This window comes from Carassius auratus, unplaced genomic scaffold (genome assembly GCF_003368295.1).
Source record: "Carassius auratus strain Wakin unplaced genomic scaffold, ASM336829v1 scaf_tig00216553, whole genome shotgun sequence".
NCBI lineage: Eukaryota > Metazoa > Chordata > Actinopteri > Cypriniformes > Cyprinidae > Carassius > Carassius auratus.
The window spans coordinates 208283-421702 of NW_020528628.1; the positions used below are offsets into that span (position 1 = coordinate 208283).

At 38.9% G+C, this 213420-nt stretch overlaps 4 protein-coding genes and 2 long non-coding RNA genes across 11 annotated transcripts; 2 read left to right on the forward strand and 4 right to left on the reverse strand.

The window, feature by feature from the left end:
• Window positions 1–16470: 16470 nt before the first annotated feature.
• Window positions 16471–98908, reverse strand: LOC113098406 (ribosomal protein S6 kinase alpha-4-like). 5 transcript variants are annotated; one of them, XM_026263460.1, is made up of 19 exons: window positions 98715–98908; window positions 98009–98110; window positions 97093–97164; window positions 95879–95946; window positions 88843–88993; window positions 84294–84409; window positions 83252–83359; window positions 83052–83132; window positions 71390–71493; window positions 71064–71214; window positions 68793–68954; window positions 68134–68259; window positions 67913–68046; window positions 55381–55474; window positions 55035–55205; window positions 41512–41709; window positions 36416–36575; window positions 26673–26836; window positions 16471–19375 (listed from the first exon to the last, which is right to left on the reverse strand). In XM_026263460.1, the coding sequence occupies exons 2-19, from the start codon at window positions 98094–98096 to the stop codon at window positions 19163–19165; spliced, it is 2361 nt and encodes a 786-aa protein (XP_026119245.1). In that variant the 5' UTR covers window positions 98097–98110; window positions 98715–98908; the 3' UTR covers window positions 16471–19162. The 5 variants fall into 5 exon arrangements, with proteins under 5 accessions (XP_026119245.1, XP_026119246.1, XP_026119244.1 ...); XM_026263461.1 differs by having other exon boundaries at window positions 98767–98903; XM_026263459.1 differs by having other exon boundaries at window positions 98009–98908.
• A 1423-nt stretch (window positions 98909–100331) lies between these two features.
• On the forward strand, window positions 100332–113115 carry LOC113098411 (uncharacterized). The gene is made up of 4 exons (XR_003289013.1): window positions 100332–100551; window positions 111949–112020; window positions 112126–112194; window positions 112933–113115. It is a non-coding gene; the product is annotated as an uncharacterized LOC113098411 (long non-coding RNA).
• A 13447-nt stretch (window positions 113116–126562) lies between these two features.
• Window positions 126563–210237, reverse strand: LOC113098404 (peripherin-2-like; the record flags this gene model as incomplete). Its single annotated transcript, XM_026263457.1, has 4 exons — window positions 210088–210237; window positions 152522–152952; window positions 132496–132730; window positions 126563–126583 (listed from the first exon to the last, which is right to left on the reverse strand). Coding segments are annotated over exons 1-4 (837 nt in total), but the record flags the coding sequence as incomplete, so codon positions are not given.
• Window positions 136233–136592, reverse strand: LOC113098405 (uncharacterized). Its single transcript, XR_003289012.1, has 2 exons — window positions 136528–136592; window positions 136233–136412 (listed from the first exon to the last, which is right to left on the reverse strand). It is a non-coding gene; the product is annotated as an uncharacterized LOC113098405 (long non-coding RNA).
• On the forward strand, window positions 136664–139201 carry LOC113098401 (uncharacterized). The gene is made up of 5 exons (XM_026263454.1): window positions 136664–136751; window positions 136946–137078; window positions 137217–137931; window positions 138364–138582; window positions 138694–139201. The coding sequence occupies exons 2-5, from the start codon at window positions 136952–136954 to the stop codon at window positions 138902–138904; spliced, it is 1272 nt and encodes a 423-aa protein (XP_026119239.1). The 5' UTR covers window positions 136664–136751; window positions 136946–136951; the 3' UTR covers window positions 138905–139201.
• Window positions 139232–143411, reverse strand: LOC113098403 (uncharacterized). Of its 2 annotated transcripts, XM_026263455.1 has the most exons (13): window positions 143324–143411; window positions 142989–143121; window positions 142740–142855; window positions 142342–142646; window positions 142122–142185; window positions 141886–141934; window positions 141736–141788; window positions 141489–141575; window positions 140833–141149; window positions 140574–140755; window positions 140141–140303; window positions 139795–140009; window positions 139232–139711 (listed from the first exon to the last, which is right to left on the reverse strand). In XM_026263455.1, the coding sequence occupies exons 4-12, from the start codon at window positions 142496–142498 to the stop codon at window positions 139912–139914; spliced, it is 1170 nt and encodes a 389-aa protein (XP_026119240.1). In that variant the 5' UTR covers window positions 142499–142646; window positions 142740–142855; window positions 142989–143121; window positions 143324–143411; the 3' UTR covers window positions 139232–139711; window positions 139795–139911. The 2 variants fall into 2 exon arrangements, with proteins under 2 accessions (XP_026119240.1, XP_026119241.1); XM_026263456.1 differs by lacking the exons at window positions 142989–143121; window positions 143324–143411 and having other exon boundaries at window positions 142740–142944.
• Window positions 210238–213420: the final 3183 nt, after the last annotated feature.

Below are 213420 nucleotides of genomic sequence, written 5' to 3' on the forward strand. Positions count from 1 at the left end.
ACTCATTTTGAATTTTGGACTTAGTTTGAACGTGACTGCTTTCTGGGTTGAATAATGGTGGCATGACACTCAACGAGTTCTTTTGTGAAGGAATTGGCAATCTTCAGTGTATGAGCGATTGTGAAAGGGGTATAGGGCGTGGTCATACAACAACTAATCCAACAGTGAGACCATTTTTGGGGGATGGGCCTTTTGTTTCCACTCCAAGAGCTGATAATACAGACCATGCATTGCAACAGTTAACAGATATGATGGGTAGACTCGGAACCCAAATAGGTGATTCGATCATGGCAAGACTTGCTGAGACTGGAGTCATAAATGCCAATTGTAACTCAGAAAATTTCAGACATTTGGGTTCTGATAGCATCAGACAAGATAGACCTCAAGTCACAGTTCACGTTAAAGCGGACAGAGAACCAGTAATGTTTAAAGGTGACAGTTCTGATAAATACTCTGTCTGTGATTGGATTGAGTTAACAAAATCTCAGCTTAACAAACAGAAATGCCCAGTATCCGATCAAGCTGACGAGATCCTGTCAAGACTAATGGGCGAGAGACATCGTGAAAATTGGGTTGAGGAGTGATGTTTCTCTTGATGTGGTATGCAACCCTGAAATGATCTATTCCATACTGCTCAAATACTTCAGCGATGCCTCTTCTTGTTTGCCTCTGGCTGATTTTTACTCCACATGTCCAGACCCAAAAAAGTCGATTACTGGATTAGACTTAACAAAGCAGCTGATTTGGCTTAAGAAGGGTTGCGCAGACAGGGTAGAGTTATGGATAATTTTAGCGTTGAAGTTGCACGTATGTTTGTGAAACACTGCCCAGATCCTTAGTTGTCATGCCTCTTTAAATGTAAGCCAATTGACGAGTGGAATGCGAGAGACATCCAACGGAGACCGGATGATTACCACAGAGAAAAAAGAGCACCATTGAGACATGCTAGTGCTTATTTTCGAAAACTTCCTGCTTTTGTTCAGTGCGACGACCCGCCACAGCCATTTGAACATTGTCAATCTAATGTGCAGACAAGTTGTCCCAATGTTCCTCAGTGTACTGACACAGTCACCTCCATGGCACAAAACGCGTCCTGCCGAAAGACTCTACAACGCATAGTGAGAGCAGCTGAGAAGATCATTGGTGTCTGTCTACCCTCCCTCCAGGACATCTATGGAACACGTCTCACCCGCAAAGCCCTCTGCATCACACCTGGTAGCTTTATGAGAATGATGACAGCAATTTTTGGTGACCAGAATTTCTTGAGCCTACTCTGTTATCTTGGTGATCTTCTCGTTTTTGCCCCTAATGGGAGAACTGCTTTGGAGCGACTGGAGATGGTCTTTAGCAGATTGCGTGGACATAATTTGAAGCTGTCACCAAAGAAATGTTATTTTCTCAGAAAGTCAGTTAAGTTTCTGGGACACATAGTTGATGAGACAGGTGTCTCTACTGACCCTTGTAAAGTCGAGAGTATTGCGAGAATGACTTGCACTGATCTGATGGAACGTGATGGCGTGACTCCAAGTCAAAAACATATAAGGTCGTTTCTTGGCATGGTAAATTATTACCAACATTTCATACCTAAGTATTCATCCATTGCTAGATCTCTCTTTGAATTGCTTACAGGGCAGACGAGAAAGTCTAAAGGTGGCTGGAGGCTGAAGAGATCTTCACAGGGCCGTAAGTTGAGTCGTGAGCACTGGACTGATGATCACGTTAGAGCCTTTGAGATGTTGAAATCATCCCTGCTTACTAGTGTGGTTCTGGCACACCCGAACTTTGATCAGCCTTTTATGCTTTCCACTGATGCCTCTTTGGATGGCCTTGGGGCTGTTCTTTCTCAAGTGCAACAGGGTGACACTATTGCCAGGCCTATCGCGTTTGCTAGTAAATCGTTGTCTCGGTCTCAGAGGAATTATCCTGCTCATAGATTAGAATTTCTAGCTTTAAAATGGGCAGTATGCGACAAGTTTAGCCATTGGCTAAGAGGTAATAAATTCACTGTCTGCACTGATAATAATCTGCTGACTCATATCATGACGAAGGCGAAATTGGATTGTTGCGAGCAGCGATGGGTAGCAAAGTTAGCAAGCTATGATTTCGACATTAAGTATGTCCCAGGCTCTCAGAATTCAGTTGCTGATGCTTTAAGCCGTGTGCCTTTTGTGAATGTGGGACACAGGTTGCTGAATGAGTCGTTTAATCATCTTAGGTGCAATATGAAAAAGATGTCTGATGCTTCTGTTCAAAATGCTTTTAGACAGGCAGCAAGTGGTGCTGACCAATTCACTCACGCTGATTCTGTTGTCCAGAATGCTACATTAATGCCAAATGATGTTGTTTCAGCAGTCCTGCAGTCTCACAATGAGTGGGAAGCTGGTGCTCGAATACACGCTCTGACGGCTTTGCAGAATTTGCCACAGATGGTTGACACTGATTTTGACTTTTTCCCTGCTTACACAATGAGCGAACTTTGTGATAAACAACGCAGTGACAAGATTCTCTCTCGTGTTTTGGAGTATGTAGAGAGATGTCGTAGGCCCTCTAGGAGAGAGAGAGTGAAAGAGCCTGCTGCAGTTGTAAGATATTTGAAGCATTGGGAGAAACTTAAAATTGTTGATGGGGTGTTTTACAGGGTGTCTAGGGATAGCTTGTTGAAGACAAAGCGATTTCAGTTTGTGGTGCCAGGTTCTCTCAGAGCTGAGGTGATGAAGGGTACTCATGATCACGCTGGTCATCAGGGTCAGTTCAGAACCCTCAGCCTGGTGAGACAACGGTTCTTTTGGTTGCATTTTGATAGGGATGTGCGTGAATATGTACGCCACTGCCAGCGATGTGTTGTGAGCAAGACTGTTGAACCTGATGGTAGAGCCCCTCTAGTAAATATTCAGTCCGGCAAGCCTCTGCAGATTGTCTGCATTGACTTCTGGTCTGCTGAAAATTCGCAGAATAAATCTGTTGATGTCCTTGTTGTGACTGATCACTTTACTAGACTGGCACAGGCCTTCCCATGTAAAAATCAGTCAGCTAAGGAGGTAGCCAGGGTTTTATGGGATAAATAATTCTGTATCTACGGGTTTCCAGAGAGAATTCACTCCGATCAGGGAGCTAGTTTCGAAAGCAACCTTATCAGTGAACTACTCAGAGTTTCAGGTGTAAAGAAATCCCATACAACCCCGTATCATCCAATGGGGAATGGTGCTGTTGAACGTTTCAACAGGACACTTGGTGGTATGATTCGTGCTTTGCCTCCTGGTGAGAAACATGAGTGGCCAAGACGGTTACAGACTCTTACTTTCGTGTATAATTGCACAGTGCACGAGACGACAGGGTTCGCCCCCTTTTATCTCATGTTCGGCAGGGTCCCTCGTCTACCTGTAGACATGATGTTTCGAAGTGTTTTGAGTGATTCAACATCATCAGATTACTCTAAGTATGTGTCCACTCTATCTAAGGATCTTTCTGAAGCTATGCACATAGCCCAAAAACTTGCTTCTAAGGAGCAACACCGTCATGCTGTGCTGTACGACAGAAAGACAAAAGGGTCTAATATAGAAGTGTCTGATCGTGTACTTTTGGCAAATCGTGCTGAGAGGGGGAAGAAAAAGGTTGCTGATCGTTGGGAATCAACTGTTTATACAGTGGTTGACAAAATTCCTGACACACACACATTCAGAATTCGTAATACTGTCACTGGACAGGAAAAAGTAGTTCATCGCAATTTGCTGTTACTGGCTAACTTTCTTCCTGTGACAGATGCTTGCTGTAATGATTCAACATCTTTGCCTCTTTCAAGCGATGTTGATGCTGATAGTCCCTCAGCAACATCAGAGAATGCCTCTGCATAATACCAACACATGCTTCACACAGGATGGGGATAGAGATTCTGAGGGTAAATGTTCGAATGAGACCATTCATGCAGGTTCTGATGTTGATACCAACGAAACGGCTGTTGATGACTTTGCTAGTATTGCTCCCAATCTGCCGGAATCTGCGCCTATAATGAATGAAACGGATATCTCTGTACACACAGAGGCAACTTCTTCGGATTCTTGTGTCAAAGACTGTACTTATAGAACTCTAGAATGGGTCTCTCAGTTGCCTGATGATAACTCTGACCGGGCTGATCCTGGTCTACACAGCGAAGTGTCTTATCCTGAAAGTGCAATGAATGATTCTGTTGTGGTGGATGTAATGGCAGGTGGATCTACCACTCTTCCAGAACAGCCTTCTGTTAATTTAACACTGTCAGACCAGCAATGTGATGTGAGCAGCAGTCAATCTGTTCAAGAGCAAGTCAATGATGATGTTCCAAGTGGATTTGCTCGAGTGACATCCAGATTCGGACGTGTTATTAATCCTGTAAACAGACTAATATATACCATGTCCAGACAAGATGTAAGCTATGACGAAGAGTTATGTTAAAACCATTCTTAGGTCAGTTGTTCAAGCTCTTCGTGAATGATGTGTTATTTGCTGACAAGATTTCTTGTTTGTGGATGTTTTGAATCTGTATGAATAATAATTTTTTTTACATTTATTTTAATGTGTTTTTTTTTTCTTTTTTTTTCTTCTTTCTCTCTCACTTTCCAAATATTGCAAGGAAATTTACACACTTGTATAAAAGATGTGACAGAGAGGTGGGGTGTAAAATGGGCACTCTACAGCCAGTTGTTGGGTTGAGGCGCTGGCGCCAGTCTCTTCCCATTTCATCCTTATGGGATACTTTTGATAGTTGGCAGTCCTTTACTAGGACCCTGTGTTATGTCTTGGTAGACCTTTTTGTGTATTTTGTTTTTGAGCTTTATACAATTTTGGAGAAATTCCGCAGGGGTGAATGTAACAGAGTTTAAAATGTAACTGTGAATGTTATGACTTTCACCAAAATTACTGTGTATTTGTTCATTTATTAATTGTTTGGAGACCCCTTGTGGCGACATTAAGTAATTAGTGGGTCATTTGACTTAATCGTGAAACCACGCCCCCACCCCCAGCAAAGAAATGTGTCAGATGCTGAGAGGTGGTAGGTAAAATGTGCTCCTGTGAAATGAGATGTCTGTGTAACTTAATATATGTTAATTTCACAAATAATGTTACAATAGAAGCTCAGCGATGTTGTGAAACATGATATTAAGTGACTGTGACTGTATTTGATGAGCTTTATAGAGTTTAAATGCAATTTGCTCACCATGTGCGTTGCATGGCCGACACCATCTTTGTTGAATCAAAAACAGTTGAATCTCTCATTTTTGTTATTTTAGATGCATTATTGTAAATGCCCACTGTGCCAGAGGATATATGTTTCTCCTTGTCTCCATGTTGTTACAGGTATGTTTATTTGTTTGAATCCTGACTGTTCTTTTGAAACAGATGCGCGTTGCGTCGCGTTCAAGTGTTTAAAGTAACAGAAAAGAAATGTGTCAGATGCTGCGAGGTGATGCATTATTGTAAATGCCCACTGTCGCCAGGGGATATATGTTTCTCCTTGTCTCCATGTTGTTACAGTAAACAACGCATGAAACGCAGTTCTCCGTGTCCGCCTGTGATTTATGTGCTGCCGGATGAGAGGCGTTACATATAGCACACTCGTGCTGCTGCTCTCACTGCAGTTGGACATTGGAGATTCGCGCTCGTAAATTTTCAAATAGGCCATAACTTTCAATTTGTTGCTGCCAACTGGGGTGGCAGCAGGGGTGGCAAGACTTTCTTTTAGGGTGGCATTTGCCACCCCATGCCACCCCGGTAGATCCGCCCCTGTGCTGTACTGACTATGAACTATTTCAAATTTGAGAATATTTTTTCATTTTATCATCAGGTGAAGGGTATGGTGATGGGATCTCCATTTGCCCCTAATTATGCAAACTTGTTCATGGGTAAATCTGAAGCAGATATTGTATATTCCCCAAATAACAGTTTCAATCACTGTTTGAAATGTTGTTTTCATTATATTGATGATGTGTTTTTCATTTTTAGCTGAACAGTTGAAGAACTTAATCAATTTCATGAATTTCTAAATTCTAGACTTGATTCTATACGATTTTTCTTGGAATATAATATGTCTTCTATATCTTTTCTTGACGTTAAGGTTTTTAGATCTACTGGACAGATTTTACAGATGACAGTATTTCGTAAATCCAAAGATAAGAATAATTTTTTACATGTTAAAAGTTTCCATCCTTCATCTATGAAAAAAAGCCTCCCGTATAGTCAGTTTTTGCATATAAGGAGGATTTGTAGTACCGATGAAGAATTTGATAACAAGGTCAGAATAGTATATGACCGTTTCCTTTCTAAAGGTTATGAACATATAAATCTTGGCCCGAGTTTGGATAGGGTACATGGCATTGAATGAGAATCACTTTTTAAGAAAAATATAGCCACTTCGGACAATTGAGTCGTCTTATCTACGACATTCTCTCCCCTTTCGGGTAATATTAAATCAATAGTGAATAAACATTGGCATGTTTTATCTAACAAATATAAGCTCTAAACAAATGAGAAAATAATATTTCTAAGGTCTAAATTATTGAAGACCGTCCTATATTTGACAGACATTTCTTATTTTTTGAAAAAGTGCCATGGTAATAGCAGTTTTTTTTTTTTAAGTAATTGGAGTATACCATGCCTACATCAACATCAAACATACGAAAACAATTAAGTACATAGTTTATATCATTATCAAAACATCACCATCAAGGTACCATAATACCACCACAATACTTTTTGGGAATTGGAGTTGAAAGAAACGCTGATTAATAACAAAGTAGAGGTTTTTAACTGTGAATGTGCAGTAATTATAAAGTCTACCATTAATGACGAGATGCTACACTGAATAAAGAGGAGTAACTGACACTAGACTGCACTAGAGTTTATTCTATGGGACTGTTAATCTACCAGCCTACGCTCTAAATAAAATATATAGACAAACGTTAACCAACGTAAGATAAAATATTTTATACTAATGTAGCATTTTAAATTTTTTTTAGCATGTAATTTAAAACATTTTTGCTTACCAAACATGGCTTGAATGCAGATATAATGATAGATGAAACGGTTCTGCTTTGCTGACATCAGAGCACAGTATTAGGGCGGGCCGCGGGATTATTATTTTGATGGACTGTTCTGTGCACCAATCGAATTTCAGCATCTGGAAGTTCTTTTGGGAATAAAACATTGAGAGCCAATAAGATTTGTCCATAATTGCAATCTAGCAAGAAGACATGGTGGGTGATATGGAGCAGTAACGGATTGTAACGGGACAGTTTCAGGTGGGATATAACCAGTCGAAGGTCCAATATACATATTCTTTCATTATAAAGTATCTACCAACGCACTCTAAAATATGTTTTCTTGAAATATCTTAACCTGCTTTGTTATAAATGTTACCATGATTATTGTAGTTTTAACAATCTTAGTGTTTATAGGTCCTTAATTCACTCACTGTTGTTTTATGTTTTATTTTTATTTTGCCCTGCAGTAATAGCTGTGATGTTTGCACACACTGGATCTCGGACTCCTCCTTTTCATAGTCACACAGAAGTCAGGATCTATATTTCAATGTCATTCAAATGTAGGGCAGAAATACATGTTAACATGTTAACAACCACAGCTTGTTGCCATAAACAACCATTCATAAATATGTAAATATTCCTATAAAAAGATTTTTACTTGCATAGTTATAAAACAGGGAATATTATAAAGCTATTGGTTGTGAGGGTATTATCCATTGGTTTCTTGTATGATTCACTTCAAGTCTCCCCTACAGCGGTGAGATTTGACAAACTGGAATATTGGACTTGGCCATTCAAAAACTCTTTATTTCAGAGAGCGAACACTTTGTCCTTTATGAACTCTCACGACCACATTTGTGCAGTTTCTTTCAGAGCTGCCTGTAGATCCTTTGATGGCACTGTGTGGTTTTTGGAGACTTCATCGCCAAATGAGAATGGTTCTTGGAGAAATTGTGGATTTCTTTCCAGCATCTTCAGACTTACCGGACTACTTCTAAGGGTCTAAGGATCATATAATGCCATGTAATTCAATATTTATGACCAACCAGCAGTGTCATCATGTTACATACACACAAACACACACCTGTAAGCAGAGAGTATGTTCAGAGGTGGTGGTTTGTCGCTGGTGTTCTACATCTCTGGCTTTACGCATATTAATATCCTGGAGTGAACCCAGCAGGCACAGTACATCAATGTGACGTCAGGAAGACGTCATATTTTGGTTGAAAATGAAAGTTGGGTTGACGTCTAAACCCAACTTTGTTTGACGTCAAACTCCGACATCAGACAGACGTTGAATTTTGGTTGGAATAAGCACCACACTGCAACAAAGGGTGAAATGCATGGCAGCACATTAAATATCTCAAGAACTCAGCAGAGGAGGATTAAACAACTCCATAAACAGCATTACCAGCTTCACTTATTACTAACCAGACTGACTTTATTTCTGTCAGACGACTACAAAAGCTCTTATTGAAAATTAACAGAGGTTTAACTCTAATGTGTTTAATTTCCATAACATATAACAGTTAAACACCATAACAGTGATTAGTGTTTCCATTAGCTGGGCTCTTAACACTTATTATATCTTTTGTCTTTGCTGTGACAGTTGTGTGTCAAGCACATTTGCAGCATCAAAGAAAGATAACGTGACATGAGATCAAGTGATGGCTGTTATCTGTTAATGGTTTTATAATCATAAAAATAACCTGATTCAGTGATGTTTTTGCGTTCATATTACAAACACTGTGTTTCTGTCACATGAGATCCAGTGGTATTATAACATTCAGTTAAAATCTTTTAAACATGAGCTAAAAAACTTAACCTACGCTGACACACACAGACATCAACAATCAGCGTATGAATCTCAACAATGGTGACATGCTCCATGCAGCAATGCATGCTGGGAGCCATGAGTTTTATACTATGGTGGCTCCCAGCATGCATTGCCGCATGAAGCATGTCACCATTGTTGAGATTCATACGCTGATTGTTGATGTCTGTGTGTCTCAAAAGATTTTTCTCTCAAGATGTATTTTAAAAAAAAAAATCTGAATGTCTGATCTGAAGGAAGAAAGTATTGTTTCTTGAATATTGTTCGTTAACAATTGGGTCAATGACAAGAAAAATTATCCTCAATCATTTTTCATCATGATAACTATATCACCTTTTATTTGTCCATGGCCCCTTTTATAACAAGTTATGTGCTTTGGTAAACACTATTACAAGAACCACAAACTTACTAAGCCAAGAGTCAAACTACCCAACTAAAGCAAACACTGATCACAATAATGGTGATCAAACATTTTCAAATAAAACATCAACATCTAAATCTCTGTTAATTCTCAAAAATAACTTCTGTAGACGTCTGACAGAAATAAAGTCAAACTGGTAAGTAATAAGTGAAGCTCGTAATATGTGTACTGCCATGCATTTCAATGTTTTTTATGATTTTTTTTGTGGGGGTGTTTATTCCAGCCAAAATTCAGCATCTGCCCAACGTTGGAGCTTGACGTCAAACAGTCGTTGGATTTAGACGTCAACCCGATTTTCATTTTCAACCAAAATCCAACGTCTAACTGACGTTGGAGTCTACATCCTGTGCCTGCTGGGAAATGTGACAAAAATAAAACAGATAGATTATTACACAGAGTACCAACTATCTCTCCGTACTCCACAGATTTTTTTCCAAATTCCCAAACCAAAATTAGCAAAAATTCTGCACCTGCTCTATATTATCTTTGAGTTTAATATATTTTAACAATTTGTGTTATTGAAGTTCCATTGATCACGATTTCTCGTTAACAACACAAGCCTCGGATCAAGGCTTCATCAGGCACACCCATTTATCCTCAATACAAACGCTGATGCCTCGGTTTGAATGTCGCACCAATAGTTACACCAGACAGCACCTATAGATGTATTGATGTTTGCACTTTGATTGTGAGAGAACCCATTCACTGCAGAGCAGGCACGTGCACAGGTAGGGCTCAACCTGTGCAGAGCACATGCCCTTTTTGCCCTTACACTCCGAAGTGCCCTTTTATTGGTGTTTTTTTTTTTTTTTTTAATCAATGCTATTGGTCACCCTTTACGTCTGTCTGTCTGTTTTACAAATATTTCGCAAATGAAAGTTCTTAAAACGAGCTTGTGTAAATCTTATTCGATCCTCAAGCTGTCAGTAAGCTGATAACTCCGCCCCCTCTATATTCATTGAATCAACAGAAGTTCCACAGCAGCCTGCCAGCCGCACAGTAAACAACAGCTGAGCTGAACAAAGTTTTGCGAAGGGTAAATAAATATCTTGTTGTTTGAATAAGTATGCTACTACTAAACACTATGTCTATAAAGGCTCATATTTTATTTATTGGATGTCTGTCTGACTCACTGAGACATGTGGGACGTCGCTTGAGAGAGAGGGCTAGCATTTGCCATCTAGTCATAGCCAATACATAGCCAACACTTAAAAAGCCTGTGCATACAGTAGCATTTCATCTTTTATAAAATGCGATTTTGGCCAAATACATTTTACCACAGGAAAAACTGAGTGCTCCGTCTATATAGCTACAAAAACTAGTTTGTAACCTGTAGATGAAAATGTAATGTGATGCCGTTTTAATGAAGGACAAAAAAAAAAAAAATCACATTTGCACACATTCACTGGTCAAAAGCTATATATTGATAATAATATGTTGTGTAATACAACAACATATAATTTGTTTTTACCATCGGAAAATCATAATAACAGGTGCGCCCCCGCGCTGTTTCGTACTGGAACTTACACAAAGCGCAAGTGATCCTGGTCACCTGATACACTTAATTTATTAACATTTAGGCTAACCATGTTATGGTATACTCTCCGCTCATCCTCACATGTATAAAATGTAGTAAAACATGGTTTTACTACAGTAATGTAGTAGTAACTAAAAAAAAAAATACAGAAGATCACTGTGAAATCTTTAGGCTAAATTTTATCATCCAGAATGTAATTCGTGATTCATTCCAAGGCTTCATTTATTTGATCCAAAATACAACAAAACCGTAATATTGTGTAATATTTTTACAATCTTAAATAACTGTTTCCTATTTGAATATATTTTAAAATGTAATTCATTTTTGTGATCAAATCTGAATTTTCAGCATCATTACTCCATCAGTACTCTTCAGTGTCACGTGATCCTTCAGAAATGCTTTTCACTGCAACTGTACATTAATCTTGAAGAATAGGTAAAAACAGGATAAAACAGAGTTCTTAATATCTAATGTACATTTGGACATGTAAGAGTACGGCATGTCTCCCTCATAGTACATAGAAGAGGCCCCCTGGTCCTTTTTAGCTGGCCTTGTGACCCTAGGAAAAAGAATACTTACACACATGTTCATGACATGTAAAACCTGACACTTCTAGGAAGAAATAATATGTTTCTAAGTAAGCATGCATCAATCTATAGTTATATAGATGGCTTCTTTATTTAATCACATCATACAACAATCTTGGAGGTTAAATACTGATCAAACACTTGATTAATAATCACACAATATTAATGAGATAATATATTTTGAAGAAAGGATATAATCAGCGTCAGAATCTCTATCCTCTCCTTCAGGCAACTCAGCAGTGAGTCAGTGTCATGGATGGAAGACCTGTTAATATTTTTTCTAGTTTATATTTCCATCTCGTTATGCCGCTGGTTTATACATTATCTAATTAACCTATATAATATATAATTATGGTTGTTATTAATCGTGAATAAATCTAAATCTTTTGAGACTATTATTTTGTGTTATTGAATTTGTCATGAAGATGTGACCATTTCTTCCTTTTATGCAGGCTTACTAAATAATCTTGATATAAAAAAAGGGTGGGGGGTGCCCTTTTTCATTTTCAGCACATGCCCCTCAAAAGGTCTGTGCACGGCCCTGCTGCAGAGGATCCATTAAGTCAGCGGTCCCCAACCCCCGGGCCGCAGACTGGTTACGGTCCTTGCGTCCTTTGGTACCGGGCCACACCATAGACAGTAAAAGAAATGGACACAGCGACCCCATTGGAACTCAATTGAGACAGGTGAAGCCCATTTTCAGCTATTTTTAGCACTTCCGTTTCTGATGGGCAGACTCAAACTAAGCTTGAAGACGTCAGCAACCTGTCTGACAGATGTAAATCTTCTAGTAACTGTGCGTGAAAACTGCCATCGTTAATCTTGCAGAGACGGCAAGCTTGAGCGGGGAGTTCTTTGGCGTGAGTGAGTAGGAGTAAGTATTCTGATTAATTATTTTGTATAGTATTTTAAAATGTAATGCCAGTACGCCATATTAAGTTAATTGCCTGCGAGCTTCTTCTCCTGTCTGTACGGTAATTTCTCTACTGTATGACAGAGAGTCGAGTGGTTGTGACGGAAACGCTGCTGTCGATAACTTTTGGCACTCGCGTCTGGCGGAAGAACATTGTTGGAGCTACTTCTTCACGCAGGTACTGTGCTACTCCGCAGCGTTGCCGACCCCACCAGACTAAAATAGTCTGAATATAAACACTTATTATAGGTGTACCATAGTGATTCAGGGTAAGACAAAAACACGGTTTGGAAAATGGATTCATGATGTACTCGCTCTATATATAATATTCATGTTATGTTGTTGGCGCAATGTTACGATGACGCTGCTAATAAATATGCATACGAATACACAGTGAATTCATGTTTATTATTATATTTACAACATACCACAGTTTTTATGCCAATCGTATCATTTTATTATGTTGTATTTATCCGTCACACCTTAAAGCCCGGTCCGTGAAAATACTGTCTGACATTAAACCGGTCCTTGGTGCTAAAAAGGTTAGTGACCGCTGCATAAAAGTTATTTACATTTATCCAAAAACTCTGTTCCCATGAAGAAACAAACTCCTCTTGGGTGGCCTAAAGATGAGTAAATTCCCGAATGCACCAAATTACAAAAATCGTCAATCGTATCGTTAGTTCTGGCAGGTCACTTTTATGATATCTGCAATTTTTCAACATTTCTGTTGGTTCTGTTCCTTTTGCTTGGGGGGTTATTGCTGCGATTCCCGCTCTCATCCATGCTAGGCTGCACGGATGCGCAGGGAGTTCTTGCCCAGAACAGAACCATACCATCAATTCAAACTGTATGCTAAATGACAGTCATCTTTGATGGTAATGACAGAACTTTTTTTTTTTTTATGCCACATGATAAATCAAAGAAGCTTACTGTCAAATTCATCACTAGCAGCTTTTAATCAAGCTGTGGCTGTTGTGTCAAACACAAATACAAAACACTATAATGGTACATGACACCTAAAATAATGCCAGAAACATTAATTTTAACAAAATAAAATATAAGAAAGCGTTAATGTACATAAAAATATAAATAAAAATAAAAAATACAGAAATATAATATAATAAATTAAGACAATTTACTTTTCAATTTCAGTGTTTTACTGTAAAATTACATTAAATATTCCATTAGATCCATGATCTATTACAGTTTTTCACCATACTAAGCGAAAGTACCATTTCCCAATTTAGGTTTTTGCTATAGCATTTTTTACAGTGAGACTGTTTCAACCATTATAGTAATACCTAGAAACATCAAGCTTATACCTCCTCCAGGGCTTTTGGTTCAAGAAGATGTTGTTAAAATAGTGAGGTGTCATAGTAAGCAACAATCATGCACTTTCACTCTGTGTGCCGGGTGGGCCATAGTGCCGTACTTATTTTTGGCTTTTTAATAATGAAAAGCTTTTTTGGAAAGGCAAGATGAAAAATTCATGCAGAAATCTGAAGATATGTCATGAACTCAAGCTCAATGCTCTTACTGACACTGGTGGGTTCACACTCACTCTCTGTGAGCTCAATAATTCAGCAGCGAGAGCCAGTGAGAGAAGACACTAGTAAACCTAAAAGTGTGAAACACTTTAACTTACTATGGGTCAGGCTGAAGTGTAGCAGTTGACGTTTCATTCATTTTGGCCATCGATGTGTAAACGTGTGTGTGTACGCGCACATGTGCTTGTATGTTTGCCTCATTGCAAGGAGCTTCTGAAATAATAAGCGCTGCTGCGTGTTAGCAGACACCAGACCTTGGGTCACAGCCAGAAGGGGCCAATTATAATTGATGGAATCTCTTTGATTTACTGATCCATTCATATCCATGTGTCATGCCCCATATATCACAATTTCCTATGCATTATTCACTTTGATTAATGAAGTGTTGACAGTCGCATTAGGGCCATTTTAAAGCGATGTTTTCAAAGTACAGGCTCCTGATGTGAGGCTGTAAGAGTCGCATTGACATCTGGTGTGCTTTACTGGGTACTGCAGGAGCGAAATAAGGTGTTGCCCCTGGAGCATTAGGTCATGGCACATTTGAAAGAGTGAGGATTTTTAAATATGATTAAAGTTCAAACTAGAGAGCCTCATTACTGTTCATGTTCAGCAGCTTCAGATCACATCAGAGACGTTTCTAGTCTATCAGAACCGGGGCACAGACCCCAGTAATCAAAAAGGATCACCATATTGTACACGCTTTATATATAAACTGTGTGTGTGTGTGTATACAGGTGTATGTATGTATGTATGCGCGTGTGTGTGTGTGTGTGTGTATATATATATATATATATATATATATATATATATATATATATATATACATACACACACACACACATACATATATATATACATATATATATATATATATATATATATATATATATATATATACCAGTATACACACGCACACACAGTTGTTATATATATAATAATCAAGTCCTTCAGGCTTATTTGAAAACTACATGGTATGCATTTTGGAACAGGGTTGGAACTGAACTCTGAAGGAATTTAGTTTGACACTCTTGGATTAGATTTAGGGATTCATTTACGAATTGCTAGTTTTGATTCGTAGAGAACACACAATGTTATTACCAAAATTGGACTGTTATTATCATTATAATAGGAAATAATACATATTATTTTGAAGACCAATCTAAATTTAAATAAATGTAATCAACATTACTTCATAGAAGAATTGCTTTTGTGAGTATAGGCATTTGTTTAGACTATTTAGAAGATCATGCAAAAATAAAAGCTGCTGTATAGTCAAGACTTGGAGAAACTTGTTCATGCCTTTATCACCAGCAGGGTGAACAATTGTAATGGTGTCCGGCCTTTCCAAAAAGACCATTAGACGGCTGCAGCTCATACAGAACGTTGCTGCCAGAATTCTGACTGGAACCAGAAAATCTGAGCATATCACACCAGTCCTCAGGTCCTTACACTGGCTTCCAGTTACATTTAGGATTGATTTTAAAGTACTTTTACTCATTTATAAATCACTCAATGGCAATTGATCATTAGAATCGATCAGTTAAAATACTAAAGGTTCACACAAAACAGCTGGAATCAGCCTTCAGAAGAGATCATATGTGCTAAAACATTAATCAAATTTAAATGCAGACTCAAAACGCATCTGTTTAGCTGTGCATTTATTGAATAAGCACTGTGGAATGTCTGAACTGATTGCACTATATTTTATGTATAATCATTTTTCTGTTCTTAAACGTTTTAAATTAATTTAAAACCTTTTAATTCACTTAAAATATTTTTTTTTAGTTTTTTAATTCCTTGTTTTATTGTGTGTTTCTTTTATATTTTCTCTTCTCTTTTATGTAAAGCACTTTGCATTACCATTGTCTATGAAATGTGGTACAAAGTGTTAATAAAAGGTTTTTTTTTTAAAAAATATTTTTCAAATACTTTTCCATCACATATCAAACATAATACATTATTTAAAACGTGGTGGAAATGAGATTTGCTGATAAAAAATAAAAATTAAACTAAACATTTGCGGATGTGTCCAGTATGTTTTACATTGTGACATTCTCAGCTGGCCTCAAAATCCCCATTGCTATCAAAGATGGACTATGTTCCTTTAAGGGCCTGTGGCTACATCCTCTGGTGTCAAACACTCTCAAAGCTGCAATAAGATGTTCAGAATAAAGGATCATGGCTGTGGAGGTGCCAGGGACATAATATTTCTGTCATTTATTTCTGTCATTAATCATTTATTTCAGATTTTGCCAACAGTCAGTTGCATACTTTGAAGTGTTGTCCATTTAGGTGAGTAAATGATGAAAATTTTCATTTGTGTGTGAACTATCCCTTTAAGATAACACTAAAAAGATAATGCAATGGATCTGAACTATCAAAGCAACACCAAAGACATAATATAAAAAAATAAAAAAGAAGAAAGGTAAAAACGTTACTCTCTTTAGAAGGGAAAAGAAAGTTAGAGCGTGGAATATTTTTATGCTTTTGATTCAGCAATGTTCTTAATGCACAACAATGCATCTCATTTATTCTTATAACAGTGTATTTAATTTCTGTTCTATAATTCTCTTTTTTAATACAAAAAAAATTTCGGCAGAGACAGAACATTTACATTATCAGGAAAAGGTTTTTTTTATTATTTTTTTTAAACAAAACATGCAAATCAGAAACCTAACATAATATACTGAGACCACACTCGAGCCATAAAGAGACACGGCAAGCTCACCCTTAAACTGTAGACTACAAATGATGTCTAGTAAAACTTTTGCAATCAAAAATGTACATTTGTAAAACTTCCAGAAAAAAAGCAAGTGCATTATCTAATAAGAGCAGACGATTTGTTCTTACTGAGAAATTAAACAAACAAAATAAACTAAACTACATTTAGCAAAAAGCCTTAACACTGTGAATAAAGACATAAAGAGCAAGTTAAAAGAAATAAATTAAAAAATTACTGTTTTTAAAGCCCAAAACAAAGTGACATGACAAACTTGTGCAACAAAAGAAATCAAAATTATTAAGATTTACTTAAAACAATAGTGTAAAATCACTGTGTTCTTTGATAAATCATCCCTTGCTGCAATTGCTGTAAATTTTCTCAGCCTCAGGTCATCTAAGATGTAGATGATTTTGTTTCTCCATCTGAACAAATGGAGAAATGTAGCATCACAGCACTTGGCCTCAGAATGAGAGTCTTAAACCGCTGAAGAAAACAGAGTAATCCAAACAACTCCAGTCCATCAATTTATTCCAAATCTGTTTCGATGAAGAAACAAACTCATCTACACCTTTCATTTTTTGGTTTCACATTTTTGAAGTCGAGGCCTGAAGTCAAACCTATTTTCATCACACGGCATAATGTAACTGTGCTGATTGCATCTGAAAGATACTTTGGTTGCTGATACTGAGCAAAATTCTGCATTTGAACCCCTTGATAAGCATCTGAATGTGCTGTATTTGTTCCAGTCTTTTCAAAAACCGTTTCACTGTTCCCATCAAATTAAAAGCTGACAAAAGCATCGCTTGTGAACAATAAACCCAGCCTAGTGCATCTCATGTGCAAAACTATATTACAGAACAGTATTTCCCTCCATTAACTGATTATTTTGGCACAGATAAATGATGAATGTTATTTCAATAAAAACAGTATCAAACAATCCATTTGACTGTTAAGTTTTTCATTTCTGCCAGCTTCTCTCATCTTAAAAGAAAGCAGAGTTTATATAACATTGCTGAAGGTGTTTTACTGGGCCTCGACACCTGTTTGCATCTTAATAAAACAGTCAGCTCAACACACAGTCTGAATCCTAAGTGTCCTTCGGTGGATTTACACCGCACAAATAGCAGAAAGACTCCACACTAAAAAGTCTGAATGCTTGTACATCAAGTCAAAATATTGCAAGACTAATGGCCATGAAGATGATTAATAAAAAAGGGAAAAACGGACGGATGCCAGTGCCATCTCTCACACTCATTACAGTTCAAGAGGGTCACTCGATTATAGCGTGGATGTGCGATTTTTTTAAAGCCCTTAAGAACGTGAGGGATTGATTGTGGTCTTGTGAACATCAGCCCTTATGGTCAACAGATAGCAGAGTTGAATATGCAGTGGATGTCGGGATCCCTCAGCTCAGTAGAAGAGACAAGACTCTGCACACTATTAATGAAGCACAACATTTCAAGTACACTGATAAAAGCAAATGCCACGTCTGGTTTTTAAAGCCAGAGATTCACATATCCAAACCTTTTTAAATCAATCAGCTAAGTTAGTGACGGTATTTAAAGTGATCTCTACACACTTCACAAGGGTAAAAATATTGAGACAAAAAAGGTGAATCTCACAGAAACGGTCAAGAAATTTCTGTCTATAATTTTTTTTATTTCCTATTTCACATGAATAAATGTTAACTTTTTCCCCACATTATTAAAGTACAATTGTTAAGTACAGATTATATTGTTATATTTGTGCTGATTTGAATAAAAATAAAGAAATCTGAATGAATGAGGACAGGCAGGACTTGTGGTTAAATAATTTTTTATATTTATATTTTTGATTTTGATTTTGAGGAGAAATCCAACTGACAGGTCTTTATGAGATTCACCCAAAAGTGTGGAGAGGACTTATTTCTAACTGGTGATTCAGTATCTTTGTGTGTTCTGACTTCATAGGTCAACTGTTAAAATATGTAAAACATTCAAAATACTATAGTCATGCAAACATCAAGATAATTTCTGAAAGTAGTGATATGTAAATAGCCTGTACATGATTCACATAAAGCTTTGCTCAGTGGATCATTAAAATACATTAAAATAAAAGTCCACTCTAATTCTCACATATGGCTTTGCGCTCTTGTGGCTTTCTTGTCCACTATTCCCTAAAATTTCAGCTTTCCCTGATCTCAGTTTCACATGTTTCAATCGTCACTTGCAGTTAAAAGATCTCTCTAAAGGTGGGATTATACCCACCACATGATATAACATTTAAAAATGTCTACAGTCTCAAATGATGAAAAGATGAAAATATATATAATGTAGATCATTTCCTTGGCATTGTGTTTACTAAGAGCCACGTTGACACACACACACAAAAAAAAAACTTCCTCTTTCCTCCAAATGAAAATCCAAGTTGATCTGGTCAGCACAGGGCTTTACTCCAGCAGAGACTTCAAATAATTTTGAATTTTTTACCGTATCAAGGTTACATTATTTTGTTTAGTCTTTTTTTATAGGTCTTTTTCGCCCTGTAATGAATTTGCAATACATTCTCTCACCACATCAAAAGAGCTTTCAGTCAAACAGATGCTGTCACAGTTTGGGGTCCTCATGGGGATTCAAAGATTGGCAATTCTGTGTCTTGGAATGGGAAGTGGATGAAGAAGAGGAGGAAGATGAGGAGGACGATGAACTGCGTCTGGTCTCCACACCAGTACTGGTCATTTTCATCTTCCGACGTTTTGCTAGAGGTGCATTGTCAACACTTTTAAGGAAAAAGCCCTCACGTTTCCCCCGGTTAAATGCCTGTGGTTATAAAGATATATCATGATGCAAAGCATTAGTATAAAGCAAAGAGTTTTTGAACATAAAAAAATGTATACAATTTTCACAGCAATTTTTTTTAAAATGTTTTTAATGAGTGGCCAATCAGGATAGTTATTCCAGTTGAGTTGCTCATCATTCAGGGCTCAATCAAAAAAATTTATATGAACTACAGCCACAATTGAATCAAATATTAATAATATTCACTAGAAGTACAAAATATAATACATAATGGACAATATGTTCAATAAAACCAGGTTAAAAATCAGATCGGGTCATTTTTCAACCAAAAAATAAAAATAAAATTGCATTTATTTTCAAAACCCAAATTAAAATATTTTTTTTATGAAACCTGAGAGATTTCTGACCCTCCATTAAAAGTCTATTCACCAAAAACCTTTGTTTCAGAAAGTTTATAAATATTTCATAAAAGAAATCAATGATTACCAAATGTACTTTAAGCTTTTGTTCACATATCAAGAAAGCACATATGAGCTTCCATTTACAATATTTGATGTGCTCCAAATGAACAAAAATATTATGGGTTTGGAATGACATTATAGTGAGTAAATGAGAATTATAATTTTTCTGTGAACGGTCAAATTAAGTATACGGTCTTACATATACACATACACACACACACACACACACACACACACAAACATCAAACCCTGAAGCTGATGGGCTACAGCAGCAGAAGACCACACCGGGTGCCACTCCAGTCATCTAAGAACAGGAAACGGAGGCTACAATTCGCACAGGCTCACCAAAATTGGACAATAGAAGATTGGAAAAATGTTGCCTAGTCTGATGAGTCTCAATATCTTCTGCGACATTCAGATGGTAGGATCAGAATTTGCCGTAAAAAACATAAAAGCATGGATCTATTCTGCCTTGAGGTTCAGGCTGGTGGTGGTGGTGTGTGTATATCGTTATGTCATGCCATGTGAAAGCTGGGTTCAAGCCCCTTCCAAAACCGATTCCAGAACTGAAACGTTTTGTCTATAGCTTGAACACAACAAAAGTTATGACTATCTGAAGCTGGCTGCTAGCTATGATCTTCCAGAATGGAATTTTGAGAAAATTGGGTTTAAATTGAGACGGGGCACTCAATCAATCGTTTAGGGCACTGACAACACCAAGATTGAGCAGATTGAGATGAGAAAGACCATTTAAATGAGCAGCTACTAGCCCCTTTCTTGCACGCTGCCATCTCACTTTACAGGGTTTCTGCAGTGTTTAATCAGTCAAATTCAAGACTTTTTAAGACCTTTTTGTGACTATTAGGATTTGAATTTATGACCTACACGAAGTGTACACGAGTTTTCTTCAAGTTTGTAGGTGTCCAGGTACAGAAACTGAATAATTAAATGTAAAATAGCACTGGATAGTCTTCAATGTAAAAATTAAATATACAATCAAATCAAAATGTATTAAGACACCTTGACAATTTCTCACATTATTACAGTTTATTTGCTATTGCTTCTAAAATGGTTATAAAATATGACTAGAATTAAGAGTTAAACTGTGTTAGAACAAATTTTTCTTGATAATGGCATAACTTTGATAGAAATGTACGTAATGGATTACAATCAACCAAAGCTACAGACAACTGTTATTATGACAATATTTAAACAACTATCAATACTTTGTTGATCAATTACCAAGAAATGCTTCATTTTGTTCAGACTGTGGTGTGAAAAGGTTGCATAAACAATTCAGAAAAAAAAAAAACACATAAGCAATGCATGGAGCTTCATAGACCCCTTAAAAGTTTGTAAACATTCCAACGTCTCCGGGTGGGCGGGGCTTAGCTGGAGGTTAAAAGAGGCGTGGATGCAATGTTGACCAGCGTAAGCTAGCACGTTTTAGGAGGGATTTATTAAACATGGATGCAGAAGAAAGTTCGGAACTGTCCTTGACTCTGCGCGACCGTGACAGCTTTTTTTTTTTTTTTTATTAACTCTCGCGGATGGAAGCAGGCTAACTGACCCGTATGCCATACGGCCATATGAATTACTTTTGGGTGGTATGGGGCATTTTGTCAAGGCTTATTTTCTAATGTAACCTATCACTGGGCTAACTATGATTAGCAATGTGTATTATTTTAAGACACCATTCAAAGGATGGCACACACATCTATCGCTGTATGTTTGTTGAACATTTAAACTAGCTAGTGTGCTGAAGGTTGGCGACTTTTCACCTATAAAAATGAAACTTGCTGATTTACTAGATAAAACCAACACACCAGTTCATATGCATAGATTATTTTACCTGATATGAAGTGTGCACTGCAAACACGAGCATTATTTATGATCATCTCCGTCCAGTCTGTACGCCGTATTGCATTCAACTACAATTGTCTTCTTGATTTCTGTGAAGGAACGTCTGCCGGGATCCAGTAAAACTTTAGTTTTGAAACAAAAGTGCTGTTCCTTCTATTCTGGCAGCCACAAACCCAAGAAGAAAAACATTTTAAAGTGAAAACCTCAAACCTTTAGCGCACCTGCTATGAGTTCTGCCTTATGTTTTGCCTCCAGCTAGAGCGGTGACGTCACAGTGACGTAGGCGATTAAGGGGTCTATAAGGTGCTGAAAATGTTTTATTCCCAATTTTATATATATATATATATATATATATAGATAGATAGATAGATAGATAGATAGATAGATATAGATAAAACATTTATATCTATCTATTTCACTAGTAGTTCACTGTATGAAGATTCTTTGGGTATAATATGTCAGTTTGCTTATACTCACTTACATAAATGGATTAGTGTCCTGAACCTACTAGTAAAATATGTATATCAAAAATTATATCTGGAGTCGGGATTATTTTTGGTTTGACTGTGCTTAAATTCTTGTTAAAACTACAAAGTAATGCAGTGAATAACAGTGAGTGATTTTTCTTTCATTTTCTTGGATTAACATTACAGCAGTCAGTAGCTAAATTTGGTGCGGTCACTTTAAGAGACGATGAACGCATCTTTTTCCTCAGCTGTTTACTTTCACTTAAGAAATAACAAAAAAAAAAAAAGATTTTTCGAGCATACTTTCCAAGGCGTGTATTTAGACATATTTTGTATGTATTTGTCAACACGAGCAAAAAGAAGCAAATTCGGTGTACAAGGGTTTTGAGACGCCTTTCTCTGCGTGAGCCCTTAACACCTGAACACCGTGGTGCTGAATTGGGCTCTTTCACATCCTTTTGTTTGTTCAAAACTGCGATTAGTATTTGTTCATTCATGTGCAGGAGGGACTGTCCGTGATACGCGGCGCTCTCTCCGCACCGAACACAGCACGAGTAACATTTTCCTATTGTGATAGCCAGGATGATTTCAATTAAGCTAAGCAGTGACTCAGTATAATACAGTATGTTCGGAGTTCGCTCGGGTCTCTGTGAAAGTCCTTCTGACAAGTCTGTATGCTGCCGCATGGACCTTGTAGTTCTGGAACGCTGTGATACCAGTGTGATACCACCCAGATTCCTCATACAGAACTACAACAGGCAAAACAAATGAATGCCATCGCCGCTGCGAGCGCAAATATGATGGAACAACAAATGAATGGACTAGCATATCAATTTAAGATGTGACTAAATGTTTTTTTTATGACCTTGTATGGAAAATCCTGACGTTTTTATGACTTATGGCCTTAAATTCTTATTGTTAAATTTATGACTTTTCATGGCCCCGCGGAAACCCTGCTTTATTAATAAACAAATGTAAAAAACATTGCGTGCCATAGTTTTACACAGGACTGGCAGGAAATATGCATTGATACACATTTATTATATATGTTACGTGGTTTATTTTGATAGGTTAACTGTTTTCAGGGTTCCTACACAATTTACATTTCAAAATTCCATACTTTTCCAGACTCAAATTTCCAGACTTCCCTACAGATTTTTCCGACCATATTTGACTTGTTCTGATAAATTGTTTTAAAATTCAACTGCTAACAAGTACAGTGCCTTGCGAAAGTATTCGGCCCCCTTGAGCTTTGCGACCTTTTTACACATTTCAGGCTTCAAACATAAAGATATGAAACTGTAATTTTTTGTGAAGAATCCACAACAAGTGGGACACAATCATGAAGTGGGACAAAATTTACTGGATATTTCAAACTTTTTTAACAAATAAAAAACTGAAAGATTGGGTGTGCAAAATTATTTAGCCCCTTTACTTTCAGTGCAGCAAACTCTCTCCAGAAGTTCAGTGAGGATCTCTGAATGATCCAATGTTGACCTAAATGACTAATGATGATAAATAGAATCCACCTATGTGTAATCAAGTCTCCGTATAAATGCACCTGCACTGTGATAGTCTTAGAGGTCCGTTTGTAGTGCAGAGAACATCATGAAGAACAAGGAACACACCAGGCAGGTCCGCGATACTGTTGTGGAGAAGTTTAAAGCCGGATTTGGATAAAAAAGATTTCCCAAGCTTTAAACATCCTAAGGAGCACTGTGCAAGCGATAATATTGAAATGGGAGTATCAGACCACTGCAAATCTACCAAGACCTGGCCGTCCCTCTAACCTTTCAGCTCATACAAGGAGAAGACTGATCAGAGATGCAGCCAAGAGGCCCATGATCACTCTGGATGAACTGCAGAGATTTACAGCTGAGGTGGGAGACTCTGTCCATAGGACAACAATCAGTCGTATACTGCACAAATCTGGCCTTTATGTAAGAGTGGCAAGAAGAAAGCCATTTCTTAAAGATATCTATAAAAAGTGTCGTTTAAAGTTTGCCGAAAACCACCTGGGAGATACACCAAACATGTGGAAGAAGGTGCTCTGGTCAGATGAAACCAAAATCAAACCTTTTGGCAACAATGCAAAATGTTATGTTTGGCGTAAAAACAACACAGCTCATCACCCTGAACACACCATCCCCACTGTCAAACATGGTGGTGGCAGCATCATGTTTGGGCCTGCTTTTCTTCAGCAGGGACAGGGAAGATGGTTAAAATTGATGGGAAGATGGATGGAGCCAAATACAGGACCATTCTGGAAGAAAACCTGATGATAAAACCCTATTCATTCAACCATATTATATCATTTTTTTTTCAGCATTGACGTTAGATTTAATAGTTTACTATCATACAGTCACCTGTAAATATTTATTCTTTCTACAGATCCACTCACGTTTACAACATGCATTAGTTCTCTCAAACTGACAACATGCTTGAATGATAAGAAACCTTAAACGCTTTATAACCTGAATATATATTCACCTCTGACACATCGGATTTATACTATAATCTTTGAAGTTGAATTTAAATGATCACGTGATGCGCTCCCTTATCTGTTGCTGGTTTGAGTGACGCGGATGCGTGCACTCGTTCATTTAACGAAGGTCAAAATACAACTTATTTTGTGAAAAAGACAAACTTGTGTAATAGGAATAACGTTATACGCACAACAGTTATTGAATTAATTCCCTAGTCATAAAAGATCACTTAACAACAAAACACAATCTAATCTTAATGATTGCGTGCTCCCTCGATATTTTGCTTATTTGATTGTGTGATGCGGATGCACGTGCTCATTCAACGGCCCAGATTGGATATCCTACTCTAGTAAATATCGACATTTTGCGAAATGAAAATACACAACTTTAATTTGTTACACTGATACACTAGAAAATATCAAATATAGGCCTAACAGTGACGTTAAAGAGAAACAACTCTCACGCCGCGTCACGCAATTGTTCTCTCTGAACGCACCTGATAATAAATTGACCAATGTGACTACTGCTGCAGCTCCAAATACTCCATATTCCCTCTAGAAATGGCCTTTATCTTCTCACCAACACTATATTCACATAATTATCTTGGTGTGGTAATGTTAATGAACTGATAAGCTGACGTCAGCTTTCTAGACTTCCTGCTAACGTTAAGTAATACGTTAATTAAAGGATAACATTAGACTGACTATAGTTCAAATGCTCACCTTTGATCAATCGGTACATTATGGGCTTTGTGACTTGATGTGGTCGGTCTTGGTCCCACCTTGGTCTGGACCATAAACGCTGTGAGACTTTGTGTGGTGGATGCTGTGATGAGACGAAGATGCTTTCGGCCTAGCATATGGCTTACAATTGCTGCCTCCCCCATGTTGTAGATGACAAATGATTTGACACAAAGTTTGCAAATAGCTTTCTTTGTAAATTTTAAGTCTTTGGCTAACCAGGCTTTATATTTAGGATTGGCAAGCCAGCCCTCTGAAAACTTGCATTTTCCCATTTTGTTTGCCGTGAAGTCCACACTCAAATGTAAAAATCAAGGACAAGGTTCCAGGTGTTTTTAGTCAAGTAGTTTGAGGTAGGGGCGCTGTGATGGCAACTGCCGCCTAACAACGTAACAGCCAATCACTGCAGACCTAGACTCCAGCAGATCAAGTGCAAAAACGATCGGCAGTGCTGGCAGATTGATCCAAATGGCATTAAAAAAAAAACGATTGTATATATTATATATTTATTATATACATTTAGAAATTCTTAATTTTATATTTAGAAAACGAAATAGGGACAATAGTCTGGAAACATAAATATTTTTCCATACTCTGATTTATTTTTTCCATACTTTTCCAGACCTGGAAAATACTCAAATCAAATTCCATACTTTTCCAAACCCCATAGGAACCCTGTGTTTTTGTGGTGTTAAGAGGATGCACCTCCGCAGCGCTCTAAACATTAGAGAAAGTATTTCTGCTTGCAGCAATAAATCGTTTTTTTTTTCTACACTAAACAAGTGAAATTTGCCAAGATATTTTCAGAGATGCTTCACAAGATGTTATAGAATAATAATTGAATGAGACACTTATTTTGACAAAAAAATGACATTTTATTCCTGAAATTTCATTTCCTGAAATCGTACCAGCACGTCATCCGACGGGTTTTTCTACATCGCATCATATATACATACATGATATATATGATATATAATATATTTTGCTTTGAATTAAATGTTTTAACATTGTGACAGAATGTATTGATCTTTTAATGTGAATATCCGTGTGAATCTTTTGTCATCAGTGCATTTTATATTTTATTCCAGATAATATTATCTAACATGTTGGGGAATGAAAGGATTAACCAACATCAGCAATCAAAAAAAAAAAAAAAAAAAAAAAGTCATTATTTTTGTAATTCCATCTGGTATTTTTAGAATGTAATAAATAATTTCTGTAGTTTTATTTCATATGTGCTTGCAAGGATTTTACTTGGATGCATCACAACTGAATATAGGTATAAAATGCAGATACTTGACCTTGTAGGTGGCATTGACATAGGTACGGACAGTCGGGCCGGTGGACTCCAGAACATCAGGGGTGCAGAGAGGGGTGGAGGACATGACGCCACCTCCCTGAAGCCAGGCATTCTCTTTCAGAGCCGAGAGCTTCAGCCGTCGCTCAGGATCTACGGTTAACAAACCTGTGAAGATGAAGAGGGAGATAAAAGCTAATTTGGAGGCAGCCAATAAAGCAGCATCCTCAGGGACCATCACACTCTTTCCTTCCACCAGGGCTCTGAACCTCATCCATCTCAATCTAGATGATCAGATGACAGCTATAATAATAAGCACTGGTGCTGAAATTGGACTGAAATGCGTTCGCGTGCCAGTGGGTCCCTGACGGCTGGGTCAGGAATAAATCAGCCAAAGCTTTGTAGTGGTATAAAACTATTACAACATATTTCACTGCTATTTCAGGTGGTAATCAATAGAGACTCCAAGTATTGGGTGAACACAAGTAAATTTCAAAAAAGATTTCCTAAACTAGCAGATCCTGTAACAAGGCCTTTTCTAACTGAAACCTCAATTTGGACAGTAATCTTCAATCTGATTTAACCTTCTGGAATCTAAGGGTATTTTTGGGGCCTGGAGAAGTTTTGTCATGCCCTGACATTTGTGCTTTATTCAGTTTCTTATACACATCTAAATGGCTAAATATAAAAGTCTAATCTCACTGTAATCAGCACAAACTTGGCTTTAATAATAAAATGTGAGCAGCATGTATGTACATGATTTTGTTTTTGAGAAAAAAAAAATGCATGGTTAGTGGAAAAACTAAAAATGAGATGTAAAAACACTTTCTTGGTAAAAGTCATATGTGAGCAGGCCTCAGGAGCTTTTCAGTCAGCTGTGTGTCTGAGAGGGAGGAGTTACTAGACAGAATGTAAGACAAAATAAATCTATATAATTTTATGTTTGTAGTTTGTTTAGAATATATTGAATTATCCCACAACATAATTTAATATCCATTTGCGAGTGCAGATAAAAAGTTTATTAGGAACAATCAAAGCTGACTTTCAAAGCTGAATTTTTTGGATCATTAATCCAGTCACACAATCCTTCAGAAATCCTTTCAACAATCTTATTTTCTACAAAAAAAAAAACAAAAAAAACATTTATTGTTATTATCATCATTATTATTAATTAATGTTGAAAAGAGCTGAGAAAATTTTTTCCATTTTTTTTAGGGGGGATAAATTGAAAGAACAGCATTGTTTGTTACATTTGTGACAGTTACATTTATTTGTTACATTTATATTATTTACATCGAGCTTTTGAATTGTATAGTATTATAGTATATTGTTATTGAAACTTCATAATATTTCACTTGATTATACATTAAGTCAGGAATTATAGTTTGGAAAAAGTCTTTGGAAAAGGTCTAACTAGTAAAATGTTTACACGTTATGAGAAAACTAATACAATAAATAAAAATAGACTTACTCGTGTTTATGATCTCTGCTGAATAAAGTGCTTCATTCTTTTTTTCTGAGGAAATCCAAATCTCAAATCCTCAACCATATCACATCTTTTTGGGGCGAATTATGTCTTATTCCTGTCATCGCGAAGCAAATAGTAAAATAAAAAGAAAGAACTTGACGAACAGTGTCGCTGCGTTGTCTTATGTTATATGGGCGTATTCAAGCCGCGGGCTTCAGTGAAACGTTAGTATCTGAATAGCGCGTTCAGTGCGGGTGTGTGGTCACATTAGAAGAAAATGAAGGGAGACGTGAAAAACAGACATCATGTTGTTTTCAAATGGATAACTTTATCACAGAATATCTGTTTTCAACAGCACTTGTTTAAAAGTAGACATGTCAGGCTTTCTATAGATATCGCTCTCATGTCTCTTTGTTTAGTATTCACTGAGTTAGTTCATTTTAATGACGTGTTTGTAAATGAAGATCAGCGCAGACAGCACACCTTGTTTGTTATCTTTATTTCATAAGTGCACAAAGTTCTGTTGTTATTATGTCTGTATACAAAAAAGGAGACCCTTTACAGATTCGATTGATGTATTGCTCTTATCTGTACGATCAAAACTGAAAGAAGAAAATGACTCATAACACGTATACGCGTTAATCGACTTCAGAGGGTTAAAGGACACACATTTAGGTTACCAAAAATTTATTTTCTGTATATGTAAGTTTAATATCCAATCATAGGAGAACTTCCAACTGATTTTGGAGTACTGGGACAAGAACTGAGGAAAAAGAATGCATCAAAGAATTACATTTTTTTCTGGTGATGCTATGTACTCTATGTATTTAAAAGTGAAATTAACATCAAACACATACAACCCCAATTCCAGAAAAGTTGGGATGTTTTGTAAAAATGCAATACAATCAAGAATTATGTAATTTGTTCATTCTCTTTAACTTTTATTTAATTGACAAAAGTACAAAGAAAATATTTCCAAAACTTTCAACATAAATATATTTTGATTTTAATGGCTACAACACATTGCAAAAAAGGTAGGACAGAGGCAAAATAAAAGTGAAAATGTTATAGAATATCCACTTTAAAATGTTTTGTAACTGTTCACAGTAAGCAAGTGAATTGGTAATGGGTCAAGGTATCAAGTTTGGGTATTAAAGGAGCATCTCAGTCTTTTTAAGCAAAACTGGATAATGTTTCATCATTTTGTGCCATATTTCATCAGAGAAGAGTCAAACAATTAAAAAAAATCACACAAAATCGCAAAGAATTGAGATCTTTCTTTCACCAACTACCACACGTAATATTGTAAGACTCAGGAAATTCAGAGAAATCAACATATATGTAGGGCAAGGCAGGAAACCTCAGTTGAATGTACATGGCCTTTCAGCCCTCAGATGGCATTAGATAAGAAACCGTCATGCTGCTATGTTAAATATAGGGCTGTTCGATTAATCAAAATCATCATAAAATCATGATTTGAACATGCACGATTTCTAAAAAAAAAAAAAAAAGGAGCGTGAGAACAGAACAGACTGGGCATACGCCTACGTAACGTCAGGTTCACACGCTCTGTCTGTGGGGCGTATTTTTCCAAGTCCATGTAAACGGATCAGAGCGTTCATACACCACACGGTAGAAGATGTGAACAGAAAAGGTTAGAAATATAAAGGTGCAAAAATAACTTATATCTAGTGCATAAGCACAGAGAGAGTTGTGAGTGCACAGGATGCAGTTTGAGCGAGAGGAGACACGTTTTAAGTGTGCGCACTCTTGGGTATGTGCAGCGTGCATCTCAGCACGCGTGTCTGGTTTTGTGACCAAGCAAAGGAAATTTGCGTGCGAGCGGAGAGATTCGCACTCACGCATTATTTTAATGTGCTTTTGCGTTACAATAATGCGCTCTCGCTGCTTCTTCTGCACCGCATACACATACTGTATACACACTCCAGACGGAGTATGTGTGAACCTGGTGCAACAAATATATTTAAACACCTGAGGCACCACTACAATGAGCTCTATGACCAATGCATGGTAAAAAAAGAAGAAAAAAAAATATCCCTGGACACAGGATTTATTTATTTTTTTATTACATTTTTTGTTTGCCATATATCTAGACATTTGTCACACTTTTACTTTGACCTAGGTCTGTTCTAGAGACATGTTACAACTTTCTGATAAAGCTCTAATTGGTTTTCTTTTGGAAATGGGTTTAAAATTATTACTGAATGCATTTATGAATGTGAAGCATGTCTGTGTGTGTCAAAATAGTGATTAAAATTGAAATCGCAAAACTGATCAAAAGAAATTGCGATAGGGTTTTTTTTTGTCCATATTGCAGTCCTAGTTAAATATAGCCACATGGGCTCAGGAGTACTTCAGAAAACTACTGTCACTTAACACAGTCTGCTGCTGCATCAAGAAATGTAACCTGAAAATCTTGTTACTCTAAGAGAAAGCTATACATAAATTATATGTAGAGTTGTTCCGATTCCGCTACTAGTATCGGAAATATCACAGATACCACACATAAGTTACCGACTTTGTACCCGCAGCTGCGTTCAGTCGCTTCCGTGTTAGTCTAAGCGCAGGGCTCCAGACTGTGGCCGAATATATACTAGTGTCTGTGAATATTAAACTGCAAAATACTATTTAAATATTACTCCTGCAAATTCTACATTTCTGTGGGTGACGGGCGCAGATGCGCGGGAGCTCGCTGTTTTGTAGTCTCTGCCGTGTGACACTATATGAGGACACGAACGCATAAACCGTCACGTCATATCATAAACACAGACACTCAAAGATCTTCATGGCAACCCATCAAAATAAATGTTCGATTTAACGTGAGTAAATTGACAATATATTAAGCTACTGTTGTAGCCTACAGTAGATTTAGCTATGTCTCTATGTAGTAATAATAATACGTCTCTATTAATAATAATTATGCCTAGATGGTTGCTTGTTTTTTACCTGTTTGTTGTAAAGAGGTCTGATTAATATATCATTTTTTTATATTCCTAGACATGTTGCAGCCTTTTATACAGTTATATTGTAAAACTAAAATACCTTTTTTAGTTTGCGGTGTTAGATTTGTGGCTGCATTTGAAGTTCTTTTTCGCTTAAGAAAATAAATAATATTACTGTCAAATTCATGTCATATAATAAAAATACTGTAATAAATACAGTAGTTCATCATGTATTTGTTCATGTTTTATTAAGGGATAAGTCTGAAGCACACCATAAAATAATTCTAGCAATTTACACAGGGCTAGTAGTATATACAGCTGTATATACAGATACACACCCAGGTATCGGATCAGTACTCGGTATTGAGAGTGAGGAGTCACGTGCCGATTTGGGTTGATTTGGGAGGGGTCTGAGCCGGTCGGCCCTGATGGCAGGATACGCAGGATTCACAGAGGCGTGACTAAACATTTCAGAGATCTTTAATTTTTGTACATTTATTTTGTCGGCGAAATACGAATATGAGAAAGAAAATAAAGTAAAGCAATGCAAAAACATAATGCGAAAGAAAGGGGACCTTACAGGAACAAGCTCACACCAAGCGCAAAACAGCGGTGTTTGGAGAAGCTCTCAGGCATCCGAAATATCGACCCATACGAGCTCCCTGCAGCGGCACAGAGACCTGAACAATTTACCTTAGTGCTCACATATGGATATTGGGAATTATATCGTCTACGATGTAAGTCAACTTGCATTCACGCTGTTAATGGCTCTAATCTAACCAGGACATTCACATCTTGCAATCACACATTTAACTACCCTAGCTAACCCAGAACTGGTTTGTCCACTTTGCAGCCCCCAACACAAAAACCTGTTACAGTATGTGTCATTGGGCTAAAATCAAATCATAACTAAACATACACAGCTTTAGCCTCCATCAAAACATGTTGGAAACGTTCGTATACATTGAACATCTTGTTACAATTTAGTGTTTACGAAACAGTCGCAGTTAATTACTTTGTCATTTTGGTCAAGAAGTGCATTGTAAATGCAATGTAATTACAATACGCTAAAACGCATGTGAATAAACTTACTTTTCTTCACCTGCTGTAGATGGAACCAGCCACAGCAGAAAGCCTCGTAACTGTCCAAAGACTTGTGGCTTTTAAACTCCTGCATTGTGTAGTAACTTAAACCAAAAACAATATAATTCCCAATGTCCATATGTGTGCATAAGGTAAATGGTCCAGGTCTCTGTGCTGCTGCAGGGAGCTCGCAAGGGTCGATATTTTGTATGCTTGAGAGCTTCTCCAAATACCAATGTTTTGTGCTTGGTGTAACCTAAAAAAACTGTATTCCATTGTTCCTATGTTTTCCATATGTATTGTGAGAGGTACTGGAGCAGTTTTTAACGCAGCATTAACTTCCAGGCATGGTAAAACAGTGCAGAATTGCGAGAACCTCCTCTACTACCAGGTTAAAAACACATGTAAACAATCCTGTTTCGCCGCCGGTATCCTGCCAACATGGCGGAGACCATGATATCGAGGGAGGGGCTTTGTGCTATGACGACAACTTCTCATTCTCAATCGGCTGATACCCTGAGCCCAGGTATCGGAATCGGTACCGGGAAGAGAAAAAGGGTATCAGAACATCTCTAATTATATGCAGTGATGCTGCCGGATTCTCTGGGCCAGAGATCAGATTTCAAGTTCTCAGTTTCAAAGACTAAATAGACCATCCAGACTTTCATTAGCGACAGAAGCAAAAGCAAATGTCTATCATGGTATGGGGGTGCAGCAGAGCAAACAGAATGGCTGACTGGCATATGTGCAAAGGTACCATTGACATGGAGGCATATATTGAAGTTGTACAGAGAAATATACTGCCGTTACGATGATGACTTTCATGGGAAGTCCTGGTTATTAGATCAAGACAAAGCCAGCTCTTATTCTGCATGTGCTACAATAGCGTGGTTTCGTAGAAACAGAGTGAATGTGCTAGATCAGACCAGACCTGTCTCCAATTGAAAATGTATGACCAGTCATGAAAAGGAGAATCAGACAACAACGAACATAGACTGCTGAGCATCTGAAGCCTTGTTTCAAGAGAGACTGGACAACTTTTTTTCTTGCAAAACTTTAACAATTAGTATCCTTAATTCCCAAACAATGAAACATAGTAATTAAAAGAAAAGATGATGTGACACAGTGTTAAACGTGCCTCTGTCCCAACTTTTTTGGAGTGTGTTACAGCCATCAACCAGAGGGAAGTCATGGCCTAATGGTTAGAGAGTCGAACTCCCAATTGAAAGGTTGTGAGTTCGAGTCCCAGGCCGGCAGGAATTGTGGGTGGGGGGAGTGCATGTACAGTTCTCTCTCCACCTTCAATACCACGATTTAATTAAATTAAAGTTAAAGAGATCAAATCACAGATTCTTGATTTTATTGCATTTTTACAAAACATCCCAACTTCTCTGTAATTGGGGTTGTAAAATGCCCAGAAATATGAACAAAAACAATTATCTGTCCTTGCTAACTTTACATTGCAGCCTATTAATCAAAGTAAAATGCAGTCAACCAAAATAAGCTGCATAAGTTGTTAGCTCAAACGAAGGCTGCTGTTGTACTTGGATACAGGAACATTTGAAGTACAAATCTATGTTCAAAAAGAAATAATAGTTTTGCAACCATATGATACATTATGAATATGGACATTTGAATTTGTGCTGTATGAGAGGTTACTTGAGCACATTCATTTGGATTACGCCATATGTCGGTTTTGTATTCTGTTCAGTAATAATCTGTTGTCTGTTTTGATATATGGAATATGGTCATTGCTCTACTTCGGGCTATTTATGACTGGTCATTTGGCCAGTTTTGTCACACAGACCATGGCTTGTATGGAGCTGATCAGACATTTCCAGTTTTAAAACTGTAGCTTACGTTTTCTAAATGAGTTTAATTTCTATGAAAAAGCAAAAAAGACAGTGGGGACAGTGCCATGGTGGGCAATAATATAATTGTGTACAACCAAACACCTTGTAACTCAGACTACCACAGCAAGCACAGTATTTAAGTAACTCCATTATTCTTGTTATGCACCAAATTTGAGCTATTTTTTTGACCATCCATTCCTGACTGCAGTAAAGGTAAACCCCCTGCTCCCACAGGATCCCAATCACAGTGCAGGCCCTCTACTTCAAAGGCATTGTGTATTACAAATATTGTTGGCTCTTTGAAGAATTGCTTTTGTACCTCTTTTGTAAGTATTTTCATAAAAGCGTCTGGCAATACATAAATGTCAATGTAAACCTCTGTGTTCGCTTCTAGATCAAAAATGCAATCTTGTTTATGGATTCTCACATGGATGCTAAATGCTGCCAAAAGTGATGTTGTAATTATAAAATAACAACAACAACAAAAAAAAACGTATTTTACTAGTTTTTATAAAGTTCAAATTCAGGAGAAGTCACCTCAAACATAATCATAATCATCTTTGCTTACATTATTTTTCATTGGTGTCACCTCAGAACACATCCCTAGTAGTAGTAATAATATGTATTATTTGTAGCTAGTGTTATGTTGTAATGCTTAAAGGGGTCCTATTAAGTGTTAATCACTTGCTTAATATCCAACCAAAGAATACACAGACACACACTCACTAGGGGTGTAACGATACGCGTATTCGTATTGAACCGTTCGGTACGAGGCTTTCGGTTCGGTACGCGGTACGCATTATGTACCGAACGGTTCGTTGGGCTAATTAATTATATTTGGAAAATAAATAAAAAATTGTAAAATATAATGATATGCGTTCAACAAGGTAGCCCAATAACCCAAACGACGTAACAGGCAACGCCCCTGACACCCCCGAAGAAGAAAAAAAAAACACCAACTTATATGTTTATGTTAGACTACTCAGTCAGGCGCTCGCTCACTCAGCACGCGCTGAAGGCTCGTTGCAAAATGGCCAATGCGTTTAACAGACCAGAAATATAAGATCCTCCAGTAACCAACAGGTCTGGTGTTTGGGTGCACTTTACCAATCGATCGGGGCATCCAAACAAGCACGGAAATCAAAATGGACTAGTACTGTACTGTGTCAGAATTTCCTGAGCAGTACGATACAATTAACAGGCCTGCACGTTATTAGATAGAAGAACTGTTATAAATAGAACGTATGCACGGGCAGTTTTGAAAACTCCACCTACTTTGCTCTTGGCATAGTGCTGCGCAAATCGCGTTGTATCTGAAGGGCAACGCTGAGCCCAGGGTCCAGCGCAGCGCAGCGCATACCGCGTCCTGTGTGAAAGACCCTTTAGTCATTTTGCAACGAGCCTTCGGTGCGTACTGCGTGAGCGAGCGCCTTACTCTGTAGTGGAAAACGCAGGTTTTAAGAACATGCTTAATGTAATTGAGCCCCGTTACAATATTCCTTCACGAGCCCATTTCAGCCAGACCGTAATTCCTGCTTTGTTCCAAAAAACATAAGCCCTATAGAGAACCAATTGAGTAAAAACACACTCAATATAAAGAGTTATAGAGTTCCATAAAAAGTTTAATCTTTGTATTTGTTCATAACTACTACAACAATATAACATTTTCATTTTCTTTTTAATAAGGATCTGTTTTTGCTTTATACAGTATGCTGCTAAGAAAACACCATAGAAGATGGGTAAAGAATAGCTCCATCATTGTTCAATGTAAAAAAAAAAAAAAAAACATACTTTGTTAGTTTTAATTAAAAAAATGTTTTTAAATCAAGGAAATGTATCTGCCATTTTTTTCTTTTTGCTGTATCTAAAACATACCGAACCGTACCGAACCGAACCGAGACACCAGTGAATCGTATCGAACCGAACCATGAATTTTATGAACCGTTACACCCCTAACACTCACACACACACACACAAAAAAAAAATACACGATACAAAACATGCTCTAAGTGGTTGGACAATCACAACTAACAAAACAGAGAACACAACAGGAACTAAACAGTGCATTCACTCTGGGAAGAGAGGTGCTGCAATAATGTAAAAAAGAAATAATGCATTTTTGGAACAATCAGAAATGAAAACCTATTCTAGTACATCTCAAAAAAGCCCTGTAAAAGGGCATAATAGGACCAAATAACCAAATAAATTAATTTAACATGTAACATGTGGAGAAGAGAAAAGTTGGAGGTTATTGCAACTTATCTACTATAGTAATGCTAATAACTAGTCTATTTCTGATTATGGCATACATACCCAGCCCTACCTTGGAATAAGATTTTTCAACACCCAAGCAAGTTTAGATTTTTTTCAGTAAAAGTACCTCTCACTAAATCTTTGGCCTCTTCAGACACACCCTTCCAGGCTTCTCCATCCAATGAGAAATCACCCTCCTTGATCTTGTGCATGATGTCAGCTGCATGCGATGATGTCATTCCTTTCTTCTCACTCTGGAATGGAACTTGGCCAGACAGCATGGTGTACTGATGAAAAAGAAGAACACTAATACTATCTGCATTTTTTGTTTAACTTTTCTGAACAAACTGTCAAATTATACACTCCTGAACAAAATTTTAATAACGGGTGTAAGGGAAACAGGTCAATTTAGCTCAAAGGGAATCATTTAAGATTTTAAAAGGGAATTTGAACAGAATCACTGTTTCACGGCTGATCACTGTTTAACATCAAATCTGCGCTGGATACTAATATCCAAACTATAGTGAAAACACTATCAATTAGCACAGTAACAAGATCGGCAGTTTAAGACATTAATTTGTAAGCACAAAACACAAGATACTTCTCTTTTCAATATGAATAAGGCTTTATTAGATAAATCTAAGACATATAAACTAATCTAACACATAAACGCACGCACACACACATTCACAGTTGCAGGAAGGTCGAAATTTAGGGAAAGATGAGTTTAAGAGAATGGAAATATGGAATCCCAAGTTCACAGCAATACGTTAAATTGCATAAACATGAACAACCATCAATCACGTAATTAGCGCTCGCATTGAGTTCCTCAATGAGGTTAAAATTATATTAGATACACCAGTAAAGGTCACAGTCTGGAGGTAAAGTTACTTGCATCTCCTGTGAAGAAGGAGCCTCGGTGAAAGGGCTATCCCGAGGTCGTTGATTGGCTGGAAGTTCAGTCTCTGAAGTGACGTCTTGGGAAGCCTGTGGTTGTTGGGTGTTGGCTGAAAGTGCAGAGTCGTGTGGGCTGGTTGAAGTTGAACGGACGTTACAAAACTTAACTCAGAACACGAAACTCTCAAACGGAAAAGAAAAGAAAAGAAATAAAGTTTGAGAGACTAGGTTGTGTTCCTTCTCATCGTGGCATAGTAGCAGCAGGCAGGCACGCTGGAACCGCGCTCAAAGAATAATGATGACTAACCGCATTGCTAGATGCTACAAGCTAGCCGAAGCATAGCTAGAGACTAGAAACTGGGATGACTGATAGCACAAGCAATGCTAGAACTAAAAGCCGACATGGCTAATAGCAGCAGCTAGGGACTAAAAAGCCAAATTTCATGGTGTCCAAAGTATTTAAACTTCCCTGTTGGCCACACCTCAAATGTTGTCTTGACCAATCAGATATTGTCTTGGCTCGGGGGGTATCATAAATCATTTGTTTATCTTACCAAGCATGTGGTCCGAATTTCCTGCCTCGCAGGGTCTAATTTTTGACATGATTCCTATAACACGAATACGATACATGGGACAAATAAATTATTGTCAGGGCTAATTCAAGCAAGAAGATTCGATCACACACATACCAAACACAATTATAAATCGTTAAGCTATGCCATAGTTATTAAAAAAAAACATACACAATAAGTGATTATAACATGATAGTCAAATGTGTGGGTTACATATAAATGAATATGGAGTGAAGCGATGGACTGATTCATTTATGAGTCTTTTTGAGTTCATTCTGGTCCATATATATGTACAAAAGCAGTTTCTTTGCCATTCTCCTGACAAAAGACTTTTCTGTGAAGACAGAGGTTTAAAGCCCTTCCCCCCCTTAGGAATTTCAGTCTGGTTCTGTTAGGTGGGGGGGGGGGGGGGAGTCAATGGGACTTGTGCAGTACTCTCATGGGTTTTCATGTGATGTCCAGCGTTGCATTTCAATTATGAACAACAAATTTGACAATCTCTTGTTCGAATTGAAATTGTAAATAATTGCTCTAGTGGTGTTCATGTTGAAAGCTGTTGTGTGAACAAGTTGGTTGGTCATCTTGCTTGGTTCTTGTGGCACTAGAACTGATTCATGACTTCCTGAGGAATTCGGCTCTCGTGTTTCAATGCATACAGCTTTGATAGACTCTTTAATTTGTCTGGTTCGACTAATTTCTGTTACACGGGGGAACAATAAAAATATTCTCAATTTGTGCTGTTGGATCGTAACCAGATTGTAAGCACTGCTTCAATATGCCAAAAGAAGAAACAGGAACAAGAAAAAAAAATGAGAATAGTCCATTTAAAATTGAAAACTGCATTTAACAGGCTATTCATCAGTTGATCAAAAGTTTAAGACCATAGCCTTAAAAAGTTCAAATCTGTCCAAAAATATGGCTTTCATGTCATTGTCCTTCAGGCAGTCACACTTTCATGACCTCCTGATGGCTAAATCTCCAATATCCCAGTGAACAAAAAAGCATCCCAGATCATTATGGAGCCTCCTCCACTGTGCCTTATAGAAAACATCTCCAGTGGGATTCTCCTTGTCATGCCAGTTATGTTGGAAGCCATCAGTACTGTCCAGGTTAATTCTTTTCTCATCTTTCAATGTCTCATGTTTGGTGCTCCCTTGCAAATTCCAAACAGGCAAGTTTGTGACATGGGAGTAGATATGCAGGTTTATATTTTTGTGCAGATTCTTTTAGCTTTTTAAGGCTATGTTCTTAAACATTTGATCAGCTGATGAACAGCCTGTTAAATCCAGTTTTCAATAAATAGCCTTTTCACTATTTTTGTCTCTTGTTACTGTTTCTTCATTTGGCATTTTGAAGCAGTACTTACAACTAGAGATGCACTGATCCGATACACAGTATCGATATCAGCTCCAAAATGGTCATTTTCTGCTGGATCGGCTATCAGTCAGACAAGACCGATCCAAATTCGATATTGTGCGTATATTATTCTGTGTTATTGTTAAGCCCCATGAAATGCACAAAAACATTATAAAGCACCATAAAGTTTTCTTGCACTATATTCCAAATGTTCTAAAATCTTACATAGTACAATGTGCAGTACTAGGTGAATATTTAAGTCGTACACGTAAGCTCTTCTCTCCGCTGCGGCTGTCTGTCATTCTCCATTCAGCATTCAAACTGCGTGTTGCATTTAGTAACTACAGTCAAAAAGATTAAACTCTCTCCAAGAGCGCAGTAACTGAAATGTAAAACTGTTAAAAGAAAAGGATCATTAAACTATCTCACAGAATAACAACACTACGCATTAATATATCTTTCCTTTATGCTTTGAACTTTTCTATGCGAAGCGCAGCGCGCTGTGACTCCATGCTGCTTCAAGCACATCATTCTCGCATTGGAATGCGCATAAGCGATTTGTGCCGCTCTGTATTGGAGGCTTTCATGTTATAATAATGCACAATGAAAGATTATTAATAGCCTTTCTTGTTTTGTCCTATTTATCATAAGTTGCTGCCTAGAATAACTTTTGCTGCAGAATTATCCACTAACCTATATTAACTAACCACTAACCTAGTATTTTTGTCATACATTATGCTCATATATATATATATATATATATATATATATATATATATATATATATATATATATATATATATATATATATATGTATATATATGTATATATATATATTTTAATGAAGTTGTCTAGTAGATTGTGTTTAACACACAAAACAGTGATTATCAGGGATTACCAACATACTGAGGTATAGAAATTCTACATCGATTATAAAAAATTATGTCGGATGATAACTCAGAATTTTTAGTAATGGATTGGATCGGAAAAAAATGGTATCAGTGATCGGTAAAGGGGCAGAGATTTCAGACCTCCGTTTATTAAGGAGATCTGTCACAAAACTCATCATCCGCGCCAAAGTTTTTTGAGCAAATTTCAAAGCCGCACCCACCCGCCATCCGCAAAAAAAAAAAAAAAAAAAAAAAAGCCATAGTCTGTTCTAGAAAGGATGCAGCAAAGATATTTAATGCTAATGTATGAGGCATAGGCCAACGCTGAGTTTCATTTACGATGAGATGCGGTCTAGTTCACAGTGCAGTGCAAGTGAACGCGGGGCACTGTTGCTTCCATGTCACGGTTATCATTGTCTGCTATATTTGCTTTTTATTAAAATACATGCAATTGGTTGATGAAACATTTATTAAAATTAAGATAAAATTTGTTCAAAACAAAATTCGTTTTTAAGAAAGGTTTTCTACAAAGCAAAATTTAATGAAGTGTTTAATATAATGTCAGACGATTTACAAAACTTCATTAAGTGGTAAAAACCATGTCTCCCGATATATTGCGCATCTTATGATCCTATCTAAAAAATGAAAATAATTTTTGATAAAAAATGTTTGTAAAAAATATTTTAATGACCGGTCTCACGGTTATATACTAACCGTCACACCCCTACTAACCCAATGATTTAAGTAGTCAAGTAGTTTAAAGTGGTCATATGATGCAATTTCAAGTTTTCCTTGCTCTTTGGAGTGTTACAAGCTGTAGATGTACAAAGTTGTAAAGACTAAAGTCTCAAACCCAAAGATAAATTCTTTATAAAAGTTAAGACTCGTGCATGCATTCCTAAAACCCCTTGTTTAAACACGCCCACATATATCTATGTCAGTGATGGATGGTTTGCATAACACAACCCAAATGTTTACACAAAGAAAGAAGGCATAACTTTTATTCTCATTGTAGTATTGTTGACGCCACCATGTCATGGATACACTGTGTGTTTCCAAATATGCTAAGGGGCATAACATTTCCATCACACACTTGAGTTATATGGCCAATCACAATGCATTGGCTAGCTGGCCAATTAGAGCACACCTCGCTTTTCAGAACAATGAGCTTTGTAAAAATTGACACCTTTCAGAAAGGTGTGGCAGACAGGAGCAACAATAATGTACAGTATGTGGAAAATAATGTGTTTTATGAATTTTAAACATGTAAACCCATTGCATTACACCAAATAATGTTATTTTTAGCATTGTCATATGACCTCTAAGTCTACTTTTGGAATTTATCGAAACTTTTGTTACTTTTCTATTTATTCAAGTTAAGGTATTGATTTTTTTTAACACCGACCTCTCCCCTGAAAAAAACAATACATATGGCAGTCCAGTCTAAAACAGTACTTCATCCATAGACATAAATATCCTCAAGCACACTTATATACACTCAAACCTACCAGGATCACCCCAAGGCTCCAGAGATCGCAGGCCTGGTCATATCCCGAGCTGTGGAAGAGCTCCGGCGCAGCATACTGCAGGGTAAAGCAGGGGGTCTGCAGAGATGCACTGCCACTCCCCGCTGGAAACAACCGCGCAAATCCAAAATCAATCACCTTCAACACAGAGTCATCTGACTCATCAGCAAACAGCACATTCTGCCAGAGGAGGTAAAAAAAAAAAAAAAGGGAGACAATGTGACATACAGCTATGCATTGATAACCACAAGAGGTTCTGGGTTACAATGATTTGGCATTACTGATCCAATTATGATGCACCAAGATGTATTAAAACGTGCAGTGCATATCATACCAGCAATTTTACCTTTCTATAAGACCCAGTGACATCGAAAGCCTCCTCTTATGCTGCGTTCACACCAAACGCGAATAGAGCATCCGGCGCAAATAATTTCAATGATGAGTCAATGTAAAGACTCGTTTACGCGCGTGTTGAAGTCTCGCGGTGCGGTAGACGCGGATTCGCCTCATTCGTGCATCTAGTTACAGGAGATTCTGAGTTAGAAAAGGACCATTGCAAGCTGAGAGTGACCCCACTTTTGTGGTGGAAAATTGGCAGTAATACCCCCACCTTGCGCTGCTGTACCTGAGTGTCCCTGGAACATCAGTGCAGTCGGAGCGCGTCTTCTCAACAGCTGGACATGTAGTGAATAAAAAATGCTCTGCTGTGGACCCCGAAAATGTTGATCGACTTGTTTTCCTGTCCAATAAATTTGTAATGTCCCTAGCCTTTTTGCGCGTTTCATGCCTGCCTAGTGCCGCCTAGCCTAAGTGTCGGTTACGTTCAATAAAAAAAAAAAACACACATGGCCTGTTCTCAAGCCCATTTAAAGTTAGATTTTTTGAACAGTTGTTTGAAATGGATTGAATCATTATTTAAAATAATCTTGGAGATTTTTGAAAGGCCTAAATCATAAATGCAGCCGGGTTGAAGCCTGCAGTGATGTTTTTCTTTTGTTATGACAGCCGTCCCTAGAGCTGTAGTCAAGTCCAGCTTTGTCGAGTCCAAGTCAAGTCCAAGTCCAGGACTAGTCGAGACCGAGTCGAGACCGAGTCAAGACCGAGTCCAAAGAGGTTCGAGTCCAAGTCGAGTCCAAGTCCAAAAGTTTCGAGTCCAAGTCAAGACCGAGTCCAAATGAGAGAAAAAAGGGTCCTCTTCAAGACCACATACTTAACTACTGATAATGTATGTGTTGCGAGAGGCAGCATATCTCCTGTTCTAAGAAAATAATTGTAAATTTTTATTTGTAATGATCAAAAAGCTTGTGCAAAGTAACAACTCTGTAGGACAGGGGTCTCCAAACTACATCCTGGATGGCCAATGTCCTGAAAAGTTTAGCTCCAACTTGCCTTAACACACCTGGAAGATTCTAGTGTGTCTAGTAAGAGCTTGATTAGCTGGTTCAAGTATGTATAATTAGAGTTAAAGCTAATAGGGGTGTTACACAAGATCCCAGGCCCTATGCATAGGCAGTCCTGATAGGCCCCCATGCCCCCCACCCATGAAAATATCCAGGTAAAAAAATATATATATTTCAGATTCATACTTTTCAAGGGCCCTCTCTTCCTCTGGGGCCCTGGTAATGAGTACTGATTTTACCCCCAGTCCGACCCTGGGAGCTAAACTATAAAGGACACTGGCCCTCTAGAGTTTGGAGCTTTAAGGTCAAATTATTTTGATGTACTTTATTTTCATTTTATTTAGTTAATAATGCTGCTTTTGCTGACATTATGTCTGTGGTCCAAAATGACTGATGCCTTGGCACAGTGCACAGACACACACAAAGTTCGGGATATGACGCATGAGCGCAGCAAGGCTAGAAGGATACATTTGGCTCTACTGGGCATGCGCACATAAATAAAGCTAAATTTTTGTCCTAGTGCTTGCATAGACTACTCGGCACTGTAGGAAACAATCAACTCATCCAGCATGCATTAACCATAATGCATACAAAGAGTTTGCAAGTACGACGTGAATTTTAGAATTAAAATATTGCGTGGAGCTGTTACTATGACCTTATCTATGTTGCATGTAAAAATAAAATATGTAATGTAATAATTAGGGTTGTGCCTGAAGCTGAATACCTTATTCGGAATGGCAAGGATAACGGCTTAAAAAACGAATAACGTACAAGGAATAACTCGGCTGAAGCTGACACAGTCTGGTGTTTGCTAGATAACAGGTGAGCCAGGGGATCAGCGCCAGAAGTGAATGAATGTAAACTTTATGAGCGAAAAGAGCGCAAATCAAACACCGCATTGTTGTCGCCTCTCTGTGCATCTCTCAGAAATCAGAGCGTTGCAAGAGTAATTTAACCTATAAAAAAGACTCGCTTAAAGTGTTCTGCGTAATGTAAATGTGCGCATTGAATGTATTTGGTCGTTCAAATGATCACTAAACGTTTGTCATGACATCTCTCTGCTTGCATGATAAATATTATTTTAGAAATTAATAATTATTTTAGTTTAACACGACATACTTGTTCATAACGGTCTTATCAAGTAACTGTACAATGTTGTATCCGAATGCAGATAGGAAAAATGTTGTGATTGTTACACATAGAAATACTGACTGTTAGGCCTACATGAAATTTTAAATACGTAATGGCATAATTATAAAGTTTTTAAAATTTACATATGTAATTGTTGCATAAGGCTATACATTAATAACCGTTTATTGATAAAAAAAAAAAACTATTTAATGTGTTTTCATTTACAATAGCATGAACCACGAGTAGTCGAGTAACTCAAGCATTTTTTTATTAAAAAATCGACTAGTAGAAATCAGTAGTCTTGCAAACCCTATACTGTACAACAATAATTAGTATTTCATTATTGTAAAGGGTACGTTTAAAGCTATCTAGGTGTAGACGTAAATAAAACACAATCTAACAGGTAGAAATTAAATTAGAAACATCTAAACTTTTCAGGTCGCAGTAAGTGCACCGCTGGTCATGCACATCCTTTCCCGGAACAATAATGAAAGCTAAGATGGAGAAACAGATGATCATAGCTGTACAAGGATATCCATTTTTTAAATTAATCTATTAGTAGAGCTACTACAAGGGATGTTTAGTGCTGGAAATCCATTTATTCTTTGCTGAAACTTCTGTGTCATCATGAAGAGCGGGTCATGGTTGCACAGCAACAGCAGACGCCACTGGAGCGCGAGCGCAGGCCACAGTCATTTGGAAATAAGAAGAGCGGCACGCCTAGCGTTTTCCACACGTTTTCATTCGCTACATCATGGTTTTGTTTTGAAGGAGATTTTTTTATTTTGTTTTTTTGCTGGACTCGGTCGACACCAAATAGAAGACTTGGCGAGTCCAATGGCCAAGTCCGAGACAAGTCCGAGTGCAAATGCAACGAGTCCGAGACAAGTCCGAGACGACAGAAAAATGTCTCGAGTCCGGACTCGAGTCTGTAACGGATATGCAGATCATCGATTCATGTGTTTAATTCAGATTTTCCAAATGAAACCCTTTTTGCACTGGGCCTGGCGCCAGCCTGGCTGGACTTAAATTAATTTACAATGCCCGGGGGAGCCTCAAAGAATACACTAAACCAACCACATTCCAACATACACAAAAAGAAACCTTTCGTAAAGTTCCTTACTTTTGTAAGTCCTTATTAATATGTATTTTAAATATGTTTATGGATTGCATAAAATGGTTAATCCTTGTTATGTGAAGAGTATAAGTTGCTAGCTTATACTTTAGGAAATGTCTCTCCTCATTTTAACTTCCTCAAAGAGAGCTACGTTTCTGCAACCCCCACCCCTGCAGGTCGTAAAACTTTACGACCACCCTGGACACACAGGACAGGAGAGAAGCCAAATCACTTGTTTCTTTTGAACAATGCATTCTATGGAATGTATTCATTAACTTTCTGTTTTTATGTTTTATAAATGTATTACGTATTCCCTTTTGGTACATTTAGAAATTTCCCATATAAATTGGGACTATCTGCAGTGTTATCATGTGTTAATCAAATCTTTAAATATGTGTAATTCTGCATTTGAATGTAACTTCATGTTTTGATCATATATATATTATGTTTAGTATCTTTGTGATCGTCATGCTCTGACAGACCCATTTATCTAGAGCAAAGTAATGAAAAATGTATGTAATCTGAATTACAAACTTGCTAGAATAATCCCTGGAATTTGGACAAGCCCTAGATCTCCAGGGGGGTTGTCTCCACAGAGACAAAGGAACTTTTCCATCCGCTTCAGATCGCGGACTTTCATTGGCTGTTTACGCGAAAAAGGGGCGTAAACCATTTCAAGCCATAAGAACGACCGAACAAGGTCCGCCCGCTCTCTTCTTCTCCTGCTCGGACACGCTGCTCTCCTGTGCGACCAACGTTGCTCATAGCGCAAACCCCCTTAGCACAGGGGCTGAGAGAAAAAGCCATTTTAATGGCTCCTTTGGAAGCTTTCGTTCTTTTCTTTTCTTTTCTTTACTAAGTTTATTCAACTATTCGCCTCTCCACGCAAGGAAGACGAATTCTGGAACATTGTTTGTTGAACCTTTCAAATACCGCGCGAGGACAGAACAAAGGACCACGTGCTCCACGCTCACGCCAAGATCAAGCGCAGCGTGTACGCGCGTCACCTGGCCTCCGGCACACGCCCGCTGTTTTCAAAAGGAACAGCGCGCAAAGCTCACAAGCTCGACGCCGATCTCACGCCACGCTCACATTGGACACTTTGCAAGTATCACTTTCTCTATGGAGATTTAAATGCTGCTTTAAAGTGTTGTTATGATCTGATCGTTGTTGGCTTCCAAAAGTTACTGACTATGATTTCCATACCTGAGCTCCTTATGTGATCTCATTCTATTTTCTCTCTCTCTCTCTCTCTCTTTTATTTGGATTCCGTTATGTCTTGCATAAAGCTTACTGTTTGTATTGTCATACGCATATTTACTCTGTGTGATTTGTAGTTTGATGTATTACTAGTTTAATTATTAAAAACCCATATACTGACGATTGGCTTGGACTCCACCCCACTTACATTACGAGTCACTGAGATGTCTGATCTATAGCTACAAGCTCTAAATTTAGAAACTAAATTTATCATAAGGATAGGATAATATTTTCATGGCCAGAGAATACTTTTCCTTGAATTATAAGGCGTGATAACTTTATTGAAAATTGATAGGTCAACAGTGGTTTGCTGGACATACCACTGTTTGATTTGCAGTAATTTACAGTAAGAGATATCACAATAATTGGTATGAAGAATGGAATATTGACATATTAATGAGTAAGTTACAGTGCCCTGTGATTATTTATTGGTATAGGCAATTGAGCTATTTTTCATAATCAATCAAATTTAATGTAACTGTCATCTGAGATATAAATTAATCATATTCCTGATTAATTATTCAAATTCCCTATATATCATTTGAGTTAATTATTCTGTAAAACTCATTGTTGCTACAAGTCCAAGACCGGACTCGAGTACTACAGCCCTAGCCGTCCCCTCTGCATATATATTATTTCGAGAATGTTGCACTCCTGTTGCTGTTTGTTATTCTGCTAGAAACTTCATGCAAATAAATAAGAAATATTGCTGACTTGTGCGTTTCCAGCACTCTCTTTACATTCGTCCGTTATTTGACGTTTGAAAAAGAAAAGTCTTTTTTTAGACATGGAAAATGGATTTTACAATCGATTCAATGAACACTTATGTCTTAAAAATCTAAAATGATTTTTTTCACAAAAGTGACAGCCCTAGTAGGTAGACATCGAAAACGCCACTTTTACCACTGCATGTGTGGCGCTTTAACCACAAGTTATCAAACAAGTGCATAAAAGTACATTTTCGCAAATAGACATCAGTTTTGCCTCGCTGATGTGTTACAATTGACGGCTTCAGTCACAGAAAATGAAAGAAAAACACTATAGTTAAAATATTTAAAATATTAAATATATTTAATATGTAAATATTCAGAGATGAAAGTTTGGTACTTATGAAGTTGTGCATTTCTTAGAACGAATTCAAGCAGGATAAATGTCAAGCCTGTGCTTATATTTTCTCTAAGCTACATGTTATTAAACAATATTTTAGATTTGATACATTTAAAAGGTGTGCAGTATTATTTATATTATATGAATTATGTGTTTTAAAATAAAATAAAAATAACAGGATAGTTTCAAAGTGGCTTATTGTGTGTACATTTTTTTCCCTATCACATGCCAAACAAATAACATTGTAAGCATTAAATCTGCTTTCTGTAGTGCAAATTTTGTTTGTGAGGAAAATAACAGTACATTGTCACAGGGCCGGCCCGCGGCATAGGCGGTATAGGCAAATGCTAAGAGCGCCACTCATCCATAGGAGCGCCAGAATGAGTGAAAGAGTGAATTTTTTTTGTTGTTTTTCCGTTTGTTTTTTTTACATATATATTTTTTTTTATATAATAGGCTACTATTTAAAAACCATTAATTCGAAATACTACCAAATAAAGCAAAAAAAAAAAAAAAAAAAAAAAAAAGTCCGGCTCTTCAATCTCCCCCCACCCATCGAGTGCTTGAAGTGCATCAAAAATAGAGTTCGCGCACGATCAGTTGTTGGCAATTTGTTGTGTAGCGTGCCCGCCTTAATGTTAGCAGTTGTTCTGAGTTCCGAGTCCCCAGACTGTGATTTTGTACAATCATGTCAGTTTTAAGACGCATTTTTTATTATCACTTTTTTATTAATGTTTTACTCTACAGTTGTGCAGTTTTGGGGGGATACAGTACAGGCCAAAAGTTTGGAAACATTACAATTTTTAATGTTTTCGAAAGAAGTTTCTTCTGCTCATCAAGCCTGCATTTATTTGATCAAAAATACAGAAAAAAATGTAATATTGTGATATATTATTACAATTTAAAATAATTTGTTTTCAATTTATTATACTTTAAATTATCATTTATTTCTGTGATGCAAAGCTGAATTTTCAGCATCATTACATTACATTCTTCAGTGTCACATGTGGCATCCAGTCTATCACATGATCCTTTAGAAATCATTCTAATATGATGATTTATTATGAGTGTTGGAAACAGTTCTGCTGTAATGTGTGTGTGTGTGTGTGTGTGTGTGTGTGTGTGTGTGTGTGTGTATATATATGCTAAATCATGAACACAATGACGGGGTGAAATGGGCTGTGATGCATGGGGCGCCAGGTAAAATCTTGCCTAGGGCAGCAAATTGGTCAGGGCCGGCCCTGCATTGTCAGTTATTTTATCTAAACAGATCAATGAATTTCTTCAAGATTTCAAAATCAGCCTACTGACAATGTAGTAGCACTGTAAGATTACATTTGTTTGAATGCATTATTGCTAAAGCGATTGCGTGTGAATTTGCTGTATCTTTTTAAATCATGTTTTAACCCGAAAATAATCAGTAAACGAAACAGACAAAACTCCTTAGCCTTTAACACCCCACTCGACTCTTGCAGTCATTATAACCTTCTGATCAAGCCATAGGTAAATATGTTTAACATGAATTCTAGCTGAATATGCAGTTATGTTACGGGCTGTTGGCATGAATTGCACATGTGATGGAGGTTCTTGGAGTGAGTGAAAACCGATGCTCAGACTCTTAATATCCATGGCTCTGTTCTGAATCATCTAATAATTATACTTTCTGTTAACCCAGAGTAACAAATTTTAACGGATTAATCGCCTATTTTCATTTGCTGCATGTTTTCTTAATTTATTTATTTTAAACACGCTAAAAAAGAAAGTTTGTGAGGAGTCGTGTATAGGTTGCATTTTAATGGATTTATCACCAATTTCGTTTGCTGCATGTTTTTTTTTTTTTATATTATATAATTAATGTATAAGTTGCATTTTATTACATTTAGAAATAATAATGACTGGCATAATAATGTTATAATGTACCAACGGGATATATTTAGTTAACTTTACAACAAATCCTTTAAATTTAACAAAAATATCAGAACAAAACAAGAATTAAAAATATATAATTCTAATTGATAAATATAATCGCAGTGTATAATAATATAATTTTTGCTTAATAATGTTATCGTGCACATTTTATGTCACCAAACATTTCTAATGTGCGATCATATTAAGACGTTTGTCTGTGAGATCTGCAAGATCTCTCATGCGCGCCGCGGAGGCTGTCTGTCAGTCACACACACACACAACAAGAGCGCGCGCGCCACACGCACACACTTAACAGTACGAAAACCGCTTAATACAAAGAATGACGATGGCGGAGAGAGCAAAACGTTCCAAAGTGCAACATAAAATTTGCATATAATGACGGAAACACAAGCAATCTGTCAAAGCACCTTTCAAAAGTGCATTATGTGCAGACAGAGAAATGCTAAGTTTTCGACTGCCCAGCTAGCTCGTCTCGGATTGTTGCCCTATCTACGTCAGGTGGTGATGGCGCAGTGGATAAGACACATGCCTTTGGTGTGAGAGACCCGGGTTCGAATCCACTGTGAGACACCAATGTGTCCTTGAGCAAGACACTTAACCCCTAGTTGCTCCAGAGGCGTGCGACCTCTGACATATATAGCAATTGTAAGTCGCTTTGGATAAAATCGTCAGCTAAATGAATAATAATTTTTAAAAAATCATGTTGATTCAACTTTGTTCACATCATTTAAAATAAATGTAAAATCTCCCTCATTTGCAAATATGTTAATCTTTCTTCAAAGGAATGGCTAAAGAGTCCTTTTGCAGCCTACCTACATGCCCCATTATGTTGCTTTGTACCACTGTATGTTCTTTAGCAGAGAAATATAGTGTATTATTTTTTTGCATATTCATTTGTTTTTTGTATAATAGCTATTTGTTCAAACATGGCTGTTTCTTGCACTACAAATAATAGTTTTATTAATTTTACATTTAAATAAACAGTAGTAATACCGTTAAAACCTTAACGATACCCAGCCCTACACATAAGGCATAATTAAAAAATGCAAAGTGTTAGTAGTTTGAAAAAATCAAGAATAATAACAGAGTTAATAATAATTATTGCTAAATGCTGGACCGTTCTCATTTCGCTCTGCATATGGAACCTGAAGATTTTTTTTTAAACCAAGAATGAGCCAAAATGAAATTGAAATGAAAAATTTTACCTTTATATATAATCACACCAAATGACTCGTTTACGAATTAAAATGATCTGATTCCAGCTGTTCTTAAAAAAACTTAAAATAACACTGATTAAATACAATAACTCATGCACGTTCAAATTCCCCGCTGCCGTAATGTTAACAGTTTTATTAAAATGTCCTATGTGACGTCTGTTTTTATATTGTTTATCAACAGTAACGTTATACATATGTATATTGTTTGGATTAACTAGACGAGTAGACAGACATGAATGTTTATTAATAATCGTACTGAAAATAAGTAAATCTTGTTAGCTGATGTCTAGCTAACAAGCTTGTTGGTATTAAGTTGAGGTAATTTTTATAAATAATGTTTAATGTTTAAATATTTTTATTCAACCACCTATATATAAAAAGACTACATCTGAGGAGAAAAGAAAGGATGTGATGTTCATAACATGGTAACTACAGTAATTATCAAAGAGGCGAAGAAATGCAACCTGTTTGGCCAGGGGTGTTTTTAAACCACAGACAAGGTTTGAGAAGGAAAAAATCATTATGAAAATATAATATAATATAACAATATTTTCCTTAATGTTCTTCATAACTTCAGGCCTTATTATCATGTCATATATACAGTACAGACCAAAAGTTTGGACACACCTTCTCATTCAAAGAGTTTTCTTTATTTTCATGATTATGAAAATTGTAGATTCACACTGAAGACATCAAAACTATGAATTGACACATGTGGAATTATATATGGAATTATATACATAACAAAAAAGTGTGAAACAACTGAAAATATGTCATATTCTAGGTTCTTCAAAGTAGCCACCTTTCGCTTTGATTACTGCTTTGCACACTCTTGGCATTCTCTTGATGAGCTTCAAGAGGTAGTCACCTGAAATGGTCTTCCAACAGTCTTGAAGGAGTTCCCCGAGAGATGCTTAGCACTTGTTGGTCCTTTTGCCTTCTGTCTGCGGTCCAGCAAACCCCTAAACCATCTCGATTGGGTTCAGGTCCGGTGACTGTGGAGGCCAGGTCATCTGGCGCAGCACCCCATCACTCTCCTTCTTGGTCAAATAGCCCTTGATGCCTTCAGTGTGACTCTACAATTTTCATAGTCATGAAAATAAAGAAAACTCTTTGAATGAGAAGGTGTGTCCAAACTTTTGGTCTGTACTGTAACTTTGATGTTCTGTAAAACAACAAGCTTTAAAATACTTTGTTCTTACTTGTGAAAATCAGATGGTCATCTCTGTTTTCTCTCAGGTACATCACAGTGTAAGCTTCACAGTTAACATTACTCTCATCAACGTAGTCCATATCAACAACAAAAATATATCTTGACTCCATATAGAGGTTACTTTGAAAAAAATCCCAGGTATTTTGAGCAGTAGGATTATAAAAAATATGTGCTAATATAAAATTAAATTAAGTAGCCTATATACAATTGCAAACATCTATCTTTCAGTACTTTTTTACTTAAGTACATAAAAAAATCGAGTACTTTTGTACTTTCACTTTAGTAAAATTTAAAAAGGAGTACCTTTACTCTTACTGGAGTAATATTTTATTATATGTATCTGTACTTTTACTCAAGTACTTGATTTGTGTACTTCGTCCACCACTGATATGATCCTTTGTGTAAAGGTATTCTTTTAATTTTTGATGAGCAGACTGTAGCCTAAGATTATCCTACGTTTCGAAATTAACTCAGTGTAATTGTTTTAATATTTTTTAAAGATGTTAACTCTGCACTCTGCACAAGTCTGCAGTGCGTCACGGCTCAGACATGGGACCCGGGATTATACCAGCATGTTTCTGAACCATCCCAGAAGCAGCTCTCCAAGGTGTTTATACAGCGATCTGTCATGCTACAACAAAGACGTTAAAAAAATAATAATAATAATTCACCAAAAATACAAAAAAAACTTGTTTTTGTTTGCTGCACATGCGTACCGAACTGAAAGGCCAGTACCGAAACGGTTTCAGTATGAATACGTGTACCATAACACCCCTAAAATATATATACGTTGATGATTCTCAGTTTCGATACATTGATTCCAGCTCTGCATTTTTACTCTTTCTTTTCTCTGACAGTAAACTGGCATACAGAGATGTGTGTGTATTTTAATTAAGTATATAAGTTATATAGTAGTGTTGTCAAAAGACCCGGTAGTTTTACTTAAATATTTCCATTGTCCACTATAAACTTTTATAAACCTCACAGAAACGTAAAGTTCTCTCTGAAGTCAAAATAATTTGGATTTAACTCTTGCAAGTGAATCATTTCAGATGCAAGTATTATCACTTAAATACTGTAGTGAAAAGTAATTAAATGATAAAGCACTTGTAATTTTACAGTGCAGTTGTATTACATTAGTAATATATTATATTATGTCTAATAATAATAATAATAATTATTATTATTATTATTATGCCTGCATTTTCATATTTTTTATATTTTAAATGTTCCTTTTGTGTTAATTTGGTAAAAAGCAAAAAGTGATCACTATTTATTATAAGCATTTTGTTAACGATTGATTATTTTTGTTAACAATGTTGATTGTTGTTGAAGTAAATTATCTGTTATGTACTGTCCATCATAAGTAGACTAAACTAGATTTTACATTAGTTATTTTTAGCACCCTGCCGTAGTTGCCAGTGTTTTGATTAGCTGCTCAGGTGTAGCTAGTTAGTTCCCTCAGCCCTAGAAACAAAATAGTTTATATCTGTAATAGAGCTGTAATCGGGCCTTAAAAGTTAGTCCTGACAGGACCCGAGCCCGACAGGTTTCGGCCCGAGCCAGACAAGTACATTTTGATTGACAGCTTTTTTTAAAGCCTGAACCCGTTTACAGCCCGGCATTATTTAAATGTGCGCACGCACACAACTCTTTTGCCTTTTGTCAATAATGAGTCATTTATACATGTTTTAACATAATTTATTCAGAACTAACGTAGACTAGACCACTTGGAAGTTGGAATAATGAAACAAATAAGTCCTCTGTGACATTGTAACATCTCAGCATTCTAGACATAGGCTCAATGGATCACCGACACCCAGTTAACTTTCCCATCGAGAAAATTTATCACAAGCGCTGTCTGGGCAAGGCAAGAAACATCATCAAGGATGCCTCTCACCCTAACCAAGGACTTTTCACCCTCCTTCCATCCGGCAGGCGTTGCTGGAGCCTACGCTCTCGAATTAGTAGGCTCAGGAAGAGCTTCTTTCCTGAAGCTGTGACACTTCTGAACTCCACACCGCCAATCTAACCTTCACCTGCTCTTTTACTGCACTGGTCACAGTACTTTATAATACATTATTTGCACTATTCATATTTTGCACAGACTGCACATGGTTAAGGCTTTTACACCATAAACTGTCTAAAGTTGTTACTGTACAAGCACAGCAAACTATTTCTACAAAAAAATATAATTGCACTACTGTTATTTTGCATATAATACATTGTTCAACAATACTTTTGCACACTCATCCAACTGTATTTATAACCACTATTCTTACGTTCCTGCTATTCATATATCATATATCATAGCTTTACTTACTCTGCACTTTTATGTATATAAAACACTATATTCTTGCACTTCTGGTTAGATGCTAACTGCATTTCAATAGCTCTGTACTTGTACTCTGCATAATGACAATAAAGTTGAATCTAATCTAATCTAATCTAGCCTATAAATAGACCAATGCACCAATAAAAACGAGTCATTTTTAACAAATTAAATTAAGATACATTTTAAATTAAGATGGGTATTTGGCAATAACGAAATTAAGATAAAGGCTCCGCCGGATTTGCTTTGCACTAGCAGATGATATTTAATAAAAGAATAATGCCAACATTAGCATAAATACTCGGTCCACATTATGCATTTAAGACTCAATTAATATTTAGTTATCATTTGAAAAAAACATTACTCACAGAGATTAGGCTAAGCCTACATGTTTTTGTCCAGGAAAATGATTGAATCCACTGTAGATGGCTTCAGCGCATTCCTGTGCTCACTGATGGTGCATCATTATTCACTCATTATTCTCATTATAAACATGGTCAAAACTTTTCCACACCTCAGACTTTGCTTTAGTTGCTGGTGCAACCAAAACGTAATCACCAGAGGCAAGCCTCCATTACACCTACTCAGCAATTATTTTCGCATCTTTCTCGCGCTAATCGAAACACATTACATGACCGCTCGTTTATCTCGCAAACCGGAGCGCAAACCGGAGCTCCAACCGGAGCGCCCGCGTAAGATAAGATATAAATTAAGCCCGAACCCGACCGAACCCGTCAGATCCGGGCAAAGATCTTCAGCTCTAATCTGGAATTCTTTTTGCTAGTATCTGTCTTTCTACCTCTGGTTTGAGGTCTCGGTGTACGACTCCAGCCTCATGCATGTAGCTGACCGCAGACACAAGACTTTTCATCAGCTGACTGGCCTCCCATTCTGCAAACATCTTCTTTTTCCTTATTCGCTCCAAAAGCTCTCCACCACGCAACAACTCCATAATCAAATAAGTGTGATACTGCAAGAGATGAAACAGAGATTATAGGGAAAAAAAAACAGAAAGTAGTGATATACAGGTAAAAAGAGAAGTATCCGTGTAAACATACGTCATCAGGTATATATGCATATTACTTTTTTGCTTAAAACAGTAGAATGTCTTCATTTTGATAGCTAGTACTGTATGTGTGGCATACCTGATCGGTATAGACCTCATGGAGTGTGACAATGTTGGGGTGAGATTCACACTGGCGTAGTGCTGCTATCTCTTTCTGAGTCATGACCTCCATCCTGCAATGGCAGAACAACAATGAGTAGGTATGTATGATATGTTTCATCTATGATAAAGTTGTAATTGTTGTTTTAATGATGTGCATTATTGAGTATGTCACTTGCTTTGCAAAAACCAGTTCACATATTCACTGCATGATGTAGCCTATTAGAACACAGAAAGACATCTTAGAGCAACACACAGAGGTGTTTCATCACTGAGTGAATCTGTATTTCTTAATGGATCAATAACCTGGGGCTGTCATCAACTAAGGATTTGTCTAGTAGTTGTTCCTTTTAAGCATTAGTCGACTAATCGCACGTTTATTAATAAACCATTTAGATTATTATGAGCCTTTGATTGCCCACGTTTTACAAAAGTGTGATTTGTTTTTTTATTGTGAGTGCACACAAATAAACATAGTCTTTACAGATTCAGATTACAGATAAAGATGCATTACTTTTATCTGTATGACCAAAAATGACCAGTATTTTAGGAGTAAGTGAGCACACCGGTGCCTCCATCTGTCCTGCACATTTCTAGTTTAACATTACATTGAACGGCCATGTTTGGATGTCCTGAACGATGTACTGTATTACTATAGACTAGCTGTTAACGATCTGTTAGTTACTGACAGCATGACTGCACCAGTGGATTTTTGGTTGGCCAATCGACTAACGATTAATTGACTATTAGGGGGCAGCCCTACAATAACCCATTCATAAAGACAGTTACTTGTTTAGTTTCTAAATGAATCAGCCGTTTTAGGCCTTGTTTACACATGGTATTAAGTATTATTTTTGTCAATCCTATCACAACAGGTGTACAAACAGATGTGAATGTGGGATGATACAAAAGTATTCAAATACAAATTTGATCGGATTGATTTTACAGTATAGTACAGATGCTCATGTGGTTAAATGCATAAAAAAAAATGCATGAAAGACTACCTACTCACTGCAAACTGACCTAATTCTTAAACATTATGAGACATGTCATTGAAGTGCACTAGCCAGATCAGATTTAAACTTTGTTGGCTGAAATCGTAAGTTTTGGTGGAAAGTGAAAATATAAAATGCACAACATTCTCTTCCCAGTCCTGATTCTACTTAGTATGGCGTAGTTTTGTGGCTATGAGAGCAAAAGCGAAAACTGCTGCTCTCTGTATCGTTTTCTTATAAACGTTTTTCACAACATTAAATCGAAAGATCTGAAAAAAAAACTAGGGATGCACGATCATGATTTTTCATGGCCGATTCCGATACCCATTTTTAACAAGCAAACTGGCCGATTCCGATTACCGTTTTTTTATTTTTATCTTTAAGCAACAAACAAGAAAGAAGGAAAGTGTGCATAAACAAGATGTTTATTTGGTATTTAATAGGCCAAACTGGCGTTTGGCTATTGAAAACAACCTTAACCATCTGAAGTTAATGGCAGTATTTACACAGTAAGTAGCCTACATTTAATATAAACATAGATGGTACAGACATCAGCATTTAGCTTTTGTATTTGAATTGGGTTGAAACTACATAGAACTGAAAAGATTAACTGTGACCATGTGAAATAAAGGCTGGGGAGATGTATATGGAATGTTAGGCTAAACCTGTACCATCTCTTTTAATATAAATCACTTTCTTATCAACTTTATTTGAGTTTTAAAAATCAACATGATTACATAGCCTACCATATCAGCCTCTGGAGTCTGACAGACAAGGAACCTTGACCTCGCTCCCTCCTGTGATTATCGCCTGATGCGTGCTACTAAATATCACAAACTCTGCTGTGACAAACAGAAAAAACGTGACTGCATATGGTACAATTGGCCCTTGTATTCATTGTCCCTCACACATTCCAGCCATGGGTAGTTATTTTCCCAATCAATTCTATATTTTTGTGCTCTTTTCTTTTTCGCCAGCTGCTCGAAGGTAGTCATTTTTACATTTCCCGCTATTGTCACTTGTCGTCATCGTTCCTAAGATACGTGACTCACAATGACTGAAACGACCAATTAAAAGGGCATTCTCAGATGATGTTCTAAGATGTTAAAAAGCTACGCTGATCATAGACAAACAGGGAGAAATTAGTAAACCCATCTATCGCACAGTCTGTTTTTTTTTTTCTTAACATAGCCTACAAATGTCTTCATTCATAGTCTGACATATATTAGAAGCTATGTGTGTGTGTCTCTCATGGATTTGCACTGAATTGATTCCCAAAAATACGGAACAAAGTGCATTCTGTATCAGTTCAATACGGACCAGGACTTTAATGTGTCAAATACGGGAAGATTCCGTATTATACGGGAAGATTCCGTATTATACGGAACGGTTGGCAACCCAGTAAGCTGCTCTGAGCTCTCTCCTGTATGTCGGCGCGTTATCACACAGTGTCAAGTTAGTCTTTCCCCCGCGATGTATTTTCACTGCATGAGTGAGAACATGATGTGTGTGACTCAATCTGAGTGGCCTGGCTTATCACACAGTAACTAAACGAGGCGGTTCTTTGCGAATGGTTACTTTAATATCGATGATAATGATTCCATGATAATATATGGAATATACAGCAAAGTGCCAGTAAATAACAGGGCTAATTTGTGGGGTGCGTGGTAAGGCTTTGGCAATCAGATGGCTAGTGGTCAATCTGCTCCACAGAAAAAAAACGGGCCCCCTCCTTGCTCGGGCCTCGGGGCTTAAACCCTGCCTAGCTCTATTGTTAATGCTGCCATGGGCGCGGTCCGGAGCACTGTATGACTGAAGCATCAGTTCAGTTCAACTTTACTCCAAATATATGAACTCACCGGTTTTGAATAGCCTACTTTATATTTAACGTGTTTGTTTACATCTAATATTAGTGTTAAACTGTTGGACTTCAAATGAAATATACTATTGATTTTCACCGTTGACTGATTAAGCAGAACATTTAGACTGATTACTTTCGTGCGCAGATGTGGCAGATTTGTCACAAGACGCGCGATATGACAGTTGCGTCCGACCATACAGTATTGTTCAAAATAATAGCAGTACAATGTGACTAACCAGAATAATCAAGGTTTTTCATATATTTTTTTATTGCTACGTGGCAAACAAGTTACCAGTAGGTTCAGTAGATTCTCAGAAAACAAATGAGACCCAGCATTCATGATATGCACGCTCTTAAGGCTGTGCAATTGGGCAATTAGTTGAATTAGTTGAAAGGGGTGTGTTCAAAAAAAATAGCAGTGTGGCATTCAATCACTGAGGTCATCAATTTTGTGAAGAAACAGGTGTGAATCAGGTGGCCCCTATTTAAGGATGAAGCCAACACTTGTTGAACATGCATTTGAAAGCTGAGGAAAATGGGTCGTTCAAGACATTGTTCAGAAGAACAGCGTACTTTGATTAAAAAGTTGATTAGAGAGGGGAAAACCTATAAAGAGGTGCAAAAAATGATAGGCTGTTCAGCTAAAATGATCTCCAATGCCTTAAAATGGAGAGCAAAACCAGAGAGACGTGGAAGAAAACGGAAGACAACCATCAAAATGGATAGAAGAATAACCAGAATGGCAAAGGCTCAGCCAATGATCACCTCCAGGATGATCAAAGACAGTCTGGAGTTACCTGTAAGTACTGTGACAGTTAGAAGACGTCTGTGTGAAGCTAATCTATTTTCAAGAATCCCCCGCAAAGTCCCTCTGTTAAAAAAAAGGCATGTGCAGAAGAGGTTACAATTTGCCAAAGAACACATCAACTGGCCTAAAGAGAAATGGAGGAACATTTTGTCGACTGATGAGAGTAAAATTGTTCTTTTTGGGTCCAAGGGCCACAGGCAGTTTGTGAGACGACCCCCAAACTCTGAATTCAAGCCACAGTACACAGTGAAGACAGTGAAGCATGGAGGTGCAAGCATCATGATATGGGCATGTTTCTCCTACTATGGTGTTGGGCCTATTTATCGCATACCAGGGATCATGGATCAGTTTGCATATGTTAAAATACTTGAAGAGGTCATGTTGCCCTATGCTGAAGAGGACATGCCCTTGAAATGGTTGTTTCAACAAGACAATGACCCAAAACACACTAGTAAACTGGCAAAGTCTTGGTTCCAAACCAACAAAATGAATGTTATGGAGTGGCCAGCCCAATCTCCAGACCTTAATCCAATTGAGAACTTGTGGGGTGATATCAAAAATGCTGTTTCTGAAGCAAAACCAAGAAATGTGAATGAATTGTGGAATGTTGTTAAAGAATCATGGAGTGGAATAACAGCTGATAGGTGCCACAAGTTGGTTGACTCCATGCCACACAGATGTCAAACAGTTTTAAAAAACTGTGGTCATACAACTAAATATTAGTTTAGTGATTCACAGGATTGCTAAATCCCAGAAAAAAAAAATGTTTGTACAAAATCGTTTTGAGTTTGTACAGTCAAAGGTAGACACTGCTATTTTTTTGAACACACCCCTTTCAACTAATTGCCCAATTGCACAGCCTTAAGAGCGTGCATATCATGAATGCTGGGTCTTGTTTGTTTTCTGACAATCTACTGAACCTACTGGTAACTTGTTTGCCACGTAGCAATAAAAAATATACTAAAAACCTTGATTATTCTGGTTAGTCACATTGTACTGCTATTATTTTGAACAATACTGTATATGAACTAGCTGTTTTAAATATAGTATTTTTATATTTAACTTTAGTTTATCAGTATGTTTGAAAGTATATTTTTCGATTATTGGTTATTCCATTGGCTCTCTCTCGTGCACCTGCATGGTTTAAAACACCAAATAGTTACGCTATGACAAGAACAAAGAGTCTCTCTCTTGCTCCACCCATGCACGATATTGTGTATCGTTGATCTCACGGACTGACAATATGACGATTTGAAAAATGACACTATCACCCAACACTAGTATACACCTAATGGGAGCACTTTTGGAAAAGTTTATTTCTGTCACTGCTGTGAACTAACCATCACATAGAATATGAAGAATATGAAAAGCATTAGAAGTCAGTGATCCATGACAGGCCAAATTCATCCAAATACTAGCACAAAAACACAATCAGGAAAATATTTTCTACTGACAAAAACCTAAAAGATACAGTTTTTTTGGTCAATATCAAACACCTCTAGTGCTAAGACTAAAGCAATGTTGGAAATAAAATGCCTTATGGCTGGTGTTTGGGAACACACTGTATAGGCCCACTGTACTATGCTATGGGGAGTTGTTGTGTTATGAATTAGTTTTATAGCAAGAAGTTCTCCTGTGCGTATATATATATATATATATATATATATATATATACACATACATACATACATACATACAGTACAGACCAAAAGTTTGGACACACCTTCACATTCAAAGAGTTTTCTTTAATTTCATGACTATGAAAATTGTAGAGTCACACTGAAGGCACCAAGGGCTATTTGACCAAGAAGGAGAGTGATGGGGTGCTGCGCCAGATGACCTGGCCTCCACAGTCACCGGACCTGAACCCAATCGAGATGGTTTAGTGTGTGAGCTGGACCACAGACAGAAGGCAAAAGGGCCAACAAGTGCTAATCTCTCGGGGAACTCCTTCAAGACCATTTCAGGTGACTACCTCTTGAAGCTCATCAAGAGAATGCCAAGAGTGTAATCAAAGCAAAAGGTGGCTACTTTGAAGAACCTAGAATATGACATATTTAGGGCTCAAGCCTGGAGGGCGAGAGGCCTATTGTTTTCCTTGGGATTATTTTTTATTACTATTATTATTTTTTTCTAACATTTCGGGGGCTTTTGGGGTCCTTAACATGCTCGAAAACTCTTGAAAATTTGCACACACATTGTTATACTGAGGGCTATATATATAATTTCACGAAATTCAGAACACATATCAGTATTAGTGACAGCTAGACAATGGCAAAAGCTTTTAAAAGGGCGTGAAGGAGGCACTCTATAGAGCCACCTTCTGTCAAAAGTGGGGGGGGGGTTAGTTTTAGCTACAGACACCAAACTCAGTACATATATTGGTCTTATCAAGAAGGGCAACTGTCTAATTTACAGTCATCAGCTACGACCAACAGGAAGTTGGCTATTTTTACTTGAATATGGATTTTTGGGAAAATTCTGCTCTGAATTAATGCATACTGCTCAGAGGAGAATTACACTTGACACACCAAACTTTGTCTACATGTTGAAAAAACATTGAGGAACTTAAATTCCGAATGGATTTTGGTTAGCTTGAACGGTTTTGTCGTGGTTATTTTTTGAAATGACAGTAAAAAGGGAATCCTTATTTGCAATCCTTATTTTATCCTAAATTGCAGCTTCCAAACACTTAAAAGCATTTTTTTCATACAGAGATCAAATAATTCTGAGGAAATATGCATAGTTTCATGGCTTTACAACACTGTATGATTAAAAGAAAATTAAAAAACTGTCAAGACATCTCAACTCACTCTGTCCCTCTGTTTGAGGAATGTATGTGTGCTGACTGACTGAGTGTGTGTGTGTGTGAGTGGGGGATGGACATGAGCTGAGTGGCAGACAGACAGCGCGAGAGAGAGAGTGAGAATGAGAGAGAGAGAGAGAGAGAGAGAGAGAGAGACTTAAACATCTCTTTAATCACCAGAAGAAAAAAAAACTTTATTTTAAATTGTTTTTTTTTTTTGTTGTTGTTGCTAATTGCGCTGTTTTCATTACAGCTAAAGAAATCTCTTAGGCCTTATCCTTTTCTGACAGTTTCAGGGATAAAAAAAATTCTAAAAATACTTATTTGTGCTGCAAATAATAAACTCATTTGATACTGACCTCTGACACCCTGTGACATTTTATCTGAATTGACATAATCTCATGGATGTAACAGTAAAACTGTTCAGCTCACAGATGAAGACCAAGCTGTGATGCAAGCAGAACTATTTAACAAATGCTTATAGGTCAATAAAATCATAACAAAACACTTTTAATTATTTAAGGATTTGGTAACACTTTAAAATAATGTCTCATTTTTTAACATAAGTAAATGCATTGGTAACACTTCATAATACCTGCACTCATTAGCTAAGCATTAGGAAATAGTCAGTTAATGCTTTATATAGCCTTCTCCCAAAATTAATAATCATTGGTAAGCATTTTATAAATACAGCTATAATTAAATTGTTCATGGTTTATATGCACATTTATTTTGAGGAGATCTTCCTAAAAAATAAAGAAAAAAATAAATAAACAAACAACACAGATTGATACAGATACATTTTTTTTTGGTGGGGGGGGGGCAGTATATATATATATATATATATATATATATATATATATATATATATATATATATATATATAAATGAAATATACACATGGGCAATTTTATATAAGTTTATATATAATTACATAACAAGTGTACAGCTGTACAGTTTCATTTTTTGCATCTTGAAAAAATATTTCTGTGTTCTTTATTCCTCTGTGTTGTGTTTAACTTTTCAGTTTGGAAGATCTATTATTCTTCTTTAAATCTTCTTTGTGAATGCTTTAAATGTATAAATAGTCTTGACTTTAGATGAGCTCACAAAAATAGATAGCTGGCTATTACTAAATGTTTTATAAAAACCTGACTTTATCATGAATTACAGCTGGAATATATGTCAATAAAACAGTTATTAACCAAATGACCAATTGTTATCGTGTCTAAATAATAAGATTTATATATTTACACTAAAATAGTTCATTAATCATTTAATTTCACTTTCTTAATGATTTCATGAACCACTGACAACTCCTTAATAACTGGTTTGTAAATAATGCAATCATTTATAAATGATAAATTGATCCTTAAAATGTGAAAAAACAATGATTGAACTTCATAGATATGCTCGATAACAAAATATTTATAGCTGTATTTATTAACTGCTTCATAATGCCTATTAAAGGAGTGCTATTATGCTTTTTCACTTTTTCAACTTTAGTTAGTCTGTAATGTTGCTGTTTCAGCATAAAAAGTTCTGCAAAGTTAGAAAGCTCAAAGTCCAATTCAAAAGGAGATCTTTTATTTAACAAAAATCACTTTTTAAAAACTACAACGAACAAATTGTTTGGACTACAACAAGCATTTTCCGGGATTTGTGATATCACAAATATTGACGAATGGGATGTGAATTGGTTGAGCTGCACTAGAGAAGCCAACGAGTGTGATATATACATATATACGTAGTTGACCATGAAGACTGGAAGAGAAAAACAAACTCCTTATATTCAGGTGAGCAGAATTTTTAGCCACTTTTTCCTTTACTGATAAAATGACCCAAAAAAAGACATTTCACTCAGACTGAAAAAAAACAAAATTATTAGATCCTCATGTGAAATATAAAAAATTAGATCACTACATTAATTTCAAAGTAAAGACATGACCACTGGACAGCAAAATGCTTACTGGGTCAGAAGGGTCAGAGAAAAACAGGTCGAGAAGAACCACCATCCCAGTTGCTCAAAAAAAGAAACAAAAAAAAACATGTGCCATTCTCCCATTCGCGCTCGCAACCGCTCGCACCTCATGTTTGCGGCTGAATGTTCGTAAATGATGGATGGACATCTATGCCCGGGTAAAGTACATCAGCAATCCGGCACAGAGAAAAGAAAACTAAAGAAAGTAAAAAAATAAATAAAATAAAATAAATAAAAAACAGGCATAAAGTTGGCTTGACATTGGACATTCGAGAGTCTCAAATTTAGGGACCATCTCTAAAGTTACATGTGATATTGTTATACACTTTTCTAACGTAAGTAGCATTTGAAGAGAATGTCTTACAGTCATAAAATTAACTGTAATTGTTCATCTACGTGACAACTATAATGCACAATTAAATTGAAAGTTTGATATTTATTAAAAAAACTGTAAGTCATATGTAAATTATGCAACTTTTTCACATGGGCTCCAACTCAAATCTGAAGCTCAATAGCATTTGAGGATAAAGACTTGCAGTCATAAAACAATTGTAATGTGTTCATTTAGGTGTCAGCTACAATGCACACCTTATACATTTTTTATATATATTAAAATAAAGTGTTACTAAAGTTATATATATTGTTCTGTGTATGTGATTTCAAAGTCTAGATGGGTCGGATTAACCCTTTAACTGCCGTATCCCTTAAAACCTGACTGCCAGAGGGCTATTGTGAATGCATGTGCCCGCTGGGCACAGTTTACCTGATGCAACCGAGGTGGCGTTGCACTCATGGCTTGAGCCCGCCATCGCTGCTTGCAGCTATATTTTCAGTTGTTTCACACTTTATGTATATATTTCCATATATAATTCCACATGTGTTGATTTATGGTTTTGATGCCTTCAATGTGAATCTACAATTTCCATACTCATGAAAATAAAGAAAACTCTTTGAATGAGAAGGTGTGTCCAAACTTTTGGTCTGTATATATATGTATATATAGGACTAATATCACACAATTATTACACACAATCATTAAACACATTCTTTGACTTGGTAACTATGTGAGTAGTCACTTAGGTCAAAAATGAATTTATTGTTGATTTATTACTTCATAGCATCCCAGTCTCTCATTATATTAAAATTGGAATGCAATCTCAAACATTTTTTTTTCTCCCTTGTGCTGCTGCTGTTGAACAATAGTGAAGCAAAAACAGTCTAAATAATTCAGAATTTAGAGCAAACACTAATATTCAAGTAAAATTTGGAAAAAGGTACTTTTCTTTTCTTTTTTTTATAATGCTTTGAAAATGAAATTATTTATCCTTGATAAATTTGTTTTAATTTACAAAACAAAAAAAAACATCATATTCTTCATTCTGAATTGGCCTTCCATACTTTTTTCCACTAAAAATGGATGCATCAATTTTTTTAATCTTGACAAACTATGTATCATTATAAAGATCTAAGCCTCAAGCATCGACGACAGATCGCCGTTTTTCAATGGAAAGCTTATAAAGACTCTATTAGCTACATTTGTGTAAGCAGTACACATAAAAACATAAGCAATGGAAACGCTGTACAGACCAGATCTGTCATAATAACGAGTCATAAACACATCCACAGTTGTAAATCCCGGTTTAGTTAGAAAGGTAAGGGTCCACTGAACGACATCTCATGAAGCACGTTTAGTCCAACAAAGCAATAACGTTGTAATATGGATCATAATTCCTTTGTTTATGTTTCAGTTCTTCAGCGACAGAATTGTTTGAGTCCGTTAAAAAATAACTCACGGTTGGAAACTGCATCTTGGTAGTAAAATAACAGCATGGTTTTGCAGTGTACAGTGTCACAAACAGAATGAGACAATCCACCGGAAAAAAGAATGAAAGATAGGCGAAAGATAGTATATTTGAATTTGGCGCTCCCTCGTGAAACGCTCTGATGCACCTGTCAGCTGATGGAGGTGGAACTTATAGCGATCGCCTTTATCTTTGTTTCTTTTATTTTTCAACAGTTTTTATATATGTGAGAGTGTGTTTTATGTTGAATGTAAATGTATCTGCATGATTACCATCTGTTTGAGTGCAAATCAGCACAAATCAGCTTGCTATTACTGTATGATCACGGCTAGGGCTGGGACAACACGTCGAGGTCATCGATGACAATGCGCAAAAATATGCGCATTGATTCGTCGACCTGTTTTCATTTCTCTGAAAACAAAATGTGCAAAACATTTACCTTATGTGCGCTGAATATACGCGATGGCCGGATTAACATTCCGTCCAACGTTATATAACCAATCCAGGGGTTTTTCTGCATTGATCTTTTTTTTTTTGATCGGTGAGTGATGTAGAATAGGATGACTGCTGCACCTGACAGGGCACGTACGAGAGAGAGAGCCCCGGCTGCACGCGCATTTATAGTCTTCAAACAACACGAGCGCTTCTTGCTCTCTCTCTCTCCTTTGTGCATATTAATCAAAATCATTAAACACGATAGAAAAAGGGCGAAACAACAAAGTTTCATGCGCGCTCGCGCACTCACAGTCTTCAAATTACACGAGCGCTGTCTTGCTCTCTCTCTCTCTCTCCCTCGTGCATATTAACCAAAATCATTAGACACGATAGAAAAAGGGCGGAACGCCAAAGTTTCACGTGGAGCATTCAGAAAATTATTTTTTTTTCTCCATGACAGGCTGCTGGCTCCCACTGGTAATTTTTTATTTTTTATTTTTTTGGGGGGAAAAGCACTCTCTGTATTAGCTTAAAGCCCTCAAGTTTACATTGGTTACTGTATTCTTTCAATTCCTCTAAACAAGTATTTTGGGTGACCTTTTTTATTGAATGCTAGACATCAAGTTGTTGTTATTTTCATTTGAAAGAAGAACTTTTTTCAGTAAGCTAGGTCCTATGTGTTCAGTAAGCTTGTTTCAGTAAGCTATGTTTTCAAGGCTTCAAGGTTTTATTGAATGCTATCCCTATACAAGTGCAAAGTAATGCATTCTTAGTCAGTCTTTTATTTTGTAATTTTAAGAGCAATAAACATAGTTTGCAATGTTAATGAATTCATGTTTTTTTCATTCAGATATGTAAATCAACATGTATAAATTGTTAGTAGTCAATTAATGGGGAGATAATCGAAATCTAATCGGTCTAAAAAAAATTAATCGTTAGATTAATCGATGCATCGAAAAAATAATTGCTAGATTAATCGTTTAAAAAATAATCGTTTATCCCAGCCCTAATCACGGCTATCAAAGTGTACACGTCTATGTGAATAGAGAGAGTGGATTATTTACTTCAATGGCACATTTGTGTTATAACCATCTGTTTAAGTGGCCATTAGTACATCAGCACTTATCTGCATCGTTATTCATAGTAAATGCTGCATTTCTAGCAATCTCAGGATTTTCTGTAACTGGAAAACAAAGTAAATATTTTTTTTTCTTCTTTTTATTCTTATTTTTCTTACTTAAATATTCTTATTGTATTTTTCTAGTGCTCAAATAAATCCCTTATATGATGTCTAAGTTTTCTGTCTAGTGTTTTATAATGGAACAAAACTATGCAGTGGTATGTTTAATGACTAAATAGTTTGTAGAAGCCTTCAATACTGTTGATAAATATTTTTTTTAATATTTTTTTTTGGGGGGGGGGGGGGGGGGGGGGTGTAGACAGTCTCATAAAAATATTTGCAGGAGTCTCATTTTTCATGATATCTTATTCAGATTTGAAATAGAAATTCATGAGACATGTGACTTTCAACATTACTTTTCTAGATTGCTCCAGGTATCATTTCATGTATTTTCATATCAAATTAAAAAAATTATGGAAAAAAAAATGTCAAGGCACTTCAGTGTTTATAACTTTTGATATTTTTTAGCATTATCAAATCTGGTTGATAAAAAGTAAACCCTAAAGGGTCTTCTTTACAAACACACCAAAATTATGTTTGTAACACACTGAATTAGGAAACTGTTACAATTATAAGTTTGGTAGAGCACTTTCAGCCGTGAGTCCCATAATGGGGAGTGCTGGCTTACAGGTTAATGTCTCTACCTTCTGCTGGTGATTTTTACAGCATACTCCTGGCCACTCTGCCTGTGTCTGCACTTCCTGCAGACAGAAAAACTACCCTCGCCCAGTGGAGGCCCCTGCAGGCACAGCTCATAGTGATGAAAAAACTGGGAGTCCTGAAAAAGACAGAAGAAACAATCCTGTTTTTTACCACCTAAAAAAAATTAATTTTGATCAAATATTGTTTTGGAGATGCTGTTTACCTTTAGCATAGCACTGCGCTGAACTGTAGCTGAACCAGGCCTGTCAACATTCACGTGAGCATCTAGAACATCCGCCATCACCACATTCTTATTGAACAAGATAGAAGGAGCCACAAAAGAGTAGCCCTGAGAGCAAGAGAGGACAGAATCACTATAGTTAAAGAGTTAAAGAGTAAAATCTAAGATCCCTTATGAAAAAATGAGTCTGGTCTTGCTAGTCTGAAAGAATATTCTATTCTCCAAAAAAAAAAAAAAAAACCTCCATGGAGGAAAAAATGTATTTTAAGTCAATTATTTCCTTAAGCTGGTCTAGCTGGTCTTCCAGACAGGTTAGGCTGGTGTTTATCTGGTTAGACTGGTCTGTTTTGGCCAGCAGGATTGTATAAAAACCATATAAAAACAACATGGAACAGGGTATACATGACATACAATAAAATGTGTGCATGTGCATGTGTGCTTGTGTATTTGTGACATGATCGGGTGTTTGAGTATTAAGTTACAAAGCATTACTGCATCTGTTTGTGCATACGAGTGCAGTGACACTATCTGTTGATATTAATAATGGAGGGCTGTGGCAGGAAACGTGATGTAATTTACTGAATGCATGTGTTTGTCTCCATGAAAACAGCACAGGGACGTGTGTTTGTATGTGTGAGTACCTGAAACAGACGGTCTGTACTAGGTGGTGTGCTGGCAGGAGAATAGAGCGGCTCCATTCCTGTAAACTCCTCTGCAAAGTTACCCACATCCAACTCATTGCGTAATTCTGGTCGGAATGGACTCTGAACCTTTTTCTCAGCCAAGTCGGACCAGTTTAAACCCTGAAGAGATCAATCAGATGAGATGCGTGACAACCTTAAAAAGTCTGTGGATATCACTTGTCATTGTATCAAATCAACTATCAAGTGTTATTTGATTTGTGTTTGTTTTAAAGATTCTAAATTTATCAGATCAAACATTTTATATGAAGAAAATTGTTGGCATTTTAAATGTTGAGGGAACAACATCCATTTCTCATGGCCATGACTAGGGCTGGGCGATATATCTAACGATATGATCATGCACATCTAGTCAGAAAATCTGGTTTCATGATTACCGATAAACTGCCATCACCTGCTTTTAAATGGAGCAGCATTTAATAGACAGAGCCATAGATTGCTGACAATGTACGCAATATCGTGTTCATTATCGAAGGCGATTCATCTGGGATAATTAACGCGATATTGCATGGCTTGTCAGCGATCTACGGCTCGGTCTATTAAATGCCACTCCAATTATAAGCAGGTGTTGGCGATTTAGCGGTAATCACGGAAGCAGCTTTACTGATTAGATGCGCATGATCATATCATTAGATATATCGCCCAGCCCTAACCATGACTTCCTATGTTGAGGGAACAACATCTTTTTCTAGTGGCCATGGGCTTAATGCCCAAACAGCAGATGAGACAATGGCAGTCGAGTATCAGTTGCATGGGGGGCAGAACTGAAGATGAAAACAATAATTTTCTTGTTGTTATACTCTCATCAAATTACCTTTTTAATCTGCTTAAGCAGAATGATAATGTCATCTTGTGTTTCAGCAAGGTATCTCTGGCTAAAACTAACATTAAATTTAGTGCGTCCATGCTAACATACAAATCGAAATACCGTATATTCCGGACTATAAGTCGCACTTTTTTTCATAGTTTGGCTGGTCCTGCGACTTATAGTCAGGTGTGACTTATTTATCAAAATTAATTTGACATGAACCGAGAGAAATGAACCAAGAGAAAACATTACCATCTACAGCAGAGAGATGGTGCTCTATGTTGCTCAGTTCTCCTGTAGTCTACACTGAAAATATAGAGCGCCCTCTCGCGGCTGTAGACGGTAATGTTTTCATTTCTGGTTCTTGGGTTTAAATAAATGCGACTTATGGTCCAGTGCGACTTATGTTTTTTTCCTTGTCATGACGCATTTTTGGACTGATTTGACTTATACTTAGGTGCGACTTATAGTCCGAAAAATACGGTAGTGGACCGATCTCACATCATGTACAGTGGAGGTCAAAAAGATGTAAACGAAGGTCTACATTTTAGTGCCTATCCATTTGAAAATGGTTAAATGTAAATTAATTTAATTGTCAGCTGTCATTGTGAGAGAATAAGCAGCTTGTCCGAGGGAGCAACAGTAAAGTATGGGGGGGCAGGGCTTACCTCAATTGTCAGATGCTTACAGTATTTGCTAAATATATGGTAGCATATTAATTATACTAGCATAATTATACAGAAGGTTATACATTAGGTAAAGCACTACACAAATTAGCCTAAAAGGGGAAATGGGTAGGGCTGCCCTAAACCAAATATTTTTTCTGGTTGACTAGCAGTCGTTCATTTTAAGCATTTGTAGCCTAATCGCACGTTTATTAATAAACCATTTAAATAATTATAATGAGTCTATAATTGCCTACATAGCCTAGTATTATTATTATATTATTATAAGAATTATAAGAATATTATAGTATTATTATATTATAGTTAAGAAGTTCACGACTTCACACTGCATGGCTACAACACAGGGATTTTGTTACCTCGACAAAATGATCTCGTGGCCACAATATATCACATTCCCATGAGTTAATATGCCTTGGCTACAACAAAACTAAATCAACTAAACATGCCCCCTTACGGTCTCTGTAGAATGGCTTTCCTGAGATTAATACAATCTATAAAACTTTACAACCTGTTTTAGCTTATCCACATTGTATCCACGAAACAGATATGTCACCATTGTGATCAATGATTTGGGGCATTACAAAACTGTTTTGATCGAAACTGAAAATCCATTTTCAGTCACTACAATGATTACAACAACATTAAACACAGAATTAAGGTGTGAGGAATAAAAACAGCTGAAAATCAAAAAGTAAGCCAATGGAATGAAGAGAGAACCTTAAAGAAAGGATGAGACTTAATCTCCTCAGCTCCTCTGGGACCAGAGCCAAGTCTTTTATGAGGGTCCTTCACCAGTAACTTTCGCAGCAGATCCTGCGCCAAGGGGCCAATGATCGAGGGGAATGGAGGCTCACAGCGCAGGATACGCCTGTCAGAGACAGAAAGTTCTTTTAATTCTGGGAAATAACTTATCTGATGCAGCCATAACAATATAAGTTGTTATCATTTGGAGTTCAAACACTGTGTGAGTACACTGTGTATCTGGACGTGTGGAGAAAGTCATTAGAGTCATGGAGGTTTGCCCATATGTGGGCGAGACTCACTTGGACACCTCACTCTGGGAATTTCTCTCTCCCTCCAGAGTAAATGGAGACGCTCCCGTCAACAGCTCAAACATAAGAATCCCCAAACTCCACCAGTCCACTGCCTACAGACAGGAAGGAAGGAACTATCACTACTATCATACATGTCATGCTTTATCACTCATTAATCAGAATTTGGTCAATCTCACAAAATCCTGTCAACAGACCTATTCAGACAGTAATTGTTTCTTTTTTTACAAGGGCCAGAAGGTGTTTTTGTTGCCATTCGAATCCAAAATGTCGGTGTTTGTTGTCCACTACCAGCATAAAAATTCCCAGCCAAATTACCTGCTGGTTTTGACTGTCGAAAATCTGTTTTATAAATAAATACAGATAATTTTATTACAGAAATGCTGAAATCTTAATGAGAATAATATTACATCACTGCTCCAATACAGTGAGTGGGAGCTGTTTAAAAAAAAAAAAAAAAAAAACTTTTGCAATGGCCCATCATAATATTGTGCATCATATTTTTTAAATATTCATTACATACATGTATATAATGTAGGGCTTAGACAACTAATCATTATACTAGTTAATCAGATGAATTACCATATTTTCCGGACTATAAGTCACACTTTTTTTCATAGTTTGGCTGGTCCTGCAACTTATAGTCAGGTGCGACATATTTATCAAAATTAATTTGACATGAACCAAGAGAAATGAACCAATTGAAAACATTACCGTCTCCAGCCGCGAGAGGGCTATGCTGCTCAGTGCTCCTGTAGTCTACACTGAAGACATAGAGCGCCCTCTTGCGGCTGTAGACGGTAATGTTTTCTCTTGATTCTTGGTTCTAAATAAATGCGACTTATAGTCCAGTGTGACTTATATATGTTTTTTTTCCTCATCATGACGTATTTTTGGACTGATACGACTTATACTCAGGTGCGACTTATAGTCCGAAAAATACAGTAACTTATTCCTGGTAATTTCCACTTTTTTTAAATGACAAACATAATTTTGAGAATAAAATGCAAGACAAAAAACCATTTAAGCTAAAACTACTTTTTTTTTCTTTTTTTTTTTTTTTAAGGATATTTAAATAACCGAATCATAAACAGGATATTACAGTGCCTTGCGAAAGTATTCACACCCCTATATTTTTTTTCACGTTTTGTTACGTTGCTTCCTTTTGTTAACCTGCTTTATTACCTTTTTCCCCACATCAATCTACACTCCATACACCATACTGACAAAGTAGAAACAGAATTGTTACAACTTCGTAAATGTGTGTGTGTGTATATATATATATATATATATATATATATATATATATATATATATATATATATATATACACACATACACACACACACACACACACATATATATATATATACATACACACATTGCATAATTATTCATACCCTTAGCTAAATATTTTGCTGAAAAACCTTTACAGCCTCAAGTCTTTTTTGTTTGATGCCATCCTTCGCCTCATCTCTTCACTTCTTAAGCTCTGTCAGGTTGTGGGGGCAAATTTACACATTTTCAGGTTTCTCCAGAAATATTTGACTGGGTTCAATCCCGGGCTCTGGCTAGGCCACTCAAGGACATTCACAGAGTTGTCAATAAGCCACTCTTGCTTTGTGTTTAGGGTCATTGTCCTGCTGGCAGGTTAACCTTCTGCCCAGTCTGAGGTTCTGAATGCTCTAGACTAGGTTTTCATTAAGGCTATTTCAATATTTTGGTGCATTGAGTGTTTCTTCTACTCTGATGAGTCCCTCAGTCCCTGCGGCTGAAATACTGTTCCACAGTAAGAGGCTGCTACCAGCACACTTTACTTTTGGGAGGGTACTCTGCAGGTGATAAGCAAGGCCTGGTTTCCTTCCAACACGATGCCTGGAATTGAGGTTCATCATACCAGAGAATCTTGTTTCTCACAGTCTGGGGGTTAGTGTTGGGTGATATGGTCATTTTTCAAATCGCCATATTGTCAGCCCGTGAGATCGACGATACGTGATATTATGGTGCATGGGTGGAGCAAGAAAGAGACTCTCTGTACTTGTCATAGCACAACTATGTGGTATTTTAAACCGCGCAGGTGCAGTCATACAGCGCTACGGACTGCGCGCCTCATGACAAGCTTGACGCACCGCCACAGAAACAAGAATGAGATGCACTCTAACATAACTGCAATGAAATACCTTATGACTGTTACGTCCATAGGGACATAAGTGATTTTGTCTTTTGATTACATTAACCATTGGGTTTACTGTGTGTGTAGTTTGTGATCTTGTTTCTTTCACTCCTTCCTCTCTCTGCTTGGCAGGCTAATGAGTGCCACCTGACTCCTGTTTAGCTCATTAGCTGGAGTATAAAGGAACCTCCAAGAGCTGCAGTCCAGTGTGAGAGGCTGAGGCGTTCCATCCTTGCAACTGCCATCTTCTAGTTCCAGTGTTGGGATTTTAAGCTCTTGTTTAAACTCTTGTCTACTTAAGTGTTTGTTGATTGCTTCACCTATAGTGTTAAAGTGAAGTTATTGAGAGTTGCAGAGTGTCTGTCATTTTTAGTGTAACTGCTTAAGTGGAAGTGGAATAGTTTTCTTGTAGGGAGGTGGATGTCATTTATTTTAGAAACTACCCTTTTTCTCCTGTGTTTGAGTTAGAGAGGAAGTCAGGGAAGTATCTCTGTGCTTTTTCTTTCTCTTTTTGTTTGGTAGGTAAGTTAACACTGAAAACCTTAGTCAGAGGAAACTTTTTGTTTATTGTTTTGGCCTTTCCCCTCCTGAAGCCTTATATATTTTTCCATTCTGTTAAATAAAATACCTCTGGTTGTTTGCTCAAACTGTTGTTACTGCGCTTTCTTGTGTGTCAGCCCTGGAACTTGGAGACGGCAGTTCTCTCAGTCTCTCTCCACCGTTTATTTGTTACCCCCCTTTTCACCCCTAGATCTGTTTTTAAAGGGGTACGTAACAATGACGATGTACGTCTGATTGTGGATGGAGACTTTGTAACGGCCTAAACTATGTATTTTGCATGCATCACATTATAATGCTGTGGGCATGAAAATAATAACAAGGCGGCAGAGAGAAGTTATCATCAATAGTGGTTCTCACGTAGTCCTTCGACGTCATCACCACATAATGTGCTTTATAAGTTAAGTTATCAGTCTTTAAGAGAAGGACTACGTGAGAACCACTATGGATGATAAGTTCACTCTGCCGCCTTGTTATTATTTTGTCTTTACTTTATTTGTAATGCCAAGAAAAAATTAATCTCTCATGTTTGAGAAGAGCGCGTTGTTGTGTACCAGCCATTAAATGTGTGGGACACCAACTCCTCGTTTTCGATCTCTTTTATTTTATGGATTTATTGAGTTATCGGAGTCAAAACGGACAACTGCGACTACAGGCTCTAATCCTCCTGCTCTCGCATGCAGCGTGTGTGGGTGTGTGTGTGTGAAATGCGAATGTGAATGTGAATGGTTCTTGGTCAACACTCAAACCAAAGCCCTTCTCCATCAATTGCTCAGTTTGGCCAGGAGGCTAGCTCTATGAAGAGTCCTGTTTGTTTCAAACTTCTTCCATTAACCCTCTGGAGTCTAAGGGTATTTTTGGGGACTGGAGAAGTTTTGTCATGCCCTGACATTTGTGCTTTTTTCAGTTTCTTATACATATCTAAATGGGTAAAGTCTAATTTCACTGTAATCGGCACAAACTGGGCTATAATAATGCGTGAAATGCATGTATGTACATGATAGTGTTTTTGAGAAAAAAAAAATATTATGCGTGGTTAGTGAAAAACTAAAAATGTTACAACACTTGAAAAAGGCCATAAAAAAACAATGGTTCCCGGGATTGTTGAGAACTGGAGCTTGTAGCCTAGAATTTTTCTTTCTAAATGATGTGAAAATCATCTTGTTTACTCACTCACAGAAAACAATATATTGATTTAAATTTTCTAAGACACTTTTTGTTGGTAAAAGTCATATGCGAGTAGGCGTCAACTATCATGAATATCATTGTGATTTACACCTGAGAAGACAAAGGCCCGCATAATGAGCTGCCTAATGAGCCTTTCAGTCAGCTGTGTCAATGTGAATGAGGAGTTACAAGAAAGAACGTGAGAACAAAATAAATGTATATATGTATATAATTTTATGTTTGTAGTTTATTTCGAATATATTTAATTATCCCAAAACATAATTTAATATCCACTTGGGGGAGCAGTTAAACAGTTATTAGAAACAATCAAAGCTGACTTTCAAACAAATTGTTTGGCATCATTACTCCAGTCACACAATCCTTCAGAAATCCTTTTAACAATCTTATTTTCTACAAAAAAACATTTATTGTTATTATTATTATCATTATTATTAATGTTGTTTTTACATTTGTTACAGTTATCTATTTGTTACATTTATATTATTTACATCAAGCTTTTGAATGGTATAGTGTTGTATATTGTTATTGAAACTTCATAATGTTTCACTTGATTATACATTTAGTCAGGAATTATAGTTTGGAAAAAGTATTTGGAAAAAGTTTATTAAGTTTTTTTACGCCATGTTAGCATAATGGCTATTTACATGGCAAAAAGTTCAGTATAATCCATAAGATTTACATTATATAAAACATTTCAACTTAACACAAGACAGAAAATCTAAAATACATTTAGGTGGATATAAGTCTAAATATAGCTGCAAGCAGCGATGGCGGGCTCAAGCCACCAATGCCATCGCCACCCCGGTGGCATCAGGTAAACTGTGCCCAGCGGGCACATGCATTCACAATATCCCTCTGGCAGTGAAGTTTTAAGGGATATGGCAGTTAAAGGGTTAATCCGAATCATCTAGACTTTAAAATCACATTCACATAACTATATATATATATATATATATATATATATATATATATATATATATATATATATATATAACTTTAGTAACACTTTACAATAAGATTTCATTTATAAACATTATGTTAACATGAATAATATTTATATAGCATTCATTCATGTCAGTTAATATTCCAAACTTAAACATTAAAACATTGTTTTATTGTGATTTTTTTCCAAGCACATTTTACCAATTCCAAACCATATCAATCTTAATAACTACCATTATTTTTTATTTAATCATTTATGAGTGCTATACAATAGTCCAGGAAAGCTGGAAGAGAAAAACACCTTATATTCATGTGTGCAGAATTATTAGGCATGTTTTCTTTTACAGATGAAATGCGGTAAAAAAGAGTTTTAACTCAAACTGTTTTAACTCAAAGTCGAAAATTATGAAATACCCATGAGAAATATCAAACACAAATGCAATACAGAAATGGATAAATTAAGACTTGACCATTGTACAAAAATGCTGACAGGGTCATGAGGTCAGAAAAGAAGAAGAAAAAAACAGGTTAAGAAGAACTGACAAAAAGAATTGCAAAATAATTAGGAATTGATGTGAAGATTAATTTTTTGTCAATTTTGCAAGACAGACTTTCAGGAAAGGAGGTGAAATAAAAATGAGCTCCTAAATCTTAATTCCGGATTCAGGAAAATATATTCCTCAAACCATCGGACAAGAGGAGGTGGTGCTGGTCCTTCACGAGTCACTCTAATCTGTTCATAAAGCCTATATATAAAGTCTTAATATATAGTATTTCACAATACTTCATGGTATTCTAATTAAATCATTTTTTGGAATCTTAGATCTCTCAGAACCTGACACATTGTAATTCTGAGACTCCAGGAAAGTGGCAGTTCTGTAAAATGTTGGCGCTGGAGACTAAATGCTCCCTGATAGTTTCACACCTAATTCACTTAACACACACACACACACACACACACACACACACACACACACACACACACACACACACACACACACACACACACACATTACCCACAGTGACAGAGGGACAGAGTGACATCAGATGTATGATAGTTTTTTAATTTTCTATCATCCATATAGTGTTGTATAGTCATGAAACTATGCATATTTCCTCAGAATGACTTGTCTTCTATGTGTATATTTTTTGAAGTGTTTAGAAGCTGCACTTAAAAAAAATAAAAGACATTTACTGGTTACTTTTTTACTGTTATTTCAAAAAATCACCATGACAAAACCATTCAAGCTATTCAAAATTAATTCGCACCTGTTCTGTAAGATAAATTCTTTAAACAGTGGTAAAAGAGGATGTGGTGCTGATCCTTCAAGAGTCACTCAAAACGTATCTGTCCATAAAGCCTATAAAGAATTATTCTTAATATACAGTTCACAATACTTCAGCTTGTTATTCTAATTATGTGAGGGTTATTTTATCAGTAAAATACATAAAATACATATTATTTTTCTTTGAAAGATTTCTATAAATGATTTAAATCATACTTGTTTCTACAATAATTACTTAAAAGTAATCATATAGCACCATCTGGTGGCCATTATTGGTACTAAGAATTGCAAGCTTGATTTATATGTTATGATAGTTTTAATTTTATGCTGGCTCTTGAAAATGATAAAGCTATGAAACTTACTGTGCTTCCTTCAAATGATGACTTCTACGTATATAAAAAATTATGAAGAGTTGTAATTAAAAATTTTAAAGATATAGTAAAATAACTATTGTATTTTTTTATGTTACTTTAATAAATCGCTATGGCCACACCATTTAAGGTATCCTAAACCCATTCGCAATTTAACATCTTCAGTATATGGCTTCATGTTAAAACAGTTTGGTGTGAACTACTTGTGTCTTCTTGGAGGAGAATGAATTCATTTACAGGCTGAGTTTATCATAAATCCACAATAACATTTCTGAGTTCTGTATCAATCTGTGTTGTTGTTTGTTTATTTTAATTTTTTTATTTTTCATAGGAAGATAACTGACCCTTTACTGTCCTTTTTAATAAATGTGCTTATAAAACCAAGAACAAGCTATTTATAGCTGTATTTATAAACTGCTTACTAATGACTATTAATATTGGGACAAGGCTTTATAAAGCATGAACTGACTATTTACTAATGAGTGCAGTTATTATAAAGTGTTATTAATGCATTTGCTAATCTTAACAAATTAGACATTATTTTACAGTGTTATCAAATCCTTAAATGTTTTGTAATGATTTTATTGACCTACAAGCATTTGTGAAAGTTCTGCTTGCATTACAGCTTAGTCTTGATCTGTGAGCTGAACAGATTTACTGTTACATCCATGAGATTATGTAAATTCAAATAAATATCATGTCACAGGATGTCAGAGGTCAGTATCAAATGAGTTTGAAATTATTATCTGCAGCACAAATAAGGTTTTTTAGGATTTTTTAAAAAAACCTAAAACTGTCAGAAAAGGATAAGGCCTAAGATTTCTATGTGAGTGGCTAAATTTATTTGTTTTTATAACTATAATGCATAAACTATGAAATTATACAAAATGTATAAAAAAGTACAACAGTTATTGTTTTCCAATGTTTTTTATTTATTTAATTTATTTTTTGGGATTTACATAAAAACAAATTAGCCTACTGCAATCATTCTAAACAGCTTGAATAAAACCTGTTAATATTTATTATAGACCACTGTAACTGTGTATAATCTAAGAAACAAGTTTATTATGAAAATAAAAGTGTGTACACCAGATAAATTGGACGATAAAGAAATTGCTAATAATAGTATAATAGAGCATGTTTTAGGTTTTTAGGCGTTTAGATGCAGAAATGGACAAATCAAATGTAAAATAAAATGTAATTGATTTAATTAAATATAGATTAATTCTTGTTAGAGCAAAATAATAAATAAATACGTACACACATTAAAAAAGCCGCCAAGATGAATGAGTTTCCTTTTTTATATGTAGATTAAAATTGAAGACAGAAGCAGCTGGTATATGCGGTCACTTAATATTCAAATCCAGTAGATCCACTTCAGATTTATTTCTCAACAGTTTATGTCTACGTGGCTGTTTTCGTTTATATTCGCCAAGCTATTATGTATTTCGAAATAATCTTGTCCGTGATGTGTTCGTTCTCACGACGAAAGGCAGAATCCTGCAGCTCGAGAGATACATGTTATTCTGCCAGTCGCGCTTTCAAATAGTCTTGCACACTTAAACGGGTCACAAACACCTGCATTTAGCTCGTGTTGTGTTATAATGGGTGTATTGTGTGCATTTATGACGATATTCTATTTGAAAAAGCTCTTAAACAAGAATAAATTTGTTTGTTTTGAACTTGTGACACTGTGCGCGCTGATCGGAGGCAGTGATTTCAGATAGGCAGCCGCGAATATTTCATTTTCACACAAACAGTTCAAAAACATCTGAATTTAGCTCCAAGTGTGTTCTAATTGGTGAATTGTGTAATATCGCTTTAATATTTTAATTTTAAAAGCTATAAAACAAGAATAAACTCGTTTTCTCTGAGCTCATCATTCCACACGCTCCTGCTCAGAGCGTGATTCATCTCTCGTGTTTCTCATGTATCACTGACCACACATCAATTATTAATGAGCCCTGACCTGGTAATAATCATATATGTTGGTTTAGCTTGTCAGTGTGAATTAAATCTAAGTATTTATTTGTATTTTAACCGATTTAAAAATGAAACTAAAAGAGAGTCTCCTCCCTTTCAGTCGAATTTCCCTTTCAGGAATTGCACCTGTAGGGGCGCATTTTCTCTCAGACAATGTAAGTCTCAGCACATAATACTCAAACAGATGGACAGAGTGAGATGAGATGTCTGACAGTTTTTTAATTTTCTGTTATCCATACAGTGTTGTAAAGTCGTGAAACTATCCATATTTACTCAGAATGACTTTTTTTCTGTATGAAAAAAGGGTTTGAAGTGTTTGGAATTTAAAAATGCAGGACAATTAATAATTTCATTTTTACTGTCATTTAAAAAAATCACCACGACAAAACCGTTCAAGCTATCCAAAATCCTTTGGCAATTTAAGTTGTTTAAAATGTTTTGGCATCATGTAGACAAAGTTTGGTGTGTATAGTGTTACTCTCCTCTGAGCAGTATGCATTAATTCACAGCTAAATGTAAAAAAAAATCCACATTCAAATCAAAATAGCTGACTTCCTGTTGATCGTAGCTGATGACTGTGAATTAGAAAGTTGTCCGTCTTGATAAGAACAATTTTTGTACCGAGTTTGGTGTCTGTAGCTAAAACTAACCCCCCCACTTTTGACAAAAGGTGGCGCTATAGAGTGCCTCTTCCACCCCCTCTTATGAACTTTTGCCAGTGTCTAGTTATCATAAATACTGATATGTGTTCTGAATTTCATTAAATTCTAAGTATGTTATATGCCTTAAAATCACCTGAGAAGTATTCAAGTTTGACATGTTGCCACGGCAACAATATTTTTAGATATCAATATCCCCCTAGCAGATTAATATAGGCTGTGTTTTAACATTATTCTGATGAAGTTTGAAGCAAATCGAGTAAAAATAAGATGCTGAATACAAAGCATTTTGAAAATGACACACTTCCTGCTGCCAGTTGGTGGCGCTATAACTTTGACTCCTAATAGTCACATATATGCGATCGACATCATACAAAGAATAATCTGATGAAGTTTGATTAAAATCAGGAAATGTATGTGGATGGTATTAGACACTTCCTGTTTCTCATTTCTCGCCATAATTTCAACGCCTCGCCACGAGCAAACCGTTTGAGATATCAAAAATCCCCTGGCAATTTTTCATCCCCAGTGTCTTGAGATCATGTTGACCGAGTTTGGCGGCAATCGAGTAAAAAACCTATGACAAGTATTTCAAATTCCAGAGCATGCACTTTTTACATAACTCTAAATAGCTGACTTCCTGTTGGGCGGAGCCTATGACATGCAATACGCAAGTTGTTCGGCACGATGAGATCTATATGTGTACTGAGTTTCATATTAATACGTGCAAGTATGTGTGAGCTATACATCAACATTTATGACTGTGTTCCAGGGGGCGCTGTAGAGCCCCTGTGCCACGCCCGTGTCCCAGCCTCTGCAGGCTCCTAAAGGCCACAGATTCCAAAGTGTGCGCAAACTTTCAAGAGTTTTTGAGTATGTTAAGGACCCCAAAAGCCCCCACAACTTTGACGACAAATATGAATAATAAACCCCAAATAGCCAACTTCCTGTTGGGCGGAGCCTATGATATGCAATACGAAAGTTGTTTGTATTGATGAGTTCTATATGTGTACCGAGTTTCGTACGTCTACGTGCATGTATGATATATGGCCCTCCATATTCCAGGGGGCGCTGTAGAGCCCCTGTGCCACGCCCGTGTATCAGTCTCTGCCCGGCCCTAATGGCCGCAGGTTCCAATGTGTGTGCCAATTTTCAAGACTTTTTAAGCATGTTAAGGGCCCCAAAAGCCCCCGAAACCTTGAAGAAAAATAATAATAATAAATAATAATAATAATAATAATAATAACAAATAATCCAAAGGAAAACAATAGGGCTCTCGCCCTCCAGGCTTGAGCCCTAACTAGCAAAATGTTTACACGTTATGTGAAAACTAGTACAAGTATATAAATAAATAAAGAGAGACTTGTTTATGATCTCTGCTGAATAAAGTGCTTCATTATTTTTTTTCTGAGGAAATCCATTTCTCTAATCCTCAACCACATCACATCTTTTTGGGGTGATTTATGTCTTATTCCTCTCATTGCGAAGCAAACAGTAAAATAAAAAAAACTTGAACAGTCTGGCTGCTTTTTCTTCTGTGTGGGCGTATTCAAGCTGCGCACTTCAGTTTGAATCTGAATAGTGCGTTCGGTGCGGGGGCGTGGTCACATTAGATATAATGAAGGGTAACAGAGACTATATGTTTCTGTGAACGTTCAATGAAGCAGAATGCTTTTCTGCACTCTTCTCTAAATGTGTGGTTTGACACTAATCTCTACAAGCAGTTATTTTGACCTCAGGGCTTGGTTTTTCCTCTGATATGCATATTAGCTGTTTGACATATTATTAAGGCATATTTGCCTTCCCAAATCATACCCATTCCATTGAATTTGCCACAGGTTAACTTTACTCGAAGTGCAGTAACATCTATAACCAATATGAATGCTCCTGACCTAAATTTCAACTGTCCCAAATAAGTGTATGAATACTTATACAATGAAATCAAGTGTTTTATTTTTTTTTATTTTTTTATTGATTTACCATTATGGTGTATGGTGTGTAGTTTGTAATTTAAAGCAGTTTTACATAAGGCAGCAACATAACAAAACGTGAAAAAAAAAATAATAATTAAGGCGTATGAATACTTTCGCAAGGCACTGTAATTTTCTGTTATAATCAAATAAATTTGCTCCTCTAACATGAATAACATGCCACCTGAATGTTTTATTTTATCTGAGGTGTGTCATAGCATATCATTTATTGATTAAAGGTTCACAGCTTCACATGCATGAAAAAGGCATTTATAGGTAAATACAATAATGAGAATTATGTTTGTAAATAATGATAAATACAAACTAAAAAAAAATAAGAATACATTATAGATATTTTATTTGGCAAAGTGCTTAATTATCAAGAAAATAAATTTCACAATGCATTTTTTTATATAGATTTATATTTATAGCTCAGTTTTATCACTATTGTGTTCAATTAAATGTTTTAAAATGACTCAAAATTCTTCTGTGAGATTTGTTGTCTAATTTTCTCTCCTCTCACCTTGCCATGGCCAGCTTTCCCTCTGATAATCTCAGGTGCCATGTACTCTATAGTGCCACAGAATGAGTATGTCCTCTCTTTCTACACATGAAAAAAACAAAGCAGCATGAGAACTGCACACTGGATTACAAGATGGATAAAATGTGGGGAAAAAACAAATCCAAATTACAGTTATCATTTGTTAGCTTTTATTTTCTCACCTCCTCTTCTAAAAACTCCTTACTCAACCCAAAGTCGGTCAGAACCAGATGGCCATCGCTGTCTAATAAGATGTTCTCCAGCTTAATGTCCCGGTACACAATGCCAAGCTGAAAACGTAAGATCAAAAAAAGTACAGTAAAACTGATAATATTCATACCTTAATTTAAACAATAAATATCATCATAATCTGTTTTTATAGATTCAGCAGTTTGAACTTAACTGTTAAGGGGACACTCTACCCCAAAACGAAGATTGTGTCATTAATCATCCTTAATCATCAATCACCATGTAATTCGTTCCAAACCCGTAAAATCTTTGTTCGTCTTCGGAATACAATTTAAAATATTTTGGATGAAAAACATAAGTCTTGTGACTGTCCCATTGACTGCCAAACTGCACTGTCAAGGTCCAGAAGAGTTAAAAGACATCATAAGAGTAGTCCATCTGTCACCAGTGGTTCAATCTGAATTTCATGAAGTGACAATGATACTTTTTTTTATGCAAATAAAACTAAAATAATGACTTTATTCAACAATTTGTCTCCACTGTGTCTCTCTGCATAACCGTAGCACCATTTTGGAGAACATCCACTAAACACAAGCAGCGTACGCTCTTCTGTGTCACCCGCCCTTCACAGAAGCGCTGTTTTCATTCAAATCAAACTGAAAATACATGTAGAAAATGTATCCTTGTGTAACGGCTGACACAAAAGAGCGTATGCAGTGATTAATGACAAAAGTTTTATTTTGGGATGGAATAACCCTTTAAACTCAAATAATAAAATATTATTGATAATTCTAAATAATTACTTTTCTCCCCAACAGTAATTATAAATGACTTCTTTTCCTGCCTGCATTTAATTTACAAATAAAATAACATAAAAATATTCAATTAAATTATTTTAAATTTGTATGATTTTCAGCATATTATTTGTACAAGTGAATTTAACTCCACTAACTTATAGATGCAAAAGAGTGCTATAATAATAAAGTAATAGTGCTTATCAATGAAAGTGTGGGCAGCAGATACTCCAGTTAGTACCTTGTGCAAATGCTCCAGGGCCAGGATAATTTCTCCCACATAGATCCTCACCTCATCCTCTGAGAAATGATCTCTCTGATACAGGTGAGTAAACATCTCTCCTCCACTCACATAGTCTACCGAAACAAACACACAAACTTTCCAAAAACACCAATTTACTAAAAGACAAACAGCTAGAGCTAAATAATGGCATGACCAGTGTCTAACATTATGGTGTATAAGTCAGTTTACATCACAGTAATGGTAAATATCACAACATAGTTAATTTTGCTGAACCCAAAAAAAAAAAAAAAAAATTTTACCCAATTTTATAGTAATGTCATAGGCATAACCAACAATAGCATTTTAAATATTCAAATTTTTATTTTGAACAGGTATTAATATGATTCATAACAAATAAATAATAAGTATTGTAGCTTGCTATTTTAGTATAATTTATATACTATTATGATTATTCATATTTCAAATTTTTGAATATTTAAGCTTCTATTTTTATATGTTCAGTTTCAATAAAAAAAAAAAATCATTTTTGTAAATGTGTGCTTTTGGAATTTTTATTAGTATTTGCTCTTTTTTATATTACTATTTAAGTTGAGCTTATTTCAGTTTTAGTTTTATTTTAGTTCTAGTTTTTTTTTTCTTTTTTTTTTTTTTACTTAAACTTATTACATTTATTTACCAAGGAAGCATTCCCAATTTACTACATTTATTTTAATTCCTAAATTTATTTTATCTTAGCGTGGCTTTCAATAAACAAAAAAAGTGATATCTTATTTACACAAAAGTATTTGAGATGCAGCAGTAAACTAAAATCGGCAGAGATGTGTACAATGAAAGGCAAAATGTTCTGCATGATTTGTTTTTTTTTTTAAATCATGCCACAGATTTACCACGGTTTATTAGAAATACTACTAGTTAGCCTTAGGGATGTAATGGTACGTGTATTCGTACCAGTGCACGTGTGTACCGAATGAAGGAAAGCAATATTTTGGGCGCGGAACAAGTACATTTAAGTACATTTTCGTGTTTCCAAACGAACATTCACACTGGGACCAGGAGTAGCGTGTGAGCATCAAGCAGGAGCGTCGCGTGAACAGCAGAGTAGCAGTGCAAACGGGGGTTTTGGCGTCCGTTCTAGTTTTGCTGTGCTGCTCACACTCAATTAAAGTGCACAGAATAAGCATGTCTCTAAAAGAGTTTTTAACAACAAAGCCAATGTCTAGTGTTTTAACAATTATGCCAGAAAAGAAAATTAAGTATAACAAATATGTATTTACCCATTTAAACTTTTTAATTTATCGTTCTGGGTGAAAGTATGGTGTATTGTTATAAAAACAAATGTTGAAAGAATTATACCCATTGTTTGAAATGGTTATACTGTCTGCCGAACACGCTTTGCAGCCGCTGCTGTGGTGCTGTACTTATACGCTTCCAGTGTGAATACTCGCGAGAATGTAGCAGAAATGACTCGAACCAGACACATTAAAGAGTCGATCAGGGCTGTGGCTGAAACATGAGCTGAATTCCTCAGTAAGGCAACAGGAAGTCATAAAACATTCTGTGCCACAAGTACCAAGCAAGATAACCAACCAACCAACGCTTTCACAGAACAGCTTTCAACATTAACATCACTAGAACAATTATTGACAATTTCAATTCGGAGAAGAGATTTGTCAAATTTGTTGTTCGTAATCGATAAGCAATGAGAATGGCAAATAAATAAATAAATAAAATAAAAAAAGAGATGAAAATGTTAGGGAAGGACATTTGGGAAGAGATCCAGACAGAACAAATCTCCTGCTTGGAAGGGAGAGTAGATGCACACAAATTTTAACATGCACATGCCATAAAACAGTTCTCAGTTCTCTTTCACATCTAAATGAGGAAATGCACACAAAATTATGTCAAGTTGTCAGTTTTGATGAGTATTCACATAAAAACACACCTGGTTATGTTTAAATGGCTCTCCAGTATATTTAATCGGTGCAGTAAGTTTTAAAGGGGCAGCAGCCTAATTTTGTTGCCTGTATTCTTACCAGTAATTAATCAACAAAAAAAGAGAGAAAATCATTCACTTCTTTTTTTTTTATACTGAATTAATAAGGATTAATCTAGGGAGTCAAAATAACGCTGTATATATATATGCAAAAAAATTACGTTTTGCAAAAGAAAATAAAGTTTTGCAAATGAAAATTTAAGTATTGAGGAAAATAAATTTGCTTTTTGCAAACAAAAATTAAGAATCTTAATCAGATATGGCCTTGGGTCTGGGGTATCATAAATCATTTGTTTATCTTACCAAGCATGTGGTTCTTGCCTCACAGGGTCTAATTTTGGACATGATTCCTATAACATGATTATGATATATTTTACAAATAAATGATTGTCAGGACAATATCAAGCAAGAAAATTCGATTATATCAATACTAGACATGACTATGTATCCTATAGTAATCAAAAGACATACACAATAAGTGATTATACATGATAGTCAAATGTGTGGGTTACACATAAATGAATATGGAGTTAAGCAATGGAACGATTCATTTAGAAGTCTTTTTGAGTTCATTCTGGTCCATATATAATGTATAAAAAGCAGTTATGCTTATGTTATGGTTATCTTGCTTGGTTCTTGTGGCACTAGAACTGTATTACTTTTTCTTGAGGAGTTCGGCTCTCGTTTCAATGCACACAGCTCTGATAGACTCTTTGATTTGTCTGGTTCGACTCATTTCTGCTACAAAAGCGTGGGGGTTGAATCTGTACCTGAAACCTGTGGCAAGACGATGCATTTATGTAAGAAAAACATCCATATTTAAAATGTAACTAAATGTTGTATGCAGAAGCAGTTCAGGTCGGATGACACAGGATGTAGACATAGCCAATGCGCCAGTGAGAAGTGATGAACGCAGTAGCAGGGAGGAGATCAAAATCCAAGTCACAAATCAAAAGCATAAAATGAGGATTTGCTTTTCTTTGCTAAAGTAAGGAAACTTTGCTTCCTTTGATCCTGTAAACAATCTTGCAAGACTAGCATATTCCAGGGGTTAATGAAACTTTTTTGTTGATTTAATTTCTAATTACATTTTGTGTTATTCTTCAGGTGACTGTAAGTCACATTTGTTTATTATCACAATTTATTTATGTATTTATGTTTATACTTAGTATGATATTGTAAAGTTTAGCTTGATTCAATAGAGCCAAACAAAACAGGTGTGAATACACCCTTAGTTTGGTTGAGAGTGAAAGCTGTGCTCATCTCATACCATTGGAAGTTTTTTTTTGTTTTTTATTGTAGGACAATTTTTTTCAGCAGCCAAACACTACAGTGAACTTAAGCACTACGCATACGTTCTACGTCTGGGGTGCCCAAACTCATTCCTGGAGGGCTGGTGTCCTGCAGAGTTTAGCTCCAACCCCAATCAGACACACCTGAACTAATCAAGCTTACTAGGCACAATAGAAACTTTGCGGCAAGTGTGTGGAGCCAAGTTGGATCTAAACTCTGCAGGACACTGGCCCTCCAGGACTGAGTTTGGACACCCCTGTCCAATGTCATCTGCCCAGAACGGCTTGCACATATGACAGTCATCGGAAGTAAGAGAAGAGTGCCTATAACATTTCAAATAAGGATTTTTTTTTTTCTTATAAAGATGCATCAATTAGCTACAGGAGGCCTTCATTCACCCCCCAGAACCGTGTGAGGCATGTTTTATTATGGATGGATACGCTTTATTGCACATATTTTGGACTGTTGAACAAAAACACCTGCCCACTGCCTTTTCAGAGCTTGGGAGAGCCAGGACAATTTTTTATAAAACTCAGATTGGATTCATCTGAAAGAAGGCTATATACACATAGGATGCCTTGAGGGTGAGTAAATCATGGGCTAATTTTCATTTTGGGGTGAACTAACCGTTTAATGTATATAAATAAATATGTCTGCTATAAATAAATGTCTGGCTGTTGAATACAAGTTCAAATAATATATATAACCATTTGTTTTTTCATTGAAAAGAGGACCATATTCTTGTTTCTTTATGAGAAGTGGTTTTATTTAATTTTGAGATAAAGACGTTATGTGTCACAGTAGTTAAATCTGGGTCTATATTCCATATTCAAACCTTAATATCATTGATATGTTTTCTCAGAGAACATATGAGTTTGGAAATGTTAGAAAATAATAAATGCATCACGCTGTAACAAGAACCCATCTAATTTTAGACAACTAAATCTACTGTAGATTTAGTCGACTAAAGTTTTATGATGTATAGCTGACTAAAACTAGACTAAAACAATTCAGATTACTAAAATATGGATGGAACTAAATGGCATTTTAGTCCAAAGACTAAAATTAGTTTTAGTTTTGACTACAACTAAATCAAAATTTTAGTTTTGACTAAAATTCAATCAAAATTTGCTGTCGAAATTAACATTGCTGCTGGATGATTGCACGCCAGTCCTACTTGAAACACAACTATGATATAGATGCCATCCATAAAACAGCACGCACAAGAGAATCAGGATGACGTCTGTATCCTGTGCTTACCTAGTATGAGATGCAGTTTGGTTTGCGTCTGAAAGGCGTAATGGAGGGTGACCAGAAAGGGTGACTGGCGGATGTGCTCCAGTACCTGCCGCTCTGTTCTAGTGTGCTCAGCAGTCTTTGCCTTCTGAACAATGGCTGCTTTCTTCAGAACCTACAGGGAAAGAGATCATAAAATAATTTCATTAAGAAACATTATTTTGAGAAATAGCAAAAAAAAATAATTTAACTTCAAACTCTCTCTTTGTTTTGATTTTATTAGCCCAATAGTAAATATTGGAGTTTGCTATTCGAAGAATCAGGGCACAATGGCAAATTTATGTTTTAAAAAAATCCACAGTTCTTCATATTAAAGGGGTCTTGTGATGCTTTTTTAATAGATAATTATTTTGTGCATTTGGTGTACCAGAATATGTTGGTATGCTTTAATGTTCAAAAAAACACATTATTTTTCAAATACTGTACATTATTGTAGGTCCTCTACGCCCCGCCTATCTAAAACGCATCGTTTTCTCCCTTTTTCTGACAAACGCAGTCTGCTCTGATTGGCCAACTGACCCAGTGCATTGTGTTTGGCCGAACACCACAAGCACTCACCAGAAATGTAACACCCCTTTCCATAATCGCAATCTTACAAAATAAATGTAAAGACAGTGAATAATGTCCTTAGTTTTTCCATCAGTTCAAGCCCGATAGAGGAACAGCTCCCATAGCTATTCTCAGAAAGAACAGTGATGAAGCTCCTATGTCTCCTATGCCACGGACAGTTAAGACAGCTGACTCCTCTTTGTCACCCTCTCTCTCGTCGCAAAACTCCGCATTTGAACAGTCAATAGCAAATACTTAAACTAATAACAAAACAGTATCTGATTCAGAAGATTCAGAAGAGCCAGATTGTCCATAGCAAAGTCAGAATTACCTCCTTTCCTAGGTTCACAAAACGGTCATCCATAAAATGTGTTGCTGTCCTGTTGTAAGTAATCTAAAAGATTCCTAAATGCATCTACTTTCGGAAGGCCAAATAAAGTGCTTTTGCGTTCGCCTAGAGCATCTCCCTAACATGGCTGCTTCATCACTAACTGCGGTTACTGAAACCATGCCTTCTTTCTTTGCGTGAACATTTTGGAGGCATTAAACAAACATTTACACATAGTGATGTAGAGATGTGGGGGCATGTTAGAACGAGCTGTTTTAGGGAGGCATGGCAGTCTTAACTTTGATAAAGAATATCTCTTTGGATTTGAGACTTTAGTCTTTGGAACTTTACAGATCTTCTTTATGCACCAAGTTATGCTTGTAACACTACAAAGAGAAAGGAACATTTTTAATTGCATCATATGACCCCTTTAACCACACACCTTTAAAAAGGTTAGTTCACCCAAAAGGGAAGTTTCTCAAACAAATTTCAGGAGGAACATGCACGGATAATTAACACGGCCAGTTCATCATTAGCAATTACATAGTTTACCAATCAGCTCAAGAGGAAAACGCCTATAAATAATCAAGTAAGTCCTTCCTTCGCTATCTCTCGATTTCCAGAATTTACGCATCGAAACGCCGCAGCATGTCTGAGACCGAATCATCCTCTGATGATGAGGACACCTTTCACGACGCAGCTCCGCATGCGTCCACAGCCGAAGTTCGGGACACCAACGCCCCGCAAGACGCTCCTACTGAGCCAGCGGCTGCACCGCGGGGTCGCAGATCTTCCCACATTACCACCGCTCAAACCTCCAGACGTAGGGATTCCACTTCACCTTCCAGGCGTCAGCCACCGTCACCAGCATCCTCTCATGCCTCAGCTCTCTCCTCCACTCCAGCCACGGAGAAATGGACACTGACAAGTCTACGCCAGGCACTCTCAAACGCCGGCATCACCGTTCCTCGCCGGCTACAAGCCCTCTATGTATCCCTCCAGGCGAGGGCGCAACCGCCAATATCCACTCCTCCATCTAAAGCCAAAGACAAAACAAATCGGGGCCGCTATGCTCCTTATTCCCAGCCCGATCCAACGGCAAAACCTTCAAGGACGGAGTCCCGTTCATCAGGCCGAAACAAAAGGCCTCCGGCAAGCCGGGGCCAAACGTCAGATGCAGCACAAAGACCTTCGATCCTCCGAACGTCGGCCAGCAGATCCTCCAGACGACACACAGGCGCACGCCTGCACAAGCCGCCAAGATAGCGCGAGCACGCCTCTGCTATCAGCGCAGTCTTACTCCCAGTCCCAGTGTTTTCCCACCCTTAATCCTCTCCCCTACCCATGGCCCCCAGCCCCGCCATCCAGCTCTAGGGCGAGGCCGCCTCAGCAAATGGCAAAAGCCCCAACATCCACCATTCCCTCGCTTTTTGATAACATGTTCCTCGCCTCCACTCATGGCACAGACTCCAGCACCCATTATTACCCCTCTCTTTCCTGGGCTCTCTTCCCGTGCAGGTCCCGCAACCGTTCCAAGAGCGAGCCGGCTTCCGCAGGTGGTTCCGTCAGCTGTTACTCCTTCCTCCATCTCTTATGCCTGTTCATCCTTCTCCCTGTCCTCAGCTAAGCTCCTACCCATGCCACTAAACGCCCCAGCCTTGGACCTTACACCCGTCTCCAGTAACATTCGGAGCCAAATTCTCTCAGGTGCGGATATAGATCTTTTTTCTCTCCTGTCTCCTATTTTGCCCGCATCCTCCGACCGCCAAATTGTCTGCGGCGAGTTCTCACTCACTCTAAAAAACACCGCTCACATTCAGTCCCGTATTCTTTCATTTCCCGAATTCGCCATCGCCTTCAATCGCTACTCCGAAGTAATCTGTTCCTCTTTTTCACAAAGGAGATGCGAGCTCAGCGACTATCTCACAATAATCACCGAGCTCGCGTTATCATACAGGGGTTCCCATTTCTACACCTACCATAAATTATTCTCGGCAAAATGCCTCATCCGAGTGTCTCAGTGGAATCAGTGTCCTTATTGGGGAGCTTTGGACACTGAACTTCACAATCGGGTATTTTTAGGCTGCAATAATATCACATGCGCAGTATGCCGATCCATCGCACACTCCTCTATAACATGCCCTTTTGTCAACCCATCCATTCCTCCCTGTGCCGAACCATCCCAGCCCAAGTCCACCAGCTATGTACCAAATTTCCCAACCAATCGTTCCCTCCCCAATTCGTCTAATCGCCGCCCCCCCCTTCTTTCTCTGATAGGCAACTCTGCATCAGCTTCAATGCCAGCAGGTGCTCAAGACAACGCTGCCGGTTCATGCATATTTGCGACTTTTGCGGCGGCGTTCACGCCCGCTTGATTTGTCCTGTACAAAAAAATGTCAATAAAAATGAAAAACAATACTTATCGACTCCTGTAAATATTTTTCGCCTATCTTCCAAATTGCTCCATCACCCCAACCCAGATTTTTCTAACTATCTACTGTCGGGCCTTTCACACAGTTTTCATCCCGGGGTCGAAAGTCTCCCCTCCCAAAGCCTCATATGCCCCAATATTCAGTCCGCTCTCATGGAACCCGAAACAGTTGACCTGTTAATTAAGAAAGAAATAGACGCTGATTTCATGACCGGCCCTTTTTCAGTTCCCCCCTTCAACATCTTCCGCGTCAGCCCCATAGACGTAGCAACCAGAAAATGCTCTGGTAAAAAACGCCTCATCATCGATCTTTCTTCCCCACATAATTCCCCGCTCCCGAGCATTAACAGTCTCATTCCACTCGATGAATTTTCTCTTCACTACCACTACATCGACCAAGCCATCACTATGATCAAAGACGCAGGACGCGGCGCTTGGATGGCCAAAGTCGACATCACCTCTGCGTTTAAAGTGATGCCCATCCACCCAGATTTTTGCCACTTATTTGGCGTCTATGGAGAAATAAATTTTACTTTTCCGTCCGCCTCACGTTCGGCTGCAGAAGCAGCCCAAAGATTTTCGACATGTTGTCAGAAGTAATTTGCTGGATCCTTTCCAACAATTACGCCGTACCCAATTTAATTCACCTCTTAGACGATTTCTTAATCATATCACTGCCTGACTCCATCCCAGCAGCAAACCTTATGACAACTCAAAAGGTTTTTGCAGAGCTCGGGATTCCCCTCGCACAGGAAAAAAACGTCAGGTCCAAGCACTTCCATCACATTTTTGGGAATCAACCTAGATTCACAAAAATGTCAAGCTTCTCTACCCCAGGAAAAAATCGACAGAACCATTCTGGTGGCTTCCACTCTATTAGCAAATCCAAATTGCTCCAAACGTGAGCTGCTATCCATTCTCGGTCATCTAAATTTCGCGATGCGCATAATCCCTCAAGGCCGCCCTTTCGTCTCTCACCTCCTCTCTCTCGCGTCCTCCGTTCACGAGCTAGAGGACCGATTATTCATAACCAATCCATGCCGCGACGAGCTCAGTTTGTGGATATCCTTCCTTAATCAATGGAACGGATTATCTTTCTTTTACAGTGATTTGGTTTCATCCCCAACCGACATCCAATTATTTACCGACGCCGCCCCCTCCACCGGTTTCGGAGGATTCGCAGGCGGAACCATTCCCAACCCCAGTGCCTCCTTATTCAGAGCTAATATTCCTCTGAATCATCTTCTGAGACCCCTTCTTGAAACTTCAAGAAATTCTATTCTCCTAGCCATTTCCCCCAGTACCCTGCAGTCATACTTCACAGCATGGAAATGCTTTAAAGAATTCCACTCCGCCTATAATCTACTATTCCCTGATTTTTCCCTACTTTCCATCACCTCATTTATATCACACCTCAACATTAACAAAACCCTCCAAGTCAGCTCCATCAAAAGCTATCTAAGTGGAATCCAATTTTTCCATAAACTCATATTTTGTTCACCCTCACCCTAAATTGCCAATTCACAGACCTCCCTTCTCATCAAAGGCATTCAAAGAGCCCATCCCACGCGCCCAGACTCCAGGCAGCCCATAACCTTTGAAATCCTGACTAAATGCATTTCTATGCTTCGCAAAGGTTACCATTCCATCCACACTGCTCGAACGCTAGATGCCATGTTTATCCTAGCCTTCTTTGGCTTTCTCAGATGCTCAGAGCTCACTACCACTTCCAGCTTTAAACCAAATATCCACCCCACCATTTCTGATGTAGCAGTCCTGGACAATGATGCCATGTCATTTCATATAAAGCGAAGTAAAACAGATCAGACCATGAAGGGCTACTTTATCTATATTTTTAACCTTCAATCACCTATTCTCCAATACCAAACTCTCCTAGCCTTCCTCCAGCTCAGGAAAGCCCAAGCTAAATCCCTTTCCGACCCTCTTTTCACAAATGACTGTAGCCGCCCTGTCTCCCGTTTTTGGTTCCAAAAACACTTAAAATCTGTCTTACGTCTGTCCGGCATCTCATCTGACGATTTCTCCAGCCATTCCTTCAGAATCGGTGCAGCCACCACAGTGGCTCAAAATGGCCTTTCCCAACATCAGATCCAAACACTCGGTCGCTGGTCATCAGAAGCTTTTAAGAGCTACATCCGATCAGACCACTTAAATCTCAAGAAAGCCCACCAAACCCTCATCAGCCACCCGTTTTTTCCCTAGCCATCTCCATTTCCCATTCCAACAGCACCCTGCTCCTTCAGGAGCCATTATATATCTCCCCCACTGCTACAGCAGTATCAGCTCCCGCAGGAGCCTTTACGTATCTCCTCACTGCCGCAGCAGTGTCAGATCCCGCAGGAGCCTTTACGCATCTCCTCACTGCCGCAGCAGTATCAGCTCCCGCAGGAGCCTTTACGTATATCCTCACTACCGCAGCATTATCAGCTCCCGCAGGAGCCGTTACGTATCTCCTCACTACCGCAGCAGTGTCAGCTCCCGCAGGAGCCTTTACGTATTTCCTCACTGCCACAGCAGCAGCATCTCCCACAGGAGCCTTCAAAAAAAAAAAAAAAACAGACTGTTTTGTCTTTGGCTGTAGATGGAGGAGTGGATATTGGCGGTGGCGCCCTCGCCTGGAGGGATACGTAGAGGGCTTGTAACTCCACCATGTTTAGCCGGCGAGGAACGGTGATGCCGGCGTTTGAGAGTGCCTGGCCTGCCTGGGCTGGGCCGGCCTCCGAGCTCAGACCCCTCTCCCCGGAACTCTCTCCCCGGACAGCACGCCAAATACGCTTAAACCTTTATTTAATTATGAGTAAATGTGAACTCGTGAAATGAAAATGTGTCCATGTTTTACTCACCCTCAAGCATCCTAGGTGTATGTGACCTTCTTCTTTCAGAGGTTTCAAATCGGAGTTATATTAAAAATTGTTCTTCCAAGCCTTTCAATTGGGTAAGCGGGGTGGGGTGTTTGTTGTCAACAGTTCAGAAGATGTAAAATAAAGTGCGCTCATGTGTAATAAAATGACCCTCACATGTCTCCGGGAGTGAAAAAAGGCCAACTGTAGTGAATCCATATGTTTTGTAAGATAAATATCCAGATTTTAAATGTAATAAACACTTTTGCACTTAAAGGGTTCCCACATCTGCTGACTGTGGGACGCAGAAGACTTGCAGGCATAAGATGTATGCGTCGCGTGCACGCCTCTGGGAAATGTAGGAGCAGATGTTTTTCTTTACAAATCCTCGTTTTGTGCTTCTAATTCGTGACCTGCATTTTGCTTTGTTCTCTCTCCACACTCATCACTAACCGTGCAGCAATGACATACTAAGACATCCATCTTCCGTGTCCCACAGTCAGCAGAAGTGAGGAAAAACAAGTGTTTATTAAGTTTGAAATCTGGATATTTATCATACAAAAGCGCATGAATTCGGTACAGTGGGTCTTTAATCACCCAGCGGAGCTGTGTGGGGAATGTTTTATGACAGACGTGCGCATTTTATTTCACATTGAAAACAAACACCCCATTTACCCATTGAAAGGTTTGGTAGAGCAAGGTCAATTTTCAATGTAAGACCGATTGGATTCGTCTTAAAGAAGAAAGTCACTAACCCTTTAAGTGCATATTTTTGTTTTTACTAACTAAAGGACAAGCAAATATTAAAGTGTGATAAGAAATGGCGCAAACCTTCATGGCATAGAGTTTGCCTTTATCGTGGCCACTGATTTTTCTGACCAGGAACACTTTCCCGTAAGCTGATAAAGAGAGGGAAAAACAGAGATGTAGCTATTTAAAGAGACAACTCAACCAAGCAGCATGAGTAATTTCAGTGCTTAAAGCACTTAAACTATGTTTCAAACAACCCAAAGAGCCACACATGCAAACCAGCATATGAAAATCTTAATTGCAATTACATATGCTTAGTAAACCAGATACTTTTTTTTTGTATTATTATGAATTGCAAAAGTATACAATTATTACTCAAATGATTCTTGTAATTTCATATGTTGTTAATAAGTCAACATTAAACATACACAAACTGTTTGAGCATAAATAGGGGTGGCACGGTTCAGTTTGTTTCACAGTTTTAGAGTCACGGTTTTCGGTACATGCTATGTTTATGAAAAACTATACTTTCTAATAAAAAAAAGAAGAAGAATATTCTATCCAACTAAAACCAACAGCACAAATAAATACAATAGAGTAAAGATACAAACAATAAACAGTGATTTTCCTTTTTTTAGGAAGGTATAGTATACGTTTTTAGGTACAGAAATTGAATAAATAATCAAATGTAAAACAGCATTGCATAATGGACTGTATAAATTAAAGATTATTCTTTATTAAAGTTATAAAAGCTTTTTAATCAAGAGCAGTGAAAGTTTTCTTTGTTGTTGCTGTTCGATTAATATAAAGACTGTCACTTTAAGAGAATGCACTGATACAGCAGGCCTACGTTCAGTTTTACATGCTAATCATATTACAGATGCTTTGTCAGATTTAATTTGAACCGCGGTCCCAGCGCGTGCCGAACCGTGTGGGGTGAACCGAACGGTACAGGTTTTTTTCAGCGAACCATGCCACCCCTAGCATAAACTAGGTCTGATTACAGCTGTCTGGTGTCTCTAGTGGTCTAGCTGATTATTACCCTGAAAAACTGAAAAGTGTACAGCCCATTTTTCAGAGAAATTGTGGACTGTAATCTCATAAAGGTGTTCTTGTTTACCTCGAAATGTCAACAAGGTCAATGGGAAAAATGTGCTAGATCTACTACTTGCTTTCTGAATCAGGCAAGTATAAATATTTCCAATGACCTTTACGGGATGGATGGACAAAACAAATAAAGACAGACTGTAGCATGCAACAGAAATACTTTTGTAAGTTCAAAGCAGTGCTCTCACCTCCAGTGCCAAGCACTTTGAGAAGTTCAAAGTTCTGCATGCCAACTTTCTCAGTGTATCCTGTGAGGTTTGCTGAGAGGGGATAAACAGTGAATATACACAACAACAACAAAAATCATACTCTCAACCACTTAAATCCACACACACACACACACACACACACACACACACACACACACACACACACGAGTTCATTACTACTTCAAATACATATGATATAGTACACAGTACATGCCGATGCAATAGACATTTGCGCAACCCCAAATATATATTTTCCAGTTCCATCTAATATTAGAGATATTAGAAAAGAAAGGGTGCAATATTTTTTTTCTTCTAAAACCAAGCACAGAAAAAGAAATTGGTTTACACTGGAAAAATAATCTGACTGATATGTATCATTAAAAACAGATATGGCGACTTGAAACAAATATGGTACCACTCGCAGCTAAATAAACCAACAGTTTTGTTTAATGCAATCTGTTAATTGCAAAGTTTCTCAGAAGGAAACTGACAAAAATTGTGACAAAACGTACCATATTATTACAATGTTTTTATGGGTATTATTTGAAATACCAAGTAATAGGAAAATGATAATAATAATATCATACCAAGATAATTGATGCCATACCAATTCTTTTTTTAAATATCCACAGTACTTAAGAGTAAAAAGAGCCAAATATGAGAAATATTACGCTCACAACACACCATTGCACAGCATGATTTTGAAGTACCTTTAAGTTCCATTTAAATATCATGGTACATGATTAAATGTAATAAATTAATTAAATAAATTAATTAATAATTAAATGTCATGATACAAATCAAAATACATATGAGCATAACCAAGACCTAGTACGACCACTTTTGTAAAGAAAACAAAACACACCAGGTGAAATCTTTCAGTCAACTAACTTACCATTAGTGATCTCGTGTTTAACGGTGCAAACTTTACGGCGGGTTTCTTGGTCGGAGTCCTCGCCACTACCACTACTTTCCCCTGACATGATGTGTCTGATTTCTAGAGTATTTGATCAGTAAAGTGATTTTGACAGCCTGCTTTTCCAATGTACAAACATCTAGATTATGTACGTTACAGGAAATTTCAACACACTGATTTCTTTTATAAAGCGAAATTTTACACGTTATGACATGGAGAATGACATGTTTTTGTTTTTGTTATTATCTCAGCTCACAAATCCCTTTGACATCCTGCTGTGAACACTAATCTTCGCACACGACCTAGATATTAATCTCCACTTTTGATAGACGAGCGAACAAACCATACACTTTAATACCTTTCAAAACAAAACGGCGATATATGGTATTTTAACACTACAGCTAACATTAATTGTTCATGATGTGGGCCATAAATGGCTGTTATTTCCGTATTTCCAACTTCGATTCAACTGTGAGGTAGTCCGCAACTGCAGTGAAGATCGCAGTTCATCAAGTGCGACTGTTCACATTTGAGCTGATCTCGTTACCACTATATTGCAAAAAAATAAAATAAAAATAAAATAAAACATTTAAAGCGAGCTATACCCTGGTAGCGTACGGGCTAACTATCAACCATGACAGATCACGTTAAAAATGTCCCTAACAGCGGATTCATTTATGCTGACCAGGCGTGTTTTAGTCCTTTGCTCCTTCCTTCCGGGTGTAGTTGTACGTTACCTGACTCGCGTTAAAATATGCGTTTCTTTTGGAAAGGAAAAGGAAAGGAAAATTTAACGATAAATGCCTGGAAGAAAGTGTAGTAAGGATAATTTCAGCTACGGAAGCCGAAGTAGTGCTGTTCGAACAGCGAACCAACCGAGTTTTGAACTGGTTCTTTGTGTTGATTTGAGAGAATCGATTCGCTTTTTAAAGCGCTCGAATTGTGGACTTGGTTGTGTTCATTTTGATTTGTTTCAGTAGAATTAAAAGTTCGAACGAACCGACTCGTTAAAATGATTCTGACTTCGATAGAAAGCCGAAGTGCCGCTATTGGAATCAGTTTCAGAGTACATCATACGTATGATACGTATGATTGGGTAGGTTGGTTCTCTGTGTAGGTGGCGAAAGAGAAAAGCTGGTGCAATCCAACTTGACAACAAAGGACAGCCTCTCCCACTAACGACAGCAGGGCTTTTGTCTTGCACATCCTTTTTAGATCTCACGTTGTATCTGTGTACTTTCTATGTCATATGTAAGGTCGTTTTGAGCTGTTATCGTTTAATTATCGATTAAACGAGTTATGAGATAACATATAACAACAACAATACGGGGCACCATCTAACACTTTTTGACTTTCTGAGCTTGTCTAAATCATTTTATCTGGATAAGTTTCAGAATTGCAGTGTATTGCAATTTTCTAAATACATAATGTATCAAATTCCTTATTAAACTGCTGTTTTCCTGCAGGGATGGGCAGTATTTAAAATACATGTATTTTAAATAGTATTTTGTATTTAAATACCCTAGAGAAAAGTCTAATGTATTTTGTATTCAAATAATTTTAATCTTAGTAATTTTAGTTTTTAGTATTTTTGTAAACTTGTCGATGCAGTTGAATAAAGAGGTTGACAAAAAGTATTTTTTTGTATTTTGAACCTACAAAAAATACTAAGATTAAAAGTATTTAAACATTAATTAATTATAATGTATTAATATTAACTCCTTCACTAGCTCTGCACCCCTTTACCTAAATTCATCACTTCAGACTTATGTGCCCTCTAGAAGCTTGCATTCTGCAAGTGAATGTCGTTTGATTGTGCCCTCCCAAAGAAGCACAAGAAGTAAATTTTATGGACTTTTAAATTAAATGTTCCCTCCTGGTGGAACATATCTCTTCCATCTTTATTTGTCCCTCTAACTTTAGCACTCACTATTCTAATTCTATTCTGAAAAAAAAACTTTCTAAACTTTTTGTATTCTATTTTCTTTTTATTAGGGGTGCTCCGATCACGATCGGCCGATCGTTAATGCGCATCTCGTCAGTAAAGCCGGTTATCTAATCAGCGGTTAATTCCATCAGGTGCGTGTTTTCACATAGAGCAGCTGTTACTACACAGAGCCGTTGTTAACTGAGAAGATGCGCCAATAAACGCTGAAAATTAACTGGATTTGCGCATCTTCTCTATTAACAATGACTCTGTGTAGTAACAGCTGCTCTATGTGAAATCACGCACCTGATGGAATTAACCGCTGATTAGATAACCGGCTTTACTGACTAGATGCGCATAACGATCGGCCGATCATGATCGGAGCACCCCTACTTTTTATTTATTATATAGGATGCAAGCCAGGCCCTTGTTGGTGACTACTCCCCCTCTGCCACCTCCAGTCTTCAAGATCTCCACCCGGAACCACTTCGCTCCCCTCCGCGAGACGGAATGCGACACTGTGTTCATCCAAGACTCCATCGTCCAAGACGTCCGTGCTGCATTAGCCTAAGTTAAATTGATGAGGACACAGAAGGTTCAGTAAACTTTTTGCCTTAAATGAATGGTTATTGTCATGGTCTAAAGAACAGAAACTGCCCTTTGTTAATAATTGGAACCTTTTCTGGGGTGTCCTATGCTTTTTCGCGCTGATGGCCTGCATCCCAGCAGAGTCGGAGCAGAACTCCTGTTGAATAACATCTTACGGACGCTATGCTCCATATGACTAGTAAACCAATTCTCAAATAAGTGCTATGATGGCTTTTGTTATACCTGCTTAGATGATAGAAGTACTTGGGCTGTCCAATCTATTAAGACTATGTCTGTTCCCCGAATAGTGTAGTCAAAATTTCATAGTTTCATCACAATTTGATGAGGTCATCGTTTCATCACAATTTCACCTTCAAGTTAGGCACATCAACCATAACTCCTTTAAAAACAGCTAGAAGCCTTGGAGTTATGATTGATGATCAACTGACTTTCCCAGACCACATTACTAAAACTGTCCGATCCTGCAGATTTGCTTTATACATCAAGAAGAACAAACCCTTTCTTTCTCCTCGTGCACTAAATCAGATAAGAGTCAAGTTCCGGTATCCTCTTCCCCTCGTCACTGACACCCTGGAACAGCTCAGAGGAGCCACCATATTCACCAATCTAGACCTAAGCAGTGCATTATAATCTCATCCTCATTCACAAAAGGGACAAATGTAAAACGGCATTTGTGACCCCTACTGGCCACTACAAATACCAGGCCATGCCGTATGGCCTAGTCAGCGCCCCTTCCATCTTTCAGGATTTCATGCACTCAGTGCTCCGGGAGTATCTCAACCGATTTGTGATTGTGTATATTAACGACATCCTCATCTACTCACGGAGCCTTGATGAACATTGCGTGCATGTAAGGACCATCCTCTCCAAACTCGAACAATTCCACCTCTTCCTTAAGGCTGAAAAATGTATGTTTCATCAATCCTCCATTCACTTCCTGGGCAATATAATCATTGAAACCGGAATCCACATGGACGAGGGGAAGATTGAAGCAATCACCTCCTGGCCACAAACATCCACCATCAAATAACTCCAGCACTTCCTAGGTTTCGCCAATTTCTATCATCGAGTCATCAAGAATTACAGCACCATCACTAGTCCCATAACGAATCTCCTCCGTAACAAACCCAAGTCTCTGTCCTGGACTCCAGCCGCCAACGAAGCCTTCGCCACCCTGAAACAAGCTTTCACAACCACTCCCCTCCTAGTACATCTGGATCCAGAACACCCCTTCATGGTTGAAGTGGATGCCTCCACCACTGGAATAGGAGTGGTACTCTCCAAGCGGCAGGGCTCCCCTCCTCGACTCCATCCATGTGCCTTCTTCTAAAGGAAGCTCTTCCCGGCGGAGTGAAACTACAAAATTGGAAACCGTGAACTCCTGGCCATCAATTTAGCACTAGAAGAGTGGCGACACTGGCTACAGGGTGCAGCTCATATCAATTCACCATCCTCACAGACCATAAGAATTTACAATACCTTAGGAAAGCCAAACATCTGTATCGCCGCCAATACAGATGGGCACTCTTCTTCACCAGATTCAATTTCTCGGTCTCTAACAGACCCGGTCCTTGAAACATCAAGGCTGATGCCCTTTCTCGACCCCACAGCCCCGAAGACGGTATGGATGAGCCTGAAAATATAATACCCACTCAACGTATTGCCAGACCAATTCAATGGTCTTCTCCACCAGTCGCCGCAGAAGTCCCTCCTGCTGCTCCGATATATATCAAAGAGTCTCCTAGGTGTGACCGTAAGCCTGTCCTCTGGTTACCACCCCCAATCAAACGGAGCGGAATACAGGAGAAAAGACATTTTCTCAGGACCTTTTCCAGGACTCCTGGAACCACTTCTTGGGCTGGGCCGAGTACGCCTAGAACTTCTTCCGCCAACCATCCACAGGGCTGACACCTTTGCAATGCGTACTCAGTTACCAGGCCCCACCCCTCTGATGTTCCCGCTGTAGATAACTGGTTCCGGGAGAGCGAGAGAGTCTGGGAAGAGGCTCACCACCATCTCCAACAGGCAGTGCGCAGACAGAAGATGGCAGCCGACCTTCGTAGGGCACCCACTCAGACCTACCAGCCTGGGCAGAAGGTATGGCTGTCCACCAGGGACATCAGATTGTGCCTGCCCTGCAGGAAACTTAGTCCCAGATTCGTCAGCCCTTTCACAATCTTGGAACAGATCAATCCTGTCACCAAGCTCCAACTCCCTCCACAATATAGAATTCACTCCACCTTCCATGTATCCCTGCTAAAACCTTTCCTGTCTCCATAGAGCCTGACCAGACAGAGGATCCCCCTCTCCCATTACTTCTGGAGGAAGGATCCATCTACAGTTGCAATCAAAATTACTCAACCCCCTAGAGACTGGAGTACTTTACAAATACAAGCTTTTCTGAAGATCCAGGATAAAATCAAAATTGTATCTATAACAGTTCACTGGCATATTAAAAGTGATATTGTCAATATATAATGTGATACTTTTGACTTATAAGATTTTTTTGTAATACTGCTATGTCATAATTATTCAACCCCTATTCAACATTTTTTACAACAGCTGTTTTTAAATCAATTATTTGCATGGTGGGGAATAAAACAGTCTCAAAACACAATTAAGCTTTTAGAAACTCTATTAAAAGCAGAATTAGCTTGAGCCGTTACACATACAGTTAGCCCATGCATGTGTTGACGTTTAGTAGCAAAAATGTCAACAGAGATCTCACAAAAGCTAAAGAGAATAAATATCATAGTACTTTAGAAAGGCTAACCCTTACGAAAGGAAAATATATTTACCAATATATTTCTTAGAATATATTGTGATTTATTGTAATATATTATTTTCCCTTTTTATTTCTAATATTTTATATATTTGAATACATTTAATAATACATTGCAAGATGACCCGATGAAAGGAGGAAAACCATTTCAAAGCAGTGTGTAAGAAGATCACTAGACAAGTATTGCCTTTATGTTGAGACACCTTGTAGAATACCACTCTTGATCAAGAAGAACAAAGGACAACTTGAACTTGATAAAATTCATTTGTGTAAACTTGTGGAGCTCTGGAGGAATGTTATATGGAGTGATGTGACCAAACTGGAACTTTTTTGGACCCATGGATCAGCGGTATGTCTGCTGCAAAAAAGACAAAGCTCATAAGCAGAAGAACACCATCTCCATCCTCAAACTTGGAGGTGGATCAGTCCTGTTATGGGGTTTCTTTACTGTAGAAGGAAGTGGAAATCATGACTGTATGAAGGACATCATGGATTCTTTAAAGTGTCAGGCCATTTTGACAAGAATTGTGATGCCTTTGGTGCAAAAACTGAAGCTGATGATCAATGGACTTTCCTGCAGGCCAGTCATACCAAAGTACACATCCAAATCTACTACTGCTTGGTTCAGGGATCAGTCATAGAATGTACTTGAGTGACCTGTTCAGTCTCCAGGCGTAATTCTCATTTCAAATATCTGGTTGAATTTGAAGAAAGCAGTTGCAATGTGAAAACCAAAGATTATCAGTGATCTGAAAGCTTTTTCAGGTGTGGAATGGGCCAAAACTGTAGTAGAGAGGTGACAGAAGCTTCTAAACACTTACAGACAGCGTTTATTGGTGATTTTAAAGAATAAAAGATTCTGCACAAAGAGGGGTTGAATAATTTTGAACATGAATGTTTAGATCCAATTCGAATTTTATCATGATTCATCAATGTTCCATTCTCAGAATCACTCAAAAGTGTATTAACAAACTTTCTCTAATTAGGGCTGGGACAAGGCGTCAAGGTCATCAATGACGTCGACGCAAAAAATACGTTGACGCAAAATATGCGCATCGATCCGTCGACCTGTTTTTATTTCTCTAAAAAACGTTTGCAAAACGTTTACCTTATGTGTGCTGAATATACGCGATGGTCGGATCAACATTCTGTCCAACGTTATATAACCAATCCAGGGGTTTTTCTGCATTGATCTTTTTGTTGGCGGCTGTCAAAGCCTTATTTGATCACTGCTCCTGACAGGGCACTTACGAGAGAGAGCCCCGGCTGTACGCGCACACTCACAGTTTTCAAACAATACGAGCGTTTCTTGCTCTCTCTCTCCCTTGTTCATATTAATCAAAATCATTAGACACGATAGAAAAAGGGCGGAATGCCAAAGTTTCACGTGGAGCATTCTGAGATTTTTTTTTCTCCGTGACAGGCTGCTGGCTCCCACTGGTAATTTTTATTATTTTTTTTTTTTTGGAAAAGCACTCTGTATTAGCTTAAAGCCCTCAAGTTTACATTGGTTACTGTATTATTTCAATTGCTCTAAACTTATTGAATGCTAGACATCAAGTTGTTGTTATTTTCATCTGAAAGAAGAACTTTTTTTCAGTAAGCTAGGCCCTATGTGTTCAGTAAGCTTGTTTCAGTAAGCAATGTGTTTTCAAGGCTTCAAGGTTTTATTGAATGCTATCTCTATACAAGTGCAAAGTAATGCATTCTTAGTCAGTCTTTTATATTGTAATTTTAAGAGCAATAAACATATATTGCAATGTTAAGGAATTCATGTTTTTTTCATTCAGATATGTAAATCAACATGTATAAATTGTTTGTAGTCAATTAATGGGGAGATAATCGAAATCGAATCGGTCTGAAAAAATTAATCGTTAGATTAATCGATGCATCGAAAAAATAATCGCTAGATTAATAGTTTAAAAAATAATAGTTTGTCCCAGCCCTATCTCTAATAATTAACTGATGCCTTTGTTAAATTGATTTCATAAAATGTTATCCTCCACAGAAAATTGTCTTGCAAGTCAAGGGGGTTGAATAATTTTGAACTGTATAAGGTCAGGGAAATTCTGGAATCCCGGTGGCGTGGTGATAGACTGGAGTACCTAGTCAACTGGGAAGGATATGGCCAGGAAGAGCGATCGTGGGTCCCGAGAGACGATATTCTTGATCCCACACTCCTAGAGGAATTGCACACAGCCCATCCGGATCATCCAGCTCCTCGGGGCAGAGGGAGACCACCACGTAGTCAGAGTTTTCGGCCCTCAGGAGCGGGCCCTGGAGGAGGGGGTACTGTCGCAAGTCAGTCAGGCTCATCACTCTTAGCTGCAAAGCGGAACCATTCCTGTTGCTAAGCTACCTGCATTGACTAACCTTGCTACTTACCTATTTTTGATAAATTCTCCTAGACTCCTGAGTTTCTTCTCTGTTCCTCCATCGTCTCTCCCGAGTATCTCCGGCGATCCTTTCTCCTCGTTCAAGAGTCAAGAACCGGTTGCATCGGTTTTCGGATCACCAGTAGTTCTTTCAGACAGTTCGATTCAATAAACTGGTTGAAGAAAACGGTTCACCGGTTCTTTTGCACTCTACGTAATGATGTCATTGGCGATGATTGCCCTTCATTCAAGCCTTCGGTTTACCCGCTCATAACATTAGCAAAGAATCAGTTCAGAATCAATCACCAAAAGAATCAGTTTGGTTCAGACGCTCTGTGTGTCGGTCTGTTTCACGCTGAATCACACATGCGCAGTATCATCATTTCATCTGTTCTCAAATCGGACACGTCTGACAGAAACGGTTCTTGACTCATGAACGAGTCATTATCTGGCTCGGCTCAGTGTTCATCTTCAGTTCAGTTCTCTCTTTACAGCAGTTCAGTTGAGTAAATTAATTACTCTGGGATATTGGTTTGTTTGAACTCAGAGGGAGTGTCAGCCACATTAAAAAAAAGTTAACAGCTTAAGTCATTTGTGGATTAATGCGTATTGGAGACGCGAACCGTTTAAAACGTTTCAGTTCGATTTGATGAACTGGTTCAAAAAGATCTGGTTACATCGAATGATTTGTTCGCGAACCGGATATGACAAACTGCTTTGTTTTGAACTCTCTCACAAGCAGTGTTAATTTTGACACGAAATTTTAATTTAGTTTTAGTCTTAGTCTTTTGACTATAATTCTTTTTAGTTTTAGTCAAGTTTTAGTCATCTGATTTGTTTTAATTTTAGTCTTATTTTAGTCGACTAAAATTGCTTGGTATTTTAGTCGACTAAAATTGCTTGGTATTTTAGTCGACTAAAATAAGACTAAAATCAATAACAGATTTACTAGACAATTTTTTACAGCTGGTATAGGAAACAAACTTAAACAAAATATATAAAACACAAATTCAACTTTATTTCAACACAACTGTGTCTTTATTTCGATTCAAAAGCTTTTATGCAGCAACAAACACTGTCATGATAATGTAAACAATAACTAGCTGCCAATTGACCATCAATAAAAGAAAAATAAAGTTAGGTCCAGGACCTTAAAGCTTACAGCTGAGCTGAACAATAAGTTCATACATTTAAAGTAAATATTTAATAAGTTGGCAGCTAGGTGGATAAAAAAAGTAACAAGATTTTATAAGGTATTCATTTGTCTAGCAATATTGTATGTTTTAAATACTACAATATTGCTAGATTTGTATGTATAATGATAGGATGTGAACATTCATGTTTCACATGACTAATATAGAAATATTTGTGATATTGTCAACAAGTAGAACATTATAAAATATACTAAACATTAGTATTAATCATGTATTTATCATGATATTACGTATTAGTATTGTGCTCGCATCTAATTTGAAGAAGGGACTATTTTACAGTACTTTTCGGTTCGTAATATTTAATGCTACAACATCTACGCACTGCACTATTCCAATTTTGCTTAGCTCAATAAACAAAAGAACATCGTTGTAAAATTACATTTGAGAAAATGTCCGGGTGGCTCGTCTGTAAATGTCTTTTCAAATTGGTTGTGTTCTTGCCACGAATGAGCGCTCTGCGTGCTTTACACTTTGTTTTGTTTTGTTCGTCGTCAAACGTGAAGTGAGCTGTGGACATTTTGTCGCTCTTTTAGACAGTAGGGACTTTAAGCAACAGCTGCGAATGGAACGGCTACAGCGACCGGAAGTTTGCCGTCACACCGCTGTAGCCAAGAACGTAAAAGTCACTAAGCAACGGTAAAACAGAACAGCGCAACGCAGCATTAATTCATTTATTGAGATCCAAAAAAATATATAATTTAAAAAAGCAAGAGAAGGATTGCTTTTGGCGTTAAATGACAATCTTTTGTCAGAAGAGGAGTTTTTAATATTGTATGATGTAAATAAGTCTAAAAACATAACATTTATTTACCTAACCTCTCACGTTGTAGCGACTCCGGCAAATCAGCTGTTCTCCCGTAGTAGACCGTTAAATTAGAACGTCACAAAGTAGCAGTTAAATTCGCGCAGGCGCAATACAACGCCAGAATGGCGTTGCCGTTCCACCAGAGGCTGTTGCTTAAAGTCCCTATCACCTCTTCGAATGCCGACTTCCCGGGAGCTCATAAAAACTGAAAACCTTCGCTTCACGTCTCAATAAGTCAGGCTCTGATTGGTTCTCTTCTCTCATGCAGTCTGTTCTGTTTTGCAGGTTCTTTTGCTCATTCCTTATTCCTCATTCCTCATTCCTCTCATTCCTAAGAGACCCATCTCTTTAACCTGGCATACACATAACATACTAATATGCTTTTAATATCCAAATCCGTTAAAGGATTTTTAGGCTGCATTAATTAGGTAAACCGGAACCGGAAACACTTCACATAACACCGTACTTTCTACATCATTAGAAGAATGGCATCTACGCTAATATTTGTCTGTTTCTCTCTTGTTCCGAGGTCACCGTGGCCACCAGATCCAGTCTGTATCCAGATCAGAGGGTCACTGCAGTCACCCGGATCCAGTACGTATCCAGACCAGATGGTGGATCAGCACCTAGAAAGGACCTCTACTGCCCTGAAAGACAGCGGAGACCAGGACAACTAGAGCCCCAGATACAGATCCCCTGTAAAGACCTTGTCTCAGAGGACCACCAGGACAAGACCACAGGAAACAGATGATTCTTCTGCACAATCTGACTTTGCTGCAGCCTGGAATTGAACTACTGGTTTCGTCTGGTCAGAGGAGAACTGGCCCCCCAACTGAGCCTGGTTTCTCCCAAGGTTTTTTTCTCCATTCTGTCACCGATGGAGTTTCGGTTCCTTGCCGCTGTCGCCTCTGGCTTGCTTAGTTGGGGTCACTTCATCTACAGCAATATCATTGACTTGATTGCAAATAAAAACAGACACTATTTAAACTGAACAGAGATGAAATAATTGAATTCAATGATGAACTGCCTTTAACTATCATTTTGCATTATTGAGACACTGTTTTCCAAATGAATGTTGTTCAGTGCTTTGACGCAATGTATTTTGTTTAAAGCACTATATAAATAAAGGTGATTGATTGATTGATTGATCATTTGATAAAATGAAGAGAGCGCGCCATACGTTGTAGATCATTTTACTTTGTTGACTGTTTTCTGTCAAGGAGACCGCTGAATGCGCCTCTTTAAATGGTTTCATGGTGCTCGTTGTTGAATTTTAAAATGCAACGGCAATGTTTTAAAACTACACTATAGTATGGTGCAACGGATCATCATTGATCCATGATCCGTTCTGATCAATATCTTCGGTTTGGCACAAACGTGACCCGCAGATTGATTTTATGAAAAAAAAAAAATGGAAAAAAAGTTGCATGTTCAGTTCACACTTTGTGGGTCATGTCGAGCGGAGGAACGGAGGAGCTTGAACGCCCCGCGCATTTTGGCTTCCCTGTCAGATAACTGCTCACTTCATCACAGCAGACTGGGAGATGAGAAGTTGGGCTATTATGTTAAAAAGAAGATATTATTCCATGTGCTCTTTAAGTTGATTTCATATATTTTAATTCAATACTTTAATGTTAATTAAAAAAAAGACAAAACATATGTTTATTTGTCTTGGCCTATTTTAATGTAAACTTTTTTTTCATTTATTTTTTCAGTTTAATTGATTTTTATTTCTAAAATTGTATTTAATTAAATGTATATTTAAGTTTACATTTATGTTCCAACAAACTTGAAAAATTCTACTTGTTAAATGCTCTAAAACGTTTATGTAAATGATTGACTTATATTGACTATAATGTGTGTATATATATTGTCACGGGAGGAGCACAAGACAGACACAGTGGGCGTGGCGTCAGGCCTCGGAGAGGCTTTTATTAACAGAAATCATAAAATAACAGGGAATAAAAGTGGCCAAAGGGGGAAAGTGTCCAAAATAACGGGGTATCTGGTGTCCTCGTCGTGCTGCGGGGTTTGTGTAGGTCGGGCAGTGTTCATCGAGGAAGGGTCCAGGCAAGGGGTGGAGTCCGGCGGCCGCACGCGCTCCCCTCCTGGGTCCGGGACGCGAGGGGCGGCGGCTTCTCCTAGCGGCCGCGTCTCTCTCGTTGGCCGCGGCGCTGGTAGGGGATGGACGCCCCGGTATCCTGGCCCGTCGGCCGTGTATACGGGTGCGGTTCCCATCCGGATCGCGGGTCCGGCAGCTCACGTCTTGGTGGCGCGGGAGTCCCTCAACGCACCCTTCCTGGACCCACGAGGACACCAGTGTGCATGCACGGGGAAGAGACCGGTCTCCTGAGGAGAGGCGCGTTGGGCTTTTAAACAGTTGCGGTGATGAGGCTCCATTCACATCTGGTGTGCCCCATCACACGCCGCCAGCCCTGACTCGTCCAGCGCCCCTCCTCTCACACACCCACTCCAGTCGGGAGCCTGGTGAAGGGCGGCGATTTAGGACGGGGTGCCGGTGACAATCAGGGAGGAGGCAGCTGACTCGTCACATTTCCCCTCCCAAGCGACATCCCCGTCCCCAGGGCGCCACCCACACGGGAGTGCTACCATCCTCAACCAGACTCCAAACGGTCGGAGTGGGCGGGGATTCCTCTCCGGGCGGTCCTCCCTCTCGCAGCGCGCCGGAACAGGGACAGTGAAACCGGGTTTTAGTGACAGCCTCAACCAACCACAGGGCAAAATGACGATAACAGAAGTCACTTACCCTTTTGTGGCTGGGAGGCTGTCCCCGGTTTTCCTCCGTCCCAGTCCGGGTTCTCACGAACATTTGCAAGCGAGAGGGAGTGACGTCACCAGATGTTTCCCAACTGCGCTGTCTAGGCTCCGTCTTGCCCGCATTCTCCACCAGTGTCATGGGAGGAGCACAAGACAGACACAGTGGGCGTGGCGTCAGGCCTCGGAGAGGCTTTTATTAACAGAAATTATAAAATAACAGGGAATAAAAGTGGCCAAAGGGGGAAAGTGTCCAAAATAACAGGGAATCTGGTGTCCTCGTCGTGCTGCGGGGTTTGTGTAGGTCGGGCAGTGTTCATCGAGGAAGGGTCCAGGCAAGGGGCGGAGTCCGGCGGCCGCACGCGCTCCCCTCCTCAGTCCGGGGCGCGAGGGGCGGCGGCTTCTCCTAGCGGCCGCGTCTCTCTCGTTGGCCGTGGCGCTGGTAGGGGATGGACGGCCCGGCATCCTGGCCCGTCGGCCGTGTATACGGGTGCGGTTCCCATCCGGATCGCGGGTCCGGCAGCTCACGTCTTGGTGGCGCGGGAGTCCCTCAACGCACCCTTCCTGGACCCACGAGGACACCAGTGTGCATAGACGGGGAAGAGACCGGTCTCCCGACGAGTGACGCGTTGGGCTTTTAAACAGTGGCGGTGATGAGGCTCCACTTCCTTCAGGTGTGCCCCATCACACGCCGCCAGCCCTGACTCGTCCAGCGCCCCTCCTCTCACACACCCACTCCAGTCGGGAGCCTGGTGAAGGGCGGCGATTTAGGATGGGGTGCCGGTGATAATCAGAGAGGAGGCAGCTGACTCGTCACAATATATATATACACATTACCTGTCTTATAGACCTATATTTAACACTTGGTCAGCTTTTTTTTTTTTTTTTTGGTTAACTTTGGATACATTTTTCATTTTAATACTGTGCAGTGCACGGTACGGTTCAAGTCAGTGCTGAATAAATGATGATAAGTTCAGAAATGTTGTGGATCCACTTATTATTAGTGTGACATTTTAGCATGCAAATGAAGGGGAAAACTTCAAGATATCTGCCCTAAAAATCGGCATCGGCTATAGAAAAACCCATATCAGTCGATCTCTAATGGACAGTATACCGTACACACAGTTCCATTGGATAGACTGAGAGCTCTCGGACTAAATCTAAAATATCTTAAACTCTGTTCCGAAGATAAATGGAGGTCTTACTGGTTTGGAACAACATGAGGGTGTTATTAATGACATAATTTTAATTTTTGGGTGAACCAACCCTTAAAGTAAACATAAGTTATCTCTTTCATTTGACCATTAGTATTGTTGATAAATTGTGGCACTCTTGTGTTGGATAAAAAGTGGAAATCAGCATCTAGCTCAACATGTTAATACAGTATATCACAGATAAATGACAGAGACTGACTCTTGACTGGATGTTACAGGGACAGATGAGACACACGTGATTATCTGATGAAGAGAGACTGATGAAGGAATGATGCCATCAAAGTCTCTCAGTGAGTACACTACTGTCATCCATAAAACATATTTTAAATTTTAAGTTGTAGTTTATTTTAATTATTTTAAACAGTTATTACAGCATTTCTGATTCTTGGTTGCAGTACATTTGATGCAGATCTGTTGTGTTGACAGCAGCATCTGTGGAAAAAAACCTGAAACCAAAATATTAAGTAAGATCATTCTGTTACTACTAATACAGAAATGAAATGACACTGTGCTGTTAAAATGACTGCTTTTTTGTGTTTGTGCATCTTTGCAGGATCTGAAATGTCTGCACACTACTGTGTGCACTGAGGATGGAGAAGACCACAGCAGCATCCTTGAAATGGTTGAGTGTCATGGATGAGACGCTCCATCTCTCCTGCTCTTACTGCTTCACCTGAGCCGGATGTTGCTGTGGTCTCTTCATCCTCAATGACCCCAGATCCAGCGAGAGCATGTAGCGAAAGACGAGTTTTTTCTGCTGGTTTCAGTTCATACAACATCAGTGAATGAAACTGGAGTTTCAGAAGCTTCTTAAGCATCATCAAATAATGTCCTGAAGAATCTGAAAGTCAGGCTCCATTGACTGATACTGTATGAACACAAACCAGCAGGTGAACCATGACCAAAATCACCTTTAATGTTCAGGCAAAGGATTTAACAAAATGGAGGCAAGTCATTAATGACTGAATTTTTATGTTTAGATAACCTGACCCTTTAAAACCCCAAATAGAAACTGTATGAAATATATGCATGCATTAATATTATAGCAGCACCTTGAAGAAAAAAGCTTTAAGAAATAAGCAGCTTTATTGAGCATTTGTGCCCAAGACACAAAAAAGCATTCACAAAATGCTTAATAAATTTCCATGTATTCATTTGCCAGACACTTTTATCTAAAGTGACTTACAGTGCTCTTATTACAGGACCTCAATCCCTCTGGAGCACCTGGAGTAAAGACACATGGTGGAGATTGATCCAGCAACCTTCTGCTGACCAGTCCACTTCATTACACCATAGAAGTAATGAAGCTATAAAGTGAAGTGAAAGTGACATACAGCGAAGTATGGTGACCCATACTCAGAATTTGTGCTTTGCTTTTAACCCATCCAAAGTGCACACACACAGCAGTGAACACACACACACCATGAACACACACCCGGAGCAGTGGGCAGCCATTTATGCTGCGGCGCCCGGGGAGCAGTTGGGGATTCAAGTGCACCTCAGTCGTGGTATTGAAGGTGGAGAGAGCACTGTACATGCACTCCCCCCACCTACTATTCCTGCCGGCCTGAGACTCGAACTCACAACCCTTCGATTGCAAGTCCAACTCTAACCATTAGGCCACAACTTCCCCACCATTGTTCATATCAAATTAACATGCAATTGTAAAAATATGAAATTAAGTTTAGCAATACATACAATGCTGACAACATGATGTAAAGCATTTAACTCTGTGTACATTTTTTCCAGGTAGTGGTGCTCATGGTGAGAAGACACAGATGTTTGGAGCAGACACAGCAGCAGTCAGATTGTCCCACACATGTTCTCCTGCTCTTGTTCAGGGTTGTGTGGCTCAGGGTCTTCATCATGGTCTTCCTCATCCTCTCTGTGCACTCAGACAAGTACAGTCTCGATGTCCCTCCCTCATCCATGAACAGATTCAGTCTGATTGCAGCAGTGAGGGTCGTGATGGAAGGATGTTCACCATCTGTAAACTAAAAAACAGAACAATGTTTGAATAAAGCTTTGTTTCATCTGTTGTTGACTTGTATTTATTTATTGTGACGGTTACTTTTATTTATTATTTTAATTGTTTATTCATGTCTCCTGTTGTTGTCAGTAAATAAAATATAGCCTAATTGTTTCATTAACACATGCATTCATTCATTACTTGACTGAATGTTTAGATGTATTTATCTGCATTTGTCTTGTTTGAACTCATGCATAGCTCTGGCATTAGAAAAAAAAAACTAATTAAAATTTGTTTGTTTTACAAAAAATACATAATTATTAGTCACCATTTATAATTATTATTGTTGATAAGTGTTGGGGTGGGCTAGAATTGCTTTCTGAGGTAATCTTAATTCTTAAGTAGTAATACTTACATTTTTAAAATGTAAAATCAACAATCTTCTCCTAAGGCGAGATCTAAGGTCTCCTTTGTGCAGATATTACAAATATTGCAAACGCTGAGGAAACCCGTACTAGGTATGGTTGTGCAGTTACTGATGCTATGAGGTGTTTAATAAGGATTAAACTGCGGGTCATTTCAAGAAAGTTAAAATATAAAAACAATGCAAAATGTATTGGTTAAACTACAATAACAATAAAATGGCATCTGTGTATTCAACAAGAATTTTATTATTATTTTTTTTTTTATTGAATACAAAATTATACATACAACCAAGGCAACTGCATTCCTACTACAGGACATAAAGATATCGAATGATAGGCTCAACACAATTTAACAAAAAAAATTACTTACAAAGGATAAAAAAATTAAATTAAAATAATAAAAAAAAACTATCAATTACATCTCACTTATTCAGATAAATACAAATAAAAAAGTAGAAACAAATTAAATTAAATTAAGGGACAACATCACACCAAATAATATGAAATCAAAAGATCAAGCAGCTTCATCGCACTCCCACCTCTCATTCTCTCAAGGGCTTTAGAATAACACTTTAGATCATTTCTAAACACCACAAATAATGAGAGGGACTTAAAGAATCTACATTTATGAATGAAATATTTTGCCATTATTACAATGTTATTAATCAAATAAAAATTAACATAGCAATCTTTGGGAATACCAAATAAGATGTTGTAAAGTAAAAGCAAAACCATCAACAACCACCTCTTTTTCTATCAACCAGTTCTGAACTGATATCCAGAAGACTTTGGAAAAAATTGCATGTAAAGAAGATATGGTCATTGTCTTCAGAATGGGTATTACAGAAGGAACAGGGGACAGTATCTATTTTAAATTTTTGATTTAAGAATTTATTAGAGGGATAAATCTCATTTAAAATTGTGAAGTGTGTTTCTTTTGCTTTCGGGGGAATAGGAAAATGTAAATAAGCTGTTCTAAGAAATTTTACAGTATTCTTACTAAACATGTTATCTAGCTTGTTTCTTTTAATTTGACAGGGATAACATGTTTTTAAGACGATCTGTCTTATATACTTGTTAGTGCAATGAACACTTTTAAAATTAATATCTCCAATTAATAAAGTAGGAAGAGCTGGTTTAACTTTAGCATAAGAAAGGGAGCATCTCATCAGCATTTTTAAGCCAGAAGGTATTGCATTAATAAATGAAGAAATCCTTCGGGTGACAGGTAAATCCATGCTTCATTGTAAAAGCATATAGTCTAAGAGGTTACCCTCTTCATCCATTAGATTCTTCACCGACCATAAACTTCTGCTTAGCCAATTCTTAAACATAAAGATTTGTTCCTGTGCAGTATATATTTGTTGTTCCAGATAGAAACAGTATGAGGTGTAAAATTGTGTTTATGTGCCAATTTCCAATATAAGAGAACCTGTTGATGGAATGTTGATAGTTTCACCGGGAGTTTCGTTAAATCAAAATCACAATTGAGCAAAAATAATTGAATTCCACCAAATTCTTGAAACAGAGCTGAGGGAATTGTAAACCAAAAACTATCTTCATTATATACAAACATTTTTGGCCATTTGAGTTTTAGCAAAATATTCATGTTTTCAAATTCAATCACATTCAAACCACCTTGTTCATAAGATTTAACAATGTCAACTTTGTTAATATAATGAGCTTTTTGTCTCCAAATAAAATTATACATTTTTCAGGAACAAGTTTTAATAAACTTTGTGGGGGGAGCTAAAGAAAGAGCTGGAGCAGTCAATCATATCTTTGAAGCTGTAACGCTTGTAATAACGTCATAGGTCACATGATAATGTAAACATGGCGGACCGCATTCATACTCAACGAGATTTGGCTGTTTAGTACATACTCTTTTAACGCTCGTTAAGTAGGTACTCATTGAAATTAACTACCTACTCATTAAGTATGAGATTTCGGACGCAACCATAGTCTTGAGCGCAAATGGAGAAAAACTAACTTGAACGTTTTTAGAATTGAGTGGAAAAACAGTGTGTCCAGCAATAGACATGCTCTAAAAACTGCCAGGGCCGAGCATATCCACAAACTCATAGAAAATAACCAAACCAATCCAAGGTTTATATTTAGCACAGTGTCTAGATTAACAAATATCCAGACACCACCCGATTTAAATATTCCCTCATAGTTTAATAGTAATGACTTTATGAATTTCTTCACTGATAAAATAGATAACATCAGAAATACAATAACAAATGTAGATTCTTCAGCATCTAATAATACTTCAGTTTCATCCATCGCACCCAAAGATAATCTGCAGTGATTTACAACTACAGGACGGGAAGAGCTAAATAAACTTATCACTCCATCTAAACCAATGACATGTTTATTAGATCCTGTACCCATTAAATTACTAAAAGAGCTGTTACCTGTAGCAGAAGAACTGCTTCTCAATTATTAACTCATTGTTAAGCCTCTTATAAAGAAACCACCATCCTAGTAAACTGCCATTTATAGGCCCATTTCAAATCTTCCATTTATGTCTAAAATTTTAGAAAAAGTTGTGTCTGCTAATTTGTGCTTCTTCTTGCAAAAGATTTTTATCTGTATGAAGAATTTCAGTCAGGTTTCAGGCCCTACCATAGCACAGAAACTGCACTTGTTAAAATTACAAATGACTTGCTTCTTGCGTCAGATTAAGGCTGCATCTCATTGCTAGTTTTACTTGTTCTTAGTGCTGATCTCGACACCATAGAATAGATCATGACATACTCATAGATCGATTACAAAACTTTACAGGTATATTTAAGATGGTTTAGATCCTGTCTGTCTGATCGCTACAACTTTGTTTAAATGGGGAGTCATATCATTTATCACCAGTAAAATATGGAGTGCCACAAGGATCTATCCTAGGTCCTCTGTTATTTTCAATATACATGTTGCCCTTCGGTAATATTATTAGAAAATACTGGATTAGTTTCCACTGTTATGCTGATGGCACTCAACTATATATCTCAATAAGACCAGTTGAAACTTCTAAATTATCTAAGCTAACAGAGTGTGTTAAAAATGTAAGACTGGATAACCAATAATTTTCTCCTATTAAATTCTGATAAGACAGAGATATTACTTAATGGACCAAATTGCAACTAGATGGATGTACTGTTACTTCATCTACAGTCAAAAGTCTGGCTGTTATATAAGACAGCAACTTTTATTTTGAAAACCATGCTTCTCATATTACTAAAACACCATTCTTCGATGTTAGAAACATTGCCAAGCTATGAAACATGTCACCTGTTTCTGATGCAGAAAAGCTAGTTTGTGCATTCATGACCTCTAGACTGGACTATTGTCATGCACTGCTAGGTGGTTGTCCTACATCTTCAATAAACAAGCTACTGGTTGTCCAAAATGCAGCATCTAGATGTCACGATTGGTGATACAGGAAACCACGGAGATAGAACCAATTGCAGGTAAGTCTTTATTAAAGGGGCAATCCAAAGAGTAAACAGTCCAGACAGGGCTCGATATCCAACAAATCCAACATAAAAAAAGAAGACACAAACACAAAGCAGGAGCAAGAACTGACGGACATGAATTAAACATTCAACAAGGACTCTGTGACACATACTAAGACAGACCGGGTTTAAATACACAGGAAGAGACAAACGCTAATGGGGAAATGACTGAGTGCAATGATTGATAACCAGTGACAGCTGGGTGCAATGATTAAGCAGGGACGTGAGGAATGTGATTAATGAATTGACAGACACCGTGGGAAAAGAGGACATCTAGTGGACACCCAGAGAACACAACCCAGACACTGTGACAATACCCCCCTCTAAGGAGCGGCTCCCAGACGCTACCACAACAAGACACAACACAGAGACCAGGAGGGAGGCGGACAGGTGGAGGCTCAGGGGGAGGGACGGAGGGCCAGAAAAAAAAAACAAAAAAAAACATGGGGAACAGACACCAGAAGTGTAAACACAAAACAGGGAGACCAGGAGGGAGGTGGACTGGAGGAGGTTCAGGGGGAGGGACGGAGGGCCAGGTTAACAGAGAGGAACAGGGACAGGAGTGAACAAAAAAACAAAAGGCAACAACAACAACATGAAGCCCCCCAGAGCTTCCGCCCTGACCACCACAGCCGTATGGTCAGGAATGAAGCCCCCTGGGGCGGAGCATAAGACCACCACAGCCGTATGGTCAGGAATGAAGCCCCCCAGGGCGGAGCCGAAGACCACCACCACCGTGTGGTCGGGACGGACGCCCCCCAGGACGGAGCAGAAGACCACCACAACCATGTGGTCAGGGCAGAAGCCCCCCAGGGCAGAGCAGAAGACCACCACGTCCGTGTGGTGGAGACCGGGGTCCCCCAGGGCGGAGCAGAAGACCACCACAACCGGGTGGTCAGGGCGGAAGCCCCCCAGGGCAGAGCAGAAGACCACCACGTCCGTGTGGTAGAGACTGGAGTCCCCCAGGGCGGAGCAGAAGACCACCACATCCGTGCGGCTGGAGCAACAGGAGGATGAGTCTGGTTGGGCAAGTCTGAAACCAAGAATCTGAACTCGTTAAGAGTAGTCTCCGTGGCCGTGACAGGATCAGTCGGGTGCTCTGGGAGTTCTGCAGAGGCGAGGAAAGACTCTGGTGATCCAGCTTAGATGAGGAAAGGCTCCAGTAGTCCCACGGTGTTTATATAGATCAATGCTGACTTGACTCTGCTCCTGAAGACCATTGGTGTCCTGACTCTGCTCCTTAAGGTCATTGGTGACTTGCATTTGTTCATGGAGATCATTGGTGATTTGCATCTGTACATGAAGATCATTGGTGACTTGTATTTGCTCATGAAGATCAATGGTGACTTGCCTTTGTTCATGAAGATCAGTGGTGACTTGCATTTGTTCATGAAAATCACCGGTGACTTGACTCAGTCCTTGAAGACCACCAGTGACTTGACTCTGTCCTTGAAGATCACCAGTGACTTGACTCTGTCCTTGAAGATCACCAGTGACTTGACTCAGTCCTTGAAGATCATCAGTGACTAGCCCTGACTCTGGAGGGTCAGCGGTGACTAGCCCTTGTTCATGAAAATCACCGGTGACTTGACTCAGTCCTTGAAGACCACTAGTGACTTGACTCAGTCCTTGAAGACCACCAGTGACTTGACTCAGTCCTTGAAGACCACCAGTGACTTGACTCAGTCCTTGAAGATCATCAGTGACTAGCCCTTACTCTGGAGGGTCAGCGGTGACTAGCCCTGACTCTGGAAGGTCAGCGGTGACTAGCCATGACTCTGGAAGGTCAGCGGTGACTAGCCCTGACTCTGGAAGGTCAGCGGTCACTAGCCCTGACTCTGGAAGGTCAGCGGTCACTAGCCCTGACTCTGGAAGGTCATCGGTCACTAGACCTGACTCTGGAAGGTCAGCGGTCACTAGCCCTGACTCTGGAAGGTCAGCGGTGAATAGCCCTGACTCTGGAAGGTCAGCGGTCACTAGCCCTGACTCTGGAAGGTCATCGGTCACTAGCCCTGACTCTGGAAGGTCATCGGTCACTAGGCCTGACTCTGGAGGGTCCACGAACACCTGACTTGACTCTGGAGAGTTCACTGGAACCTGACTCGACTCTGGGGGGTCAACTGGAACCTGACTCGACTCTGGAGAGTTCACTGGAACCTGACTCGACTCTGGGGGTCAACAGGAACCTGGCTCGACTCTGGGGGGTCAACAGGAACCTGGCTCGACTCTGGGGGGTCAACAGGAACCTGCCTCGACTCTGGGGGGTCAACAGGAACCTGGCTCGACTCTGGGGGGTCAACAGGAACCTGGCTCGACTCTGGGGGGTCAACAGGAACCTGGCTCGACTCTGGGGGGTCAACAGGAACCTGGCTCGACTCTGGGGGGTCAACAGGAACCTGACTCGACTCTGGGGGGTCAACAGGAAACTGACTCGACTCTGGGGAGTCAACAGGAAACTGACTCGACTCTGGGGAGTCAACAGGAAACTGACTCGACTCTGGAGAGTTCACTGGAACCTGACTCGACTCCAGAGGGTCAGCTGTGACTGTCATCCTGTGCAGCGGCATTGGGCAAGCAGCCATCTTGGGCCATAACTCTGGACAGCTGGCCATTTGGTGCTGTGGCACTGGGCTGGCAGCCATCTTGTGCTGTGGCGCTGGATTGACGGCCATCTTGGGCTGTGGCGCTGGATTGACGGCCATCTTGGGCTGTGGCGCTGGATTGACGGCCATCTTGGGCCATGACTCGGGACGGGCGGCCATCTTGGACCGTGGTTCTGGATCGGTGGCCGACTTGAGCATTGGCATTGGGTGAGTGGCCATCTTGCGCTGTGGCACTGGGCTTGCAGCCATCTTGTGCTGTGGCGCTGGATTGGCGGCCATCTTGGGCCATGACTCTGGACGAGCGGCCATCTTGGGCCTTGGCGCCAGGTCAGCGGCCATATTGTGCTGTAGTGCTGGGCTGGCGGCCATCTTGTGCAGTAGCGCTGGATTGGCTGCCATCTTGTGCTGTGGTGCTGGGCTGGCGACCATCTTGGGCTGTGGTGCTGGGCTGGCGACCATCTTGGGCTGTGGTGCTGGGCTGGCGACCATCTTGGGCTGTGGCGTGGGCTAATCCATCCCATCTCTAATCCATCCCACACGAGCCCCGGGTCAAAGGGCGGCCCTGTTTGAGAGCGGTGATGAGTATCCTCTTGACCACTCCCTCCTCAGCGACCTCCTCTGGTTCCCCGGAAAACCACCAGGCGAGTTCCTTCAAATCCATTCCTCTCCTGCACTGTGGCTGGTGAGGAGACATAAGCCGACATACCGCTGGCTCTTGCAGTGACGGAGTCCTTCTGTCACAATTGGTGATACAGGAAACCACGGAGATAGAACCAATTGCAGGTAAGTCTTTATTAAAGGGGCAATCCAAAGAGTAAACAGTCCAGGCAGGGGTCGATATACAACAAATCCAACATAAACAAAACAAGAAGACATGAACACAAGGCAAGAGCAAGAACTGACTAACATGAATTAAACATTCAACAAGGACTCCGTGACACATACTAAGACAGACCGGGTTTAAATACACAGGAAGAGACAAACGCTAATGGGGAAATGACTGAGTGCAATGATTGATAACCAGTGACAGCTGGGTGCAATGATTAAGCAGGGACGTGAGGAATGTGATTAATGAAGTGACAGACACCGTGGGAAAAGAGGACATCTAGTGGACACCCAGGGAACACAACCCAGACACTGTGACACTAGAGTCCTTACCAGGTCAAGAAAATATGATCATATTACCCAAATTCTACAGTGTCTGCACTGGCTACCTATTAAGTTCCATATGAGTTACAAAATGTTATTACTTACCTATAAGGCCCTTAATGGTTTAGCTCCTGCGTACCTAGCTAGACTTCTACCACCTTTCGAGCCATCATGCTCCCTAATGTCACAAAACGCTGGACTTTTGGTAGTACCTAGGATAGCAAAGTCCACTAAAGGAGTCCACTAATGCTTTTTCGCATTTGGCTCCCAAACTCTGGAAATAGACTTCCTGATATAATGTTCGAGGTTCAAACACACACTCTCTGTTTAAATCTAGATTAAAAACATCTATTTGGCCAAGCATTTAAATAATGTATCTCATAATTTTGGACTGCAGTTATATCTAATCAAAATTATTACACATTATTATTCTTTAGCTTGAGTTAAACTAATTAATTTTACTAGGTTGGAACAGCAGCTATGCTAATTATGTCTCTATTTGTTTCTCTGTTTTGCCACACAAGCTCCAGTCTATTATTATATACTAAATTATTAACATTTACATTTTATTCATTTGGCAGACGCTTTTATCCAAAGCGACTTACAAATGAGGACAGTGGAAGCAATCAAAAACAACAAAAAGAGCAATGATATATGAGTGCTATAACAAGTCTCAGTTAGGTTAACACAGTACACGTATCATGGACTTTTAAGCCGATTCTTGAAGATGGCTAAGGACTCAGCTGCTCAGATTGAGTTGGGGAGGTCATTCCACCAGGAGGGAACATTTAATTTAAAAGTCCGTAAAAGTGACTTTGTGCTTCTTTGGGATGGCACAATCAAGCAACGTTCACTTGCAGAATGCAAGCTTCTAGAGAGCACATAAGTCTGAATTAACAAATTTAGGTACATGGGTGCAGAGCCAAGTGGTAGTTTTGTAGGCAAACATCAATGCCTTGAAATTTATGCGAGCAGCTATTGGAAGCCAGTGCAAATTGATAAACAGAGGTGTTAACAGAGGTGATGATGCTAACCCTGAAACAACATACATAACTACCAAATTTTGCTATAAGTTTTATTGCATGATATAATAATTGCTGTTAATAGTGTTCATCGTCTGTTTGATTACGTCTTTTATTGATTTTTCTGTACATTTCTGCCATCTGCACATAAACTGACAATCACCACTGAAAAGCTACTACTAAGTAATGTAGAAACTTAATTTTCTTTAAAGTTGCTTTACATTAAACTGTATTGTAAAAAACGCTATACAAATAAACTTTAATTGAATTGATAGATGACTGAGTCACAGCATTTCCAACATGGTAAGAGTTCTGTGATGTTCCCAGTATGCAGGTTAGTGCCTACCAAAAGTTCAAAAAGGAAAACTATTTAACCACTGTCAGGCTCATTGATACACTTGGGAAAGAGGCTGGTCTGATTTCACAGAAGAGCTACTATGGCTCAGATTTCAGAAAAACAACGCTGTGATAGATATGTGTCAGAACAGACAACATCATAGTTTGTACAACATCACAGTATGGGGCTGTGTAGCAGCAGAACAGTCAAGAGTGGCATGATTATCCCTGTTCACCACTGAAAGCAATTACAAAGAGCACGTGAGCATCAGAACTCAACCATGGAGAAATGGAAGAAGGTTACCTGGTCTTATGGATCATCTATTGGTGATCAGGTTTATGGCCGGGGGTACATGCATTGTTAACCTGGGCAAGAGATGGCAGCAGGATGCACTATTTGAAAAAGACAGTATTGTTGGAAAACTTTGATCCCTGCCATTCATGTGGATGTTGCTTTGATATGACCCACCAACCTACAGACTGTTTCAGACCACGTACACCCTTTCATGGCAATAGTATTCCTTGATAATGCACCATGTGTAACAGCAAAAAATGTTCAGGAAAGTTTTAAGAATGTGTTACTTTGGCCTTAAAATTACCCAGTATCTACTGAATTTGCTGGACCAACAAATTCGATCCTCGGAGCTTGCGAGATTTAATGGATCTGCAGCTAATATGTTTGTGCCACATTCCACATATGTTTAGAGGTCCTGTAGAGTCCATGCCTTCATGCTTCAGAGCTGTTTTGGCAACACTAGATGGACCTATACCATATTAGGCATAGGCAGGTAGTTTTAATATTGTGGCCGCTCAGTGTATATAGTGAAACTGGAATTTTCATATTGAATGACAGGAACCTATTCTTTGGTCTTACAGTTTTGAATGACATTTTAAAAACCAACAATGATAACCACTGCTAGAGAAGCCACAGATTTGAATATAGCTGGACCTTCGACTCAAAATGTTCTAACTACTGAGATACAGCCCTTGTGGCATCTAACCTATGACTCCTATATTATATTGAAAATATTAATATATAATATTAATCTGTTAAAAGTGTTTTTACATTTCATAAATTGTAGATGATCACTTGACATATATATATATATATATATATATATATATATATATATATATATATATATATATATATATATATATATCTGCATATTCATCTTCCCTCATGTATTAACATGTTTTGTTAGATATAATCAGATGCAGTGACTTTGAGTGCTTGTACAGCAGTTTGCATATTAAGAGATTAGCACAAGTTATAGGATAGAGACACCCTTGGCTGTCACTGTACATGCTACCAGCAATCATCATCCTTCATTATCTGTATCGGATAACCCTCTTTGTATGTATGTAAGAAAATTGGTTCATGTTTACCTGGCTCCTGCGATTTTGCTGATCTTTCTGCTTGCTTACTATGTGCATAAATGTACTTGAATGCTATTGTGTAGATATGTAGAAGTTTGAAAGAAAGAATTAATAAAAAGACAGAAGCGGGGTAATACAGTAAGCATCCACAAAATATCACTAACAACAATGCGGTCAAAATGTCCGATTTTATTAGACCTGACAGTTTTCTGACAATTCTGCGAATGCAGTACAGTGTTTCATAGCAGAGCACTGAGGATCATCTATACCATCTTTTAACACTGACATTGCATTTGATTCCATGCTGAATGTAAAACAAAAAAAAGGCTTAATGACAGTGAAGTATTTTTGATTACAACACGCAATTAACATTGGATGAGAAAATTATAATGGAGAATATGAAAATATGAAATTCTTTCTTGAGATATATTACATATTTTTAATATATATTTTTTAATGTATAATTCACAGCATCAAATAATTTGCTTGTCCACACTGAAAGCGAAAATACAGTGCAATCAAAACCTATTAAAACATACTGAATATACCGTACAGCAATGTGGAGATAGATTTTAGGCCTGTAAGATTTCTTTATGGGCGGGGCCACCCAGTGTAAAGTCAAAGACATAGAAGCCAAGTAAAAATGTGTCCTAGCATTTGTGAAGGTCGTGACTAGTTAAAACAAAAACTTTATATTGGAATTAGAGGTGGTGCATAGATAAATTTCTTTTTTATTTTAGATTAATCTCACTGTGATGTTGAATTTAATCTAGATTAATCTAGATTAATCTAGATTAAAATGGCTCATTCGAATTCTGCCGAAGGCATTCAGAACAGATGTGTTACCCAAATAAAATTGACAAACAGTAAGTCTTTGATAAGGGGTTTATCAAGCTAGATGGTGCATTAGAAATGTGGCTCTCCTGTTTCCAAAATGCACCACAAACTGCTTGAAAAAGCTGTAAACTAATTCCACATTGCACAAACGGGGACCCGGTGAAGGTTGTACCAGTGGGCCCTGTTTGAAATTGTCTAATTTGTATGTTCGTTTATTTTTATTTATTTGTGCTATTTACACAATGGTTAAGTTTTTTTTCAAGTTTGTAGTTGTCAAGGTACAGAAACTAAATAATTAAATGAAAAAAAGCACTGGATAGTCTTCAATGTAAAAATGAAATATAGAATGAAACTTACATTTATTGAGACACCTTCAACATTTCTCACATTATTACAGTTTTGCTATATATATATCAAAAAATATATCTGGTGTCTGAATAACTTTTGGTTTGACTGATAAAACTACAAAGTAGTCAAGAGCAGTGAGTGATTTTCATTTTCATTTTCTTGGATTAACATTGCAGCAGCCAGTAGCTAAATTAGGCGCGGTCACTTTAACATCTTGTTGTTTGTTTCAAACTGCGATTTGTATTTTTTCGTTCCGGTGCAGGAGGGACTTTGAGGAAAACTTCGCAGAAGAGAGCTCGGTTCAGTGTCGTTGTCCGTTAGGCTGGCCTCAGCCAGTCGGTTATATAAAATATCAAGCTGAAAGTCATCATAGCTTGCTTAGTATAGACCCAGCTCCCAATCCAACCTTGAGAATAGATTAACGGCGATATTTTTTTTATCGCCCGATAAGAGTCTCGCGTTAACGCAGCACGTTAACGCCGATAACGGCCCACCACTAATTGGAATAGAAAGTTTTATCTTCTCACGCCTGGGTAGTATAAAATGTAAGATTCAGATGATTAGAAGGGGCTTACCCTTGTGAAAAAGAAGTTCACTTTAGTATGCTTTTATAAAGAGTACTTATTACAGAAATAATATACTTAAATTTACTTAAGTGCAAATGTAATGTTTTTGGATAATAACATGCATGTTATTTACAATTAAATGAAAATATATTTTAAATGAATGTGCATTTAAAAGAGGTGCTTCTAGAAGTCATAGGTCCTCTTTTGACTATTATTAATTCCTCATTGTCATTAGGATATGTCCCCAAAACCTTCAAACTGGTTGTTATTAAGCCTCTCATCAAAAAAACACAACTTGACCCCAAAGAACTAATTAATTATAGACCAATCTCAAATCTCCCTTTTCTGTCCAAGATACTAGAAAAGGTGGTATCCTCACAATTATATTCCTTCTTAGAGAAAAATGGTATATGTGGGGATTTCCAGTCAGGATTTAGACCATATCATAGTACTGAGACTGCTCTCCTTAGAGTTACAAATGATCTGCTCTTATAATCTGATCGTGGGTGTATCTCTCTATTAGTTTTATTGGATCTTAGTGCTGCGTTTGACACAATTGACCACAGCATTCTTTTGCATAGACTTGAACACTTTGTTGGCATCAGTGGAAGTGCATTAGCATGGTTTAAATCGTACTTATATGACCGCCATCAGTTCGTAGCAGTGAATGAAGATGTATCATATCGATCACAAGTGCAGTATGGAGTACCTCAAGGCTCAGTACTAGGGCCGCTACTCTTCACGCTTTATATGTTACCCTTGGGAGATATCATCAGGAAACATGGTGTTAGCTTTCACTGTTATGCTGATGATACTCAGTTCTATATTTCTTAGCGGCCCGGTGAAACACACCAATTTGAAAAACTAATGGAATGCATAGTCGATATAAAAAATTGGATGACGAGTAATTTCTTACTGCTAAATTCAGAAAAAACAGAGGTGTTAATTATAGGACCTAAAAACTCTGCTAGTAATAACCTAGAACACTGTCTAAGACTTGATGGTTGCTCTGTCAATTCTTCGTCATCAGTTAGGAACCTAGGTGTGCTATTTGATCGCAATCTTTCCTTAGAAAGCCACGTTTCTAGCATTTGTAAAACTGCATTTTTTCCATCTCAAAAATATATCTAAATTACGGCCTATGCTCTCAATGTCAAATGCAGAAATGTTAATCCATGCATTTATGACTTCAAGGTTAGATTATTGTAATGCTTTATTGGGTGGTTGTTCTGCACGCTTAGTAAACAAACTACAGCTAGTCCAAAATGCAGCAGCAAGAGTTCTTACTAGAACCAGGAAGTATGACCATATTAGCCGGTCCTGTCATCGCTGCACTGGCTCCCTATCAAACATTGTATAGATTTTAAAATATTGCTTATTACTTATAAAGCCCTGAATGGTTTAGCACCTCAGTATTTGAATGAGCTCCTTTTACATTATACTCCTCTACGTCCGCTACGTTTTCAAAACTCAGGCAATTTGATAATACCTAGAATATCAAAATCAACTGCGGGCGGCAGGTCCTTTTCCTATCTGGCGCCTAAACTCTGGAATAACCTACCTAACATTGTTCATGAGGCAGACACACTCTTGCTGTTTAAATCTAGATTAAAGACCCATCTCTTTTACCTGGCATACACATAACATACTAATATGCTTTTAATATCCAAATCCGTTAATGGATTTTTAGGCTGCATTAATTAGGTAAACCGGAACACTTCACATAACATGTACCTTCTACATCATTAGAAGAATGGCATCTACGCTAATATTTGTCTGTTTCTCTCTTGTTCCGAGGTCACCGTGGCCACCAGATCCAGTCTGTATCCAGACCAGAGGGTCACTGCAGTCACCCGGATCCAGTACATATCCAGACATGATGGTGGATCAGCACCTAGAAAGGACCTCTACTGCCCTGAAAGACAGCGGAGACCAGGACAACTAGAGCCCCAGATACAGATCCCCTGTAAAGACCTTGTCTCAGAGGACAAGACCACAGGAAACAGATGATTCTTCTGCACAATCTGACTTTGATGCAGCCTGGAATTGAACTACTGGTTTCGTCTGGTCAGAGGAGAACTGGCCCCCCAACTGAGCCTGGTTTCTCCCAAGGTTTTTTTCTCCATTCTGTCACCGATGGAGTTTCGGTTCCTTGCCGCTGTCGCCTCTGGCTTGCTTAGTTGGGGACACTTCATCTACAGCGATATCATTGACTTGATTGCAAATAAATGCACAGACACTATTTAAACTGAACAGGGATGACATAACTGAATTCAATGATGAACTGCCTTTAACTATCTTTTTGCATTATTGACACAATGTTTTCCAAATGAATGTTGTTCAGTGCTTTGACGCAATGTATTTTGTTTAACCCCTTACTAGTAACCCCCCTTTTTTGGCATGGAGACCGAAATTACATACCCGAAATAAAAAGGTTTCTGCTCATGATTCTTTCTGACTAGATAAATAATCAACCTTTGTTCACAAAGCTGACACTTTAAAGTTTACTGTTCAGGAATCAGAATCACTCAGACTGTTATGATAATAGAGATATATAAGCTCAAACATAAAAACAAAAATAAAAATATTAAAAACATATGTTTTAAATGTATTTAAAAAAATGTTGATGTAGGAAATGAGTTTGAAAACACAGTGTAGCTAAGGCCACAAGTCTTCCAAGACTTCATAAAAAATTTCATAATCGAATCTGTAAAACTGTGAATTTTATGAAATATTTTCTAAGGCCATGTCATGTGTGTTTTTAGAGAAGGCTAATCAGATTGATTTATGGCCCTTGTCATCTCTGTAAGATCTCACATGTAAACTTTCCTGTGCTCTTTGTGTATGTTTCACTGTGGAAAACTGCCCGAATCATGATTGTATTGTTCTCACCAAACGGTTCTTTCACACCTCCGCCAAGTATGACACATTATCTGCATTATTCTTTTATCATTATTCTTTTGTTTTTATTCCACCTTTATTAGCCTTGATTGTGGTTTTTCAGGCTTTACAAAGCAACAAAGCAGCGATCTCACTTCAGTCTCTCTTTGCATTTAGCCCTTATTTATCAAAAGTCTTACTATAAAAATACAACAAAACATTTTCTTACGACCTTACGTGAATTATTGAGACAAAAATGCATTATGAAGAAGAAAAGCACCTGCTATTAGTAGCATTGGTGCTAACGTTAGCATCAAGCTACATCTGACAATTTATGAAATTATTAGTACACTTTTACTCAAAACTCACTTTAAACCCCGATCGAGTGTTTATAATAACTTCCTTTAGCGATCAGGGGTGGAATTTGGTCGTTTACTGTTGTAAAAATATGTTATTTGTAGCCTTTTTCATCGCTGCACAAGTTAGCATTTCCGATGTACATTTTCGATTTTTTTTATAAAAACGCCCCAGATCTCAAGAAATTCTCATACCAAGCTTTACTATCGTAATCGCGGCTTTATTATTCGGATATTTTGTGTGTACAGAGGTGTTTCAGTGTTGTTTTGGCCAGATAACTACCAGGAAGTGTGCAGGAAGCATGTGACACGATGGGGCGGTGTCCAGATATGAAACTCTAAGATTGATGTTTGAAAGACCCAATCAGAGTCTGAGTCACACACCGCACGAGCTGTGACTACTGCACGCACACAGAGATCGCTGGGAGAGGCTGTTTATCATCTGATCGCGTAAATCCGTGGAAAATGAATAGAAATGACGATTCTGTCTGAAGAAATATGAAGTAAACATCAGTAAATATATCCATATATCTCCGCAGATATGCATCTTTGGTCTGTAAATCCTTATTGACGCTGTTCAGTGAGTCTATGTGAACACAAATAAACCGCTCTTGACGTGACTTTATATGAGTGAGTTGTGAATTTCTATTCAAAATGTGGCATAATACGGATTTATTATTTAGCACTCCTGACATAAATCACTAAATATCTGTCACTGCAACAATGTTTTATCAAAATATTGGTCAAATATCGAAGCTTGAGTCTTTAAACTTTCCATTGATGCACAGTTTGTCCAGATGAAGTAAGACAGTGATGTTTAATGTGCTGTGAAAGTGAAACAATAATAAACTGGGGCCGTCAGCGATGTTTGCACGCAAAGGGGTTAAAGCACTATATAAATAAAGGTGATTGATTGATTGATTGATTGAGGAGGTCAGTTTGAGTGGCTAAAGACTCTCCAAGGATCACAGCTGGAGAATTGCAGAAAATAGTTGAGTTTCTGGTTCAGAAAACCTTTAAAAAAATTGTCAAACAGAACCTACATCAACAAATGTTGTTTGGGAGGGTTTCAAGAAAAATTCTCCTAGCTCATCCAAAAACAAACTAAAGCATATTCAGTTATCAGACACGACTGGAACTTCAAAAGGGACTGGCTTCTATGATCAGATGAAACTAAAAATGAGCTTTTTAGCAGTAAACCCTTGGTCAAAAAAGGGATAAAAAGTACCCCATGTGTACAATGAAATATACAACTGTATTTTTGATGTTGTGGGCCTATATTTCTGCTGGAGGTCCTGGACATCTTGTTTAGACACATGGCATCATGGATTCTATTAAATACCAACAGATAAAAAATCAAAAAGTGACTGACTCTGTTAGAAATCTTATAATGGGCCATGTTTGGATCATTCATCCGTACAATAATCCAAACACAAACCTAAAAAACAACACCGAAATGGGTCACTGAGCTCAAAACCAAGCTTCTGCTATAGCCATTCCAGTCCTCTGACCTGAACCCTACAGAAAATGAGAGGAGTGAACTGAAGAGGAGAAGCTGGGAATCTGAAGGATCTGGAGTGATTCTGGATGAAGGAATGGTCTCTGATCTCTTGTCAGGTGTTCTCTAACCTCATCAGGCATTATAGGAGACAGTTTTGAGCTGTTAAACTGGCAAATGGAGGTTTAAAAAATAATTCAATAAAAGGGTGTCCTTAATTGTGGCCAATGTGTATTAGAGAAAAACATTTATTTCATAATGATATTTCCCCCCATTTTTAAATTCTTATTATCCAATGAAAGGATACATTTTTGTGAATTTTTCACAGCCTTATTTGATCATATTTGCCAAGGGTGCCAATATTTGTGAGCATGACTGTAACTGTTTTTTCTACCTGGTTGGCAAAAATGCATTTCAGTGACCGTAACCAATGGTATGCAATAAATTATGCTAAATCTGAGAAGAATGGCTGAGAATTTCTGTGCCGAAAATCGTACTTCTGGGTTGGTACAAGTTTCGGCTGTTTTTTTTTTTTTTTTCGATCGTGGATCTAATAACGTAAACAAGAGCGGAAACTCTTTATATGAGCATTTCTGTCGGAAAAGAGCACCCACGCACACGGCAGTGTTGCGTAGGATTTGTTAGAGAATGCCTCCAAATAAGTGCATTTTTGAATGTGAGGGAAAGTTTACCATGTTCAGCTTCCCCAAGAACCCAGCGTTACATGAACAGTGGATGCAGTTTGTTTTTCCATGACAGCAACGGAGTGTATCAAGTGCCTTTGTGTGTTCTGGTCATGAGTGACAAATGTTTTATAAACAAGGCCCAACCCTTTTGCTATTAAAACATATAGCCGTCCCTGTGATAAAAGACCCCATTCATGTAAGTACAATTGCATCAGATTTCTGTATTTTTTCAGAAATCAGCACATAAGTGAATATATGTTAATGGAAACAACACGAAACAACAGTATTATAGCTCTCCAACTACGGCACGCCTCCAGGAGCTCTGCTTTTTCCAGAAAGAATCAGAAAGCTGTATTTTTCTTTTACAAATGTGATAAAACTTAAGACTTTTTGGATATATGAAGGATGCAGTATTAACATGAGATTAATGTTAGTTAATCAAAAATACAACTGTTCTGTTAGTTCATGTTAGATCAGATCCATTAAATAATAATAACAACTACAAATTTTGATTTTAATAATGTGTTAGTAAATGTTGATATTAAGAAAGTAAGATTAATAAATGCTTAGAACTATTTTTGGTAACATTTTAGTATAGGGACCAACTCTCACTATTAACTACTTGCTTATTAGCATGACTGTTTTTAACATATTAGCTGTTTATAAGTATTTATTCTAAATGATCATATTCTACATCCCTAGTCCTACCCAATACCTAAACTTAACAACTAACTTACTAACTATTAATAAGCAGAAAATTAGGAGTTTATTGAGGCAAAAGTTGTAGATAATGGTTTGTTTATAGTGAGAATTGGACCTTAAAATAAAGTGTGACACTATTTTCAATGTTAGTTCATGTTATATAATGTAGTTAACTCATGTTCACAAATTGAACCTTATTGTAAAGTGTTACCAAATTGAGCTTTTGTTGCATATGATACATGGTACAATGAATTCAAGGGAACTGAATTGGCAAATTAAATTGTCAACAAACTAACTGATCTTAGTCGGGGTAGTATATTTGAATTGAATGAAAACAAACAGGTGGTCTGTTCAGTGTCTCCCCAGTGGGTTATACTGTCTTGAAAGGTGATTGAAGATATGTATGTCTATCCCTTGGAGTCTCATTTTCATTTATGCCAAAATAAATACAGATTATACCCTGATTAGGTCAATTACACGCAAACCTTTAACAGTGTACCTGAAGCAGGAAGACAGACAGAACTACAGCTCCAAAGGTGTTCATCAGCCCCATGTAATAGTTTACCAGGGCTTCTCTGCAACCATGAATGAAGATGTTGAGTTCTTCGGTCTGGTGGTCGTAGTTGTTGTTGGTGATTTTGTACTGGATACAGGGTCTGGGAGAACTAGGGTTACAGCAACTAAAGGGCACACCATCAACCAAGTAACGGCCATCCACATTGCTCTTAATGCGGCTGGAAGATTGAGAAGGAAATGGAAAAAAAGAACCTTGAATCATTGCAAACTGTTATGAGATTGTTGCTCATAAAGTTAACAATAGTATACTTAAAACTTTCTTACTTCATGCTTTTAATTTCATTGTACTTACCCAAAAGACTGTTGTATTTACATATACCATATTTTAATTTGGTATTAGAATTTTTCTTTTGCGATACGATAAGTCATCAGCCAAGATAATTTTCACACCATATATTAACATGACTCTTAAATGCATTTTTGTAAACACTTTTGGTCGTATGTGTGGATGGTTTCAGATTTTGTGACTATACTGCATATGAATGGTTTTGGACACTCTTTAAAGACACTCTTAAAAATCATGAATGCCACTGCATTAGAATGTCTAATAAATTATGCTAGAGCCTTTCGCATAACTAACTTATACTTGCCATATTTAATTATATTTGTCTGAAAGTTATTTAAAATGGATGTATGAAGTATTAAACCAAAATAGCAAAAACTATGACTTTATTCAGCATTGTCTTCTCCGTGTCTGTTGTGAGCGAGTTCAAAGCACAACAGTTCAATAATATCCAGTTTGCGAACGAATCACTTGATGTAACTGGATCTTCTTGAACCAGTTCACCAAATCGAACTGAATCATTTGAGATGGTCCTTGTCTCCAATAAGCATTAATACACAAATGACTTAAGCTGTTAACTTTTTTAATGTGGCTGACACTCCCTCTGAGTTAAAACAAACCAATATCCCAGAGTAATTCATGTACTCAAACAGTAAACTGACTGAACTGCTGTGAAGAGAGAACTGAAGATGAACACCGAGCCGAGCCAGATAATGAACAAAAGATTGACTCGTTCTCGAGCGAAGAACCGTTTCTGTCGGACGCGTCTGATTCAAGAACCGAGGAGCTGATGATACTGCGCATGTGTGATTCAGCATGAAGCAGACTGACACACAGAGCGTCTGAACTAAACTGTTTGCGTCTGAACTGAACTGGTTCTTTTGGTGCTTGATTCTGAACTGATTCTGTGTTAATGTTATGAGCGCGGGTAAACCGAAGGCTTGAATGAAGGGCAATCATTGCCAATGACGTCATTACGTCGAGCGCAAGAGGACCAGTGAACCGTTTTCTTCAACTGGTTTATTGAATCGAAATGTCCGGAAGAATCGGTTCGTGGAAAAGATCCAAACTTCCCATTACTACTGGTGATCCGAAAACTGATGCAACCGGTTCTTGATTCGAGAACTATGGAATAAAATCACTTTAAAAAATAATCATACATAATTCAAAACATATAAGTAGTAGTTATATATATATATATATAGCCTATCCATATGATATATTTTATGAGCTCCATTAAGTTCAATGTCTCCAACTCTGATTTAGTGATATTATGCTGGGGAGGGCTTCTCTTTAGGATGTGACAATAAATAATGATGTTCTCTTGTCAAAACATATTTGCATCCTTCATGAAAACATTGACTGCATTTATAGTGTTAAGCACAAAACAACATCTTCCAGATTACAATGTCTGGAAGAATGTCAATAGTTCCTTACAGAAATATATGGCTGTACAGTATGTGTCAGATAATTTTATTGTAAATTATTTGTGAAATCCATGACTCATTACTCGAGTGTTACCTTGTCAGTCCGCAGGAACTACTAGTGATCTGGACCATTATTTTAAAGTGAAAAACATTTTAACTCCTGACTAATTTCTCAAGCGTTACCTTGTCAGTCCGCAGGAACTACTAGTGATCTGGACCATTATTTTAAAGTGAAAAACATGTTAACACCTGACTAATTACTCAAGCGTTACCTTGTCAGTCCGCATGAACTACTAGTGATCTGGACCATTATTTTAAAGTGAAAAACATGTTAACACCTCACCAACATGTCACTCAGCAAGAAATATATACAACATTGACTGACAAGGCAACGCTTGAGTAATTAGTCAGGAGTTAACATGTTTTTTGAAACACATTGTTAAAAGTCCATGTGTGAATGTTTGTTAGCACTAACGGTTACTAAACTAGCAGCTAGGTAGAGCGCAGATTACCAGATAACTGTATACTGTGAACTGTACATGAGACTTCAATGACTTGTAGCTTCGGAACTATTCTGAAGTGTAGGCGCTCACAAAACAAACAAGGTAGCCGAAGATATCTGTAATGCATAAGTGCGGCAACAAGTCTCCGTCGGTACTCCACTATTTGTTGGGAATTTCATATGGATCCAAACCGTTAATAGTGCCGATTTTGTCCACATACCGGTCCCTGGCATCCCTATTTAGCGTATCCCTATAAATCCCACAACCTTTTCGCGATTTTGACATCTTTTTTTCTTTCTCCCAACTCTGCTCTTTTCGTTCAACTTGCTGTATGTTTACATTCGCAAAGCTGGCAACATGGCCGCCACATCCCAGATGTGCAACTCGGCGCCCAACTCCTATTAAATATGTGCTCATTTCTATAAATACCACACCAGATCCAAACATTGTGTCTAGCCAGGTGAAAATGTCTTGTTCAATTTTGTTGACAAATAACAGTAAAATACTTAATATTAAGATCTGAGTGGAACCCATTTAGGCTACCCATGAGCATTAATACAGAGAGGCAGGAAGAAGTACTTTGGTTCCTACTTAGGCTGGTTCCTTTATTAATTTTTAAGAGATTAGGGGGCTGTTTCTGGGGGACGAGTCTGAGGCAAGAACATGAGACAATAGTAAGGAGAATGCAGAAGACAAAAGGTAGGCAAAATAAAAAGTTAATCCCCAGAAACAGTCCCACAGACCCAACCCCAAACCCCATTAGTAATCAATAAAGGCTGGTTTCTAAAGTACTTCTTCCTGCCTCTTTGTATTAATGCTTATGGGTAGCCTAAATTGGTTCTATCCAGACCTTAATATTAAGTATTTTACTGTTATCAACAAGATTGAACAAGACATTTTCACCTGGCTATACCCAATGTTTAGATCTGTTGTGGTATTTATGCAAATAGCACATAAATACAGAAAGAAATGACTGTGTAAGTTAAATTGATTTAAAACCATTGATTTATCTCTATCAACATAATCACACACAATATTGTAGTAACAAGATGTTGTAATCTTTATTTGATGGAAAATGACAATAAGTCAAGTTTGTTTTTTAAGCACATCTGACACATTCCTAAACCTGAAATGTAACGCAGAACGTGCTCCACTTGCAGGTTGTAGAATATGTAAGCACACTGCCATATGCATAATTTATTTTTGCACTTTTAATAAATTGTACATTTTCACTTAGTGCAGGGAAGATACTGTACTACAGATATTTAAATCCTTTTTGTATGTACTCCACTTCTTCACTGCCTGACCATCATCTTAATGTTTATGAAGTTCAATGTTTTTGTTATTATTTTTTATATCTAAAGCACCTTGTTCAGTAAGTATTTAGATGTTTTTCATATCTGTCACGGTCTAAGCATGATCTGTTTCTGTTGTTCTGATGAAGGAAGTACGGTGGCCGAGAAGGGTCACAACATGTACAAACGCCACAACAACTACATTTTCAGAAAACACCTCCAAATTCAGAAAACACATGCAAACGCCGCCACAACAACTACATATTCAGAAAACACCTCCAAATTCAGAAAACACATACAAATGCCACAACAACTACATATTCAGAAAACACCTCCAAATTCAGAAAACACATGCAAACGCCGCCACAACAACTACATATTCAGAAAACACCTCCAAATTCAGAAAACACATACAAATGCCACAACAACTACATATTCAGAAAACACATACAAACGCCACAACAACTACATATTCAGAAAACAACTTCGTCGATTTCACATCACGTACGCTGCAAATATTCACAGCACGAGCAAATAGGGAAACGAACTGCAAACTGCGAAAACACAACGGAAATGTTTCCACGGGGGGCCATAATCAGTGACGGACCCGCATCCATCCGGTTGTCTTCGCGCTTCTGAATGTGCGCTTTTGTTGCTTATGGCTACAAGACGTAAGTGTTTCTCTTTTATTATGACAGACTTGTCGATGTGATCTGATACCGTGTTTTCAACATATTATCCCCATAACGTATTAGTCCACTGCCAACGCTGTTAGCTGGAAACTAGCTCGCTTCTGGTCACTAAATAGATGCATTACTGGCGTTTGTACATTGTTGTCCTGATATCTGAACTATTTATTTTTCAGATTGAAATGTTCTGTCCGTTTTGTGCTGTGCAACTGGGGGACGCTCCCAAGTTTTGCCCGTCGTGTGGTATGAACGTGGGGTTCCTTACGGAGCGTCCATCCACGTCATCAAGCGTAGGCCATGGGCCTACAGGTAACATCCCCTTGTTGTTCTCCTATTATCAACCCCCATCAGAGCATATTAGTTATTATAATGAATCTATCTCTCTCTCTCTCTATGTGTGTGTGTGTGTGTGTGTGTGTGTGTGTGTCCATAACCATGAACCCTCAGAGGATGACCTAATACGTGCCTACTTCAGAAAGGACCACTCCAACGAGATTATTAGAGATTTTTTGGAGTCAAAGCATGGGATTGTTATGAGCCTGAAAACTCTAAAAAGAAGGCTGAAACGGTTAAACCTAAGTCGGAGAGCAAATTACACTCCACTGGAGACTGTGAATGCTGCCATCACTACTGAATTGAATGGCTCAGGACAGCTGTTGGGCTACAGGGCTATGTGGCAGACCCTGCGACAGAAGCATTCACTGACAGTAAAACGAGACAATGTCATGCAAGCCCTCAGATTATTAAATCCAACAGGAGTATCTCTCCGTCATAGGCGCAGATTTGTTAGGCGATCCTATTGCGCCGCAGGACCCAATCAGGTGTGGCACGTGGATGGCTATGACAAGCTCAAGCCCTTTGGGATTGCCATCAGTGGCTGCATCGATGGGTATTCAAGGCGGGTTATGTGGCTAAGTAGTGGTAGCACCAACAACGACCCTGCAGTAATCGCTCAACATTACCTGCAGTGTGTTTCGAGCTATGGCCTTCCGGCTCGTCTTCGGACAGACTGTGGGACAGAAAATGGAGACATGGCTGCCATCCACTGTTCTTTAAGAGAGGACCACACCGATGAATTTGCAGGTTCTGTCAGCCACATGTATGGCACTTCAACTGCCAATCAAAGGATTGAAAGCTGGTGGTCCTTTTTCAGGAAACAGAGGTATGTTTTTAGATGTTATAGAGGGTGTGAAATAGAAGACTTACACACATATACACACACATACATATTTTTCAATACTGTTTGATATTTCTGTAATCTTTTCATAATGTTAGAATTTCATAATTCTATTATGCTGGGTTGGCACCATACAATGATGACTTTGAAAATGTAGGTTTATTTTTATGAGCGTCATTCATGGATTAGGCTGTGTACTGTTGATTTTGCAATAGTTATAACAAGTAAAAGGATTAGTGTGCGTGGTTGTTTCAAATTTGTTATAACGAGAAACAAGTGTTGCTAGTCCAACATTCTGCTGGTGAATGCAGTGCAGAATGTTGTTTTCCAAGACGGTCACATAATTTTTAAAGTATTTGTGTTAGAAACATTTATACAAAACTGAAATCACTGTGTATACTTTAACTCCATTATTAGGACACAGTTCTGGATGGATTTATTCAGTGACCTGAGAGAGAGACACTACTTCAATGGCACCCATGAACACAAGTGCCTTGTACGGTATGTGTTCCTGGGCATCTTTCAGAAAGAGCTTGATGAGCACCGAGAGCTTTGGAATAATCATACAATCAGGCCTGTCCGTCAGTCTCTCTGTCCATCTGGGAAACCGGAGACCATGTACCACCTGCCTCACAGGTTTGTTTGTAGCACCTGTATTGTCATTCAATAAATGTTTGGTTGTTTTCAATTTGAGATTTAAATATTATTCATAATGAGTTCACTGTTGTGTTTTTTGTGCGGGCTTAGGTTTGGTGGAAGGGATTGTGGATTCCCAGTGGATCCCCAAGTGTTACAGGAGTTCAAAGACCTTCTGCCACCCACAAACAGTTTGTGTGGAGATGCTAATCTCCAAGCATATTTTGCCAACTTGGAGAGACAGAGCCAGCTCGCTCCACCCATCAACTGGCCAGCTGCTGTTGACAACTACATTAGACTAAAGGAAATGGCTGGTCTTTGAGAGTGAGAGAGACAGACGTATAGCCAGTTTATTTTCTTTCAGACAGCATTGCCTCCAGTGTGGTATACTGATATGGACACCTTTAATGTTTGACACATGGTTAAATTAAAAGCAAAGATATTAATCGATTGCAATGACTTTCCCTTACTTTTTAAACCATCACAATGTATGTTTTTGGGGTTAACCCAGTGTTGATTAATACGGTATGCTGAAGCTAAAGGTGACCTTCATGTTAGATCAGTAACATTTCATGACCAATTTATGCAACAACAAATAAACTTCATTCTGACGGCCCTTGCAAAATGTTTCAGAATAGACAAACTTACATTTTCTTATATAAATGATTTTATTTCTTTAAACTGTGACAGTACTGACAAACAGTAAAGTGCGAACAGTAAGAGCAATGCAAATCTGCCACAAAAAGTTTCCAAATAGAGAAACGTGCAACTTTTCTTATAAAAAAATAATTGGATTTCTGTAAACAATGTAAAAGTGCAAACAGTAAAGTGCAATGCAAACAGTAACAACAGTAATGCAAATTTGCCACGAATGTTAATTTCTGATTGACACCTCAATGAAGCCCAAATCCAGGGGCGTTCTTGATTCCATAATTCATGGCTTCCTCAAAGATTTCATATGAGGGTAAGATTGGGAGTTTTATTGTGTTAGCGCAGACATTAGCCTCAGGAAACCTTGCGTGTTTCTGGAATGTGAGTTGAGGCTGTGGTATTAATTTTGCTGCTGGGATTTCTTTCAGGCCTGTTGCAAACATTAGAATGTCCTGCAGAGACATCCCTGACCCGTCCTCTGTGGGGGTTGGGAGTAATGAAACATTAAGATTTATCATCCATTTGAGGACATCACTTTAAACAACGTAAAGAAAATTATACCTTTTACAGCAATTAAGTAGTCCAGCCAGTAGCCAAGCACTCTCTCCTCCTCATGCCGATTTGAGCTACCAGTTGGGCTCAATTGTGGACGGAACAGTGACTCTACAATCTCGGCTGTCAGGTCTTCCGCTCTGTAACACATGTAGGGCAGGAAAATGGAGGGATGCTGTTCCAGAGCGTTGAAAAAGTTGAGGGTAGCCAGGCCATCCTTGAACCTATAACAGGGTTGGGTTATTAGTGCTATTGCCAGTAGGACTCACTTTTGACTTAACTATTTGATAGACACTCATTTAAGTTTCATTCAAATTCTCGTTTGAATACTTACAAAGTAGTCAATGTGACCTACCTCTGGAAGGAAACATGGTTGCGGTAGGTGAAGTACCACTGGATGTAACCATCCACAACTTTTTCCTTATCCCCCAGTGTCGATAGCATCCTGCTGTCTGAAGCATGCTGGAGTGCTTATCTGCGAGTTCTACGAGTTCCTCCAATGTTCTAGCATTCTTAATCTAGAGTAAAATAAAAACATTGAATAGACAAAATTACATTATACATGTCACAAAGGATGAGACTATAGAATATTTTAAATTTCTCTTTGACAGGAGTCTGTATTGTTTGGAATTTAAACTGTACATATTAGTGACAAAGCATGGAAGTCACTGGCTTTATTCCAGTATCACACTGGCTTTTCAAGCTACTGGGGTGTCCATATTGTTGATTGTTCATCAAAATAAAATAAATTTTTTTTTTCTTGAATATGCTTAGAAACACATAATTACCTCAAGGAGAACATTCCTGACTTCAGTATCAGGTATATCCTCAATTGGGGCCTCAATGGTCTTCACTTTACCAACCAGGTACTGGTAGAAGCTTGGGGAAAAGCATCGAGGCCCTGGACCACCATGTACAATGGAGACCGCAACCATTCTTCCAACCTGGAAATACTCATCACCTTCTGCAGCTAACAATGGCAATGTTCCACGGTTAGTTCAAATTGATTTATAATACTGTCAAAAAAAGTGACAAAAAGCAAATTACCTTTGCTATCAAATGACAGGTATTTGCCATCATCTTTGCCTTCAAAAAATCTACTGGTTTTAATGGCGTCCATCAAGAGTGTAAGAAATTCCCGCGTAGGCCCTCCTGTGTCCACAGCCTCCTCTGTTTGCCCGATGTCATCTGTGAATTTGACCAAAAGGCTACAGGTGGGATCAAATGAGGAACGTTTGAATCCCCTCAGAGCACCATCCCAGACATTAGCACGGTTTATATTAAACCTGCTACAGCTCATTGTGTTAATGTTGAATGACAGATTTGACAGAATGTCTGCAGCCGTCAGTCCAATATCAGTGTCTCTGCAACACAAGAAAGAAAAACATTAACACTGCCTTTTATGCGGATAATTAAAATATAAATCTTTTATTGACCCATTACAGTGAGAACACCATGAGAGTGTGATTAAATGTGATGGGCATAAGCATGAAGCACACATTGCAAGCTTTCTATAATTTCTGCCAGATTTTTTTTTCTGTTAAGGGGTAAGTAAAAAAATAAATACAATGTAAATATTTACTTTAATAATTGTATGACAACAGAAACAAGGTAAATAAATGCCCAATGTAGCTTGAACTATTTAATATGTCATTAGAGAGAAAGAAGAAAAAAGGTTGACAGCATTATTTCTATCAAAGTACCTGTCTTCCTCCTGAAAGTTCTCTACGTCCTCAACATCAGAGCAACTGCTGTCAATGACAACTGGGGCATAGATCTTGGTATATGTGCTGTGGATTAAAGGAACAATGAAATACTAAAACAAGACGGTTGTGAAATTACAGTAAAAAAGGTGTTTTACTTGGTACTGTAATCCATTACATTCAGCAGTCGATAGAGCCAAAAGTATTACTGCAATGAAGAGAACAATTTTAATCCATTGTGACTTACTTGTAGGAGTCACATGATGTGTTGTTTTTTGGTTCTGCTCCTGCTCCATTGGCCTGTTGATGAAAGTAGAGATAACACCAAACAAATGAACAATAATTACATCACCACATCATTAACATAAACTTAATAACATTACAGAATAATACATACTTGCCCATCAGATGGCCTGGACATTGTTGGTGGACATTGTTTTGGTAAACTAAAAAAAACAAATAATTTGAATAATTTTATTTAAATCATAACATAAGTAATTGTTAATATGATTTAAAGAGCACAACATGCTCGATCTATTCCTTTTAGCAATAATAATAAAAAAAGAATGCTGTGAAATATCTGGATATTCAAAAATCGCTAGCACAGGTCTCAAAATGGCGCGAGAAACTTACATTTTCAGTGGAAGCCTAGCAAATGCTTCATCATCAGATTCTGAAGATGAGTCATCTCCATGACCTTGGAAAAGAGAAAATGATGCATCGTTATCAGGCTAGGTATACGCAAAATATATAGCAATTTTTCAACCAGCTCAAATTAAATTAAGAACTCACTCAATAACCAACCATTAGCAATTATTATTATTATTTTACATACATGTACTTCGATACTTACTCAAATCCTGAAGGGGGCAGATGTACAGTACGATCCTCTGGTAAGCCTTTCCAATGGCCTCTTTATAATGTTCAAGGACAAAGGGTCTGTCTGTGCCTGGTATATTTTGTACCTGAGAGCCATCAGGATAGACCAGGACATATTCTCCATCGTACATTGTGTCTTGATTAAAATCTCGCTGTTTTTTTTATAGCAGCTGGCAAAATTTGTTTTGATGACCACAGGGGTTCAACATTTAATGGCAAGGTTTTCCCCCTTATAGGTTTTAACCCATATTTTGTTCTGGTCATTATGCCAATCGATATCTACATAAATAAGAAAAAAGAAGGAGGAAAAAAACATGTTTAAGACTGTGTGTAATAGTCACATTGTGACCTTAAACCTCCATATTTGCTTACCTTGACCGTAATGTTTGGTTTCTTTTTAGCCTTTGAAAAGGTCCTCCTCTCAGCCTCTTTAACTTCCCTGAACCTCATGAATTGAGCTGCTCTTCCTTGGATACTTGTCTCATTCACTAACACACACAGATTCATTATAGGTATGATTTGAGATTGGTTGATAAATTGTCGCCTTTCTGACAGCTAAAACCACGGGACGACAATTCAGTGCAGCACCAGTGGAATAGGAGAACAACAAGGGGATGTTACCTGTAGGCCCATGGCCTACGCTTGATGACGTGGATGGACGCTCCGTAAGGAACCCCACGTTCATACCACACGACGGGCAAAACTTGGGAGCGTCCCCCAGTTGCACAGCACAAAACGGACAGAACATTTCAATCTGAAAAATAAATAGTTCAGATATCAGGACAACAATGTACAAACGCCAGTAATGCATCTATTTAGTGACCAGAAGCGAGCTAGCGAGCTAGTTTCCAGCTAACAGCGTTGGCAGTGGACTAATACGTTATGGGGATAATATGTTGAAAACACGGTATCAGATCACATCGACAAGTCTGTCATAATAAAAGAGAAACACTTACGTCTTGTAGCCATAAGCAACAAAAGCGCACATTCAGAAGCGCGAAGACAACCGGATGGATGCGGGTCCGTCACTGATTATGGCCCCCCGTGGAAACATTTGCGTTGTGTTTTCGCAGTTTGCAGTTCGTTTCCCTATTTGCTCGTGCTGTGAATATTTGCAGCGTACGTGATGTGAAATCGACGAAGTTGTTTTCTGAATATGTAGTTGTTGTGGCGTTTGTATGTGTTTTCTGAATATGTAGTTGTTGTGGCATTTGTATGTGTTTTCTGAATTTGGAGGTGTTTTCTGAATATGTAGTTGTTGTGGCGGCGTTTGCATGTGTTTTCTGAATTTGGAGGTGTTTTCTGAATATGTAGTTGTTGTGGCATTTGTATGTGTTTTCTGAATTTGGAGGTGTTTTCTGAATATGTAGTTGTTGTGGCGGCGTTTGCATGTGTTTTCTGAATTTGGAGGTGTTTTCTGAAAATGTAGTTGTTGTGGCGTTTGTACATGTTGTGACCCTTCTCGGCCACCGTAAGGAAGCTTGTTTTGGGGAGGATTCAGTGTGTGTTGAGACACATGTGAATGTGTTATAAAGTGAGTATCAGAAACACATCCAGACACATGGACTGTCAAAGACCACAACGGCAGGAACATTCTCCTGGAAACGCTGAGAAAGCACAGAAGGAATGTCTGTGGAGGATGTACTCAAAAAATAGCACGTCCTGATTTTACCAAGTCCGATGTGTTCCTAGGTCAACATATTTTGTTGACCCTGGAACAACATTTTACTCCAAAAATATATTCTTAACCATATCCCTACACCTAAACCTAACCTTAACCATGAGTAATCCCTAAAATCAGAGGAAATGATAGATGAATGACACTGATGTACAAGCACCAAACACTGATTTTAAGCATAAACTTCACAAAATCTATAAACTGGTTCTTCAAATCTGATTGGTTAATCACAATGTTGTTCCAGGGTCAACAACGATGTTGTCCCAGGAACATGTCTCACTTGGTAAAATCAGGTTAGGCCAAAAAATACCCATACTTCAGGACACCTGCTGGAGTGAGTATATTAAAGAAAAAAAACTGAAAAATATCTTTTCAGGTAATATTATTCTGTACCTTTTTAGCCCATCTGTTAAAAATTTAAAGCAATAGTTTTAGAAAACAATGTAAGATTTATCAGTGTATACAAGAACATGAAATGCACCGTATATTGTGAACCTTATACATTAGCTTCTGATTGTTTCTGCAGTTCTGCTGTGTATGTAGCTACACTGTCTGAGCCAAAGAGGATGGAACAGAATATGATGAATCTGAAAAGTGTTTTCTTTTTTTCTTGTTATTATAATTATTATTAATATTATTATGATTATTATTATTATTATTGTTGTTGTTGTTATTATTCTTTTTATTTATTTATGTTATGAAAGGGGGGCCCGGCTACACCTTTCCTACCATACACCTGATGGATACTGACTGTAAAATGGCAATTATAGGAGGGCTCAGTGTGGTGACAGAAGATGGAACAGATGTGTGCCAGTGCACCAGCCTTGATGAAGCCGTCATAACAGCCTTGTGGATGTATATATATATATTTTTTTTTATCTATCTACCTATCTTTTTACTTGAATTGGTGACTGAAACTGAAAGCTAAATAAATGTTTTTCTGGATAAACCTGTGTCTGTTTGCTTAATTGTTAAATGTCACTTAAAACAAGGTTACTAAACTCTTCTGACTAATTTTTAAATGTATTCGTGTTTTGTTTTTTTTTTACTAATTTTTCTCTATCAGGCAAAACCTAGTTTTCTAGTGTAACACTTTACAATAAAGTTTCATTTGTTGACTGATGTATTAACTAACATTAAATATGAGCAATACATTTGATACAGTCTTTATTAAACTTTGTTAGTTAATAAAAATACAGCTGTACGTTGTTTGTTCTTGTTAGTTCACTAATGTTAACAAATACAGCTGACTTTAAATGACTTTAACTTAAGAACAGCAAGTGCGACTAACCGTGTTAAGAGACGTTTGTATTCTCAAAAATAATTGTAATCTGTTTTTGATTATTGATAAACTAAGACCTAAACGTGTGGTGGTGATTATGTCAGTAAGCCGTTTTGAAGGTACTTTCGAAAGTAATTTAAAATAATATTATTTACATCATTAACGCTGTTTTTACATTGGTTGAAATTCAATTGGTTTTATAGGATTATGTGTTTAATTTATCGCTTTCTATTAATCTATAGGCCAATAGCGATAAAAAGTATGAATCGCCTTTAGGCAGAACAGCCAGTTTTCGCTAAACCTTTTGCCATGCCCCCTACCTTTCTTTCCACCAATGAGAAACCTTTTGACACGCTCACCTTTTGCCATGCCCATTGCTCCAGGCTGCAGTTACCCCTACTTGGCGATTTCGGCGCCAGTGGTTTAAAACTTTGGTGGGGCGCTTGCGCACTTCGTTGAATCGATTAGAGGTGGGCAGATCGATACTAATATCGATAATATCGATACCAACGTTGGTATCGGTATTGATCGATACCAACGGGAAAATATCGATACTTAAGTTTCAGTTTCTCTTGTTTTGAGACCTGGCCGTGTTTGTCAAAATGCTGCTGCTGTCACAGAGCAGAGCAAGCTCTCAAGAGTGCTGCTCGTGCTCTACACTGCTCTCCGCCCCTCTCCTGTGTTGTACCGTCACGTGACTCACCACTAGCGCTACCACCAGCAGTCAGGCGCGTGCACCGCTCAGCCGCGCATTTCTAACAGCAGTCAGTCAGAGGCGGAGAGAAAGAGGAGCGTTGTATGGCTGTATTTTCAGGCCGATCTACCCTTTTTGTGTTAGCTGTGAAAGGGATACTAGTTTCTATATTTAAACTTCACCTAGATGTGCACCAGACTTAATTATTTTTATTATTTTTCAAAAGCTGATTCTCCAAGAGCAGTGGATATTACAAGGCGCCTATCAGAAATGATTGGCTCTTTCCATAGTGGAAGATGTCGGCTTCAGGAATTTTGTATAAGGAGAATTTGTTTTACATTGTGAAGTAAAACTTTGTGACTTTAAGAAAAAAGTCCTGAAAAGAAGTGCACTAAAGAGGAGAATTTTTTTTTTATTAACATGCTACTTATATTACATTTTTTATAATTGTGAAGTAATCATTTTGTAACTTTGTTTATTTAAATAAATCATAAGTAACCAAAAGTTGTTTCTGAACAAAAGCTTTTGTAGTACTGATTAATAACCCAAAAAGCAAATCACAAAAACAAATTAAGTCATGAAAATTCATTTAGATTTAGGTTGAAGACGCATCCACCTTAATTATTAAAAAGTATCGGTATTGGTATCGGTATCGGCGATACTGGCCCTGTATTTACTTGGTATCGGATCGATACCAAATCTAGCGGTATCGCACACCTCTAGAATCGATTCATCTTCCCTCGGATAGTAATATCTGTGACCTTGATGACGTATTTTTGACGTTTCGCACACCGCACTTCGTGGTCGTAATTCGCATGTCGTGTGAGTAACAGAGCTATTGTGAAAACAAGCGCCGTGTCTGTAAACTGTCACAGTCGTACATTTTAGAGTTGTACTCTAAAAAACACACAAAATCGCGTATCTGTAAACTGTCGTGGCCGTAGATTTTGGAATCCAACTCTGACAAAAAACAGAATTACGTACAATAGTTTTAAATTACGAACGAGTATATTAAAATTGTTTTGAACACACAAATGTTTTGAATTACGTACGATTATTTTTGACAGTGATTTTATTCCATAAGAACGAGTCAATCGTTTGTTCATTATCTGGCTCGGCTCGGTGTTCAACTTCAGTTCTCTCTTCACAGCAGTTCAGTCAGTGTACTGTTTGAGTACATGAATTACTCTGGGATATATTGGTTTGTTTTAACTCAGAGGGAGTGTTAGCCACATTAAAAAAGTTAACAGCTTAAGTCATTTGTGGATTAATGCTTATTGGAGACGAGAGCAGTCTCAAACAATTCAGTTCAATTTGGTGAACTGGTTCAAGAAGATCCGGTTACATCGAGTGATTCGTTCGCGAACCGTATATCATTGAACTGTTGTGTTTTGAACTCACTCACAACCAGTGTTGGTCATCTTACTTGAGAAAAGTAATTAGTTACAGTTACAAATTACTTCTCCCAAAATGTAATTGAGTCAGTAACTAAGTTACCACATTGTAAAAGTAATTAGATACTCAGCAAAGTAACTGTGAAGTTATTTTTTTATGTTCTATAACGCTATTACGTCCTATATAAGATGTTTATATTAACTGATTGAAGAATAAAAACACTAAGTATTTCAGAAAATGTTGTATTTATCTGAACTCAATAGATTGGAGCATGCCATATGATATGCATAGAAATAAAAACATATAAAAAATAAATATTGAAAATAAAAGTACAAAATCAAGACAAACTAATTTGGGTAAAAAGAAACAAAGGAAAAACTGGCCATTAGGGCAAATCTCTGTAACTGTATATTAGGCCTAAAGTTACTGCACAATAAACAGAACACTATCCAACTCTTATGGTGCATTCACACACACACCAAATAGAGCATCTGGCGTGAGTGATTTCAATGTTAAGTCAATGCAAAGACGCGAATAGACAACCTCCGAAAATCAGCAAAACACATTTTTAAATAAACCGCATATTTCAGTCTAAAACAACTACATTCTTGCATGAAATACTTTTAAAACTACATTTCATGACACGATAACAGTAATATTTAGAAAATGATCTTAATAAAAATGGTGGTTGAAAATGCTGTGTCAACTCAACTGGCAGAAGCCCCCCCATGATGCAAATTCGTGTCTGTTGTTAAGTTAATTTCACGTGCGAATGAAATGTATGAACTCAAAATGTTCAAGCTTCCAACTACGCGCGAATAGCGAAATTTTTTCATGCAAGTTATGGCTGGTTTGAACATAGCATGAATTATTCAGTACAGTAACATGTTACCATGTGTTGATATGAGGTGGTTCATAAGATTTGAGTTGCTTGAGGTAGACGTGGATAAAGTCTTTTTTCCTGGGCATAGCGTTCATGTTACAGAAACATTCTTGCCTTTAATTTCCGGTACTTCCAGTTCGAGAACGTCATTATCGTTGAAGTGTCTTGTGTTTAGTGGTTGTCAGCATAGACATCATCTATGGTTGTCATAGCATGCAGTGAGACAGCGTGAGCAGGGCACCGCCCACCCAGCCAATCATCATCGGATTTGCAACGGTGTCAGGCAGCTGATGTGTAGCCACTAGCCAAAGCATGACACCTCGCTCTTTATTCAACCAAATTGTACTAAGGCAACACTTCACATTCTCAGTAAAGATAACGGCGTTGCAACCAGAGGTGTAGTGGTAAAAAAAGAGGTCACGGTAAGGTGGGCCACTACCTACCAGTGTATGTGTATCCTGATGACATCACTATAGGCTATAATTTGATATTACTTCCAAGGGTATCACTGGTTGTTCCCTCATATAGGTCACACAATCACTATTCAATTCATAGATTAATCTAAGTTCTTGTTAAAGAGACTCAAGAAGGAATAATAAGTTTGAAATCTATAAAGTTTACTAAATGACAAAACAGAGAGAACAATTTTTTTAAAAAAGAGGAATAGAGAGGGAGGCTTATATCCAGGGGTTCCAATGCAATGCACTTGTACGTAATGATTAGGGATTTTGGATTATTTTCATAGTTGATTAATCTGTTGAATATTTTCTCAATTAATCGGTTAGTTGTTTGGTCTATAATATGTCAGAAAATTGTGGATCAGTGTTTCCCAAATGCCCAGGAATGGTCCACAAATGTCTTGTTTTGTCCACAACTCAAAGATATTTAGTTGACTGTCACAGAGGAGAGAAGACACTAGAACATATTCACATTTAAAAAGCTGGAATCAAATATTTTTTTACTTCTGTCTTTCATATATTTTATCAATGACACAGACTGCAATGACACAGACAGCTTTATTGCAGAACGACATCCTTTTGGTCACGTGGTTCACGTTAGATGATTGACAGCTTTACAAACTAATGATATTGCACTGATGTCATAGCTGATGCGAATCAATAGAGCATCACAGTCCCGCCCACAGCTGGTACCGGAAGTAAAAAATTCAATGCAATTTCTGCATTGACATATAGGAAATAAGCCATAAAAACAGAACCATACATGGTAGACTTAAAATCAGCTATGGCTGTACTAAGCGATAGTATATGCTGATATAAACGCAAAGGTTTCATGGGGCACTAACCTTGTTTTGATATAAATGCCTTTTATCTGCGATGTCTTGGATAAGTACTTCATTGCCCACAATCCCACAATCCCACAGTGATGCATCTGATTGGTGGAACTCATGTAACTGTCTGGTTAAAACCCGCGAAAGTCCACGAAGACTGAAGATCATTAATAAAAAAAAAAAAAAAACTTGTGTTACGTTTTTGCACTGTAGACTTATCAGTGCAATCATGATCTCCTTGGCTGCCATGATGGCTTTTTTCAAGGAGGAAAACAAGTGTTAAAAGAGGTGAAAACCACTTCAAATCGGGCATGTAGTTGAGTGTAGCGTGTCCGAGGGTCAGCTTGTGGGTTTTGTAAGGGCCAGTATGAGGGACAAGACCTGCAAAGTTGTGGTGAGTTTTGCAGGGAGGTTGGTAACGTTAGTTAGGATTATCGTCAACTTTAGCTAGGCTACTGTAGCCTTCATACGGTATGAGTCATATCAAGCATTTTATAATGCCACTGTCAAAACAATATTTAGCATAGGCATACCTCTTCATGCATTTACTGAAATTTATGTAATAATTCATGGCAAGTTAATAAACTGAATATGATGGTGGTCCAGAGCAGACCATGCACCGGCGTGGTACACTTACTGGTTTGCTGACCATAACTTTTTAATTTTCACTTTTTGTGGATATTAAGAAAATACATTCAATGTTATTAAAATTAAGGAAGAACAATAACTTCATGAATAAAATGAGCATGGACCAGAAGTGGGAAATTGTTGAGGCATTTGTCAGCAACCTGCCCCGTGGGCCGCTGAAACTGATGAGCAGAATGCCATGGACCACCAGATCTGCACCCATGAGCCATGGTACACCAGCCTTGCTATCCGACTCCCAGACAGTCTTTTCTTTTTCCTCCCACCCTCGCAGACGGTTGGTCTAAGAGCGTGACCTGGGTAAAAAGTTTGCGTGGCTGTTATCAGATTTAAGTCTTAAATCAAAAATTAAAATATGTACACAGTCTTGTACCTTTGACTTTTTTGGGATTTTCTCTTCGTTTTTTCACTCGAAATGATATGTTGTAAGCTTATGAGTTCAGCGGTAGCTGGTTATCCTCACACATGCTGTAAAACTCTTTAGATACAGATTTTTCCAAAAGTCAATGGGAGAAAAGAATGGGAAATTTACTTCCGGCACCAGAGCTCTCTCGGGCTGTGGGCGGGACTGTGATGCTCTATAAGAGGAGAGTAATCGCTAGCTCTGTTAGCTGTATGAGCTCTTCAGATCGCATAAATCAGTGTAAAATGAATAGAAATGTTATTCTGTATGACGAAACATTTTACGAACATGTCATAAAATTATTATCTCTTCAAATGTGCGTACCATTGGACTATATTGTATGTATACGAACACAAATAAACTGGAGATGAGATCAATGGCTGCTGTAAGAGTGATGATTTCTATTCAAAATAACGAACGTTATTATTATTATTATTATTATTATTATTAATTGCCTGATATCCATTTTTGAATTTTGATGCAGTCTGTTGCGTGTCATTCATTTTGAACGAATCTTTAATATGACTCAGGACTACCGAGTTGTCTCAGAGAGTGATTCATTCATTTTGTGTTGACCGCACATGCGCATTACACAACATATGGGTTCTCATTCGACAGGTGAGGTCCGAGTCTTTTATTCTTCCTGTCAGTCCCATAGAGACGGGAAGAGAAAAGATTAGTTCATTTTGCTGAACGAGACTCAAAGATGCGAGTCAGTAAAATGATCCGAACTTCCCACTACTGGCAGCACCGCAAGCAATTGGTCAACACTGACAAGTTGCAGCTCAATATGAAAGACTTCATCCTAGGTTTAACAACAAACAACCTATGAAACTAATAATGAATAACATGAAACTAAAACGACATAAGCTTAATTTAAAATGTCATAGGAACTGTAGGCTATTTAGAGGTGGATAAACTCAATTTAGATGTGGATAAACGCACTTTGGAGGTGGGTAAACGCTATTTCCGAATTTTGGGAGGTGCGTAAATGGCGTTTACGTGCGTTTAGCCTCCACTACATCCCTGGTTGCAATGATGGGAAAATTAATTAATTCCGTAATTAACTCCGTTAGTAACGCCGTTATACTTAAACACCATTACTTCCAACACTGCTCACAACTGACACGGAGAGAAGACAATGCTGAATAAAGTCAGAGTTTTTGCTATTTTTTGTTGCAAAATGTATTTTCGATGCTTCAAAAAATTCTAACTGACCCTCTGATGTCACATGGACTACTTTGAAGATGTTTTTATTACCTTTCTGGACATGGACAGTATACCATGCACACAGTTTCAATGGAGGGACTCAGAGCTCTCAGACTAAATCTAAAATATCTTTAACTGCGTTCCAAAGATGAACGGAGGTCTTATGGGTTTGGAACGACATGAGGGTGAGTTATTAATGAAATAATTTTCATTTCTCGGTGATCTAACCCTTTAAGTTCTAATCAAGTGTCCTTGGGTGTCTTAAAGAGATACTCCAACACAAAATGAAAATTTTGTCATTAATCACTTATCCCCATGTCGTTCCAAATCCGTAAAAGCTTAGTTCGTCTTCGGAACACAATTTGAGATATTTTGGATTAAAACCGGGAGGCTTGTGACTGTCCCATTGACTGCCAAGTAAACTGAACCACTGATGGCAGAAGGACAATACTGATGATGTCACTCATACTTTTCTGGACCTTGACAGTGTAATTAACTTGCCAGTAAATGGGACAGTCACAAGCCTCCTGGGTTTCATCCAAAATATCTTAAATTGTGTTCTGAAGACAAATAAAGCTTTTACGGGTTTGAAACGACATGGGAGTAAAATTATTTTCAAATTTGGATGAACTACTGTATCCTTTTAATACTTTGAATTGCCATTCCAATTGACTCACTCCTTAACTTCCTTTGATCTGAAATCCAGGTTACGGTTGCTGATCCACTGCACCTCAAACCAATCCTTGTAGTCGTTATTACCACTGCATTGGAACTCCATCTGAAGGTGATCAATGGTCTGCTTCTGGAAGCAGCAGCCTGGAGTGTCGGTGTCCTCGTAGAAGCGGATGCCATTCTCCAAGCTGATTTTCAGGGAGGTCTCCAGGCTGCCCTTCATGGCGTAACTCAAGATGACTGAAATCAGCATAAGGGTGGTGAAGAATACTGAGCATACAAAATAGGGCTTCAGGAAGGTCTTCCATCGTGGGAAACACCCAGGATCTAGGGCATCTTGGCAGATTCGACTGGCAAAGTAATTGATGACCATTGAAGCAAGACCCACAATCATCAAGGTGTTGGGCACACAGTGGATGTCTGTGTTGTCCAGTACCTAAAGGAAAAGATGTTGATGTCAGTCCATTCTGAGCTCAGATTGCATTACACTCAATGTGAACATTTACTTTTTTTTTTTTTTTTTTTTTTTACTTTTTATTAGAGTAGATTATATGTAACACAGAGCAAAATAACCCCTGAATTACATGTAATAACCCATAGAGATTTGGAGAATATGGGAGAGCTTTTGGTTGACAGCAAGCTGTGGCGTTTTTTTGTTGTTGTTTTTTTTTTTATTAAGGTGAATTTAATCTTCCATTGGGACTGTAGTAAACACATTAATTAGTCATTAAACTATTAAACTTCATGAAACGATTTCATTCTTTTCCTTATTTATTATTTCAGTTATTTTAATTCAACACTAACCCAGTAAACAAAGGTTTATTTATTTATTTTAGTTAAGCCTGGCTGAAAGGCTGTTTTACACGGAATTAACTGATAAACTTGCCTTTGGATATATATTAGGCTAAATCAGAGTCATTCTCATTTTTGGACTCGTCAATTAGGGCCCCATTATATTGGTGCTTTTGTTTTAAAACGGTATTTAGAGGACCATTTACGCGACAATGGGCCTCATTCATAAAACATCCGTAAATATAGGAATATTTCTGAGTAATTTGAGCGTAAAACAAACCTTCCCGAAAACTCTCCTCCAGGTTCACAAACGCTTTATAAATGTCTGATTTGATAGTTAAACATATGTAGGTTAATGAATTCCAATCATTCACTTATGCACACTCATTCACAATTAGCACAATCCCCACCTATGAATTACAGCTACACAAATTGCATGTCCAGGAACGTAGTGGAATATTCTGGACTCCTTTCTCAGGTTTGTCTCCAGTATATTGCATAAATGCAAAAAAAACAAAAAACAAAAACTAAATATTCAATAACGTGTGTTCCACCAAAATGTTTTAGCCAGTTGAAAAAATGTCAGGTGCTCTTCTGAAAACAGCCAGCTGGTGGCACAGCATTTTTCCAGCTGAGACGCTTTGGTTGTTATAATGTATGTTGAGCCACAGCATTTTGCACATTGTGTTTTGTTTGCCACGTATAAACTGCGGAAACAAAGACACCTAGATTTTGGATGCACTTGAGGTAAGCTAAAACATATCAAAATTTTATTTACAAGTGAACTATCCCTTTAAGTACCAAATCTACCATTTCCATGGGAGTTGCCCCTGGGACGTTTAAACGGCTGTCCATGACATTATCCCTTACGGCCAAAGGCCTAAGCTATAAACCCAGTTTTTATTTGTTAGGGCCTCGGCCCGGGGTAGAGCTAAAGGCTTGGAATCAGGAAGAATACCCTTTAATGGGATAACAGCTAAGAAACCCAGTAGGTATACAAGGTCTTGCCTGACACACAGGGGCTACCACTTGCTCTCGCATAAGCTTGCTGAAGGAGCTGTCTCAACCAATCCCTTGTACCAACACCCTGTTTAGATAAATAGGTATCCAAGGATACATAAATGGAGTGGTGCCCAAGATGAACGGAGAGTTTTACCAACTCAAGAAAGGGCATGAAGCAACAGCGTGAAGCCCTCAACATAATGGATTTTAGAAAGAACGCAGAGCAGTAGCGTGCGAACTCACCACAGTGTGGATTTCAGAAAGTGTGCAAAGCCTTCACGTGCAAACTTACCATTACATGGATATTTAAATACTGTTCTAAGGAGGGGCTCTCGTGGCACTCTGATCGAGCAGCTCCTAGATGGAATGGTGCATCTCAAACAATATGCTTGAGAGTCATCAACTTGATCTGTGGAAATAATGCTGGAGCTGTCACGGCCGGGATACAGGAACACATGGAGAGAGATCCAAATGCGGGTATATCATTTATTAGGGGTAATCCAAAGCGTAAACAGTCCATGCAGGGGTCAAAACCAAAGAATCAATCCAGACAACATAAACTGACGAAGACACAAGGCAAGAACAAGACTCGAAACGGACGTGATAATCATACAAGGACTCCGTGCCACATAAGTAGTCTTATCACATCCTTAGTCTCAAGTCTTGATGATTTATGACCCTGATTTATGGCCTGATTTATGTACGTACAGTCAGCATAGACTGACAGGTAGTCAGAAGTGTACATGTTCAGTTTGGATTGATTTATGACTATATGGCCTGTCAGTCAAAGCGGTTGCCATGTCACTGGGTCCTGTCACCCTTGATTGACATGGCAGAGGTGTGTGTAAATCAAAAGTTCAAACATGTCTCAGATTTGACTTGTGTTGTGTTTATTACTGGATATTAAGATGGTTGTATCTGTAACCAGAGCTGTGGGGGGTTTCTGTGAAGTTCCTTCCTGGCCTGTTACCCACTTGCAGTGGGGAGGTGTTTGGGTTCTTCCTGGGAAAAAAAAATGGCTGTGCAAAAGTGAGGGTTTTGACGCCTTGACAGGATCAGTGTTTGTTTGATCAATACGGTATATGTTAATACCTAGACACCAACAGTGTGGCTATGACTGGTCTACAACCACATTTGAAAAGGAGGAGGATGTCTGGTGTCTTTGGCTTTCATGTTTGTGTTCTATTTTAGGAAATGCAACAGGAAAAAGGAAGTACCGAGTTCACATCTTAGAAACATCAATGTTGTCTTTTATGTAGGGTACTAGGTTTTATGACTTCTATGACAAGTCAAAGAGTGAGAGAGACAATTATTTAAATCATCAACTAACCAAGCCACTGAAGAGATAAATAATTTAATGTTATCTGAAATTAATAAAATCAAACATGCATTCCTTAATGTTAAGAAAATACTACACATAATATGTCATGTGTAAAAGGAGTTGAAATCTCACGCTAATTTTAAAACCAACTTTAAACACACACACACACACACATTGGGTTTCCATGTTCTATGGGACAACCCGCAGACGTAATGGTTTTTATACTGTACAAATTGTATTTTGCATCACCAAACACCAACCTTACATATAAACCTACCCCTTAAAAAAAATTTCATTCATTTTAAGATTTTCAAAAACACTTCATTCTGTATGATTTATAAACTTGTTTCCTCACGGGGACAAAAACAATCCCCAAGGATTTTGGATATTGCCATCATTGTTCCCCATAACATGGGGTATACCTGAACCACACACACACATAGACAGTAAAACTGAGTAAACTAAATTTTAATTATGAGAAAAATCGTATTTGTTGTTTTTAATTGTTTTTGTTTTGTTTTGTTTTTAAGAAATGTTTTCATTTTAATATAGCCTGTACATAGAATGTGTACTGTAAATGAACAAATATACATTGAGCTTAAACTCATTAAAATAATTACACCTATCATTTTAAACATGTTTAAAAGATTAAACACATTGTGAGTCACTAAAGCAAGGCACACTGTCTATTGTCTTAATTATGTTTTAAATAACCTGATGACCAGCATTGTTTCTTTAGATCATTTATGCACACAAGTGCTTTTTCACACGAGTAGAAAACTCTTTGGATGTGTTTGACAGAAACATAATTTCTACATCAGAAAACGTTTTTAAATGTATGACTGAACTTTTCTCATTCGACAGAAATACTATTTTCAAATTATTTACCCAGGCCTATAACACTTGGTGTAAATGTTCTTACCTAGAACAGAAAACATATGCTTTGACTATTTGACTATTTTGTAGGCATCATGTAATGTTAAATGGTTTACTAAAAAACTGTAATCACCAGCAGCTGTGATTTTCAAAATGAAAGAAATGTACGAGCTAAGGATGTTTCAACTGTTATCATCATTTCCTTTTGAACCTGATAAACTGGTAATGAATTTTCTATTCAAGTGACATAGCAGTTCTCATACTATTTGTGTAAATAGCTGCGCTAAAACATTTATGACTATTTTTGCATGGCAACAGATTATGTCAAGGTGTGTCACATCTAAGAATCACAATGTTTTGTAAATGACTTTTTTTTTACACCTCAAGATTTAGTCATATCAAGATTTTGGACGGCCATTCACAATTTGTTTGTTGGACTGTACGTTTTTAGGTGATCTTTGTGTGGTGTCATCATAATAGGAATAAATGAAAATTAAGAAATTAAGTTACAGTTTTTCTCTTTGAGATATTTCTTTTAGTGCAACTTTGTGTCTGTCCAAAAAGTGTGATCACATGAAGCATCGACACAAAAATGAAGTCTAGCTGTTTTACACTTAAAACTATTACAACCAAAACAAATCAAGCGGTTCCACTGAAAGATGCACAAGTTTTAACATGTTAAAGTTTCCACACTCATGTGTAGATAAATTTTATCCATAACCTTTTGCATATTCAAGCGACCAAATCACTAAGAAAGAGAGTATAGCAAGAAAACAAATGTTTACAATGCATATAAAATTCAGAATACAATTGTTAAAAATGTTTTATGTTGATTTGTAAATGATATTTTTATTAATCCATTAGATTAAATCATCTTGTTCAGATAGAAGGTGAAACCATTCACATTTTGTTTGTTTGGCCGTTTTTGTTTTAAGAGACCTGTAAGTTCATGCTAACTCCTGCATGGGAAAGAGAGCAGGGTGAGCACATCCTATTCATTTAAGAAAAAAATATTAAACATTTGACCGAACATTTTTATTATTTTGACAAAACACAACAACATTAAAGAATGTTATCAGTTCCTATGGTCATCTTCTTTGGTTCAAATAAAGCAACATCTCTGGTGTACGCAAGCATCTACAATGTGTGTGTCACGGTTGGCAAGGGAGGAACTCAAGTGCAGACAGGGATCACAACACACAGGATTTATTTAATACAAAAAAGGGGAAAACAAAACCCACGAGGGGAAAAACAACAGCTAGGGCGGAAACTAAACAACTTAACAGGACAGGATTGACATGACAAACAAACTCTTAACACTAACTACAAACAAACACTCACGGTAACACAAGGACTTCAGAGGTACAGCACAATCACAAATGTGGAACAATCTCAGTGGAACAATCACATATGAGGTACAATCACAATGAACCGACGCAAGACAGAGCACACTAGGAGATCTAAATAGGGGAACAATTAAGACACGACAGGTGGCAGAGATAGCATTCACGACACGACTAGGATAACAAAGGGGGCCGGGCAAGGGAACGAGACAACACAAGCACATGGCCCAAAGACAAGACCATGTGCTTGTACACAAAACATGGGTCTGCCATGATCCTGCCTCAAGACTAGGAAAAATCAAGGACACAAGGGCAGAATCATGACAGTGTGTATGTGCTAAACATCTTTGTTTCTCCACTTCAGACAGATTTGTTAGATTGTTAGCTACTCTTGTAATACAAACACATTTGAGAACTACGATGTTCTCACTTTTGTAATGGTTATAGAAAAATTCAAACATAACTTTTGCATACGGATTATCTGTCAGCAAAACTGACTAAAAAAATCATTGAATTATGAAATGCAAAAGTGTGTACGGCATTTGGCAAAACAGGATTTTAGCTGTAATGAACACATAAGACAAACATTGTAAAAGTGACTTGTAAATATATATAATTTTATTTTATTTATTTATTTATTTTACCAGAGATAGTTGACTGATCTGTTTACATGTTGTTTTGTAGTTTTCTGATGAAGAGTTTTCTCTGATTGTGGTCAAACATACAGTGCCTGTTCATAGGAATTTACGAACAACTACAGCATAAAAATATTTCCCCCTACATCCAGAGCTCTTGTTCATAAAGCTGATGACGATGTTCACGTTTTTATTTGTCGTACTCGTTTGTTTCGAAATTTCTGCTTGACATTAGCAGATCTACCGTGTGCTGAGATTTTTCTGCTTTGTCCACTTTTGGTGGTTTTGCTAGAGAGACTATGTCACCTTGTTGTAACGTGATTACGTTTAAGATCCATAAGATTGCACTAAACACCCTTGAATAGGTTATAGACATACTCTTTTATACAGGAAATATGTTTGCACAACATAAATGTGAATAAATCAGAATAACAAATACCTAATAGTGAAATCCTCTCTTCTAAACTATTGTGAAAACTTTTAATGTTGATCCGGCCCACCAGCCGTGTATCTTTTTCATTGTTTTTAGATAAAGACTATTCTCTGAGTTTTGTCAAACAGGCAAAAACATGAACAAAATAGAGTACAAGATGATTAAATGATTGTCAAGAGAGTGTTTAAACTGAGATTGTGATGCACTTTCGAGCTTTTTCTGGTCTGCCTGTGTCACAAAGACACATAATAGCCACTACCTCAACTTGAAAACGAGTCCTGCCATTTTCTGTTCTTACTGTTAATACAAAACTTAACCTTAATACAAACCCCGTCTATTACACTTTAAGTTAGACATTAAAAGTCAAGAATGCCACAGGAACTATTTCCTTTGTCCGTTTCTCTAAACATCACACTGGTAAATAAACCAGAGATGACATGTAGAAATAATTCAGTCAAAGGGGCTATTTTAGTCCATTTTAGATGGTCTGCACCAACATATGTTTTAGATGTTTTAGATATTCATCAGACCAAAAGGTTTGATTCGGGAAACACTGGACTGGAAATGCATGTTGTCATGGCTGTCTTTATAATTGATCTACTTTTACTTTTAAAACAACACAGTGTGAAATTACGGTCTTCGACAGCACGGGCCCCTGAATTGTTGTAGTATATCTTTATTGTTTTCACAAAATATCTAAACATTTATCTATCTCAAAATATTAGTTATTACGTGTTTACAAAGTTGTTATGTCTGACGTTTACATTTTTAAGCACATCTGATGTAGTTTATAGTTTTTCAAGTTTTATAACATATATTTCACCAAACCTTGAGGCCTGAAAAGTGGGTTTAGCATCAGTCCACATTTCAGCTGTTAGCCAGAATATGCAAGTGAGCCGAGATTTCATTACTGAGATAATCTACATGATGTGAAACTAGCTCACAGTTACATTAGAGTTTTAGGTTCTAGTTTATGTTGAATAGTGTTTGTTACTGTTCCACATGTTTAACACCGCATTACTCCATTGTGAAGACATGTACTGTCTAAAGCGTTTTATCACCATAGTAGTCCAACTCTGAAACCAGACCAAACAAAAATTAGCTTGAGCCTTAGTTGTAGCAGAATTAAAATGTTTTCTTTTTATCTTTCCATGATTTGTGCGTGTTGTTCTGAACCACGGTTTCATTTTTAACATCACAATTCGTATTGTATTGTCCTGTATGATTGTAAAAAGTGTTTTGTGTGAGTGTCTGTTTTTTGTTTTTTCTTTTGCAAACAGTACTGCTGTAATGTTAGCGAGCTCTTTGTGTTCTCTGCTTTACCGTGTTTATATACATCGGTGTGAATATAGAATATGACACAAGGATCTGTACAAATATTTTTTCTTGAAATATCCATATATAAAAAATTATATTAGTGGTTGTCATAAACTTAAGGTGTAAACAAAACTACCTTGCAACAGTGTGCTTTAGATTTACTAAAAGATCATTTGAATGCTTTGTTCGCAAGGAAAACGTACGTTGTTTAAGAGAAAATAATCTCACTGAATGTGCTAAAGCATCCAATGTTTTATGACTACTGAAGGTGTCACATCCTTGTTTGTTTCACACCTGTGGGTTCCTAACTACATTCCAAGTGTGATATTTAAAAAAGGTTTAGGGGCATATAGTTAACCACAGAAGACTTTCTGCATGCTCCTGTTACAATGGCTGCCGCTGCTCCAAACAGTCCTGAGACATCTAGAAGAATGATGTGTGTAACACCGTCAAGAAGTTCTGCTGAAATAAGAGAGGAGCTGACTTTTGCACCAAGGAAAAATCAAGGGAAGAGCCTAAGAAAGGTTCTCAGTGAAGATGAAGATATTGTGAAACAAGATTTCACTGTGTCTTATGATCGTGTGGGGAGATTTGTGTTTGAAAAAGAGTTGCAGATTGTGAAGCTCTACGTTTTTGAATCTTATGAAGAATATACATCCGAATGCACCTACCTGTTTTTGACTGCCGTAGACTGGGCATACATCTACAATCAAATTTGGAGAAACTTTAATATGGATGAAAACATCTGGTACATTTTCCAATGGGATGGTACAATGCCTGGTATACGGTACCATGCGAGCAAGCCACCAGACTACATATCCATAGCATCCCGTTGGAACCAAACGGTTCATGACCAGAATTATCTCTTGCAGATAAATAAACGTCGGGAGGACTTTGAAACAAACTTTGACTCTGATGAGTCTGATCGTGACTGGCCTCTTCCTGAGGTCAACCCTTACGAATGCTCCAAAAAGAGACTATATTTTGAGCAATGTGACATACCCATGTTGAACACAATTTTTTCAATGATAAACAAGCTGTTTCAGTCACTTTAAATTTATTTTAAAACCGAATGATCATTCAGTTAATAGTGTATTCGGTATAACAAACCTGAACAATGATGTTGTAATGTTTCTTTTTCCGTGTCTACTCACCCTTCTATGTGTTCCTTGCTCTATGTTTAATAAATGGCTGTTGGATTAAGTTTTCCCAAGGCACAATACATTACCGTTACTTGAAACAAGTGTCTTAACAAAAATCCTAATAAACCTCGTAATCTTTAATCAAAATATCTTCCAGTGAAAATGACAGAATTCTCTTTGGTGACATAAGCTAGGCTTCGCCGGTCAAAACACATCCCTAATTAGGCCCCTTCACCCTCCTCAACTTTTAGAGTGCAACACCCCCATCTCAACAACCAACCAAGCAACATTTGAAATGTAGAAACAAGACCACCCATTTTTATTTTTTTGTTCAAATGTACAGAAGATCCACCACTACTTCTTCGTGACTATGGCTAGTCTTCATCCCCTGTGAGCGGCTGACCTCATAAACTCTGCAGTTATCGCAGGTTTTCCTAGATCTGCGAACAAGGGTTTTACAGCACGGTCAACAGAGCTACTACAACATCTTGTCGATCAAAACATTATCTACGTGGACTGACAGAATCAGCTTAAACAATCAAATTTGTCTGAAACTGATGCCCTCTCTAATTTTTCAAATAATAAGGCTTTGACGGATCTGAACCATAAACCAGAAATTGAAACTGAAATTGAACAAGGCCTGGATCGTAGTCGATTAATACAGTCAGTCCAGATTCTGGGAAATGGTGACAACATTCTATATTGATAAGAGTACAAAGTTTATCTTTTGAATTAAATTCTGAAAAGGATGTCTGACGCTGCGCAAAAGCAGATGGATTGCAACTGGAGTTCTGGCGCTGCTATGGATGATCAGATGAAGTGCGACTGCACCCCGGGGGAAGCGTGTCATGTAACAGACTACATAGACACTATGTTTAAACAGCGTTACCGAGAACAAATGATCAAACTGATGCATGTGGTCATAGAGAATCCAAATCATGATTGTACCGGGGATACCAAATGTGTAAAAAATCTTAAGAATGAAATTAATGTTGTAAGAATCCTGAAAAATAACCCATGGCCTGATTTGACTAGTATGTTTATTACCAGTAAAGAATCAGTCTGTGTAATGACTAGAAAAATTCTGGATGTGGTGTCTGAATGTGACGATGAGATGGACATTAACGAGGTTCTCTGTCTGTGTACATGTGTAACAGATTTATGTACATTGTTGGTTTAAAAAAATTATGGTTCCATGACATGTGAGATTGTTCAAACTTACGTCAACTACATAATAGAACAAAACATGCTGGCCTGTAGAGATTTTCTTTTCTGGCTAGACCACCTGTAATGTCATTTGGGGAAGTCGTGGCCTAATGGTAAGAGGGTTGGATTCCCAATCGAAGGGTTGTGGGTTCTAGTCTCGGGCTGGCCGGAATTGTTGGTGGGGGGAGTGCATGTACAGTTCTCTCTCCACCTTCAATACCACAACTTAGGTGCCCTTGAGCAAGGCATCGAACCCCCAACTGCTCCCCGGGCGCCGCAGCATAAATGGCTGCCCACTTCTCCGGGTGTGTGCTCACAGTGTGTGTGTGTGTGTTCACTGCTCTGTGTGTGTGCATTTCGGATGGGTTAAATGCAGAGCACAAATTCTGAGTATGGGTCACCATACTTGGCTGAATGTCACTTCACTTTCACTTTCATTATTACTGTTTGTTAGTAATGCATATTTGACCATTTTCTGCACTACTTCAATGTATGAATGTATATTCAAAAATGTTTTGTTGAAATAAAATGTTGAATCACATTTTAATATTTCGTGGTTTATAAAACATTGGGTCTGAGCTCATGAAAAATGTGTTAATGTTATATTTAAAAGAAGCAGTCTCGATTCAGAGTGTTACATTGATATTTCAAGAAAAAATATTTGTACAGATCCTTGTATCTCATTCTATATTCACACCGACGTATATAAACACGGTAAAGCAGAGAACACAAAGAGCTCGCTAACATTACAGCAGTACTGTTTGCAAAAGAAAAAACAAAAAACAGACACTCACACAAAAACTTTTTACAATCATACAGGACAATACAATACGAATTGTGATGTTAAAAATGAAACCGTGGTTCAGAACAACACGCACAAATCATGGAAAGATAAAAAGAAAACATTTTAATTCTGCTACAACTAAGGCTCAAGCTAATTTTTGTTTGGTCTGGTTTCAGAGTTGGACTACTATGGTGAAAAAACGCTTTAGACAGTACATGTCTTCACAATGGAGTAATGCGGTGTTAAACATGTGGAACAGTAACAAACACTATTCAACATAAACTAGAACCTAAAACTCTAATGTAACTGTGAGCTAGTTTCACATCATGTAGATTATCTCAGTAATGAAATCTTGGCTCACTTGCATATTCTGGCTAACAGCTGAAATGTGGACTTAAACACTCTCTTAACAATCATTTAATCATCTTGTACTCTATTTTGTTCATGTTTTTGCCTGTTTGACAAAACTCTGAGAATAGTCTTTATCTAAAAACAATGAAAAAGATACACGGCTGGTGGGCCGGATCAACATTAAAAGTTTTCACAATAGTTTAGAAGAGAGGATTTCACTATTAGGTATTTGTTATTCTGATACACATTTCTGTTGTGCAAACATATTTCCTGTATAAAAGAGTATGTCTATAACCTATGTAAGGGAAACAGGTCAATTTAGCTCAAAGGGAATCATTTAAGATTTTAAAGGGAATTTGAACAGAATCACTGTTTCACGGCTGTTCACGGAGACGCACCTGCGGTTCAGTGAACGAGCCGTTTAACATCAAATCTGCGCTGGATACTAATATCCAAACTATAGTGAAAACACTATCAATTAGCACAGTAACAAGATCGGCAGTTTAAGACATTAACTTGTAAGCACAAAACACAAGATACTTCTCTTTTCAATATGAATAAGGCTTTATTAGATAAATCTAAGACATATAAACTAATCTAACACATAAACGCACGCACACACACATTCACACAAGTTGCAGGAAGGTCGAAAGTTATGGAAAGATGTACATGTCTTCACAATGGAGTAATGCGGTGTTAAACATGTGGAACAGTAACAAACACTATTCAACATAAACTAGAACCTAAAACTCTAATGTAACTGTGAGCTAGTTTCACATCATGTAGATTATCTCAGTAATGAAATCTTGGCTCACTTGCATATTCTGGCTAACAGCTGAAATGTGGACTGATGCTAAACCCGCTTTTCAGGCCTCAAGGTTTGGTGAAATATATGTCATAAAACTTGAAAAACAATAAACTACATCAGATGTGCTTAAAAATGTAAACGTCGGACATGACAACTTTGTAAACACGTAATAACTAATATTTTGAGATAGATAAATGTTTAGATATTTTGTGAAAACAATAAAGATATACTACAACAATTCAGGGGCCCGTGCTGTCGAAGACCGTAATTTCACACTGTGTTGTTTTAAAAGTAAAAGTAGATCAATTATAAAGACAGCCATGACAACATGCATTTCCAGTCCAGTGTTTCCTGAATCAAACCTTTTGGTCTGATGAATATCTAAAACATCTAAAACATATGTTGGTGCAGACCATCTAAAATGGACTAAAATAGCCCCTTTCACTGAATTATTTCTACATGTCATCTCTGGTTTATTTACCAGTGTGATGTTTAGAGAAACGGACAAAGGAAATAGTTCCTGTGGCATTCTTGACTTTTAATGTCTAACTTTAAGTGTAATAGACGGGGTTTGTATTAAGTTTAAGTTTTGTATTAACAGTAAGAACAGAAAATGGCAGGACTCATTTTCAAGTTGAGGTAGTGGCTATTATGTGTCTTTGTAACACAGGCAGACCAGAAAAAGCTCTAAAGTGCATCACAATCTCAGTTTAAACACTCTCTTAACAATCATTTAATCATCTTGTACTCTATTTTGTTCATGTTTTTGCCTGTTTGACAAAACTCTGAGAATAGTCTTTATCTAAAAACAATGAAAAAGATACACGGCTGGTGGGCCGGATCAACATTAAAAGTTTTCACAATAGTTTAGAAGAGAGGATTTCACTATTAGGTATTTGTTATTCTGATACACATTTCTGTTGTGCAAACATATTTCCTGTATAAAAGAGTATGTCTATAACCTATGTAAGGGAAACAGGTCAATTTAGCTCAAAGGGAATCATTTAAGATTTTAAAGGGAATTTGAACAGAATCACTGTTTCACGGCTGTTCACGGAGACGCACCTGCGGTTCAGTGAACGAGCCGTTTAACATCAAATCTGCGCTGGATACTAATATCCAAACTATAGTGAAAACACTATCAATTAGCACAGTAACAAGATCGGCAGTTTAAGACATTAACTTGTAAGCACAAAACACAAGATACTTCTCTTTTCAATATGAATAAGGCTTTATTAGATAAATCTAAGACATATAAACTAATCTAACACATAAACGCACGCACACACACATTCACACAAGTTGCAGGAAGGTCGAAAGTTATGGAAAGATGAGTTTAAGAGAATGGAAAGATGGAATCCCAAGTTAACAGCAATAGGTTAAATTGCATAGACATGAACAACCATCAATCACGTAATTAGCGCTCGCATTGAGTTCCTCAATGGGGTTAAAATTATATTAGATACACCAGCACAACAAATATCTGGGAATACGTTGCCTTCGTTTGCTGTGAAAGGGACTCCAGTTGAAAGGGGTATCCCGGTGTCGCTGATTGGCTGGAAGTTCAGTTGGCTGAAGTGACGTCTTGGGGAGCCCGTGCTTGGGCGTTGGCTGAAGCTGGAGTTGTGTGGCTGGTTGGAGTTCAAACGCGCAGACGAGGTCGACGTTACAAAACTTAACTCAGAACACGAAACTCTCAAACAGAAAAGAAAAGAAATAAAGTTTGACGAGACTAGGTTGTGTTCCTTCTCATCGTGGCATAGTAGCAGCAGGCAGGCCGAAGCACGCAGGAACCGCGCTCAAAGAACAATGATGACTAACCGCATGGCTATATGCCACAAGCTAAAGCTAGGTAGCAAAGCTACAAGCTAGAAGCTAAGAGCAGGCATGACTGATAGCACGAGCAATGCTAGAACTAAAAGCCGACATGGCTAATAGCAGCAGCTAGGGTCTAATGGCAGACTAAAAGCAAGGCATGACTGATAGCACAAGCAATGCTAGAACTAAAAGCAAAATTTCATGGGGTCCAAAGTATTTAAAACTTCCTTGTTGGCCACTCCTCAAATGTTGCCTTGACCAATCAGATATGGTCTTGGGTCTGGGGTCATAAATCATTTGTTTATCTTACCAAGCATGTGGTTCTTGCCTCACAGGGTCTAATTTTGGACATGATTCCTATAACATGATTATGATATATTTTACAAATAAATGATTGTCAGGACAACATCAAGCAAGAAAATTTGATTATATCAATACTAGACATGACTATGTATCCTATAGTTATCAAAAGACATACACAATAAGTGATTATACATGATAGTCAAATGTGTGGGTTATACATAAATGAATATGGAGTTAAGCAATGGAACGATTCATTTATAAGTCTTTTTGAGTTCATTCTGGTCCATATATAATGTACAAAAAGCAGTTTCTTTGCCATTCTCTGGCAAAGGGACTTTTCTGTGAAGACAAAGGTTTAAAGCCCTTCCCCCTTAGGAATTTCAGTCTGGTTCTGCTGGCTGGGGGGAAGTCAATGCAAGTATTTAACTTGATCTCCTGGGTTTACATGTGATGTCCAGCGTTGCATTTCAATCACGAACAATACATTTGACAATCTCTTCTTCGAATTAAAATTGTCAATAATTGTTCTATTGGTGTTAATGTTGAAACAAGTTGGTTGGTTGGTTATCTTGCTTGGTTCTTGTGGCACTAGAACTGATTTATGACTTCCTGAGGAGTTCGGCTCTCGTTTCAATGCACACAGCTCTGATAGACTCTTTGATTTGTCTGGTTCGACTCATTTCTGCTACACCTATTCAAGGGTGTTTAGTGCAATCTTATGGATCTTAAACGTAATCACGTTACAACAAGGTGACATAGTCTCTCTAGCAAAACCACCAAAAGTGGACAAAGCAGAAAAATCTCAGCACACGGTAGATGCTAATGCTTCTGACCGTGTACACATAGGCCTACTCTTTAATGTCAAGCGGAAATTTCGAAACAAACGAGTACGACAAATAAAAACGTGAACATCGTCATCAGCTTTATGAACAAGAGCTCTGGATGTAGGGGAAATATTTTTATGCTGTAGTTGTTCGTAAATTCCTATGAACAGGCACTGTATGTTTGACCACAATCAGAGAAAACTCTTCATCAGAAAACTACAAAACAACATGTAAACAGATCAGTCAACTATCTCTGGTAAAATAAATAAATAAAATAAAATTATATATATTTACAAGTCACACATTGACAATGTTTGTCTTATGTGCTCATACAGCTAAAATCCTGTTTTGCCAAATGCCGTACACGCTTTTGCATTTCATAATTCAATGATTTTTTTAGTCAGTTTTGCTGACAGATAATCCGTATGCAAAAGTTATGTTTGAATTTTTCTATAACCATTACAAAAGTGAGAACATTGTAGTTCTCAAATGTGTTTGTATTACAAGAGTAGCTAACAATCTAACAAATCTGTCTGAAGTGGAGAAACAAAGATGTTTAGCACATACACACATTGTAGATGCTTGCGTACACCAGAGATGTTGCTTTATTTGAACCAAAGAAGATGGCCATAGGAACTGATAACATTCTTTAATGTTGTTGTGTTTTGTCAAAATAATAAAAATGTTCGGTCAAATGTTTAATATTTTTTCTTAAATGATTAGGATGTGCTCACCCTGCTCTCTTTCCAATGCAGGAGTTAGCATGAACTTACAGGTCTCTTAAAACAAAAATGGCCAAACAAACAAAATGTGAATGGTTTCACCTTATATTTGAACAAGATGATTTAATCTAATGGATTAATAAAAATATCATTTACAAATCAACATAAAACATTTTTAACAATTGTATTCTGAATTTTATATGCATTGTAAACATTTGTTTTCTTGCTATACTCTCTTTCTTAGTGATTTGGTCGCTTAAATACGCAAAAGGTTATGGATAAAATCTATCTACACATGAGTGTGGAAACTTTAACATGTTAAAACTTGTGCATCTTTCAGTGGAACCGCTTGATTTGTTTTGGTTGTAATAGTTTTAAGTGTAAAACAGCTAGACTTCATTTTTGTGTCGATGCTTCATGTGATCACACTTTTTGGACAGACACAAAGTTGCACTAAAAGAAATATCTCAAAGAGAAAAACTGTAACTTAATTTCTTAATTTTCATTTATTCCTATTATGATGACACCACACAAAGATCACCTAAAAACGTACAGTCCGACAAACAAATTGTGAACGGCCATCCAAAATCTTGATATGACTAAATCTTGAGGTGTAAAAAAAAATGTCATTTACAAAACATTGTGATTCTTAGATGTGACACACCCTTGACATAATCTGTTGCCATGCAAAAATAGTCATAAATGTTTTAGCGCAGCTATTTACACAAATAGTATGAGAACTGCTATGTCACTTGAATAGAAAATTCATTACCAGTTTATCAGGTTCAAAAGGAAATGATGATAATAGTTGAAACATCCTTAGCTCGTACATTTCTTTCATTTTGAAAATCACAGCTGCTGGTGATTACAGTTTTTTAGTAAACCATTTAACATTACATGATGCCTACAAAATAGTCAAATAGTCAAAGCGTATGTTTTCTGTTCTAGGTAAGAACATTTACACCAAGTGTTATAGGCCTGGGTAAATAATTTGAAAATAGTATTTCTGTCGAATGAGAAAAGTTCAGTCATGCATTTAAAAAAGTTTTCTGATGTAGAAATTATGTTTCTGTCAAACACATCCAAAGAGTTTTCTACTCGTGTGAAAAAGCACTTGTGTGCATAAATGATCTAAAGAAACAATGCTGGTCATCAGGTTATTTAAAACATAATTAAGACAATAGACAGTGTGCCTTGCTTTAGTGACTCACAATGTGTTTAATCTTTTAAACATGTTTAAAATGGTAGGTGTAATTATTTTACTGAGTTTAAGCTAAATGTATATTTGTTCATTTACTGTACACATTCTATGTACAGGCTATATTAAAATGAAAACATTTCTTAAAAACAAAAACAAAACAAAACAAAAACAAGTAAAAACAACAAATACGATTTTTCTCATAATTAAAATTTAGTTTACTCAGTTTTACTGTGTATGTGTGTGTGTGGTTCAGGTATACCCCATGTTATGGGGAACAATGATGGCAATATCCAAAATCCTTGGGGATTGTTTTTGTCCCCGTGAGGAAACAAGTTTATAAATCATACAGAATGAAGTGTTTTTGAAAATCTTAAAATGAATGAATTTTTTTTTTAAGGGTTAGGTTTATATGTAAGTTTGGTGTTTGGTGATGCAAAATACAATTTGTACAGTATAAAAACCATTACGTCTGCGGGTTGTCCCATAGAACATGGAAACCCAATGTGTGTGTGTGTGTGTGTGTGTGTGTTTAAAGTTGGTTTTAAAATTAGCGTGAGATTTCAACTCCTTTTACACATGACATATTATGGGTAGTATTTTCTTAACATTAAGGAATGCCTGTTTGATTTTATTAATTTCAGATAACATTAAATTATTTATCTCTTCAGTGGCTTGGATAGTTGATGATTTAAATAATTGTCTCTCTCACTCTTTGACTTGTCATAGAAGTCATAAAACCTAGTACCCTACATAAAAGACAACATTGATGTTTCTAAGATGTGAACTCGGTACTTCCTTTTTCCTGTTGCATTTCCTAAAATAAAACACAAACATGAAAGCCAAAGACACCAGACATCCTCCTCCTTTTCAAATGTGGTTGTAGACCAGTCATAGCCACACTGTTGGTGTCTAGGTATTAACATATACCGTATTGATCAAACAAACACTGATCCTGTCAAGGCGTCAAAACCCTCACTTTTGCACAGCCATTTTTTTTTTCCCAGGAAGAACCCAAACACCTCCCCACTGCAAGTGGGAAACTGGCCAGGAAGGAACTTCACAGAAACCCCCCACAGCTCTGGTTACAGACACTACCATCATATATCCAGTAATAAACACAACACAAGTCAAATCTGAGACATGTTTGAACTTTTGATTTACACACACCTCTGCCATGTCAATCAAGGGTGACAGGACCCAGTGACATGGCAACCGCTTTGACTGACAGGCCATATAGTCATAAATCAATCCAAACTGACCATGTACACTTCTGACTACCTGTCAGTCTACACTGACTGTACATACATAAATCAGGCCATAAATCAGGGTCATAAATCATCAAGACTTGAGACTAAGGATATGATAAGACTACTCACATACTATGAGAGACAAGGTATAAAAACACAGGGAGATGACAAACGCTAATGGGGAATAGACTGAGTGCAGTGATTAATGATTAGTAAAAGCTGAGTGCAATGCGAAGACAGAGATTGTGGCAAATGTGGTTAAGGAAGTGACAGACACCGTGGGGAAGGAGGACATGTAGTGGTTACCCAGGGAACACAAACCAGACACTGTGACAATACCCCCACACTATGGAGCGGCTACCAGACGCTCCAAGATATGACTGACAAAACAAGACCACGAGGGAGGTGGACAGGTGGAGGCTCAGGGGGAGGGACAGGTAAAAAAAAAAATATGGGGAAACCAGAGACAAGAGGAACATATAAGGCGGGGAAAAGAGACCAGAAGTGCAACACAAAACAGGGAGAACAGGAAGGAGGTGGACCGGCGGAGGATCAGGGGGAGGGACAGAGGGCCAGGCTCACAGAAGGGAACAGGGACAGGAAGTGAACAAACAACCAAAAAACAACAACACAACAGGAGATCAGGGTGGGTCAGGGCGTTCAGGTACCCAGGACAGCGCCGACCGGGCAGGACCCCAAGGCAAAGCAGAAGACCACCACAACCCTGTGGTCAGGGTGACTCTGCTCATTAAGATCATTGGTGACTTGCATTTGTTCATGGAGATCATTGGTGACTTGCATTTGTTCATGAAGATCATTGTTGCCTTGCATTTGTTCATGAAGATCAATGGTGACTTGTCTTTGTTCATGAAGACCAATGCTGACTTGATCCCACGAAGAACCCCAGTGACTTGACTCTGTCCTTGAAGATCATCGGTGACTTGACTCTGTCCTTGAAGATCACCGGTGACTTGACTCTGTCCCTGAAGATCACCAGTGACTTGAATCTGTCCTTGAAGATCACCAGTGGCTTGACTTGACTCTGGAGGGTCCAGGGTGACTAGCCCTGACTCTGGAAGGTCAACAGTGACTAACCCTGACTCTGGAAGGTCAATGGTGACTAGCCCTGACTCTGGAAGGTCAACAGTGACTAACCCTGACTCTGGAGGGTCCATGAGCACCTGACTCAACTCTGGAGGGTCAACCAGTACCTGACTCGACTCTGGAAGGTCAACGGGGACCTGACTCGACTCTGGAGGGTCCACGGGAACCAGACTCGACTCTGGAGGCTCAACCGGAACCTGACTCGACTCTGGAGGGTCAACTGGAACCTGACTCGACTCTGGAGGATCAACTGGAACCTGACTCGACTCTGGAGGATCAACTGGAACCTGACTCGACTCTGGAGTGACAACCGGAAACTGACTCAACTCTGGAGGGTCAGCTGTGGCTGGCAGCCATCTTGTGCCATGGCGCTGGGCTAGCGGCCATCTTGGCCTTTGGCGCTGGCACAGCAGACGTGATATGAACAGTCTCTGGATCAGCAGACGTGACGTGAACACTCCTGGGAATCTCTAGGATCTTGTTCAGAATGGAGAAATAATCCAAGAATGTCTCAGCGGCCATCTTGGGCAGTGGCGCTGGGCTGGCGGCCGTCTTGCCTCGTGGCATGGGGCTGGCGACCACCTTGTGCATCTTGCCTCGTGGCGCTGGGCTTGCGGCCATCATGGGCAGTGGCACTGGCTCGGCAGACTTGCGCTTCTTCTCCCTTCTCTGTCCGCCATGGTGATGGTTACCCAGGGAACACAAACCAGACACTGTGACAATACCCCCTCACTACGGAGCGGCTACCAGACGCTCCTAGATATGACTGACAAAACAAGACCAGGAGGGAGGTGGAGAGGTGGAGGCTCAGGGGGAGGGACAGGTAAAAAAAAAATATGGGGAAACCAGAGACAAGAGGAACATATGGACAAGAGGAACATACTTCTGTGTGGCGCCGATACAGGATGGCTGCCTCCGTGACGTGCTCCGCATATGTTTTTGTGCTTTTGTTAGTTTGTCCTGTCTTTAGTTATATTCCTGCCATCAGTTTCACCAGGGATGAACTGCTGAACATTCGGCAGAACGCACCACAAGATGTTTTTCCGGATTTCAATTATTCAGACGTTTTAGTGAACGTTGTTATCGGAGGAGCAGCGGCGCTGATCAAACGCTTCAGGACGCGCAGACGGGGGAAGCGAGCGGGAGCGCTCGTCAGACTCAGGAAGCGCGGATTTCGAACGCCGTTGCCTAACATCCATCTCGCAAATCTCCGCTCTCTACCCAACAAAACGGACGAACTCCTTCTGCTTGCTCGGACAAATAAGGATTTCACACACTCTGCTGCTCTGTGTTTCACGGAAACCTGGCTGAATGACACCATACCGGACAGCGTGCTCCATCTGCCGGACTTTCAGCTGTTTAGAGCGGATCGCGACGCAGAATCAACGGGGAAATCGCGCGGCGGCGGGACATGCTTTTACATCAATGAACGGTGGTGTACAGATGTAACTGTGTTAACGAAGACGTGCTGCTCAAATCTTGAAACACTCTTCATTAACTGCAAGCCGTTCTATTCGCCGCGGGAGTTTCACTCGTTCATTCTGGTCAGTGTTTACATCCCTCCACAAGCGCATGTGAGCTCAGCTTTACAGAAACTCGCTGATCAGATCACAGACACAGAACAACAACACCCGGACTCTGTTTTAATAATTCTCGGGGACTTTAATAAAGACAATCTCTCCCGTGAACTGCCAAAATACAGACAGCATGTTACATGTCCCACAAGAGACAGTAATATATTGGATCACTGTTACACCACAATAAAGGATGCATTTCACTCTGTTCCACGAGCAGCTTTGGGACGTTCTGATCACCTTCTGGTTCATCTTATACCGTCCTAAAGGCAAAAACTAAAATCAGCTAAACCTGTATCAAGGACTGATAAAAGATGGACTAATGAAGCAGAGCAGGAGTGTTTTTGAAGCTGCTGCCACCGATCTGGATGAACTCACAGAGACCGTAACATCATATATCAGTTTCTGTGAGGATATGTGTATTCCTACAAAGACTCAACTAATTTACAATAATGACAAACCGTGGTTCACTGCAAAACTCAGACAGCTCCGTCAGGCCAAAGAAGATGCTTACGTGAAGGGGGACAATGTCTTGTATAAACAGGCTAAATACACACTGGAAAAAGAGATCAAAGTGGCAAAGAGGAACTATTCTGAAAAAATAAGGACTCAGTTCACTTCCAACGACTCAGCATCAGTGTGGAAAAGTCTAAAGAAGATCACCAATTACAAGACACCACCCTCCATCACTGTGGAGAATCAATGACTGGCAGACGATCTGAACGAGTTTTACTGCAGGTTTGAAAGAACACCCATCACCTGCCCTGAACGCCTCCCCACACAACCATTCACACCATTCACAACTCCTGCATCCAGCCCTGAATGCCCCTCCAAACAAACATTCACACCATTAACAGCTCCTGCAACCCATCCTGAACACCTCTCCAATCAAGCACTCTCACCATTCTCACCTCCTGCATCCCCCCTCTCCCCCACACCTGCAATTCAGATCAGCGAGGATGCGGTGCGCCAGGTCTTCCGGAAGAAGAAAAGGAAAAAAGCACCGGGCCCAGATTGTGTTACACCAGCCTGTCTAAAATCCTGTGCTGACGAGCTGGCCCCCATCGTCACACAGATCTTCAACAGATCGCTGGAGCTGTGCGAAGTCCCTTCATGCTTCAAACGCTCCACCATCATCCCCGTCCCTAAGAAAACCAAAATTACAGGACTAAATGACTACAGGCCTGTGGCTCTAACGTCTGTAGTCATGAAGTCATTTGAAAAACTGGTGCTGGCCCACCTGAAGGACATCCTTGGCCCTTGCTGGATCCTCTTCAGTTTGCCTACAGAGCAAACAGGTCTGTGGATGATGCAGTAAACATCGGACTGCATTATGTTCTGCAACACCTAGACAGACCGGGGATTTATGTGAGGATCCTGTTTGCGGTTTTCAGCTCTGCCTTCAACACGATCATCCCAAACCTCCTCCTGCCCAAACTAAATCAGCTCTTCGTGCCCACCTCCATCTGTCAGTGGATCAACAGCTTCCTGACAGACAGGCAGCAGCTAGTGAGGTTGGGAAAATACACATCCAGCACCCGTACAATCAGCACCGGAGCTCCCCAGGGCTGTGTTCTCTCCCCACTGCTCTTCTCCCTGTACACTAATGATTGAACATCTAAGGACCCCTCTGTCAAGCTCCTGAAGTTTGCAGATGACACCACACTCATCGGCCTCATTCAGGACGGTGACGAGTCTGCTTACAGACAGGAGGTAAAAGAGCTGGCTGTCTGGTGCACTCTCAACAACCTGGAGCTTAACACACTCAAAACAGTGGAGATGATTATGGACTTCAGGAGAAACCCCCCTGCACTCCCCCCACTCACCATCATGAACAGCACTGTGACTGCAGTGGAGTCATTCAGGTTCCTGGGCACCACTATCTCTCAGGACCTGAAGTGGGACATTCACATTGACTCCATTGTGAAAAAGGCCCAGCAGAGGTTGTACTTCCTTCGCCAGCTGAGGAAGTTTAACCTGCCACAGGAGCTGCTGAAACAGTTCTACTCCACCATCATTGAATCCATCCTCTGTACTTCAGTAACTGTCTGGGTCAGCTCAGCTTCTAAATCTGACCTCAGAAGACTACAGAGGGTAGTCCGGACTGCTAAGCGAATCATTGGTACAACCCTCCCTTCTATTCAAGAACTGTACTTATCCAGAGTGAGAAAAAGGGCTGTCAAAATCACTCTGGACCCCTCACATCCAGCACACTCCCTCTTTGAACTGTTGCCATCTGGTCGACGCTACAGAGCACTGAGCACTAGAACGACCAGACACAGGACCAGTTTCTTCCCCCAGGCAATCCATCTTATGAACAGCTGATAATAACGGCGAACACACTACACTTTATATTTATATACACATACACTTTATTTATCTAACACACATACTTAGTATACACTTAAATTTTGCACATAATACACATGTACATACATAACTGCATTTTGTAATATACCTGCCTACAATTGTCAGTTTGTATATTGTCATTCACTATCTACTTATTTGTATTTTTTATTCTTTTATTATGTGTTTTATGTTCTGTCGCTGTCATTCTGTTGTACTGTGGAGCTTCTGTCACGAAAACAAATTCCTCGTATGTGTAAACATACCTGGCAATAAAGCTCATTCTCATTCTGATTCTGATTCTGATATAAGGCGGGGAACAGAGACCAGAAGTGCAACACAAAACAGGGAGAACAGGAGGGAGGTGGACCTGCGGAGGATCAGGGGGAGGGACAGAGGGCCAGGATCACAGAAGGGAACAGGGACAGGAAGTGAACAAACAACCAAAAAACAACAACAACAACACAACAGGAGATCAGGGTGGGTTAGGGCGTTCAGGAACCCAGGACAGCGCCGACCGGGCAGGACCCCAAAGCAAAGCAGAAGACCACCACAACACTGTGGTCGGGACGGAAGCCCCCAGGGCAGAGCAGAAGACCACCACATCCGTGTGGTCGAGACCAGAACCCCCCAGAGCGGGAGCAGAAGAGCACCACAGTGGGATCGGACTGGCAGGAGAGCAAGTTTGGTTGGGCAAGTCTGAAACAAAGAACATGAACAAGTTAAGGGTAGCCTCCGTGGCCACGACAGGATCAGTCGGGCGCTTAGAGAGTTCAACTGAGATGTGACGAGGCTCTGGAAGTTCCGCAGAGGCGTGGAAAGACTCTGGTAGATCAGCCGAGACGTGACGAGGCTCTGGAAGTTCCACAGAGGCGTGGAGAGACTCTGGTAATCCAGCCGAGATGAGGAGAGGCTCCAGTAGTTCAGCAGAGACATGGAGAGGCTCTGGTAATCCCATGGTGTTTAGACTGTATTCCAGAAGATCAATGCTGACTTGACTGTGCTCCTGAAGATCATTTGTGGCCTGACTCTGCTCATTAAGATCATTGGCGACTTGCATTTATTCATGGAAATCATTGGTGACTTGCATTTGTTCATGAAGACCATTGGTACCTTGCATTTGTTCATGAACATCAATGGTGACTTGTCTTTGTTCATGAAGACCAATGGTGACTTGGTCCCACGAAGAACCCCAGTGACTTGACTCTGTCCTTGAAGATCACCGGTGACTTGACTCTTTCCTTGAAGATCACCGGTGACTTGACTCTGTCCCTGAAGATCACCAGTGACTTGACCCTGTCCTTGAAGATCACCAGTGGCTTGACTTGACTCTGGAGGGTCCAGGGTGACTAGCCCTGACTCTGGAAGGTCAACGGTGACTAGCCCTGACTCTGGAAGGTCAATGGTGACTAGTCCTGACTCTGAAAGGTCAACAGTGACTAGCACTGACTCTGGAAGGTCAACGGTAACTAGCCCTGTCTCTGGAAGGTCGACGGTGACTAGCCCTGAATCTGGAAGGTCAACGTGTGACTAGCCCTGATTCTGGAAGGTCAACGGTGACTAGCCCTGACTCTGGAAGGTCAACGGTGACTAGCCCTGACTCTGGAAGGTCAAAGGTAACTAGCCCTGTCTCTGGAAGGTCAACGGTGACTAACCCTGACTCTGGAAGGTCAACGGTGACTAGCCCTGACTCTGGAAGGTCAACGGTGACTAACCCTGACTCTGGAGGGTCCACGAGCACCTGACTCAACTCTGGAGGGTCAACCGGAACCTGACTCAACTCTGGAAGGTCAACGGGGACCTGACTCGACTCTGGAGGGTCCACGGGAACCTGACTCGACTCAGGAGGCTCAACCAGAACCTGACTTGACTCTGGAGGGTCAGCTGGAACCTGACTCGACTCTGGAGGATCAACTGGAACCTGACTCGACTCTGGAGGGACAACTGGAACCTGACTCGACTCTGGAGTGACAACCGAAAACTGACTCAACTCTGGAGGGTCAGCTGTGGCTAGCAGCCATCTTGTGCCATGGCGCTGGGCTGGCGGCCATCTTGGGCTGTGGCGCTGGCTCAGCAGATGTGATACGAACAGTCTCTGGATCAGCAGACGTGACGTGAACACTCCTGGGAATCTCTAGGATCTTGTTCAGAATGGAGAAATAATCCAAGAATGTCTCAGTGGCCATCCTGGGCAGTGGCGCTGGGTTGGCGGCCGTCTTGCTTTGTGGCATGGGGCTGGCGACCAGTGTTAATTTTGACACGAAATTTTAATTTAGTTTTAGTCTTAGTCTTTTGACTATAATTCTTTTTAGTTTTAGTCAAGTTTTAGTCATCTGATTTGTTTTAATTTTAGTCTTATTTTAGTCGACTAAAATTGCTTGGTATTTTAGTCGACTAAAATAAGACTAAAAATCAATAACAGATTTACTAGACAATTTTTTACAGCTGGTATAGGAAACAAACTTAACCAAAATATATAAAACACAAATTCAACTTTATTTCAACACAACTGTGTCTTTATTTCGATTCAAAAGCTTTTATGCAGCAACAAACACTGTCATGATAATGTAAACAATAACTAGCTGCCAATTGACCATCAATAAAAGAAAAATAACGTTAGGTCCAGGACCTTAAAGCTTACAGCTGAGCTGAACAATAAGTGCATACATTTAAAGTAAATATTTAATAAGTTGGCAGCTAGGTGGATAAAAAAAGTAACAAGATTTTATAAGGTATTCATTTGTCTAGCAATATTGTATGTTTTAAATACTACAATATTGCTAGATTTGTATGTATAATGATAGGATGTGAACATTCATGTTTCACATGACTAATATAGAAATATTTGTGATATTGTCAACAAGTAGAACATTATAAAATATACTAAACATTAGTATTAATCCAATGTATTTATCATGATATTACGTATTAGTATTGCGCTCGCATCTAATTTGAAGAAGGGGCTATTTTACAGTACTTTTCAGTTCGTAATATTTAATGCTACAACATCTACGCACTGCAGTCTTCCAATTTTGCTTAGCTCAATAAACAAAAGAACATCGTTGTAAAATTACATTTCAGAAAATGTCCGGGTGGCTCGTCTGTAAATGTCTTTTCAAATTGGTTGTGTTCTTGCCACGAATGAGCGCTCCGCGTGCTTTACACTTTGTTTTGTTTTGTTCGTCGTCAAACGTGAAGTGAGCTGTGGACATTTTGTCGCTCTTTTAGACAGTAGGGAATTTAAGCAACAGCTGCGAATGGAACGGCTACAGCGACCGGAAGTTTGCCGTCACACCGCTGTAGCCAAGAACGTAAAAGTCACTAAGCAACGGTAAAACAGAACAGCGCAACGCAGCATTAATTCATTTATTGAGATCCAAAAAAATATATAATTTAAAAAAGCAAGAGAAGGATTGCTTTTGGCGTTAAATGACAATCTTTTGTCAGAAGAGGAGTTTTTAATATTGTATGATGTAAATAAGTCTAAAAACAAAACATTTATTTACCTAACCTCTCACGTTGTAGCGACTCTGGCAAATCAGCTGTTCTCCCGTAGTAGACCGTTAAATTAGAACGTCAGAAAGTAGCAGTTAAATTCGCGCAGGCGCAATACAACGCCAGAATGGCGTTGCCGTTCCACCAGAGGCTGTTGCTTAAAGTCCCTATCACCTCTTCGAATGCCGACTTCCCGGGAGCTCATAAAAACTGAAAACCTTCGCTTCACGTCTCAATAAGTCAGGCTCTGATTGGTTCTCTTCTCTCATGCAGTCTGTTCTGTTTTGCCAGTTCTTTTGCTCATTCCTCGCATCTCTCCCGTCTGCTGATTTGATTTTCGTCACAGTCTATTTTCGTCTCGTCCTTTATTCGTTGACGATAATGTCAATCAATTTAGTCATAGTTTTAGTCTCCATCAGTGCCTTCTATTTTAGTTTTCGTTTCGTTTTCGTCGGCAAAAATATATTCGTGACGAAAATAATGACGAAAATATTTAGTCAACGAAATTAACACTGCTGGCGACCACCTTGTGCTGTGGCGCTGGGCTGGCGTCCATCTTGCCTCGTGGCGCTGGGCTTGCGGCCATCATGGGCAGTGGCGCTGGCTCGGCGGACGTGCGCTTCTTCTCCCTTCTCTGTCCGCCATGGTGAGACGGTGGCTCTGATCCGTCCCACATGAGCCCGGGTCGAAGGGGGGACATGGTGGAGAGCGATGCTGAGCCTCCTCTTGACCACTCCCTCCTCAGCGACCTCCACTTGTCCCCCGAAACACAACCAGGCGGGTTCCCTCAAAAAGATCGCTTCTCTCCTGCTCGGTGGCTGGGGAAGAAGCATAAGACAGTAGTGCACTCATAGGCGACCCTTTCTGGAAAAGGGGAGCGCTGCTAAACTACCACGAGAGTCGCCCAGATAGCCCCTCACGTTGAGGGAAGTGATGCTTGAAGTGTATAAACAAATACACTCTTGCTGAATGGTGCCCAAGGAACCAAAGTCTAACAATCTCGAAAAGGGAACGAAGCTGAGCACGTAACCCTTACCGTACAGGATTTCAGAAAATTGCGCAGATTCTTGCGTGCACACTTATCACTTAACATGGATTTTACAAAGTACACAGAGCGTAGCATGTTTACTTAAAGGTTCCTAAGCATCGCAGAGGCGCTGAAACGCACGGGAGAGGCAAGCTCAGATTTTGCCATCCGTAACTTCCGTCAACCCTCAGGGTGACCTGGCCACCATCCATGAGATTCCCTGCAGTGCTGTGCCAGTACTGATGATCAGTGAGGCTTCCACAGAAGCCTGTGATCTCATTCGCCTAATACCAGAGCACAGGCTGGACGGCCGGTGTAAACACCATAACTGAGCACTGTAAAGAAAATGCAGAGTTTGTTAGTAGACACATAACCACTAGCAATTTAATACACATAAGTATGTACAGAAAGGGTTACATACTCACCCACCCTCCTGCACTGGAGCACTGCTCAAGGGGCACCTCCTATTAGTCCAGACTATCAGTAAAGTGGTTGCTATGAACATAGAACCAGCCAAAAACATAATAGGTCCAGCATAGGAGACTGATATGCGAGAATTTTCCCCCTAACCTCGATCAGGTGGAGAGCTGGTGGTTACAGGGGAATTAGGAGGAGGGGGATAAAATCAGAAGTTAAAAACCCCCAAAGGGAATGAGTAGCTACCTAGGTATTACATCCCTCAGGTCCTGCTTATCTCCTCTTGACCCACAATTCCTCTAACCCCTGCCCGTAGGCGGGGGAGGAGCACGAGCCATGACACTAGCTTTCCACACCCGTCTTTTATCCTCAGATTGAGACGGGCCAGGACCCCTATGATGTTCGGGCTTGGACCTGGACCTTCGTGGAATGAAGAATTTAAAGGAAGCTGACTGTGCCCTTGCCCCCTGAACTTCTTGACCACCGTCTTGACGGAGGTACCGAAAAGTTCGGAAGACGAGACCGGAGCATCGAGAATAAAGCCTCTTTCTTTCCTCCCGATGTCTGCCAGGTTCACCCACAGATGTCTCTCCATTACCACCATGGCCGCCATAGACCTACCCATGGCGGAGGCGGCCTACTTGGTAGCATGGAGAGAGAGGTCTGTGGTGCGACGAAGCTCGGCTACCTGGTCAGCTGAAAAGCCCTTGCGCCTTTATCCAGGTCCTTCAGCAGATCAGCCTGATAAGCCTGAAGAAGCACTGCCACCATGTGCAACGAAGTCACAGCCTGACCTGCTGCTGCGTATCTGCCATTTAAGTGGGATGTATCCTGGAGGGGCTTAGATAGCAAAGAGGGAGATTTAAGAGAGGATGTTTCCCCCACAGAGGGATAGCTAGCCAGCATCTCTTCTACAGGGGGCATTTTCTCATAGCCATTTTCGCGCATCGCCTCGATGTTGGCATAACTCGTATGCTGAAACCAATGGATGCGAGAAGAAAACGGCCTCTTCCATTCTTTTTTGAGTTCTGCATGTAAATCAGGCAAGAATGAAAGGCTCACCTGGGCAGGAGGGCTATGATCAAACAAATAATGCTGGTCTAGGCGACCTCCCGGCGTCACTTTGCTGGCATGCTTCCATGGCAAATCCAACTTTGCTGTAGCGTGATCCATAACCTCTAACAGCTCCACATACGCAGGGCAGGAGGATTGAGAAGGCTCAGCTTCTTCGCCACCCTCAGACATATCCTGCTCTTCCTGGGCAGAACCCAGCAGAGCACTAACTTCAGTATCAGAAAGGGTTAATGACAACACATCTTCCTCCTGAAATTCACTCTCTTCTGCCACGAAAGGGAAAACTCCTTAGCGAGATCCACCTGCGATCCCCACGATCTCACTCTCCTGGACACCGCGTGCGTGCTCTACCCAAACAAGAGACGCAAAGACTTTGTGTGTCATCAGGTGTCAAATAATGCCGACACGGATGTACACATTGTCTAAACCCCTTGCTAGTCGATGCCATGATAAACAGAAAAAGATCACTCTTACCATGGTCGTTTTCTCAGATGCACACTTCAAACAAAACAGTCAATGAAGACGAAGAAGAGAATTAAGTGCTCTCCTGGCGCTGATTTATACTCACGCTGGTAGTGATGTCAGAGGCTGTTGCCGGCCAGTTCGTTGGTGTTATTTCAAAGTATGCTTCAGACATGGGTCACAACGAGGTGTTCCCCATGGCGCCCCCTAAAGGATGCAGTTCGAAGTTCCCATGAAAGTGAAACACCTTTGCTCATGTGCAAACAAGTGCGCGCACAACCGTGAATGATTCATTTCCCACTCAAATCTAGTCTGAGTGTGCAATACAGCATCGTCTGCGATGAAATGGTAAGTGTTGTTGTAATGATGTGCTATCTGACATTAACAAGTATATCCCCAAAACACACAGAGTTCACCCACGGGATTTATAAGTCTGTTCAGTGATTAAAACTCAAAAATTCCAGGCATTCTAAATTAGTGTTAATTTTGTCACCTATTTTTAATTCAGTCTTATTCTTGTGCCAAATGTCCTTGTTAGTTTTAGTCATGTTTAGTCATTCACATATCTTTTTTTGTTAGTCAAGTTTTAGTCGACTAAAAGTCTTTTTTTAGTCTATATTTAGTCTAGTTTTAGTCAAATTTTTTTTGTCTTTTTTAAATAACACATTATTACTGAGATTATTACTGATAAACATTTCAGTAAAAAAAAAAAGTGTTCACATATCCCAAACATTGGTTAAATGTCATAATTACCTGACAAAATACACTTGTTGAATGATTTATTTTAAATGCAAGTGTTAAACGTATTTGGTTTTCAATTTCTTATTTAGGAGACACATTCACAAATGATTAACCTGATCACGTTTTTTTTACTTTATTGATACTGCTTTTAACTGTAATGCGTGTGGACAAATTCTTTCTACGCACACACTATTTTATTTATTGATAACAGACCTCTGCAAACTATAACACACAAATATTGAGCCTCTTCCTTCGACCTAGCATGTCGTCATCGCTCGTCACTCATGTTCGCTTCGGGTGTTGTGTGTTCAGCAGTTTCGTGTTGCAACCACAGTTCTGCAGCAACAGGAGTATGAGACCTGTAACTTGACCAACACCAGGAAGCTGTGACTCATTATGAATATTTTAAAGGCTTAACAGCTGATGAGAAAAAGTGGCGACGATTGAAGGCGAAAATGAAGAGAGATTTTATCTTAGTTTTTAAGAACATTTTCGTCTCGTCTTTCTTCAACAACAATGCATGTTAATTTAGTCTTAGTCAGCGTTTTTGGACAGTGGTGCAGTCTTGTCATTGTCTCCTCTTAGTCATGAAAAAAAAGGCTGTTGACGAACATATTTCGTCTTGTCTCGTCTGATGAAATTAACACTATTCTAAATTGTAGACGGCAAAAATGCTTATGTTGTGGTGTATTTTACACTTTTCATACATCCCTAGAGAGGAGAGGCCCCTACTTGTTTTGGTAAAACGAAAGGCCCTTGTCTGGCCATATGTTTTTCATCAGTTCTGAACATTCCAGCACGTAAGCATATCGTATCTCCATTACCTATAGGATTATAATGGAAAAACAGCTAGCAACAAAAATGGCTAGATTCACATTGATTATTCTTGATTGATTAAAATTTTACTAATAAAAATCTTCCACATATTCTCCCCTTTGAGACTTAATAAGTCTCACATTTGATTATTCTTATCCAGAGTGCTACTCCATAATCCAGTCATATTAGTTACACTACCTAGTGACTAAATAAGTCACATTGTATTATCACCAGTGACTAGATTATGAAATTCCACTCTGAGGGATTACTGGACCAAACATCTCTCTCCTAATTTGACAAGGAGTGAGTAAAAGATCCAGTCTCCCTAACCCCTCTTTAATAGTAAACATTGTTAAAAGCATGAATGTGCAAATGGTTCAGCATTTGCCTGGTTATCACAGTTTTGTATAAAAGGCATAAAAATACATACACATACAAATACAAATCACATCACACATTGAATATCACAAGATTATAAGAGTTGATCTTCAGCTTAGATACCTTATGTATCAATTTCCCATTATTTTGATATCTTTGAATTTAATTTGCTTAAATGTGGCTTTGACTAGTAACCTCAATATAGGAAGTATACATTAAAATAGTAAATCTCCTGTCATTAATGCAATTCCTAAAAACTTTCCCTATTTAGTTATAAACTATGCTCCCCATGCTCCTAACTGTAAATCGAACCAGTCTTACATTTTATTATCTTTTCCAACATTTTCTTTATCTACCATTCTTAGCCTTTTCAATTTGATCAGTTCTTCATTAAATGCTCCCTTCTAAAAATACAGCATTCTCCCCAAAACATAACACATACTTTTCCTTCTTCAATTTTCTATTTTGCTCATTTCATTCTATTTTGCTCCTTTCATTCTATTTGTTGCATCCAATTGCTCTATTTTCCCTTCAAATCTTCCTACATCTATATTTCCCTTCTCGTAACCTTCAAATTCTTCATCTACCATTACTTAACATTCTCTTTCCACCTTTTCTTTTCTATTTGTTGGCTCATATCTGCTCCCAAGTATTTTGATCTCAGTAGCAGTCCCATCACGTCTCATTCCATCTTCACCAGGGAGACTCTTTGCGAGTCGTTGCAATGGTCTTTCCCTCGTTGGCAAGGGTGGGTCGTTACTAGCACGCCCTTCATCCCTCACTTCATGCTGTGTGGAGTTGTTGATGCTGGTTGGTGTATTTTAAGGTTAGAGATGTGAACTCTGGTGTCACTCTGTAACCGTTTTGCTGATTAATGCAAGGCTCTTCCTTGAGCTCATAATTGCACCCTCACTGGTTCTCTTTGATGGAGCGAAGCATTCCTTGGCCTTACTGGAACTGCTGTCACCTGTAAATGGAAAACTTAAGAATTTTTTGTTAGTGTTATCAAGCATGGTAATTTGTTCATCTTGCCAGTTGTCCTTCTTGGTGTGACCTGTGGGTTGAGGGCAGTCTTGGCCCCTTTTTGAGTTTTCACAATTCCAGTGCTGTCTTTACTATTTTTTAATTCCTTTCAATTTTATTCTCAACAATTTGCTTATTTAGTTATCTTTTTATTTTGTAAACTGAGTTCCACTATATCACTGGATATTTTCCTATCTTGCTCAGTAGCATAGGTCTTTTGCCCTGGAAAACACTCAACCCACTGTATTTATTTTAACAGTCAGAAAGACAATATTTCATCATTTTGACACAATCAGCTCCATCATGATATGCTGAAAAGAAAGTTAGAGGTGGGGTGGACAGAGCAAGCTTGCTTTTCTCTGCCTTCCCATGTTATACGCTGCGCATGTGTGGCACTGCTTTCTGCCACAACAAAGACCTTGGTACTGACCAGGAAACTTAACCAAATACATCCATGGTCATTATTTTACTGGGCATAAGTTTGCCCTGTGGGCCCACATTCAAATTTGTACACAGCTGTTTGGGCAAATTGATTGAATTGCCTCAGTGTCTCTTTTGCCAAAAACTTTTCTTTCTTTCTTTCCTTCCTTTTTTCAAAATCTCATAGAGGAATTTGTTTAGAATATTAGGCCTAGGCATTGGGCATTTGAGAGAGCCAATTATCATTTCTCAAATGTCATGTGTTTGTCTAATTTAAAGTTTAGTCAAATACTTTTTTGTTATTGCTCATGAGTGACTCTGAGAAGAGGATTGGAGATCTCTGTAAATCTTGGATCCATGGCCATCAACATTTCCATCTGGTTATCCCCAGTGATTACAGTATATGTGATTACATGATTTTGGATCTTTGGAATATTTTTTTTATTCAATATTATTTTATTCAGTTTTACCTTAGAAAATTACCTTTAAACAAAATGGAGTGACCAATATTTCTATTTTTTCAACCATATATATTTTTTCTATTGTTCATCAAGATACCCTTTATTTATTTATTTATTTATTCTCTTCTTTCCCAAAGAGCTCAGCATTGTTGTCAAGTATTCAGTTATGCACTTTCCCCCAGTTGTTTAATGAAACAGTCTTACTATGCCAAATCCAGCTCCATGTTTATCTGATTGGTGAGTCAAGTACTCACTTCTGTCTGTCAAAATAAATTTTTCTTTAAGACATGAGGCTGGATTGGTACCTATTGAAAAGCAGATTGAGAGAGTTAGTTAAAACACAGAATTTAAGGAAGTGCTGTGAGACCAGTGAATAATCAAGATTAAAACATAGTAAATAAAATAATTAAATAAAATAATTAACATTTGAAGCAGTCTCTATGTGTTCATTGAATATGCAGCACCTGTGCACTGAAGGGATGGAAGTCCTTCTGGTCAGATCATCAGCCTGGGCTGTTGTACTGGGTTGTCAGTCTGTGATGGCACTCAAAGACCTGATGTTGTGGTGTACGGTCTCCGTTGTTTCTCTGCTTCTTCTCAGTCTGGCTTCTGGTTGCTTTCTGCCAGAGTTTTGCATTTCATAATGTTCTTTTCACCCTCAGGAAAAGTCTCCAGTGAAAGATTCACCTTGTCCTGCTTTAATTCAGTCTTTCTCCTTGCTGAAGTGTGGTCTTCACTTTCAGGAGGGGAGGGGAACATCCATCAGCCCCTCCCTCTTCTTCTCTCTGCATCTGTGTTTGCTGCATTGCCATTCCTCGACAGACTCCATTTCATTGCTCCCCTTTGTCAAAGCACTGTTCCGGAAGTCATCTGAAATTTGAACACTCAGAGACTGCATTAATCAAATGTACCTATGTAACTTCTGACCAAATTGTTTCTGAGCAGTCAGCTCTTTTTCTAATTTTCCCTTTTCAACCTCTTCTTTCAGTGGTCCCTTAATAAAAACAAAATCATCTGGTTGAAAACAGCAGTTCTCTTATTCTATGTTAGTAAAGCAAGTTCTTCATTGCAGGAAAATAGCAAGCATTTTTTTTCTTCTTTGCAAAATGCAGAAACCAGCTACCTTTATTATCTACATATACTGCAATAAAATAAAATAAACCTTCCTTTTATAACAGCATGACATGCATATGGTAAAATAAGGACTTCAATCATCATTTTTCTTCTAAATTTGCATAGATGATTCAGAATAATCTAGTATTTGTGAATTAATGTTTCCTAACCAACATAATATAATTCCTATTACTGTAAATAAAATAATTAAATTTAATTCTTTAAGCAACTAGTTCCCTTCCTATTGTAAAATGCATATGGCTTTTGAATCCAATTGTCTATTAACTTGGTCAACCAATCTTGCTTTCATTCCACATTGCACAAGTTATTTCTTTTATTTTTTACATTTACACAAGCCCAATCTCTGAAACTCTGTAAGGGATTAACTTTCATACTGTCCCAGGGATAACAAGATACAAATTTTAGATGTCTTCACATATTAGATTTAGAGTTTTAAACGTGCATCGTTTAAATTAATCTATTCAGACAAGTTATTAAATAATAAATGCATATCTTATTTTAATTAATTTATTATTATTTCTATATTCCACCATATCTGCCATCTCTATATTAGTCCATTTCTTGGAACATTTGTATTTATTTTTCTCTAAAACAACCTTCCTTCAGTTAACTTTATTGTTTTAGGGCTCCTGCACTTATCCTTTCTCAACAGCAGTCTCTGTACCTGATCACTCCCAAGTGATGGTCCAGGAGGGGAGAGCACCTCTTGCTCCACCCATGTAATACAACTTTAATGTGGAAACTTCCTCCCTTGCTCTCACTCCCACTGCACTGAGCTCACAAAATTTTCTCCCCTTTCACCCAGACATCCTAAATGCAAAAATCTATTATAGATCTTGGTTCAAACTTTATTGATGCTATTTTCCTAACCTCATTCACACTTTCTGCACTCTTTATTGAGCCAGAGTGCTTATTCTTGCATACTTTTTCCCTTTATCTAAGGGATAATCAGTCATTAATTGTCCTTTTATTATCAAGGCTCATCATACATTCATCCCTCTCAAGTGGATACTAGTTGCGTCCAACTCCACCCAGCCACCCTGAAGTGACGGTCCAAGAATGGTGCGCAACTTTTACCCACCCAACACAGAATTTATTTGTTTACACATTCATTCGTCCGGACACAGATACATCCACACAACAAAACACAGCTCTACCTAGAGCTCCTTAAGGGCCCACCTATTTCTGTCCTTCGAGAATTTCACTTATACATTCTCAAAGCGGTATCCGTGGGACTTTTCCTCGCGATTCCTTAATCTGCTTATCCGTTTATCACTGTCCTACCTAGCACAGCTATCCAATAAACACAGACCCACAGCATGCCATGTCTTTCTGCCTACACCATATTTGTCTTAAATCGAGGTTGCCTTCCAAGGCCTTCCTATTAATAACCCAAATATGTGCATGCAGTTATTTCTTCTGGAGTAAAACCCCTTTTTCAATTTAGATATCATATTATTTTTCTAAATTTGGAAGAGCAGATTTTAAGTGTCCTTACCACTCAGAACTGACCAGTCAACAACACACACTAATTATATAAGCAAAAATGCTTACCTTATTCTATGGTGGCCACCACTGTGTGTGTGTTGCTCATCAGTCAGCTCAAAAGCAGTCGTCCACTCTGCTCCTTTCCAGTCCCATCTGTGGTGCCAAATCTGTGGTGTATTTTGCCGGTTCTCCAAAGAATCGATCTCAGTCAGGGATTTTTCTCTCAGAAGAAAATACTTTATTTTAAGCAAAACAAAGCCGAGAGGTCCTTGCAAGGAGATCTCCCGAAATGTTATTTGGTTTCTCCTTATATACACTATATGGGGCGGTTCCACATAGTCAAACTTTTCCATTAGACTACACTTTTCATACATCCCTAGAGAGGAGAGGCCCCTACTTGTTTTGGTAAAACGAAAGGCCCTTGTCTGGCCATATGTTTTTCATCAGTTCTGAACATTCCAGCACGTAAGCATATCGTATTTCCATTACCTATAGGATTATAATGGAAAAACAGCTAGCAACAAAAATGGCTAGATTCACATTGATTATTCTTGATTGATTAAAATTTTACTAATAAAAATCTTCCACAATGTATGCTTATGTTTATATGATTTAATAATGTATATCACACAAAGAGTATAGTTTGTTCTGCAAATATCAGCATGAACACATCTTTATACAAGTTCAGTAAAGCAATAAGTGACTTACGTTTTAGACATACCTATAATGTAGGCTATTGCTTGTTTTTGATTAATCTTGCCAACAAAAACAGTTCCAAAGGAAGATAACAGCACTGCTTTCCATCTCTAAGCAATGGACAGTGTTTACTTATTGGATGAATCAGCTTTTTGAATGAATCGATTGAATAAGTGATTCAGTGATTCACTCATTAACACAGTCAAATGCTTTGTTTCTGAATGAATAGGTTAAATCTCAGTGACTCACTCATTAACAGTCACTTGTTAGAGTTGCAAATGACCCGCTCTTATCTTCTGATCGTGGTTGTATCTCTCTATTAGTTTTATTGGATCTTAGTGCTGCGTTTGACACAATTGACCACAACATTTCTTTGCCGCTAGTCTTCACGCTTTAGATGTTACCCTTGGGAGATATCATCAGGAAACATGGTGTTAGCTTTCACTGTTATGCTGATGATACTCAGCTCTATATTTCTTCGCGGCCCGGTGAAACACACCAATTTGAAAAACGAATGGAATGCATAGTCGATATAAAAAAATGGATGACAAGTCATTTTTTACTGCTAAATTCTGAAAAAAACAGAGGGGTTAATTATAGGACCTAAAAACTCTGGATGTAATTGTCACAGTGTCTGGGTTGTGTTCCCTGGGTTTCCACTAGGTGTCCTCCTTTCCCACGGTGTCTGGCACTTTATTAACTGTCTGTTCCCTTATTTGTTCACCTTCCTCCTTGTTTGAGTTAATTGATTATTCCCCACCTGTATCCAGTTCCCTCATCACCTTCTGTGTATTTATACCCGGTCTGTCTGAGTATGTGTCACGGAGTCCTTGTCTATGTTTCATGCTATCCGTAGTCTTGTCCTTGCCGTGTGTTCTTGTCTGTTTTCATGTTGTTTGGATATTCTGGTTTTGACCCTGCCTGGACTATTTACCCCTTTGGATTTGCCCTGAAATAAAGATCATACCTGCACTTGGATCTCTCCTCGTTTCCTTGCATCACGAGTAGTGACAGAAGGACTCCGTCAACACGCGATCCAGCGATATGTCGGTTGATGTTTCTTCCCCAGCCACCGAGCGGGAGAGAAGCAATCGGTTTGAGGGAACCCGCCTGGTCGTGTATCGCGGGACCAGGGGAGGTCGCCGAGGAGGGAGTGGGCGAGAGGAAGCTCAGCATCCCTCTCCACCATGGCCCCCCTTCGACTCGGGGCTCATGTGGGAGGTACCAGAGCTGCCATCTCACCATGGCAGATGGAGAAAGCCAGCGCCACTGCCCATGATGGCGCAGGTCCAGCGCCACAGCACAAGATGGCCGCCAACCCAGCGCCGCTGCGGTGCATGGCCACCAACCCCGCACCACGATGCAAGATGGAAGCCAGCCTCACACCACAGTACAAGATGGCCGCCAGCTCAGTGCCACAAGGCAACATGGCCGCCAACCCAGCAGCACAAAGCAAGACGGCCGCCAGCCCAGCACCACAGCACAAGATGGCCGCCAACCCAGCGCGACGAGGCAATATGGACGCCAGCACAACGCCACAGCACAAAGTGGTCACCAGTCCAGCGCCACGGTGCAAGATGGCTGCCAGCTCAGCGCCAATGCCCAAGATGGCCACTGACACAATTATTGATTACTTCGCTATGCTGTCAAAGATCCTAGAGATTCCCAAAACAGTTCATGTCATGGCTGCTGAGCCAGCGCCACAGCCCAAGATGGTCGCAGGCCACCGCCACAGCACCGGGTGGTCGCCAGCCCAGCACCACAGCACAAGATGTCCGCCAACCCAGCGCCAATACCCAAGATGGCCACCGGTCCAGCGCCACAACCCAAGATGGTCGCCAGCCCAGTACCACAGCACAAGATGGCCGCTAACCCAGCGCCAATGCCCAAGATGGCCACTGGTCCAGAGCCACAGCACAAGATGGCCGCCAGTCCAGCGCCACAGCACAAGATGGCTGTCAGCCCAGCGCCACAGCACAAGATGGCCGCTAACTCAGCGCCAATACCCAAATTGGCCACCGCAGCGCCACAGCACAAGATGGTCGCTGGCCCAGCACCACAACCCAAGAGTGCCCCCTGTCCAGTGTCATGGCCCAAGATGGCTGCTTGCCCAGTGCCACTGCACAGGATGACAGTCACAGCTGACCCTCTGGAGTCGAGTCAGGTTCCAGTTGACCCTCCAGAGTAGAGTCAGATTCCAGTTGACCCTCCAGAGTTGAGTCAGGTTCCAGTTGACCCTCCAGAGTCGAGTCAGGTTCCAGTTGACCCTCCAGAGTCGAGTCAGGTCCCAGTTGACCCTCCAGAGTCGAGTCAGGTTCCCGTTGACCCTCCAGAGTCGAGTCAGGTTCCGGTTGACCCTCCAGAGTCGAGTCAGGTTCCATTTGACCCTCCAGAGTCGAGTCAGGTTCCAGTTGACCTTCCAGAGTTGAGTCAGGTGCCCGTTGACCCTCCAGAGTCGAGTCAGGTGCTTGTGGACCCTCCAGAGTTGAGTCAGGTACTTGTGGACCCTCCAGAGTCAGGGTTAGTCACCGTCGACCTTCCAGAGTCAGGGTTAGTCACCACAGGATGGCTGCCAGCCCAGCACCTCAGCACAAGGTGGTCACCAGTCTAGCGCCACGATGCAAGATGGCCGCCACGGTTTTAACGGTATTACTACTCTTACCGATTCTGCTTAACGGTCCGGTACTTTAACGGTATTCTTATCGGTACTTTAAAAATTGTGTTAGGGAGTCAAAAACTTTGCATGTCTCTGTCTGCACATAATGCAGTTTTGAAAGATGCTTTGACAGACTGCTTGTGTCAATTTCTTACATGCAAAAATGTTGTTGCACTTATGACAACGAGTGTTGTCTGCAGAAAGACTCAGAAATTTCAGCAATGGATAAATGGATTTGCAGCACTAAAAACTGCTTGCAGTAGCACTGCTACTAAATTAATTTAAAAATCCACATACAGCTATCAGCTGTTCCTTCTTCTTGGCTGAGCTTTCAACGTTGTTACGGAAAAGGTGAGGAAGTTACATGACCAGGGGTGCGCTTGAGGCATTCTGAAAAGTTGAGATGTTTTTAACTCGATGCGGTGCAGACGCGCCTGGAAAATACGAGTTTGTCGCAGCACGTGCGTGTCGCTTCCATTATGAGCGCCGCTTCCATTATGAGCGTGCATACCTCACGCCTACATTTGAAATAACGATCTTGAGCACGCAAAATACGAGAAATGTGAACGGCCCCTGCATGTGTGTGTGCCGCGCTCGTTCTTGTTGTGTGTGTGTGTGTGTGTGACTGACAGCCTCCGCGGCACGCATGAGAGATCTACGAAAACTTTATAAAGCAAATCTCTTCGCCATCGTCACTCTTTATTATTAAGTGGGAGTTTTCATATCTGTGCGGGCGCCGCGCTCGTTGTGGTGTGTGTGTGTGTGACTGACAGCCTCCATGGCGCGCATGAGAGACCTCACAGATCTCACAGACAAACGTCTTAATATGATCGCACATTCGAAATGTTTTGTGAGATAAAATGTGCACGATAACATTATTAAGCAAAAATACATCATACATTATTTTTTTTCCCCTCCAGTACCGAAAGCAGAATGGTACCCTCAGATCTTACTGATACTACGGTCTTTCATAATTTAGCCCCGGGGCCATTTTAATACCGGGTTTCGGTACCCATCCCTACCAGCGTTCCAGCACAAGATGGACGCCAGCCCAGCCCCACAGCATAAGATGGTCGCTAGCCCAGCGCCACTGCCCAGGATGGCCGCCAGCCCAGCACCACAGCACAAGATGGCCGCTATTACAGCGCCATTGCCCAAAATGGCCAACGGTCCAGAGCCACGACCCAAGATGGCCACCAGTCCAGAGTCATGGCACAAGATGGCTGCTTGCCCAGCGCCTCTGCACAGGATGACAGCCACAGCTGACCCTTCAGAGTCAAGTCAAGTCACTGGTGATCTTCAAGGACAGAGTCAAGTCACTGGCGATCTTCAAGGACAGAGTCAAGTCACTGGCAATCTTCAAGGACAGAGTCAAGTCACTGGCGATCTTCAAGGACAGAGTCAAGTCACTGGCGATTTTCAAGGACAGAGTCAAGTCACCGGTTATCTTCAAGGACAGAGTCAAGTCACCGGGGTTCTTCATGGGAGAATTCAAGTCACCAGTGATCTTCATGAACAAAGGCAAGTCAGCATTGATCTTCTGGAATCCAGTATAAACACCATGGGATTACCAGAGTCGCGTCACTTCTCTGTGGAACTACCAGAGCCTCCCCACGTCTCTGAACTACCAGAGTCTCTCCACGTCTCTGCTGAACTACCAGAGCCGTTCCACGTCTTGGCTGAACTACTAGAGTCTTTCCTCAGCTCGGCTGATCTACCAGAGTCTCACCTCGCCTCTGCGGAACTCCCAGAGTCCCGTCACGTCTCAGTCAAACTCTCTGAGCACCCGACTGATCCTGTGGGGCCACGGAGGCTACCCTTAACTTGTTCATGTTCTCTGTTTCAGACTTTCCCAACCAGACGTGGTCTTTTGCTCCACCCTGGGGGGCATCTGTTTCGACTGAACGGATGTGGTGGTCTTCTGTCCCGCCCTGGTGGGTGTCACGTTATGTCCTTCCTTGACTTGTTGTGTTTTTGTGGTTGTTTTATTTTTGTTCTTCTGTCTGTATTCCACCTATGGACCTGGCCCTCTGTCCCTCCCCCTGATCCTTCGCCGGTCCACCTCCCTCCTGGGTTTCTTGTCGGTGTCTTTCTTTCTGTTTCCCTCTAGGACCTGTCCCTCCGTCCCTCCCCCTGATCCTCCGCCGGTCCACCTCCCTCCTGGACTCCTTGTTTTGTGTTGCACTTCTCTTGTCTCTGTTTTCCTTATTTAACCTGGTCCTCTTGTCTCTGTTTCCCCATTTTACCTGGTCCTCTTGTCTCTGTTTTCCCCATTTTACCTGGTGTTTTCCGAGTTCCCGTTCCGTTCCGTTCCCTGTTCCTTCCTTTGTTTGTTTGTTTTGGACTGCTTTTTGGTTTTGACCTTGGTTTGTGTTTACGACGATTTGGATTACCCCTAATAAAATCATACCTGCTATTGGATCTCTCTCTCTCCTGTGTCTCACTGGAACATGATTGTCACAATAGGTCGTTTGTGCAAGCATTTATTACTACCTATATTTACGTTTTAAAGTTAAACGGCCTCTAGCGGGCGTAAAAATAATGACTGTCAAGTTCCCTCACTCTAGTGAAGTTCAACCCTGCAGTTTCCCCCACTTGAAAGGGTATGCTTGCTCTTGAAGGTTTGGACTGGATTTTACTCAATGACCAGGAATCAATTTTTTCTTTTCTTCCTTTTATTTGAAAGTTGCCATGGCCAAAAGCAGGTAAAAAACCTTAAACACAAACACAAGTAGATCAAGAAAATATAAAATAAGCCCAAGTAACCATAATAAAGCATCACAACCCAGGATCAAATACTTAAATTTAAACACAAATTAGTCTTGAAAATAAATGGAAAGAGAAACCCCATATCTAGAGCACCCAAATAAATTGAAGACACTTTTAAAGAACTACTCAAATGATTCTACCCTTAAACTCTAACAGCTTTAACCTATAAAACCACAATTACACTCTTCAAGCTTCCTAAAAAATCTTTACCATACATTGCTTTTAACTATACCTTCATGATGTTAAATGTATAACACTTTAGCTTACCATCCAAACATGATTTCATAACATTTATACATACATTTTTCCTTAATCAGAATGAGCTTTATTGCCAGGTATGTTTACACATACAAGGAATGTTTTCGTGACAGAAGCTCCGCAGTACAACAGAATGACAGAGACAGAACATAAAACGCATAATAAAAGAATAAAAAATACAAATAAGTAGATAGTGAATGACAATATACAAATTGACAATTGTAGGCAGGTATATTACAAAATGCAGTTATGTACGTACATGTAAATTATGTGCAAAATTTAAGTGTATGTGTGTTAGATAAATAAAGTGTATGTGTATATAAATATAAAGTGTAGTGTGTTCGCCGTTATTATCAGCTGTTCATTAGATGGATTGCCTGAGGGAAGAAACTGGTCCTGTGTCTGGTTGTTCTAGTGCTCAGTGCTCTGTAGCGTCGACCAGATGGCAACAGTTCAAAGAGGGAGTGTGCTGGATGTGAGGGGTCCAAAGTGATTTTGACAGCCCTTTTTCTCACTCTGGATAAGTACAGTTCTTGAATAGAAGGGAGGGTTGTACCGATGATTCGCTCAGCAGTCCGGACTACCCTCTGTAGTCTTCTGAGGTCAGATTTAGAAGCTGAGCTGAACCAGACAGTTACTGAAGTGCAGAGGATGGATTCAATGATGGTGGAGTAGAACGGTTTCAGCAGCTCCTGTGGCAGGTTAAACTTCCTCAGCTGGCGAAGGAAGTACAACCTCTGCTGGGCCTTTTTCACAATGGAGTCAATGTGAATGTCCCACTTCAGGTCCTGAGAGATAGTGGTGCCCAGGAACCTGAATGACTCCACTGCAGTCACAGTGCTGTTCATGATGGTGAGTGGGGGGAGTGAAGGGGGGTTTCTCCTGAAGTCCACGATCATCTCCACTGTTTTGAGCGTGTTAAGCTCCAGGTTGTTGAGAGTGCACCAGACAGCCAGCTCTTTTACCTCCTGTCTGTAAGCAGACTCGTCACCGTCCTGGATGAGGCCGATAAGTGTGGTGTCGTCTGCAAACTTCAGGAGCTTGACAGAGGGGTCCTTAGATGTGCAATCATTAGTGTACAGGGAGAAGAGCAGTGGGGAGAGAACACAGCCCTGGGGAGCTCCGGTGCTGATTGTACGGGTGCTGGATGTGTATTTTCCCAACCTCACTAGCTGCTGCCTGTCTGTCAGGAAGCTGTTGATCCACTGACAGATGGAGAAGGGCATGGAGAGCTGATTTAGTTTGGGCAGGAGGAGGTTTGGGATGATCGTGTTGAAGGCCGAGCTGAAGTCCACAAACAGGATCCTCACATAAGTCCCCGGTCTGTCTAGGTGTTGCAGAACATAATGCAGTCCAATGTTTACTGCATCGTCCACAGACCTGTTTGCTCTGTAGGCAAACTGAAGAGGATCCAGCAAGGGCCCAGTGATGTCCTTCAGGTGGGCCAGCACCAGTTTTTCAAATGACTTCAAGGATAAGGATAATTACATGATTTACTTAAATGTAAAAATTCACCACACTGCACAAACGAATGCTCACCGACTCCTTCCTTGTTCAAACAAGCTTTAGTCCTGCAGTAGCACTTTTCAGGCCCAGTTCCTCCACGCATCTTGCCAACCTGCTTTCTATCCTGTGAGTGACTCTGATTCCCTTAAAATCACTAGATCCTTCCCACCTGGTGACTAATTAACTATCTGCGGCTGGGTGCCACACACAGCACCAAAACCACCCAGGCAGAAAGGGTGTGGTCTGCAGCTCAGCTCAACAATGACAGTATCGTGTTGCGTCTGTCGTCATGAATTGACGTATAACGTCATTACCAATCAAAACGCACATTTATTTAAATGCAATGTGTGGGCGTTTTACACCGATCTCACAGTATTTCCTGCATATTTTACTAGGTGGCTTATTCGTTCGAATGACCACACCTAACCCCACCCCTAAACCTAACCCTCACAGAAATCATGCTAAATTATGATTTATTGAGCATATACATTTTCGTGCACATCCGTTCCCTGGGATCAAACCCATGCATGATTACATATCAAGGTATAACGTAATAATCTACTAACTGAGCTACACAAAACGCAAACCAGAGAGCAAATAAATGAGTACAAAACATTAATATGAAAACGACCTTTTGCTGATAGGGGCGCAATTTTTGTATACGCTCTGATGAGTCGTATTTCAGGGATTTGGACAAACGACCTATACAAGCGTATTGGTTGGAGGACAGGTTGGCTTAAATGCATCTATGTCCTCTCTGAGATACACAAACTGTAAATACATGTAAATGCTTTTTTAGATGCAGATTCCAGAAATGTTTTCATATGTTGGAATAAAAGACAATAAGTACAGATTTAGTGTTTCTTTTTCTTATTCAAAATACAAAATAGATAAAAGGAGTTGAAACTGAAGAAAGTCTTGCAACTCAAGCTGTGTATGAATTTTTTTAGATATATGTATTTGCTTCTTTTCCATTTTGCATTTACTTTCAATACTTAAGTATGCTTTTACTTTCAATACTTAAGTATGTTTAAATACTTTTAGTACATAAGTACAATAAATATCACATACTTTTAAGACTTTTACTCAAGTCATATTATAAACGGTGACTTCAACTTCTACCAAAGTCATTTTCTGGTAAGATATCTGTCCTTTTACATTACTTGAGTATGGCTTTAGGTACTTTATATACCACTGGTAGTAGGGTATTTGTCCCGCCCCTCCTCCATAGATTCGACGAATAAAAAAAAGGGACAGTGACCAAAAATAAAAATAAAAATGGAACAAACTAACTTGTAAAATATTATGATGACACTGTCACGCTGCCAGTCTTTGTTTTCCTGGGTGTTCCCTAGTGAGCTCACTTCCCCTTAGGCACTTCACCATAGGCACTTTAATTCCGCTAGTCTGGTTGTGTCTTCACAGTAATTGCACTCCAATTAGAATCGCACAGGTGTTGACAATACTCTGTCATTAGTTTCCCTATATAGAGCTGTCTTTCTCTGTTGTCATCATGGAGTCCTTACCCTATGTGTCTCATGCTCTCGTTCCCCCGAGACTTCCTCTACCTTCTCATTCTTCCGAGTTCCCCGTTTCATCCGGTTCCCTCTTTTGGTTACGTTTGTCTCTCATGACTGTTTATTTTTGTAGTTACCCCTCTGTTTAATTAAAAACCCTTACCTGCATTTGGATCTACCCTCTCTTTGTGTTTTCCCAAACCCAACCGTGACAGAAGGACTCCATCATGCCTAGATCCAGCGGTGTGAGATTTCGAATCGGTTCCCCAGCCACCATGGAGGAACGGAGGGGGAGATTCCGGAACTTAACCACCCTTCATCAAGAGGGAAGGGAGGTGGGTGGCCTGGCGCAATTGTTTTGGACTTTGGCAGTCGGGTTAGGTTACAATGATGCAGCACTAAAGGATTGGTTTAATAATTGCCTGGATGATCCTTTACCTCAATGGGAGATGAAGGGGTTAGAGATCCTGGACTTTTGGGGGTTTACCAATTACCTGCACCATCGTGCTCAGTGGGATGCAACAACCACACCAAAGTTTCCAGACAAGGCTGCCAGCTCAGCCCCACAACCCAAGATGGCCACCAGCTCAGCCCCACAGCCCAAGATGGCCGCCAGCCTAGCGCCACAGCTCAAGATGGCCGCCAGCCCAGCACCACAGCACAAGATGGCCGACTCAACGCCACCGACTCTCCATCGTAGAGGGCGGAGGAGGAGACAGGCAGCTACTGTTCCTCAGGACCCGGAGAACGTTCCCGAGCGGGCGGCTGCCGTCCATGAGGCCATTCCCGATGCGGTGCCCGCTGCTGTTCCGGAGGCGGTGGCCGAGGCTGTTCCCGATGCGGTGCCCGCTGCTGTTCCGGAGGCCGAGGCGGTGGCCGAGGCCGTTCCCGATGCAGTGCCCGCTAATGTTCCGGAGGCCGAGGCGGTGCCCGATGCAGTCTCCGAGGCGGTGCCCGATGCAGTTCCCGAGGCGGTGCCCGATGCTGTTTCCGAGGCCGAGGCTGTTCCCGAGAAGGTGCTCGATGCTGTTCGAGAGGCCGAGGCAATGCCCGATGCTGTTCCCGATGTGGTGCCCGCTGCGGTTCTGGAGGCCGAGGCGGTACCCGCTGCTGTTCCGGAGGCCGAGGCCGTTCCCGATGCGGTTCCCGTTGCTGTTCTGGAGGCCGAGGCGGTGCCCGCTGCTGTTCCGGAGGCCGAGGCGGTGGCCGAAGCCGTTCCCGATGCGGTTCCCGTTGCTGTTCCGGAGGCCGGGGCGGTGGCCGAGGTCGTTCCCGATGCGGTGCCCGCTGCTGCTCCGGAGGCCGAGGCTGTTCCCGAGGCGGTGCCTGATGCAGTTCCCGAGGCGGTGCCCGATGCTGTTCCCGAGGCGGTGCCCGATGCAGTTCCCGAGGCGGTGCCCGATGCAGTTCCCGAGGCGGTGCCCGATGCAGTTCCCGAGGCGGTGCCCGATGCAGTTCCCGAGGCGGTGCCCGATGCAGTTCCCGAGGCGGTGCCCGAGGCAGTTCCCGAGGCGGTGCCCGAGGCAGTTCCCGAGGCGGTGCCCGATGCTGTTCCCGAGGCGGTGCCCGATGCTGTTCCCGAGGCGGTGCCCGATGTTGTTCCCGAGGCGGTGCCCGATGCTGTTCCCGAGGCGATGCCCGAGGCGGTGCCCGAGGCTGTTCCCGAGGCGGTGCCCGATGCTGTTCCCGAGGCGGTGCCCGATGCTGTTCCCGAGGCGGTGCCCGATGCTGTTCCCGAGGCGGTGCCCGATGCTGTTCCCGAGGCGGTGCCCGATGCAGTTCCCGAGGCGGTGCCCGATGCAGTTCCCGAGGCGGTGCCCGATGCAGTTCCCGAGGCGGTGCCCGATGCAGTTCCCGAGGCGGTGCCCGATGCAGTTCCCGAGGCGGTGCCCGATACAGTTCCCGAGGCGGTGACCACAAGGCCGTGGTGGTCTTCTACTCCGCCCTGGGGGACTCTGGCGGTGACCACGAGGACGTGGTGGTCGTCCGCTCCACCCTGGGGGACTCGGGCGGTGACCACGAGGACGTGGTGGTCGTCCGCTCCGCTCTGGGGGACTCCGGCGGTGACCATGAGGACGTGGTGGTCTTCTGCTCCGCCCTGGTGGACTCCGGCCTCGACCACAAAGACGTGGTGGTCTTCCGCTCCGCCCTGGAGGGTTTTGACTTTGACCACAAGGCCGTGGTGGTCTTCCGCTCCGCCCTGGTGGACTCCGGCCTCGACCACAAAGATGTGGTGGTCATCTGCTCCGTCCTGGTGGACGCCTCAACATGCCCTTCATGGACTTATGTTTTGTGTTTTTTGAGTTCTGTTTCTGTCTGTTCCTTTTAGTTTAGTCTGGCCCTCCTTCCCTCCCCCTGAGCCTCCACCTGTCCGCCTCCCTCCTGGACTCCTTGTTTTGTGTTGCACCTTTCCATTCCTCCTGGTTGCTCCTGTCCCTGTTTTCTGTCCCTCCCCCTGGTCCGCCGCCGTTCCACCTCCCTCCTGCCTCTTTTTCTGTTGGGGTTTTCCTGGGTTTAGGTGGAGCATCTGGTAGCTGCTCCGTAGGGAGGGGGTAATGTCACGCTGCCAGTCTTTGTTTTCCTGGGTGTTCCCTAGTGAGCTCACTTCCCCTTAGGCACTTCACCATAGGCACTTTAATTCCGCTAGTCTGGTTGTGTCTTCACAGTAATTGCACTCCAATTAGAATCGCACAGGTGTTGACAATACTCTGTCATTAGTTTCCCTATATAGAGCTGTCTTTCTCTGTTGTCATCATGGAGTCCTTACCCTATGTGTCTCATGCTCTCGTTCCCCCGAGACTTCCTCTACCTTCTCATTCTTCCGAGTTCCCCGTTTCATCCGGTTCCCTCTTTTGGTTACGTTTGTCTCTCATGACTGTTTATTTTTGTAGTTACCCCTGTTTAATTAAAAACCCTTACCTGCATTTGGATCTACCCTCTCTTTGTGTTTTCCCAAACCCAACCGTGACAGACACTGCATCAAAATACAGTGTCATCAGTTTGCCAAAAAGAACACAGAATGTTTTATGCACCATTTACACATGGTAGGGAGCAGGTATACATTTCTTTCATACAAACTAATGTATGAAAATACGAACACATTTATGAATCTGAAAATTTATGTCAGAACAGCTTTACGAACGATTTACACAAACATGTGTCCTGCTTGTGTTTCATGAATGAGGCCCATTGTTTTCAGCCAAAAACTGGAAACCTTTTATGCGTTTTGACTGTTCATTTCAGACGAAAACAGCATTTTGGGGACTGAAAACCGCTTGTCGAAAACTGCTGCGGTTTTCAGCGGTTTTCGCACAGTCATGTGTTGATTTTAAAGGCAAGCGCAAACAATACACAAAAATGGTGGCGTATATGGTACTGTTGTTGCTGCTCACGCTTCTTCAGCAAAGTGTGGATTTACTACACCAATATTACAATCAACAGTAGAGAATCATCATATACATCATATAATTGTCACTTCGCCAACTACTGACCTGGCATGCGTAATACTATGGCGAGTGGAATGTGACAGGATTACCTGCCGAAGTCGACAGTCATGTAATTTTGCGCTTGAGAAGGGTACGTCGCCTCAACCGACGCATGATAAGTACGCCGCCTCACCTGACGTGTGATAAGTACGTTGCCTCAACTGATGCGTGATAAGTACGTCGCCTCGACTGACGCGTAATAAGTGCTAATAATTTTGTTTCCTCTGTGGAACATAAAAGTTGTTCTAAGACTTTCCTATTATTCAATACTTTTCCCATGTCCCTCAAAGAAATGATTTTTGGCTTCTGATAAGCACAATGATTTCGCAGAATTTTATAAAAAAAAACTATCAAGACTAGTAATATTTATAATACATATCATATATATTTTCATTAAATAAAAAAAAAAAAGTTGAGATAGCATGATATACAGCCAAGTATGATGACCCATACTCAGAATTTGTGCTCAGCATTTAACCCATCCAAAGTGTACAGTGAACACACACCAAGAGAAGTGCCACTGTCACTTTAGTAGTTTATCAATTTATTTCCTGGTATCTTTTTTCCCCCATTTTAATTTGTTGACTTTTGCTGTTTTCAGATTTCTTCACTTGAAGACATTGTTCGTACTCTGCTTGCTCATGGAATAAAGCAAACAATGAAAAATTGACAATGCTTTATTTAATATTGTGGGAAGAGTTCTTAAAGCCCTTAAAGCCATCAGAACTCACTGAATCATAATTTTGGATTTTGAGAAATCTAGATAAATGAAAAAATACTAACAATAAAAATCAAAGTATACTTTAATATTATGATCCAACTCTTTTGATGACTTAAAAAAATACAAAATAGACACAATGTTTTTTAAATGATTATTAAATATTTCAACATGAGTAAAAGTCACAACAAGAAAACCATGTGATGTTTCAGATGAAAGTTGAATCATTTAATAACAAATATATTATCGGTTGGAGTTTTTGTAAATATTTTACAATAATATCTTTAATATTTAACTGTTATTTAATTAACAAAAGTACAAATAAAATAATTTAAAAGATTAAATATATTTGTTAAATATAAACAAATTTTAATTTTGATGACTGCAAAAAAAAAAATAATAATAATTATTTTAAATCATCATCATAAAAAAATAATAATAATAAAATGAAAGTTAAAGAACACCTCCTGCATGAAAAATAATCAAATTAGTAAGTAACCCCTGAATGAAAAAACAAAACAATTATTTAAAAGCTTAGAATCTCTCAGCTCTAATGAATGTAAGTAATATTATGTTTGGGGCTTTATTTTTTTCGCTCATAACTTTATAAAACATAAAACAAAAGTAAACACCATTATTTAGATTGTCCTGATTAAAAAGAGCCCAAAATCACTATAATCTGTCATTATCTAAAGATATTCCTCATGAAGTTATAACACGAATAAATCTACACAGGAGCTTGGCAAAAAAACAAAAACAAAAAATAATAATAATTTTTTTCAAAGGTATCTGTAATGGCAATTTTGTTTATAAGCTCATGAAACATCATATATCATAGAAAAAGGCACATCATTATTTTCATCATTTAGATCCTAAGATATCTCTTATAAAGCTATAATAAAAAATAATGTAGCTGAGAAAAATGACATGTAGCTGAGCAAAATCTAAAAGATTTAATTAAAAAAAAAAAAAAAAAAAAAAAAAAAAAAAAAAAATAGAGGTTGCACTCCTGCCAAACATGCATAGATCTTGAATTCTTTTCAGAAAATTCTTCCAATTAAAATTCCAAAATGTACCATAATCATCATAAAGCCCAACACATTAAACCAGACAGGGGCACACATGGCGCAGCAAAGAAAAAAAGGCCCATCTCAAAACATGCACGTAATTGGATGTCATTATTTTCAGGAAATTATCCTGATTAAAAAGAGTTTACCATAATCTGTCATAGATCTAAAGATATTCGTCATCGAATTATAAACTCCAAGTGTGCACATTTTGTAATTTTCTAGTGGATTTGTTCGCTTGTAATTTCATAACACACGCTCTGATCGTGGAAAATGTCATATCATTATTTACAGCAGATTCTCACGATTGAAATGAGTCTAAAATCAAAACAATCAAAACAAACTAAAAATATAGAATATTTAATCAAATGATACCAACATTTTGATTCTCCTTGCAGTTTTTAAGGTATGAGTCATTATTTTGTGTATGTCAAAACAAAAACAATACTTTCACTGGTGAGGTCTCAGGGCTTAAAGGGTTCAAACTGTTTATATATATAATAGGTCAGGGCGTCTGGTTTGACTCATCAGAAAGCTATACATCAATTCTATGTAGTGATGCCACATATTCTCTCAGATAGTCAGAGACAATGGAAATGTGATGTGTTCAGATGAGTCCACTTGGAAAAACAGATGAGTTCTCAGTCCCAAAGACCAATGGGCCATCCAGACTTTAACCAGTGATAGATGCAAAAGCAAACATTTGTCATTGGATGGGGGTTTATCAGAGCAAGAGGCATGGGTGACTGGCATGTGTAAGGGTACACTGACATGGAGGCATTACATTGGCATTGTAAAGAAGACATATACTGTCAAGTATGAGATCTTTCAAGAGAAGTCCATGGTTATTAGACCAAGACGGTCAGTCAAAACATTGGACCCATGGCCCCGTATAAACAGTTTTTGTAAAAAATAGGCTAACGATTGCGTCATAACCACTCGTCTCTCTGTCGCATTACCGTACAGACAGAAGGAGAAGCTCGCAGGCAATTAACTTAATATGGCGTAGTGGCGTTACATTTTAAAATACTATACAAATTAATTAATCAGAATACTTACTCCTGCTCACTCACGACAAAGAACTCCCCGCTCAAGCTCGCCGTCTCTGCAAGATTAACGATGGCAGTTTGCACGCACAGCCACTTAGAAGATTTACATCTGTCAGACAGGTTGCTGACGTCGTCAAGCTTCGTTTGAGTCTGCGCGTCAGAAACGGAAGTGCTAAAAAACGCTAAAAATGGGCTTCACTTGCCTCAATTGAGTTCCAATGGGGTCGCTGTGTCCATTTCTTTTACTGTCTATGGTCAGGAACAGCTGACTGTCGGCTGATGCAAGCGTCACTAACATGGCCTGACTGAACTAATGCGATGCTCAATAATTATGATTTTATTATAAGATCTTGACTTTATTGCAATTTAAAAATCTTTTTCTGATTTTGGCTTGTATTTAATCCTATCTTGATGTTTTTTTGTCTTATTGATGTCTATAAAAGTTAATGCAATGATAAATATACATTTCAAAAGATTTCTATGTACTGTAATTATATAAAACTATACTGTCAGCGCACCATAGTTATGCAAATGAAGTAGATCATCGTGTTTGTTTCAATTCATAAGGATTAAAACTTCTAAGAAAAATATTTGGGTTAAAATCAATCCCATCTAGTGGACAACATTAATATCACAGCCTTAGCATCCCAAATATTATAAATAAATAAACCTAAGCATGTTTGCTGAGAAAGACTTTGTTCTCACACCATTTAATGTTAAAGATTGAATGTCTAATGAATATATAATATAAATTCAACTTTATTTCTTTTAAAATTACACTCTTTTATGTGTAACAAGGAAACAAGAAAGAAATGTCATTCAAGCAGAAATCATGCATATCCTCTCAGTTTTTCCGTACTTTTTGTAGCATCCAAGCAAACTAAACATTAATGTGCTGTACTTAACTTCAACACCAACTTAACAGCTAAATAGAACTTATCAAACATAAAATAGACTTTATTATGCAGTAATTATTATGCACTATTACCACTTTTTGGGAAATATCTAAATAAAAGTAACAACTTGTTACAAATACATCTACTGTAATGCAAACTTTACATTTCGTGTAAGGCGACGTATATATCAGTCATCATTCATCTTGTGAGGTGATGTATATTGAGGCAACGTATATATCAGCCATCTTGTGAGGCGACGTATATATCAGCCATCTTGTGAGGCGACGTATATTGAGGCGAAGTATATATCAGGCGTCATCTAAGGCGTCGTACCTAGTTCAGACTATTTAGTACACATACTATTTTTGAAACGTTTCTTTATGTACGCTGTCGTCACATCGCCGCCTATGATTGGTTCCAACAGTGACGTCGCCGTGACGTCGCCGTGACGTTGCCAGGGGGTCTGTCGTCTGCCCTCCCATTAAAACGGACTGACGGCGACGGAAGGGTCGACTGCTCCTTCTCCTTCTCCTGCTAAGCCTTCCATCTGTCAGAAACCACACCTCATATACGGGTAACCAATGATTTTAAACTTCAGACAACCCATAGTTTAACCGTGGTATTTGTAGTAAAACTCTGGTTATACAAATGGTAGCCTAATCAATACGCCAAAAAACTATGCTTACTACACTTTTACTATAAGAAAAGCATGGTTCATTTTCATAAGGGCCGTTTTGGTCCATTTACACTGAAACACAACCCCAGACTTTTCAAACTAAAACGGGGTCTGCAGCGTTTTCAAAAGTCTCTGTTTTTGATGGTGAAAAAAGCCGGAGTAGAGTAATGATAGGTGTAACCGTAGCAAAAGTTATGTTTTAAAACGAAAATGCACTAGTGTAAACAGGTCCTTGAGGCCATTAAAACAATGTTTTCAGCCAAAAACTTAAAACTTTTTATGCATTTTGTCGGTTCGTTTACATGACAACAGCAGTTTATGGATTCAAATACATATTTTTGAAAACGGGTTTCAAAGTAGAAGTTTTTGAAAACGTCACTGTTATAATTTCCGTGTAAACACCATAGACGGAATAAAAACAGGTAAATAGGGCTTGGGCGCCGCGTTGCATTCTTGGACGAGGCGGCCATGTTGATGGCCTTGCGAATGTAAACTTACAGCAAGTCGAACAAGAAGAAGCAAAGTTGGGAGAAAGAAAAAAGATGTTAAAGGTCCCGTTTTTCGCGCTTTTTTGAAGCTTTGATTTTGTTTACAGTGTGCAATATAACATGTGTTCATGTTTCTCGTGTAAAAAAACACAGTATTTTTCACACAATTCACCTATATGTATACCGCTGTTTTCACTGTCATAAAAATGGGCTGATGACTTCCTTGTTCTATAAAGTCCCTCCTTCAGAAATACGTAACGAGTTCTGATTGGGCCAGCGATTCCTAAGTTGTAATTCGACACCAGCTTAGAGCACGCGCCCTTCCTGGAAACGCGATTGGACTAGTTTTGAGAAGCAAGTGGGCAGGAGCATGTGCTGGAGATGTACTTATAATAACAGGAGCGTTTTACTGACGAGATGCGCATGAAAATCGCATTTGTTTTTTTTGCACAGCCCTAACATCTAGTTAACAAATCTAAACAGTGTTGCCCTTTGTGTAATAAGTTACAGAAACTGTTAAACGCACCAACTTAACCAACGGTTGTGGTCCATAAACAACGCCTTCCCCAGACAAAGAGGGAACTGCTCCATCTTTCAAAAATAATCTTTGTGCGAATCTGGCATTAAACTGATTGATATTGAGGAAGTTGTCCGCAGCAAGCTGTCCTCAGCAAAATGTGCTGCACATAGTTTTACGTGTGGATTATAATTTTCGGAAACCGAGTTAAACAGAAATTGTAACCATTAATCTCCAAGTACAGCGTCCCTGCGAAAAGCCCAAACAAAGATGATTGGACTCCAAGATGAAAATAACAGAATTTCAACGACATGGCGACAAACACAAATGCAGCTCTTCCTTCTTCTCCGTCGGAACGCAACAAGACCACGCCCCCCTTTTTGTGAATTCATGTGAGTGGAGGTTAGTCAAAAAATTGTTTTAGTGATGTCATTATTAATAATAACTTAATAATATTGATAGTTCATCGTCTAGCTGACTACGTCTTGTATTATTATTATTATTTTTTCTAAAATCCTGTCAAATGTGCACAAACTACTAGCTACTACTAAATATTGTAGAAACATAATTTTCTGTAAAGTTGCTTTGTAACGATTTATTTTGTAAAAAGCGCTATACAAATAAACTTGAATTGAATTGAATCATTACTGCAGGAACTAGAGGTATGTAGTCCAAACGGGTCATTTTTTGTAGGCGAATTCTGTTAAATAAAATATCTCGCTTGGAATTGAACTTTGAGCTTTAGAATTTTACAGATATTATTTATACTTTAACAACAACATTACACACTAACTAAAGTTTAAAACGTGGGATCACGAAGAAGGGGACCATTAAAATCCTGAAAAGGTTGTGGAATGTACAGGGATATGCTAAATGGGGATGTCAGGGACTGGAATGTGGACAAAATCGGCACTATTAATGGTTTGGATCCATGTGAAATTCCCAACAAAGAGTGGAGCACCGGCGACGACTTGCTGCCGCACTTTTGCATTACAGATATCCTCGGCTACCTTGTTTGTTTTGTGAGCGCCTACAGTTCAGAACAGTTCCGAAGCTACAATTCATTGTTGTCTCATGTGCAGTTCACAAATGGATGGGTTCAGGAGCTGCAGATCATAAAGCCGGCGAACAGTATATAATAATACAGTAATCCGGACAAAGGTAAACTGTGCTCCACCTAATGTTAGCTGCTAGTTTATTAACCGTTAGTGCTAACAACCATTCACACATATACTTTTAATTGTGTGTTTTAAAAGTGTAGTTAGTAGCTGTCAACCCTTCCGTTTTATTCCAGGGTTCTCAAGTAATTGAGCTCTCTTCCCGCTGTCTTCCCGTTTTAGTATTTTCCTGTAAAATATCCCGTTAGCCCTTCCATTGGACCTTTCAGTCTCTGTGCTGTTGTCCTGTTGCTACCCCTTTGCCCTTCCAGCAAAACAGATGTTTTCAAAGCATCGTTTTGCTTACTTAAGCAACCTTACCGTGATGTTGGGCTTTTTAAGCGTGGTTGTTGTGAGAGCACGATTTCATAACAATCTGTAAGCAGTCATGTTAGCCCTAGCTTAACAACTCGCTTAGTTAATGCAGCAGTTTTGTATGTTTTTTATGTTGATGAGTAAACTGGGAATTTTCCCTTATTTTCAATGTTCAATGTTGACTTAAGCTATATAAATGAATATTCAGATGTTATGGTCTCCATGGTCGCGCCTCCAAGCAGAAAAGTGGTGGAAAGTTAATCCATCTATTTTTTTTTCACATGGCAATTATGTGTTGGGCTATTACACCCCACACTACAGCAACTGTTTACCATGGTTGAAATAGATTTTTAATTAATCAAATTAAGACACATGGCTGAGAGGGAGTACGTCTAAACACTGCGCAGTAGTCCGAGTAGCAGTAAAGGAGGCCATCAACATTGGCGGCCACGCTATGTAATGACGTCACGACATTCAAGCCCAATACAGAAAACTTTGAAAACGGTTAGGTCATGCTCATGCATGGTATGTGTTTGGTGTGTACCGAGTGCCAACCTCCTGCTCTCTCTCTCGTGAAACCAATAAGGAAGTGACTAAAACCGACTGGCCGCTTGAGGCTGGTTGCAAAAGGGAGTCAGTCCCATAGACTCCCCATGTTAAAATGCCCAACTTTACAGCAAAAAAAAAACACATTTACAGCCTGGTGAAAAAAAAAAGATTTTGGTCTAAATGGCTAATGTTGCCCATCATGACAAATTGTGAGGGGGGTGAATTTTTTCATAATTAAGGGCGTGTCCACTTGAGTGACAGGTGGATTGCATGCGCAGTATGCGTTGATTTTAAAGGCAAACACGAACAAACATAGACAACAATGGAGGAGTACATGGTACTGTTGTTACTGTTTAAGTGTTTGCTTACACAGCAATGTGTGGATTTACTTACTCCAACAACCAACAGAGGAGACGCATCATATACAACATATAATCATCACTTCCCTACAGGTACTGTTTAGGTGACAGTGACAAGGTGACAAGGTGACAATGTGACAATGTGACAGTGCCAACTACTGGCCTGGCATACGTAATTTAGCATTTTTGGCTATTTTCATCATTTTGAAAACGTTGTTGTGAATATGTGAAAAAATTTAAAAACACAAGGGAAAGACTTTTCTGTTTTTTAGTACATCGTTGTTGTGTAAACATAGCCTTAGTTGATATATAATGAAGAACATGCAAAAATTATGTGTAGTATCATGCTATGCATAAACATGCATGTCAGTTAAAATATTGTTGTAAAAAACTACCAAATTATGTATGTCCTGCTTAAGACAGATGCCTATCTTGACTGTTGAAGAGCTCCTTTGTAAAGGACAGTTCCTTAAGCCTATTATGACCAGCTTTGATAATATTTATATTCACATAGGTTAATCCCTGACAGATATTTCTGAAGCGTTTGAGCCCTTCACATATTTATTTAATAAGGCATTTGTAATGTCTTACAATTTATGAAGTGAATTAAGATAAAGATTCTATAAACTCATATAAACTAAACCAAATACACACACAAAAAAAACCCACAAACCACACAAAATGTTAATTACTAAACATTGAATGTCAATACCAGTTTTGAAGTTCAAAACTAATCATCATTATGTAATGCATTAAATTAATGGCAAAAAAATAAAAAGCAAATAAAAAATATGAGATACATGGATACCTCTCCCCTCCTTCGAAGCTCAGTCTTTAGGAAGCATCCTAAAGTGAAGGTAACTGCTCCACCCAGAGTTGCCAACCATAAGAGCAGCCACAAGCCCTGGGCCAGCTTGACCCTTTTCTGAAAAGTGAACTTCATCTTACCCACAACCATTGTGAAAGAGTATTGTGGAGTAAACCTGAGGAAAAGTTAGATTGGTAGAGTGTGGAAAAAATGGAAAAAGTGTTCAAATGTTGTTGAAATGTGAACTCTCTGAAAGAGGTGCTGAGAATTAGCCTGAAACTGCTGGAGCATCAAATGATCTGTGAAAAAAATAGGTAACTTTGTGTAAATCCGTTAAGTTCCCTTTCTTTGTTAGAATACAAGATCAGTTCAGCTCCAAACAGCGCAGTCAATATTCTGTATGTCGTGGTCACTTAATCTGTTAGCAGTGGTCAGTCCAGATTTTTTGGTGGTGATCCCCCTGTAGCGAAGCTAAAATGAGCCAGATGCCCACTCAATAGCCGTGTTTCCACTATCGAGCTAAGACCAGGCGTGCTAGTGCGTGCCAGGGCCAGTCGCGTTTCCACATTCACTTCCGGGGGCTTGATCGTGCCTCGCCGGGGCTTCCTCGGGGCCAACGGCCAGGGTTTTTTGGCCCGACGAAAACCTTAGCCGCATTTCCACTGTCGGGCCAGTGCGAGCCAGGGCTTAAAGCGGGCCGGGCGGGGCTCATAGCCCCGGGCCAGTAGCACGAGGCCAGAATAGCTCAGGGTTTCTGTCACAGTGGAGCTTGAAGCACCGCTGCACGTCACTAAAACACGCCCTTTACACGCCTCTCAGAACAACGTCATGCAACCTCAAAATTTCACCATCAAAGAGAAGTTATCAGAAAACTAAGAAATAAGTCACTGGAACATGCGCGATCACAAAACGAAGATGATAAAAGCGGCCGTTTGTTTGCATGCTTTGTTATATATTCACATTCAAAAGCATCCATGTTTTAACTATAGAATAAGTGATACATATTGTTTTAATTTATTAGGACTCATAATTATTCACACATAAATATACTTATTTCTATTTTATTTATTTATTTTTAACGCTCATGAAAATAGCCAGCTTATTCAGTCAAGTCTGTTTCTGTTTATTAGCCACAGTATAGCCGTCATATTTAGAATGAAATAATATCTCTATTTTTATAAAAGCTCCCGAACAAAAAAACATTATTAGGCTATATTCTTTTATGATGGGCAACGTGAGCTAAACTCTCGAGACGAGGCTTGTGACAGATAATATTAAGTTACTTAAAAATACACGACTGTGATAGAGAATAAGAAGCTGACGTCTGATTTCTTCAAGCGGTCATATTTTACCATATTTACTATGGTAACAAGTTTAGCGTGCATATATTTTTCATCGCTTATAAATATTTCTGCCTTGTTTAGTGATTATAATCCACATCAGATCAAGTTATTTCAAACAATCGCTGCTGACTGAAAGAGAGTTTTGAGCTCGACTTGTTTAAAAAAGCGTTTAATGCTGGTGTTAAAGCTGTTATCTTTCTGAAATGATCCTCAGCGCAGACTCTCTATTTTTATAAAAGCTCCCGAACAAAAATCATTATTATATTTTGATGATATGCAACGTGGAGCTAAACTCTCGAAACGAGACGACAGATAACATGTTACTTAATAAATACACAATTATAATAGAGAATAAGAAGCTGACTTCTGATTTATCCAAGCGGTCATATTTAGGATGTTTACTATAGTAACGTTAATGTTTAGCGTGCATAGTCTTTTACATCGCTTATAAATATTTCTGCCTTGTTTAATGATTATAATCCACATCGGATCAAGTTATTTCAAACACTTGCTGCTAACTAAGAGTGAGTTTTGAGCTCAACTTATTTTAAAACGTCTTTAATGCTGCTGTTAAAGCTGTTATCTTTCTGAAATGATCCACGCTGACGCTCTCCAGACACGGAGAAACTCCGCCTTTGTTCATAACCCCTCCTCTAGCCCCAACTGGCCCGCTTTGGCCCAAGGATTTAGTCGGGCCGAAAAAACCTGGCCGTTGGCCCCGAGGAAGCCCCGGCGAGGCACGATCAAGCCCCGGAAGTGACAGTGGAAACGCGACTGGCCCTGGCACGCACTAGCACGCCCGGTCCTAGCTCGATAGTGGAAACACGGCTCTTGGGCCAAAGCGGGCCAGCTGGGGCTAGAGGAGGGGTTAAACAAAGGCGGAGTTTCTCCGTGTCTGGAGAGCGTCAGCGCGGATCATTTCAGAAAGATAACAGTTTTAACAGCAGCATTAAAGACGTTTTAAAATAAGTTGAGCTCAAAACTCACTCTTAGTTAGCAGCAAGTGTTAGAAATAACTTGATCCGATGTGGATTATAATCACTAAACAATGCAGAAATATTTATAAGCGATGTAAAAGACTATGCACGCTAAACATTAACGTTACACAGTTAACATGTTAAATATGACCGCTTGGATAAATCAGACGTCAGCTTCTTATTCTCTATCACAATTGTGTATTTATTAAGTAACATATCATCTGTCGTCTCATTTCAAGAGTTTAGCTCCACGTTGCATATCATCAAAATATAGTAATGATTTTTGTTCGGGAGCTTTTATAAAAATAGCGAGTCTGCCCTGCAGATCATTTCAGAAAGATAACAGCTTTAACACCAGCATTAAACACCTTTTTTTTTAAATAAGTCGAGCTCAAAACTCTCTTTCAGTCAGCAGCGAGTTTTTGAAATAACTTGATCCAGTGTGGATTATAATCACCATACAAGGTTGAAATATTTATAAGCGATGAAAAAGATATGCACACTAAACATGTTACCATAGTAAACATGGTAAAATATGACTGCTTGAAGAAATCAGATGTCAGCTTATTATTCTCTATCACAATCGAGTATTTATTAAGTAACTTATATTATCTAGCCTCCTCTTGAGAGTTTAGCTCACGTTGCCTATCATAAAAGAATATAGCCTAATAATGTTTTTTGTTCGGGAGCTTTAAAAATATAAAATATAAAAATAGACATATTATCATTTATTATAAATATGAGGGCTGTGGCTAATAAACAGAAACAGACTCGACTGAATAAGCAGGCTATTTTCATAAGCGTTAAAAATAAATTAATAACATAGAAATAAGTGTATTTATGTGTGATTAATTTTGAGTCCTGATAAATTAAATCAATTATATAGTTAAAACATAGATGCTTTTGAATTTGAATATATAACGAAGCATCCAAACAAACAGTCGCTTTTATCATGTTTGTTTTGTGATCGCACATGTTCCAGTGACTTATTTCTTAGTTTTCTGATAACTTCT

Bases quoted from the DNA above. Each gene is read 5' to 3' on its own strand.
- LOC113098406 (XM_026263460.1), bottom strand. From the start codon at position 98,096: ATGTCAGGGGAAAGTAGTGGTAGTGGCGAGGACTCCGACCAAGAAACC. The intron at 55,206-55,380 runs GTATGCCACACA...CATCTCTTGCAG, and splicing joins ATGAGGTCTATACCGATCAG to TATCACACTTATTTGATTAT. The intron at 26,837-36,415 runs GTACTTTTACTG...TCATCTTCACAG, and splicing joins GGCCAAAGATTTAGTGAGAG to GTTTGTTAACCGTAGATCCT.
- LOC113098401 (XM_026263454.1), top strand. From the start codon at position 136,952: ATGTTCTGTCCGTTTTGTGCTGTGCAACTGGGGGACGCTCCCAAGTTT. The intron at 137,932-138,363 runs GTATGTTTTTAG...CTCCATTATTAG, and splicing joins TCCTTTTTCAGGAAACAGAG to GACACAGTTCTGGATGGATT. The intron at 138,583-138,693 runs GTTTGTTTGTAG...GTGCGGGCTTAG, and splicing joins ATGTACCACCTGCCTCACAG to GTTTGGTGGAAGGGATTGTG.
- LOC113098403 (XM_026263455.1), bottom strand. From the start codon at position 142,498: ATGTACGATGGAGAATATGTCCTGGTCTATCCTGATGGCTCTCAGGTA. The intron at 142,186-142,341 runs GTAAGTATCGAA...CTCTTTTCCAAG, and splicing joins CTGCCCCCTTCAGGATTTGA to GTCATGGAGATGACTCATCT. The intron at 140,010-140,140 runs GTAGGTCACATT...ACCCTGTTATAG, and splicing joins AACCATGTTTCCTTCCAGAG to GTTCAAGGATGGCCTGGCTA.